We start from the raw sequence: 288,358 nt of genomic DNA on the forward strand, positions 1-288,358 counted from the left end.
ATTGGAGGAATTCTTGGTCTAATTAAAGTTCCTGAAGCTTAAGTACAGTGATAAGCAGCTTTATTTATAGAAAAGTGAAAATGGTTTAGGGAAGCTTAGATGATACTCAGCCTTTGTCTCTCAAAAGGACCAGTGTTATCCTCTAGCACTACAGTGAGGACTCTTGTTGCTATGTATTTGTTTTCTGCCTGGAATTTTCTTGTGAGTGAGAAGATGGAAAGGATGGGGTAGTAAGAACTCGAATGTGAGCTGGGGAGGTTTAATTCTGTGTTTTAAGTACCTTGTCAGTGACTCTAGCCTGACAAGTCTAAGAGTCTTTTAAAGTTTGAGGATGTTTATCCAGTTGTGAAGGAGCCTTTTTGGTTTGGGTTTTTTTTTTAATTGCCAAATTGCTATGGCTTGTCTGCTATATTGTGCTTGGAAAAAAATAAAACATTGGTTGTTTGAAATCACAGGTTTGAAAACAATTCAGATACATGTTGAGGAATAGAACTGTTGCCCAAATAAAAATAGTGGTCTGTTTTTCTGACAAATTTTATTTTATGCTGAATTTTACAGTATTTGCAGGTGTAACCTGCTAAAAGAAACTAGTAATTTATCAGTTACTCAAATTTTCTCTAACATACTTTTAAGTAATAACTGCAGGACTTACCCACCTATAAACAGTGCCTGATATTAGGAAGTTTGATATGTTACATTTATTGCGGGGTTGTTTTTTTTTTTAATCTATTAGTATCAACAAATACACTTTAAGGCCTTTTTCCTTGTGCTCTAAAGGGGTTTTGGAGTTTCTCTGGAGTGAAATTCTTGAGCTATTACTTCATGTGTGTGCTTTTTCCTCCCTTAAGTTTAATCATCTTGAGTTTGGTTACTTGTGCAGTATGAATTCTAAATTTATTACTTAAGGAATAGATGAGGGACTGCAAGTTTTTCTTGAAAAACAGCCATTACCAGCTTGTTTTTTTGCTTAAAAACCAGCCATTACCAGCTATTATATTTTTGTATGTACCACTTTGGGAACACAATGAAATCTGATGTTTAAAGCTTAAGAAATAGGGTAATGGTTGTATCATACATCAGACAAAAAGTATTTGCTTAAATGACATTGGCAGGAACACAGAATTGGGAATTGGCTCTTCTAGATGTTGATGCCAAAAACCAGGGAACTGCTGGAGCATCTGAGCTGGATTTGGAGCACTTTGTTGGTAGATGGGTCATTCCCAGATGCTCAGGATACAAAAAGCACGGACTGACAAACTGTTGAGAAGCTTGCACATTTTCTGTTCTCTTTCTTTTCTGGCTAATACAAAGGAGTAGTAGTCCTTTGGACCAATACAGTGCTTATTTAATAATCAACAGAAGTAATTCTCAGAATATTGTCACTCAGAATTGTGCCTCTCCAACTGTCAGCAGAGAATCTAGCTTTTTTTTTTAATTCAAAATTAAATGGAAAAATCGGACTACACCAAATTAACATAAAATGTGTTTTCTGTGGTTCATCTCCTAGGTATGAATGTGAAAGGCCTATGGTTAAAGCAGAAATCTGCTAGTTAGTAGTAGTCTTTTTCACCTGTAGTAGCTACTAGTATCTAATCCCTAGAGAATATGTTACTGAAACTCACCTGCTGTGTCTCGTAAGTGTAAGAGTTTTCGGAAAGCAAAGCTCTCTGCTCTCAGTTGTGTTCACAGTGCTCAGGCCTGCAGTTGTTAGAGGAAAAATAGTATGAGATCATTCTGTAATGTTAAATGCTGTCTTTTGTACTGTAGTATCTTCTATGCTTGCCTTACAGGAGCTGGGATACTCTTCTGACTCTTACTGCACTAATGTCCTGGATAACTTAGATGTCATCACATCTCAGCCCTCACTACTTTATTTGACCATTCTTGTCTTCACTAATAATGCCCCTAAACCTCCTGGTAGAAATACAAGTTAGCACAATACAGTTAGCACAAATACCTTCAGCAGCTTACAGCACACAGCTATTAGCACATTTCAAGGGAACAGAAATTGTACTGATGTGGATTCCTCTTTGAGAAAATAATGGTCTTACCTATGTATCAAGGTGAAGAACAACAGAGATCCTCAGTGACCAGTTGGGAAAACACCATGCTGGTTACTCTCAAAAGCACTGTGAGAGATGGGTGGTTGATTAAAGGATAGGTGTAATCCAAGAAGCATTCTTCAAGGAATCAACCCAGCATAGATTACTGCTGGCAAAAAAATACTAGTCTTTCTTCGGTAGTGGGCACATTGCCTGGTACATTGTGTGTCCTCACTCTCCTGGCTATGAACATTAGGAAGCCATGCACACCTTGGACAGCAACCAGTCAGGCTGATCGTCATCATTCTGGTGTTTTATATATAGGATATGCATCCTCAGTCAAGCTGCCTGTCCAGTCTAGAGATGATACCTGGATTGGGAATGAGCTCAGAGCAGATTCCTTGTACTTTGTGCCATGGATGATAAGTTTTACCTGAGTTACTTTCAGCTATGCTGCAGTGGGGGGAGGATTTGGTGAGATCTGTGTATTCTGCCAAGCAGAAGTGAATCGTCATAGTGTTACTTGTAGACACAAAGTATCTTTGTTTTCTGAAAGTCTGTAATTTCAACCTGCTGACTGAAATCAAATGCTGTGGTAGATCAAGTTGTTAGTTCCATCCCTTGTGTGTTCAGTCAAAACAGCTTTTCTGTTGGACCTAAAATGCTCCAGAAGAGTGATGCAGTATGAAATAATTACACTATGAAATGGTTACACCTCTTTGTAGTTCCTGCCTTTCACCAAAACTAGGTTATATGCTTTCTTCTGTCCTTCCCCAAGACATTTTCAGCACTTAGCTTTTGGCCCATTCTTCAGATACTCCTCCTCTGCCTAGATAGAACTAGTGCCTTCTGAAAGACAGAACAAAGTCAGACTATCTGTACATTTGCTGCTTGTCCATATTCTTTGCCATAAAACAAATTCATAATGTTAGCAGGAGGACAGAGCCCTGAATGAAACTGCTGCTGGGTGTGACAGAAGCATTTTGTCTAACCTCAAGCAGGCTTTCTGTTGGTGCTGCTTTGAAGGTGACTTCAAAGAGCCACCAGGCCAAGACTGTCTGTCAGCAGTGTGTACAGAAAGTAGAACAGCACAGGGGTCATGTCCCATACACCAGGCCCATGGCCCAGCCTTCAGGAGAGGTAGCTGTGCTCTCTCAGAAATTTGTGATGTGTAGCTGAGCAATCAGGGATGCAGCGCAAAGTGGAATCCTGCATTTGTCCAACTCAGTCACCCTTCTGACCCTTGCTCATCTCCACCCCCTGTAACGAGCGTGTAGACACTGAGCAGTTGCCATCTTGCACTTCAGACACTTAGATGCAGGTGTTTTAACTGAAACCAAATCTTCTTGCCCTGTGCCTCATTTGTCTAATAGTGTTAATAGCACAATGCATATAAATACATCTAGTCCAGACATGTACTGCAATCCAGACATGTGACACTTAAAATATTTTTAAATGCAGTTTTCCTTGTTCAAATTTAGTTATCTCAGTTCTCAGAACAAGAACATTAGGTAAGACTTCTTCCTTTCTACAAGGTCTAGTTTTCAGAATCAGTAGCCATTTTTAAGCTTTCAAAGTGAAAACCAAAACAACATGAATCATGTCTGTAGAGCAGTTAATCTGATCAGTTTGATTACTTCTGTGTGCAAATATTGGGTCATGCTCTAGTGTTGCATCAAACTGGTTTTTGATTTAATATTTTGGAAACCCAGCCACAGCATGCAGTTCCCATTGGATTTAGTTTTAATAAACTAAAAATGTTTTCATACACTCTGTGGAAGACATGAGGTTTGGGACCTATAGTCTAGTTGCTACTCCCCTGGCTTACAGGCCAGGTTTGCAGCACAGCTCCCATCAGGAGCACGTCCCTGTGAGTGACGGTGTCAGAAGCTTAGCTGCTCCCGAACAGGGAGTCCTGCAGCAGCGTGTGGGCAGCCCTATCGTATGGCTGTGCCAGGCTGCACCAGGCTGTCTCCCCAGCTGCCCACCGACGGCCACACAGCCCTCCCCAAACATGTGAAAAGTGATCGTTTCATGAGCATGAGTCATTTCAAAATCACCAGAATCGGTGCTTCTCTGACTGCCTATAGGTCTGCAAGGTCAGAGGTGCTGCTGTGCTTTCACAAAGTGCAGCGCCCTTGAAGGATTTGAAGTGCAGGAGGCATTCTGTTAATGCCTTAGATTTACTGCAGCTCTGCGTGTGCTGGCTGCTGCTGGTTTCATCTTACTGCCTCGTCTGTCATCTCAGTTTGAAAGGGGCCATCCTGTTTTCATCAGGGTGCACATTAGAGCTCTGACTCTGTTAGAGGAAAGGCAGCCAGTAGCTTTGAAGCATGTGATAATATTTTTGCTACTGGTTGATAGCCACACTATATTCCCCAACCTCTTGGATCATCATGGAACATTAGGAGAAATTGTGACAGGATGTGGCTGAAGTCAGATTGATTTACTTTCCTCTATTTTTTTTTTTTTTTTTTTTTTTTACAATTTGCACTTGATTACTACAGCCATAAGGTAAAAATGTGTCAGCTATTGCATCTGAACATGATCCATGCTTACTTCAAAAACTTTTGGACTTGCCATACGTTTTTAGATTACAGATAAGATTTTATTAACCTTTTTGTATAATTTTCAATGAACAGCTGCACTGTCAACATGGAGACAGAAAAGGCTTCTAAGAAACACAAGGGCAAATACAGCTCTTAAAATCTGACCTCCTGATTTACTACTATGAAGACAAGTGCTTATTTAGCACCATCTATATTGTTGCATTAAAGAAGGAAAAAAGAAACAAAACTTTTGTCCTTTATGTTGCTAATTTGAGTAAAAGTGGCAAAATGTTTCCGCCCTACACAATTTCTTAAGGTTTTGCTGAGCAGAAGCGTATAGAGGAACTTACACCAAATTTTTTTCACTTAGTTTAAATATTGGTTGTCCTGTGCATGCATGTGGATGTTTTTGGGATGTCCTGGAAACAGCCATGATGGGAGCTCTGCAGCAGCACATGCAAAGGTACAGCTGTGCTTCCCTAGCAATAGTCCCGGTCCCAGAGAATAATATGTGTTTAATTGGTGTGGTACTTCAACCACAGGAATAAATATTAGTCTGCAGAGAGAGAGAGAGTCCCTGTAGGATTTGTTTACATAATGACCACTGAGCAGCTCTTCTGTGCCATAGCTACCTGCTGGGGACTTGTGCCATGAGGTTGTCTCCGAGTTTCATCACTGTTTCTCCTCTAGTGCATGCTAGCCCAGAGAAGCACATAGCTGATACCCAAGACACAAGCTGGTGCTGCAGATGGGAGCATCAGAAACAACCTGTACAAAGCCCCCTTCTCTCTGCCGTGCCACGCGAGGGTATGGCAGAGTGCACAGGCGAAACAAAGGCTGGAGTTACAGAGTTCAGAAGGGATTTGCTAGGCTATCTCAAGCAGTGCCCCATCACACAGAAGGGTATCAGTGTCTACAAGGTTATATCAAGAGTTCCACAAGTTCCTGCTACAGTTGTGGTGGTTCTCGCAAACTGGCAAAACGTGGCATTAGTAACAGAGGTCACTGTTAGGCTGACCAGAGATTGCAGCTATATAAAGGACATACCTCTGTGGTACTGGAGAAGGCATCTTAACAAAAGGCTGATTCTGCATGCTACACTGTATAAAATTCTACTGATAGACAGTTTTTATTACCAGAACCAGCCTATTTTGTCCTCCAAAATACAATTGCATATTTTTTATGTGGTGCAGGTGATTACATAACTGCTTTCCAATAAAATCTGTAAAAAAGATTTTTAGAATACAGAACAGAAGCAAATCTATATTAAAAATACTTTGTGAATTTTTTGCATTTGAGAAATTAATGCTGAAGAACGTTTGTTTAGATTCACAGTGGAAGTGTCAGTTTTATCTTTATATACCAAGGAAGTCTCATTTATGTCTATTGCTTTTCCAGCTGTTGTCCCAAACACAGGCTTGGGCTTGTTATCAGGTGCACAGCACCAATTCACAGCAAAATGACATATTTCTATTTTTTATTCTAAAATTCTATTCTATTATTTTGTGCGAAATAGGAAGCTGGGACATAACTCATAAAAAGCTGGCTCCTTAATCATCAAAGCATTATGCTATTTACACATTTTAACAAAGGCATCAGCATTCATTGGTTACAGATTACATAACATTTTCATTAATTAGTATAACAACTATTATTTCAAAGTTTTATCTCTCATTCTCATGCTAATTAGTCTGCATGCTCAGTTCTTCCCTCCATCTGAGTTGGGTTCATTTTGAGTAGGTGGTCAGTGGGTTGGTGGCCAGGATCTCCCACTGCTGGAATTACCTTTCCCCCAGTTACTGCTCAGTTCTGCTGACTTCACTCCTGGTGGCTCTTGTCCAAATAGCCCATTCCGCTTGGGACTGTCTTCCCTTTCCCTTAAAAGATTGATTAGTCAAGCACACAATGTTCACAATGCAATTGCATAATCATAACTGTCCAGCTCTAGCTACTGATTATCAACAACAAAAAAGAATTTAATTTTTTTTCAAATTTTGGGGTCTCAGATATTGAGGAGCTTGGTATCGCAATCACAAGGATACGACTTGACCTGAAACACAGTGAGGGATGTAAATTGAGGGATTGTGTGATAGGAGAGAATATTCTTCATCACTAGTGAGACATAAGATGGAAAGATGTCTTAGTCTTTGTTTTGGTTCACAACCAAACGAAGGAAGGAAGGAAAAAGCAGCTTGATGAAGCTTTGATTCAGACTGTCTTCATAGGTTTGGCCTGGCTTTTCCTTACCTCAGGTATTTTCATCTCCAATTACTTGAGCAATGCCAGATGAGGATTAAAGAGAGGGAAAAAAAGGTTGTAGGTGTCTTTTGACATAAAAATGTAGACTTCAGCAGACAGACATGTGAGTAAAGGATTGATACTGATGACAGCCCCTGAGCCCAACTGATAACATTTGAATCACACTGCTTTTGTCTCTGAGAGAGTTATTAAACAGACAAATGTCCCAGAGCAAATGTGGAATAAATCAAACCTCTTCTGTGCAAAACACTGCAGTGAAGGGAAGGGTCAGCAGACGAAAATGGAAGGGATGGAGCATATTCCTCCATATTTTGAAAGTATTAACCGGAAGAATGGCAGGAGAGATGGAAAGAAAAAAGAAAAACTGACCACAGTCAACCTTTTCTTGGTGCTATGCAGCATGGAGGCCAACCTGCTGAGAAAGCCCTTCAAGTGAAAAATCAGATGACTGGCAGGATGGTGCTCACCTCTCCCCCACAGCAAGGTGATCCTTCACACACCACTTGGGGGAAAGGCAAATAAAACCATGGAGTCATAGAGCCTGAACTGGAAGGGACCTTAAAGATCTTTTAGTTCCAGCCCCTGCCATGGACAGGGACACTTTGCACTGGACCAGGTTTCTCAGAGCTCCGTCCAACCTGGCCTTAAAGATTTCTAGGGATGGGGCATCTACAAATTCTCTAAGCAACCTGTTCAGTGTTTCACCACCCTCACAGTAAAGAATCTCTTCCTAATATCTAACCTAAACCTGCTGTCTTTCAGTTTGAAGTCATTCTCCTTGTTCTGCCACTACCTGATCTACAGAAGTTCCCTCCAACTTTATTGTAAGCTCCATTCAGGAACTGGAAGGCTGCAATTAGGTCACCCCGAGTCACCTTTTTTCCAGGCTATACAATCCCATTTCTCTTAGCCTTTTCACAGAGAAAAGGTGCTACATCCCTCTAATCAACTTGATGGCCTCCTCTGGACTCACTTCAAGGTAGATGTCCTTACTGTGCTGGGGTGTAGCATCCTTTCTTCCTCTTATATTTGAATGCAGCCTTCCCTCTGCAGCACAGTGTGGGCCCCACTCAAAAGCAGCTGTACAGATACTGTGAAGGAAATTCTGCCAGCACTGGTTAGCTCAGTGTTTGCATTGTGAAGGATTATAATATAACTGGTGTAAGAGGCAGGAGATCAGAGTAGAGCAAGAGCTTCAACAGAGTTTCCAGACTAAATCCCTAATTTCACTTAGAAGCTAAGTGTAATTATGCAACTCCTGATTTGCCTTCAGGTCATCCCCACTTGGTTTCAACTAAACCAGATGTTCTGCTTGTAAAGTATGGTATTCTGTGTTAGAAATAACTACTCAAGCCCACTGCTTGCTTTTAAATGCTAGGAAGGGTCCTTGTAACCTCCCATGACCACAGCTCAGCAGGCTGCATCTTTTGCTGACAAATACTGGAACAAGGTGAACACATTTGAATCTTCCTTTCATGGATCATTGCAGCTCCCCCACACCCAGCAAGAAGACTGAATGGCCCTGCAGTTTTCCACCTCATGGCTTGTTGAAGAACTGAGCAGTTTTACCAGAAGTAATGAACTCTCCCGACTTCTTAATTAAATATCAAATGTGAGACCCTGAGTCTATCCAAGAGATGCATTAACTTTGATTTTCAAAGAAGAAAATATCCTATAAACAAAGCTATAGTCAAATTGAAAATCTTTTGAGACCACTGCTCCATTTGGAGGAGGGGCTAAATATTTATCATCTTGAAAAGAAGTTGATTTGGAAAGCAGGTGTTTAAACATTCATTGAAACATGACAGAGTGAAGTTCAAGTCTTTGTTTTGAGCCATCTCAGGCATGTGAGCCATCTCAACACAACAGCAGAACTGAAGACCCAGAAATTCCACCCTTGAAGAGATTAATTGACCCATCTCTGATGAAAGAACCTCTGCATCTATCAATCACCCCATTGCCACTTTATCCCAGGTGGCACTGCTGATGTCAATACATTGATGAGACAGGATCAGACAATCAACAGGCAGAGCTGGTGATGGGAGAGCGGTCTTGGGTGATGCAGATCCCCAAATGGGATAAGGACCCCACATTCCCAGCTACTCAGCACCACATCTCCTGGTGAGGAATAAAGCTGAGGAGAAATGCACTGCAGGGAGACAGCTGATGGATCTGTAGGGGGGATCACAGACTGGGCAGGGAGCTGAGGGCCCTGAGGGTGGCTGTCTGAGGACCCAGTGCCCTCTGCATTGAGCAGCCTGCTCACCCTGCATTTAATTAGGCATTAGACTGAGACACAGCAAGTGGTAGTACTGACGTGCTGTGCAGTGACTACAGATCAGGCCATTCATTGCCACTCTGAGGTAGTCAAATAACAGCAATCCAGGGTGAATGGGCGTCCATGTCCAGCGTGGTTGATATTAATGACTTTACTTTTCACCTAAGAAGATGACAAAGTACTAAATAAGACTTCCCAATGGACATTGTTTAGAAAGACTAGGAGCTCCATCTACTATGTATTTTTAAGAGCCAGTTTAATTATGTTTGATGTTTTCTTGGAGCAAAAGCCAGTCTGGAGGAGTTTTTATGCTCTACAGACAGGAAGCTGACAGAACATGTTCAGTGCCCTTGAGGTAACACCATGTCTGGTAACAGGGAGCTGTCAGAGCAGGATTAGGGCTCAGGATTGTCTGACACCCAGCTGTGAGCTCAGTTCTCCTTGTGACCTGTGGGATTCTTTGCAGTGGGAATTTGAGATTGGGAGCCAGTGGCACAGTGGGGTCATTCAGGCTGCTCAGCTGTGCTGGGCTATCAACTATCAACATCTGTGCCTCTGTAGTCACAAAGAGCTTAGGGTACTGATCCAGAAAAATTAAACCCAAGGTAAATCCATGCTGCCCAATACTGCCTTCCCTCTGTTCTTAGCTAGGGGTTCCCAGCATCTCCTTTGCACCAGCAACACAGCTCTGAAACTGCAGTGAGAAGTTTGGGGAAGCAAAGTGGAACAGTCTTCCTTTTTGTTGGTTGATTTTTTTTTATGCAGTGCACATCCAGAGCTGCTGGAGCTGCACCAGCTGGTGTTGCACCTAAAATCCAAGTACTGGGATGTTTGGAGTGATTTGATCTCAAACTGATTTTTGTCACTTTAAACTATAGCAGCGACTGAAAAGTTTAGCTCATGAGTGGCTAGCCAGAAGATAATCCTGGCAAGGGATGACATAAATCTTCTAACAAGGGTTTATAACACAGGCAAACCCATGCTAAACTGGGATGAAAGGCAGGAGTATTTGCCCTGGAGTATTAGTCTGGGTGCTGCCTGTGCAGTCACAAACCTTCTGGGCTGGTGCCTGTCTCACCACTTGCAATAAGGGCAGAGTTCGCTTGTACCTGCCCACCCTCCACAGCTGAGACTGACCTGCCACAGTCTGGGCACACTGGGGGAAGAGGAAAACAAAGGGCTGGAATTTGGCAGAAGTGATTAAGAGCACATGAAACCTGAGCACTGTTGCCTTCCAACTTGTTTGTGAAACACAGCAACACATGCATAGGTCGCAGATTTAGAGAGCAGTAAGCTGAGACCAAGCAACCGGGGTGACCCCACACTGTGTACACATAAACACTTCCTTCAGGTGCCTGCAAAATTCTCTGCTTTAACTGTAGCTCATTGACAGCCCTCAAGAACATCCATGAGTGTGATAATTTAAAAATACAGCTATACATACACGCAAGAAAAATAGCCTTCATACATGGAGGCTGTACTTGGCTAGGCTGGTGAAACATCTTCTAGGCCACTCCTGGGAATCATCCCAAATTTATCCTCCTCAGAATGCATAGGCATTTCTGACTATCAGTTCCTTAGATGCTTGTTTCTTAAGTGAGGAAATGGCAGAAATGGCATGTCTTCCTTTTCACAAGCATTCTTTCACAGCCAGGTCAGCTGTGAGACTCCCGTCCTCATGGCTTGCCTCATCTGCATTCCCAAAATTTCCTTCAATGGATCATGGGTTGTGCTTCTCTCACCATTTAGAAATGCACCATTTAGAAGTATTAACTTGTATTCCACTAGTTACAGTATTCCTGTTAGCAAAAATTAAAACAAAATAATTATAGTAATAATGAATCAAACAGCACTTGATGCCTGAGGATCTTGGAGCACACTTCAATCTATGTGAACATAACCTTGCAGTACTGTGAGATGGATCAATACTGATCTCTCCCAGGCAATGTAGAGGCATAACAAGTTAAAAAATATACCCCAGAGTACACAAACAGCCCAGGACATAACCCTCAGTCTTGGCTTTGAGATACATGTCTGGGCTTTCACCATACACTCAGTAAGAATTTTTACTGTGACTGTATTTTAATAAAAGAAAAACATCTTTCCCTGTGTTATAGAAAATAACTCAATTTTTTTTGCCATTAAAAAGGCTTTATAAAATTCATATTCATTTGAAGCTGAAATAGTCAAAGGTTACCGATAGAAATAAATACATTTAGCAGATAGACTGTTTCCTTGCTTTCCACAATGACAGAATTTTCATATCTCCATTTTTCTTTTGGACTGATCCATCCTTTTGACATGGGACAGTTACATATGGATCTGATAGTGCCCCAGCTACCCTGCAGCCTGTGCATGACAGCTGCCCTCTTTTTCCACTATCTACACAGAAAGAAAGCCCTCAGCTGTTGTGCTCTCTCTTTGCCTTCCAGTTTCAGCACAAGGTTGCATCCCCCTGGCAGACCTTCAGCTCATGCTGCCCTTGCAGGACAGCCCTGGCAAGGCAGGGAGCAGCCTGGAGCTGGGGCACATGGTCAATCCATGCTGGGAGCTACCCCATCCCTACCAATCACCCACTTGCTTTGTCCAGTTTTACACCTTCCCTTTGCCTACCCAAGCTGTGACAGCATCCCCTGTCCCTGATCCTCCTCCTTTCTGGCTCCAGGTCTTGGCAGCTCAGGGTGAAGCTGAGGAATTGGAAGCTCAAGTCCCAGCCAAGAGGTAGGATACTGAGATGTTTTCCCTTGATAATGGTGTTTTCTGAGTAACAGCTCTTAAACTTGAGTTCTCTGTACTTCCCAGAGCAAGAGAACTGTCAAATAAAGTAAATTTACTAAAATACTGCAAAAATCATAGTCCCAAACAGAAACTTTATTTAGTGCCTAACTTGAAACACTGTGAGTGGGCAGATATTTCACATGTGTGAAAAGAAAAACATCTCATGCTACTTATATAAAAGGGGCCACCACAAATCACCAGGTGATTCTGAAGAGCATCTTCTCAGTGATACAGGCACACAATTATTTTTCTAAGCAAGGCTTTTTTCCTAGATGCAGTATTTCTCCTTAAGTGTATTGCACAATGATCACTATCCTATTTAAGAACTTAAAATTCAAAATCAAATAATTTAACTGCCAAGTCAAAGTAAACTTGTTTTATAACTTTTGAGGAATTAATCTAAAAATTAATTCTGTCATAAGTGCAGCATTGGACAAATGGATCTCTCATAACCAGAGAGTCTACATGCAGTGCTGGTCTTGTCAATATGTTAAAAAAATTCTACTCCCTCTAGTAAATTATTAGTTTCCTGCTGGCATCAAGTGTGGATGGTATTAAGCCAGAATCTAGCAGAAGACTTTGGTTTCTATGTGATAGTCTTTGTCTAAAGTTACATCTTGATTGCATGGATTTGAAAATAGAGCATCTTACTACAAATTGTAGGAGATTTTTACAACTTTCAGTACTATTCCAGTTTGCAGATCCTGTGGAGTTATCACATCTAAGAGCATTAATTTAATAATGGCAGAGCTTCTGTGTTACCAGTTTCAGGTCTCTGCTTCTGAAAACACCAAACCATACTACTATTTTCATAAGCTTCTTGCATTATTTTAACAATAAGAATTTGTCCATTCCTTTTTAACAGGAAGGCTGTTCCAAGCACCTTCTTTTTCTAAGAGTTTGGGTATGTCTTCTAATTTCTGATCCAAATGCAGTCGTGCATGGTTTCTGGGGTTTTTTTCCTACTGCTAACTATGTCCCGCAGCTCTTTCCACGTTGCAGTATTTATAGACATGAGCTGAAATCCCTTTGAGCCTTTGTTTGGCTAGATTGATCCCACCACCTGTTCTCATCTCTCCCACAGGACAGCCTCTTCAGTTCCCCAGTTATCCCAGCCATTTTTTGTCTCGCTTCCAATTCAAAACAATTTTTCCTGGCTGTTAGTTACTGAAATTGTACACACCCTTCCAGATGCTGTTTCACTTGGGCCGCACCTGTGAAAATAGTGTTTGGAGCCACCTCTCCCCTTACATCCAGGCATTGCAAGTACCCTCTTGGTGGCTAACTCATGGTGGTCATTCGGGTCGTGCTCTAAACAGCCTGCAGACAAGCCCTCTCTATTTTGGGTGTGGAGCTGCTCTGCCTTAATCATTAGTTCCACTGAACTGATGGGCTTCTGAGAAAGATGTACGAGTGGTGGTGTGGAAGTCTGCAATTCTCACAGCTTTGGCTCTGCTCTGCCAGAGCCATAACTGTGTTGTGCTACCGTGTGGGCAAGGGAGAGGCCTTGGCTACAGCTTCCCACTGCTCACAGCCCCTCACGACATCCATTCTCCCACCCAGCCATGCAGGGACTGTCCCACACCAGCTCTTCTGGCTCCCCACTTGTGTGCAGCACAGAATTGGCCTCCAGAAATGGATGTGGCTTCACCTGGCAGGAGCTCCCCATGGCTACCTGCCCTGTTTGGTGGGAAGGAATCACCTCTGCTCATCCAAGCCCTAGCAAGGTGGGTCCCTGTTCAGAAGATCAATGGGGAACTCAGAAGGAGGCAGCAAAATTTCCAGAAGATGTGAAAATAAAATTTCTTGCTCTTTTATGAGCTCCTTTTCTTTCTATAATTTCAGCCACTTTCCTAGGTGCCCAGGCATGACCTAAAGGGCCGCATACTGGATTTACAGGTAGCAGTCAGGCTCTAGCATTTCTAGTTCTTTCAACTCTTTTATAGAAGCACAGAATCATAAAAAGTTGGAAAAAGACCCTCTAAAATCATTGAGTCTAACTCTTAATCCAGCACTGCCAGATTCACCTCTAAACCATGACTCTAAGCACCACACCTACACATTTTGTGAACTCTTCCAGGGACATTTCCACCACTTCCTTGGGCAGCCTATTCTATTACTTGAAACATTTTGCTGAAGAAAAAGTTTTTAGTAACCAATCTGAACATCCCCTGGTGAAATTTGAGGGCATTTCCTCTTGTTCTGTCACTTTTTGTCTGGGAGAGGAGACTGACCCCCACCTGGTTACAGCCTTCTGTCAGGTAGTTACAGAGAGCAACAAGGTCTACCTTGTCGGGCTGAGCACACCCAGCTCCCTCAGACACTCCTGGTATGACTCCCCAGACTCTTCACCAGCTCTGTTGTCCTTCTCTGGACTTGCCCCAGCCCCTCAATGTCCTTCTTGCCGTGAGGCGCGCAGGAGTCGAGGTGCGGCCTCGCAGTGCTGAATTGTCCTGTTACACATGGAACATGTGGATGGTGGATTTTGCTGTGTTTGTTTCTCTGACTGGTCTTTCAGAGAAAATGGGTGGCCACCCACTGCAGGAGCCTCATGAGTCCAAATGAGGAGCATACCTGCATCCTGGGGCTCCCCTGTCCAACTCTGATGGGAGCATAGCATAGGACGTGCAGGAGCTGACTCCAGGACACCTTTCCTGCAGGTCAAACAAGGGGTAGTCAGGCCTTCAGCAGAAATCAGTTGTCTCCTTGTGAGCAAAAAGAAGCAAACTGAGCTTACAGGCAGGACCTGGGCCCCAGAGGTGCCTGTTTCCAAGACAGAAACACATTTTGGCACCTCCTTGTTCCTACTAAACTGTATTACTGTGCAGGAAGACAACACAGAAGGTCCCAGAGCAATTGGGATGATCTGTTGTAGGGTGCTTCCTTGTCTGTTTGAATGGAGAAGAGATTGCTTCTTGGACACTTCTGAGGGAGCTCAGCACCATGGCAGCAGAGCAGGCACCCCAGAGGGAAGGGGACTGGATTTCCTTTCAGTGGGGCATCAAAACCTTTGAGGGTGTCTTGTGGCTCTGCAAATAGGAACCATGCCTTGAAATGCCTCCAAGGGAAACTACTGTGAAATTTATGTAGGCAGAAGGTGATTGCCCAGATTAGACCTTGGCTAACGCACAGGACTTGGCACTTGGAGAGGAGTGTACCACAGGAGCTTCGATAACCGCACGTGGCTGCTGCTTCTGGGCTGTGCAGCCCCGCAGGCAGGGCCACCCTGAGAGGGCTGATGGCCACTTGACAGCCACCACTGGCAGTAGCTCTGGACAAGCTTAATAGGAGCTGTGCCCATCATCCTTTCCTGCAAAAGGGTAATTCCAGCAGCTCTTACCAACCCATCTAATAAATTCTACCCTTTTCCTTTTTTCCTAGGTTTTTTCTCCTTTCACATTTTTTTCTTCTCTCGTCTGTCACTTTTCAATATTCATTTTCTTCTTTATAATCTCCTTTTTCTATATAATTTTCCACCTCTCATACAGTTTCCTCACTTATCACTCTACTTCTTTTCTCAAATGTATGGTATTATTAAGAAAAAAATGTTTACTTGTTTTGTCCAAATCCTCTCCATTGTGCTTTCCCTGAGTTCCCTCATTGCCATTTATTTTCCCTTGCAGTTTCTTAGCTGCTTTTGCCATTTCATTAGACATCCAAGATCTTACTTATCCTTCTCAAGCTTCCATGTGCAAGGTCTGGGGCCACAGGTCTACTTCTGAATGTGGTCTGCATTCCAGTATTGCTTTCATCCTCAGAAAATCCCAAACCTCAGCTTCCATTTCATCATGGGAGACTGACCATAGGTCAATTTTTATGCTATGGAATGCCTAGGCAATTTTAAAGGCAGCTAAAGACCAATCATACTGTAATACTGGATCTAGAAATACTCATGAGTAGTTGTGATCCTGAGCAAGAAGAAAATTGTTGCAAAGTGTTTCAGTTAGTTACAAATTGCTTTTGCTTACAAAAGAAAAAGGTGTCTTCACTGTTTTCTTGCCATGGCAGTAACATTCCTGACAATTCATTCAAAGATCCCCCTCCTCCCCCCTCTGTTAGGCTTAATTTCCCTCCAGTGATTTGTTCCTATTTCTGGGAAAATCTGTCTCATTCATATTTGTAGGTACAAGCTTACACATATTTTTTTTCAGTGGCACTGCTGGGTAACCCTAAGTAATTATCTTTGATGTGGCTTTATAGAAAAGAAATACTAATTCTGTTATTTATAGTTGCAATGAGTAAACTAATTAACACTTGGTAGTGCTTCTGGACATATCTCTCTTCTTGCCTTTCAACATTTTGGCCACTAGTCAGTTTTCTTCATGTTATCACTGCCTTCACACTAGCTGAGGCACCCAGAACCATAACTAATTTGACAGAGGGAGGTGTCTAGTGGTACATGAAGAAGGGCTATTCGTGCCATTGCCTGTGATGTGATATCTCCAGTTGTGCATCTCCAAGTGACGTTGGCTCTGCTTCCACTGTATCATATTGACAGTTCACACCCTGCTTGTTGTTCAACTGATACCAGAGGAAAGCCTTTTTCCACCTGGTTGGTAGCTGCTTTTCAAGTTTCTCTGTCTGACTGGATGTCTGCAGTGGGGTTAGTTCTGAATAAAGACAGGACTTGTACTGAAGGGATCTCACTTGAACAACTCTGCTGCATCCTTAAAATATTGACATTAACTATCAGCCTGTAAGTCAAGGTGAACTACAGCTCTGTTCATCTTCCAGTTGTTTAGGCCAAGGTTCAGTACCTGGTGTGCCATACTGGTGACCTGACACAACTCATAGCTTAGTTTTAATGGCGTTATAAACCATTTTTTCCAATACAAATATGAAACTGCACAAACATATGGGCTCAGGAACTGTCCTCCACATATGCTCAGGTGCAGCTGAGAAAGATCTCAGGTTCTTTTCCAGGAGACTTCCTGACTGCTCATGAACTTGATGCAAGAATCTGGTGGGTTTTCACTCACAGAAATCCAGGACTATGCATCTGCTTGGAAGCTTCAAACCACATTTATTGTAAATTCATGGAAAAAAAAAAAAAAAAGGAAAAAAAAGAAACCACAGGCTGGTAAACTATTACATCTCAGTGTAAAGAACTTGTCCAGTTATGTGCAATGAGATATTGACAAGAATATCCAAATAAGCAACAACTTCTCCATATAAATCTCATTAAATAAAAAAGAAAATTATTTCCATATTTACAGATTACAATGCAAATGGATCCTTAAAGCATTATTTAGTATTTAGCAGGTTTATTTCTTTGAAATAAAAGAGAAATGGCTTGAATCTAAGAGTGTATTTTGGAAGCAGCTTTCTAGACAGTCTATGTTACCACCAGTGGAAGGACAAGCAGCCTCCCCTCGAATACTGCTCTGCTTCTTCTGCCATCCAGGCTTTCACCGAAGCGCTTCTGGTACCTCCACCTATGAAACAGGGAAGGGAAGGGCATTCATTACATTTTCTCTACAGTCTAGATGGAAAAATACCTGAAATTCCTGGCAGACATACACTGCCAAGAGCTCTGTGCTACACATCATCTCCCATAACAAGACTGAGGCTGGGAAAGTACCCCACTTTCTGTCAAAATCACAGTCAGACAGAAATCACTGCACTGAGAAATGCCTAATCAGAGGATAGCCTCCTCCCAAGTGCTTTATTATGTTCACATTTCTAAGATTTTTTTTTTTTAACTAAATGTGTGTACTAAAATTAACTGAGCTTGTGCTACATTTGGACCACAATCAATTACTCAACTAGGATCTCTTACTTACCCGCCTTAATTGCTTTATGCTGCTTGCCCGAATTGCTTCCATAAGGTTGTCATGGAGAGACCTTTGTGGGGTGGATGGCCGGGTGGAGGGTCGTGAACCTTCCTCTGATTTTCTGTCTGAGACCGATTTTAAAGAATCTTTAATTTCTTTCAATATGCTATTCTCATGTTTCCTGCTTTTTTTGCCTTTTTTCTTTTTCTGTCCATCGTGTAAGGCTTTTTTTGAGCTTTCTTGCTGTTTGATGACTTCAGCTATATTCCTGGTAGGTGCCTTCTTCTCTGGAATAACTGGAGGAGGGGGAGGAGGAGGGGGAGGTGGGGGCGAGGGGGGAAGGGGAGGTGGGGGTGCAGGTGCTGAAGGCTGACATTTCACTGGCAGTGCTTTCTTAGGGAGCTTTGGGGAAGACCATGGTGAGCTTTTAGGTGACACATAAGGTGAGGACCGAGGTGTCCCCTTCTGCAAAACTTTGGTCTTTGGATTGATAGCTCCGTCACAACCTGACTCTTGTTGCCGCTGCTCCTGCATACGCTTTTGCCTTTGTTTATCCATATTTCTTGTCAGGATACTTGTCATGCTCATTCTTGGGCCAGCGAGGTCAAAGTGATACCCCAGCTTTACCAGAGTGGTGTTCTCTTTCAACAGTTTGACTATGTCCATTTCCACCTGGCTGCCCATGATGTGCCTTTGATTGTGGAACCGCAGCTCTGTTAGAACCTTGTTATGCTGCAAAGCTCTCATGATGGCCAGCACGCCTTTGCCTGTGACAAAATTTGACTCAATATTCAGACTAGTTATATGCTGATTAACCTTTAACATACCAGCAATAGCTATTGCCACATTGTCATCAGCATGGGTGTTAGCCAAGCTGAATGACTTAACCACTGTGTTGTCCCTCAGGGCTTGGGAAAATTGTATAAGCATCTGTGAAGTGATGTTTTCAATGTTGTTCAGATTGACCTCTGTGGTCTCAGGGTCATTGCTCCTAACTTTTTCCAAAGCATCTTCAATAACTGTTGGATTTCCACAAGGGTGGATGGCACTACTTTTTAAGCTCCGATTATCACTGTCTTTTCCATCATGGCCATTGAGGAAGCTTTCATTGTCCTTTGCACCATTACACTTTTTGTGTCTGACATGGTCAGAATGCCTGCCAGCTGCAGCATTTTGTTCTTCCTCATTCTCATCACTCTCATCTTCATCTTCATCTTCCTCTTCATCTTCTTCATCATCCTCTTCAGTATATGCCTCCTCGGACACTTCACTATTGCTTTCTGTGAAGCATTCTTCTTGAAGTTCTTCTGAATTGTCCTCTTCTTGCTCAGAATCCTGAACAGGAACGTAGTTGTGGGTATTAAACATGATTGAAGTAATGTAACTGCTGCCTTTTAGCACAGGAAATATTATATTGACACCATATAAATTAACATTGAAATCTAAAAACAAACAGATACAGTCAGGAGAACAGAAAAGGTTTCATCTAATACCTTTTTAACATTATTTCTTGTACATACTTTAGATAGTGCTTAGCATAAATTGTAAACACTTTACCAATGTCAGTGATTTCTGCCAAGAGAAAACTTGATATAAGGTATTATGACAAGGACATACTTCAGGTTTTCTATGTGTTGGCATGTCTAGAAGGGGATATAATTTGTATCCTTGACAGCAGAAACATAAGACAACAATTTCAGAATGAACATGAGCAACAAACATGACAATTAGACATCTCAGACTCCCTTGCATATGTTAGCATGTCTAAAAAATTAATGGTTGTCATGCTTTAAAATACAAATAATGTCTGCATGTGTAGTCTTGTATACCAGCATGCAAAAACAGTACAGAATTACAGAAGTCATGTCAAAAATACTTTGGATGTACTGCATGGGCTGCACATGCTAATAAATTATTTGTGAAGAAAGGATTGAGATGCATTCCCACAGGTAAGATGTAACCACATGTCAATAACCCCTGAATTTCTTTGTGTTTGTCAGGAGCTAAGGTGGTGCTCACCACCAGCTGTCGCAGGTCAACACCGTACCACACATTGTTACTGTCTACAGAGAAAATGCACTGCTCTTCTGAAACACAAGGTTCTTCTTGTGTGCTTGGTGGGTACTTGGAAGGAAAATTTGGAACCATGCCCCAAAGCTCTGCTTGCTGCCTTTAGCAATTATGGTGGCAAAAGAGAACTCTATGCAGAGGAGCAGGAAATCATCTTCACATCTCCCCATGGAGGACTCCAGTTGTGCAATGGGGATCTATGGGGTGTGACAGAACCCAGAATCTACAACCAGCCTTAAACTTCTTGCTCAAAAGGCCTTCCATGTCATGTTTTGTCTACCGGAAAAACTATAGTACGCATTTTTTTTACAGTTATAAATGTTCATAAAACTTTGGATGAATTATAATTGTTCTGTATGCACTACTTTAGCAGTACTTATGTTTTAATCTCTGTAAAATACTAGATTGTATTTTCCAAAGTGAGTACACTCTGCAGAGACAGAGTGATTCTGTTTCTGGAAAACAGAAGTGTTGCTAACAGGACAGCCTATTTTTAGACAACCTGTGCAGTTTTAGGTTTGCTTAGTTATCTGGCTCTGAAAATAGAGAACTGTTAAAATGCAGAGTACTGTCTCACAGTTTTCAGCAGAATTCGGTGCTGCGAAATATGCAAAAAAAATGCTAATTGTAATGTTTGCAGAACTGTGACTCTTAATGAAACAGGACATGGAGTTGTTTCTGCCTGATGTTCCTGAGCATTCAGTATCTTGGGGTCTTGCAGGGTCTGACTGCATTGTCCTGCACACAGAGATCTTGTAGGACTCAGTCCTATTGCTTCTCCTGCAGCAAGGCACTTATGCTGAGAGATACTGTGCTACCTATAGGTTTATTATGGGATTAAGATTTATATCTGTATCTTCTATATATGTGTAGGGCTTTAAGACTTGAAAACACCAGGTATCCAAAACCCTGTCTTCATGCCTTTGGTTTTATATCTTGAGGAATATATACTACAGATGAGCAGAAGGAGGTGCCTTTAAATTCACTCTTGATATGTTTAGTGATGTTAAATTAATAAAAACCTACTTTTTTTTTGAGTGGCATTTCTGAGGTCAAAGGCAGAATTTAGTTGCCTGTCATGTACATCATCTGGTGTCATAACAATCTGCATTATAATTTTGAAATTGAATACAGAGACATATTCTTACTGTAGCAGCACTGTGGTACAAGACTGATGCAGGCAACCTGTAGGGCTTCACCTTACTTTGTGGGAGTAGTATGATGAAAAGTCAGGACTAAGAGAGTCAATGCAGAGGTAAATATCTTGGGAGGACAAGTTATTAACCCTAAAAGGCTATCTGCAAGTTGTTTGCCTTTTGCACCAGCTGATCTGTCACCACTAACTATAGAACAAGCGTGAATAGCCATCTTAGATAAAGGTGCATAATTTCTAGACAGTTGAAAGCAAGAAGAATATTGTTTTCAAGGACCTTTCTCATTGCCATCAGTGGAGAGAGTCTTTGTGACCTCTATATCAGCATATCAACTTGCATTTTGGAAGTTTTTTCTCAGATCAAAAAGTATAGTCTTTTGCCAGGACTTGGAGTTTTAGCCAGTACCCATTAATGCTGTATATACATGGAAAAACAAAAGAAAAAGAAAGATCCTGCCATTGTATGAGATACTGAAGTAGACCTGTTCAGCAGTTTTTTAGAAGTGCCCAGGTTTCAAGTTCCAGGCTAAGCTGGAAATAAACATTAATCTTGCCATTTACTCTCTAGGACTGACAAACAGGGAGTGAAGTCTATGTCTGCAAGCTGATACTAATGGTCTGATGACAGCTACTGGTCTGTGCTCTTGCCTGCAAAGACCTTATACCACCATTCATGAACAAGAGAAAATACTTACACGTAAAAACATCCTGCATATTGCAGGGCAATTTAATCTCTCTGACTTTCCTCTAGGAAGATATTTTATCTAATGTATAAACTGCAATTATTTCCTTGTAAATTAAATAAGCTCCTGCATCAAGGCTGTTAGAGGTTCTGAGTTCAGTTTTGCTGTCTTTGCCTCTGTTGTATTACTTTCTGCTTAAACATGGGAAAACGTGTCCCTATAAACACAGTAAAAGCTTGGTATGAAGCAGTGCTTAAAAATCCCCAAGTCCCCACTTTGTTTTGAAATTACATGGAGCCATCATGAAGATAGAAGTTGCTTTTTGGTTGGGCTCAGTCTCACATACTCTTTTAGCAAGAATTAGGAGTGCCAACATGGATATCAGCTGAGTCTGAGTGTGCTCACTGCTTGCCAAGACTCAGACCTTCACTCCTGCCCAGCTGTACTGCTTGTTTGCAGTTCAGGAAATGGCTTTTATTACTAACATTTTTATTTTTGGGGATGAGTTGCCTAACAAAAAGTATTGGTTGTTTTTTTGAGAATGCAGTTAAATGGTTTGACTGATGATTGTATCCCAGGCCACTTTTTAAATAATGTACAGCTGCCCTCTGACTACAGTTGCCAGAAGACTCCTGAACCATGCCAAGGATCCTCAGCAGGAACAAAGCAACACAAGCTGCTGACTGCAATACAAGATGCTTTCTTCCAGCGAGCACAAAGCCTGGCATCCGCTTACTCAACTTCTGACATAACATGTATTCAAAATTATCTTCCTTACATGTTTCTCAGCAGTCAATACTGGCTGGTTTTTAAGGAAAGGCATTTTGCGTAGCTTTCTTAAAAAATCGAATGCTATCCAAAAGACCACATCTCTAGCTATTAATAATTTCTAACATGCCCTTTAATTTTTTCCCTATTTTAATCACTAATGATAGTTTTTGTAGCACTTTCTTCTGTTCTGAACAGAGCACTTAAGGTACTTTCAGAGAGAATAAACATCCTCTGAGCAAATACTCAGCACTTTAGCAGGCACAGAGGTATGCCTAACAATGTTTTTAAAAATGCTACAAGAAACTGAAAGAAATTAAATCAGTCAGTGAGATCATGCCAATGCAGAATAAAACCAAATACCTATAGGAAACAGCAAATGCCTCAGCATCTTACCTTCTCGCATGCACCCAACCTCTCTTTTTCTAGGAGTTTCTTGGTCTCCCTCTCCCAGTAGGCCATCAGTGCTTCCCTGCTGAAAGTCCCTGTTGGTGTTTTCTCTGTCAGGCTCTTCTGCCGCTGCCCCACTGGAAGGTTACGGTCGGGCTCTATGTCCTCTAGCTCCCGCTCCAGCTCTTTCAGCTCCTCTTCAGTGAGAGAAGCCAGGAGCTCATCTTCATCAATGTCTTCATATTTACTCAGCTCTCTTCTATACCCAAAGGTAGACATGGTCCTGCTTGGTCAGGCTGGTACAAAGCTACAGTGACCAGGCATTCAAGAAGGCTGAAGCAAGCAGGCTGTCTCGTGTGGTCAGCAACTGTTTCCCTGCATAGCCAGAGGCACCCTTTTAAGAGTAATCATCGGGGCTTACGACAATGCATGAAGGGATGAAAGCATGCTCCGTTTTAAGCATCAGACGTCAGCTAGACATCTGAACAGCAAGAATGTCCCAACACTAATGTTTGCAAGTCCCTTAAAGAGGGGGATTATTGACACACTGGCCATGGCCATATTTAGAGCAGGCAGCTAGTGGGAGAATACCAGCCTCGCAGACGGGGGGGCGGCACCAAATAAAACCCCGGGTGCACTTACACTGGCATCAAGTCCAAATTGCAGCAAGGAAAGAACAATGAAAATCCATTTAATCCTGAGTTGTCACAGGGCTGGAAATAAAACACCCTTGCCGTTGTTCAGTGGACTTCCTCTCACAGTTTTCTGGTGGAATGCTGTTATCCCACCAAGGTGTTTGCAGGAGGTTGGGATCAGCGGAAAGGCAGCCAAGGGGAGGAGGCCAGCATGCCAGCAGCTGTGGGGAGCACTGCTCCCGCAGTGTCACACATTGCTTGTAACAAATCACACCATTTAATTTTTTATTCATTCCCTTATTTTTTCTAGGACTATCAGAGTGCGAATCAGCTATTCATGTCCATTTGGAGCACCGGTGAGATTTTTTTTTTCACATGGAGAACTGTGCTCTGCTGGAGGAAAAGGACAGTCACCCAGAGATTTAAGGGTAACAAGCCCTGGGTGGGCAGGGGGGCTGCTCCTTCATCACTTCTGACAGGCCGAGCAACTGAAAGCCTGTAGTGGCTATTCTTTTAATGGCTGTTGCTCACTGCCACTGACTGATGTGCACCTGGAGAGAGCCTTCAAGTCTTTATTCTAAATGTATAGCTATATTATAGTTTCTTCTAATAGATTATAAATTATTCTGATTTTATTTTTGTTGACAGGCATCCTTCAGCAAGAAGACTTAAAAAAAGAAAGTGTAAACTTTGTGCTGTTTATTGTTTGTTTTTCTGATGTGGGTTTTTCTTTTTTTCTATCTAGCAGTGAATGATGATGAACTAGCAACATCTTCTGAAACATGATGGCCACCAATAGCTGCCAACCTGTGTTGTGAGGGGCGGGGGCAAAGGAAGAGAGAAGGTTTTGGTGCATGGAAGTAGGAACACATCTAGAACAACATGTATCAACCTCAAATGATAACACACAGTGTGTTTTAGACAGTCAAGCCAATATTTAATAGAAATGTAAGTAAACATAATCTGAAGTATTGTTCTTTTCTGACATCATCTCTTTTGTCAGTATGGATTCGACACCTGAACTGAGGTATGTTGTTTAGCCAAATTGCTCATTTAGTTTCATTATTATGCATACAGCTTTACTGACAGTAGAGAGATGAGATTATCAAATCTTTATGAAAATCATGCTCAAAGAAATTATATTTTTTCTTTGATAATTTGTCTATATGAACTTCATGCAGTCATCTTGATCAAGAAATGGTATGAAAGCTTATAACCTTAGTCTTTCCTAACCTACAAAATACATTAATAAAGCAGATATAAGAATATTCTACACCTTAATATAAAATAAATATTTACAGCTCATTTACATTGACAGAATCTTGGATAAAATAAAAAGGAGGCAGATGCTTGGCTTATGGAGTTACAAGTGTTACCTTCAACCTTATACCTTCATGGTATTCAGTCCCATGATGGGCCAAGTACACATAGACAGGTCAGGACATCCATAGGAGTTCTGTTCACTCTCTCAGCTGCCCTTGCAGAATGAAGCCTGGGCCAAATTCTGAAACGAATCTTCTGAAAGACTAGGAAAATATAATAAGTTCCTTTTTTCTTTTAATTCAGCATTATCAATGCTTTTTGGTAGAGCTGGCATAGGCTTTAATTATCTGTATATAGCTGCACTCCAAGTAATTTTATTTCTTTAATATGTCTAGGACAAAAGTTCACATTGTTATCATTGGAATTAGCCAGAGAAGCAGCACAACAAAGTTATATTTCTTGAGTGCATTTTTGCTGACAACATTTTGTTGCAAATATTTTTTGGATGGATTTGGGAAATGTGAACTGAACAGATTTTCTGTTGGAAAATGCTGATTGAAACTGAAATGCTTTTCTAAATATGCTATATTTTATTAGTACAATGTAGATATGTACAACACTGATGTGTACAATATTAAAAGCAAAAATATGTTGTTAAAAAATAAATCTAGTCAAATATACTGTTTCCCAGAAAAAAGGTCAGCTTTTTGTTCTTCCTTTTTTTGTCAGGTACAACAAAATTTGTAAGTTTTTCAATTTTCCTGAGCTGAGAGCCCATTATACAAGATACCTGAATTGTCTATTCGAAGTTTTCTATGTATAAACCAAATTTTCCAAACTCAAAGAAACTTTAAAAAAACAGCATGTATTTTTCATTTTTAAAATAATATTCTAAAGGAATAATAAATAACATGAATATTACCTTCAATGCTACTCTCCACACTGGTGATATTTTTTCTACACAAAATGCCAATGATGTCCATTCTAGCCATGAGATAAGAAAAAGACATTACTAATGATGGACAAGGTAATTTCTTGTACATTTCTCCCCTGAAGCAGGGGGAAAATTGTCAGTCAGGTGAGGTTGTGAGGTTATGAGAGGTTTGTGTCCCTTCTTGATCCTATATGGCACTTGTGGCACTTTAGAACCTATTCTCTACAGGGGAATGGCCAAAGTGAAGAGCCATGAATGCTTTCTAGGACAATTTTAATAAAAATAATAAGGCTGTAGCATATGGCAAATTACACACAGAGGAAAAAAAAGATGCTAAAACTGTTAAGACAAGTACTGAGAGGTCAGAAAATTTGTTGTTGCCTCCTGATGAGCACTGAAACACAGTCCATAGATCTGTAATCATATACTTTGATCCTAGACACATGAGTGCTCAGAATCTTTACTTAGAACCTTTACTCTTTTTCATTCCATGGGAAAGATCACACACGCATTAAAAGCCTTTCAGCATTTTATTTTGCCCCTGTTCTTCAGCATAGTAAAGCTATCAATTATCTTAATTGTCATGAAAGTACCCACTAATTTGGAATTTTGGATTCCCTTTCTGGCAGTATTTGGCATTATGCAAGCATTTCCACTACAGTGGGCATCAGCCATGGCTGAAACTTCCCACCCTTACAACATTCCATATCATAGGTTCTAACTTCCTAGAGGAACTCAGAGCAGACAGAAGTGATTGTGTTTTCTTGTTATTAACATTCTTACTTCAAACATTTGTTCCTGTTTCATAGTCTCCTTTCTCAGGCACTACACATACTTTGATTTTTGAAAAAAAAAAAAAACAAAAAACAAACAAGCAAAAAACCCAGAAGTCTGAGCAAAGTGTTCTATCTCCCTGGCTGTGTTCTCAATAACACCATTATAAACAGTTTAGGAAGAGTCCATTGTGTGCTAGTGAGGTGGCACAGGGAACTAACTTCCTTCCATCACAGGAGGCAGTGAGTAGAGTATGAACCATATGTAGTACAGGAGGGCAGATTTATAGTGGCTACATTGACTGCTGTTCAGGATGCATCCTACAATTAGACATTAGGAAAAATCTCTTCATGGAAGGGGTTTTTAAGTATTGGAACAGGTGTCCATAACTGAGTCACCATCCCTGCATGTATTGAAAATATGTGTAGATGTGGCATTTAGGAACACAGTTTAGTTGTGGTCTCAGCAGTGTTAGGTTAACATGTGAACTTGATGACCTAAAAGATCTTTGTGATGATTTGATGAAGTGCTTTGCCAACTCCTAACAGAAAACCCAAACTCTTATCCCTAATGCCCTGCTGAAATCCTGTATGCAGGGAATTAACCATTTCACCAACAGGCATGAAAACTCACCTCTCATTCAACAGAATTATTAAAAGCTTTGTTCACTTCAGAACCTGAGCTGAGAGAAAATGAGAACTGGAAGCATCCATTTTATAGGAGGAGGATTCACTCTATCATTGTAGACCTTGGCAGCCAGAGTTCCTGGCTTTCAGCAGCTAGATTTCAGAGAAGACTTTCCATCTTTCATAACCTTGAGGAAAGATCAATTATTGTCTTGGTTTTACAGAGGAAACCCTTCTAAGTGTCCTTTTTGCCTTTCCAAGCAGTTAACTACTTCAATCAGCAGCTATGGGAACTCTGTTCTGCTTCTCATGTTTCTACACTTGAGGCACATTGGCTCAATTTCTTAAAGGCCATGAGCAACATGTGGCAGGTGGTGCTCGCCCCTTAGCAGAACAAAGTCCACAGTTAAATGTATATTTCCACTCATCTGAGTGCAGGGAAAACCACAGACAGGCCAAGAAAGGGCTGTCCAACCTTGTCCTCAGGCGCAGGACAGTGGCTATTTCAGACCCTGCTCCTGAGGACAGCCTGTCAGACAGATGCGTTGGCTCATACTGAGCTCAGTCCCACGCTGCAGGAACAGCTCCAATTGCCATAGAGCACATTAAAAACAATGCATCACAGCACGCTGGGCTTTCCCCACGTCTCCTGCTGCCTGTCTGCAGTGCAGCTTGCTCCTGCCTCCCACTGCCACTTTTGCAATCCTCATTCCTCAACCAACTCGTGCTGTCCACTCAAGCAGAACCTGAGGCACCAGCCTCTGAGTTCTCTCTTCATGCCTTTTTGCTGCTGTGCTGCCTTCTCCATCCCTGGTCCTGCAAGCCCCCGCTCCAGCTTTCCCTGCAAGCCCCTCACTGTTCTCAGCCACCTCCACAGCCTGTTTGCTGACCTCTCCTTCCTACTCCTCCTTGCACGTCTCCTCTGTTCCTCGCTGTCTGCTCTCCCCCTCCTACTAGAGCAATACATATATATATCTATATATGTCTCAGTTTTTGTATGCTGTGTGTACAGGCCCAGGTTGAATGCAGAATTCAAACCATCCTGGAGACACACAGGGTCAAGCAGCCTGGCAAGTACACAAGACCACGAGGCAGACTGATGGGACAAGCTGCAGCTCTTTCCCTCGGGAGACTCGCATAACTTGTGAAAATCGTGCACACGGTACTGTGCCTGAAAAGGATGTGTCATCACCTACATTTAACAGTGGTATCAGCGGAGCAAATGGGATGAAGCATGCACTGAAGGCATTTGAAGAAACAATTTTTCAGCTGTTTTTCTCAATGCCAGATGATTCTGTTGTTCACTCTATCTCTCCGGGTGATGCTGTAAACAGGGAGTCACACAGAAGGAAAAGATCTTTTCTGTCACACGTGCTGGGGGAACACAAAGTGGGGTAAGTGCAAACATAACCCTGATTCAAAATCAGTTTTTGCTTAGGAATCAGATTCAGCATTCTACCTCAAAGACAGATTTTTTCCCACAGATTCCCTGCAACACACCCTAGGCCACCAGGAGGGCAGATTCCAGGTCCAGGCTGTAGTTTAACAACTCAGACCATCACAAAGAGTAATCAGCTTTCACTCAAAAATAAGTGCATGTGGGCTGCCTTATTGCTCAGATCAGTTTTGAAAACAGCTTTCTCATCAGTTGCTGGGGACAAAATTATGCACCATACACCAACAGCCACAGAGCAACCACTAATCTAATGTAGTGGTGGGGGTGTTTGTGTTGTTTTACCTATCAAGCCAGAAGAGTAAGAGGGAGTGAAGAAGTGAATGGGCTTTGACAATGCTGCTGATGGGAAGTATGGATGCATCCTGGAAGGGGAGTCAGGGGGAGTCAGGTAAACCTGACTGCAGTGAAGGACTGGGGGTAAAAATACATACGTGCAAATAAGAACATTTCTGAACTAAGAAATTTCTCAACCCTTAATGAAAAGAAAGAAATCTCACCGCTCAAATATCAAAGGCACCTTTGTTCATGGATCCTGGTGGTCTACTTTATTATACAGAGAGGATGCAGCCAAAGGTGCAGCAGATTTGGGGTTTATTGCTCTTTTTGCCTACCTGAATCACACTAAAATAAGGAAGACATTGGGGAAAAATAAGTCTTATTGAATAAATGTCATTCCCATTCTCAGTTTTCTTCCTACACAGCCAATACTTTTTAATCATCTCATGTCAGTACAATGCCATGTTCTGTATTAACAGCGTTAGATGAACCTGGTTATCTTTGGCAGCACAAACTATTCCTGACAGGGTTTTGCCCAAAGCCAGTGCTTCTTCACATCTCTGCAGACTGGCCATTTCCTCATTTCTGCCACACCAAAAAGATAAACTGCTTTGTACACAAGGATGGTCTTAATGCTCTTGCTTTCACATAGCTGCTCTTACTCCTTAGGAAGAATCTCAGTCTGCTTTACACTGCCAACAGATTTACAAACTATATATAGAAATCGTTTCACTTGTTACTGATGTACAGACATAGGGTGACTACAGCAGCTGTTTGGAATTACATCTCAATATTGCTCAACAGGTTTGGAAAGGAAGTAGAGGCCACTGTATTGAAAAGAAAGTAACAGAGGAGTTGCTGAATGCACAAAAAATGTGAGGTTTGGAAGGATAATTTCAGTGGGATGAAGTTAGCCTACCACTTTTTTAAAAATTAAGCATAATAAAATAGGTAAAATTTACCAATGTATTATTTATGCTGGTATTTGCAATACTCTGTAATATGTGTGTCCATATCAGGTAGTTATTAAATTATAAGTGGTTAAGAAAACTGCATGGATTTCACATCCTTTCATCTGACTTCCAGACAATTCTCCCATGTAACTTAGCCAAATCTACAGTTTGTCGTTCAGTTTTAAAAATCACTCTATTTCTTTATACATAGAGAGCAGAACAGGTAGTTACTATATTTAGCATTTCCTTTGTCACTTTTTTTAACAGTGTGTATTTATGAAGATTCTTTTTAAAAGGAGATGCCAGCAATATAAACAAATCATATACTTCACAGGGAAATAACAGCAGCAATACTAACCAGGTAAATTCTCTAATGTATTTAATTACATCAAGGGTTTATTTTGTTTTATTTTTTGTTAGCCCATATTAATGTTAACAGGAATTTGGGGAATATCTACCAAGCACTGTACATGTGGACAAATAGCAATGTGTTTGCCCAATTAGATGTAGAGATTTCTACTAAAAATTTGAATTTTGAAAATTACATACATTGAACATGTCACCAGAGCTAAACTGTTATATCATTCTTATGACTACTAACCATTCACTAATGTATTTTTGTAGCTTTGCAGGAGAAGCCCAGCGCCCCAGCCAATCCTCATAAGACTTATGTTCCAGCCCCTGGAAGTGAAGGAAAAACAAAAGAGATAAGACCCGTTCTACAGAGATAAGTCAAAACAAATTTATGTCCATGCAAACCATAGCCAAACCATGGATATTTTAGTAGGGCTTTTTTATGCCCCAAGTAAGGCTCACAAAAAATCCCTTTACCTTACCCCAAGGCAGAAACGAAAGAGCCTGTGACTTTGTGACTGTGTTTTTCCAGGACTCATGTCCTGATGGCAATAGTCTGAGAAAGGGCAGCTCAGGCACTTGGAACCCATGCCAGAACACAGACTGCTGCAGTAAAATTGCTGCACACCTCCCACCTCAGCCTTACCCCTGCCTTGATACCCAGAACAAGCTCTGTTGTGCCAGCTCCCAAAATTAGATGGTAGTCAGTGCATGGAGCTTCATAGATGACCCACACACAACATTATGGCTTCTACAGGGAATAGCTCATCATAAACAGGACTTATGGCTGTGGTTTTCTCCCTCCTGCACTGAGCTCTGAAAACACTCACAGCTACACAGTCCATCCCATAGGTGCTGAAAAGGCTAAAGGCTGATGTAACCACTGTTGAATGTCTGCCTCCTTGGAGAACTCACAGCCTGATGCAGCTGCTTGTGTCAGATTTTATGAGAAATAGAAACCAAATTATACCCCAGATTTCAAACATTGTCCCCAAATCGATAGGAGTCGCTATCCCACAGCATGCCTGATTCAGTGCCAGGGCATTTAATTACTTGTAGACAACATCCCCCGGGGGTGGGCATGCCATGGAATTGGGTTGCGGTGGAACAGCCTGTGAGACACACCCAAATAGTCAAGAAAATTAAATGCTAGTGTTGCAAGGGTTCAACCACAGTCCAAGTAGGGAAAATAAAAAGGTTTTTTCCCTACCAATTTATTATTCCAGCTGGGGATGGAGCCTTTGTGTCTTTTCACACAACCACTAGCTCTGGCCCAGGTACATTTCCTGCTTCTACCACCACACAGACAAGCCCATAGAAGCAGCATGAAATGGTCTAGCTGCAAAACATGGGAGTGGAAAGAGCTGTGTTCAATTCCTAGCTGTACCACAAACCTGACCTAGGGAAAACATCTCCCTTTCCATGACTATCTCACCTCATATTTCATTTAAAATAAAGTTTTGCCTCTCCCTCCATTCAGTTCACAGATGCCTTGAAAATATGAAAGATATTTTCTTGTAATGTTGTACTTGCCTTAGTGTTGAGAAAGGTGGAGGGGTGGAAGAGAAAGGAAGCGAGGGTGGGAAAAGTCTTCAATAAATAAACAGCTTCCATGGTGAAGGACAGAAAAGCTTTAAATCAGCAAACTTCATCTCCTATAACAGGCAACCAAACAAAAAAAGGGCCTGGCTGTACTGATTAAAAGATAAGCACAACCAGTACCATGTCTTTTTAGCTTACCTAGTGATATTCAAAGGACTAGTTCATGATATTTTAAACACTTGGGGCAATGCTCAGTGCAACATCTGAATGCTTTGATGCTGCAGGCAATGTAACTACTGCCTGATGCTTGTATGGTCCTAAATATAAACCTTTGCCTGTGAACTAAAATTACTAATGGAATTTGGCTCTAGCCACAGAAGGGATTTTAAATCTCCTGTCTAAAGCCTTATTTGATCATGTTTCCTTTGCTGGTTCAGTATACTGTATCAGATATGCAATTACCAGATTCTTGTGTTGTGATCACTGTATTAATTAAAATTACCACAATTTAAGATTTATTATGATAAGGCCCATATTTCTGATTAAGAATTTCAACAAGGAAAAATACCAGTTTACAGGTTAGGAAGCATACATTTATCCTGTTATGTCCAAGAGGTATTGGCCAGTGGAGCCTTGACTTGCAGTCAGCTGTGTTGGGTTCACTGGGCACTCTGTGCTCAAGCCATGCCTGCAGTCACCAGTCACCTGGAGCATCCTTCTGTCAGGGGCCTGGCTCAGATGCCAGATGCCTAGAAATTTTTCAAAAGTGACTAAATTATTTTTCATCCTGGTCAAATTTTTGGCAAAAACTCCAGAAGTTATGTCTCAGAAAGCTGCATGAATAGTAGCCCTACAGAGAGCAGAAGGAGGAAATAAGCCTTCTGTTAAACCTTCATGTCCCAGACCAGTAATTTTCACTTTTTCCATTTGCTCCAGTGAATCTGTCATGAAGAAGGACACACAAAAAACCAATATAGTTCCCTTGGGAAGTGGGATTTACATCTCTGACTCAAAAGTTAGGTCTTATATAACAATGACATTCAGCAAATAAGGAGAAATTCTGAAGAACATGGAGAGTCAGTTTAGAGGACAGGGAAGAAGCATACTGGAGCTGAGCTTTGGTTTGTGGGAATATGTGTGTGTGTGATAACCAGCATATCTCTGAAATAACAGGATGCCCTGAATTGTTGTGGCTGCCCATCCCTGGCAGTGTTCAAGGCCAAGCTGGAGACAGTTTTGAGACACTTGCTCTAATGGTAAATGTCCCAACCCATAGTAGGGGGGGGGTGGAACTAGAGGAACTTTGAGATCCCTTCCAACACAATCATTTGATAGTTGTGGGTTTAGATAAATGAATTATACTCTGTGTAATCCTGATATCCACCAATTGAAATCTTTTCTTAGATGGGATGGTCTGCATTTTTTCTTTCCTCAAGATGGAAGGGATGGTAGAAAAACAAAGGGAGTAATCACAAAAAATTTTTTATTAAATATCTTTAAATTTATTCTGTCAGATTTTTTTCTCTAGATGTGCAGAAACGTACTGTGCAGTGCATGACAGCTTGACTGAGGGTGAGTCTTTTCAAGAACTGATCTGCCAAAACTCTGTAGGAACCAAAATGAAAGTTAACCAATAGTTAACTTTAGTTAACAATACTTAACCAAGAGGATATGCTACTTGATTTCCTGGTTTGTCCATCAAAATCTACTCTTTGTTTAAAAGAGCCCACCTAAAGTCCCTTAAATTTTGCCAAGCTTTGAAACATGCACACACCAAAGGTGTACCAGGGAGCAAACAGTTTGCAAAAATACCTAAAAATAATAATTTAGATGTTTGAAGAATTTTACATAGAACCATGATCTTTAATGTACAAGGTATGCTAGAACACTTTGGATGAATGTGACCTGACATAAGCAATTAAAATTTCCTATAATAAATCATAACATAATTAATTGGAAGTTAGATATTTGTCCAGTCTGTGGTATCTCTGTTCATTTTTTCTGTGTTTCCATGAAAAATTCAATTCTTGTACTTAGAGGCACATAATCTGTGTAATCTACAAAAAACACAAGCCACTTTTCCAGCTAAATATCTCAATCACAGAACAGCAATAAACTCACAGAACTGAAACAGAGAACATATCAAGCCATAATTTCAAAATCTGTGCAGAGAAATGCCAAAGAACATTTTAAAGTAATTACAGAAGACAATTTAAACAAAGTCCTAGCAATGGCCTTCAACAGTCAAATTGATACGTAGGTAGGTTACTTTAAAAGCCATTTTCTTCCATCTTTACTTTGTGAACCTTCAATTAATGTAAACAGACTTGAAGGCAAAAAAAAAAATAAATCTGTGGCATTGTTTTGTTCAGCAGAAATATTTCTTTGGAAATACATTTACTCCACTAGTTAGGAAAGGAACAGAAATTCCATAATCCTTCCTCATGATTTCTTAAAATTTCCTTTCTAAATCTCTAATATATTAATGCAAATATAAAACCAGATCACCATGATATGTACATCATTTTCTCTACTTCAGAGAGGAAAATAAGAAATGGCTATTTTATTTTTATGGTGTTTTCAAAAAAGGATTTTGACAGTATGTTAACCTTAATTCAACACTATAAACCAGAGTGTTTAAATCTGGCTAATGAAAAGAGCAAAGTGAAGAGAAGCAAGGAAGGTATGTATTTATTAGTTTATTATTTATTGAAGAACTAGTCCAACTGGGAATAGGCTTGAGCTCTGAAGCTGACCACAGAAAAGAATTTCCAAAGATACCCTGACACATAAAATCCAAACACATCTCCACATTATATCCATGACTGAGCATGACAGCCTCAGCATCATGTCACCATTCAAAGAATACCAAATGCACTGGGGAAATGCGTGTCATTAAGCAGCAAAATTAGCAGTTGACATCTGCTCCATAAGATAGGAATAGCTTTAAAATTCCATGGCTGTCAGCTCTCACTGCTACGAGAACACAGTTTAAAGGATCCTGGTTTGGATTTGTACCTGATTTGAGCAATATTTTGGTGCAAAGAATCTCATTATTAGAAACAGCACAACAAAGTGCAGTGTCTCTTCTTTCATCATAAGTATTTGAAGTTATGTGTTCAGACAAGAGAGTGTTGACATCCAACCTCTTTTCAGTGACAAGCTCTAGACACTGGTTCTGGCTGTCTACAGCAGAATTAACAGTGCTTGACCCACTTTTCTGGATTAAAGTTTGGGATGTGGTTGCAATGAGATACTTCCTAAAAACAGTCAACAAAACTAGGCAGGTGTAACTTCCTTACAGGAAGAAAATAACCATCACCCATCAATGTTCTTAGTCACCACCTAGACATCTTACAAAAGATCAAAACAAAGAAACATCAGTTTTGAGCACTGTCAAATAAAATGTGTTTAAGTTGTTTCAGTGGTTTTCACTTAATTCTAAGGAGTGTGTTTTGCATTTTGCTTTGTTCATGCTAAAAATAGAAGTTAATTAAATCTAATCTAACACAGGTACTTCTGAAATAGAAATGTACATAAATATACATTTGGAAGTTTACCATAGACATCTTTGATGTAACCTTGTGCCACATTGTTTCTTAGAGAAAATGTGAATTCCAAGCTCATACTCACAGGTAATGCCCCTCATAGTAGCCACAAAGTGGCTACTTTGTGTATGGGAAGCAGTCTTGCCTCACCAGGCACATTGCCACTTCCTCCATATTTCAAATGCAGACCTATGCAGTCTAGACTACGTCCTCCAGCTGCTTGAAACAATACTGGTACACGATCATCTGCTAAGGCCTCTTGACATCTCCATCTCAAAGGAGGATAAAGAACTTATATTTATATCCAAAGTGATTTACAGATCATTATAAAAACAAACCCAGAGTACTTTCCTCCTATTTTCAGATATATTTAAGTTAAAACTTTACTAAAGCACGGAATATTTTTTGTGGCAAATATAAAACTGAAAATCAAAATAAGAGGTGTACAAATACAAGTTCAAATGCTCACTTGAGCGGCCTCTGCTTTGACTGTAAGCATTACAGCTGAGGACTTTCAAACCAACATATTTCAAACATACTTCATTAATTAATACCAATATAATTCTGTATGTGGAAGGAAAGATACAAGTGAAGGAGGGATGGAGTGGAGTAAAAAGATACACAGAAGGGCAAGAACACGTATAGCAATCTCTCCTTGACTGAAATGGATTGCTTTCAACTCTGCCACTCCTCTCACATGCATTAAAGAAACATGTAAGCATCACTCCAGTCCAGCAGAAATAGTAATGTATGCTTCCTTTCCCTCTAGCTAATTTCCTCTTTTTTTCCTGAAAGAACTCACCACTCAGGCAAGATGTATGTCAGTGCAGAGGTGAATTTCTCTTTTCCTGACTACATATCATTATGATTAAAATGCTCCAGCACATCACAGTGACCACATTCAGCTGTAACCCCTAATGGTGTTACTCAATATTTGTCCTCAATGTTCACACCTCCATAATTCTTCAGAATGTCAACAATGTCTTTGCATCTCTGTTTTGCAGCTTCTTGCATTGATAACCAATACATTTTTCCTTGTAATTTATGGTATTGGGATAAACACCCTTTTCCAGGATCATTTGCACCTTTACCACAAAGCCAGTTTTTGCTGACAAAGTTAGTGCTGTTTTCCATTGCATGTTTTTTATTGCCACATTGATTCATAAGATGCTAGAAGTTATAAAGTTAAAAAAAATATAAAACAAAATAAAGCACAAGGCTGTTAACACACACACATGTATCAGAAATCCTTAAGTTTTTATTAAAAGTATTTGTAATTATGTTAACCTAACCAGTACTGCCAAACACACTGAATACTTAATATTAATTTTTGCTTTGTTTGTAAGCTTCTGAACAAAATGTTAAAAATGGTCTCATTTATTTGCTGATATAAACTGATGCAACATTTCCAAAATTGAAAATTTGCTGGAACATTTCAACAACATAAGCAAGACGCTTATGTCCATGGAGGACTTGGTCATATTTCTTTTAGTTAACAGTTCTAGCCTGTTAGTGTCTTCATTATTCTATGTTTCTTTGTTGCTCTCCTTATCCTATGGGATATTTTAACCTTTCCTGCCATTCAAAGTGACTTCAAATACTTGTGGAATTGGCAAACTGCAACCTCAGGCAGTGGAAACCACTCTCTTTGATCAGTTTCCTTTAAAGCATATGTCAGGTTCTTGAAGCCTAGATACTTGACCTTACAAACTTGGAACAGAAAAACATTATGCAGTTGAAAAAATAACATGCAAAAAGCCCAGATTTGCAAAGGGACTACTTTGTTTTATTTTATGGTATGGTATTGTTTTGTTTTGTTTTCTGTTTGTTTGTTTTGTTTTCATCCCAGGACACCTTGCTTCATGGATGTTACAATTTTCCTATTGTTCTCACTAGGCGATACAATAAAATGGTCTCATCTCATATTATTAATTACCTTTTTTAGTGGTCCTTAATATATTAAAATCCCCAAAATAAACCCCAAACACTCACAAGTAATTGTTTTATCTTTATAGTGCCAAAGCACAATCTATTAAAGAAGATAAAGGACTTTGGACTCTACACTATTTCTGTAGTTGTGAAGTTTAATGGACATTCACATGAGTTTGGTACACGAGGTCAGGCAATAGTGAAGCCATGCCAGCTATTATTTTCAAGGTGTGAGAGTCATTGAAATGCTCAGTGGATTAGTAACAGAGTATGTCAAACCTTTTAACTAGAGTCATCAACTTAAATTCAGTCTGTTCATATCACCAACTGTAACTGTGGCTTATGTTCACTATGCTTTTTCCTCATGATATCACATCAACCAACCATCTTACTAGTAAATTCTTGTTATAACTGGAAGGTCAGGAATTTTGCTCTTTACAACGTCTTCTAGGTATTTGAACTGTAAAATGCAGTTTTTATATGTTGTAAAACACACAGAAAAAAAAAAGCTTTAAGTTAATATATGCTGTACCTACCTGGGTTTTTTCCAAATAAGCTTTGGGTTTTGATAGTTTCTCTGTTTGAACAAATCTAAGCAGCTTAACACATTTGTCCTGTTGAATCTTTTTATAAATTTTTAAACTACTAGTCCCCCAGTCCCACAGTTTGTGCAGTTGTGTGCTCTTTCTACCACACTGAACACTTACCATCCTCAAAATGTTGCACAAATATTACACAATTATACTAAGTCCCTGTTGTATGTTTGTCACAGAAAGATCATCCTGCAAATAGAGAAGGAACATTGGAACTGCTATTTGGAAGAAATCTTCTGAAACTTATTTTCAAGGGGAAGTGTTAAACAGCTTTCTCTTCAGACTAGTTTCTGCATTGCTCTTGTAAGCAGTAAGTCATTCAATGTACCATAGCCAATATTATAATCCCATCCACAAATACCTTACTAGTTAGTATATTATGATAAAGCTTACTAAAGCTTTACTAACTTACTAGTTAGTATATTATGATAAAGCTTGCAAACCAAAATTAAATTAGTAAGGGCTTACATTTAGATTGACTCAGAAACTAAAGGTCTCTTGGATTCAGATGCCCACATAATACAGTTTCTCACCTCTTTCAATGTGTACTGGAATCATGGCCTGGGTTTTTAACTGCAAGGAAAGAAATCTGAAGGAAGATGTTAAAAATCTCTACTTCAATCCCATTTTTTATGATTGAGAAAATATACAGCTTGGGTCTTGAGTGCCATCTCTGAACACAAAAAAAGGAGTATAAGAATAATAAAAGAATATTCACAAATACATTTTCATTTGGGGCTTAGAAAAACCTTGTTATGTTGTTCATAAAGGACAAGCTTTTCTGAAGGTTCTCTGTCCCTTCCTATTGTGTCCATAGTCAAGGCTTCAGCATAACAGGCCAAAAGAAGATTTAACATGGAAGTTATACTGATGAACTGCTCATCACAAAGTGGACACGTACCACTCTCCCTCATCTCTTGTGGGCAATACACTCCATTGACAGGCAGAAGGATTCAGAGGCAAGGTTCTTTTATGTATTTTTCCTCTCATTTTCATTAACATTTCTCAAATTCTGATGGCACCTTAAAGCTTCCATCATTTAACTCACAAATATACTCTTGTTATGAACACTCACAAACCTTTTAGAGAGCAAAAATAAAATCTCTCCTGGACTAGCAGTTTCAGAAGTATACATCAATGAACATAACTACAACCTGAACCTGCCATCAGCTAAAAGGAAAGTACGTTTTAGAGCACATTAATATCTTGTTGGCAGCTAAGAGGTGCTCCTAAGGAAACAGTTAATTTATGTTAAGATAATCTATTAAGGAAAAATATGTAACATTCATAATCTCATTTCCTCCACAATTGCTTCAAGACAGAAGTTACTTTCCCCTTTTTCACACCTTTCATTTTGAAAACCATTTGAAGATTTTATGCCATTGATAAAACTTCTTTTTAATGAATCAAGTGGATCCCTATTGGACACACATGGATGGACCTTCATGCCCTGCCAGACTTACGGAAGTTGCTGTATTTAGGGAAGTTGAGAATTATATTCCATCATATTATATTTACCTCAGAGCCTGAACCAAAAAGGTTTGGAGATTTACACAGGCCTTAGATCAAACCCTCACATTGCAAACTCTCTGAAAAAAAAAGTCAGTTTAGTGTATTAAAAAAACTTCTTAGCAATGCTCACATATGGTCTACTCCTGTCAGATGATCAATCCACTCCCATGATAAGTGTTTCCAGGATGTGTTAAAAATGCTAAGCAAGATAGATTTTTAGTAATAAAATAATTTTATTTTAATTAGAATGTATTTCATTTCTACAACTCCTTTCTCTCCAAAATATCAGAGGAATAAATCAGTTTAGAGGCCACCACAGAAAATTTTTTCTGGTTATGCAGAGACTCTGCTGCTTTGCTATACTCCCCTGAGTGATTTCACCACAGGCATCATAAAGATCTTAAACACGAACTTAACCAGAAAGGTCTTAGATGAGCAGTGTTTCAGAATTGCTGTGTGTGCTATTTTCAAATTATCTTATCCCACGAAAATTCACATATTGTAAAATGAGAAAGTTGGTTAGTAGCAAGTAACTGTGACAGGGTAGAGTAAGAGTAAGGCAAAGAGTTCCCCACAGCAGAAGATCTGGACATGTTGCCAAGGGTCTAGACACGCTCCGAGAGCCTGATTTGCTATATGACTGCTGGTAATACACTGTGCTGAGGGGACAAGGTCTGACCAGAGCATGGATGTTGCACAGGGGAACAAAACAGCACAGCTGATACACGGAGCAGCAACAGAAACATCGCTGCTCTATTACGTGATGAGGCAATGAAAAGGCTAAAAAGCTCAGTAGGAAAATCTTCTTCCATTCACCCTTGGCAGTTTTTCAATTGCCAGACCCACACACTAGATCACTGGAAACAATTGCAAACTCTTACTCTAAATGAGTTTTAGTTTTTTATGTTACAAATAATATTTTCCTTAAACAGCATTTTGAGTAGCCTGATATTTTTCTGATCTTTTTTATATTCATACCTGAAAAACTAGACATTACTTCTTGATGTTTTACTTAGAAAAATGTTTTTCTCTCTAAATTACTGGTTTTTCCTTAGAAAAAATATGAAATACTTGATAATCATGGACCTTGCATCTTTCCTTGCAAAGAAGTGTATCAAGCATTTATTGCTTTCAAATACACAAAGTTGTCTGAGAGTTAATGTTATTCTAATTTCTTATCCTTAAAATAAACTAGACAATCAGAGCTCTGCTCTATAAATAGAAGGCCCTCAGACATGCACAGAGGTTATTCATAGCAATAAAATAATTACTAGCAGTCTAAATTTGTAATCAGTCTCTTAAGTATTATGTTTTTAAACTATTTCTCTGTTAGTTTAATTGGGGAGCATACCACAGTCTCACCATTTCAACCCACTGTCTTGCCAGTGCTACTCTGGGGCCTGAATTTTGAACAGCCAGGAACAGTCCCCTGCAAGCTGAGGTGTCCTGTGATACTTCTAAAATTAAATATGCACTTGCTAGATAAATTAAGGTCTGACCTTGTACAACTGTAACATAAGCAGACTCAACCCTCAGGAAAGTATTACACATGACTTCTCTAAAATCTCATCAAATGTAACACGAGGTCTGGAGATATAAGATTATCTGTGTCCCCATTGGTTGAACAACTCCCATTAAGAAAATTAATTATTTGCCAATTATTCTCAAGCACTATGGTAATAACATATGGAAACATATTTACATAAATCACAACAAATTTGAGAAGGTTTAGCCTTTAACTAGTTGCAGATCCCACCACATTATCTCACCGAACACTAATCTCTCTCTGAGGCTGACAAGATGCAAAGCTTTATAGATTCAATGACAGACAATTACAGTACTTATTTAACTAGTTTAATAACTTGAAGCTGGACAAAGAAGCAGGAAGCATGGCACCACAGACAGTAGTGATGAAAATACTGAATAACCTCAGAGTAAGATCAACAGCAGTACCCAGCAAGCTAAACATGGGATGAGGAAGAAGCTGGAAACATCGCTGATTCAAAACCTGTGTTGTTCTGGTTTTAACCAATTACTTACCATTTTTACCATAATGAACCGACAATAAGAGCACACAACAAACTGAAAAAAACCCCAAACTTCCATCTTGTCTTTAATTGTTCTAATGAAATTAAATTTTATAGTGAACTCCTCCATGACTTTCAACTCACTTGCATTTATAGAACCGTAAAAATGTAAGCTTAACTTAAGCTTAAGGCACTACATGCACTTCAATCTTTCAATGCAAGATCAACAAAAACATTTAATGATGATAAATAATATTCACTGCAACTTCTTTGGCCAGTGCAACCTAACTAGAGGTGGCACACCTCTAAAAACCCCAGTATAACAGAAGCAGACAGAAACAATTCTTATCTAATTAAAAAATTAAAAATATATATTTATAATAAAGAACAAAAATGTTGCAATTATTTACTTTCAGTTCTTTTATGTAATCAGGACACCATCAGAATTAGTACATACCCACATTAAAAACATGGTATTGTTTTGATTTTCAGATATTTTTAATAACATTACACATTGTGCATTAAGTGCCTGATTCCGGTCATACATAATTACTAGATATAAATCCATTAATTATATTTCATGCAGAATAAATAAGTTGTTATGCATATACCACATCACATGGCAATTTGAGATACAATACCATGAGGTAAACTCATTGGTGAGATAAACATGGGACTAAGAGCTATAGCAAGGCCTTCTTAGGTCACCTACATATTGAATATTAACACATAGGACAATAGTCCTAACAGAATCCCTAGTGTAAAACAGATATTAAATAAACTGTGAAATGCTATGTGGGTGGTTTGGGTTTTTTTTTTTTTGTTTTCAAAGTGACTGTACACTGATACTACTTTGTAGGTTTCAGCTCTGTTGTATTTTAAAATAAATAATGTATTGAAATGGGATTTGACCAGTTTGGAGAATTCCCCACATACCACTTTGAGATTGATTTCACTAAGATTTTCATCAACAGGGCCGTTTTTCACTTTGTTAGGATGTGGCAAGGACTCCTGCGTGCTTAGGGCTGTCTAAACAGTCACTCAAAACTCCTGCTGGAACGATGCTAACTGTACTGAAAGATCGCCAGGCGCAGAACCATTTGTGCTGTGGTCTGTTAGCGTCATCAGGACATTGATCATCTGGTTGGACCACCAGAGAGAAGGGGAAAATATATGGCAGGTCCAATAAAAAGAAAGGCAGGAAATTTTAAAGACTGTTATTTTGGAAAGAGAAAGAATTTCAGTACCTAGGAAAGAAAGTCCAGCTCTTTGCGATGCAATTGCAAAGAACCCAGGCGTGGGGAAACACAAACCTGAACACTGATATAAACTGCATTAGCCACTTTGCTTTAGTTGCAGATTGGAGGAAGTGCTTGCTTTATCAAAGGACAGCTTCCAAGGAGAAATCAAAGATAATCTGAAAGGCGGTGGAGTTTGCTGATCAGTTATGAAAAAGAGGAGCTCAAGAGCAGGACAAAGGAATTATAAAGAACGAGTTGTCCAGAATAAGATACAAACATACAACATAATTATTATTAAGTATTACTACGCAAAACTCACCCCTTAAGTTAGCAACTAAGCATAACACCTAACAGAGGGACAAGCGGATCTTCAAATGAACATCATGTTCATCTCTTACCAATAATTTAAACTGTCTTTTCACAGCTCTTTTGTCCCATTGTCTCTATCTCAAGGTCCTGAATAAAGTTCCCTAATTTCCGCCTAGCTCTGTTTTAGGGCGCTTTTTGTTTTCCGAAGGCATCCCACGAGCGGCCCCGGGCGGCCCCCACGGCCGCGGCCCCGGCGCACGCGCACTGCTGCCGCCCCGCCGGCCCGCGCCGCTGCGGCGCATGCGCGGCCCGGCGCCCTCCGTGCGTCCTCTGCGGGCGCCGCGAGCGCGGCCATGGCGGGGGCGCTGAGGAAGGTGAGGCGCCGCCGAGGGCCGCGAGCCGCGTCCTGCGCCGGGCCCACCTGTCTGGGGAGGGCAGGGAGAGCCGGAGCCGTGGGGTGAGAGCGAGCGGCCACCCTGCCAGGGAAAGGCCAAGGGCAGCGCAGGGCCTGGGTGCTGTCCCCGGCAGCCGGGGGCGGCTGCGAGCTGCCCGGTGCGCAGCGGGCACAGCATGCCGGCCGGCCGGAGGAGGAGGAGACTGTGCCGCTCTGTGCTGCGCGGAGGCGGCCTCACCTTGAGTGTTTTGATCGCTGCATGTGAGGAAAATACTAAGCTATTAGCGAGCATCCAAAGGAGAGTAACGGAGATGTTAAAGGGATTGTAGGGGTAGCCCTGTGAGCAGCAGCTGAGGTCGTTGGTCTGTTCAGCTGGGAGAAGAGGAGGCTGAGGGGAGTCCTCATTGCAGTTACAGCTGTCTCATGAGGAGAAGAGGGGCAGGCTCTGATCTCGCTGGCGACCAGTGACAGAGCCCGAGGGAATGGCCTGAAGTTCTGTCAGGGAGGTTTAGGTTGGATCTTAGAAAAAGGTGGTTCACGCAGAGGGTGTTTGGTCACTGGATCAGCTCCCCAGGGAAGTGGTCACAGCACCAGCCTGACAGAATTCAAGAAGCATTTGGACAGTGCTCTCAGGCACAGGGTGTTACACTTGGGGATGGTGCTGTGCAGGGCAGGAGCTGGAGTGGATGATCCTTGTGAGTTATATTTTATGATCCTGATTCTGGTAAGGTGAGCTGCTTCCCTCTTGGAGCACTGGAACTCTGGGATAATGGGCATATGGCAGGAGGTAGGGCTGGTGTCATGGAATGGTCACTGTCAGATGTATATTGAGTCAAAATAATTAGTGTGGAAATGGATGCTTAGGTGTATTAAGTATATTTATGCTCTGTTTGCAGACCACTGGACTTGTGGGACTGGCTGTAGCCGAGAACCCTCATGAGGTACGTAACACATCTGGTTCTGTAATAATGGAAACTCTCAGTGAGCTCTAAGATTTTTGTGATGTGTTTGTATGTGTAGGTATGCAGTATATCTTAATCTGGTGCCAGCTGAATGAAATAATTAAAATTGTCCACTGTGATAAAGATTTAATGTGTGTCATTGTAAGTTATTTTATGTACTTTTTGTGGCATGCACTGATTTCAAAAACCTCTCTAGTGTAAGTATCTTTATGAACCAATATTTGATTTCTTTCATTAGTAATGTCAAAACAAAGAACTCTTTAAATTCAGTTCTTCATAAATATAATTCCTGCTTCTCAGGTTTTTGCTGCTTTGCTGTGTACTCGTATATTGAAATAACTTATACTAAAGGGATAGCCTAGTCAGAGATGATAGAGACTAGCCATGTGCAAAGCCACACCGAGGCCCTGGAATGGCAAGCAGTGCTGAGATTGGAATACTCCAGTGGTACTTGGGAACTGCATGAGGTGGTTCTCATAGCAATATATGGCTTTCTTTTTACCTCCTCAGGCTCAGTAGTGTGTTTGTCACATCATGCTTATTCAGGAGGCATTAGCTTTGAAAGAACTTCAGTGATTTTTTTAAGTTCTCCACTTTGCAATTTCTTATTATACAGCAATTGTATTTCAAAAATGCTTTTGACTCCAGTACTTAAGAATGCTGTAAAAAAGAACCCTTGAAAAAATCACTGCTGTTTGGTAGAAACTATTCTAGCTCAGTCTGCAGCCTTGTCAGACACCTTCTGGATCAACTTAGTACACTTTAGTCTTTTCAGCAACTTAAAGCTAAGAGTAAAGTACTGGACAACAGTTTAGTTGAAGTTCAGATTCTTCGCCAATCTTTATTTTGTTTCCTGTTTTTTCTTCCTTGTAATTTTAGTATTCTGCTTCTATTTCTTATTGTTCCTATAGGACATCCATTCCTTGTCAGGTAGATACAATTACCCAGTACAAATGTGTGAATTTATTCACCACAATGTGTTCTTAATCCCTGCACTTCAATCCAGCAATAAAAGTTTCAGGTTTAATTTAAATCTGTCTGGTACTCAGAACTTTGCACCAGCATGAGGAAAAGTGAAAAAAACCCTCAATTATAATCTCTTTGTAACTTCCTCAGGTAACTTTTCAGTATCTGATGGGTTAGACATGAATTTGCCTCTTTTTTTTTTCCCTTCTTTTTTTTTTTTTTAAGAGCATTTTACAGCCTTTACTGTTTTTTTTTTTTTTCATTTTGCATCAAGTGTGTTCAGATTGCAACTGTCTTTATTTTTTCTTTGTTTTTTTATTTTCCTTTGAGGAATGTGACAGTCCCTGCTGTACCCAAGATGGAGTTCAGTGTCTCAGACTTAACTATTAGTTAATCTTATGCTTCTGGATTGAATACCATATTTTGTGTATAGATAATAGCTTAGTAAGTTTGGTAGGACAAGAAGATAAATATTTGCAGTTGTGTATTTTAACTATGTCTTGTGATCACTTCAGCGCCTGCGAATACTGTACACAAAAATCCTTGGTGTCCTGGAAAACATTCCCAAAGATGCAGCTTACAGGAAATACACCGAGCAGATTGTAAATGAGCGATTTGATTTGGTGAAAAAGGTAAGCACGGTGCTATTTCAGTAATGCTGCACATAAAAAAAAATTCGTAAGATGTGAAAAGTGATTTTTGGAGTGCCCGGCTCATTCTTAGGGGCACATGTAACTTTCAGAAACAATTGAAGTATCATGATTTATTTTTTGTTATTGACTGGGATATTTTGATGGCATATGAAAAAGAATTGTTAATTTCCTGCTGCTGTTTTGTGAAAATTAGAAGCAAACATAGGTTTGTTTTTTTTTTTAAGATTCCTCGAAAACTGGTAATTTCACACACATTCACAAAAAATGTATGTACTCTTGCCAGTGTATCTTAGCACAATCCTTGCTTTCAATATTTAAGACCACTTTTTGTTACATTAAACTCTGCAATACCGTTATTGTGTATTTAAGGTGATAATTGAAAGCTTGCATATTATACTATAAAAATCTAAGAATAAGATTTTTTTTCTAAGATAAAAACTAAAGGTTTATCTGCTAATACCTTTTTGGATTAGCATTCATTCTTTGTATTTATCATTGAGTATTTGATATTTGCTTCTCAGTAACAAATGAGTGTGAGATTTCTTTGAAAATGTAAAATGACCTAAGCCAGCTAATTCTGAGAAAGACTGGAGTGTGATCTGTTTAAATTGCTGTTTTCATTATTTTCATGGGCTTTTTACTCTCACTAAAACATTCTATTGTATGTATTTGAACACACAGGAATCTGATGTGCAAAAACTACAGGACAAACTGAATAGTGGTCAGATAGAAGAAGTCATTGTACAGGTAAAGAGGGAAAATTTGAGAGGAAGTACAAATGTAGCAGTGTTTTTTTAGTGCTCCTTGGGCTGAGTTTTTGTTCAGAAAATTGGAAGTTTTGTGTATCTTCCTTTGCTGCAAAACAGTCAAACAGAAGAAAAACCCCTGAAAACAAATTGTCATGTAGTGGTGGGATGACCTTACTAAAACATAACAAATTAACAACTGTTTCTTGCAAAACAGTCAAACAGAAGAAAAACCCCTGAAAACAAATTGTCATGTAGTGGTGGGATGACCTTACTAAAACATAACAAATTAACAACTGTTTCTTGCATTATGCTTACAGATAAGTATGTATACCTTCATTGCTTCTTATAGAGTCTAAATTAGTGAAAAGGACAGAAGAAGATTGAATAATATTGGGGATAATCCAAACCAAGTGGAAAATATAATGAAATTGTCATTGTCAATGTCTCTCTGAACAGAATTTCTATTTGGGTATTTAGGGGTGATGGGATTTTTTTTTAAAAGAACAACTCCCAAAGCATACAGTTCCTTTGATATTTATAGGTGAAATTTCTGGTAGTCTGTGACCATGATAGGTAGTGACATCACTGAGGTAATTAATTGACATAGAGGTAATACAATATTTTGGCAATTGTATAAAATTTAAGACTTTGTGTATGGTGTTTATTAACAGGCTGAAAACGAGCTGTCGTTGGCAAGAAAAATGATACAGTGGAAACCATGGGAGCCTCTAGTTGAAGAACCTCCTTCTAATCAGTGGAGATGGCCAATATGATTTTCAAAATGGTGTAACCTCTTGAAAGTAAAAAGAAAAAAATAATTATTAATCTATTGTTACTGTCAGTTGTCTTTAAATTAAAGATAATCACTTCATTAAAATACATTTTGTCCACTTACATTTAGCAATCTAAAGGCTGCTGCCAATTTCTTGCAAAAAATGGTTTTAAGAAAATTCTTTCTGGCATTTCTACAACCTTTTGTTTATTTAATTTTTTGCATGTTATATTAACAGGGTATTTGCCTTATGCTGAGTTATTTTTATAATATGTGTTTGTATGTTAAAAATACAGACATTATAGGGCACTTGAAATCAAAATCCAAGTTTCAGAAAAGCGTGATGATTTTGTCCCACCTTTGGCTGTGTATTTTTGCTACCCCTGACAGGGTCTTAATGGCCATGCAGATACTGCAGTGAGGGATCTAATGTTTCCCAAAAAGAACAGGATTTTAGGTTTCAGCTGAATGCCTGTCCTGCACTGGCTGACCCTACTGCCCACATAACTAAACACTATCTCTGGCTTGTGGGAGGTACTGGGAAGCTGGGAGACAAGATGGGGAGAAAGAAGACTGCTACTCAAATTTATGGCAGCAGGTTTCTTGTTAACAGGTAGGTTACCATACTTGGCATAACACCTGTGGCACAAACCTTAGTATTGGGATCTTAGAGAATTGTGTAGACTTGTATTAGTGTATTGTTGATTCACATCTCAAGTGTTAAGTGTTGCAGTAAATGGGGTGACATCAGGCTGGCTACCGGTCACCAGCTGGGTCCCACAGGGCTCCATCTTAGGCCCAGTGCTCTTCAGTATCTTCATTAATGACTTAGATGCAGGACCGGAAGGGATACTGAGGAAATCTGCTGATGACACTACTGTGGGAGGAGCTGTTGGCTCCCTCAAAGGCAGAGAGGCTTTGCAGAGAGACCTCAACAGATTACAGAGATGAGCCATCACCATCTGAAGTTCAAGAGACACAAGTGCTGGATTCTGCATGGGATGGGGCTACCCTGGATGTAGCGACAGGCCGAGGAATGGGATACTGGAAAGCAGTGCTGCAGAAAGAGACCTGGGAGTCCTGGTGGATGGCAAGTTAAATATGAGCCAGCAGTGCCGTGGCAGCCAGGAGCTGTCCTGGGGTGCATCAGACAGCATTGGCAGCCGGGCAAGGGAGGGGATTGTCCCACTCTGGGGCAGCCTCACCTCAAGTGCTAGGGGCTACTTTGGGCACCACAAAAAAGATAAAGATACTTTTAGTTAGTAAAAGAACTAAAAGATCCTTTCAGATAGATAAAGAACTTTTAGATAGTGTCCAAAGGAGGGTAAGGAAGCTGGTGAAGGGCCTTGAGGGGCAGCCATATGAGGAGCGGCTGAGGTCAGCAGACAGGCTGTGGCCTGTTCAGTCTGGAGCAGGGGAGACTGAGGGGACACCTCATTGTGGTCTTCAACATTCTCACAAGGGGAAGTGGAAGAGCAGGGGCTCATGTCTTGTGACCAGTGACAGGACCCAAGGGAACAGCATGAAGCTGTATCACAAGGGGTCTAGGTTTGCTGTTAGGAAATAGTTTTCAACCACAGGGTGGTTGAGCACTGTGATTAGCTCAGTTGGTTAAAGCAGGGGCTAATTATACCAGGGTGTGGGTTCAGTCCCTGGATGGGCCGTTCATTTAAGAGTTGGATTTGATGGTCCCTTCCAGGTCTGTTCCAGCTCAGAATATTCTGTGATTCTTTTGAAAGCTTTTGTTTAGAGATTTAATCTTATAAATCCCAATTAAAATATCCAAACTACAGGTTTCCTTTTACTGATGTTTTTTTAAAGACCATTAGTAACATTCCTGCAAGTTTAAAGACAGGAATATAGCTGTATCACAAAAATCTGCAGTTTAATAAGAATTTGTATATGCACTGCTTACATTACACAGCATATTTGGTCATAGCTGTTTTTTCATAGTTTTTAGGCTTATAAATTTACTTGTGACATCATTATTATAAATAATTAATTACGAATTTATATAATGTTTTATGCAGTGGTATTGGGTGGTAGGTCAATAGAAGAGAAAACCAGTATTCCCAAGGTATTCACTCCAGAAACGATTTTCACTGCATACTTTAGCATTGCGTTTTCCCCCTCCAACTATTATTATAATTACAGAAATATTTAGATTTTGTAAACTTAAAAAGTGAGAAATATTTAGTTTCATTGTTTGGTTTTGAAGGATTTTTCAGTCTTGACCAAGGTAGAAACTGGTCTTTTCCTAAGTAAAACCACTAGATGGCATTCCAGAAGAGGACTTTGCTAAAGTTAATAAACACAATTTTCACATGAGAAATATTAAGGGATTACAGACTTGAATGAGCACCAACACTGTCACATGAAAAATTAAAATTAATGGATTTCAGTAGTATTAAGCTGACATGAGAGGAATCAAAATAAAATAAATTAAAAGAAAGAAAAAAAAAAACACAACAAAGTCTAGTATAAATGACAGTGGCATGAAATATTGGAGGTGGAGGGCAAGGAAAGTTGCCAGAATATGGTAGCAACTATTGGAATTCATTCTACTCTTCCTTAACTGAGACATCTTGTTCAATTTTCTCTACTTCTAAAGATGATTTGTCATGTGATTTAAAACAGCTCTCTTATAAACTCAATCATTGTGCTCCAGGGGAGAGGAAGTTTTTTTCATGGCCCACTTCTACTGAAATTTGATATATGGCCTTTTAAAACTCAGTTTCACAGATAAAAGCATACACTCCTCTTCCTTTCACAAATGTACATCTGTGTCCTCCATACAGGTCCTAATTTATTCCAAGAGGAATATGATAGCAAGGTATAATTTGAAGGCTAATGTTTTTGCTTGATTTTTCTCTTCTAATTGTTGGAAATACATGATGGTGCAAATAATTTTATAATCTGTTGTAATATGGTAAGGTAAATCACTGCAAGCTTTAGTTAACAAACTTTAGATCTTTAAAACACTTTTAGATCATCTGATTGAAGTCATGTGAATAAAAAAGCAGCTTATCTGCAAGGATGTGGCCTAGCAGAGACAGAGCCTGTTACAACTGGAAAAGAACTTTCCCATCATGAGAGCAGAGCAAGTACTGAGGTTTTGCCATTCCTAACCTGCCATCAGTGCTGCTTAAGCTATCCCAAGTGGCTGTGTTCTGAACCTGAAACCAAAACCAATAGGAGACGAGTGAAAGCTCATTTTTATAACTATTTTAATATTCAAAGCTTATATGCTATTTCATTAGGAAAAAAATGAAAAGTCATTGCAACTCAAAAATTAACTTGAATGTTTAATCAACTATGTAGCAGTGAGAAAGTGGCACAAATGACAATATCTTTCTATAGGATTAATGGTGATCCTAATCTGGGAGTTCAAACAAGGTTTTAGAAAAAACATTAGCAGTGGTAATGGGAGATTTCTGTTCTTTTGGTGGGAAAGGAGGCCCACGTTCAAGTGCCAAACAATGTATAACAATGTCTGGGAAATATGGTAACAATCATGGCATACAATTATTTGGTATCCATTTGAATTCAATAATTGAAATGCTTTTTTTTCAGGATTCTCCTGGAATTGCAAGACAGAACAATATTTCACGTCTGAAAGTTGTGTGATGTGACTGTCCGCTCAGTTTTCTTGTAGCATGCTGAAAACATTTGCAGGAGTTGTGTCAGAAATGGCACCTCAAACACCAGGAAATCCAATTTCTTATGGTTTTCATTCTGATTTGCATGTCTTTAATTTCCAGTTAACACTCTCAGTGCTCACACCACGGACCCTCCAGGGAGAACAGCACAACCCATGTCACAGGTAGGCACTGGCACACAGCTCCGAAGTGACGGTGTGTGGCACGAAGGCTGCCACCACTCACCCACAACACCCCGTCTCGATATCCAAGAGTTCTGGGGATTTAGTACAACTTCTGCTTTTATCTACAGCAGAAGGCTATAAGGAAAAACGGTGTTTTCATACATGAGTGCCGCTATGGGCAGGGTCACAGCGTGGGCACGGCACTGCGGGTGAGCCAGCACAGGTTCCTGGAGGGAGCTGCTCGTCCTTCCGCACCGCTTCCCTTTCCGCTCTTCCTGACCCTTCTCGACCCGGTGTTTTCAGTCCGCCCGGCCCAGCCTGGCCCGGTCCCCAGTGCGCACGCTCCTGCTCCCCGGGCGCCCGGCCCGGTTGCCGTGGCTACCGCGCCGCCGTCGGGGCCGGCAGCGCCCGTCCGGACCGGCAGCGCCCGTCCGGGGCCGGCAGCGCCCGTCCGGGGCCGGCAGCGCCCGTCCGGGGCAGCAGCGCCCGTCCGGACCCGGCAGCGCCCGTCCGGACCCGGCAGCGCCCGTCCGGGGCCGGCAGAGCCCGTCCGGGGCCGGCAGCGCCCGTCCGGACCGGCAGCGCCCGTCCGGGGCAGCAGCGCCCGTCCGGGGCCGGCAGCGCCCGTCCGGGGCAGCAGCGCCCGTCCGGGGCCGGCAGAGCCCGTCCGGGGCAGCAGCACCCGTCCGGGGCCGGCAGCGCCCGTCCGGACCGGCAGCGCCCGTCCGGGGCAGCAGCGCCCGTCCGGGGCAGCAGCGCCCGTCCGGGGCAGCAGCGCCCGTCCGGGGCCGGCAGAGCCCGTCCGGACCGGCAGCGCCCGTCCGGACCCGGCAGCGCCCGTCCGGGGCCGGCAGCGCCCGTCCGGACCCGGCAGCGCCCGTCCGGGGCAGCAGCGCCCGTCCGGGGCAGCAGCGCCCGTCCGGGGCCGGCAGCGCCCGTCCGGGACCGGCAGAGCCCGTCCGGGGCCGGCAGCGCCCGTCCGGGGCAGCAGCGCCCGTCCGGGGCCGGCAGCGCCCGTCCGGGGCAGCAGCGCCCGTCCGGGACCGGCAGAGCCCGTCCGGGGCCGGCAGCGCCCGTCCGGGGCAGCAGCGCCCGTCCGGGGCCGGCAGCGCCCGTCCGGGGCAGCAGCGCCCGTCCGGGGCAGCAGCGCCCGTCCGGGGCCGGCAGCGCCCGTCCGGGGCGCCGCGGGGCCGGGAGGCGCCGCGGGGCAGGTGCGGAGATCCCGCAGCCCCGGTCCCGGTGCGCACTGAGCCAGGGATCCGCCCTCCCGAGCGGTTTGGCATCCCGGGCTCCCCCCGGGAGCTGCGTCCCGGGTCGTGCGGGTTTGGTTGTGGTTTTATATTGAGGAATATGGGCTTACGACTCTTCCAGTCCGAATAATTTCTGTGGCAACTCGGAAAGCTGTAACGGTGTGCTGTCTCTGGCTAATGACCCCTTGGACCGTCTTGTTCTATAGGCAGAGAACGAGAGGTAAAAAGAATTGTGCCGGCTACCTGCCTTGGAGTATTATGTTTGGTAAACACCGGCCACAAGTGCTTTCTGTTTGGTGGAAGCAAAGATCTCATCCTGTTCTCAATAGAACAGTATATATTGGAAATAGATACAGGGAAAGCTTTTTCAGGACAGTAAGTTACCCATAATTCTGGTAGTAGAAATGTGCCAGTATGCAATTTATAATAGATCCTGTGATTATTCTTGCAGAAAGGTTAAGAGCTTGCAACTGATGCTTTAGGAAATGGAAGATGTATCAGATGGTTTTGAAGTTGCTACATCAGAAGGGTCAGGTGCAGAGCAATCACCTGCATCCTCACAAGGAAAAGCAGTCGGAGAGGCTGGGGACCCAGCAGAGAAGGCTCTGCTCCCAGAACCTGCAGGCACTGCACAGTCAGAGGAGGGCTGGGACCAGCAATCTCCTTCTCAAAATTCAGTACTACCAGACAATACAGCAAATGGGACAGAGACAGGTAAAGAAGTTGTTAAAATGCTGGGCATTAATGTTTTAAAGAGATAATTTTTCTTCAATTTGGTTATAGCTTTTTGCACCCCCACACACCCTCATTCTGTTTATGCTTGCTGGGATTTGGTCCTGCAGTAACTTTTAAAATTCTCATATGAAACATACTCCAAAGGTAAGGAATGTATTCTTTATCTCAAACTGTAGTAGTCCTTTCTAGATGGCATTTTATAGAATGATCCTTATTTCCAGAAATGTGTATGAGTAGGTATACATATTTTGTATGTGCATTTAAATTAACACTTTAGGCAACATTATAGAAATCACCTTACCATTTTACCTTTCTTAGATTCCCCTGTAACTTACCTACCACCCTTCCTTATCTGTGTCTTTCTCCTGCAGTCTCCCAAATGCTCCATCATTTCCTATACCTGTTCCTTCGTGTTCTGGGTGTCTCCAGTCACTTCCCAATATAGGACCCCATTTTCTTAGTTCTTCAGAACAGAACGGAGCATATCCTGTTCAGCATCTGAGCATAGTGAATAACAGTTCCTAGTATGGACTTGCTGATGACTTTCCTCATTGCTGGGTTCCATTCATCTGCTCTCATTCTGATTAGCTGGCTAGGAATATCTTTATGTGGTGACAATATTATATTAGATACTGCCTTTAAAATTGAATGATAATACTATTTCATCTTGCAAGTAGACTGTCTTTTAGCTGAAAAAAGATGATTATGCTGTGTTGTACTGTTACAATAAAATCATCCTGGGGTAAAGTTGAAAGAGTTATTTGTTTTGAGAAGCTTCTCAGGAATTTTGGTTTTATTTTTAGCAAGCATTGAGGATAATGAAATGCCTAGGAAGATTAGGCCTAATTCTGATGAAACTGTCCAGTCTGAGAATCAGGAACATTTCCCTGGAGAAGTCATTCAACAGGATTACCACATGCCTGATGTCCTAACTGTCAGAGTGCAAACAGGTAAATGCTGCTTTTGCAGGTTTATTGATACTTATGTAATTATGGCCTAATCTAGATGTGTTACTGAAAGAAGCAGTATTTCTATTTTGGAACTTCCATTTTAACAGGTTCGAATTCATTTCAAGAAGTAGTTGTAAAAGTTGAAAGACCTACCTATAATAAACCTTTTCTGGGTGGATTTAGGAACGTGTCAACAGGAGTGGAATTTCATAATGCAGGATCACAAACAAAACCCAAAAAACGACCTGACAAAGGAATTCAGTTATTTTGTAGGGAAACACAGGTAAACACTTTGTTATATCCTTTTAGAATGTTGTTTTTGCCAGATGGAATAGAATCTGACACTATTTCTGATAGGAAAGAGGAAGTAAATCTGAGATAAATGTGCAAATGAAAGTATTTAGTAGATAAATATCATTATTATTGTGATTTTTATTGCAAAGAGCTAATTTTGCCACTTAATGTAATGTGAAAAAAATATCTCTGTGTATTTTCTTCTAATCTGACATGCATTTTTTCCCCAGACGGTTGTGGAAAAAAATATGCAACAACAAACAAGAAATACAACATCGACACAGATGACTAAAACTGGCCTTTATGTATCAAACATGACTGACAAACTACTAACTCCTGGAAAGTATTTTACAGCAGAGGAGTACCATAAACGTAGACTTGAAGCAGTAAGTCCTTATCTGTTGGAAACTCTCTGTAAAATAATGTATTGTAAAGGTTATCTGAATATTTAATGAGTGTTCAGAGTGTTCAGAGACAGAATTTAAAAGTGAACTGTAAAATGTCTTCTTATGCTCATCTTTTGTAATCTTTTAGATACAGGGGAAGTGCGTGTTTTCTCTGTGATTTTAGTGACATTTGATACTTTGCAATCTCTTAAATATTAAGAATTCTGAAATTACTGTTTTTATCTCACAGTGACAGTTAAGTTTCCATGTAGAGCATTAAGGATTAAAACAGGCTTGTTCTTAGAACATTCTCATGATCTCTTTGAAAGAACCTAAGTTACATGCTTAATGTATGGCCTGAAATAAATGGAGTATTGGGTTAGGATTTAGGAGATCTGCAATTAAGCTTTTGAGTTTTGAGAACAATCCATTGTTTGAGAACAATCTATTTGAGAACAATCTATTGTTCCTTGTCTGTTTGGTTGGGTTTTTTTGTATCAGACTTAGTAGGTTACCTTGGGCAAACTGATCTGTTTTGGATTTTGTTCAAGGTCCTTCCTTTGGTACTAAAGTAGAAATGGGTTGTTAAAACACAGGCAGTGGGTCTATGGGGTTTTCTGGTGCACTGAGTTGCCTCATAAAGGCAATTCAGATTACAGATTCTGCATATTCATTGTGGAGAAGATGCCATTTAGGCATTCCACTCTACTTTTTGAAAACCATGTGTTCTGTGACTGCGCATTTGACTCAAATTGTGCCCTAAATTGTGTTAGATGAGGCACTGCTTTGTTAATGCTCTTGTTATTAATTTGATTGCTGAAAATAGACAGTCTGAATCCAACTGAATGGAGAAACAGTTGATTCCTCAAGTGTCTAAGTAGAATAATTGTATTGACATGGTTGGCAAGATCTTTGAAATTTTCTGGGTAGAGTTTTTCTTGTAAGAACTTAAATCGGTCAGCTTAGCTGATTGCAAATGAGCATCTTGTAGAAGTGAAATCCAAGTAGGGCGTAATTTCCTCAGGACTACCAGTATGTTTTACTGTGGTCTTTAGTGACATTAGTTGAAGTCTGTAATGTATCTATAGGTAATTTACAATGCACGGTAGAGAGATGTCATCCTGGTGTTGGTTCACATTGATGGATTTGCACGTGCAGTATAGGTCCATATTGAAATACTGTTTGAAGACAAATTTAAGAGAAGTTTTAGATTAAGATTTTATCAGAGATAGTGTATTAGTATGATTTTGTGCTTGATAGCTTTTAATCCTCAACAATGCTTGGTGCCTCATGGCATTGATCTGACTGAACTGTTTGTAGTGCACGTGATTGTGAAGTATCCTCCCTTAACATATCATAGACATTTCCCCAGTCCTCAATAGCCACAGCTTGGAAAGGTCAATGATTTAATTTTCTTCTTTCGTTTTCTGTCATAACAGCTTTAGTAATTCCACTTTCATTATTTGTTCACAAATAAAATGCAGTTGATTTTGAATCTATGTGTTGATTTTTGTAATTAGAAATTACCAAGAAATTTTGCAAATGCATTTCCACTCTGTAAATTGATAGTAAGATAAGGAAAATAATAAAGAGTACATGGCGAAAGGCATTTTTAAGGGGAGATTTGAAAAAGAAAAAATTATATTTGAATGTAGTTTATATTTTGTCTGATTATTTGAACCTATTTTATCCACTGTACTCACTGGTTAAATTCCTGCAGTTACTTAACTGAGTAATCATACTAGTGCTTAAACTAATAGTACATGACTGATTTTGTAAGAAAAATCTTAGAAAACATAGGAAGCTGAAGAAAATAACAGTTAAGAAATAATACTATGCTCCAAAATAGTATGTTGTTTTGTTTTAAATTCATGATTTTTTGATATTGTATCACATATAGGTTATAGTATTACAGAAATATTTCCGTCGTTGGCATGCTGTAAATTTAGTACAAAATCTGAAGGAACAAAAGTGGCTAAGAATGGCATGGGAGGCACAAGAAGAATTACAGAAAAAAAGAGAGAAAGAAGAAAAATTGAGGAGGGAATATGAGAAAAAACTGAATCCTAAAACAAATGAAGACTTTGAGCTACTGTACCATGACTTGGAATGTAAGTTTTCTTAAAGGGATATCCTTAAAGCAACAAAATAGTACAGTTTGTTTAAAACAAACTTAGAGTTTTACATGTATTTATAGATACTTCCATGGGGTTTTTTTCTGCTTTAGAGTGGAATTTGTTTCATTTTAAAATAAGTCTTTTACTTTCATGTATTACTAGAAATAGAAAGAAGGCCTTGATGCTCTGTAAACACACTGTTCAGCAATAACTAAATATCCCTGTGTTATCAACATCCAGCTCCTTACAACCTGCTATGACTAAAATTTAACTCTATCACAGCCAAAACCAGTACATCTTTTTTAGAAATAACTGGCTTATAGAATAGTGTTCTTTGGCAGTTTTATTAACATTTTTTATTTAGGTCTAAAGTTAAGGTCACCTAGAAGAACCAAAGGGTGTTTTTTTAGATCAGAGTTGCTTTTATCTTTCACTGTACATTTATGATGCTGAAAAAATATTGGAAAGAATTTTACAACATATGACAGAAGTTATTCCTTTTGTCTTAGTTGTCCTCTACTGATGCTTTTTCTCCTTTCTACTTCATTCTTTTTCACAAAACTGTGTTGTCAAAATTTTAAAAATCTCTTAGGACTTCTGCAGGACATTCTGAAAGTCATACATTTCCTGTTCTTGGAGTAGATGATATTTAATACAGGCAAAGACCTCTAAAATTTTCAAGAAAAATAATGTGAATACTGCAGGTAACTGACATAAAACCTTGCAAGAATCTAATGGTGCAAATCAAAAAGCTTAGGGTATGTCCTTTGGAAAAGTAAAAACAGTCAAAAGCTGTGTACTTGTGCCAGCATATAATGGAACAGCAAGACAAATTTTGGTTTTTTACAATGTCTCTTTTAAAGCCAAAATTTTTTTACTGTGACTTGTAACAATTCTTATGTTATCTCAGTTACAGTGCTTTATGGTCTAGCTCTTTGCCAGTTTGGGTGGTGTTGTCCCTGTAGCAGAACTGACCTAATAGATTTCCTACTTCATTGCAAAGCCACCTGTGTTTAAACAATCTTAGCTTTTTCTTCAGTGGTAAACTGAGCATAAATTTGATGGCATGTGTTATTCATAGAGCTCAGGATCACGATTTCAAAATTCCCAAGTTATACACTAATCTTTTAATACTGTCATACTTTGTGTGGCATTGAACAAATGGCTTTGTCTGAATTAATAAATGATTTATAAATATCACTGTTCGTGACAAATGTAAAAATTATTGCTTGTCTTGAACTTTGCAGTTGTTGGAATGGTATCTTCATGAGATTTGTGGTCGGTTTGGGGTTGTCTACCCCCCCTCTTTTTCTTTGTAGATAATTTGCTTTTCACTTCCCAAGAATCAAGCCCTTTTTAAGTTGTATCTGACTAAGTAATCAAAAGCCAAGGTACTCAAATAGTACTTTTTTCCTTACCACTTATGAGATGTCTTACTATTCCCCATCTGATTTTCTGTAATATTTTATTCAGGAAGGTGCTTCAGACTAGTGTGCTATCAGGTGTATCAGGTGTATCTATCAGATATATGATCCACTTTTTTTTTTTTTTTTTAAGTGTGAAAGGTCTTACTTGCAGTAGAAACAACCAAGTTCAGATTATGTTATGGAAGAATGCTATCTTCATGATATTTTTAGATTTGAAAGTTATGGTTATGCAAGCGTCTCTTGCTTAATTTCATGACTTTGAAATAATAATAATAATTCACAAATAATAACTTTCAGCCAAGCATGTTCAGGAATTTCATATCTAGGCAATCTGGAAAAAAACATGTGCCACTTTAGAACAGATTCCAGTATTTGAAATGGTTTTCTAAATATTTTGTTAAAAATAATGGTTGGTAACTATCTCACTCTTTAGTTTTCATTAACTGGTGTTGACTAGTGACTAGTTGCTTCTCTAGTTGCAGTCATGCTCTTCATTTTAATAGAGCTTAATGATTCTAGGAAGTTGGGGTTCTTTTCCTACCTGCATCTGGAACAATTTTGCATTCTTATAATGCCAACAATTTACACAAGCTAAATCATTGTGACAGTAATAGAATGAGACTATTGTCCTCCAGGGATCTGTGAAGGTTATTGCTGCAATCACAACAGAGTTACTATTACAGGGTCAGCCAGTAATAGCAATTCCCAGTGGTACAAAAACTTGCCTGTTGACTATATAGTGCAAATGAGGTGTATCTGTATATGCAGCATGTCTGCATAGGCATTTATAATTTATTTGAAAAGTAAAGTATGAACTATTTTACTTTATAAACACTGGAATAAAAATTGTAATGAGTAAAATCTCTGTAGATAGATAATCTGGAGAACATATAATCTAAGAGGAGTGTTTTAACTTGGTTGCACGTAAATGGGGAATCAAGAGATGAGTATCAATGGTGACATGTTCTTCATTTCTAAAAGTATAAAATTGTTTACTGTATTTATTAGCTCCACCTTAGAAGTTGCTGCCCCCTTCAGGCATAATAAAGGTTCATGTAAATTAATTCCATATAACAGTGTTGTTTGCTGAATTGACTTTATTTAAAATATATATTTGGGTTCTCAGAACTTGCCAGACAGCTGTCATATTACAGCTTGGAGAGCCTTAAGGAAATGAATTGAAATACTTAAAAATGGAAAACATAAGGTACTGTTGATAAGAAGCCACAGGCAGAAAGTCAGCCTTCCTCCTTTCCCTTCTCCTGCCTTTAATCTTACCTGATCCAGGATTTTACAGACTTTTTCAGTGCACCACTTGTGCAGTGGTTTTCTTTTATGCTGGGTTTTGCTTTCGCGTAACTGCTCTGGGATGATTACAACACTTTGAGGTATTCTTCAGGAATGTTGAAGTTCTGGATCTTATAAAATTCCCTACAAAACTCCAGAGGTATTTGAACTAGATCAGACTCTTCAGAGAAGCCAGGAATTGTTACGGGATATGCAAAGGCAGTAAACACAGTTTGATTTTACAAGCAGATTTGTCTAAAGCTATGTAGTCTGTATATCTGAGCAAAAGTGTCAGGGGGTCAGATTCTTATAGAGCATGTAGTGATCCATGTGCTGTTGTCATGACCATCCTGTGGCTTCTTCTGTGGCCACTTTCACCCACTTGGTTAGTTAGGTTGTAGAAAAGGAAAGGGAGAGTAAAGCAATGACTGTCAGGTTATTAATGTGTTCTCATCTGCGTTGGATGGCAAAAGGTAATACCACTGCAATGTTCAATGTAAGACCTGAAGTGGTAAGTGTTACTGTCAGTTAAGATTTATCTCAGTTTTGGAGGACTTCAAACTTCTTTAGATTTTACTCATTTATGCAGGGAGAAGTAGTAATATTCTCAGCACTGAGTACTAGTGGTACCACAGTAAGTTGCAGCCATTTCATCGTACATTTCCACAGGAGCTAAATTCTTTTTCTCACATACAGATTCTTTTTCTCCTACTCATCCTTGAGTTTGGAGTACAAATTGGCAGTCTGGAATTGATGCACACACACATACTCTCACAGAACATCTGTATAATTTACATTAATTTCTAGACCATCTTGAATGTATCGAAAATAGCTATAACCATCAGTTCCCTGAAATGGAAACTGTTTTTTAGTGCATATTGAAAGAAAAGTCAATTATGTTGTTTCTTAAATATGAAAGCAAAAGTTTTGCTGGAAAGCATCTTGTAAAAAAATACCCCAAATATTTGTATCTGCAGTATGGATGCAGGAGGAGACTGAGCGAATTAACAGAACTCTTACTGGAGCTAAAAGAAAGGCAGCACTTTGTGCACTTCTGGACGAAGAGACAGAGCTCATTGCTTGCATTGGGATGCACAAACTAAATGCCAATGTGGAGAATCAAAAAAACGCAATACTGCACTTTCTGGATAAGGTCAGTAATTAGGCTGATAATAAAGAATACCAAAGTACAGGAACAGAAAATACACCTGCAAAGTACGAAAAGTACCTTTTGTAGTTTTTAACAGTTAATCATGTGAATGTTAATATTATAAATATCCAAGTTATGTGGTTGTTGATGTCAATACAATTCAATAAGTTTCTGTCAGACCAACTGAAGGTTGAACCATGCATCGTTAAGGCTGTTAATGATAAAAACTATAAACAATGCATATAATTAATTATAATAATATAAATATGTTATCCTTCAGGAGGTAAAGTTGTCATTAATTTCCCAAGTGAGTATAGGCCTCTGGTCATCATATGTCTGTCTTTTAAAAAAGCATTTATTCTGTTTTCGTATAAAAAGAAGAGTTTGAATCTGATGTTGAACTCAGTTATTAAATCACTGACTTTAGTTCCATTACAATTTTAAATTGAGATTTCATTCTTGTATAATCTTGGGGATAATATTTAAGGAAAGTGTTCCTTCAGTCTTTATCAAAAAGTGTGAGAATTCCTTCATTCACAAAGATGATTTTAAATGGCATTAAATTAAATGGTATCTTAATGTAAAATACAGAAAATCTTGTCCTTTTAGGTAGATGTCCAGCCATTAGCAAAAAGTAATAGTTTATTTTCAAAGTATGTGACCTGATTATGAAAAGAAATACTGCAACAGAAATGTTTTTTAGCTATTTTTTTATTATTATTACTTTAAAAATTTAACTATTTAGTGCTCAAAAGTAAAAGCGGCAGTTTTGCACAAAAGACACCTTTTTTCATCCTTTTTATTACTGATGCAGGGTAACTGTTTTGATTATGAAAAAGTTGCTTATCTGAAATATTAGTGGAACTGTTACCACATTTATTGCTGTGGTATGACTGTTTTTTCTCTTACTGCTTTCAAGAATGAAAAAAACCACCAGAAAACCAAATAATGAGGAATATTTTCAGAGGCTTGAATAATTTCTATGTTTAATGTTTGCTTCTACTATTTACAATGCGTTCTGTTACCTTCTAAGAAAAAAAAGCCTGGAACAGTTAAAGCAAATATATTTCTCTCTTAACTGACTCTGTAATTATTTTTCCCATAAGGACTGATTTCCAGTGTCCTACTTGTACAGATTGCTTCCAGCACATATTCTAACAAGCTGTACAGTTTTCTTGCATCTAGAATCAGAAGCAAAATGTTCTTCAGCACAAGAGCTCTCAGTGATAGCTGATGTTTGGAGAATCAGGAGACACATTAGAGACAACAGATATATTGTCTTTCCAAGCAGTGGGCATTTTCCTGAAGTAATTACTAATAATTTATATATTCCTATATTAAATGTATAAATTATGTTTTTCATGAAAGAGACTGTAATCTTTTTAGTTTTAAAATCTATTGAGCTTCTGAACTAGAGCAACTTTTCATGTTTTTTTATCATGTCAGCTGTAGGATTTTGAATGTTGTTTCAAACTGTTGACATAGCTCTAACTCAGAGGGAGAAGAAATAACAATTTTTGCATTTGTTTAAAAAGATAATTTTGTAAATCTCAAAATTCAATGGATGGTTTGCTATGACAGTAACAGTGCAATTTAAGCACTTTGAATTGCAGTATGAAATTTATTTTTGAGTGCCTGATTAACGATTATTTCATTTTTTCTTGAACTTCAAATTGGTAATGTAAATTTGGACACTTGCCAGTTAAAGCTGCAGTAATATCTTTCACATCTGAAGACTGCAAGCTGCAGTAGCCAATGTGGTATGACACTTGCTTCTCCATGGAAACCTTTGTTCCCTTCTTTGCTACTTTAAGCATGTACCTCCACAGGCATGTGTGCCCTTACAAAGGTTGTGTGTACCCTGTGTTCTAGGGAGATCTTTATGCTGAGCTCATTCTTCAGCATTTGTACTTTGGAGAGGAAGAATTTGACTAAGCTTTTATACAGCGATCATATTGACTTAATGAAATTTGTGTAACTATTAACTGTCATTCATTTCATACCTTTCATGCTTTGCACTATTTCTGCACACATCCTATGGATTTTTTTTTTTTAATTACCTTTTCCTCTCTCTCTGTGGTGGTGTGTTTCTCTCCTCAGGCGCTTTTTCTGCTTTCATGCATTGGCAGCAGAGTGTAGTTGTAGTAACCTTGCTTTCTGAAGTAATACAGATAACAGGATTATTGTAAATTCCACAGCACTGCCAGCAAACTAAAAGACAAGACAAAGCTGGCAGAAGATCTCAGAGTTTTAGTTTTTCTCCCGTCAGTCTGGAGTACAGAAAAATAGTCCTGAAATCAGAGAACTTGTGATTCTTTCTATTTTCAGTAAAAAGCTGCATATTTTTTTTACATTTAAAATTTGTTTTATGTACCCAGCTATGATAAGCTAGTAAGAAAAATACAGAAGTTACAGATTTATTTTTGAAGAATTAATTACAATAACAGAATTGGTCTGTATTAAGGGTCATTTGCAGAACAGGATACCAAGACTACTTGCGCATATTGGGTTTGCAAATTATCAGAAAAATCTAATTTTACTGACTTTCTTAGGGTCTACTCTGACCATTAATTCTTTCTAGCATTAGCAAATGACCTTTTTCTGTTATTGTAAGTGATTTCCTTGAAGAAGATAAAAAGTAGGTATTGAATTAACTACTACATGGAAAACAGTGGTTTGTCCCAGTCTAACATAAAAAGGATTGTCAGCATGATAGACCCTCTAAGTTGGTCTGAATTTTATTGTTTGCAAAGTGTGGGTTTGTTAGGGTTTTTTCGTTTGTTTGTTTTTTGTTTTTTTTTTTTAAGGGGTATTTTTGGGAATTTCTAGTATTATATAAAGATAATGAAACAAAATGAAAATATAGTAGAATGCTGCCTATTTATGGTAGACAAAAAATTACCTTTCTCTAGTTTTGCAGAAATTCAAAGATTTCACCAAGTAATTAAGAGTTGATTGTTTTGGTTTTTTTGTTTGTTTGTTTGTTTTTTAGCTAATGCTTTGCTATTGCATTTCTTAGTTTTGTCTCTGTAATTTCTTAATTTTGGCTCTGGTTAACAATATCTCCTTTAAATAGAGTTCTACCCACACTGATAATGTAATTAAGTGTCATTAATTTGATGTTAAATCCTGTGTAAGATTGTCTTTCTTTTCCTTACCTAACTTTATTTATTTAAAAGTGAGGAAAACTTTTGATCATGGTGATAACTAATCATATCTCTTCTAGCTATCTAATATTCTTGGTATTTTTATAACTTAGCACCATAGCAAATCTATTTTATTAAAATAATAATTGTGTTAATGCTGGTGTCATGTCCAGAAAACTGCTAGGCATATGAATACTGCATAAAGTGTTCCTGTTTTTAGGTGACACTGAGACTGCAAGGTGAAGTTTGTGAGTGTTAGTGAACACTTAAGTTCCAAATTTAGTGAAAAAGAATAATTAATACACAGAAAGAGGTTTCAAATACCTCTCCCGATTAAGTAAATGAAATGTTAAGTAATGATGGGGGAGAGGCTTTTGAAACCTCCCTTTCTATTGGAATTGGATACCTGTCTCCTTATGTAACAGCGTGATTTGCAACCAAAACCAGTCTTCTGGAAAGAAGAAAATGGTTGTACTTTTTAGACCTTGTGAGCCAGGTGACATGTAACTTCTTACTGTCTATAAAAGTTAAAGATGTGCAAAGAGATAATTGAAGCATAAGGCATATGGCATGTGGTTAAGTTAGCAAACAAAAGCTAGGTGAAGTGCCTGGTAAACTGTAAACACCTTGCCCTAACTCTAGCAGACGGTATTCCTTCTGTCCTTCTCTGCAACTAGTATAAATAGAACAGTTCCCTGGAGATATTTTTTACTGCAGTAGACTTAAAGGTCTTAAATTTTCAATTTTTATACAGTCAACAGACCTATTGATTTTTACTGATAGTTTGAAGGGATTTATGTCTGCAAAGTGAAATACAGAGCAAATGTATTCTAACAATACTGTCAGTAAATTTCACTTTAAAGAAGTAGAGCATATCCCTGTAGGAGAATATTATTTGCTTTTAATGTCCTGTAAGTTGAATTTGTCATGACCTGCAGCTTTAAATAAAGTGTCCAACCGAATGCTTGCTTTGGTGGAAGAGGTGCTGTATCAATATTGACAATAGAATTAGACTTTTGCATTAGTCAAGCATTAATGTTAAGTTCCTATTTGCTCTGATGAAACTTGATGTAACATAATGCCATTGTTAAGCTGATGATCAGATTTTAATAGCTCAGAGTTCTACAAATTGTTTCTAAAGTGTGCACAGCCTAGGAGGTGGAAAGCATTTGATGGAAAAATCACTGAAATGGATACACCGAACTCACTCCGTGGTAAAGAACTACTTGAAATCTACCGCAGCATTAACACAAGGGACATCCCAAAAGATGAGAGAACATCTGTGCTGTTAACACTCAAATGGACAGTGAAGGTGAGGTTTAGTTTTCAATTTCTGTTTAGCTTGAAGCTGTACTTTCCAAAGGTCCTGCCACTTAATTATGTCGACACATTAGCAATGCTGCTGCTGGCAGACAAGTGCTGTGATGGTGAGCTGGTAGCTAGAGACCCTCAGGTACTATCTGGTATGTGAGTGTAATTTACATTCCAGATACACTCTAAATTCATATTTTACTTTATCATGTGTATATTTGTCTTCAGGTTGTGTTAAGAGTTTTAACCCCATGGTTTTAGATGTCTTTGTATATTAATACATAATACAATTTTAGTACAAAATTTTGTTTACTACTTAATATCAACCTTATGAGAACTGTGGCAGGCATATATGTGGCAATTGCCATTTATTTTTTTTTTCTCAGTTCTTTGAAATATCTGTTTAGAACCTTATCTATCTATAGGTTTGGATTACCAGTTTTATGGGTAGCAATTACTGATTTTTTTCATCTTCTCTTTGCCCTTCACTCCCCACCACCACTGTTGCTGTTGCTGCTAGTGTTCCCAATGAATTAGAAGATGGTTGCATTTTTTTTAGTCTTTCATATTGGTTTTATTTATTTATTTATTCATGTACAAGAAGAATGAGTTTCTAGGACCTTTCAGGATGACACTGATGACATCTGCCTAGAATAGAATGCTACTTGCTGATCTTATTAAAACAAAGAAGCACCTTGCTGTTTGTTTTAGTAGTGCCAGTATTTGATTTAAAGTCACTATGGCATTGAGAGCACTTCTGGTTTATGAACTCTTGCCCATCTTAGCACAAGTCAATATTGCTGTAGTGAACAAGTGAATTTCTGTAAATTAGCACTCTCTTTAACCTGAGAAATCACTGAACTCATTCACCTCTTATGTCTCTCTCCCTGGAGAATCTCCTGCCAAGTATTCAAAATATTGAAGTGACTCATTTCCAGGCATGCTGTCAAAGTCCCCCATGCCTCTTGTGTGGTGGATTTTTTGGATTTTCTTGTGATATTTTTTAAAACCCATCCATATTACACCTCTGATCTCATACAAAGGAGGCTTCTTAGAGAAATATTTCTTTGGACGTTTGAAGATTTAAAAATTTGCACTTGTTGTGTACCTCTGCTAAGCATCTTTTAGTGCTTCCAGGCTTACAGATCCTCACAGTTTTGGTACACAGTTTAAAACAGAATCTATAAGCATTCTCATTTTTGTAGTTCTACAGTTGTTTCATTGGAGATTTTTTTTCCCTGAGATACTAACAAGTTCTTCTGTGAACATGTTCCTACATGAACATAGAGAGGTATGAATGGTAATGTTGACAGATTCCATAGTTTGCTTTCATGTCTTATTGAATTATTTTGTTTGTTTGTGTATTTATTGTTGAGCAGTTTATTTTCCTTTTTCTCTCCTTTTTTTTTTTCCAGGAACATGAATGTAAATTAACACAGGAAATAGTGGCATTAATTGACAGGGAAATTGATCTTATGTCAAGAGAGGTGAAAGAATGCAACTTGGAAGGACTGAGGAAAAGAATTTGTACATTATTTCTCCAGTACATCAAAACTCCAGAGTTTAACCCTCAGGTTGCTGGGTTAATTAAGGTATTATTCTTATTTTGCAGCCTGACGTAGTGGTCACTGAATTAAAGAGAAGATGGATAGAAAATATTGAAAGCGTTTTTATTTTACGTTTTGCTGTAGAATTGGTGGAGGAGTTCCTCAAGAAGTAAGATGCTTCAAGTCCATAGGTTTCACACAAATTAATTTTTATAGTCCTGTTAGGAAGCATGGGGCATAGACATGGTCATAAGCACCTGAAAAGTGGCTGGCAGCACTGAGAGAGCCCAGGAACTCTTGACTCTGAAATAAAAAATCTGGAAGTTATAAATGGTAGATCTTATGGGGTGGCATCAGTAAAATGTAATAGCAAAGTAATACCAATATACTGAGAGAGGAAGTCATGGTTTTTTCTACTGGTCAAGAGGCAGCAATGCTGTGCATCCAGAAAGGAAGAACATAGCCCATGTCAATGTCTAGTGAGCTTGCACCTAAACAAAAACTGTCACAGGCTTCTGTTGCAGAATCAGTTGCTACTGTGTGCAAAGAAGATGTAGTTAGTTTTGTGTGACTGCTTTTCTATTCTGATTACAGATTACAAATAAAAATATAATTCACTGTCATATGTTGCTGCTCTAAGTAGCCATGTCTGTTTTGCATCTATCAGAAGAGCATTCTTCATACAGTGGTCAATGTTATCTCAGGAGTACAGAATCTGTCAGATTTGGATGCAGATGTTAGATTTAGAACCAACTAACAGTTAATTTTATACTATGTTTATTAGGAGAATTACCATAGCAGAGACTGAAGATTATCAGACTACTCAAACTATCCAACTGCAGACTTGGCCTGTCTGCACAGACTACATTACATTCTTTTCAGAACCCATGATGGAATATGGGGATGAGGAGTTTGCTATTAAGTTAGTCTATTTTCTTTCCCTGTGTTGTTTCTGGACATGTGGGTCTGATGATTTTGTATTCTTATGCCAAAATAATAATATGTCCATAATCTCAGGGTTTTGTCTTTGCCATAAAGGGAAGATTCTGCATGAAAAATCAAATGCAGATAATTTAGTTTCTGATTTCTCTGTGTTGTCATCCTTCCAGAATAACTGAAAATCTGCATACATTAAAGCACCAGGAAGAGCACTGGAACATAATTTTTTAGGATTTTCATAGAGCTTAAAAATGAATTGACTGATTTATATAACTGATTTTAGCAAATGCAGTAAGAAAACATAGTGACTCTTGTTATCCTATCCAAGAAAAGTCACAATACTTTATTGGGCATTTTAAAATAAATACTTCTAGCTTTTATGTATTAAAATACTTGCATGAAGGTATGGAAGACATATCCTGATAGTGTTTGAGTAACATACAAGTAATAAAAATTAACTTAAATTAGTTTAACATAAATGAACCTTTTTTTTTTTTTTTTTAGGTTCCGCAAGATCCCTTAAAGCTTTATAAAAATGTTTACTTCTGTCATAGCTGTGAAAAGTACTTAGCACCTACTGAGTTTCCCCTTCCTGCAAATTCCCGCACCATTGGCAGATGTCGCTCATGTTACCGGCTTGATAATGAGGCTCGGAAACGAGAAGCATATTTCAAGTACAGACTTATACTAGACGATCTCAGGAAGTCTGAAGTTGATTATCAGGATGATAGCAAAATTGTTTTCTTAGTTCAGGTACTGTTGGAAAGAGCATTGCAACTCAGTGGCTTTGACTATATGTTCTTTATTTTGTGTATGTTGTGGACAGGTTGAGAAATAGGCTACAAGCTGCAGTTTCTTCCTGGGATATGCGACGTTCCACACCATCAGGAAGAAACCCTTAAGCTCTTGAAGCATAGGTCTTCTTTAAAAGGTGGTTTGCAAGCTATACACTAAAAGAAGTCTAGCTGACAGGTCAAGGATCAGATGTTCCAACAACTATGCAAAAAGTATATATGTATGTCAAGATGCTCTTTAACCAAGTGATCATATGACATGTGCATAAAAATTATTTTTCACCCAAAGCTTTATTTGGATTTTTACATGGGTGCAAGACTTGTAGAATGAAACATGCTCCTTTCTTTTAAACCCTGTTTTCTATTTCAGCTTCCAGATATGCAGTACCTGATTGAGAAAATATGGAACTGCCAGTCAGCTCTCAGTGCCTGCAGTGACCTGTATAATTTGGTTATGGTCAGGTGGGATAAGCAGCATGAGTGGTCTCCCTGGAACACTATTCTCCTCACTAAAGAAGAGGCAGATGCACATCTTAAGCTGTGTAACCTTCAGAAGGTAAATTTCAATGGGCTTTTCTTTTTTTTTGCATTATTTATGTTTTAATAGAATCCTGTGACTAATTATGTTGGGTCAAATTTGGTCATTACACTTGTCCGTCTTTAAATTGGCTCATTGTGACTATTTAAATGATTGTATCTATACTATTAAACAAAATAGACAGTAATCCATGAGGCATCTGGCATGTACAGCTCATTCCATGTACCTGACCTCTATCTTGCCCCAATTCTCCCTCCTGAAATGCAAGGAATGCCCCTACAGTCTTCACCTTGCAAATGCTGCTATCTAAGCATTGCCTTATTTAATTTTCAAATAGAAGTAAAGATGTTCTCACCTGAAATAAAGAAATAAAAAAGTTTTATCTTGAATGGAGTAAAAAAGTTATTCTGGTTTTAAAACATGTCTAATATGTCACAAGGAGAAATTTTCTCTACTGGGCCATAAGATAGTACTATTGAACTACAAAATATTTCATTTTATATATACACAAATAAATGATCTGCCTTCTTTTATAAAATGCTCACTCTTCATAATGTATAAAATATGTCCAAATATTTATAATGTCTAAAATATTAAGCAACACATATGTTTTTAGTTATTTTAATTGTATTTATGGTATTTAAATTTATTTTTCTTTTCAGACTTATGAAGCTCCATTTATTTACAGAATAGAACAAAAGCATATCCGGGCAAAAAACTACTTTGCTCAGATTCCTGCGATGTCATCATTTTTGCATAGAAGTAACAATCAGTCGAATGCAAATTCCTACAAAAAACATAGTTCTTCAACGTTAAAGAACTGAACTAAATTCCTAGATTTTAAAGAAATATACTTTTTCATCAATACCCTAATTGTATTACACGGATCAAAATAAATTTCTAAGGATGAAATAATTTGATCTCAATCAGTTAATTTAACTGCATTTCAAGTTTTGTAACCTCATTAAAAAAAAATAAAATGTTAAAGAGCTTTGTAAATTCTCAGGTTTTAGAGCAATGATTATTTTTCTGTGTATTCCTGCATTGCTTGGAACATCTGTCTGCAGTTTAATGTTCCTGTTAGAATTCTGTGTCACCCTTTAATTAGAAAATTAATGCTATAACACTGTATTAAATTTATTTTTCTTATATTAAACACATAAGGCAGAAACCCCCTCAAACCCTGGATTCTTACAGAACAATAGAATATACATAGCTTACCCAGATGTAGCTGCTTTGCCTGCAAACATTTGTCAAAAGAACAACTTTACATTTCGTAGCTCATCTAGATGGTCATAGTGGAACTGCCAGCATATAATTATTGTATCGGATGTTGAAATTATTGTAAGTATTATAATTTAAATATCATAATTTGAAATATGCATTTCAGATATTTGAAATATGTTTATTTTTGAGGAGTTTGTATTATTTGAAGAAGTAAATTCTCCCCATAATTAAGAAAGTTTATATTAGATCATAGTTACAGAGAAAACATGATAGGGTGTAAATTCAAAAATCCAACAGAAGGTTGCAAGGTTCTTCTTGAAACCTCTATTTTAAGATGTGGCTTTAACCCAGCCTTTTGCTCTAACAGATGAAACTACCTAGGAAAAAGCAGTAGCATTTACAAAGAGAAATAAGTACATATTTGACAGCAAACAGCTGAAAACTAAATTGACTCCCTTAACAGAACATGAACTGTAGAACTGGTACCTGGCTGATAAGTGCATTTTAACATTGTTGGAATCTTTCCACTGATTTTACCATTAAATTCAGAATTTTAATTTAATTAAGTTCTGGATTGTAGTTCAGTACTGAACTAATTGTAGAATTGCAGCACATGAGCATTCCAGCTGATGACTTACATTCTTTCTGACATCTGAGCCTTAAGATAGGAATGGTTGCTAAGTCTGAATTTCCCCCAGAGTGATAAAAGGCGTTTTGAAGTAAATTATGGGTTGAATAGCAATGAGTTGCATAGATAGGAATCTGCCTCTTTATAATTTTTTCCTTCCTTCTTAAACATATTTTTGAAAAGGTAATTTACAAGTCCAGAAGGATTATTTAAATAAAAAGTAAGGAAATAGTTCAAACAAATGTGAAAAGCCAATAGTCCATTGATTTCAGTGCAATGCAGTGTTGGAGGTTTCTGGAACCCTAGAGTCATTTAGGTTGTGAGGACCTTTAAGATCAAGTCCAACTATTAACCTGATACTGCCAAGTCCACCATTAAACTCTGTCTCTAATTTCTACATCTACATAGCTTTTAAATACCTCCAAGTGTGGTGACTCCATGACTCCTCTGGCAGCTTCTTCCACAGCTTCACTACCCTTTCAGTGGAGAATTTTTTCCTATTATCCAACATAAATCTCTTCTGGTGCAACTTGAGGCCATCTTCTCTTGTCTCTCTAGATTCTTCACTAGCTTCACTGCCCTTCTCTGGACATGGTCCAGCACCTCAATCTCTTTCTTCACCCTTAAACAACAGATCTCTCATCCAGATCATTGGTAAAGACATGAATCAGTACTGGCCCCAGTACTGAGCCCTGGGGAGCATCACTGGTGACTGTGTGCCAGATCGATGTGAACTCCATTCACCACCACCATGAGTTCTTTCCTAGCAGTGCCCTTTAGTCACATTGTGGACACTTTTGTGTAAATAGTTAAAAAATTGCTCTGGAAGTATAGTGAGTTGAATGCTTGACTAATATTTGGAACATGCTTTTCCAAAGCATGCAAAATAAGCATCTTCTAACTAATGTCATCCTTCAAATCAGTGTCCAAAAAACCACCATTTTTAGGAGTGAAGAAAAAAGGAGAAAATATATGCAGATATATTTTGGAGCTAAATTTACTTAGTGAAGCAAATTGAAATCCCACTCAATAGGCTCTTCTTATTACTTTTTTTTTTTTTTCCAAAGCTTTTATAACTTCAGTTGTTCCCAAACTGTGGTTTGTGGCAAAATATTAAAAAGGAAAAGTCAGTTTGTTTTCAGTTAAAAGTTTGTTCATAAGTGATACGGTAATCTGAGAGAAAACAATCTGGTTATGTTTCAAAAAGTTTTAAGACTGTTTCTGTAAGGCAGAATACAGGGTATTCCCACCAACTGTGCATCTCACTTGTGTGTGTTGGAAGCTCACAGCAGTGAAGAGAAGGCAAAGCTCCGGATGTGATGTACTCCAGGAGGAGTCTGTGCTTTGTGCTGCTACAGCCATGGGGAGGAACGGGAAGTGAGGGTAGAGACCATGTGGTTGTGTTCCACTTGTTGCCCAGAAATGTTTTGTACAAACCAAACATCTCCTACAGGAAATATTCCATACATTGCAACTGCACAGAGTGGAAGGTTTGACCACAGTCCCACCGACAGCGCTTTGCACAATAGTGGTTAATAAGGTATAAAATGTATCTCAATTTTGTATCTTAATGGAGGATGAGAATTTGACACAAAATTTTAAGGGACATACTGACAGGCTTGACTTTCTTGTTCTCCACAAAAAGGATGCCTTTTGGTAAGTCTTAGGTCATCAGTTATGCTGAGTATTGATGCAGGAAATTAAACTTGTGATTGTAGTTATATTGTTAATGCAATATATTTTGCAGCAGCTGCTTTTGTCACCAGCAATCCCAAAGAAGCTACATTCAATAAACCATGGATTTGTGAACCCAGCTGTCTCTTCTGAATGTGATCAGACTTGCAAAATATTTGTGCATCTGATGTAGGGCCTAGGGTGACACTTTTGTAACAGTCTCCGAATTGGTTAGTGTGTCAAATATTGTCCTTCTGCAAAATTAGGTTTTTTTGGAAGTTCTGCAATTCCTTTATTCTGTCTAGGTGCTTCTGTTTCTACTTCTGTCTTTGAGGTTTGCTGTCTTACCTGTACACACTCAAACAGACAAACACTGGCATGTTAAAGGGAACAGATAGGATTTCTAATACATCTCCGAGAAGAGGAAAAAGTAAAGAGTTAAATTCTTTGTTATGTAAAGGTAACGTGGAGAAGAAAAGGAACATGAAAATGTTTTATTGCTACCCTTAAAATTACTCTTTTTCTGAGAAATCAGATTTCAGGGTGATTTGATGAACAAATTGCCTTATATTAGGCAACCGCACTATAACTACATACTGTGATTCAAGGCAAATGGATTTAACTAATCTGGCTGTGCTCAGATTTAGACATGTCTTCTGACCTCTGTGTCGTCTTGTACAGTTTTCATTGTGCTTCCTTATTTTTCCCTTAACACAACTTGTTTTAACATGGCTCAAAACTTCTTTTGTGTACGATCTCTAACTTCCTGTTCTGATGAGGCATTTGTGCCCAGAGCCAAACATGTGCTGAGGCTGCTGCTGCCTTATGTAGTCACAAGGTGTAGAAACTGCTCAGTGTTTGGCAGGCACAAAAAAGCGTGCCAGAGCAATTTGCTTCCGGGCATGAAAGAATTCTCTAAGACTATTTTGTTCTTGCATGAGACTTGTGAAATACTGAAGTTGTGTCACGTTCTGAAGTGATTATAATTTGCCCTTGACGTGACATATTTTTGATTTCTGGGACAGCATTGCTCCATGCAAAAGATAGCTTAACAATTGTGTTTCAGTGGCTCTGAACGTGCCATTTTCTCTCTCTCTTCCTTCTTGCTGAAATCTGCAAGTTTGTTGCAGATTTCAAACCTGTCAACACCCAAATGTGTGACGCCAGATCTCAAACATGTGAAAAAAATAAGCTGAGGGACATAATAATATATAGCAGGGGACGAAGATAGAAGTTCTGCAGAATATAGTTTGTGCAGTACAGAAAAGTTTCCTGTAAACTCCATTTTGAAGTTATATAACTGTTATCAGCCCGCATAGGACAGGAGTTTGGACTTCATGGCTGTCCCTTGCACTTGAAGGTTAGAGGAAACTGACAATGTTTCCACAGCAGAGTGCTTTACGAGCTGTTTAAATCACAAACGTGCAAGCATTAAAAACAAGAGTCGCTCCCAAGCCCCGGGGAAGGAAGTCGATGCAGTGACAATTGCCGTGCTGCCGGGAGCAGCGTCAGGCGCGGCGCAGCGCGGCGCTCCCGCCCGCGCGGTCCCTCCGCCCGGCCATGGCTCCGGCCCTGCCGCTCCGCGCCCTCGCCCTGCTGCTCCCAGCCGCCCTGGCCCTGCACCATGTGCCGATGCTGCTTTGGTCGACTCAGAGGTAAGAAATCGAATCAGAGTGGATCCCTGCTTATTTATGCTCCTGCTCTGGGCGCGCCTGCACAGAATATATTGTGCCATCGAATATGGTAAATCAGCCCTGGGCAATAAAATTATTTGCGCCATGGCCATCAAACAAGCCAACATATTCTTTTACCCATTTTTATTTATAACTTCAGTGTTCTAAGCTCAGCAGAAAGAAGTAAATAAACTCTGTAAACTAAACTGAAGTAGAAGTGCTTTATTAACCCTAAAGCATCTTTGAATTCCACTGTTAGAGATGTTGTGAGTTAAAGCCACAACATAAGGCGGTGACACAAAAAGGAGCTGACCAAAAAAGGCAGGTTTTTTTAAGCCTTGGATTTCCTAACTTCTGAACCCTGACTTTTCACTTTAATGTTATTTTAAATACAGGTTCTTAAGTAGATTGCTGTATGTATGTGCATCAGTTGTTAGCAACAACTGCAGTCCTGACAGATCCAGAGAAATTCAGGGGTTTGCATATACTTATGAAATAGGACTTTGAAGCTTTGAAAGTATCAGGTACAGACCTCTTTCTTTCCAACCAGGAATTTTATTCATTATCACTTTAAGGATGTTGTACCATTACTTGGGATTTCCAGAAATATGGCAGGTTGGGCAATGCAGTAGTTTCAGGGGGATATTCAATATGTAAAGTTGTCAGAAAAATAGGCCACTTATTAACCAGCTTTGCTATATGTTTACTCATCTTTTATGGATTTTCAAAACCTGAAACTCTGCATATGGAAATCTCCATGTTTTGAAAAAGTTTGATTTTATAGCTTTTCCTTTATTTTCTCTCCCTAAAAGAAAAAAAAAAAAGTTTCAACATCAAGGCAATTTTATATTCAAAATACTTAGTGATTCACCACTATGTGAGACAGGCACTCATATGAGTGTATTAGCCTTGTGTAATACCGCTGCAAAGCATTTAAAGCATTTAAAAGCAAAGTAAATGTTGGAAAGCACTGTTCTTATGTTAAAATTGATTCTAAGCATCTAAGAAAAGACCAGTGCTGCCTTTGTCCTACTTCCTGGTTTATATAAAAAACATACTTGCTTTATATATAAACAAGATCTTATCACTTAATTCCATGTGGTCATAAAAGCAAACTTTCCATCAAGATGCAATTAGCAGCTTTTTCTACTGCAGATTTTTCTGGTTTATACAAATCCAGAGCAAGAAAATCAGGATACTAGACTGAGTAAACAGTTTCATGTCTCCAAGAATAGAACCTTTTCTGGAAGAAGTGTTCCTCCAACCATGACATTTGCATTTTGAAAGGAGAAGTTCTTGTGGGGCCAAAATTAGTTCTGGGGAAGGTCTGTGAAGCAAGTGAAAAGTTTTTCGTTATTTTATAAAACAAAGTAGCACTTACAACAACTTCCTCTTGCTAACCCCTAACTCTGTGCTTTACATTTGGTACTTCACAGTGATGCAAGGTTTGCAGCGTGTCATCCACAGGCCTAATTTGGAAATTATTATTAATAGTCTTAGGAAAGTTAACTACAGAATTGCAGTAATTATGGATATCTATGGATATCTGTTCACTCTGTAGGAACATGTCCCACCAGTATAAACGTTTAGTGATTCATTAATCAACAGAAGTTGTGATTCACTGATCTATCCCTTCACCCTTTCCCAGGTTATCTGTTAGGATTTGAAATTGAATAATTGAAGGATACTACATTTTGTTCTAATTTAGAACTAGCCAGTGTTTGCCAAGCCATATCTCAGGACAGGTGTATTAGAGAATGTAACACTTTAAAGTCTTTTATGCATTTTTACTATGCTATATTCATGCTATTAAAGATAATGTTAAATGCCAGATAGAGTGAAACCTACAGCTGACAAACACATGCAGTGCACAATGGGAAGTGTGATATCAGTTGTCACAGAGATTAGGAAATCAAATACCTCTTTCCTCTAGAAAGTAAAATGCAGATCCCTACTTGGAGAAAAGTGTTTTTTTAAAAAAACAGCATTCTTTCTCAATTCAACTAGGGAATAACTCAGTATGTCACACTGTCCAGTTTTTCACAAAAGAATATATCACTGGATGTTCTTCAAATAACTTTGGTGTGGAAAATTTGACCTTTATTTTACATCAGTCTTTAAACTAATTTTCCTTGGTTGGGTTTTTGAAGCAGGGAAAGCTGAGAGGCTCTTCTTGCATATGATACACAGAACAAATTTGATTTAGCCATTTTGAACTAATATTCTGAAGAATTTATTTCTCTCCACACATAAAGAGATGTTTGAGCAAATAAATTAATTAAAATTAGCTTTTGTGATTTCCCCCTCATGTGTTTGTTTTAGGAATGATTTTTGCCTACAGTCTTTTAAAATATATTACTTCCTTTTTTTATGCTATGCTTATATAGGGAAAATAATCCTTTTCTGGCAAACCCAGGTTATAAGTGACTTTGAGAAGGTGTTAATGCCAATTAGTACATTTGCACTGTTTCCTAAACTACAGGGACTTTACTGATAAATCTACTGAAAAAAAGGTGTAACATAGAAAGGAAATTAATTTTTTTAGCTATAATTTTATTGGATGCCTATGAAGACACTGTGTGCCAGCATGAATGCTATTTTACTTCTCCTGAGTATGGGAAAACATGATTTCTTAGATGGAAATCACAAGGTCACTATTAGGGAAGACTTAATAAGAATAGACAAGAATAAGAACTGACAAGAATAACTTGTAGGAAAGAGGTCTGAAGCCAGCTACAAAGCAAATATATAAGATCATGAGTTAGACTGCTAGAAGTCTTGTCTTCCCATCAGCCCTCCTGGTGGCTCCAGATACAGGAAATATTGAATTCTTTGTTTCTGTCAACCTAATTACTCAAATTCGAGGAAGAATACTGTTCAGGAAAGGGCATAATGTTGTCGTATCAGAGCAGTGAGGCATAAGGAAGAAAAGTATCAAGCTAAGCTAGCTTTCCTCTTTCTTTAGGGCATTTTTGGACTGTTGGAAGAGAGATAGTTGAGTTTTAATTTTCCTCAAACTTAAAGCTTCCTTAGGATCTGTTTAACCTGTGTCCTTCTGCACACATGCATGAGCAGAGATGCTGCGGCAGGAGTCGGACGCTCAGCGTGCGGGTGAGTGCAGGCGGATGTGCCCCCAGACATGGCTGTGCCCCCGGACACGGACATGGCTGTGCCCCTGGACACACCTATGCGCCCCTGGACACAGCTGTGCCCTCGGACACGGCTGTGCGCCCCTGGACACGGCTGTGTGCCCCTGGACACGGCTGTGTGCCCCTGGACATGGCTGTGCGCCCCTGGACACGGCTGTGTGCCCCTGGACACGGCTGTGCGCCCGGACACAGCTGTGTGGGGCCGCCCATAGCAGCGGTCAGTGCTGGCCGCTGCCGGCTCCGCACCGCGCTGCTGTCCCTGAGGAGAGGAGCTCCGTGCGATGAGCCGCTTGGCTGCACCCAGGAAAGCACATCCTCGGTGCATCCATGAGCCCCTGGCACCCACAGATCTCTGTTGCACCTGCACTCCACTAAAGCACCCGGTAAAACATGCTGACCAGGCAAGGAGGCTGGTGGGGCTGGAGCTCGAGTCTGGTGAGGAGTGGCTGAGGGAGCTGGGGGGGTTCAGCCTGGAGAAAAGGGGCGGAGGAGAGACCTTATTGCTCTCTACAACTCCCCAAAAGGAGGATGCAGCCAGGTGGGGGCGGGGGGGGTTCTCCAACTAGCAGGTGATTCGATAAGAGGAAACAGCCTCAAGTTGCACCAGGGGAAGTTTGGGTTGGATATTAGGAAAAATTCCCTCACTGCAAGTGTGGTCAGGCATTGGAACAAGGAAGTGGAGGAGTCAGCTGGAAATGTTCTAAAAACACGTGGATATTGCACATAGGCACATAGTTTAGTGGCCGACATGGCAGTGCTGGATTGATGGTTGGACTTGATGATTTTAGAGGTCTTTTCCAGCCTAAATGTTGCTGTGGTTTTATTGTCTGAACCACGCTGAGAATGTTCTTTCACCAAGCAGACAGCAACAGCTCCCTCAGTGAAGGGTGTAGCCTTCCCTACTGCCATGCATAGTGCTTAGCAAAAAGGAAGCAAAATAAATGAATGCATAATATTGTGAAGATAAGTATTAGGCAAATGCTAAATTTTAATAGAATTATTAATCAACTGTTGTAATTTTCTTTAATGATGATGAAGTTACTAAAGTTGACTGCTTGAAAGTTAAAAAGTATCACAAAAGGTGTTTTCAAGGTTAGATAGCTAACAAGAACTGTGGTAAGCACTGCTTCAAGGAACAGGGAATTTCTTAGAAGCAAGTATGCTTTAAAAGAGGATCATTAAACTTCTGAGGTTTTGAGTTCACAGCAAAAGCCTTTACCATTGTGCTGCTGCAAATAATTTGGTTTTGTTTGATGTGCTTTCTGTTACCTTTAGATTCTTAATTGCCTGTCCCCAAAGCTCTCAAAAGCTTCTTTTTTTTTTCTCTGAGATTATGTATGGAATGGAATTATTTAAGTTTTTTAAAAAAGAAATATACCAAGTTATTCAGTGTCATTTTCTTTCACATAAGACTTTTTTTTATCATCTATTAATTTGTTCTATCTGCTTTTTCTTTAATATCATTAGTATTTTGATGTGGCTGTGCATGACACAAAGTCAATATGAAAGTCAATTCCTGAAGAGTCATTCAGAATCTCTGGGACAGAATTTGCCCTAAAGCTTTCCCAAACCCTGTAGTCTGAAGTGAGATGAGGATCATCTAGTGCTGCAGGACTAGAAACTGTGGTTTTATCTCTGCCATGGGTGCAATTTGAAACTTTCAATTCACTTTCAGCAATCTTCATTGGAATTGCAAGGAGGACTTGGAGTGCAATTTAGATTTTCTTTATCTAAAAAACTTTGAACCCCACCTATGTGTTCATTAACCGTGTTCTGCCTCCATCTTAAAGGACTGCAAAGGTTGTTCTCATTCATAAAAGCTTGCTATGCAATGGTCATTTGCAAATTGCTTTGGGTTAGAAAATTTAACTTGTATCACAACTTGATCAAATTGCAATTAATAATAAATTATGTTAGAGCACACAACAATTGCCTATATTCAACTCTTTGTAATTAGAACCAGTTAGAGTGTCTGGAATACCTTTTTTCTCAGGTTTTAGCAATTAATGTGTACCTGGGCAAAGACGGAAGATTATACATCAAGTTCAATTTGTTTTTCCAAAGACAATTTTCATTAGTCAGAACACCTAGGATAAAAATGTTCATAAAAAGTTTCATCCCTACAGACCCATGTTGCATACTGTTAAAATCCCAACGAGGTGTTGAAAGAATAATGCCACCTCTTGTTTTGCCTGCTTCCTGTAGCAGCAGAACTAAATAAATGGGTTTTTTTCTCTGCCCAGTCCTCATAGTGACAGGTTGGAAAAAGAATTGTAAGCTGGGTGCTTTGAGTCATTCCATTCAGAAGAGCTCCTACTGCTGGAAAGGTGGCTTTTCTGAGCAACTTCTGTAGGATGGTTCCTTCATCGTGAAAACCTTAGGAGAGAACCTGTGTACAATGGCACTGTAAGACACTTCTACTAACAAAAGTTTTGTAAAAAAATACTAGTTTAAGACAACTTGTGATCTAGTCTGGGTTCTACTCCTCCTGAGTTCCATCTGTCAGCACTGCAGAGTGCTTTGGGAGCTGGGATGCCATCTGGGAATTCTCTCTGAACGTTTTCAACATATTCTTCTTCATTGCACTTAGTAGGTAACTTTTTTTGGAAAGATGCAATTTGGCTGTTGTACACAAAGAAGAAAATAGAGTGAGGCATTTCCCCTGTTCATTCTTGCTGTAATACAGTCAATTTGATACAGGCATAAATGGGAAGTTCTTTTTCTCTTGAGTAGAATGAAAGTAAATTGAACTTCAAAGTTGATCTTAAATGAAAGATGATGATTTCATTACCTGCTGCTGCATATTTAAAGAAAGGTGTCATCATTGGCAGAAAATTCTACAGAAAAAGGAATTATTCCTTTGTAGATCACAGTGGAATCCAGACATTGTGGTGCACGAAGGACAAGTTGTCTCAGCACAGGAGCTGACAGCACTCTTGCAACCTCTCTTTACCCAGAACTCCAGAAACCTCGTCTTGTTCCTGCAAGATAGGGTATGTAAACCAATTTTTTTTCTCACCAATACTGAGCACAAGTCTGTACCTAAATGAGATGCCATGGCTCCTTCTCACCAACCTACTCTCTTTGTTTTTCAGCTTAGCATAGATGATTTCACATACTTCAGTGAATCCTATGGCAACAGGAATCCATTTCAAAATGTTCAGGCAAGCATTTTTCTCATTTATTTCTTTATATGCAGTATTTTAAAAGAAAAAGAAAGACATAAGAAAGATGCATAGAGACAATAAATGGGGAAAGGGCACTGAGTTGCAGAAGTTTTCCTGTTTAAATTAGTGAGATTATTCCAGTTTAAGCAGATGTGTTAAAGGAAATAAACTGAGTTTGTAGATGCATGCTTTGTAGCTATTATATTTTTAAAGACTGAATTTTCACAATTCATCATAACTGACAAAATTCTTCTTAAATATGCTGCAATTTTCTATTGTAAGAAACAATATAAACTTCCAGACCAACACCCCAAAATTCTGTTTTGAAACCATAGGAAGAAAATAACTCATAGAAACCAATAATTTTTCCTTATTTTCATAATTTAATACCTATTTTATTTTTACAGAAATTGAAACTCATTCTGGGAGTTAACTGTTTTATATTTGTATTAAGTTAATATATCACTAGATGCTATATTGCCTTAATCTTTATGAAAAAAATAATGCTATTTGATTAACTTGAAATAAACTGTAGGCACAGAATTTAAGATGGACTCCTCCTGAGTCAGTCAACAGCTTCAAGTTTTGTCCTCACTGAGAAGGTTTATAGATTTTGTGCAGAGCATCTATGCTTGTACTTACATGACAGTTTATTGAAATGTAATTAGACAAAATGTTCACTTGTGGAAGTCATAAAGACATTCCTGGAGGCAGTGCAGGATGAACAGAGCTATTAGTAATGTAAATTATATCAGAGCACACAAGGAAATGTAAATTTCCAAGCACCGCACAGCAAGCACTATATGTAATTAAACACATAAATATTCACATAATACCTGTCTCTGCATCTAAGAACCTCACATCTTCCTTGTATAAGTAGAACTGGAGCTATTAATCTCTTTGTCATATAACAGCATTTTAATGCTGAAGCTGGAAGAGAAACAATTATTCAGAGTATCTACATGGGTTTTCTGAGGAATGAATGAGAGTTGTAATCATCTGTACTGTAAGGATCAGTGGCTGTGTCTGCAGGCAGATGCACTGGCTCTTCTTTGCTATGTCTTACCTTCTCAGGGTTACATCTCTGCAAGGCTGTGTCCAGAACAAATTTTTGTTGCTGCCTGACTACAAAACTGGTTTAATTTCAGCTGTTTGACATTGCAATGTATTACATTGCAACTTCCTTATGTGGTAGTCTTATTTAAGTATGACCTCGATGTTTAAGAGGCATATCAAAGTACTTAAAACATTCTTCTTTGCCTTGTAATTAGGACTCCTTAGGCACTGTAGATAGAGATTAAAGGTTTTAAAGTCTAGAGATAAGGCCAGAGACAGATGGGTTTAGAAATCAGGTGGTATACAAGGGGACTGACGACCCAGTGAGGGCTGAGGAGGAGGTCCTCAGCTAAACAAAGTGTCATGTTTAAGTAAATCTTTGTCTGTATCTGGCAGGTCAAACACTTATACCCAAGTATTTAACAATCTGAATAAATGTCAGCAACTGGTTTCTTTCTGACCTTGCCTTTGTTCCCTCTCTGTCTTGGAGCTGAGATTTTTTTCCGTATTATGGCTTCTTTAAAACCGGAAAGTTTATTTTTACAAATTGCTCACCTTAACTCCAGCACTTCCTACAGTTGTTCTGTTGGATTTGGCAATCTTAATGCTTTTTTAATGTAGTTTGATGGAGGTGGGGTTAATGAGCTTATACCTCTCATTACTTTCACATATGTGAAAGAAAATGAGAGGTATAAACTACAAACTTCCTTTTCACCTAGGTGCCCATAGAGGGAGTTTTGTCAATATGTATTGCATAGGGCCAGAAGTTTTCAGAGCCAGAAAATGAACGTTCTAGTCACCCATATTGGGCATAACAGTCTACAAAAATTTGCTGGGTTGCTATTGTATACTTGAACTCCACTTGAGATACTTTGGGTAGGAAATAAATTCTTAATCATGCTATGAAAGATTGGAATAATACTCACACAACACAGGAAAAAGTGAAGGCTGGGTCTGAATTTTCTCACTTGGGAAATTAGAATACTTGATGTTGCATAATCAGAAGTTTTTTTACCTACACATTCTATATTATACAAATGATCAGTGAAGCTATAAAAAATGTTCCATTGCTCTCAGGAATCCTCCTTTATGAACCTCAGAAATGCAAACTTATTCATAAACCTAAGCTGGAGATTTCATTTAGAATGTATAAGAGCATGTAACAGCATGTGTTCTACAAGAAGAAAGTGTTATTTGAAAAAGAGTTATAAAGTTGTAAACCCCAGAAACATTTGCAGATAATTGATTTGTTCAGCTGCATTAGCAGCTGTTCTGAGATTTTGGTATCAATGGGTTTGCATGCAGTAAAGAAATCTTACTCCAGTTAATACAAAGGGAATCTTATAGATAGATCATTTATCTTGAACTTTCAAACAACTTCTAAATTAAATAATAAAATACAGAAATTAGCATTTAGGGAACTTCTTTCTCAAGAAGTCTCCTACCCTACAGACTATTTTTCTTTAATATTAGCTTTGGTTTTCCCTAGACAATGCTCAGCTCCTTAGAACTGCATTGTATATTAACACACTCCAACTAGTGGCCAGCTGTGAATCTACATAATTATGACTGTAAGTTATTGCCACTTGTAGTCTGATAACTCCATCCTGTCCTCACTCAGTGGTCATAGACTGAGCATTACTATTTAGTCACATTTTGACTGTCTTTATTTCCTTCCTTTTAGTTTTATTATATTATTTTTTGACAAGGGAACACGAACAGGACTTCATAATAATCCAGATAAAAGTTCATCATAGATTTATTCAGTGACACAATGATGTTTTGTTCTCTAGCCTTTTCTAAAATACTATTAATATTTGATTTTTTTCAATCTTGATCACTATCAGCCTCTGAATTACCATTTTCAAAGAGCTGCTGTAACTCTCAAGGTTTCATTACTGAAGAGTAACACTCTGTTCTGAGTGTAATACCTATTATTGTGTATGTAAAATTAGGCTTGTTTTTCTGTCACCCTGTCCTGTGCTAAAATCAATTTACATTGAATCTTATCAGTTACTCAGTTGACCAATAGGCTGTGCCAGGAGCTGCTTCTGTAGTTCATCAGACACTGCCTTTACTAACCTGAAAATATCAGCATAATGGGCAAGTTTCATTAGCTCAATATTTATCTTTTTATCAGATAGTTTAAGAACATACAGAACAGAACAGACTCTAGTGCAGAAAGAGATACTTTTTAATCCCTTTGCTTGCTAAATCTTTATCTATTCTTTAGCTACCTTCATGTGAAGACTGTTTCTCTCTCCAAAGCAGCTTAGTTTCTTTAGTAGTCCTTGCTTCAAGACTCTGCCAAATGCCTTGTGTGGGTCTAAGTAGACTGTTCCACCTAGAGCTTCCTAGAGTACATTCCTATAGACTCCTTTGGAGTTCTTCAGCAGAACTGTTAGGCAAAACTTTTTTGTGAAGGCCACATCAGTCTTTTCCACAGTGCAGTCCTTTGTTGTTGTTATAGTCTGTGTTTTATTCTTTGGAATGCTTCCTCCCATTCTTGGAATTCAGGTTTTCTTTTTGACAGTCCCTTGGATCTGTCTGTAATGCTCAGAAAAAAAAAAAAAAAACTGTGTCATTTTCCCCCACTATACTGTACAGCATGAAGGTTTTTTCAACAATACTTCCTTTAGCTGCAACACACTTTATCACGTAAAGTACATCAGATCAATTTTCTCTAAAATTATAACTTACAGGTTTATGCATACATTTGAAGGGCATAGCTACAGTGTAAGTGTTTGTGGAATAGATAATAATTGGAAAGTTAAAATTAAACCTTCCCCTTCTTTTCCATTTCCTCTCTTTCCTTGTTCCTCTCCTGTTCCTAGCTACTGTGTGACTTTCTTTAGCAGAATGCACTTAGGTGCCTTCCTCAATATCCTCTTCATTATCAATGCCTTTTTGGAGTTTTCATGTTTTGAACAAGCATGGTAGCTGAAATCCTAAAATGTGTAAAGCAACATATGGGTATCGTAAAGAAAAGTGCACAATTGCCAAATGGCAGGAAGGACAGAGGCATGGGATCTGATTGCCTGCCTGAGGCTGTTGAGTTGATATCCAGCTGTGTCTACCCTTCAGATGAAAAGCAGCTGAATACCAGTGTCTGGAAGCTGAGACAGATGGCAGTGCAGCACTGGTTAGGAGCAGAGGCACAATCAAGATATTACTCAGTAATGATACATTTTATATCTTATTCTACATTAATGAGTAATCTGCTTAATATATACCCTTGGGTGAAATGGCTGTTGCCATTCTGGATGCTACTATGGGACAAGGGATTAAAATATTGAAAATAAAACAGAAGTCATTGAATTGCTCAGAATTTGAGGTCTAAATTCAAATCTGTAAACAAATTAAAATGAAAGTTTCATCTTTTACTCCAGGAGGTGCTAAACACATTACTCAAAGACCTGTACACAAGATCTTTCTGCTCTATTTTAATTTCTGCAGTTACTTTTCTCTTAGTCTGATAAATCAGACAATGCCACATAATCCTACCTTTTGAGCATCTATAGAAATATGAAAGTATCTATAGCCTTTGCCTAGGAAGGAAGATGTGAGCAATTAGAAAGAATTAGAGAAAAGGTCAGAAGAGCAGTCAAAGAACAGACAAAAAGGAAAAAATAGTGGGTGAAAAGTGTTAGGAATACCCCACAACACTTGCATCAGAGGGAGATAGAGAGTCTGTAACAGCTTGAAGATCTCAGTGTTGGATCAAGTGACAGACTTAATCTGGACTTAAATGTAGAAAATACAAAAGAAAAGTTAACAAGCTGTAAACTGGGACTCAGCAAAAAAATACCTTCTAGTATTCATATTTGTATTGAGTTTCTGTGACAATACTTTGGTAGTGGGTGGGCTATAGGGGTGGCTTTTTTGAGAAGCTGACAGAAGCTTCCCCCATGTCCAAAAGTGTCAGTGCTCCAGGACAGACCTGCCACTGGCCAGGACCGAGCCCATCAGAGACAGTGGTAGCATATTTTAAAAGGTGAAGAAGTTACTGCACAGAAGCAGTTGTGTTTCGAGAAGAGAGGAGTGAGAACTTATGAGAAAGCAGCACCAAGGGCAGCACAGGAGGAGTGGGAGGAGGTGCTCCAGGCAGCGGGGCAGGCAGAGATTCATTTGCCTGCAGCCCGTGGTGCAGCCCATGGTGGGACAGCTCTGCCTCTGCAGCCCTTGGAGGTGCACGGGGGAGCAGAGATCTGTCTGCAACCCGGGGAGCACCCAGTGCCAGGAGAGGTGGGTGCCTGAAGGAAGCTGTGACCCTGTGGGAAGGCTCCTGGCAGGAGCTGTGGAGAGAGAAGCCCAGGCTGGAGCAGTCTGCTCCTGAAGGGCTGCACTGCATGGGCGGGACTCACACTGGAGCAGTTCATGAAGAACTGCAGCCTGTGGGAAGGACTCCCCTTGGAGAAGTCCATGGAGGATTGAGTCCCATGGGAGGGACCCCATGCAGGAGTATGAGGAGTCCTCCCACTAAGTAGGAAGAGGGTAGAGACAATGTGTGATGAACTGACCACAGACCCCATTGTCTGTCCCCTTCTCCACTGCAGGGCAGGAGGTAGAAAATCATGGGTAATGTTGTGCCTGGAAGAAGAGAGGGGTGGGTAGAAGGTGCTTTTTGTTTTATTTCTATTATCATACTTTGATTTGATTGTTAATAATTTAAATTAATTTTCCCAAGTCAAGATTGTTTTTCTTGTGTAATTGGTTAGTGAACTCTCCATGGCCTATAAGCCTTTTATTTTCTCTCTTTTGTATAGTTGAAGAGGGAAATGATAGAGCAACTTTGGTTGGTACCTGGCATCAGGCCAGGGTCAATCCACCACAACATTAAATATAGGCTATATTAATTTTGATAATTTTCAAATCTCCATCTTGCATTTTGTTTCCCCAGGTATTTCAGGGTAATTTTATTACCAAGAAAAAAGCTTGGAAAGATGTTTTTTGACTATGCATGTTCCAAATTTAAAGTATGAGAATGTTTTTCAATTAATTTAATTCAAGTATCTGTATCAGGAACTCGGTTATCAGATTTGTAAATAAAGTAAATGATATCCTGATGCTTCATCTGAACCAATTCAGCCTGAGTTTTATGATTTGTACTTTGAGTAAAAAGGTGGAAAGTATGACACAAATTTTGTTTGTGTGCGTCTGGAGGCTCTGCAGATCCTGAAATCTGCAGCTTTTAAAATTAATAATTACAAATCAGACTTTATTCTGTACCATGTGCTGTAGCACCAGGATGTACACAAATGCAGGGTGTTTTCTATACAAAGTATGACTTAACTTAATGGAGCTGCTGGAACTGGGCTGACACTGAGCTCTCTCACATCCAAGAGCATTTATTTAGAGTCATCTAAGCTTTGCTTTTGATAGTGTTCATAACAACTACACTCTTAGCTTGAGAACTTCTACATCATCTAGCTCTCCTCTTCCACTGTACATGTGGAAAAGACAGTAAAATTTTGGTGTTGCTGAGTCCTTTAAGCTTGCTGCAAGAAAGTTCAGGAGCAGCCTGCAAGCCACCATCAAGCAAGCTGGTAAGAATTCACATGCTCTTTACTGTGGAGGTCCCTCACCTTGAATGTTAAATTAAGGATACATTCTAAGAAAGGTTGTGTTAATTATTAAGCAACTGAATATTAAGCAAGTAAATAAACGTCTCATAAATTTTTTTACAGGAAATTCTTCAGTCTTCTCCGTCATCTTTAGTTTTGCCAGCTGTTGACTGCAAGGCTACCAGGTATCTCCTGAATGTTCTTCAAGAATCAGGAGATTGGAAGTTAACAAATGTAACTAATCTCAATGTCTCTCAGCTGGAAGTGAATGCATCTAGCCCAAACTTACTGGTGGTTCAGCTACAGCCACTTGCCAGGTAGGGGTTTATCATGAACAGAACTGACCCACAAGTGTGCATGACTTTTAGAGCTTTCGAAAATGTCTGTTGTATTCAGGAGATTCAAAAAAACAGAGTGGAAGCTTGTAGGGCTATCAAAATTGTTTCTCTTACAAGGATAAATTCAGTGTTTCTCAAAATCCCCAGATGAGCTTACCAGGTGTAATAGATGAATTATGTTGAGAAAGGCAGTCAGGCATTCCTATTTTGTCTGCCTCATTATATCAGAACAAAGGGACAGCTAATAAAACTAAATGGCAACACACTTTTTAGCAGAAAGGCTCAATTATTTTACTCGACACATGCTCAACCTGCAGAATTAATTGCTAGAAGGCATTCCAGGGGTCAAAAATACTGGCAGGATAAATAAGCAAGCAAATAAACACAGACAAACCTGAAGCTAATAAACAGCTTGATTTTCCATCACCATGGAAGGAAGAGGAGGGCTGTAATTCTTCATGTTTCCAGCTCTATGTGGGCTGTGATCTAACAGAGAAGGGGAGAGACTGTTCTTTCAGGTGAATGTATATTTAGAAGATATAAGGCATAGTTGCTGAGCTTCTTCTGTTTACTCTTCTTCCCAGCTTGTTACTTGGGCATTTGTACATGTTGGTGTAAAGTGTAGATATCAGCATGTCCTAAACAAATGCAATTCTAGCTGTCAAGTCACTACACAACAAGAGACATGATAACAATTTTAAAGAGCTCCTGTGCAAATGTTAAACAAGGAGCCAACACCAAATGAAAAAAAAGCTTCTCAGAGGCAGACCAAAATACTATCAGTAGTATGGCTTCTCTGCTGCATAGGAAATTTGAGGGGTTTAATAATCCTTAAATTTTTAATGGCTTTTCAGAAGAAAAGGGTCATTAGGAGGAGATGAAAGAATAACAGAGGGACAGACAGTAATCCTTTTATCAGTTAGTATCTTCATACATTTCTGATTCACATAATTTTTGCCTAGGAAAGATTTTTAACTATTTTTCTCCCTCTTTTCCTCTAGTGATATAAAAGACATTTCCACCTTGGAAGCAATTGCTGAAAATGGTAAGTAATACTACCTAGACATAACTAACATTTCATCATTTGTGGCTTCACCTGAGCAGCTAGCATTCTCTAGTTCCCAGGCTTTGCTTTTCTACTATCATTTAAAGATTTTGTCCCATTCCCCTTCTACAGTATTTATAAGCTCTGGTTGTCTTAGTTTTAGTCAGACACTAAGTGTCTGTGACATGAAATGTAAGCTTGATAAATTCAGGTCTGCTTTAGGCATGGACCTTTGCTCATTCCCTGAGCCCAAACCTTGCATGTCTGTGCAACTTGAGCTGCCTCCTTTGATTTCACCTTGCACACTGGCAGCTGGAGGTGCCAGGCTCATTTGGCAATCAATTCCAAGGCCTTGGTCTCAGCAAAGGGTGTCTGTATGAATAGGAAATGTTTTTCTAATCTTTATAAAACTGTACCGATGGCCTTCTTTGCCTTTGATATCAATCTTTTATTGATTTTGCAGTGTATTAAACACTACTTGTAAAAGTTGAATCTCTCAATATAATACTATAAAAATGTTTCTTGCCTAGCATCTGGTTGAAAAAGAGGTGCCATAAATGAAAATGGCACTGAGAGGCATTTCATTGCAGAGATCTCACTTACTACTCTAAATTAGAAATCAAGTTATAAAGCCTGCAGATCACTGAAGTGGTAGTTTTGGAGGCTTACAGTGTAGTGGGCTGATAATTAAACAGTGTTCTTAGTGGGGCTGTAAAATCAGCAGCAAATTTGAAAATCAGGGGAAAATACCTTAGTACTGAAATTAGTTGTGTATCCTTTTCTGTTTGTTTTTCTACTAGTCCAAAATGAGTGGGTTTTATACTAAAACAAGCAGTTGGGTTTTCATCTCTGAATTGCAGAGGAGTTATTTTGTTTGATTTTCTTGTCCCCAGATAGGGAGTTATTGAGCCATGGCTTAATATTAGTCTTGGCTAAATAGCGGCCCACTTTTTTATGGGACATTTCTTTCATCAGCTGCATGGATTCAAGAATAAGCTTCCCAAGCCCTAGAATCACAGTATCATAGAATATGCTGAGTTGGAAGGGACCGACTGGGATCACTGAGTCCATCGTAGCCCTGCACAGGACACCCCAGGAATCACATCACATGCCTGACAGTGTTCTCCAAATTCTTCTTGAGCTCTGTCAGGTTGGGTCCTCTGCCACTTCCCTGGGGTGTTCTATTGCAGAGCTCTGGGTAGAAAACCTTTTCCTGATATCCAACCTAAACCTCCACTGACGCAGTTTCATGCCATTTCCTTGAGTCCTGTCACTGGTCATGAGTGGTGAGATCTGCAGTGTCTTCTCCTCATGAGGAAGTTGTAACTGCAGGGAGGTCTCCCCTCAGTCTCCTCTTCTCCAGGCTGAACAGACCAAGTGACCTCCGCTGCTCCTCATAAGGCTCCTTTCCCCTTTCAGACCCTTCACCATCCTCGTTGCCCTCCTTTGGACACTCTAATAGCTTTATATATTTCTTGCATTGTCGCACCCAAACCAGCCCCCAGCACTGGAGGTGAGGCTGCCCCAGCTCAGAGCAGAGCAGGACAATCCCCTCCCTTGCCTGGCTGTGATGCTGTGCCTGATGCACCCCAGGACAGGGCTGGCCCTCCTGCCTGCCAGGCCACACTGTACACTCAAGCAACTGCTGTCCCAGGCCACTTTGTTTTGGGAAAGCAAAGTGGTGATCTGTGGGAGGCTGGCAGAAAAGGCTATGCCAACTTTTTGGTTAGTATCAACTAGATTTTAATCGGGAAGAAGGTGTGTGGATTGCTTAGCCAAGTACAGAATCTGCACTGTTGTTCCCAAGTAGGTGCCTAATTTGGGTGCTCTAAAACATGGTGGACAGACTGAGCTCTTTTCTTTGGAAAATTTGAAAAGGCTTCATAAGAAAGGTAGAGTTTTGATCACAGCCAAACAAGAGATCTGTGTCAACTCCATTGTTATAAGGATGTTCACAGAAGCTTCTTTGGATTAAGGAGTTACCTCTAGAATCTTCCTGAAGGCAGGAGGTATAGATGTTACTGGTAACTATAGTTACATGTGTCTCCTTTCTGAAGGGAAATGGAAATAACGTGTTATTTCAGAAAGCTATTGGTTGCTTTATTGAAAGAAAACCCAAAGTCAATCTCTACTTTTTTTTTTTTTTTTTTTTTTTTTTTTTTTGTTCTGCAAATTTATGCTAAGGCTGAAGAGAATTTCCAAAATCTATAAATCCAGATTACAAAATCAAAGTTACATAATGCTTTGGATCTCCACAACCAGTGTAATTATGGCAGTAGTTTTTAGGCAGTTGTTTTTCTAAGTACATTTCTCATAGTAGATTCTCTTAGCAATAATTTTGAGAAGGAAAATTCACATAGCTATGATTCTTGACTGATATAAGGAAATCAGTTCAGCTGAAACCCTGTAGAAAAAAGCAATTATTGAATTCTTACAAAAGCCAAATATTTCACTCAGCCAGGATACCATAATTGCAGTAAATAAAAGTGGTTAAAGAGGATAATAATATAAACTCTTAATTTCAGCAGCTGCAAATAAAACACAATTTCTGTAAAGTATAACCTCAAAATCTGAGAAGTTTGTATGTCCAGGTTACCAAATCTCCATCCACCAGACTGGTACATGAATGAGAAGTGGGAAGTCACTGAAACAGTAAATGTGAGTCTGCTTGCTTGCTTCTCAAGCAGTCCCAATAACAACACTAATAATGGCTCATGATTCACAACTGTTGTGCTCCTCGTAAGCAGATGTTCATGTTTCTGCACAAATATTGAAAACATTTATCAGTTGTAAGCATTTATTGTAACTGCCTGTGGTTTCAGAACTAGAAGAGGATCTTTTGTAGAGGCATATTTGGACCTCTTTGAAAGGCCTTCTCTTACTTATTTGACTTCTCCTTCCCTTTTCAGAAATACTCCACCATATTTCTCCTTTGGCCTCCAATGTAATGAACAGGAAAATTTTCTGTGTCCTGTTGGGGGTGCAGAAGCAGGCTTTAAATCCACAGAAGGCAAAAGAAATATTGCTACCAGTATTACACATATCATGCCCCACACTAAACACCATGTTTTGAATGTTCTCAGTAGTAGTTACATGTATTTTGTAATTCATAGAGTGACACTGCTTAAATTTTATTATTTATTTATTAACTGATAATTTGGCTAACAGTATATGCATTCTGCATATACTCTTAAAGAAAGAAAAGAAATCTCTGAAGTGATTTCTCCTGGTTTTACTTGCCCAAAGTTCAAACTTTTGGGTATATTTTCCATGGTTTTACTTTTCAATTTCAAAATCACCCCTTTTCCTGAACTGTTGTATTTTTTTAATTATCTCACTGAAATTGTGCATTTTTCAAGACACTGAGAGTGTCTTATCCCAGTTGTACCTAGATAGAATGAGCACTTAAGTTGCTCAAATAAACTGAATAAGCTTAAACATCTAGCTCATTACTTCTCCAGCTGCTGTAGGATTTTAGCTTTCTCAGCTTACCAAGTTTGTTGAGTTATCCATTTCTATTTACAGACAAAATAATTGGAAGAGTGACCATGGATCTGCAGGAACGAGGGATTCATTTTTCAGTCATTTATACTGCAGTAAGACCTTCAAGGGTGAGTAATCTTCAGTGCCTAGAGCTGTCAGATTTTTATCATCCAATAGCTTCATGTTTACAGAAGAAGTCTGTAGATGATTTTCAAGATTATATAGACAAGCAATCTATATTATAGGAGGTTTTGACCAGGAATGATTGCATGAATTTTCATATATGATAGCTATATCACATAACTATTGAAGTTTTACTGTTCTAGGAGACTACAAATTTGCCTTTGTCTGTAGAACTTATTACTATTTTTAAGAACTGTAAGTTAATTTTCTTTTCAGTTTAACTCTAGTGATTTTGTAGTGATTTTTATGTGGAACATTACCAAACTTCCTAGTGTGGCTGGTTAGTATAGACAGAGTGTTACTAATCAACTGAAGGCTACTAAACTATCCACTTCAAAATTATTTGGTTTAATTTTTTTTAAGCAGTACTTGGTATTTACAACTGCAAGGTTAAGTTTTCACTCTTGCTAATAGAATATAATTTGTAGATCACATATCACATTAAGTAACAATGCAGGATAGTTATTTATGCAGAGTTAAATTTTTGTATGACATAAAGGTTGTAATCAAAAAAAAAAATAAATTTTTAATCTTAACGTGAATAAATAAATGGAAGATAGTCTTGCCTTGAAGAAAAAAAAAAGTTTCCATTAAGAAGATAAATATTTAAAGGATGGGCTGAATCCTAAAAAAATGCAACTTTGAGAGAAACATTTTCAGAGGTAACACTATCTGAGCTCCTAATTTGATATGGGACTCATAGAATCATTAAGATTGGAAACGACCTCCAAGAGCATTGAATCCAACCTTTGACTGATCACCATCATGTCAACTAAACCAGAGCACTGAGAGCCACATCCAGTAATTTCTTGAGCGCTTCCAGGGATGGTGACGCCACCAGTTTCCTGGACAGTCTGTTTCAATGCTTGACAACCCTTCCAGGGAAGAAACTCATCCTGATTCCCACCTGAACCTCCCCTGGTACAGCTTAAGGCCATTTCTGCTTGTCCTGTTGCTGGTTGCCTGGAAGAAGAGGCTGACCCCCACCTGGCTACAACCTCCTTTCAGACAACTGGAAAATGATAAAGTCCCCCTAAGCCTGCTCCTGTCCTGGCTGAACACCCCAGCTCCCTCAGCCACTCCTCATGTGGCTCCTTAGACTCCTTAGATACTTCCCCAGCTCCACTGCCCTTCTCTGGACATGCTCCAGCCCCTCAATGTCTGTCTTTTTGTTGTGAGGGGTCCAGAAGTAGACACAGCCCTTGAGGTGTGACCTCACCAGTGCTGAGTACAGGAGAGCAATCCCTGCCTGCTCCTGCTGGCCACACCATTGCTGATACAGGTCAGGAGGGCAGTGGCTTTCTTGGCCACCTGGGCACACACAATGGATCCTGTTCAGCTGCTGTCAGCCAGCACAGCCACGTCCCTTGTACTCACATAGACTCATGAGTGTCCAAGTGGCACAGTGGGTCACTAGCTGCTTCCTCTTGGATTTCAGGGCTTCTTTTCTTCTCCCAGACCCTGTCTAATAGCTCAGCATGTTGCCCTGAGGATAACCAGTCTTGCTGTTAAAGGCTGAGGCAAAGAAATACAATTACCTCAGCCTTTTCCTGGTCCTTGGTTACAATGGTCCCCCCTTTCCCACATCCAAGGGTAGAGAATTTACTTAGCTCTCCGTTTGTTGTTAATTTATTTATAAAAGCACTTTTTATTATCTCTCACAGCAGTTGCCAGATTGAACTCTAGCTGAGTTTTCAACTTTCTAATTTTCTCTCTACATGGCCTAACAACACCCTTCTACTCTCTCTAAGTTTCCTGCTCCTTCTTGGAAAGGTCATCAACTTTTTTTTTTTTTCCCTCTGATTTACAGTGACAACTCCCTGTTCAGCCAGGCCGGTCTTCTTCCCACATTGGCTCATCTTCTGGCACATGGGGATGGCCTGCTTCTGTGCTTTTAAGATTTCTTTCTCAAAGCATGTCTAGTTCTCCTGGACTCTTTTGTTATTAAGGACTGTCCAAGGTAGAGGTTTTGTTGACCACCTTTCTCACTTCACCAAGAATTGTGAACTCTATCATTTTGGGGTCACTATGCCCAGGGCAGCCTCTGACCACCACATCTCTCACCAGCCCTTCTCTGGTAATAAACAGCAGGTCTAGCAGAGCACTGTCCCTGGTAGGCTCACTCACCAGATGTGGCAGGAATTTATCTTCCTCATGCTCCAGGAACCTCCTCGACTGCCTCTTCACTGTGTTGAGTTTCCAGCAGAGACATCAGGCAAATTAAAGTCTCCTACAAGAACAAGGCCTAGCGATCATGAAACATCAGCCAATTGCTTATAGAATATTTCACCTGCCTTTCCTTGGTGTAGGCAAAATGAAAGACATTTGTGTGATTGTCTAGATATAGCATGAGAAATGCCAACAGAATCTTGAGAGGCTGGAAGGTTTTCAGGAGATAGCACAATGAAAAATGCACTGCTATTCTTATTACAGGAATAAAACCTAGAAAACCTGTGTTCAGTGGATGTGAAGTCCCTTTATCTTATCCAAAGGAGTAAGAGGCCACTTAAATGGACTTCATAAATATTCTTTAAGCCAGTAGTGGATAAGCTCCTCAAAGGGGTTCTATGTTCATTTGAAAGTAGTGTGGGGTTTTGCATGAGGTAGGATCTTGAAAACCTCTGAGTAATGCAGGTGATCACAAGGTGATCACAATACTCCCTTCAGGCTCTGGGGCAAAGGCTAATTCTACAGAAGAAAAACAAGAACTTTCTTCAAAAATTCTCCCAGGGAAACTGACTTCCAGAGACTGGATTTTGGAGACCAAACTTAGAAAAAAACCCAGCAGCATGAGTAGGCAAGATCACATTGATATTCTGTGTACTGTGTATTTTTGTGGCAAAGGAGAGAATATTAGTCCAGAACTTGTGATCTGTCTTTTCTTCTATTTCTTTTTTTAACAAAGATCCAAAATAAAAACAAAATTTACTTTGTTATTGTGGCTCTTTACTGTTTGAAATCAAAGGCACATGGGCATTCTTAGCTGAAAATTGTACTTAGAACAATTGGAATGAAAAATATTTTTAATTAATAGAAAATTGGAATTAAGAGAAGGAATTTTTGGTCAATTTTGAAAATATTTTAAACCTATGCATATTTCAACAGGCTTTCCAAATTAAAGTAACTAAATTCGAGCAGCTGAAACACTTTTAAATAATTAAAGCAATGTATCCTAAGATGTTCTACATTTTTAAAATAAAAGCAATTTAAACTTTACTCAGTTGTATAAATTTAATACTTTATAAAACCATTTGAAGCATTTTTTGGCCCTGCACAATAACTTTAAGTTATTTCAGTGCATTCAAGGTTATCAGCTTCTGCACTGAGTTAGAAAAGCCAAAGCAGAATGCACTTTTGAGGGTTCATCACTCTGTGTATTTAACATCTCCTTGGAGTGTACTGCATATCTTTAGCTGTGCTTGAACTGTAGAAGGTATGAACTGTGGTAACTGTAAATGAGGATACTAACTCCCTTTGCTTAAACTATATTGCACAATGTAGAAGTTACAGGATCACTCCCCAGTGATAGCCAAGGTCAATATATAAAAGAAGTAAAAGGCTTTAATCATGTTGAGAGTGATTTTCAAATGCACTATTGTAAACTGTATAGCTATCATCCACTACAGAAGATTTTGCATTCACTAGTTGCCTTATTATCAGTGATGAAGGAAATTAGCTTTAGGTATTACACTTTAAAAAAAAAAAGATAATCTCCTTCTAGTTAGCTAAGTTAATTTTATACAATAAAGCGCCCAAAAAAAGATGGTTTTGTGATGGCTTTCTTCTGAAAGTGTTACCTCCTTGCTCTTGGACATTTTATGGCTTACCATCGCTATGTAATACGTGTTTGTTCTTCCATTGCCTCAAGCAGAAAAAAAAATAGATGTAAGAAATTGCATATATTAGAAAAGGTTCCAGACTGGTATTGGCTTCACAGAAAGTGAATTAAAGAGCAAAACTCACCTATGATTGAGCACCTTTTCTGATTTGATGAGCAAGAGTTATTTAGTTTAGTCAGTGCAGACACAGATGTCTTTAGGCTGTCATAATTATCAGTTCATTACCCCAGTGCATGGAGATTTGCTCAGACTGGTTCTTGTTCAGTTCCAGTTTCAGCATGATTGGAGGGCTAGAGCATCTCTTCTATGAGGAAAGGCTAAGGGAATCAGTATTGTTCAGCCTGGGAAAGAGAAAGCTTCAAGGTGAATCAATTGCTGGCCTTCCAATACCTGAAGGGAACCTACAGGAAAGCTGGAGAGAGGCTTTTTGACAAGAGCATGTAGTTTTTCCTAAAAAATGGGAATGGTTTTAAACTGAAAGAGAGTAGGCTTAGATTCAATATTAGGAAGAAATTCTTTACTGTGAGAGTGGTGAGGCCCTGAAAGAGGTCAATGCCCCGTCCCTGAAGTGTTCAAGGACAGGCTGGATGAGACCTTTAGCAGCATCTCTAGTGGAAGGTGTCTCTGCAAAGGGCTTGGAGCTAGGTGACCTTTAATGTGCCTTTTAATTCAAGGCATTCTATGATTTTGTGATTTGAAGTAGGAAGACAGAATTAAGACTCTGAAAGAGACACCACTTGGTGACCTACTTGAAATGGTTTCACCAACCAGTTGATGATTGCTCCCATCATCTCATAAAGAAGCTGCCTTCCTCCAACAAGGCAACTGCTGAGTCTTGTGGCTCATGTTTTGAAAAGCTTTGCCTTGGAGGTCTGGCTGAGTTGGGATGAGTTGGGGTCTCTCTGGCTGAGAGAGTGATTTGTATCATCTAATTCTGGGCAAGTGAGGTCTATACGTCTATATCTGAGGTCATCAACCAGGGTTCTCTTTACCAGCAAGGGTTTTTAGGTTATGATCCTTCTGACTGTTGTGTAGGAGACCACTGCAGGATGAGATGACACTCACCCTTAAACGCATGTACATACAGTCAGACAACTCTCACTCAACATTTCTCATATTTTTCTACATTAAAAAACAGAAACTTATCTCAAGATATGAGGAGTGTCTAGCCAACATTTTGCTTCCCTTTGAAAGTAATTTAATAGTTTATTTTTCTACATGAGAACCAAACCCCTCTGCAGTCCTTGTTCTCTTTCATCAGGAGTTCTCATGAATATATACATTTCTGTGCTCTTGAGGAGTTTGGTCGTGGTCACCTCTCTGCTTTCTTCTGGTTAGCTTTTTGGCTTGTGGTTGTAATGCATAATTTTACCTTGCTGTTGTAATTGGAGAGGTTAAAAAAGATGCAATGATTTAGAGACAGATATGCTCCAAATCATAAATTTTATCAAGTTCCCCATCCTTCTGTACTCATAGGTGTCCCTGTAACATTTTACTAGTTTTCTTCTGAAACTGCAAGACAGTTTTATGGTTGTTATCTTTTCTCAGTGAGATTGAATGCTGAGGGACCACATACTGCTAAAAGGAGATTTATGGCTACATTCCAGCTGATACTCATTTTGTTGACTCCACTTTTTACAGATGAGTTGTGAAATGCTGTTTAAATTTTCTGTACTGCCTCCACATTTTCAGAGAGCTTCAGTTATCATCAGCTTTGCACTCCATTCTACAAGCCGTCTGCTCTAGTTGGTGTTTCTGCGTGTTGAGTCTTTGATACCACTCAGAGCCAAGCAAGAGTTATAAGAACTTTTTACAGTCAGAAGTAACATTGGAATCTGTCACACAAGCAGTAACTTTTGACACTTAAAAAGTGTGTCTTGGAGATTTCTTCAGGTGCTATTGTTGTGCACCCCAGCTGGAAGGAGTTTGAAAAGTTTTCATCTGCTTTGACAAGTGCTTGTGGTTATGTATTCTTTGTTTCTGCCTTCCATGTAACACATTTTAAAATGCATCATATTTTGCTCTGCTGCATCTTCCACTTACATCCAGCTCCCCTTTCTTTTGTTGACTATTCAGTTTACCACTCTGAGGTTACTAAATGCTACAACAGCCACCCGACTGACTTCACAGCTTCTGACTAATGGAATGCTTTTGACCATTTAATATACTCAAACATTACATAATGTGAGCTTTCCCATGAATAAACATTAGAAAAATGCTTATAATGCCATTTCAGGAGCTGGGGTGTAGATTAAATATCCTCACATATCCTTGAATGCAGGAATTGCCTTATTCATTTAATCTTCTGTTTTTACATTTGAAGGAACAACTGTAGTTTAGCACAGTATGATAAAGCATTGGTGCTTCCAGCCTAAAAGAAGGAAAAAAAAAAGGAATTCCTTATCCTTTAGTCTTCTATCCCCACTTAATGAATACCATTATAATAAAACATAAACTTTAATTTGTAGATGAAGAATGTACATTATTTGATTATTTTCTAGAAAGCTCAGTTTTGAGAATTTTTTCTGACAGAGGTATTTTTAAATAACTACAAAACAACTGCTTGAGCCAGGTTGAAGCCAGTTAGTTGTCACTCTAGATGAACATACATTTAGCCAAATTAGTTTCAAAATTGAGTGATGAAAATGTGAGAGATTCTTGTTAGCAATGCTGTATGATTCATTCTATGTGTTAGTGGGGAATTCAGAGAAATAACTAGTGTTTTACCTTTAACTCTAGACTTTGCACCAGAGCAAGTTAAGATTCATTTACTTTAAACATTTTTACAACTTTAGCTTGCATTTAATATATATATATGTTTATGGACTTAACTGCTCGTAAAGGACAGCATGGAATTAAGCTATTATTTTTATCTGATCAAAACAGTTTTGTTATTTTCAGATACTAAGTTTTTAAGGCATAGATGAAACCTGTACAGATGTTCCATATAGATGAAATCAGAAAGTTGTATTTATTTTGCTTTTAAAACTGAGGACCAAGAAGACTGGGGTGGAGGAGGTATGGTGGAGAAGGACACGTAGGTAAGGATGAATTGTGTCTTAGGACTAAAATTTACCATAAATTGGTAAGATGCAGGCATAAATATTGCAGTGAGGATTCTAAAAGATACAATCATATATAAGCGGAAGTCGTAAACATAATCATGCAGAATGAAATTAAGGAATAAGAGTAAACTAGGATAGATTAAATAGAATGTGTAACTGTAAACAAGCATATTTATATGACATGTTGGTAGGCATACTAAACACTTTCTGGAAGGAGAATGCCTAGGTAAAGATAGTATTGGAGTGACAGAATAGAGCTGTAAAGGAGTGATGTTTTGTCTTAAAGTAATTTTGGATTCCAGGAGGCAAAAATAAATGTTCTGAGAATCCTGGAGACCTATTCTAAGAACAGTCTTTGAAGACTGAGGCCAAATGCAATATCCAAGTGACATGTCTTTAACATAAGGATTAAAATAATCTATCTATCTCTGATTTGATAAATTGCCCAATAATCTCCACTAATTATATTGATTGACACTGCTTATATCTGGAATACAAACTGATTCAACACAACATATTGAAAGGTCAAATTATATGCCAAAAAAACATTTTTCCCCTCACCTTCCTCCCTACATGGAAACATCCCAAACTGTCATAATTAACAGAGCAAAAGAGGTGAGGCTATTAATAGTCACATTTCAAAAAGCATAGTCCTGTATGATACATAAAATTAAAATAAATATAAGTTCTTGCAAATTTAGTGCAGCATCATATGGCAGACCTAAACACATTCAGAGGAATAATGTACACAAGACCCAAAAACTATTCATAAAAACACATTAGACAGGAATTCTTTCAGAGAGTACTGGATCTTATAAAAAAGGAGGAGTGCAGAAAAATGTGTAACAATGTAAAGCCAAATGGTCTTTGTGCTGATCATTGCTGTGGTAGAACATAAAGAAGTTCTCACTTCAAACACTTTTTTGATAGTCATTGAGCCTCAAAACATTTTGCTGCTACTCCGTTAGCAATGGAAGAGAGTTCAGAATAAATAAATAAAATTCATTGGGTCATATCATCAATATCATATATTATTCACCTAAGTTTAAACTAAAATAAGAAACTGCCAAGCTGTCATCATGATTTCTAATTTACAAGTTTTGAATTACAATTTTTATAATATATATGAAGACTAAAAAATAGCTTAGCATTCATTGCAAGTGCAATATAGTGCTTGAAAAGAGGCTCCATATATCTAGAGAAATGCTTCCAGGAAACCTACCTTCCATACTAACAAAAATGGTTGAAACTGTAGTCATAAGTATGTGGATCTATGAAGAAAATACAATGTAGTTTCAGTGTTGTCAAAGAGGCATAGGATGTGCAAGTAGAAATGACTGTGTTTCTAAAGTAAAAAGGGTAAAAAAGTAAAATCTTTAGAGATAGCAGAAGTAAAGTCTTTAAAAGTAGGAAAGAAAGGATAAAAATAAAGGATTCATGTTCACAGTGGGGAATATTTGCCAGTGGAACTCTGTGGGGATTGATGTTGATGCTTGTGCTGTTCAGCAGAGTCATTAGTATGAAAAGGGGGCTGAAATCCAAAGATGCCAAAGTTTGCTGATGTACTGACAGGTTGGAGAAATCACTCACAGCACTGCATTACTGAGTGATAAAAAGACAGATACAACCCATCTGAAGAAAAATAACATGTAGGAAAACCTTAAATATGCAGATTACACTGTAGTGAGTGGCTGCTCTTTCTCAGAAGAGGAATTGCAGTACAAACGTGGGATGTTCTCTTGGAACATCCCAGCAGTCAGCAGTAGGATGAATAGCAAGCAGAGTGTTGGAAAGGAGGAGGGTGAAGCAGCATCAGTTCACTAAGTGCTTACTGAGCACAAGTCTGCCAGTGGAACAGTGCGTGTGGTTCTGGCCACCCTATTGACAGCCAGTTGAATATGAGCCAGCAGTGTGCCTTGCTGGCCAAGAAGTCCAACAACATCCTGGCCTGTATCAGGAATGATGTGGTCAGCAGGAGCAGGGAGGTCATTCTCCCCCTGTACTCAGCACTGGTGAGGGCACGCCTTGAGTGCTGTGTCCAGTTCTGGCCCCTCAGTTTGGGAAGGATGTTGAGATGCTTGAGTGTGTCCAGAGGAGGCAACAAGGCTGGAGAGGGGCTTGGGACACAAACCCTGTGAGGAGCAGCTGAAGGAACTGGGGTTGTTTAGCCTGGAGAAGAGGAGGCCTAGAAGTGACCTTATTGCTCTTTAAAACTTCCTGAAGGGAGGTTGTAGACAGGTGAGGGTCGGTCTCTTCCATCGGGCAGCAACTGACAGAACAAGAGGACACAGTCTCAAGCTATGTCAGGGAAGGTTTATGTTGGATATTAGGAAAAAAAAATTCACCAAAAGAATAATAAAGTACTGGAACTGTCTTCCCAGGGAGGTGGTAGAATCACCATCTCTGGATGTGTTTAAAAATAGACTGGACTTGGCACTTGGTGCTATAGTCTAATTGAGGTGTTAGGGTATATGTTGAACTTGATGATCTTAGAGGTCTCTTCCAACCTCATTATTCTGTGATTCTGTGATCTCCAAAGGACAGAAGATTAAAATATTTCAGCTAGGAAAAGTGAAGGAAATTCAAGAGGAAAGTAATAAATAAAACCGCAAATTACGTGGACAGGCTGAACAGGAAATATTACTCGTCTCTGGAAAATATTCATGACAATCACCACTCAGATTGTAACATGGAATTCAGGGGCACCAAAACCCTTTAAAGAAAAAAAAAAAACTATTTTTGGATGACAAAAGCACACAGATTTCAGTGATTACATAAACTAAAGGAAGAAAGATAGGAAGGATGGGTGGAAAGAAGGTCCGATTTACATGTGTTGATTTGAATGCAATCTTCAGCCCTGAAGGTTTCTAACCCAAAGATTACAGAACTCAAAGACATCCTAGGACAAGTATTGTTTGTATTTACCCTTTCTTATTTCAGCTGCCAGTTACTATCAGGAGCTCTGTCTGTGATCTAGGTGGACCTTTGCCCTCACACAATTTAGCTGGTCTTGTGTCTTGGCAGGAGAAGCTTGGGATATTGACATAGCATTTCTCTGAAACAGGAGTGTGAAAAGTAATATGTAACTTATTTAACTAAAGGCCAAGAGCCAGAACAGGCAACCAACACAATAAGCAAAGCTCCACTATAAGAAGCTCATGGACTTTCCTCCTCATGCTTGCCTATTAGGTTGTTGTAGTACTGTCACTTCTGAAAATGAAAATAATTGCCACATCATAAAATAGCCTACTGCATGTAAATCACTGTTTTGCTGGCAACCAGGAAATCCATAAGGAGAAGTGACTATGTCAGCTGAAAATCAGGTAGATGTCAGCTCAAGCTTGGTGCAGTCTTCCCTACTTTCAGTACAGTGAAACAGGCTGGATTTTCAAGATCCTTGTGATTAAGCATCTGCAAATTGTCTCTGGGAGCTCTGAATCCTTTCCCCATTCATTGCTACTGGTGAACACAGATACTTGTATCTTCAGTGCCTTCTCCTGACACCAAAGCCCATTGGCATGATCCTTTTCACAGCGAGATACATATTCCCATTTTAGGGAAGCACAGGGTTAGAAGTGGGAAACAATTATGTCTGCCCAGAGGATGACCATGTATGTGAATCACCCTCATGAGGTACCTGGGGCTGAAAGCCAGGAGCTGAGAGATGTGTGGCTCTATGGTTGGGTGGCCTCTGCATGTGGTCAGAGCAAGCCTTAGCCTAAATATCTACCTGCAGTATTTCTTGTCTTCCTACCCTCCTTAGGAAATTAAACTACAGCTTGTAAAAGAAAAAGCTGGCGCAATCACAGGGATGCCCCATTCCTTGAGAAAACCATTTGTATCCTGTATAGTTTTGTACTGCAGCCTCTGTTGTCTGTGGTTAGAGAAATAGCTGTTAGACGAACAAAGACAGGCTTTACTAACACAGGACATAAAAATTTGCTCTTAATCAGTAAAATGCAGATCACATATTCTGGGAAATGTAAGATCTGATGGCAGAATAACAAAGCCCTAAGTTTTAATGCATCCAGTCTGTAATACAGTTAGGACTAGTTAGAAGACACCTGGATTATTTAATTTTAGTTTCAACTGAAATTTCATATTCTGTATTTCTTCTCACTTTATAAAAATTTCTGAAAAAAAATATTTTCTTTATGTAATGCAACAGAAAGTTTTGATTTTGGAGCATCAGTGTTTTGTGGTAGGAAGACATTTTGTTGTGAATTTCTAGATCTGCTATATTTATGCATGAAGCAGAAGTGTTTTTTTTCTAATTTTGAACTCTTACCCTGAATGTGTTTCCCTGAAATATTAGACTGTTTAAAGCCATCAACTAATGATTTCCTGTCATTTTGAAAAGTAAAGAGGGGACATCATTATTCATACATAATCATTGTGTATACAAAACCATAGAATCATTGAGGTTAGAAAAGACCTCTAAGATCACTGAGTCCAGCTGTCAAACTATGGAGCCATTTAAATTCCTAAGTGCAGCATGCATGCCTCTTAAGTTAGGATAAAGTATGATAATTTCTTAACAGAGTTTTCAAACATATTTATGATTTAGCAGAGGAATATATCTTTTCTTTAGGGATGGGTATTGAAATGTTCTTTCTAAAAGTTACTTTTATTAAATCCCAAAGGCTTTTCCATAAAAATCTGTGAACTTGGATTTGCATGCATGTCTTTTTTCAAAGTTTGTACATTAGAGCACTAAGCATACAAAGCTAAGAAGTAGCCAGGATGTTGATAAAAGGTTAACGGAATGTTAATGCAGTGTTTTGGTATTGAAACACAGAGCTTATTTCTTTCTGAGAATTGTATTGCCCATTCCTGCTAGATGACAACTTTAAATTTAAACCAATTTCAGTCTACTAATACATGATATCTTTCTTTTTAGAAAGCTAAGAAAATAGACTGATTAAAGAAAGCTGTGGTATTAATATCCTTCTAGGAAATGGTCCTGTATGGTCAGACCCCTGTACAGTCACCTGTGCTAGCAGCATTAAAAGTACAGTAGAGCTAGAAGCAGTGCTGGGAGAGCTTTGGGACTTGCCAGTGTTCCCCTGTTTACTGGAATGCTGGAAGGGAAGAGGCAAATTTGCCCGGCATGAGGTTGACAAGTCATTGTTTCCTCTGGGACCCCAGCTAGTATCACAGCACTGCTGTGACCCATGCAGGCCTGCAGCTCCCTCCAGCCTCACACGGGAACTTCTGGTATTGAGTTGCTGCATTACACATTCCTTGGTGTCACTGGTACACAAGAAAAAAGGGAAGAAGTTAATTCCTTTACTGACAAAATGTCACAGACATATTTTTTAATTTGTTGATGGAAGAGTTATTTTGAAAGCTGTACATAAAGTGATGCCTGACACCAAATTTGATATTACATGGCACATTTTGTTCTTGTTCTGTCTTCTCTGTTTTATGAAAACCTCAATGTTTACAATTTTATTGAAACACTGCAACTATTCTATGATTTGATTTTTTATTTCAACTAAGTGATTGAGTGTTTTCCTAGATTGATCTTTAATGAATCAGAAGATGTACATTCTACTTTTTAGTGCACTACAGTATGAAAGTTAAACCTCAGTTATTTTAACAGCTAGATTTATCTTCTTCTGGGACTTTCAGCCAAATCACTTGGATTCAACCAAATCAGTTGGAAAATTCTGCAACAGAACAGAGGGTTTCTTGCCTTATGTTGAGCAGAACTATTGGAAGGCCAATGTTGGATTCTGCTGTGCTTTCTCGCTGTTAAAAACTTCTTCCTTCTCCCTAATACATGATTCTCTTATGACCCTAAAAATATTCCTTGCTTCGGATGCTCAGTTCTCAGGATGTGAACTTCCAGAAGGAAAAACTGACTGTGGTTGAACCAAATCTCCAGCCAGCTTGCCATTACCTGGCAGTGAGTCCTGGATATGGCATAAGAACAGCAATAGGCATCAAGCTGCTAAAGCAATCCCACAAGAATGGTGGAAGGAAGTTGGTGTTTGTTTTCTAATAGGCCTCACCTTATAAATTTCCATTTTCCAAAATTTCATATCAATGCATCCTGACAAGGATCCATAACTAGCACACACAGAGGTGTTAGTTCCACCTAACTGCTGGGAAAGATTGCATGCTTTGGTTTAATTTTGGTTTATTTGATGCACTAAAGATTGGTGGGAGATAAAGGAAATTATGAAATTGTGGTGGATGACATTGGCTGAGGTGTTTTAACTGGAAGATTTAACTAGGTTTTGCTGGGAAAAGGTCTGTTTTGAGAAAAACTTGGAAGAGGAAGGCTCTTCCTCTTGGAAGAGGCTTTATAAAGTGCATGGATATTATTTCTAAGATTAGCTTTGTCTAGACTTTCTGATGTGGATTTCTTTTATATATATATACACCTTCTAGCTTCCACACCTTACTGTCAGAAAAATTGTATCCATATTAAGTGCAAGAAAGGAGAGTAGAACTTAACATCCTTTTAATAGATTTTCTGTGAAAAAATGCTTGTTTTGACTTCCCTGTCAAAAGATCCAATTGGCTAAATTTATTGGCCAGTTTTGCAGATTAGTCCTCCAAAGTCCTGCGGTATCAAAATATTAAGTAGAGAAAGGGGAAATTTTAAGGTTCTTCAGATTTTTAATTTCCCTGTGACTAGCCTACATCTGGGACAAGCAGTGCTGGCAAGTCTCCCAGCTCTATGAGTAACACACTTTGGCTTCTGTCTGCATTTTTCAATTAAGTAACCCACCAGACCCCTGTGTAACCTCTGTCCAACTCTCACTGCATATCTATTCCATTTTATTGCAGCAGACACTCTGCCATCCTTTTTCACATCTCCCATAGCAACTGGAATTTTACATATGGACATAAGAAAGGGGGGAAAGCAACCAGTTGGAAGTGGGTATTCCCCTAGCAGTCTAAAAATTATGCAAAATCTGTAGCTTCTTTTATCTCTGTGGCAGAATTGCCTGAAACAGGGCCCAAAATCGAATGCTCAGCCTGGGGACATTGGCATCAGCAAATAGTTCTTGAATGATACATCTGGTCAATTCCTTTCAGGATTAATTTTGCTTTACAAGGCAAGTTCTTAATATATTTTTCTCTCTTTTGTATATTGCTTGCAAAATCTGATTTACTAAAAAGGGGCAAGTAAGTGCTTACACTTTTGAAGATGGCCAATACATTGTTTTCATTGAAATAATTGTGTTTGGGTTATTTGACCTAACTGAAATTTAAGGTGGCAAATTAAGTGTAGTAGATCCTTCCATCTGCTATTCCAACTTAATCATATTCTGTTTTACTTTCTAAAGTTAGGATATTTTTGTAGAAAATTACTGTTCTTTCTTAGAAAAAGTTTGGTATAAAAATAAATTGAAAAATGTAGCAAGAAAATAAGGAAGTACACATTTCTTCAGAAAATGGGGACTGCATTTACAGATGTTCTTTTATGTACCATACATTGTCTGATTTAAAAGCCTTTCAAGTGGAATTGAATTGAAGTTTTCACAAGTGCTGTATCACAACACTTTGCTCTGCTCCGGGTTCTGTCGCTTGCATGGTCCCTGCTAACTCTCTTGTCTCTGCACAGTGTCAGTGGCAGAGTAGTTCCATTCTCTGTAAATGGCAGTCAAGAGATCTTTTATCCATCCCAGTGCTGCTACAGGACAGGCCTGTGAAGAAGCAGATCTAGCCATGAATATGTGAGCTGATAGTGCAGAGGGTGTTTATGCATGGATGGATTTGACCACTGAACCGAGCAGCGTAGTAAATGCTGCAGTTTTGTTGTCTCTTCTAACAGAAGGTCTTGAAGTGCTTGCTCATGACTTGGGTAATCTCCACAAGTCACAGCAGTTCTATCAATTATAAAAGAGAACATTTTGTTGTACAGTGAGATCATTATTTCTTACTGTAAGACATGCATTTTGACTTTAACATTCATGTCCCAGCCTTGTTTTTGTGAAAATCTCTGAGTGATGCAGAGCATCAGGTACAAGCTGAGTGTCACAGTTGCCAAGCCATTTGGCTTGCTGGTAGAAGTGTCCATGGCTCAACAGGGAAGCCATTAGATACTAATGTGAGGCAGTAAGGTTGGTCATATATGCAAGGCACTAAAATGATCATAATCACTGTTAATAAATTAATGCACATTTCTGTGCATTCTTTTTTACCTGCTTCATCAGAGTAATAACAGAGATGGGAAACAGAGGTCAAGGATTCTTCTGGGAAAAATATCAATATGCCATTGAAATTTATTCTGATGTCCTGTTTAGGCTTACAGTTGCAGTACAAATACATAAAATAGGGTTGGAAAGGATTCTAAAGATCACCCAGTTCCAATCCCCATGCCATGAGCAGAGACACCTTCAAATAGACCAGGTTGCTCTAAGCCCTATCCACCCTGACCTTAAACACTTCCAGATCTATGGCAGCCACAAGTCAGCCTAGAGGGAAATTAAAAAACAAAATCCCAAAGTGTTAGAAATCATAAAAATGTAAACAGTAAAAACTTTCAGAAATAGAGATATTTGGTAACTCTGCTTAATGTTCTAGATTTTGACAGCTTAAAATACTGTTATGCTACAGTCTTCCACTGACAGGTGAAAGAATAAGGTCCAATCAAATATATTTCTGTTTGCTGCATTTGTGATTTTGTAAATTTGACACCACAAAGAACATTTTTACAGTTATACCAATTTCAAATGCTTGCCTTTGAAATTTTTGACCTTTAGCAGTGAGATTGCCTGCATCACAGATTCATGATACACTATCCTTCAGGAAAATTAGGTACTAGCAGACGTGGTGGTGCTATCCATAGTGAGACCTTGAGGCCATATCCCATAGAAAGCATGGAGGAAAACTGCTCTGTTTGTGTGGGAAGGAATATTGAAATGATAATTTCAGAAATAGCATTTGAAATGTGCTGATACTTGGCTGGGATGTGAATGCTGAGAGGCTTCTGATATGCCACAGCCAAACCCAGAAAGAAGCATGATCTGCCAATTTGCAGTACCCCTCCTAGTGTCATTTTTTTAAGGGGCATCTTGCAAAAATAAAAAAGATTTCAATGGTCCCTGTTAAAGCAAATTGAGAAAATGAAAGCATACAATTCTTTCAGTATCCTGTGAAAAGAATTACAGTTGGTACATGATATGTGGATGCAGTTCCATCTACCAAACCCAAAATCCAGTTCAGATAAAAGCTATTTGTCTTTGTTGTGTTATTGTAGCAGTTGCAGCACCTGCCCTCCCTTCCTTGGACTTTACACTTCATGATTTAGGGCATCAAATGTGATCCAAAAATATTCTTTGTCCTCATTTTTACAATGTATTTTGAACTTGTCTCTACATACATTCCCTAAATATTTTAAGGTTCTTTTCTTCATTTGTGCTATGCTGTGCAATGCTAGTAAGAAATATGTGTCTCTAATACTGCACTTTTTTTATTTAGTAGAAGCTAGGATTCTTATGTAATTTTTCAATACTAACAACTGGCTTAAATAGGTTATGACTATAATTGAAAAAATTGCCATTTGCCATCCAAGTCAGGTATATACAGAGAACACACTGTAGTGTACAATGTAGTATGGATGTATGGACTAAACTAAGATACAGACTAAAAAGAGATAGGGACCCTAAAAAGACACCCTTCTGCCTATTCACCCCCCTCCTTGAGAATACAGAAATACCTTTTCAATAAGAGCAGCATAAGTCTATGCTGTTAGAAATGAAAAGGAGCAGCAAACACCACCAGGACAGTTTTCTTATTCATTATGTGAACACTTTAACACAGTAGTAAGAAGTCAAAAAATAAAAGATTGAAACAGAAGACACAAGCATCTATTGAACTGATATTCAAAAATGCCATGTTGTAAACAGTGTAAAATATAATCTGTTTATGTTGTTCATTGTTATTCATCATTTCAGCAAGTGGAAGTTCCATTTTCACAGTATTTTGTATTGTTCTCATATGTGTTTGCAATTATTTGATTTATATTTGTTTTCAACTAATTTGTGATTTCAAATGTATAAAATGGCCCCAAATCTTTTTTCTTGTATCTAGCCACTTTGTGTTGGAAGAGGCAACAAAATTGTGGAACAACAACAAAAACAAGTAATTTTGGATGTAAGGTCTGTTTGCTTTGAAAAGGATTTGCATGTTAGTGTATCAAAATGCTCCCATATCAGCTTCCTTTCTTGTTTTCAAGAGAAATTCTGAATTACGAGGCTTGAAAACCAGATCAAAGGGAAGAAGTTTGTTCAGGCTACCACTATTGCAGGTTCAGTTAGTAATTACAACATTCCATTGTGGTATAGGAAAATGTAAATTCTTTGTTTTCTGTACCTTATTTAATCAGGTGTTGCTGTTGTTTACTGCATGACTGAGATCAAAAATGCCATTAATAAATTCAGAGAATAAGACAGTGATTCACACATCCCTCAGTTCAGATTAGGTGAAGGAGAGGAGCACACTGAACTGAGAATTAAATACGGTGTAATGATTGGCAACACTTTCACAATGTATTGTTCCTAAATAGTCTAATTTGATTTATAGTAATTCAGTGTAAATATAATCCTTTTGTCAAGGAAGTGTCCTGCAATTTATAGTTTAGCATGAAATATATGACATCAGAGAACGATTTTGATTCGGTAAGCTCATGTTTGTGCAGCAAAAAGAAAAACCAACAAAAGAAAAAGAAAATGTTCCTTAAACAGAGAAACAGGGACATAGTGGGGAGGCTCTCAGCTTCCCACTGGAGTTACCTGGAAGGAGCGACTGCTGTCCTCAGGTCTCCAGTGGGTCCCAAGCTGGGCTGTTTCAGAGATCCTCCTTTCAGCCTAAAGACTAAAGACTAAAATAAGACTAAATTTTTAAATATCCCTCTCTGATTTCAAGCATGCTTAATTCACTGAATCACAGAATATCTGAGTTGGAAGCAGATTGAGGGATCCCATTAATGCTCATTTTCCCAAGTTTTGGCTCACCATCTCATTGCTCATCACTGGACAGCCTGGTTTTGTTCCTTTCCCCCTTCCAAGCTCATTTAAAGCTTTGTCATCAAGCCCCACTAGCTCCTGGGCTAGAGTTCTTCTTCCCCTCTGAGACTGGTGCATCCTGTCAAGTGTCAGTGGACCACATGTTGAGTACATTATCCCATGGTCAACAAATGCAAATTTTTTCCACTGACACCAACCTTGGAGTCATACATTGACCTGATGGATCTGCCTATTCCTATCAAACTAGTGGATTTCTTTGCCTCTGAAAGCCCTTCTTTCCAGGTTTACACTCTCTTGGTTCATATGCTTTCTGAGAGAGACAAGGGAATCTGTATGTAAGAGTCTCATGGCAAAGTACTGCTTAGAGAGCAATAGAAATAATAATTATATTTTAATAGCTTTCTTTTTATTTTAAGGTTCTTTGACCTAATCCCAAAAGTTATCGCAGTCACAGTATCCAATGTATCATTGTTTTCAGCTCTTAGCAGGTGGTTTTTAAAGCCCTCTTTTGATGATACATGGGCCCCACATAGTAAAGTCAATAGTTAGACAGGATATAATTTAGACTTCAGCTTTTCCTCTCAGTTTGAAATAAAATGATTACATTTCAGGGAAGTCTAAGGAAAGATTTAAAGTTTTATATCAAAAGCTGAATATTTTCTTTTGTTGTACCCTCTTCTTTTAAAGAACATGGTATTCATTTAAAATAATGCTTGTTCTGATATATTTGAAAAGGCACTACTCTGAATTAAAAAGAAATTAATAAAATATGCATGTATGGAAGGGGAAGATTGCCTTCCTCACTGGAGCATTTAGTCAAAGGGTTTAATGCAGCCAATTCTGCTTAACTGATAGAATGAGGTACCTGCAAAGACAAGCTGTAAATAACAGATGGCCAATAGTGTTTACAGAGCAGCCATTCACGTGACAAAATCTTCTGGGGCTCCTCTCCACAGGCAGGTGATAAAGCGATATTATAATCTCTGTTTCAGACTAGAAAATGGTCCTTGACTGTCTTTAAACCCATGAAAGTAGTTCTAGGCAATAGCTCCACATAATTACAGTTCTGGTAATCCTTGTAACCCTTGTGATGCCTTTCGTTTCTTGTACCATAAAGTTATACAAGGCTAGAGGCCACTTATAGTATACAAAGTTGTAAAGCTGACACAGGACTCAAAAATAGGTGCAATATCCCAGCTATGAATAGAGTAAGAAGAGAGGAGTAAGATAAGAACAAAATAAATTTGTTGTGTAATAAGATAAGGTTGCTTTAACTGTTGATATCTGTGGGGCTGCTTTACCAAAGATGCCCCAAGCACATTTTTTAAAAGCATTACCTACTAAATGGAATTCCTGGAAATATCCTAAATATTCCTGTAAATATCCTAAAAGCAGATAGGCTGATGTTCATCACATCAGCCAAATGAGCAAAGATCTTTTTTCAGAAGCCCTCAGAAAAGTCTAAAAATAAGCTTGCTGTAGCTAAGTAGACTGCCCTCGTGCTTGTTAAAATGAAGACTGAAAAAAACTGTTACTTAAGGGGAGAGTGTTACTGAACTAGCAAGTTGAAATTTTCTCATGATGTTATTGCAGAAAAAAGCTAATTTATTTCAGTATTTTCTTCTGGGAAAAAAAATTCTTCTACCTGTTAGCAGAAATGAATACTACCATCTTAAGGCAACACTACCAATATTGTTTTACATTCATTTGCCTAGTATCAGTGGTGCTTATTTTCACATGTGGACACCTGGCCATGGGAACCGAGGTTAACATTGCTTCATTAGCCTCCACACCACCAGGTAAATAGACAGACAGTAACAACTGTTGAGGTTGTTGATTAAGGATTCAGGAAGAACAGGGGCTCATGGTACAGAAGGGTGAAGGTCTGTTTTCAACTGAAATGACTCTTACAATGGCATGAATCGTTAATGTGTTTTTATTCCAGAATTCTAGAAGAACTGATGTGGTGGCAGAATTGAGACGACAATTAATGGCTGCTGAAGAAGAAGAAAGTTCATCATATCCTCCTCTGAATGTAACCACTGGAAATTACACATGCATCCTTTTCTATGCTAGTAATTTTAGCCTCAAAGCCAACAGTTCAGTTTTAATAGATTTGACAAATGCAACATTTTTAACACAGAATGTGGATATTTCTGCCTCTGAGTGCTCAGACAGCAACACAACGTGAGTAGCATAAGAAATTTAATGTCATAATATATGTAATTTTGAAAATTTTCAGAAATATTACAGTGCAAAATCAGTGTTAATTTTCTTCTTCTAAAGCATCCAAAAATTTAGAAAAATGTATTCTTAGAGGAAAAAATTAAGACCACAAAAACTGTTCAGACAAGGCCTGTTATTGTCACGATTTTTTTCTTCTTATGTTCCCTACTTCTTTGTTTGTTTGTATTTGGTCCAAAGAGGTTTCCCTGTGCCTGATCTCACAATCACAAAAATCTCCACTGGCATTAATGAGACCATAATTTCATTCCCTTGAAGGGGAGTATTGCCAGTTACAAGGTTACTCAGCTAGAAGTACATTAATGAAACATGATCTCTGTTTTCTTTACTTTGAAGCACCTGCTCTTGGGTAAATAAAACCCTGGAAATATTTAGTCATATTTTTCTATGTACTGAACCTTTGCTATATGACTTTTGTAATTGTCTACTGATTTACAATATATCCCTCAAATTGAAATGTCACAATGATCTAATTAAAGCTGACTACTCTAACATTAAAAATCTGTTTCTTATTCTTAGATTGTCATTAAAATACACAAATCCAGTGAATGGAATCAGCAGCCTGGAGATAAGGTAACTTACGATTTATTTTAAATAGATCTTTTGTGGTTTACAATACCTGTTAATAAATTAGGAACAAAAATAGGGAGGAAGTTAATTAAAAATATTTTTTATTATTTGCTTTCTCTTCTGAAGAGTCATGATGCAGGAAAACAATAGTACAGTCTTTGTACAGAAAATATATTATTATGCTCAGGTAAAGTTTTGAAAAAATATTGTAGGCAAACATCCATATTGTAAGGTACTGGTATATGCAGTTTCCTGTTTTACTAATGGGATCATTTAACAGTCCTCTCAGGTAAATCTTACTGTGATTTGCAAAGACTTTGAGGGGTTGAAATCTACCTGCATGGCCTGGGCTGTATTGTGTCCTAATGTGGATTGCCAGTGCACTCTGTCAGTACTAGCTTGTGGTTAATGAGAGGTGCAAAAAGTTTTAAAGTCTTTACTGCCCCATAGATGGTGACAAGACCATATTTCTCCTACCAAGGCAATAGGGAAGAAAAGCTAGGGAATTGGAAGACCAGGGAAGAAAAATCAAAGGGAGAATCATAGAATTGTTTACATTTAAAAATGTCTCTGTGATCATTGAATCCAATCTTTAGCCCAGAGCTGTCAAGTCCACCACTAAATCATATCCTAATTGCAACATCTTCTAAATATCTTTAAGGATGGAGACTCAGCCACTTGCCTGGGGAACCTCTTCCAAGGCCTGGCAACCCTTTAACTGAAGAAATTTCTCCTAATATCCAACCTAAACCTCCCTGGCACAATTTGAGTCCATTTCCTCTTGTTCTGTCTTCTTGGGAGAGGAAGATTGATAAGGTCCCCCCTGAGCTTCCTCACCTCCAGGCTAAACACCTGCAGCTCCCTCAGCCACTCCTTGTGCCACAGGACTTGTTCTCCAGCCCCTTCAACAGCTCTGCTGCCCTTCCCTGGACATGCTCTGGTGCCTCAATGCCTTTCTGTCAGTGAGGGGCCCAGAACTGAACACTGGATTCCAGGTGCGACCTCATCAGTGCTGATGCAGGGTGACAGTCACTGCCCACACTACTGCTGATACTGGCCAGGATGGAATCAGCCTTCTGGCCACCTGGGCAGAGGCAGGGCCATGTTCAGCTGCTGTTGACCAGGACTCCCAGGTCCTTTTCCACCAGGCATCTTCACAGCCACTCTGTCCCCAGCCCGTGGTGCTGCCTGGGCTGTTATGACCCAAGTGCAGGACTTGACATTGTTGAACCTCATACCATTGTCCCTGGCACATCAATCCAGCCTGTCCAGATGAATGCTCAAATGAATAAATACCATTATTTACACTGAGACAGAAAGACATTCTGTGTTAAGGTAAAAGGATCCCAGAAGAACTTGTCTTGAGGAGAGTTAGTGATGCGTTTGGAGTGATATTCAGAGTGCATAGAGACACTTGGAGTCAGTATCAGTGGTCATAACAGGTGGCAAAAAAACAGACATACATCTCCCTTCTCCCTCAACCAGCTAGAGCTTTGTAAGAGAACATACTGTACAGTTAAGATTGCTGTTAATATAGTAATTTTACTTTTTTGACTATTGAAGTTAGCAGCATATAGGATCCCTGGGACTTGTCCATGGTGATGGTGTCAAGCATGCCTTGGTCTCAGTAATGTAAATTATCAAATAGACATGTATTTCCCTAAACACTATGGGGAATTAAGAAAATATTTTCCTTGGATCCCATTCAAAAGATACTGATCTCAAACTAAGGCTCTACTCAAGCTTTTCCTTTTACTACAAGTCCTAAAATATATTTTTCTCTGGTGCTGCCCTGATGTTCTGTCTGCTCTTTAGTGCTCCTATCCCACTCTGATAGAGACAGGCCCTCCAAAACACTGCTTTGATTCTCATTCTCATTCTTTATCTTTGCATATCCTAGCACAAATCTTGGCTGGTCTGCTGTAATCTCTTTCTGTATGAATGAATGTGGTTGTTTCCTACATTTGTCCTGAATATGGGTATGCTTAGTATAGTATCATCCTTTCTAGTAAAATTACAGTTCCAGAAATTAGTACAAATCGTAAAGCATCCTATGGAGCACCACACTGTGCTTCAAAGCTAGTTAACAGCTAGATCTTAAAGGTGTCATTTCCTTTAATAGTCAACAGGCTTCACTTAACTGTACAATGGCAAATTGCAAACCTTGAGACAGTACTATAGGAACAAAATCTTTTGGCAGTTGAAACATTTATCTTAGATTTTGTTTTCTGACACTGGCAGATCAAATGTGATGTTAGTGCACATATGGATTTAGTGAAGATTATTTAGAATTATGTTTAGTAGTCTGTTTATTAAAAACTTATGATTTTAATTAATTATTGAATAAAAAATTTAACTGGTCATGAATCTGAGTTGCATCTCAAGAGAAGAAATTTGAAGCAACTCTGCAAACAAACTGTAATTTAAATGAAAATGCCAGTACAAAAGGTGAATGGTTCATGTTTCCTTTTTTTCAGGAAATTTTTTTCTATCCTTTGAGCCTGTTGTAGTAGAGGCAGAAATATTCACAGAGTCTTTCTTGAACTGTGCTTCTGCTTGAACATGTTATAGCTAAATATCAAAATGCATAAACAGCCCTTGAAGCTGGAATAAGAAACTCAGGCTCCACAATAGGTGAGGACTTTAAAAGAAACCTCAGGTAAGGTCTGGATATTTTCATGCCAAGCAAATAAGAATAGCATAGGCTGGCTGTGTTTTGCAGGAGAATTTTATTTATTCCACTGAGCCATGTGTGATCCAGGTTTTTAATAGACCTTCAGGGCAAATAAACACAAAAATGTCTAAATTGATCAATTTTTATTTATGACACAGGTGCTTAGAAATATAAAGTTGAATAGAGGAAGAATGTAGGGAGTAGCTTCCAGGGTAACCATTTCTTAGACCTTCACCTATGCATTGGCCTGTGTGTGGGAGATAGAGACTGACTGCTTTTTTACCCTCTCCCTTTAGTTTATTAAACTATATTTATCTTGACCCACAAGTTCCTCTTTTTTTTTTCTTTCTATTCTCTCCCCGTCCTGTTGAACAAGAGGAGTGAGCAAACAGCTAAATGTGTGCTTGACTGCTGGCTGGTATCAACACATAACACCTCAGAGCCTTTATAAATTAATAATAGTTCTGAAGACTCACCTGATTATCTTTAGTTTTCTGTTGGATTGTTACTTGATGGGACAGTGGTGTCATTTTAGGCCTTTGTTAGCTACCATAATACAGCAGTAGATGCTATATAATGCAAAGAATAAGATACATGGAACAGAACCAGAACAAGCCATTGACTTTTTTCATTATTTGCTAACACTTTATATTCACCTTGTGTATCTCAGCATGTCTCTTGTCCAGAGCTTCTAAAATCCATAGCGATATGTTGCAACCTCTGTTTTCCCCTTCTGGGTCATTTTGATTTGATTTCTTTTTCAAGATTACACCGTGGTAAGATCATGGTCTGCCTTAACAAGCAGGACACAAACAGGGCAGAGAGGTGGAAGGAACAGAGCTGAGAGCCACAAATGCACTTTTTGCCTCTGTAAAGGCCTTTTATTTAAGTCTAGGGTAGCATACCTTGAAAGTGACTCCATAGAGGACCATGTTCAAGTAGCTGAGTTTATTCTTCAATACCTTCAGCAGCATGAGTAGGATCCAAAGGCTGCCCCCCTTATCAACAGCAGTCTGTGCCCACGTACAGAGCAGCTGGTCACATCCCACCTCCCGCTGACAGCTGCAGCTGCTGCTTCATCCTGTGCACACACAGCTGTCACCTCCCTCTCCTCCCTCCAGAAGAGCCACAGTCTCACTCATCCTCCTGCACTTGCACTGGGAGATGAGCTGTAAGGGAGTGGTTGTAGAGGGTTGTTGTGATAGTGTTAGGAAAGTAAGGCACTGCTGCAGCAGGAGTGGGAGCAGTGGGCAGTAGTCCTTTGCTGGAAGAAGCACCATCTCAGTTCTCTCCTAAACTGATCCAACCATTCAAGCACTTGTCTTTATTTTCCTCTGGGAAAAAGTGCCAAAGTGAATGGGAGTGCAGAACATTAGTATTCCAAACTTACATTGATACATACTTGACTGCTGTTGTTGCTGAATGTATAGAACAGAACAGAGCTGACCCAAAAAATATGTTTTTAAGTATTTTGCTTAACAGTTGTGTTTCTCTTTGAATATTTGAAACGTAATTCTAGCTATCTTCTGCTTCAGAAATACCTCTCCTTGTAATGATTAGCCACATGAGACATGATCAGTGGTGGTGGCATTCAGAGTTCATACAGTTATCTGTCACAAAGGGAACCTGGCCCATGACCAGGAATTTTTTGTGCCACCATACATAAAGTACATAATGTCTCTAATGTACATAATTGTCTCTAATCTTTAACACGAACATTTCCTTAAGAATACAAGGTACTTTCTGTTCTGCAGATAAAACCTTTGTTCTCTCTCTGCTCTGTATCATTAATTTGCTATATGTCCTATTTGACATCTACTCATTTGAGAAAATGTTAAACTAAATTAAGTAATTCTATAGATTTTTGTTGTTTGAATGCATTTTTTTCTTGTAATTTAATGAACTATAGTTGTACTCATTATCAGTTAAGTGTGCGCTTGTTGGAGGCTATTCACTGTTAGTTGTTTGGAAAAATGCTAAGGATAACAGCCTTCATTACTAAGTTAACTGTGCTCAACTACTTAACCAATTAGAATGTTAATTCTCATAAGTCTGCAAGTAACACAACATTTTAGTCTTTGGTGTAATGTGTAGAGACAGCATTTCATTCAAAATAATTTTAGAGTGTACTCACATACATGGTCTTCTAAAACTTTTTGATAATTTGGTCAGTTTAAAAGGAATTTACTTCTTTACCACTTTTCTCATACTATCAGCAAAAGTACAGACCACACCCAGCCTCTGTGGTTGTCATACACATTTAAGTAAACTTCTCTCTAACTGGTTTTCAGCAAGTGCCTACAGCATTGCTACTAGGGCACCATGGAAATTCTGTTCAGATCATACTGTACATCAGGAAAATGTTCCTTTCTTCTAGCAATAATATCAAGATTTTAATTTTGTAACTATGTAAGAATAGAATATTTTCTATATATATTTGTAAATGTGGACTGGATGGAATTTTTTTTTTTTCTTTTTCACTGATGCTTGCAGTTCAATGTTTTATGGGTAGAACTGTTCAGGCTTAAAACATAAAGAATGCCATAAGGAAAAATATCCTTGTCTCACTTCAATGACACTGCATTCTGGAATTCCTTCTGAGCATTTTGAAACTCTTGAGGTTTCTGAACTTACATGAATCAAAAGCCACTGATTATAAATATTTTTTTTTTAAAGTATAATTTATGTTTAGATTCTATGCTGTGTGGATGACACAATATTGACAGTAACTAATTTGAACAAACAAGCAATATTCTACAGAGAGAATATTTTCTCTATATACATATACCCTATAGAACATAAAATAGTCTATACTGTGCCTCATTTAAGATGATTATACTATTTTTTTTTGAACCAATAATAATTGCATCTAAGTTATTTCTTCAAATTTTAAAGTCAACATACCGTGTTACCCATTGTGGATAGACATATTAAAATATTTCATTTTGAAGCAAGTCTTACTTATTGATAAATAGATTTCTAAATCTTTCATGCTTACCAATGATCAAAAGAAATCATTAGCAAACTATGTAGAGATAAACATGCATAGACCAAGTAAGGGTTAAAGTATTAAACAATGTACACTAAGGGGGAAGGCTTATAATTTCCTTATGAAATAGCTTGAATGCTTAAAAGTAACTGTATAAAAAGTGGTAAAGAGTGGCACATAGTCCTGATCTGTAAAGGATCAGAATGTACTTCTGGATGTCTGGATGTTCTCAGTTATATCTGCTGGGAGCTGTTCAGACTGCATTGGTAGTAATATAAATTCCATTATTATAAACTGCTGCAATACCACACATACAAAGATGTTTTCAAAATAAGAAAATAGTTTTTTGTGCCTAGCCTACTTCAAATTGTGAAACTAGAGCTGACAATCCCTCCTGACCCACCGTTGAGAGAGAGCTCTGTCTCCTACGCCAAATTCAGACCTTTGCAAAGGAAATTGCCATTTAGGCTTTTGAGCCAAGAAAGAATTGCAATGATAAATTAGAATGGCTACCATGCCTATACCTATCATAAAAGCAATTTTCCAAAAATCCCATAAAATATTTATTCAGAGCCACTGCAGTCTTGCTGACACTTTCTCAGATTTGCCTCCATTTATTATAAGCTGTTGGTAACTGATGAAATATAGCACTGGCAGAGGCCGTGAAGAATGAAACTGCATTTGCTTCTTGCCTACCACAGCTATAGAAAGCTGTGCTTGTGAGGTGAAACCCTAAGTAGTAAACACATTCACAGAACCTCTTCACTTAAAACAATCTTAATGATGTGGGAGGCCATGTCATCTTCAGCTGTGATGTTTGCAGCCAGCAATAGTGAACCTTTATTTGTTACTTTAGCTGTTACTTTACCAAATGTATATTAATTTTTTCTTTTTAACCTTTTGACTTTTTGTTTTTGTCCTCTGTTGTGTTCCTAGGTTTTTAATGACCAACAAGTTCTATGAAGTCTCGGCTAGAAGATGGTCCACTTTACATTTAGTTGAGATTGTACAAGATGGAGAAAAGTTAGCTAAATTTAATGTTTCTGGCATCTCTGCCCCTGCAGAGTATTCATTTCATTGTCAGCTGGTGGGAACAAGCAATCTCTATCCTGCAAGGCTGGTTCCATCTAACACTGAGGCAAAAAATTGGGATGTTTTCATTTCCAAGTTGCAAGTGAGTATGCGTTGCCATTTCAGAGATAACTCCAAGAACTATTACTTGCTATTGTAGGAGGTGAATGACAAACATTCATAATGCCTTTACTTTCATTCCAGCCTGAGGGAAAACATAAAAGAAAAGCTGTTCCCCTAGGTGAGCTATTCAGTAGAGGGGTAAAAAAGATGCCAGTTGCTGAACAAGGAAAACATGAAAGCACAGCTTTGAAAAACAAAACTATGAAGTTGTCCACAGAAAGAAAACCCAATTAAACCAAATGTGCTTAATCAGGCAAAGAATGGCTAAGTCCTCATGCCTGTTTAATGAATTGGGCTGCTCTTGGAAACAGGGGCCTCTTAGGTGGGTGCCTTTATGCTGCTAACTTTGTTTTCATTTGATTTCTTGGCGCTTTGTTTACCTAGGGAAGTACAGCTTAGTGTGGCTGCTGTTTTCGGTGACATGGACTGTCTGTACTCCTGCAGATAGAAACAAAGCCCAGCACAGTTAGGTTTAATGGGAGGTTTTCCTTGGACTTCGGTCAGGAACGGTACTGGTTCCTGCATGACCCAGAAGGAAAGCAGATGGCTTTTTTTGAATGACACATAGCTTTTTTGCATATTTAGTAGTAGTTAAGACTACATATGTGAGGTGTAGATGATAACACCTTTACTACTTTGAGCTTTGCTCTTGACTTAAGAGAAGCATAACAACATTTATATCTTAAAACAATATTGTACTAAGGGATCTCTTTAATTAAAGAGATCATGAAAATAATGGGAATAATTATAAATTGTACTCTATTTGTCAAACATGAGCTAGCTCCATGATAACTGGATACAAATGCTGATATAATTGTATTCATAATTTTGATAACAAACCAAATCTCAATAATCTGACTCCAGACTTGGCATTTCTTCTTAAGCAATGGAAATCTCACAGAAAGAGCATTAGTGCTTAGATTTATTTCCCACAAATTCCAGTATCAAGTCTCACCATTTTTTGAGGAACAATGTTGCAATACATACCAATGTTGTGAAGGTTCCTTATGATGTCATGTTTTTGTAAAGGCCTGAAAATACCATAGTTCATACAACTGTACTTTGCCTAGTAAACTCGTTGCAGTTAGGCTTTCACATCACTAAGATATGAAAGGACATGACCTATGAAATTACAAAGTGTGTACTTATCACCTATCTTTTCTGTCAGCTTCTATATGGACTGATATTACTGCCTTCTTAAAGCTTAAACAGGCCTTAATCCATCCTTTCATTGTGATCTTAACCAAGAGTAGAAGTAGTGGTTTCCCACCTTCCTTATTGATTTGGAACAGCAGCTGCTTCCACTGTTCAGACAACAGAAACTCCAGTTCCTCTTGAGAAAGGGCTTTTACTCTGATTAAATCTTAAGCATAGAACACAACCTCAAAACTCCCAGTCTAATACTCTTCTGTGGTGTGAGAAAAGAGAAGATCCCCATTCTGGGCTCATTTCCACATTCTATCCAACCTAGATCATACTTTTCCAGGTATCCACTGATACATAGTGAAACGTGATCTCAGTATAAGTCTTTGTTATTGCATAAGATTTAGAAACCCCCAAACTCTATTGCATGGTGAAAAAAGCATGTGGGATGTGCTTAGTGGTTGCAACCAGCAGCATATCTTGTTGCTGAAACTGAGAACCATGATTTTCATGTCAATGTTACGCAATGAGTTAGAAACCAGGATCTAATGCCAATCAAACTGGCACAATTGCACTTTGCAAGGCTGGGTCCTGGAAGTTGAATCACAGTAAAAAAGGGACAATGGCAGCTGCACAGGGAAGCCTTGTATAGCTTTTTCCTAGGCAAGGTTGAACAGGTGTAGCCTTTAACTTCAGATCTGGAGCTGCCTCACTCACTACCATCTAAAAGAAGCTCTGTGGGACGCTGGCTAGTCATGGTCACAGCCCAGGATGTCACCACACCTCTGCAGAGCACCAAAATTGCTCTGGATTTGGTGGGGGTTTTGCTGGTTGTTGTTGCTACAGGAATGGTTGTTCTACCATGATACCTTTTGTGTGAGGATCTCATATTTGTCAATGCAGTTAAAGAGGAGGCTGCCACCAAAAACACTGCTTTTCTTTAGTATGTGTGACACAGAAGTACTTTGGAACCCATCAAAAATTTCCAAAAGCTTGAAAATCAAGAATATTTTGAATCTTCATAGCTAAAATATTTCAAAGTTCAGAAATTAGAAGTTTGGTGTGCACTTACAAGCCATAAACCCAGCATATTTTGCTTGAAGTTTATGTCAAAGGCCATATGATGAGAAATCTACATTCAAAAATATTTAAAAATCAACAGTAAATACAGACTTGTATAATCAAGACAAATGACTGGTCTAAACACTAAAATCAAAACTTCTACTGGACAAAAGCCTGTATACAAATGACTTTTGCATTTATAAATATTAGAGAAACACATGTAAGTATTTTTAACTTTTCTATATATGCTGCTAAGATTCTCATTTTTTGCCTGGTATCTAACACCCCCACAGAAATGATAAAGCTTCAGAAAAACGATAAAATAACCTGGCATATTCTTCATCTCCTTCCTGAAAGTAGATATAGCATTTTAGGAATGTACAATTGAATCTTTCACCTAGATTGTTCAATAAGCATAATGCTGTTTAAAAAAAATATATATAAAACCAGTAGAATTGAAATAATAGATGTCAGTATTTCTGGCTCTAAATCAGGAATGGCAAAGTGCTTCTAAACTGAATATACCTGTTAAGTACTTCAGAGAGTCCTTGTAAATGTGGTAGGAAATGTGTATTGCTTTCCAGAATTTCAATCCATTTTTGGGAACACAAATGACATAAATCATCACCTTCTGTCTGTTTTTATTGTCAATAAATCTTTCAGGCTACATTCATGACTCCTATTCACATTCTCACTTTTGGTCAAAGCGGTGGCTTAACAAGCAAAGGCTTTTGCAGTCTTGTATTCTCTAAAGCTGTGCAAACAGTTGTCCAGCCCTGCAGCTTATGTTCACTAATCCTGCTTTAATCAGAACTCTGGGTACCTTTGGTGAAAGCAGACAGTCTTTGTGAGTTAGCTACCATGATTTAACTTGGAAAGATTCTTCTAAAAGGTTGAATTGTTAAAATTGTCTTCACCTCCACATTATCTGAAGAGCTTTTAGTTCCTCACATAACATTATTTTTATTAATCACCATTCTGGAAGGTACAGGCATTGCTCATAGCACACATATTACATAAACTTTAGGGACCTGAGCCATGGCTGAATGCAAACCCAGAGTGTTTACTGGTGTATTTGTTGCATGGTAGATTTGTTCAGTTTGTACCAACGCCTTTCCTAGGAAGTACAAACTCTTTTATTACCACAAATAAACCCCAGCTTTCAATTTTCTTTATTGTAAATCATGGAATATCATGGTGTGGGAACACATAAAAGTAGAAATCCATGATCTGCTTTCTTGCTTATTGCTGGGTGAGAGAAGTGATTCAAATAAAGTAATCCTCTTTTAATTTAATTTGATAATATTTTATGGAAAATAGTAATTCTTAATTAACTCAGCCAAAAAAGGCCATCTTTATTAGATGCATTTTAAAGCAGGTTCTAGGAATTTTGTTAGTCCAGGAGCTATGAGCTAAAACTCTCAGACTATTTCAACAAATCTCGTGATCTGAAGAGCCTTAACTCTTATGCCTTTGAGTGCTTTAAGTTCCTGATTCTGAAGTGGTCATAGATCTAATGATCAGTGAATACTGATAATACTGATTATCTGAATACAGAATACTGATCAGAATACAGTGAATGCAGAATACTGACCACATGTCCCCTCTGGGACTTTATTTCTAAAAGTAATAAAAATTTCTGAAGTGGGGAACCTGCTTCTTACAAAAAAAATGGATTCTACATCTTAAATTTCCTGTGGGAAAAGGAGATCTGGAAAAATGTTTTGCAGAGAATTTTGTTCTCACTTTTTTTTTTAATGGGCAGAAAGTATGATTGATAATTAAAAGATGTGGGGTTTTGTAATAACTACATATATCCTGAAAGTAAAGACTATGCTTAATTGCACTCATCTATCTACCTTTCCTCATTTTCAGATTCAAGGCTTCAACATTATAAACAACCAGTTTTCCTATGCAAGTGACTGTACAGGTTTCTTCACTCCTGGAATTTGGATGGGCTTGGTGACATCTATAATTTTACTGTGGATCCTGACCTATGGAATACATATGATCATGCAGCTCACAACAAACAGCAGATTTGATGATCCCAAAGGTCCAGCTCTATCAGTTCCTCAGACAGAATAGCCATGGGTTGACTTAACGCCACTGTGGCTTTTCCGGGTCTGATGTTTATGATTTTTATAACCTTTTTACTTCATAATATGTTTAACTTAAAAAAGATATCATAGGAAAAGCAGATGATTAAACTACATATAAAAATTATCCTTGTGTTTGGAAACAGTAATAATTCTATCTATTATTATGATCATTTGTTAACAGCTTTTTGTGTTAAGGTTCTAAAGTGAGACTCTGGAGGTTATTACTCTCTGTGGCTATTAGAAAGACCATTAAAAACTTCCTTCAGATTAACTTCTATTGGCAAAGAAAACATACAAAAACACGAATAATTGGGAATGATAAAAAATTTGATTATAAACTATATATTGAAAATACTGTTAAAGCCTCTTTAGTGTCATGATGATGTTACATCTTAAGAAATTTTAAGTGTGTTTTGAAATTTTTTATCTTGAGTAAAACATCCAGAAATGTACAGAACTAATAAAGTATAAATCACTAAATAAATGGTACTGAGAAGTCTTTTCAAAATACATCACTTTGTTCAGATGTGGTATCACAAAGGAGAGTGGGTAGATTAAGGTTTAGCTTCCATCTACTGTTATCTAACACTTGTGAGAATTTTGTCGAACAACGCTGACTTGTGTTTGCTTTAGCAATGGGCAGCTGATGGGAGGTCAGTCAGTGACAGATAGGTCCTTGTCCAAACTGATCACAAAATTATATTTGGTATCAGGGCAATGAGTCCAAATTTTCAGGTTGAGAACTTATTATGACTGAATGTGCTGGTGCAGACAGCATCTTAACAGAGATAAGGTAGTTTTCTTAGTCTCTTCCATTTTCCAGGCAACTTTGGAAAAGTTATGAAGTTCACAAAAAAGGAAAAATAATAAGATAAAAAATCATTAGAAGCACTGTGTCAATGTGCTGTTTAAATCTGAGCATTTTATGGTCATCTCAGTGCTTCTAGAAGCCTGAAAACATTCATTGTGTTCTGTATTCTTCTGCAATTAATACAAACACTGCATCTTCTAACTGGGTAATCTGATTATGGAATGAATTACTAAATTTTATGTAGAACTTGGAAATAGTAAAATGCAATGATAAAATGGTAAAAAAAGGTAAAAATATATGACTTTCATTATTTCTTTTCGAACATTTTTATGACTGTGCATGTTCAATTAGTAGTTTAAAACCCACAGAATATAATTTTGACAAAATTACATTCATAAAATGAGAAAAATTCTAACTTTTCTGATCTTGATCCATGTAATGGTACAATGATACAGAGGAAAGGCAGTTAGAATCAACTATTTATCTAGACAGACAAGAGTTTCTATCCATCATTTCTGGGTGTCACACTTTTATTATGCAGTCCAAAAAGTAGATTAAATGCTGCTGTCTGAAGCTATTCCTTCTGAATCATTCAATCCTGACCTGGAAAACAAAAGGAGAGTGTCGCATAACTAGCAGAGGTGTCTCCTGTGCTGTAATATTTTTCTCGAATGCTTTTCTGAACCTCAAAAAGTGCACTTGATCTAAATGGAACCTCTGTGTTAAAAAGGCTTATTTTCTCTGCACAAATTAGTTGCCAGGAGACAACTGGACTTGTTCTATTAATTCTCCCTTCAAAGCAAGTTGTGTGAATATGACAACAGAAAATTGACATAATAGTCATGTAACTATAGCTAGAAGAGGGAAATGCTATGCAAAGAACTTGATTCATAGAAAAAAAAACTTTCTTAGGACTTTTATCAAGCTTCAGCAAAATTTGGAAAATATTTTGTTCAACAGCGGCAATAAAAAGAGCTGAAGAAGATCTTTATCGGGCCTCTTAGCTTAGGATTCTGTCTCCAGCAGTGGTATGAGTATGGAGAGCATCTGTTAGTGCTCCCTGCAGATGTTCTCCATTCTCCACCATTTAGCTCAGGTACTTCCACTACCAGAAGTGTTGCCTTTTTATTTAATAACTCTGGGTATAGCTATAGCCCATAAATTTGTCCAGCCTACTCTTGAGCCTGTTGGTTCTTATACAGCTCACAGTGTCCTGATTATAATATGGCACTGGGAATGCTTATATCCTCTCTTGCTTGCCTGGGATGGACTCTGGAGAAGAGGGCAAGGAAACATTCTCCTATTTACTGTACCATGAGGAAAAGCCTCTTTCAAAAGAGCTGTTTGATGTGTTTGGCATCACCTTCACCAAGGTGAAGGTGAAGGCATTTTTAATAGAGAAAAGCTTTTTCTTCCTACCTTCTCTCACAGCAAGGATACCATGCTTTGCCAAGCAGGGCCTTTGAAGGCATATAGTCTGTTTCTATAGCGACTTGGGATGTCTTTGTAATGGAAAGATCAAACCACAGGCTTATCCTCGTGACGTCTGTGCTGGAAAACACATCAGGAAAAGAAAGGAACTATCTGCAGCTCTGGCTGTCCTGTGGGCCAGGTGGGCTGGGCTCTGGGGACAATGGAAAGGAAGTGTCTGTCATGGAAAGGAAGTGTTCTCTGTCCACATGGGATGGGCTCTCCTTGGCTGGCTGGCAAAAACCCACCATGCTGCTCAGGCCTCATCTCACAGGGACCACCCCTGCTGACAGCATCTGGACACGGATATCCAAAACCCCATCTCAGAGGACCATGCAGGCTGCTGGAGTCCCCATGCCCTCTGAAAGCCCTGCAGCTGCCCATCACACTTCCTGGGGCTGGAGACAAGGACAACTGATCACTGCGTTCAGCAGGGCTGGCTTCCTTCTTTGTAAATAGGACTGTGCCTCAGGAAATTCCAGGAGGATTTTGCACCTGTCTGTGTTTGTTTCCATTTCTGAATAAAGTTGAAACCCTGTCAGGAGTCTTTCAGTTCTACATACTTCTCATTTCACAATTCAGCTTAATCGTAAATGTACTTGTTAAAACATGCCTGTTTTGGGAGCTGTTCCAGACAGAATATTAGCTCTGTCTGGAAGAGTGTGAGCCTTTAGGAATTCTACCAGAGTTCGCTGAATTTATCAGAAGTACTGACTTCTGTGTGTATACTCATTTCTCTACCAATTTAAAAAATATACTGTAAAGATGAAGGGGATGATGGATAAGAGTATGAGTTAGAAAAGTAAAAGCATTTTTTTTTCATTTATATATATATATATATATAAATTAAATTTTATGGAAAAAAATCAGGACCTTTAAAAAACTACAGCAAAACTCAAAAAAATCAATTTAACTCTGAAGAACTGAGTTAAAGCAGAGAAATCCCAAAACAAAACACAGAAGTCCTGAAGAAATAAGGTATTTCATCACAAAATGCAGCAATAATCATTTATTGAAAGGGATAGCTGAGATGATGCTAGAATCTGAACTTCTTGATTTGTGTCCTGGTCTATTGGTTTGTCTGCCTGTGAAATTACTCATTTCAGAAATCCTACTGAAGCCCATCAATGACTTATAATGACACAGAATTATAATAGAAATAGTCCAAGAATAGTATTTTTATGGAAGCCATAAAGGAAGACAGGTTATTCCATCTGCAGGGAAAATTTAAATGAAGTAATTAGCTCCACCTTTCTTTCTGCGTGATTAATAAATTATATGCAAATCTAAATCAGCTTAATTATTAGGCAATGTTCAGGCATTAAAGACTTCTGTAATTATTTCAGTGTAAACTGAGGTCAAACAGGAGAAGCTATCGAGGCTGAAAACAATGAAATACCTTGAAAACCAATTCCTAAGATAATCAGAGACACACACACAAAAAAAAAGTCTGAATGTTGGATACTGGTCACTGCTGGCACAAAACATAGCAGTGGTGATGCTTTTCAGGGCAAGTAGAGTGACAATCTTATTGTTATACTGAACAAGAGGAAGAGACAATGCACATAATGGGGGCAGGGGACTCCTTCTCCAAAAGGCTGTGTTTTAATCTTGCATTCTGTGATGGAATGACCTTGCTTGGCTGCCAGATGCTCACTTGGCTACTCTCTCTCTCCTCCTCCTCAACAGGACAAGGGAAGAAAAGATGGAGAAACTTGTGGGTCAAGATACAGTGATACCATTTAGCAGTACTTCTATGGGCTAAAAAGATTTATGGAACATTAATTTATTGCCAATTAAAATAGGTTGGGAAGAAGAAACCAAAGCAACACTAAAACAATACCTTCAGTCTGCACAAGCGCCAAAAAATCTCATGGTGTCTAATACCTTCAGTAAAAACCCCTGATCTTCAGTTTGCTAATAAAAGGTCCTGTTCTCATGTTAGTTCATTACCGATTAAAAATAAATAAAGGAGAAAAGAACAGTTTCTTCAGAACTCAGATTTCTAAAGGCTTAAAAATATTTGAAGTATGGGGGGGTGGGGCAAGGAAAAAAAAAAGACATCTTACCAAGGGGTGGTTCCTTAAACAAGCAGTGTCTCCTCGCCCAAATGCGGGCCAGTGTCCTTCTTAACCTTCCTGCTTGTGTAGGTGGAAAGGGGACTTACAACAGTGACTGAGCCCAAGAGCAAATCAGCTGCTATCGATGTCCCACAAATGAAGTGGCTTCCTTCTCTCCACCACAACTTCTTGTATACCTCCTGTGGAAACACAGGTTCCCTGCTCCAGATTATCTGGATTTCTGTATAACCCCTGGAGCTGGTATGTTCTTGAATTATTATAGCTGAGCTTCATTTTATACTGTTTTTTTGTCATTCATTATTGTCATAATAGAAGATAATTTACTGAGTGATTGTATGTTTTCTGCTTTGCAGAGAGAAATGTAAGTGTCCAGTGGAAGACTGAGAAACCCTTTTTTACTGTTAGTATTTCTTTAGCTAGTTGTGTAAAAGTAATGGTGTACAGTCAGCATGACATCATATGCAACTAACTTTCGTTAATGAAAACTGCAAAAATAATGTTTGTAATGTAAAAGAGAACCCTAATAAATGCTTTCATAAAAACAATCTAGGAAGATGGATAACTTAAGGACTTTCTGATGTAACATTTGAATTATAATTTTGTGTATTGTATTTACTTTGGGTAAATATATGCGGATAGCAGAGTGATGAATTTAATTATTTAACAGATATCTTTCACTGAAGTGATTTAAGATTTAAGATATTGCTGTCCCTACCTACCCTGCCTTTCATTCATGTATATTTGTGCCTCAGCTGCCTGTTAGGACCACACTGCCGTGCTCTCTTGTTGCACCAGTGATGTAAGGTATCAGATTGTGCACTAGAGTAGCAGAGATGCAGGTTCCTGTCTGGGTCTGCTATTCCTACTGCTCAGTAACAAAATCCTGGCAGAGGAGCAAAGCAGATAGCTGCAAACACTGATGTGTAGCAATATTGAGGAAAGATCTTTACTATAGTTGTCAAAAGGGGAAATATAAAAGATGCAAATAGCCAAGTGCCTTGTCAGGATCAACATTACTGACAGCCTGAGAGGCAGGACCAGCTCCAGTTCAGTAAATGTGTTTTCTGTCTCCACATCCCTCAACACACTTCAGATAATAACCTGTGTCAGGGCAAGGTCTGGAGTGCTGTGTCCTGCTATGAAGACCCCCTATGTGCAGCTATATCACATTTCTCTTACCACCTGCATGAAACATCAGAATTAGACCCCAGTCTCCTTGAAACAGAAAGTTGACTTCTGAGTAGAAAAATCTGAGGTTTCATCTATCTTTTTATAACTAACTGATATTACAATAACAAAATAGACTGCTTTTCCTTGTAGAGCTTTCTTGGATATGTACTTATACTGCAAGAGTGAACCAGTTCCATCAGTTTTTATTGATTTAGATTTTCACAGGAGCTTTTGCCAGTGTACAGATTTGTTTTGACATCAGAATTTACACCTTAATGGCTTACTGTTACCAATTTCTGTGGTCTAACAGTGATTAATAGATACCTAAATGGAGATAAATTAGTATCTTGGGGTTTTCGTCTACGTTTTTTTTTGTTTGTTTGTTTGTTTGTTGTTGTTGTTGTTTTTTTTTTCTTAAATAGCACAAAAAAATTATGTACTGGATAGATCAGGGATTTTATAGTTCATTCATGTTTTGACATAATTTGAAACTATTTCTGCTATAATTGCTTTTATAGCACTCTGAAATTCAAGGGGGCAGAAAGGATTTATTGGGTTAACCATGCTTCTAGCAATGGGTAAATGAGCTAAAGATTAATGATGACTTTTCTGAATTGTAATATCTGAAACTCTATAAAACTGGTGTCTAAGAATTAAGAAAGATATGATTTTTTGCCTAATGAATTGCTATCTTCTGTTTGTTACGAAACTCTTGGTTAACACTTGATCTAGTTACTTTTACCAACTTATTTTATCAAAAAGGTGAGGGCCTCCTTCATCAGGGTCACTGTTTTCATCTGGATAGCTGGTGGTTTCACTTCAAAGACTAAGATTGCATGTTACTCATGAAGTAAATCTGCCCATTGTCTAATCAGGAGTGCATAACATCTTCTGCAAATCCAGGGTCAGATTCAGGTGCTCTGCAATGGGACTCTCATTCCAGAAGATCTTTATGTTGTATCTGGAAGTTACATAGTGATCAAAATTATAGCTTGTGTGCTTCTCTGGGCCTCCTGTCTCAGTGTCAGCACAGTTCAAGTGCAATAGAATCTGTGCTCCAGCACTTTGCACCCTGAAGGGCACTTGCAACTGTCATTTGTGTTTGAAATGAAATAATTTCATTATTGTCATTATATATTATTGTTTTACTGTATTTAGGAAGAGGACGATCTTTCCCCTTTAAACACTAAGGCCAATGTTAAACAATTTTCTATTGGGTACTTCTTTTAAGGAACTTTGTATCTTCACTCTACTGGTAGTACTGTGGTGGTAGTCATTTCATACCAGATACTAATACAAGCTTCTGATACAGAAAGGGTCTCCAAATCTTTACATATTAATGGAAATCAGTTCATGTATACATTAAAACAGAAGCTTTTTGTCAGAATACAGCCTCTTTTTTCTAGCATGCTACAGTATATTGCCATATATAAGCATGAATAAGCTACAGCTAATATCTGAGACAGCCTGGTTGTGCAGGCCATGTGGTTTGTCCAGGACCATAAAATTAGCAGTTCTCCCCCAAAACCTGAGGGATTAATTTGAAGATTATACAGATTTACCTCCTCCTCCTCTGCAGTATGGTGGTCCTGCCCTGTCTCCTCCAAACAGACAAAGTATTATCACACTCCCATCATACAGGCAAAAGTGATTTGGCATTTGAATATTGTGCCTGCTTTTGCTTCATTATTTTTGTTCATGGGACTATGCCATCCATCTGGACTTCTGGCTTTAAGCTTGGCCTGAGTTGAAACGTACATTGTTTCTCCACTTCTTAGTGTCTGCAATGTTTCTCCACTTCTCAATGTTCTTAGCCAGTAAGCAGCAGAAATGAAGGTTGATGTGATCGGATCTGGAAATACTGTCAAGTGTGAAACCTGAGGTTCCTTCTGCCCACGCAAGGCAACACCTTCTAGCTGGTCCTTCCTGTTAGGTGACCTGCTTGCTTAGAGCTGAGCTCTGTGCTTAAAAGCATTTGACAAGTGCAATGCACACCTGAGAGTAGCACAAGGCCCATTTAAAGCCCTCTTCAGAAGGAACCTGCTTATTTATTTAGAAAATAGGGGCTATTGCTTAACTAACAATATTTCAGTCACTTCCATGGCAACAGGCCCTGAGAGACAAAGCAGGTCTTCATCAGAACACACAGCAGCTTGAAAACAGAATGGAGATGATTTTACATAGCAGAAATATGAAGTTTCCATTAATTTTTAAATTTTTTAGTTAACCTGATAGTTAGCTGATGATTTAATCAGTGAAGTAATGGCTATTCTGCTAACCATTTATGAGCAAATTGGCATTGATTTCTTTCAGTTGTCAGGCATCCCTTGTTTTTGTAATAACTGAGGATCTGCCAGCACAGCGTGGTGCCCACTTCTCTCCTCTGCCCACACAATCTACCAGGTGCCTTGCAATGATAACTGTATTTAAGGGGGAGCAACATTTGGAAATTATGGCTTAGTTCAATGGTACTGGAATTTTTCTTTGAAGAAATCAAAAAGTCAAAGGAATCTGTAGCAAGTTACATCCATGTTTGTGATTGAATGTGAAAGAATATGAAAGTATTTGGAAGTGATGAAACATGGTTGATGCGGTCTTTTTGTTGTCCTGTCCCCCGGGGTATTTTTAACTGGTTTTTGAGAAACAGATCAAGCCTTGAAAGACCTACACAAAATTATAGTCCTTGCTACTTTTGCTCATGGGTGCTTGAGTCCAGTATTCCTAAAAAGCATCTGGGAAGGACAAGTGTCCTGATATTCAAATAATGGGCAAATACTGAAATTTTTTTCCTTTTATTTTACCATTGCATCCTATTTTGCCTAATGAATGCATAAAGATTGTAAGACCATAAAGTACCAAGTTCATAATCTACTGTTAGCATTTTTTAAGACAGGTTATTTTGAGAGCTAAAAAGGTGTCCAGTTTTAGAGCAGAAACACCACAATACTGTTGTAGTCCTGCTAAGAACTACTAGCTGTAAGGTAGCTCCATAAAATCCTTGATTTTGGACTGAAAACAAGGTCTTCTTGAAAATGCTTTTTCAATTATATTCTTTCAGTTAAATATGTAGACCACATAACAGAAATTTTTGGCAAACCAAATGCTGCTATAGAAGGCACTGGCTCAGCAAACAACAGGGAATATTCTAGCTAGCTAGCTACCTATCCATCTATGCATCTATATATCTCACAGAATCACAGAATGGTTAAGTCTGAAGGGACCACAGTGAATCATCTGCTCAAGCAGGGTCATCCCAGACCTCATGGCACAGGATTGCATCCAGATCGTTCTTGAATATCTTTGGTGAGGGAGACTCCACAGCCTCTCTGCACAACCTGTTCCAGTGCTCAGCACTGCAGAGTAAAGTTCTTCCTCATATTCAGGCAGAGCTTCCACCCACACACCTTGTTGTTGCTCAGACAGACACCACCTCTGCTTTGCCATTGCTGCACCAAGACACACACAGAGGCACAGCAAAAGCTCCAGGTGCCATCATCACTTGTAAGGACTATTATCACCATTTAGTTTGTCCTCAGACCTTGCTTCCCTGTAGTACTCTCATGAACTTCCCTGAATATCTGTTCTAATATCTCATTAGTTTTATGTTAGGAACAATTTTCATAATTCCACACATTCAGAACATTTTATTTTCTTCAATTCTTTCACTGGGGTTTTTCTTGGCTGTAAGAAAATCAGATCCTTAAACACCTAATACATATTTTTCCCTTATACAAATTGATGAGATGAAAAATTCTACCTTTTTAATTGTATATGAACTTAAAAAATATTAGGAGAATCTCAGTAAACAGTCCTGTATTCAAAATATTTTTGAATGTTCAAAGTAGAAAAGGTCATACATATTTAATCCCTTGCTCTTCCTGCAGGAGAAGCTTGTGCTTCTCCTTCACCCTTTAAACAAGTAATCACTCAAGCCTGGTCAACTTTAGAATCTCAGGGCCACAATATTAATTGTTATATTTCATTATCTGAAGAATGAATGAAAGTTATTAGCATTTTTGTAGCTAGATTAGAGACAAATGACAGAGCATTCACTTTTTGTGAAGGCTGGATATTTTCAACAAGTTAGTGGAAGCAGAGTCCTTTCAAAAGCCAGTATTGAAAACCTTTCCATTTCTCCTGAAGTAATACTCTTTGCCTGACTGTGACAAAATTCTGTGGTTAAATGAATTGTGAGGATTCTGTCCTGTTAAGCAGGGAAAGGAACCATTTTTAATTAAGATTTTTTGTAGTTTAGCCTGCCAGAACTTTTCTGTAGTTCAGCCTGCCAGCAAGTCCTCTGAGGAGCAGAGAAAAGAGAGCAGAGAGACAGAAATAACAGGGTATACTGAAAATGAGATGAAAAAAGGAAACACTGAAAATCTTCATTCTTCCTGGTACTGCAAAAAAGGCTCAGCTCCACTGTCCAGAGACAGGAAAGCTGACTATATGAAATAATTACGGCTGTATGAATACCATGAAATGGATTTGCTTTGATTGTACTTAGATCATCTTTTTTGTTTGGTTTTGGTGGATATTCTAGTGAGCTTGTAGTAAACAGTGGGTAACAGTTGACTAATGTAAACTCTTTGGATATACATATGAGCTTTAGCAATGTAGTACTAATAATTCAGAAGCTTTAGCAAAAGGGATGTAAACAAACATAAAGTACTTCCTATGCCTACCATTCCCTCCCTGTCAAAAAAAAAAAATCCTTCTCCTTTCTTTCCTTTGGGGTGTGATAAGACACACAAAAATATGTTAGTGAGAATTACTGAGAATTTTTAACAAAGAAATCTTTCCTTTTATGTACTAACAGTGCACTGTGTAGCCCCTAAATAATCCTAACAAATCCTCCCTAAGTGATCTTATATACTTATAGAGGTTTGAAAGTTTACTGCCTTTAGAATTCTACTGACCTTTGCAATAGCAGAGCTTATGAGAAACTTTGAGTATTAAAAGTAGTTGCTCTTATTGCTTTGTTGTAAGTTTGAACTTGGCACACACTTATGTTGCAAATATGCATGTGCTTTCTATAAAATACAGTTCTACTGCAATGTATTATAACTTGCTTTTTGATGTTTTCTGTGAGAAACTTTTGTCAAATCATAGCACACCAAACCATGGAGAACCACTGCAAAAATAAACCTTGCCAAAAATATAATGTAAATGCATAATTAATTAAAATTAAGTGAATTAGTAGGAAATTAGGGAATCTTGTATGTAGACTTTTAAAACTCAGAAGAGTGCAATGTGTGTTTTGGGTTATACTCAGCTATAACTCACCCCACTGCCAGAATTTGACATAGCCACAGTTTGCACCACATCAGTCACTAGCTGTAAACCAAGTATGTTCAGCTATAGAGATTAGTCAATGCTAAATTGCACTAGGTAAGGAGCTTCCTCACTAATTATTATATTTATAGTCCCATTGCCTGCAGTATCGATAACAGTGGGCATGAACTTAACAAGAATGTTGTTTTGCAGCTTAGTCTATTCTGATTGTGAGTTTTAATTGGGTTGTTGTTTTGTTGTTCTTTTTATTTTTTTTTTTTAATAAGAGATGGGCCTTAATTGCAATGGCCCTTTCCACAATACCCCCAGCTTCCTGCACAAGCCTGCACGTGCCTCTCTCTGAGTTTGCTGATGCCATTCAGACTCGGGGGGTACCATGAGCTCTTGTGCCTCCTGTTTCCAGGGAGCAGGGCTGGCCTGACTCACCTGTGTCGTGGAGAAGGCAGCCAGGGTGCAAAGCAGGGTGCTGGGGAGACCCAAATGTGGCAGTCACAGCACAGCCCTGGTGACACTGCCAGGTCTTTTTGTGCGAGTGTCTGAGTTTGCTGAATTTGCTGCGTGGGCTGTCAAGAGACAAAACAGGTGAGGAAGAAATTAACAGAATTAATGGCTTTTAATGAGGCTGTGGGCAGCCCAGCTCCCTTTGCCTCCAAGGCTGAGCAGCAGGGCCTGACTAATCTTACCCTAGTGCTGGCCACCAAAAAGCCAGTTGGTCTACACTGAGAAATTTGGAGCCAGGCAGTTTTAACACTTGATTTGTTGCTACAGATGTACTCATGCTGATCACTTAAATAGAAACTTAATTGTCTCAGCCATCTGGGAAGCAGGCAGGATGAGGGAACTTGCTCTTATGGGAGAGTGCTGAGGGACTGGGCAGGTTCAAGAGCTGTCAGGGTGGGGTAGCAAAGGATTAGGGCACAGAGATGGGAACCTTTAACTCAGATATGGGAATTGCTGAAGGAGCACAGAGCAGCTGACCAGCCCTGACAGGGGCAGAGGGAAAACTGTTCACATCAGAGGGCTGTGCAGAATTTGCTCTCACAAAACTAGCTAAACCAATATTAGAATTGACTGTTTTGGAGATGGAGCGGTCTGTGTAAAAAGGAAGTATTTATCTATTTATTTTTCCTAGCATACTAATTAGTTGATATTTTTATATCTAAAATGTTAGCTGACTCACTTTATATTATAATAAAACCTATTTAGTTTAGGGAGCTGTTTGTTTTTTAAAGCTTTCAAGCCCCTCGCCTTTGAGGAGACCTATAAGAAAATGGAACAGAGGACTCTTGAACACTGTGGGAAGCTTGCAGTGTCATCACCCTGCTGTGATCAACTGTTCCCTGGCCCAAACAATACTAACTTGAGCCTGGTTGAAGACCAAATTGTTATAACACAGCTTATTTGTCTCCTTGGTTGCTCTGCAACCAGCAACAGCAGGCTTCCTGTTGTTAGATCACTCTGACACTCTGCAAAGGAATGTGGAGGCATTGAACCTTGTGACAGAGGAATTTGCAGACTGCTTGAGTAGCCAGGAGAGTTTTCAGAATCTGACAGAAACCCTCATTAACCTCCCATTGTCATTGCTCAGAATACCTGGGGAAAGTGGTGTTTATCTGCATAGCCACACAACATATTTATCTTTTAAGGGACACCATGACCACTCTGCATGCTTGGCTGCAGTGCGTTAGCAGCACTTACTATCTGCACTTAGCCAGTGCCCAAGAATCCAAAGTGGAATGGGAGCCCCTTGATGGTGCTGTTAACGCAGCAGAAATCTCTGTTCCAACCTGTCTTATCTCAGCAGCCAGAAGAGACTGGTCTGGTTTTGAAGGTCAAGCCCTGCCCTGGACCAGGGCTGCAGAGGTGGCCTCTGCTCCACACTGGCACCTCTGGGTGGGCAGGAGGAATGTGCTGCTTGCCAATGATTGCTGTTGACTAGCAGCTGCCTCTTCTCAGGGAAAAGCAACGAGCCTGGTGGTGTCCCATAGGACAACCTGATGTTTGGGGTGAGCCAGCATTGAGTTGTGCCAGTCTTATTACTGGAGACAGAAAAAGGGAGCTGTGTTGCCCTCATCAGGGGTTAAAACAGAGAAAGCCCAAACAGCTGGTTCTGTATCAATTTGGCCCCGAGTGCCATAGCTGGGAATGTAAGTTGTTTTCAAGAATATTTCCTTTGTATTGATAAATAATTGTGTTCTACAGAGATCTTAAACTGCTAAATCAGGTAGAAAATAGTGTTCATAGCATAAGGGAAGTTGGCCACGAGTGTTACGCATGTTTTTTTGACATGAAAGTTACTGTGTCACACATCAGGAAAGTAGACGAAAGGATCATTTTGTTGAAATGCAGGCAATTTATTTAAAGTGTATCCAAGAGTTGGCTGAGAGCCCAATCTGAGCTACTGCTGTTCAGTTTGCTCTGTTAAGAATCCAGCCCATGGAAGCCCAGTGCTACTGTACCCTTCTACCCAGCAGTACACAAAAACACCTCTTACTCTGAGCTACATACCCTGAACTTATTCATAAGTAAAGTTACAATTACACAGGATATGTTTTAGAAAATATCAACCCTGTTCTGAAAAAGTCAGAATAAAATACAAATTTTTTGTGGTATTTCTAGGTATAGTTCCACTACTGGATGAATTTCATTTTACTTTGGAGGAGAGGGGTGGTGAGGAAGAGAGGATATACTGGGATTTGATTCGGAAGAACCATGAAGATGGGAAGTTTGCCAGGATATCTGAAACTCATTCCTACCTTTTAAACCTGTAAATCTTTTACAGAGCTGTATATATGTAAATGGGCTGATTGTTAATCTTTGCAAAGAGGTAATTAAGAGGTAGTGACCTGAAGCTAGGTTAGAGGGGACAGTGTTTGATGTCACTCCATAACTAATTCCAGTGAGGAATTCCACATTTCCATACTTCACATATTTATGGTGTTGTATCTCTCTCCTTCTTCTCTTTCATGTTTTTCTGGTACTTGGAAATATACAGCTAATGAAGACTTGTTGTTATAAAAAAAAAAAATACTGTTAGTTTGTGAGACATAAAAGATGTTTCAGGTTTTTTGACCCATAAAGTATGCTTTTGCCACTTTCTTCCTGTTTCACACCCACTGGATCTGGTGATTTGACTTCCCAGATGTAAGCAGATCCTGCAGGCAAGTGGGTCAGTAGGGCTGGCAAAGGTTGTATGTTTCCAGGCCACAGGAGCTGTTAATATACAAACTTATTTTGTTTTTAATCAGATTGAAACTAGATTAAGAGAAAAAAAAACCTCTTGCATGTTAGAAAATTAAAAGAGGCAGAACACTTATTTCTAAGTCATGAGGTGTTTCCAAAATTAAATTGTTCAGCTGGTATTGGCTTTGGGATCAGCTGCTGGCCACCTGAACATGTTTCTATGCATTGCTCTTAGTGATATGAAATAATCTATTTCTATAATTTATTCCTGCTTCATATCTGCCACACAGAGATAATAGCTGACGTGTTGCAAATCCATCTCCTAGATTTCTGTCGAAATCACTTGTTGTGATTGCCCAACAGTGCCTTGCCCACCACTGATGTAAACCTGCGTGAGCCCATTAACCCTGGAGGCTGAGGGCTCAGCCTCACGTGAGTGAGCTGGCTGGCTTGGAACCAGGGAGCTCCAGGGATCTGTAGGAGACTCAGAATTACATCTAATAACAAAGCAATAGCATCTTTATGCATTTTTAAATGGATCCTCTTAAGTTCATTTAAGATTTCTGATTCTTTCCACAAAAATAGCATGGCCATACAATATTAATTTAGAGCTTGCTTTGAACCTGAAAAAGGTAATTATTTCAGAATGAAGGCAAAGGGGATGGTGCAAGTCAAACCTCATGATTAGTATTCCCTGAACTTTCATGCTGTTAGAATTTAATACTGAATCAAATTCAAATGAAATAAATTAGAAAAGCCCTAAAATATGGTTCATTGCAACTCTGGACCTGATCTCTGAGCTTGGTCTATTTTTAAAGAAAATATGAATGGTTAACCAATTACTGATTAATACTTTTCTCTTCTGTATTAATTTAATGAAAACATTACAGAAATCAAAGCGGGATTTTTAGTGTGATTTCACATCTGAATTTTAGTCTTTATTCACTGGAATATGGTTTTTTTTAAATACATGTTTTCCTTTACTATTGATTAAATTACAGATACAAATATACTTTCTTGTTAGGAGGCTGATCTTTCATCCCACAAAAAATCAATGTTTTGCAAGAAAAAAAAAAATTGCAACATGGTGTGTACGTCTCATGTTGCCTAAATCATGAGACATTAAGAGGATTTTCCCCCAACTCAATGAAAGCTCCTATTCAAATTAAGAAGGATGCATACTAATTTGTGCAGAGTAATTCTGTGGATATAAGAGAATTTGCACTTGGTCAGTTTGCATCTCATGACCTTTTCAAAAATAATTTTTCAGGTGATTTTTTTCCTGACTCTCCATTACTCCCTCAGAAAATTCCTGCCATAGTAAAAGAAGTAATCTATGAAAATACATAGAGCTTTCTTTAACATGACAAGTATAGGCCTTGGGCATGGGCAATGTAAACAGTGGGACAAGCAGATGCAGATAGAAACATCCCAGCACTGTTTCTGAATTTTTGACTGTTCTTAAGACATGCTATTAATGACATAGCTACCCTAATATTCAGTGATTAATTTCTGTAGCTAGTAAAATACATACACAGGGATATAGGCATGAAGAGGAGGTCAGTGATTGTCTTCACCACTTCTGCTCCACCCTGGTGGAGTATATTTGGCTACAGACTCCTCTCATTGCTGCAGTTTCAGCTTGAAATTTAACTTTGTTAGTAGGAAATTTCCTCAGCCATGTTGAATGGGGCTGGAGATGTGAAATGTGTACTAGTACCTTATGTTCTTATTCCAGCAGAAGGTTTCTCCTTAAGCCTGGCCCATTTTCCTTGTACTGCTTGGCTTGGGACATGTTAGGAGCCCACACTTGCTGCCAGTAAAGTGCTGGGTGTCCCGGCAGTGTAGGAGGAACTCTGCCAGCCCAAGGCTGGGGAGTGTTTGCTAGGTCTTGACAGAGTGAGGAAAAAGAGGAATATGTGCAGTTAACTCCAAGGCTTCACAAGTCAGTTTTATGGCCATTTGAGTTTGTTTGCAACAACGAGGAGCAATAGGAGTACTTGTGTGGTTTGTTTTGATGGTAGATATAATATAAAATTTTTATGAGAAAGTTAAGATTACAAAGAATCCCTGAGTAAATACATGTGTACCTTTATTGTCCAAAATTAGTGCAAGATTAGGAAATAATGTCTTCAATATTATTAGCCCAGCTTCGATCTGGCTATGAAGTATTCCCAGGACCTTACAGAAATAAATTACTGAAACAATTTTATTGATGATGATAAACTGATCACTGAAAGTTCCAAGAGACAAAAAAAATGACTGAAAATTTAAGAAAGGAACAAGGAAAGCAGAACTGAAGGTTGGCTAAATATATTACTGTCAATGTGAAAACTGTGGATGAAGTCTTCTAGCAGTTTGATAAATTTTACTAAAAAAAAGAATACATAAGAAGACTGACAAAAAAATTTTTCCCCTAAACTCAAAAGTATTTTGAAGTCAAACATTACACATTATAAGATGCATTTATTCATGTCATTTTTTTACATGCAGACATTTATGACAAACAGATATTATTCAGAAGAACAAAGTTTTAACGTGAAGTTTTGGGTCAAGGTGGGAGAAGATCTAATAAAGAATTCTAATAATCTCCAAATGACACAATAAAATTATGCAGAAACTTGATTAACAAAATATAACCTGGGGGAAAAATGTGAGAACTTAAAAAGTGCATTGATAAAATGGAAATATAAATGTATTTTACTAAAGGGAAGCAAACTGTTAAAATCATTAGGTATTTGAAAAAAAAAAAGAAAAAAATAAGATTAAGTCTAGGAATGATTGGTTTAGAATAACTATACCACTGAGAAATTTCATATAGTTATATCTATCAAATAAAAGTTCCTACAAAATTTTGACAAACTACCTTTATTCAATTTTGTGTTTCACCAGAATAAATTTATCCAAGGAAGTTAATTTTAACCTTGCTCTAAGTTAATGGTTTTGGCTGATTAATATATTTTCTCAACAATAGCACAACTGATCAAACATCTTAGATAAAGGCCAGCATGATTGATGACATTAGCATGTCATCATCACACAGAAAACATCAATTATGAGAAGCATAATTCTAGCACTTCCAATTATCTGTCATCACCTGGAATAATTAAAAGTTAAAAAAACTAGCAAATGATTGGGGAAAGGATTTAAATATTTTTCTTTCTCATGCTGTGTCACAACAGGCATTATGGTACTACTGACTCCCATTTTATTTGATAAAAGTCCACATAAAAGATTTTGCTGTCATGAAGGGAAATCCCCTGCCAACAAAGACACCTTTTATAGTGCCAGTGTAGGCAGAAATTTTTCCTGCTGCTTTTGTGTTCTGTATAAAAGCAAGCATAGAATAGTCTGGGTTGGAAAGGACCTTTAAAGAACATCAAGTCCATCTCCTGCTGTGGGCAGAGACATCTTTTACTAGACCAGGTTTTTTAAAGCTCATCCAAGCTGGTCCTGAATGTATAGACTTCCGAAAGTTAAAATTCTTACCTTGGAGTTATATAATGAAACTAATTTTAAAACAAAATTTCTCCTCCAAAATGGAAAAAAAATCAAAAGTATAGGATGGTACTTTAGCAGAGCATGCCTAGTTTTTTTGCAACTCAGATCATTTGCTGACAATTGTGGACTATTTTCAGATATACACTTTGAAATTCATTACCAGGCCAGTGTTTTTTAAGTTTGAGGAATATTATTAGCACGTTATGAAACGAAGTCTTACAGATCTATGTTAACTCTACCACAATCTCTATCTTTTCATGACGAATGTGCACATTTCAGTGGGAAGAGGTCTGAAAACTGTGCTATTAGAGAATTAGGTCATGGCGCAAGACAAACAGTTCTGTCTTTATAGCTACTCCAATGTGCACATGAACTCTCCCAGACTGTGAGAGTGTGGCCTCTGGAAAGAAGGCTTGTCCATGCAGATCCACTGCAGGTTAAATTTTGGGTTCACACAGCACCAACTACATGTCATTCAACAAGAATAAACATAGAGCCATATTTTAAGGAGTGAAAAAAAAAGTTAAATGGTATATTAGGCCTATAAATGCTTCAAGGTTTGTGTTGTGACTTTGTACCAAGGGCAGCAGCCCAGATGACATGTCTCTTACAGAATGGTATTATTGCCTGTTCAGTCGATGAGCAGGAAGACGAAGAGCTTATAAAGGCTTCAGGGTTTTTCCCAGCCCACACTGTTTTTGGCAAGGGAAATTTGCCAGAATATGGCAGATGTCAGTTGCCAGAAGACGTGTCTGTTGTCCTTAAAAGGTGCACATTGGACACCATGTACAGGAGTCTGAAGCATTCAGTGAAGCCTCTGGAATGAGGATGGGGAAAACCTCCATTGGGCAAACTGGAAGCATGGCAGCTCCTTCACTGAGAGGACTGTACTTACAGAGAGGTCCTGGCCAAGAAAATAACATGCTGTGGAAGCTGAGTTGCAGGCCTGCCTGACAAGTGTCCAGGATGGGTTCTGAGTATGTGGAATTCACCTCACCTGGTTAATGTCATACTCCATCCAGGAAAAACTCTCAGCAGAATTTGTTTGCTGTAGGCACAAGATCTCATTGATTAAGCTAAATTACTTTCAGCTCAGAAGTAAAACTGCTTACAGCTGCTTCAAAGGTGAAGTGAAGTATTATCAAGGAGCTGTTTGGGAGAAGCAGATTGATGTAGAGACAGAGTTTGTCTCAAATAACTAAGACTTTTTAAGCTCTCAAGGTGTGCTTCAAGTATAGGAAGCACATATATAATTGTTTCAAAATCCCATTATTTCTTTGTCTTTTACACTTTTTCATGAGCAGGAAGCTTACATGTAGTTTATGTCTTGGAAATTCTCCTTTGTGTCACTGGGCAGTGATTCCAGTAGAAAGTATCACAGGAATGGAGTACCCAGAATAAATGAAAATCTTGGAGAACCTCTGTGCTACCTAGCATCACTGGAAGAGAGTAATTAATTTCAGAAACTTGGAAGAATATATAGTGATTTCTGAAGCACTTGAACTGATGCAAAGAAAATGGCTCTAAGTACAGGCCATCTTGAAAAATCACGACCTAAGGTACTTTAGGTACAGTGGGTTTCTATTCAAAGTGAAAAGGAACATGTTTACAATGAATAATGGACTTCTTGCTCATTAAAATTTTCAATGTCGAGTAATTGGATTTTGTTTCTTTTCAATTTGTTTGCTTTTATGCAGTAAGGAGTGTGGAAGTGTATTCAATATGTCAGATTCTTTCTATTCAGCAATATAGACTGAATGTAGGTATAAAATGTGTTTGTTCTCTCATAACATGATGAAAATTGATTTAATCTGGTTTTTGTGAACTACTTTTCCAAAGATGTCAATGATCTCTTTCAAAGAGAATTTTATCAGCTGTTCTGTAGTGTAGAAAGAGAAATAAAAGGAATATTATAAAAATAAATAGGGTTAGGTGTTCTTTTACTATTGCTGTTTAGTATGTCAGGCCAAGAATATAGGAATACAACACCCATATTATTTAAGAGGCCTCCAAAGTCTCCATGTTCAATCTGCAAATAAATATCACGCATTATTCAAAATTTTATGCTATTGAAATTCTCAAAAGGTACTTTTGTTTCGATTCTTTACCTCATTTTCTATACAAATCTCATTGTCCCTGATAGCATTCTGCTAAGCTTAGAAGAGTCTGCTCCTTAGGAAATACTTTAAAAAAAGGAAAAACACAGTTTAAAATACAATTAAAGTTCCATAAAGATTTATTAACCTAGTTTTTAGAGCATTTAGAGTTGTTGGAGCAGTTGTTTGTTGTCATCTTGGATATGTACTTAGAAACTGGAAAACTTCAGGATGGGGCACGTGACCACACATCCAATTCCACCTCTGTGGAACTGCACTCAGTGCAGCTTTGCTTTAACATCTGTAATAATAAGAAGAAAAAGGGAAATAGAAGAAGCATTTAATTCTCTCTCTATGCTGTATGGGGATGCTAATAGAATTTTCAGTTCCAAAAGCTTTTATGTTTTTGAAGAAAAATAATGAGCAGCAACAATGGGAAACAGGCAAAATTTCCTGTGCCTGTTAAAATCTTTGAAGAACATGTGAGTTCTTTGGGAATTAGTGCTTTTGAATTAATTTTCATGCTATTTAGTGAAAATTTATTCTCAATGGCATCTTTCTAAAGGTGGAGATCAGTATTGGGTACTAAAGACTTTTAATTTTTCTCTGGCAATAATGAAACCCTTTGATCCCAGCCACTGGCAAGTTAATATACAAATAAAATTAGAGATAGTGTCAATTTTATTTTCAGTGATAAGGATTGAAAGCTAATTCTTCAACAAAATAATGAAGTTGAAAATAATGATAAAATTTTGTTTAATGATGGGTACATGCTATATCCATTTGCTTAAACCCTAAGACCAAAGGAAAGAAAATTGTTTCTTTGCTCAGTGCTTCAGGTCTTTTGTAGCTTAACTTCAGAGAGCTTCATAATTTTTTTTCCCAAACAAGCAGAGGATAAAACAAGTCTGTCCTACCACAGACATCTAAAAGTTAGATGCATTGAATAAGTCTTTGTAGTCAGTGAAGAAAAACACCCTGTAATTCATCTCAGCCTGGTTAAAGAACTTCAGTTGAGCAGGGAGGGAGAGTATTCCATCTATCTGTTGATTGTGAAACAAAGGTTATGGTGACCAATTTAGATATGGAAGTGTAAAATCAGAAGTAAATCCCACAACAGTGCTTACCCAAGCCATTTCTGGAGCTTTCTTCTCTTTCCCCTACAGTGCAGAACTTAGTACATTCAGAATTCAAGTTTTTCTGTATAAAAAAACTTAAGAATTTTGGTAATGCTTCTCCTTTTCTGTTATCAATAATTATAATTTTGAAAATAATTAATATAATTTTGTAGAAGCATAAATCCTTCAATTGTCTTTGAGAAGATTCTTTTATTACATTCCTTTGCCCTGTTTTTCCACAGATTTCTTCCTGTTGAGTAATACCTTATTCATCTTACAGTTCTTGTAAGTATATGCAGTATTTGTTACTATAATTAGTCATATATTGGTGTAAAAAAACTTTCCTCCTATTAGAGTGTTGCTCTAATATAGTACTTATCTCATTCTGTAAACTTATCCTGCTAATCCTGAATTATCAACCTTTGACAAGGAAATACTGATTTTTTTTTTTCTTCCCCTTTCACTTTTCTATGGATCCTGCCTTGCTGCACATTGTACTAAAGTCTTCATGCTTTGAAATTTTCAGGAAGCATTGCTTAACTGAAATGTTCTTCTTGGTCTGGTAATATTACCATACTGTCTTTGATAATCCAAGGGTTTTTAACTTCATGTTAAGATGGGGAGTGGTACTGTAATTTAGAAGGCCATTTGCAAGGTGTGGTGGGTTGACTTGGTTCACCAGCTAAGCACCATGCTGCTACTCAGCTCTTGACTCCAGTGGGACAGGAGGAGGCAATAGGAAGAGCAAAGGTGAGAAAACCTGTGGGTTAAAATATTTAATAAGCAAGAAAAAGAGGAATAATAAAATGGAATAAAAAATTAATACAAAAGTAAACACTGACCACCTCCCACAAACAGGTAATGCCCAGCCAGGCTCTGAGCAATGTCTCTCATCCCAAAATACCCATCCCCCCACCCCTGCTTTAGTTTTTATTGCTAAACCTGTTTTTATATGTCAGAAAATATCCTGTTGAATCAGTTTGTGTCAGTTACCTTTGTTGTGTCCCTTCCTAAATTCTTGTACACCTTCAGCCTACTCCCTGAGAGGCAGAGTGGGAATATCTTGATGCCATGGAAGGACTTCTCAGCAATAACCAAAACACAGGTGTGTTATCCACATTTTTAGTCACATTTTCAAAACATCACATGGTTCAAACTAGCACCATGACAGACTGCCATGAAAATGCAGCAAAATCCATCCATCCCATCTCAATCTGTAGCCCTTAGTCCATACAATGTATGCCACGCTCAAGTCTTACACTATCCAATACAACCTTCTAAGTGCCACTCTCTCTCCTGTCATGTGATACATATATATACAGATATGATTCTCATAGTCTATGGATCACCTCTGTAAAATACTCGTGAAATGTCCATTGAGTTGTGTGATGCATGACTTGGCCTTCACGTGTTGCTCAGGACAGGAGAGATTGTGTTACATTTTTGGCTCATGCTGGGTCATCGCAGTGCTTATCTGTCTTCTTGCAGGGCTCATTCTCCATTGCTTCAGGTGATTCTTGACATAGTACTTCCTATAATACAGAAATCAAATCACATTTTATTTTCCCCTAGGGTTTGATGTCCTTGGGACATAGAACAGATATCTCCATTCTTCCACATTACCCATGAGTTGTGCCCAGGTCTTAGAGCAAATTGCCTTATAGCCCTGGCTCCAGCACCCTTACACCCTTGACACTGCTGACCTTGGGTGTCTGCAGGTGCCTTTTGCCAGAGACTCCAGTGGAGTCATGCTTCCTGGCAGTAGCATAGAGAGCATTTCTCTCATCTGGTCCTGCCTGGAATAGCCCACAGGGACTGCATGAACTATATGCTGCTTGATCTGTGCAACAGTTTGTTGCTCAGGGCTTCAGTCAAAACAGTTCTCTTGGATCACTCAAGAGAAAGACCTCACAAGCGGACTGTGAGTCCTGGAATATGCATTCTACAGAAAATCATAATGCCTAGGAAAGTTTATTTTTTTTGTCTGCTAACCAATGGGGATGTGACTTCTGTCTGATTATATCTGTTGGGGTGTGATGATGCCCCTCTTCCTATCTCATTTCCCATAACTGGATCTCCCATCTTCCTTTGCTTTATTGAAAAATCAGACTTTGGAACAACATGAATTTTTCTTTCCTCTTTCTCTTCTGCTTTGCTGTCCCACACAACTATGTTTTGGAGCACACAAGGCCTTTTTCAAGTATTAAAGAGAAATAGCAGTCCTCAACCAAGCTGCAAATACAGCTATCTACACAACATTTCAGCATAAAAGGACCATTCCTACAGGCTTTTCTAAGGTCTGAAAAAAGAACCAGAAAATTCAACTGCTGAGAAAACACACAAGGGATGTCCACAGTTACCTCAAGACATAATAAAAATAAATTAACTTTCCAAGAAGGCTGGGGACTAAGAAATCAATACTGAGCCAGACCAGCTAACACTGGGTAGCACAACTAGAAATATTCTTTATCCTTAGAAACTCTGCCTCTTTTAAATTTTTTTACAGTGATGCAAATATGTCCTTATTTTTCAAATTGAATTATAATTTTTTTCATAATCATTCAGTAACACCTCAAATCACATTAAGACCACTTTTTCTTCATATGCAGAGCTGTATGTTTAAAGTTCTTTAAGCAGGATTGCATATCCTCTCGTTCCTTCTTCCTGTCTTCAAGGAAAATTTTGTCCCAGATTCCATTCTTTCAGAAAGTCTTCAGTTCTCCACCATTAAATATAGTGCACTGCAAATTTACTCTCTCCCTGAGAATCTACCTGTCAATCTATTCTCAAGTTACCTGTAGAAGCTTGACTGTCCAGAGACATCTCAGCATAAGTTTGGAAGGAAACCTCCTCAGTGTAGGAGGTAACTTCTTGTTCTGCCCTGACCATCTCTGATAGCTGACCAGGAACCTGCAGACAGATTTGAGAATTTAAATTTTAATTATGGAGGACAATTTCTACACTTCAGCAATATTTTATTTGAATTAGTATTGGAAGTCTCTTTTCTCCTTTGTTCTGGACTTCTATCTCCATGCAGCATTTCTCTATATCAGTGATTTCTAAGAATGCTGAAAAAGCAAATTTTATGGTCTAGTATCAGTTAGAAGGTCTTATCTTTGTCCTGCTGATTACTAGTTTATGATTCAAAAACATCAACAAAAATATCAGTAGAAAACTAAGCAAAATTGACCTCTTAAGGATGCCATTTGTAATATCTTCAAAACAATTTCAACTGCTCTTCAAGAACTTTTTAAAAATAACTTGTACATACAGGCATAATTTCCCCTAGAACATTTCTTCTCTGCTTACCTCTGACTTGCTCTTAGTTTATCTAAAAACTTTATTGAAGTAAAATAAAATGCATATAATTTACATCTTTAGCCACTAAGTGAATTGTTCCAAGAAAAAATAAAACTAAATTGAGTTCATGTGACATATTTAATTTTGATTTATGTCTGATCAGTTTTCTAGAAACTTGTAATACTCCAAAGTTTTTCAAATACTTGGCATAACAAAATATACTCAAATATAACCTAAACCAGTTCTCAGATTACTGTACAAATTATCACCCATGAATTATGGTGAATTTCTTCTGGAACTATGACTTGAATACATATATTAAATCTAAATATTCACTGCTCCCACCATCACTGTCCCCATAGTTCCATTTTTCATATTAAAATTAACTTGACTTCCATTTACCTTTGTGAAGACTGAAGCAAAGAAAGTGTTGAATACTCCAGCACTGTCTGCAGTTTCTTCCCTTTTGTTTACTAAATCACCCTCTTCTCATTTCCTTTTAGTTCTGACACTTTAATTGAAATTTTTTGTGACTTCTCCAACTGAAATATATTTCATGTCACAATCCTCTGAATTTATAAGTCTAAATGTTTGTTATTCCTTTATAGCACAGATTTTTACAGATCTCACCCAATTCTTTTTTTGATTTGTGGATATTTGAAGATTTCCTGATTCTGTTTCTGAATTCTTTAAACAAGTTTGTCTTTATATATTTAGAGCTGCCCCTTTCAAAAGTTACCAGTTCACTTGAACGTCTTTAATCCCTTACATCTTCTTCCCATGAAGCCTCAGGTCTCATCTCCCTAAGTTGTGTCAAAGCTGTTTACCCAATTCCCCAGTAGCAAGGCTGTTATGTAATTTTTCTTTATCCAGTTTATTTCTCACCTTTGGGTTTTCGGTCAATTGCTTGCTGACAGTTAGATATGAGATATTGCTTTCCCATAGCCAAAGTCCTGCCTTCCTCAAACCAGAAGTGTGTACTCAACACCGACAATCTGATCACTTCCTTTGCCTGTACCTTGACACATGGAATTATAATCAAAAGGTTGTATGGATAGCAAAAATCTACCTTTATTACCTGTCCTTTGGATAGTTCTGATGGCAGCTCAATTCTTCATCTATCTCCTCTTCCAATTTTCTGCTTCATGTAAGATATTGAGCACAAAACAAAGTGTTCTTCCCCCTTTTAATCTTCACCCACAGATAGTGTACAAGCTTCTTTCCTATCTTTTCCTGTTCTTTATGTGATGCTATTTTGTTGTATTACAAAGATAGTACCAAGTGTTCTTTTTATTGACAAAAGGGAGAGAGAATTCAGGCAAAAGGATTTATTTATTTTTGACTTTTGTCTCAAAAAGTCTCCTACTCTTAGACTTCCTCAAAACTTTATATGATGTACATAAAAAAGAACTTACCCTTTTTCTGTGTAAGAAGAGAAAATGAGCTATTCCCTGCCTGGCCAGACAGAAAAAAAGGCCATGTTTTTCTCATATACTTTAGATTCTAGACTGATAATAGTAACAGAAAGGCTGAGGCTGGAAGGGAATTCTGCAAGTCATCTAGTCCAACCTTTTACTCAAAGCAGAGCAAAGGTCAGGTCAGGATCTTGTCCTAGGAAGTTTTTAGTATCTCCATAGATAGAGAAGACAATGCAAAATTTTTAATTCTGTTTAATAAAATGATCTTTCTTATGATTTCATATAAATGTCCCAACTGGTTTTGAACATATCTTCTATGTATGTTATATGTTTTGACTTCCTATGGAAGTCAGCAGTGACTGGGAAAGGACCGGAAGGTTTTGTTTTTCTGACTGTCTAGAACCTGTTTTAATTACATAAACTTGTTATGAGGAAGGGCAGGGAGAGAAAGTCCTGAGAGGGCTGACATCTAGCCTTGGTTTAAGGTGGACACTTATCTTATCAACCTACTGTTAATCAACTCACTAAAACAGTAAAGATCCAGATTTAATTTTAACTTGCTTTACTGGCCTGCTTTAGCAATGGCTAAAGGTGATAGCTTGGAAAAATATTAATCAGAGTCAGCTATTTAAAGTCAGACATGTTTTTTGGCAGTTTCTTCAGGAAAGTTCATCTAACAGCCGTCAACCATGAAGATTCTCAGCTACCTCCTGGTTTACCGAAGGTTCCTGCTCATTGTCCTCACTCCACTGCTTTTACTTCCACTTCCACTTATCATCAAAACCAAAGTAAGTGACCTGCTTGGAGAGATAATTATTTTGCACCTGTATGTAAAGATTGTGATTCCTAGACCTTTTCAGATTCACAGAATCACAGATAGTTTGAGTTGGAAAGGACCTTGAATTAATAATATTTGCATTGTGATTATTTTTTTGTCAACTCAGTGTATTTTCACAGAAATGTAGAGAAGACCACTTCAATGTAAAATTCTGTACTGAATGCAAGAAGCTCTGAATCACATATTTGTTTTCTAACAACATCTGGATTACATTGCAAATATTATTCTCATTATTATTTTTTGGACTCTTAAAGAGCTCTTTATGATGGACAATGGAGAAGAATTGTCAGGAAAAGAGCTGCAATTACTTTTTGTTTACTAAAGGATTTTAAGTTCATCACATTTTATGTTATCTGATAGGAAATTACTGAATTCAGTGATCTGACAAATTCCCTCTGTTTCCTAAGTAGAGCAAAATCTATAGTTTTATTTTACTTGAAATAAATTCTGGCATTCACTAACTCTTAGGACAACTCCACATTGATGAAACAGCTATCTAACAATGTTATTAGTGACTCTATTTGGTACTGCTCTGATGCCAGCAGAATTATATAGAATGAAATGGAATTCTGTGATGTGTTTTCATACATACTATGTATGACAATATGTGAACATTTGGTTCAGAAGTCTTTGCATCACAGTTAGATGGTGGTTACACGGCAATGGACTTCACACTCTCACATCACAGTTCCAATATTTCCGTTTCCTTTCTGAGAGGAAACTCATGGGAAATTCTTAATGTGATAAGACTTAAGTGAGATGAACATTTGCTAGGTGAATGGATATTTTCAACTTGTTTCACATATAACAGAATTTCTTCCCCAAAAGAAATGATAGCCACAACTGACTGACTTAGGTTTAATATTGTTGTTTTCCAGTCAAAGGTTCCAGGAGCTACATCATTAAGCTGTTCCTTTCCCAGTACAAATCATCTCTGCTGCTGTTGAGTAGTTTCATACCCTAACCAGGGGCACTAAGAACTCCAAACCATTTTCCTTGAAAGCAGAAATATAAATAAAAAGCTACACAAAAGAGATTTCTAATACTTTGGAAGAAACTAGATTTAATTCACCTCATTATATTTGTCTGGGGCTGCATTTTACAGACAGTAGTGAAAATTATTCTCCTGAGAGGAAAAAAAAAAAAAAAAGATAAACAAAGGGGAAAAAACCCTCCTGGTTTTAAGGAGTTGAAATAAGACAATTGCTAAAATCACAAGCCTGAAAAACAGCAGCTATGTTTCTTGTCAGTATTGTATGATAACTTTTTTGTTAGATTATATTTTTGCCTTATTGATACTGATGACAAGACTTAAGGAGAGAAAACATTTGACCAATTATTGACTGTGAGTACCCCGGAGTCTTAAAGGTTTGCTTACAGAGGCAAAATGTTTTGATTTATAGGAATTCATGGCCTCAGAATGCTCCAGAATGACCTAGATGATGATTAATTGTCCTTGAAGGAATAGGCAGCTGACTTTTTTCCCACCGTTCCTGAGTGATAGAATTTAAATAATTTTACTATGACTTAGAAAAAAATTCTCTACACTATTTTACTGACTGTGTTTCATAACTCAGCAGGATTCTCAACAGCACACAATAACTACCCTAATGCAGATCCTTTTACTAATTTTTTCAGGTGTGGGGAATCTACTAATTGTGATTTTTTTCCCCCTGGATGACCAACACATGTTTTTATTGGTGCCTTTTGTATTCTAGGAAGCAGAATGTGCATACACACTGTTTGTAGTTGCCATCTTTTGGCTCACAGAAGCTTTGCCACTGGCTGTTTCAGCTTTGCTCCCTGCCTTTATGTTCCCGTTGTTTGGTATAATGGGATCCAAGCAGGTAAGCCTTATTATTCTCTGTTTTATACTGTGCATATCAGGAATCAAAACTCCAAAGAATGAAGCACATAATGTTGAAACCTGTCAGCCAAATGCATGGATTTGCTGAGTGCTGATCACAATATTTCTGCCTCAAGACTTGCTCACGTGCTTTGTCTTCAGGACTTGTGAACACTTTTTTGATAATTTCTTTAATAAATTCTTCTAGATAGTGGCTCAGTGTTTAGATCCTAGTTGATGGGAAAATGCTAGGTAGTTATGAAATACCCTTAATATTACAGAGGCAAAATGTCACAATAATGACACCATGTGCAAACTGCTGACCATACACCTTCATGCCAAAGAGATGAAATCACAGATAATCATAATCTAAGTCTATGTTTAAAGTTGTTATTTTACCTGTTGGATAGATAAAAAGGTAAAAAAAAACAATATTGAACTGCTGATTTAGTAAGTATGTGAGATGTGACTGATGATTTTAGGTTGTTTTATCCTAAGTTTTATTTTTATTTTGTTTTAACCATATGGACTTTAGTGCATTTATTCTTGAATCATTTGGTTAAATGAATTTAACAGTACCAATGACCTTAATAGTTTAATTTTAAGAAAAAAAGAGTCTATTTATTTAATAATATAATCTTACTTATTTTTTTTTAATTAAAATAGTATTACCAAATGCTAAAAGAAATTCACCATTTAATTTTAAAAATGGGTTTATTTTTCTTGTTTCTTTTTGATTTTTGTAATTTTTTATTTTTTTATTTTTGTTTCAGGTAGCAGCTGCTTATTTTAAAGACTTTCATCTGCTGCTGATTGGAGTAATTTGTTTGGCAACATCAATAGAAAAATGGAATCTTCACAAAAGAGTGGCTTTAAAAATGGTGATGCTGGTGGGTGTCAACCCTGCATGGTATGTGCTAAACAATGTCTTGAAGGACAATAATACTTGTGCAAAGCTATGTATTCCAGAAATAATTGCCTAGTTCTTTTTCTACAGTAGAAATCCAGCCTTTCTTTTCTACTCAAACAAAGGAGATATTTTAAATGCTATGAATGGTTTGTAGGTGACACTTTAATATTTTGCTAAAATTATAACTGAAAGTTCCCTGAAGTGCTTCTATTCAAAATAAGGATCCTTCTGAACAAAAATTATGATTCGTTTGTAAATAATATAGGGGTGCCATTTCTTGATGGTCTTTGGAACATTCCCACCCAATGCCTACAACACAAAATTTGTTCTCTGCTGATTTTTTTTTATTTCAATAGTGTTTTCAAAATTCTGGACATTCCCAAAAATACAAAAAGTGTTTAAATACAGAGTGAGGGGGAAAAAGCAAATAATGCAACTAAGCAGGTGGTGGGGAAGGAAAAACACATTAAGATAATTTAAGGTGTTACATTAACATTTACTTAAGGTGTCTTCCTTTGTCTACATATGAAAAAAATAATCAAAGGATAGGCACTTCCTCAGTTGGATGAGGTGATAAGGTAAACGAAATCACACTCTTCTTACTTACTATAAACATACATTTTTGGAAGTGAAAAATCTTGCTTTCCTTGCTTTACAAACTTCCAAAAGAGGTTTAGGCTGACAGAGGCATATGTTAGCGTACAAGTAGGGATGCTCATAAGATCTATAGAGCATGTTTAGCTTCCCAGAATACATCAAGCTCATGACACCTTGCCAGGAAGCAGAAAGGAAGCAAATGGTCAGAAAACCAGAAACCCCAGGTCTAAAAAATAAGATGCCTCTTAAGTGATTTAACTAATAACATTCTCATAAGAATGCTTGATTATTTCTATTCATCAGCAATTTGACTGACCTAATTTTAAATATCACATGTATTTTGATTTAGTTCTGCCTCTTTTGATAGCTGGTAGCTTTCTGTTAGGAAAAACATTCTCCTTGCATTGTTCTACTGCCTCCCGTTACCTTAAGCTGTATTCTTGTGCTATGCTGGCTTATTTATTTCGGCTTCTTTTTTGAACACTGAAATGTTGAAAGGGAGAACACAAGTGGATGGTGTGCTGTGCTAAGCTGAACATTGCTGGGGAACTTGCTGTGAACAGTCAAACCTGAAGCCAGCATCTGAGGATACCTAAGGCAACTCCAGAGTTGTAACCCTGAGGAAGCATCCTTCAGATCTACCACATTTCCTGGTCATGACAAAGGGATGATAAGATTGTGATGAGATGATCTGTGAAGGATGAAATGAGGAGTGAAGGTAGCTCGGTGATCTACCCGCCTCTCAGCATCTGCTGCTCACCAGCTGTGCCCGTGGCTGGCATGGTGCTGCTCTCTGCACATTCCCTCCTCAGCTGCCCGCAGCCTGTGCACGCTGCAGCCCCACCCAGCCCAGGACAGAGATATCACTGCACGAGACCTCTGCATTACAGCTCATAAAGGGTGCAGCAGTGAAAGTAAAATAGCAAGAGACTTCTGATTTTCCATTATATATTCTTCTGGAGAAACTGATGTGTATCAGAAATATGCAGCCAGCAGGATCAGGTCAGGGATGGTCTCCCAGTACTCGACACCAGTGAGGCTGCATCTCAAATCCTGTGTTCAGTTCTGAGCCCTTCACTACAAGAAATACATTGAGGTGATGATGAAAGTCCAGTGAAGCTGGTGAAGGGTCTGAAGCATGAGGGCCTTATGAGGAGCAGCTGAGGAAACTGGGGTTGTTCAGTCTGGAGAAAAAGCAAGGGTCAGGGGTGACCATATCAGTATCTACAGCTCCCTGAAAGGAGGCTGTAGCCAAGGGAAGGTCAGCCTCTTCTCCCAGGTGAAAAGTGAAAGACAAGAGGAAATGGCTTCAAGTTGGGCCAGAGGAGGATTAGATTGGACAATAGGAAAAAATTCTTCAGTGAATGGTTGGTCAGGCATTGGAACCGGATGCCAAGGGAAGGATTGAGTCATCAGCCCTGGAGGTATTTGAAGATGTGTAGATGTGGCACTTAAGAACATAGTTTAGTGGTGGACTTGGCAATTATGTTTATGGTTAGACTGGATGATCATAAAGGGTTTTCACAGCCCAGATTATTCTGTCATTCTGTGTAAAGGTTTTCTGTCATTTGAGCTGTGCAGTAACATCTGCAGACTAGATGAGAAAAGTGAATGTCTATGCAACCTGCAAGGACTAGAAAGGGTAATAAAATACTGATTGTGCACTACAAAACAAAGAGTGACTTTGTAGTTGGATATAATGAAATAATTATCCAACATTCCATACATAATATTTTTTAACAGTAACACAGGGAAAATAATGCAGAAAAATGGGGGCCAAACAGAATAGGATATATTTTATAATTTTGCAATCACTTTTCGAGTCCCTCAGTAGAGTCCACCGAATTGTACCAAATGGTAACCTGATGATCAATCCATCTAATGCTGGAAATTTATGATGAATTGTTTTAAAATACATTAGTGAATGTCTTAATTTGTTTTATTTTTAAATCCTCTTGCAAGTCCTACTAAAAGGGCATTTTTCTACAGTGTGAAAATTCATATTCAGTGTGCTTATTGTGATCCGTATTTTCTGCATAAGAAACACAATTCTTCCCTAGCTTATGTCTGAGGACCTAATCAAAACCTGCCTAAATTAATGAGTTTTACACTACTGATGACAATTTGTCTTGAATCAGGTCGGTGACATGCTGGTCTACAGATCATTTCATCTCTGTAATTAAAAGTGCACAGGGAAAAACAAGGTTCCCTTATTGGGGAAAAATCCAGTTTTAAATGTTTTCACCATCAGCTGAAATGAAAGGCTATAAGAGACATTTTGATGGTATTTTTATATCATCAAATTATGTTTACATGATTTTTATATGTTAACTATATTGGCTTCATGTACTAAGTAAAACTGACTTTTTTGTGAAGCTTCTGACCAAGGCAAAGAATTTTACAAATTGCACAGATGTCTTCTGATGGAAATGTGCAACACCACCATCCCTCCACTAGGTTCTCTTGCTGTGATGATGTATGGCAGGTGTTTAATGTCAGTAACAGAACCTTGGAGCAGGGAGTTAAGAGGACTGTTCACATTTCCAACTCCAAGAAATGCATTAAAAACAACATTGTGACCTGTATTCTAAATTTACAATCCAACTTCACCAGATACGACATGTAATGTTTGGATTTTCAGATATTGATGCAATTCAGTGTATTAATATTTGTAGTAAACTCAGAAAAAGTTGAGCCAAGACCAGATTAAGGAATTATAATGACTTCCCTTTCCCACTTAATACTGAAGATGACATTTATTGAAGCCCAAATAATGCCTATACTTGTCTTGGTGCTCTGAATAAGAACTAAGTTTTGTATCTCTTACTGAATTTTTAATATTTCTTCCTATAACAACTGAACCAGTATACCTAGAGAACTTAGCAGTCTAAGTGGTAACTCCAGGGTTTTGACCTAGACTGTACAATATGAGATTAATAACATCAGCAGTGTAGCCATTTTAACTCACATTTGAATTTGTTACATGCATGGTGCCCTTTCTTCAAAGATGGCTCAAATAGAGTATAATTCTGTAAATAAATATTATTGTTTCTGCTTCACTTTAAAACATATTTGAAACTCTAAAATATGATCATTTCAGTGTCTTAGATCAAGACAATTTTAATTGAAGAATGTTCTCAGAATTATAATTTTTAAATTTTCAGTGTTTCAACTTTCCTGTTGACAAAGTTCTCATTTATGTTAAATAGATAGGAGGTGTTACTGTAGCAGTCACAGACTCTTCTCTCCTATTCCAGGCTTATGTTGGGTTTCATGGTTAGCTGTGCTTTCTTGTCAATGTGGCTCAGCAACACCTCTGCTGCTGCCATGGTGATGCCAATCGTTGAAGCTGTAGCCCAGCAGATCATCAGAGCTGAAGCAGAAGCCGATGAGCTGGAGATGTCCTGCTCCAATGGCTCCATCAACCCAGCCCTGGAGCTGGACGGTAGGCACACGCTGCTGCTCTGCCTTTGCACCCTCACTGGGCAGTAAGGGACACTGCAAGTACACTTAAATGCCAGAGAAGTACTGGCATCACCTCCTGCTTCCCCGTGAGACTTCTCTTGGAATACTGTGTGTCAGCTTTCTCATGATCACAAAGATTAATTAAAACTTAATAGGTGCAGAAGGTGGCAGCTGGATGAGAGGAGGGGAGATAGGAAGGGGGTGGTTTATCAGCCTCTCTTATCAGCCTTGTAAGGTGGCTGGAATGAAATACGACTCCAGGTTATAGATATGCTAAGGCTTAAATGTTAGCACAGGAAAGGAGCTCTTTAAACTGTAGGGAAGATTTTGGAAGAACAACTGAATCTAAACTGATTACCTTCACAGTTAGACTGTAATTTAGGAATATTTCTCCTCATGAGAAGATTCAGATTCTGAAGAGTCATGAAGGAGTAGGGCATAAATCAACTATTTCTGCGACTGGTACTTGCAAATGTATTGATGGGATAATGTGAAGTGAGTGCATGGGATGAGACATCTTGATGGAGCCTTTCCAGTTCTACTCCCTTAAATGCTTTTCTATCTTTGTATCACTGTCTTACAGAAAATGTAGGAGAATATGAAAACCCAGATTGGAAAGAGAAAGAAAAACAAGTTAATGGGTAATTGTTATTAATTTAGTTAATTCTATTCTAAGAATCCATCTAAACAGACTGTTTGTTACAATACATGCCTTTGTTTTTCCAGATATAACAACAATGTGTGTAGTACTGTATGCACAATTGAAAAGGAAAATGAAAAAGGAAATGATCAGGTACCTAAAGTGTCTTTTTATTATCAGTGAAACTTATTTTAACCTAAATCTCCCCTCTATGTCACATCTCAAATGGCACAAGTTGCAAAGAAGTTGGTTACATGTGAATAAGAAATATACCTGTAGTCAGACACATGTACATACTTTACTTATATAGCTATTTCATTACTAGTTTTGTCCTCCATTTTACATGAGTTCAAGCAACCTCACCAGAGCACAAACTCTATATATTAGGTGTGTTGTGTATGTATCAGTCTATACAGAGACAGTTCTGTAAAAACTAAGATCAGGGAAGGGACTTCAGGATTTTACTCTGCTTCCTTTTCCTTTACATGAATAATTGAATTATCAGTGTAACTGCGAACCAAGCCACACTGCAGACAGCTATATTGCCAGTAAATTGTCTGGCTCTTCTGAGATATCTGCAAATTCTATTTCTGTGCCTGATGATGAGCCCTTCTTATACATTAATTGGTGTATATTTTCTAAGCAGAACCTTCCACCTGCTGAAGCAGAGAGAAAAAGCAGAAAGGACAAATACAGTGGGATTTTCAAAGTGATGTGTTTATGTGTGGCTTATTCTGCTACCATTGGAGGACTGACCACAATCACAGGAACATCGACTAATCTGATTTTTACTGAGCACTTCAATTCGTAAGAGACTATATTATATTATTTTTATTCTTCTTAGTCCAGAAGTTTAAATTGCTTTCTCTAGCTCTCACATGGCCCCCCTAAAACACATTAGAAACCTTGCCCTTTGATTTGATTTATTTGATTCTATTTCTTTTCTTAATTTTTTTTTACTGAGATAAAACAAAATTGCACGTTTGTATTTGCCTTACATGGGGAAAGTCTAGAAGTGATCTGCCAACTCATGCAACAAGATGACCATTGTTTGGTTAAGTAGTACTTTGCTATTTCAGTACCTACATGCAAAAGAATATTTTTCTTAGAAAAAAGCAATGCTTGGCATGAATAGAACAAGCACTATCTAAAGATCTGTTACTAATTTCTAATTACAGCAGGAAATAAGTTTAATCAGCTTAGCAAAGAGCATCAGGAGACTTTCAAGAGGCTAAGCACTGTGGAAATGAGAAATCTGGGTCCACTAATCAACAAAAAAGCAAATAATTTCAAAGCAGTCTGAAACTCTGCATTCAATGGAACAATGTTTTAAGCTTTCCAAAGCATTTTTCAATATTCATTTTCTTTCTTAAGTAGAACTGCTTTGAAAAGAAAATTGGCAAATTTCATTCCAAACCCCTTGGAATCCAATAGTTCTTGCTGATATTTTTTTTTTCTTCTGCAAATTACCATTGCCAGTAATAATAGTTCTACTTGAATTCTGAAATAAAATAAAGCAAAATCCTTTTTTGTCCTCCATCCACTGGTTTGTATTGCACATGACAAAATTGTCGAAGACCAGTTATTGATAGCATTTGTAGTTTGCCTGCAAAGAGTTTACTGTTATTGACACTAAATCACTGTAGAAAGAGGATTGTTAAAATCAATCACACTTGTTCGTTTTCCAGAGGAAATAGGTCTAGAAAATAAATCAGTGTGTCCTGTCCATCCTTGCTTCAGGCAAGACCTGTAGTAGATAATCCAACAATAGCACATAATCCAACCAGAACAATGTAATAGATTGTTTTTAAAAAACATTTAAACTGATCATCCATTCTACCTGAGGAATATTTGCTCTGGAGATGAAGAGTACCTAACTTCAATATTCAGATTACTAGAAATACTTACACAAATATTATCTCTATACAAAATTATTGTAGAACCTGACCACAATAAACTAACATTTTGTGATGTAATTGACTCCTTAGTATAAAGTTTTTAAGAGCTTGTTTTGTTGCTCAATAAGATATCACACATAATTCAGGAAAGATCATACACACTTTAGCAAGTGATGAAATGTTAGATCAATGCTACACTGCTTTCAGTTCTTTCTTATCTTCAAATTTTTGCATTCAAAATTTGATGTGGCTAACCATGTAATAAAAGGTACATAGCCATGTAATTAATAAATTCTGTAACAGCACAATGCTTTATATATTCTGTATTGTTATATTGAGAGTTTCATTGTCCCATCATTACGTACAATTGCAACTTAGAGCATCACCCTAGAAAAGGACAGGGGTGTAGGTTTGGTGCCTGCTAGCACTTTATTTGCAATATATATAAGCATCATAGTAAATCTAGATCAAACCTAAAATTTGCACAGTACTTCAGAGAGCATTTATAATAAGCACTTAAAGCCTCAAAATGCTATGAAATCAGCAAAAGTATTTTCTTTCTAGCAAGACCTGAAATACAAAAGATTGGCTGATAATTGGAAATAGTCATTAGGATGTCCTCTGTCTGGACATTTTTATTTCCCTTCCATATGATTTTTGCATCAAGAAGGAAAGCTGCTCAAGGAGATTTGAATTTTCTCACTTCTAGCATTAAAAGCTCTTTCAGTAGAGCTGGAAGATCTCAAAGAAAGAGTAACTTCTGTTCATAAAGTAAATTGGAAAACAGGCTGGTTTTACTCTGCCTTTTTTGCCTATCTGGCATCAATTAAATTCAACAGTAAAGCAATTTCTTTGCTTTACTGTTGAGCAGTAAAGCAATTTTCTTTCTTTACAAAGCCCTTCCCCTTTCTTAAATGCACTTGGAAAGGAGATCTCTGCTTGAATGACCCACATTTACAAACAGTAGATTGAGACAGCCTCAAAGAGACAAGGTGAGTGGAGACATCATCCACCTGGCCAAAGAACTTTTATGGAAATTAGTAATAATAATTTTGATTTTGATCAGTTTTGAATCACTTATGGAAGTCTAAACAATACAAGTTTCAGCCTTGCTTGCACTGTTGTCTTCTATATTCATTGGAGCTTTTTCATTTGAGTGTATTTTCTTGTGCCAAAGTCTCATCTCAAAAACTCCTTTCTCTCAAGTTCTGTTTATAGTCATAACTGCCCTTAGGCTGTGCATGGCCCTCCCTTGCTTACTGAACTCAATTCAGACACACCTCAGCATGTGTCATATCCCCAGACCTGTTGCTGATCCATTGCCCAAACAACTGGCACAGCTGGTTCCTGTGGTGGTCATGACCAGAGAGAGGATGGGAGGGTGAGGCAAGAGGATTCCACAAACCACCTCATGCTGAAGTCTGATGCCAGACAGAAATATTCTCCCATAGAAGCACTTTCTGGTAATTCTCACAAGTCTTCATTCCTTTGCAAAGGTGAATTAAATTTTTTTGCTTTTATCCAGACGCTACCCAGGTTGCCAGTGCATCAATTTTGGATCCTGGTTTATCCTTTCCATCCCTATTGCAGTTATTATTCTGCTGCTCTCCTGGCTCTGGCTACAGTGGCTTTTCCTTGGGTTTGAGTAAGTGAATGGTATAATCAATAAAACTAAAGGTTATTGATATAAAAGATGATTGGTACCAGGAATAAATATTGCATCTTAGTTTAATAGGCTCAATAGGAAGAAAATGCAGCAGCAGAGATTTTGTGACCTTGATTAGTATGACTCAATCTCCAGATGAGCAAGAATTTTCTAAAATAAGAATCCTGGACTATTCAGCCCAGTGTGAAAAGTCCATCCCACAAATGGACTCCCTCCATTATAGTATACACACATCTTCATTAATCAGTGCATGTGTGCAAGACAAAAGAATACTGAAATCATATACATTTTTTTTTTACTGGAAGTGTCATAGGAATACATCCTTTATTGGAGTGAGGCATTGGTTTAAATACTTGAACAATGTCTGTTATAAACTGGATGGCTGTATTTATAAATGTGAGGTAAAAAACTCCTGCATATCCTAAATTTATATGTGGTGGTATGGTAGGGTTTCTGTTTCTCCACACAGCTTGGGCTTTTATGGTTTTGGAGAGGATAATACATCTTTTGCATCTTTTGGGATGATTCTTCAAAGCCTTTTTCTCCATGTGTTCACTAACATCTGGAGAGATAGGTGGGACCCAATCTTCCAAAATTACCTGGCTACTTGTGGTGCAAGACATGAAAAGTGAGACAGAATCCTCCCATGCTTACCACTCTATATGTGAACATTTATTGTTTCATTTTTTGTGATTGTTTTGATAATGTTCTTTTCAATATTGTGTAAGAGACTTATCCAAGAATGAAAACCTGGCTTGTAGCAAATACCCTGCTGATCAATATGTAAGCAACCCATGTGATAAAAACCTTTTCATATAAAAAACAAAGTAAAGCAAAGCCATAGATTTAAAGAGAGTTATATATATGATTATTTCAATTTGTTCACATGTTTAAAGTTTCATCCTTCCTGGCTAAATGAGCTGGTCAACAACAGAACACACTTTGTTGCTGCCTCTGTCGGTCTCCCACTAGGCATTGTCAATTAATTCCAGTATGCTCCAATTAATTACAGTTTGCTGTGTGATAACTAAATGGGAGATACTGCATTGTAAAGTGACAAATTTACATTTGTCAAATGCTATTGGTAACTGGAAAGGTTGGACATTTTTTTCTGTATACACTATTATCTCATCATTCAACATTGCTGCTTTACATTCCAGTTTAAAAAACATGTTTAAGTGTGGCAAGAAGAAAACAGCTAGAGAAGAGGCCTCATCACAGGTGATTCAGGAGGAGTACAAGAAACTTGGACCAATTAGGTATTTCAAACTATAAATCTGCAAACAAGAGCAGGTAAATCTAAATGTCAATTCAGGAATACTTATAATTCATTCTACTTCTGCTATAGCTACCCAGAAACTGTTACACTTGTCCTGTTCATTCTAATGACCCTCCTGTGGTTCACCAGAGATCCTGGCTTCATCCCAGGATGGTCTTCACTTTTCCCAAAGTAAGTGATCTCTTTTGATAAACCAACAAATACTTTACTGTCACTTAACTACATACCTTCTTTTTTTCAAAAATTAAAATACTTTCAATATTTCAGAAATATCCCAGGCCAAACTTATTGCAAACCTTTGTAGTGTATAGCTGAAATGTGTAAAACATGTTATAGGCTAAAATAAAGTGCCTCCTAAGAGGGATTATTACTAGATTTTTGGCTTAATATGGTGATGGAAAATGCATAACAATTGATGCCAAAGTACCCTACTTCCTCATCAAATGTGAAATTCAAAGAATAAATCTGGTTAGAATTTTTTGATCTACTGCCCTTAGTAACAGCACACTTAAATGCATGCAGGCCAGCATCCCCTGCTTTGAGAGCTGGGCTTAATGGTACAAATTACTGTCTGTTCATGCATAGCTCCCTTAAAGTCATAGTTCAACTGAACACCAAAAAGTCAAGAACTATTATAGGGGCTTTTTTGACTTCTGCTGCAACTTTTCCAGGATCACCGGGATTTCTTTCCCTAAGTAATCAATCAGTCTTACAGGACCTTATATTACCGTGATATTGCCTTTTCTCTTGCTGCAATTACTGTAATTTCAGTTCTGTTTTTCTGTGATAAATTTTCAAGTTTTGCTCTGGAGTGGTGGGAAGTAGTTGCAGGATTGGAACAAGTGGGACTTAATGCTATTTAGGTCGTTATGGGTCTAACTTTTATTACTGGGTAATCCAAAGGCCCGTTCTAGACTAGAAGGGTAATCTTCCATTTTGTTTTCCTGTGTGTTTGTGATAAATGACATGTGAACACACATACCTCATGCCTTCTCTCTTTAAGTATATTTCCACCACCTACACACCTTCCCAGTGCTCTTCCAGCAAGTCTGGGAGGGAGTGTCACAAGAAATAATTGTAGCACTTCAAAGATTTAAAGTGTATCACAAAATTATTTTACACAAAATACCATTAAAAAGTGTATTAAAACTAAGATTGTTTAAAAATTATTTAGTTTTAATCATCAGGAAAAAATTGAAGAACACTTGTTTTTCCCTTATAACAACAGCAGAGCTGATGATCACTGTCTCATATGAAACCTTTTACTCTTGAAAGGGTTTTGGAGTGGTGACCTAATTAAACAACCAGCTAGCTAAGCAATCAGGCTGAGTTGACTTCTCTTCCTGTTTCCTATGAACACTCAGCGCTCCCCTAGCATTGTTTAATGAGGTACATATTAAACTGAAATACAGGCACTGTAAACAACCTTTCAAATATGGGACTTAGGGTTCAAATGACTCTTTTTCATCCAGAGAGCTACATATTCCTATTTGAAGCTGGTTATCATTGTCTGAGGATTTTGTAAATTGGTAGAGAAAACAGAACATTCTCAAAAATGAGTAGGGTTACAGGTTCTGCACAGGGATGTTACTTTGTGGATGCCCTCTAATGTTGCCCTTGGAAGGAACTGCAAGTGTGTGTCATATCACATTAGGCCGAATTATTTTGTAATTTGGATGAGGTAACCTGAAGAGAAACAAAGCTTTCCTTATTCACTTTAAGAGGAAAGAAAGCATTTCTCACTATTCATACGTTGACTATTTCTAGATAGCTTTAATTTATCAATTGATTCTATTAACAGGCATAAAACCAGTAAATTAGGTTAATACTTTCTCAGAAAAAAAAAAACTTCTTAGTGAAAATAAAGGAGTGGGGCATAGGGTCAGCACTGGTAGAGCTGTGAGCGAGGCATATTCTTAGAAATAAAACCCAAACCAAACAAGAGCAGTAACAAAGAAATCTGTGAGGAAAAAACCCTCAGGTCTTAGAAACTGCATTGCGGTCACTGTGATGTCCAAGAGGCTTGTAGTAGTGCACTGAATTGCAGTTACATCTCTTACACACCTGTTCCCTAAAGCCTCTACATATAAAATTGCTGTGTTTTGGACTTAAGTACAGAGATAGGGATGTGCACAACTTCTTAAAGTTTATGGTACAGGAAACAACTATAAGGAGATATTCCTCACCCTTACAGAAATCTGATAGCACTTACTATCAGATTTTTATCTCTATCAGAGTTTTATCCCACAGTATCAAGAAGGCCTAAGGGAAGTTCTGCCACCTGAAAAGAGCTTTTACCTTATGAAAAGCCACAATGTTGCTCCAAGACTAGTGAGTGTGTCCTATTAGGTGGGAATTGTACCACCCTTGTGGTCTTAAACCAGAAAGGGCTGTCCAATCCTTTATTCTAACATGCTGAAGATCAAAAGAGTTACACTGCTCTGTGTGTTAAACCTAGTAGGAATTTACTTTATCAGAACCTGAATTTCCAGAAAGAAACCAGGCTTGATGCTAGGGTGGCAAAGCCCAGGTTCCTCAGGTTTTGGAATTTGCTAATTTCCTTGATAATCATGTCTATTGTCAAATTGAAAAAGACAAACTAACGTATTGCTTTCTGTCTGAATATGCTTCCAGATATCTATTTTTGTCTTTCTATGTTGGATTAAAAAAACTCTTCTGTGCTTTAAAAATATATATATCTTGTGATTCTATCACCTTAAAACCTTTGCTTGATGTAAAAAATTAAATGCTTAATCTGTATTTCAAACAAAATTTCCCATCATTGTCACCACCTGTGTTCATGTTCTCATACCCTTGTGTGCATTGTCACATTCCTGAGTACCCCTTTAATATGCAAACACTGATATTTTTGAAATCCCAGCAGAAATACCACTATTTATTTATGCTACCTTCATACTTCTTTAGAGCTACTTTTTGTGCTGTCAGTCAGTTTTTAATCCACATTTCTGCTGTAGCAGTATTGAGTAGAGCCCATTATTTCCAGCTTTATTAGATGCCTTTCAAAAATACATTACCTCTACCAGTTCATTTTTCTAAAAAAAAAAAAAAAAAGAAAAAAAAAGGTGTATTTATTAAAGACTAATCCTTCCTTTGCTGTTCTGCCCTGCACCTACTACCTCCTTCTGTGAGCAGACAGCAGGATGTTTTAATAAATATTGTATAACACTACAGAGAGCAGCACAGGGTAAAAATGCCTGTTTCCTCCCTGTTTGTTGACAACACAAGATCACACATCATTTTTGCTACAGCAGTTTCCTTCTATGTCCTGGTCTGATTCCAGGCTGTCAGATATTAGCTTCAATTAGATGAGTTCCAGGTTGGCCTTTGGCCTTTGGGTTTATGAGCCTCATAAGAAAGTTCAACACTGAACTGCAGCTGATTACAGCTGATGTAGGCAAGGTAGGTTTCCCTCACTCTTCCTCAGATTATTGCCTGGATGTACTGTATCTTTTTCTTCATTATTTAATCCTTTCTTTACTTTTAATACAAGATCACAATGTATTTTTGTCCACAGCCATGTTCTCTACAATGATCTCAGCTGGAGTCATTGTGAGATCTCTTGAATCAACAGGTTTTTTTGCTTCTTTACAGCACAATCAGATTTGCAATCTTATAAGGTAGATGTTGTATTGCAACTCTTACATGTTTATCTCAAAATTTGATCATGATTGAAAAGCTTCTGTTTGGAATGGCATCATGTGTGTGTCCTCATAATAGTTTGACTGGTGGTAGCATGTTGTGTGTGTCCCAAGCAGGTTTTTTGAGAATGGTGTTTTGCATCAAGATCACTAAGTCTATGAGCAAGAAGTTGCACTCTCTAATTGAACTAGAGTAAGTGCAAAGTCCTGCACTTGGGGAGGAACAATCCCTGCAGGAAGGGGGCTGCAGGGTCACCTTGACAATGTTTAAAACTACATAGGAGGGAGCAAAGAGGAAAATCAGGCTCTTCTTAATGGGGCTCAATGACAGGATGAGAGACAATGGGCACAAAATGAAACTTACAGGTTGCCTCCTGAACATCAGGAGATGTTTTCTACCTGTGATGGCGCCCCAGAGAGGTTTTTGATTTTTCATCCTTGGAGATATTAAAACACTATCTGAACATAGTCCTGGGCAGCTGGATCTGAGTGACTCTGCTGGAGCAGAACGGGCTGGCCCAGACAACCTCCTGAGGCCCCTTTCAAACTCAACCATTATGTGAAAATGGAGCTGCCTACAGGAAAGTGACAGCATGGATTGTTTCTGTATCTAGATCTCACTTTCCTTCAAAACTTCTAGCAAGCCTTAAAAGAATGTAGGATAGGATCCAAGAGAAAGAGATTTTGTATCTCTAGACCTGGTGCATCTGGTCCTAGGCTAAAGATGATATACAGGCAGAACCTCCTGCCTTAAGAAACCAGAAAAATATAGTAACTTTTTTTCAAAATGTATTTTCTATGCAGGCAGAGACTAGGAAGCAGGAGACAGAAAATATTAGAGAATCACTTCAGCTTCTACGACATCTTCATTTTGTGACTGTGTTAGCTAAAATTATGCTGGGTTTTGTGTAAGTCAAGTATGCGTATTGAGGTTTTGTTTGAATTTCACCTGACAGAGCAAAGGATTAGATATTTGTAGCATATAACTGAGAGAATTGTTCTTGGCTTTCAGTGAAAAGCTCTGGTTCAGTACAGAACATTAAGCTGTTGGAAAGATCTGATGGGAAGCTATTATTGGACCTACTGTAGCTGAATATTTAGAAAGCATATGGTCTGAGGTTGAGAGAACAAATATATTGGTGTATTGGTTCAAAAAAATCATACAGAAGAACTTGCAGAAAATAGAAAAAAATAACTAGGTTAAGAAAATGTTTGCTTAGCTTTCTTCAGTAAAATTTCAATTCATTTTAATGACCATCTTGACTGAAATAAGACAGACTGCGATATGTCACCAGCTAACATTGAGTAACAGACTTGGATGTGTTAAAATGGCCTTATAGCTCAGCTTGGAACCTTGCCTGATCTTGGGGCTACTTTTTATAAGTTAGAAGGATATTGAAGCAGTTTAAGAAAGAGGTAGTGTAAACAGTTCTTAGGCACTGGAAATGACCAAAACAAACATGACCCTTGAAACTATGAACCTAGTAGTAATGGCCATAGGAGGATGATTATGAAGTTCTGCTGCCTTTCCTCAGCTAGAAAAAGCCTTTTGTGGGTATGCACTGTACTCCTTAAGGCCTCTTAAACGGAATGTATTGCAGAGCATATTGAAATGATTAATTTTATCGTTAAACTGTAAAAGCTAGTTATTTAAGCACCAGCTACTTCTGAATATCCCCCTCCACCAGCTTATTTCTGTGTGGCAAAATAATACATACTTACTCAAGATGTTTATTTATGAATTTATAGGGCCTGCACTAAACATTTCTATAGATGTAAGTAACTGACCTTGACTGTCTGCCAGATACCCACCCAGCCACTTTGTCACTGCCTCTCCTTAACAGGACAGGGGAGAAAATAAGGTCAAAAAGCCAGTGGGTCAGGATAAAGACAGAGATAATGATTGCTTATCAGTTACCATTATGGGCAGATTTGCTACGTGAGAAATTAATTTAACTGCAAATTAAAAATAGAATTGGACTGTGAGAAACCAAGACAAAAACTAAAACACTTTCCCCTCATCCTCTTTTTTCCATGCTCAACCTGATTCCTTACTCCCTTACCTCTTTCCACCACACCTGATGGTGCAAGGGATGAGGAAGAGAGGGTTATGGTCAGTCCACAGCAGACTTTGGACTTTCCTGCTACTCTATCCTCTTCGTCTCTCCTCCCCTCCTTCTCCTGACTATATATATTTATGTGGTTTTTTTTCTTGTTGACTTCTCCTTAGGTATAAAAGCTATGTTACAGATTCAACAGCTGCCTTGGTGATAGGGCTCCTGTTCTTTATTATCCCAGCAAAAACATTGCTTAGGACATCAAATGGAGAAAACAGTTGAGTATATTTTGATGTCAATTTTACTACAACAAGGTATCTAAGATGCTACTGTACATATAATTTATTGCACTGGTTAGAGGAATGTTGTTAAATACTAACAAGTGTTAACAAGCTGAAGTCTTAATAGAGGGTATAAAGCACTGGGGTGTAAAGCATCCCTGGCCTGGAAGTCAGTGCCAATAATTACACAATGTGAGCAGCAGGAGCTAGTGCTGTGCAGGAAGCTGCTGCCTGCAGCCCATGGACACCAGTGGATGCCACCTTTCCTTTGACTGCAATGGGCTTTGAAATGGGCTGCATAGAGCAGGGCTAGGCTTATGTTTTGAAAATGATACTGCGTGATTAGGGTACCCTATAAAATCCAAAATTGTACATTAATTCATTATCATGGAATTTTTCCACTTCAAAATGGAATTCTTGTTTAAAGTACACCTCTGGCTTATCCTCTTTATGCATTCAATTGTGCTGCTGAAAACAATGGGATCTAGGGGTTCACAGAGAATGGAAGGTCAGAATCTAAATGAGTCTAAGTGAAACAGCATTTGCTCAGTAATCTGTCTGAATAGCACCATTTTACTGAGTAAACAAAACTCATTGATATCCCACAGCTGTCTTCCACGTAGGGAAGGAGGGGAAAGGGGCCAGTGCCCCACTGGTGGAAAGCATCACAGCTCTAATGTCTCCAAGTCATGACAGTTTTCCCCAGTTAAAAATCTCTCCCAGTAAGTGCAGGATGTTTCTGCCAGAGAAACCTTGAAACCTTGAACATGTTACAAACTTGTTCATATTACAATGATGAGTTTTTCTCTTTGAATTTTTCCCAAATACTTCCTCAGGGAGATTATTTCAAGAGCTTGTCAATATGTTTTTAAGTCTTGGTGGGGGGGGCTAGATATATTTTTTTATTTTATTCTTTTTCTCTAGCTGTTTTTGGTTACATTCCACTGATTACTTGGAAGGAATTTCAGTCATGCATGCCCTGGGAAATAGCTATTCTTGTTGGTGGCGGGTTTGCACTGGCAGACGGCTGCGAGGTAATGCAATTTATAGAAGATACTGAACAAATGATGTGACCCAATCAAGAGAGATTCAGACATGCAGTGAATTCACAGTTATTCTCTTGTTTTAGCAAGTTATTCTGTAGCAATATTGAACAGGATAAATGTGATGGATATTCAAGATGTTCAGAAAGCAGGTTTAGAGAAAAAAGTTTCCTATGTTTTCCAAGACTGTGCACAGTGACAACTACTCTTTCTTATTTAACTTAGATTTGATGAGGGCAAGAGTTGTGAAGACACACTGGTTCCAAAGCCTTAATGTCACTGAGATAATTCCCATGTGGAACTTGTTGGCTACTTCAGTAAATGAAGCAGCTTTGGACCTAGACTCTGGTTATGAAGCCTAATATACTTATATTGCCATTTTCTGATTAAGACTCCTCTAACCATCTCAGAAATGCAAATATAGATAAATGGAATATAGTTTACATGGGCTCCTATAGGGAACCATTGAATTAGAAAATGGTCTTAAAAACATATGGTAGAAATATGGAAAACATTTCAGATTTTTCTCTTTTACCTAAATACTTCACTATTAGCAGATAAGTCAATTTTTAAAATTTTCCTTTCATTGACTTGCTAAGCACAATCATGTTCTCACATTCCTTATGCAGGTTTCAAGACTTTCTGAGTGGGTAGCAAGTAAATTGACCCCTCTAGGATCATTACCCTTGTGGCTGATTATCCTGATATCCTGCCTTATTGTCACTTCAGTAACAGAGGTAGCGAGTAATCCAGCTACCATTACAATCTTTCTGCCCATACTATCTCCTTTGGTGAGTATAACAAGTTTATTTTTAATCAGAATCTACTCTATCATCTATGTAACAATGCAGCTGTTCAAATAAGCAGTTTTAAAAAGTCTCCAAAAAATACTTCATGCAGGTTTTTTGCTGTCCTGTATTGTGCATTGGTTATTTGGTTGCTATAGGTGTTTGTAACAAAAGATGCAGAAAAATCAATAATATTAGATAAAAGTTCATTTGATGATTTAAATCCAGATGATGATCAAGCCACAGGCAGCCGCTCACTCATGCCCGCACCAGAGTGTCCTGGACAGAATTAGAAGGGGAAAAGCTAAAAAACTCATGGGCTCAAATAAAGAAAATCTAACAGGGAAAGCAAAAGCCCCAATTGTTGTGACCCTGGGGCAGGACCTAGCATTTAGTCTTGTTAAAGCTTATCCATCCAGCCTGTCCAGATCCCTCTGCAGAGCCTCCCTACTCTCCAGCAGATCAACACCCCCTCCACTGTGGTGCCATTCACAACTTTACTGAGGGTACACATGATCCCTTCATCTGGATCATCAATAATGTATTATATACAAATTCAGCTTTATCATCTTTCTTGCTGTTTTTTGCTTTTTGTGCCTGTGCAATATTCTTAAAAATTATTTACCATAAAAGATATTTTCTCATTGTTTAAACTTGCAGTTCCATTCACATTTCACTGGTGTTTATATAGCAAGTTTGTATTTCTATATTTAATTTGGCAAATGCATCCCTTGACAGCTGTACTCTCTTTCATTTTTTGGTAGGCTGAAGCCATTCACGTGAACCCACTTTTCATTTTGATACCTGCTACCTTGTGTACTTCCTTTGCATTCCTGCTTCCTGTAGCAAACCCAGCCAATGCAATTGTGTTTTCATATGGTCATTTAACTGTCATGGACATGGTGAGTTTTAAGCAAAAGTCCTAAAGGAAATTTTTGGCACTTAAAAAGTTTTCTTCATTGTCTTGATGCATGTTTCTTCTTTCTTTTTCCTCTTCTTTAGGTGAAAGCTGGCTTGGGCATTAACATCATTGGAGTTGCTGTAGTTATGCTTGGGATTATGACATGGATAGTGCCTATATTTGATCTCTACACTTACCCAAGTTGGGCACTCAACGTTCCATCTACAAATGGCACTGGACTGTAAAAAAAAAGTTTCCTTTTTTTTTTCTCACATGTGGTGAGTCACTTAAAATGCTTACAGTCACCACAATGATAAGGCTCTACATTACTATAAATGCTACTGTATTTCACAGTCCTAGAAACTGATGATCCAGTCTGAGAGTCTAATCAGGAAGAGTGCTAGACTTTCTAAAGATCATAGTTAGATCAGGTTTCTAATCTAGTTCAGCTAGTCTGAATTTTTATATCTTCATGTTATGAAGGAAAAAATAAATGTGTATAGCCATTATCACGGGCAATTTGCCCCCATTCTCAGGGTAGCAGAATAATGAAATTTTGATTTTATTATTTCAAATACAAATCCTTGTTATTAATTATTTGGGGGTTGTCAGATAGCATGTTGGTATTCTGTTTTCTAGATTCAAGCTCTGTTTGAAACAGTGTTGATCACAAACATAAGATCAGGGAGGGGACTGTCTTGAACCCATAGTTTACAGACCAGTTAAAAATGCACAAAAAATGGAGAAGAGCAGCATGGCCACTTACACAGCACTTTATATATTAAGCACCTTGTAACCTGGAAGGAGAGTGCATACATAAGCATGCTTAGCCTACGTCCTCTCAGGACCTTGCTAAAATATGTTGTTGCTCTTGTAAAAGAAAAAAAAAAAATTTCTCAGGATAGACATATGTTGATTGATCTGAGTTTATCTGTGCAAATGGAGACTAAATTATCATCATACCTCGCTGCTAAAAGCAGATGTATCTCCTTGAGGAGTGAAACCATAAGACAGTTCTGAAGATTTAACAGTCAATCTGTGAACCAAGTGAATCTTCACCAGGAGAGTCACGATATCTGCAGGACAGGTGGCAGTTTAAGGTTACTAGACTATGTTAATATTGTAATGTTCTAAACACAAGACAGTGCAATGTGGTCAGCATGTAAGTTGGAGTTCAAAGATACCTACAAATAACGATGTTCTATTTGGTTGTTACACATTTTTCATCATAAAGACTATAGCTTTACTTGTGAAGATCTGTGATCATTTGTAAAGAGCATGTAGTCTGAATGAAAGCTGCATGTATTTAGATTGGATCATGCCTTGGGACATCCATATGATAGTCGTAAACATCAATCTGTCTTTTAAAGATAGTGTCCATTTTTCCCAACAATAGAAACAACCAAAAAATGCTGTTGGTTTTTGATTAATGGTTTACATTTGGTTTTGATAATGCATATGTAGAGATGTCAGTCATGACTTCTGAAATGCCAGAATGCAGTTTATAATGTTGTATTTGTATCTTGTTACCTGTAGCTATTAGTTGCAGGTTCAGCTGCAATGAAGTATTGAAGCACTTTTTTTTAATGAACAATTCTGTGTAAGTATTGAAGTATTAACACCAGGCTTTTAAGCCTGATGGAGGCTGCTATCACAATTTTTTTATACCGTGGCAAAATAGGGCTATGACCATCACTGGGGCAATAGGGAGCTGCCACTACACAAATAATGCTTATTGATCCCCTGTAGTAATAATTATCATTACAGGTATACAACACTTGGCTAAATTAAGTCAGGTACCCAAGGGAAATGCTGATACAAGTAACTAATCCAAGATACAAATCCTGGATTATATCATAGGGTATTTTCCCATAAGCATGTGCAGTGCAGGAGCTCATGGCTTGTTCAGGCCTTCGATCCTGAAGGCATAGAGAGGAAGACCAGCAAAGAGTGCTCCTACTTACTTCATGGTATCACTTTCCAGTTTTGTCCGAAATTTCATAATTATTCAAGAGCAGTGGAAACAGTGAATCATGGTATTTCAAGTGGAAGGGTCTCAGAAGCATTCAGTCTTGCTCAAAGCAAGGTTATTACTCTGATCAGACCAGGTTGCTCAGGGATTTGTCTAGTCATCTTGAAACTCTCCAACATGAAACCCAACATGCAAAATTTCCCTGACTAATGTTCTCCAGTGCTTTACTCACCTTGCGGTAAAATATTTTATCTTTAAACAAATGAGCAAACATTAATTATTCTCAGTTTTATTTGGGATAGATTATTTTCTGTTTGTAACACTAGATTTTTTACTTTTTCATGAACCATGAAAAAGGTAAGACAGTCCTCTTTGTGGCCTTATGTTCACCACTCCCACTGGATGTGGTATTTTTAATCGCCACAGGTCTGATGTGCAAAGCCTTTCAATCATGTGGCAACAGTTGTTTAGCCAAAGGAAATCTGTTAACTACTTCTGAGCTGCCCCTGACTTGTATGAATTTTCCCAAAACAGAATTGGCTCTAATTGGTTATAACCTTAGCCTTGAATATGAAAAGAAGGTCTACATGTCCATGAATGCACTTCTCCTTTAAGTCAGGCTTTGACATTGGTATTCTCTCAAGTTGCATATCCACATGGAAGAACAATTTTGCACCAGTTAAGAGAACTCTTGAGCTGTTGACCATAACAAGTGATACAGTTTTGAGTAAAACTGAAGCTGTTTGTGCCAGTTGATTTTCAGATGTTTATTTTATTTTCTTTACTTTCTGGGTTATTCATAAAATGAGTATGACAACAAAGACCTGTCATGTCTGAGCCCTCATGTAATTCAGACCACAGTATTTCCCTAGGTTATTTTTTCAGGGCAGAAATTATTGTTAAGTATCTTAGTAAACAAGCAAAAATAGTAAAATTGAAGGATGCATTTTTAAAAACTATTTTTCACTAAAATTGGTGTATGCAGTGGATAATACACAAAGAGACAAGGGAGAAGTTTGTAAAGTTGGTAATCTCTTAGACCTCATGTTTTTGTATTTGTTGCAATGAAACACAGAATTATATATAAACTGACTTTCAGCAACCAGCATCTTAATTGTGTCATAATGTACTAAATTAGTGACAAAAGTAAATTATTAATCATGATGTTTTTGGAGACTGTATCTTGCAAGTAAGGAGTTTTGAACAATCAGGTTAGTAGTACTGGGAAAGTAGGCTCTCAGCAGGATTATTAACTTGTTTTGTCAGAGGTTTATGGAACGGGTCAGACTCAACATTTGAGATTATTTGTTATTATTACTAACTTATTTTTAAAGCTTTTAGGAATATTTTAAGTAAAAACTAACAACCCTGCAGTGCAGGGATTAATATTAATATTATATTCCCCACCTGAGAGCACTGAAATGGAGGAAAAAAAATTTCAGAGTGTGGCAATCTGGGTACCCAAGGAGTGGATTTAGCTTGGACTGCAGGCACAGATCATTTTGCTGATCACCAGCAGAAACACGCTCTTCATATGTTGCTATTATATTCCTTGCTTTGACCAGAATTTGTATTAGGACAAATAGTGGGAATGCACCTATAATTATTTTAAGAGTTGATTAATATATGATGACATTAACTATATGTAAATTGCTTTGTTCCTAATTTCCATATAAAAGGTGTTTATTTTCTTTGTATCAGATGAGTCTAATTAGCTTACTGTAACAGTACATAAGTAATATTTGTAACTTACTATTTATTTGTGACCCCATTCCTGATGAATTAGAAGAACTTTTGCCATGTACTTCACTGGGGATATGTGCCCGGTCTATGTTCTCCTTTTCTATGGCTATACTATATTTACTGTATTTTCACTTTATTTTGGAAGATGTGCATTTACATTAGTAGAAACCACAAATGATGTGTACCCTGGAAATACCTTCTTGACTTTTCTATTTTACAATCAGGCAATCAGATCAATCTTGCAGCATAAATCCCTTTATGTACTTTTAAAATGAATTGACTGTGTTTGTTTACTGCCAGGGTCTAGCTGGTTTAAAATCAACCAGCGTATAGCTCAACGGCTCACTGAAGAGCAGTGCAGCACAGCAGCTCAGGAAGAGTGTAGCAAAAAAAAAGAAAAAAAAGAGAGTAGCAAAACGATCTTACAACTCTTTGATTTCTTGTGGATAATAAACCACCTTGCATGTGAGTAACAACAACAAAAATACTCTTGCATGTTATGTGCAGCTGCTGGCAGGACTGGAAGGCTTCTAGTGACCCCTTGGATGTCCAGAAGTCTAGTCCTGCCCTCTCTCCTGCCCTGCCCTTGGCAGCCCACAGCAGGATGCCACTTTCTCTGATGCTGACACCCTGCTGCCCCAGAGCACTTGAGGACATCCCCCAGTGGTCAGGCCTGCACATAGATCAGATCACTTTGCAGCTATTACTCAGAAATTATAACTTCATTTATCAGCTTAGTTCTTTGTCTCTGCAAACTTAATTTGATAGTTTATGGTTTTTACAATCACTTGAACTGAATTCTTGTCAGTGTTTTTCCCTAATACTTTTGCCTTTTGTGTTTGGAAGTTTATGTATGTTGTTTTACCTGCACAATGTTCAATTTCTGCACAATTTTCCTTTACAATACAAATCTACTATTTTTAAAATAAATATTTTCTGGATACTGTACAGTCCAACATGTTTATCACTAACAAGAGCTAAAGTTGATCTGGAAAGAAAAGCTATTTGTCAATAAATTGCCTGAGATTTCTTAAACGTTTTTTAATTGTTATAGCTCAACTCTTCATATATATATGGCAGAGGAGAATACTTGCTGAGAATAATTTAAATCTACTGGATATTTTAAAAGTCCACTTTTAAAATAATTTTAAAAAGAGAAAGACCTTTCAGATTTGAAAAGCAGTTGTAGCAAAAACATCTGCTCTCTTTACAAACACAGAATAAATATATCCCAGTCTCAAACTGTTTGGGGATTAATCAGAAATTAGGTCATAAAGAAAGGCATACACCTATGAAAAATAGCTCTTTAGCACTTGGTTTCTGATTCAGGAATAACCATTTTAGGTCAGAATACTGGAGGAGACCCACAAGGATAGCTGGAAGAGTCACTTCTAGCATTTAGTTTGATCATCTTTCAGTGGACTGCCTCAGATTCTGCTATCTTCAGTTGTGGCAAACGTGGAAACTTAGGTGAAAATTTTAAATTGCTGACCTAAGTTTGCAAAATATCTGTACCAGAAGAAGTCTAAAGAACCAGCAAGCTAATACACCCAAAACTATCCAAAATAAAATTCTAGTTAAAAGCATGGTACTGAAACTCTTGTCCTCAGGCATCAATCCAAGAATGATGCGGAACATTTTTGTGCACTTGCTTCCCTCCCATAGAGATTTCCATTTTCATCCTCCAACATCTTCTAACAACAGAGGAAGCATGAAGACTTTTTGTGACCCTTCCTCAAATGCTGACTAATTTGAACCCACATTTTTTTACATCTCAAGAGAGACCAGTGTTACCAGGATCAGCCTTCTTCTGACAGACATTAGAGCCAGCAGAGAAAAATTCCTGAGCCCCAAAACTAGAGCTTTAAGTAAATAGCCTGGGCAATGAGCTATGAGGGGAAGCTCTGGGTCTGGCAGCTGGGACCACAGTACCCCTGTGCTCACACTGGTACCCCCTCCAAGGCACAGGGAGACACTTGCACCCAGGGAAGCTGAGGATAAGAATATTTTTGTGTAGCTGGATTCTGGTCTCATACCCCACAGAGAGATACAGGCACAGAAACATTCACAGATGTCTAAATTAGGAACCAATTTGAAAAATCTAAGAGAGTAGTTTAATATTTCCAGGACTAAGCAAGCAGGCAGATTCACAGATTTTTTTTTTCTTTAGGTAAGTAATCATGCAAAAAAAAGTTTCAAAGCCTATCCTAAAATAAAGAAAGCTAGTTTTCCAGGCCAGGTGTTTACTTTAAAAATGAGGGTATTTGTATTATAAGTGGGATCTAAAACAATATAATTGAACAGGCTAAGAGACAAGAGCTCTTAGCTCTTGTGGTACACAGAGCATCAGTGACGTAAGGTTTTCTTCATCCTGAACATTTTAATTTATGCCATATGATGTCCATCTTCAACTGTGATTATCATGAGCACAGATAGCAAAGCAAGCATATGTACTAAAGCTAAAAAACATTAGCATCCTAGGATAAGTGAGTCCAGAATAACTAAGCCATAAGCATTTGATAGTTTTTGCTTCTTGTCTCAGCAAGTAAACAATGTTTAAATCTCTTGTATTTTGTAGCACTTTCTTGAATACACTACAAATGGGAAAAACATTTCCTGCTCCCTTAGATGATTCCTCTGAACAATTTCCCCCTTAAGTTATCTTGAAAAGCTCTGTCTCTTATTGCAAAGAAATAAAACGAAGAAATGAAGAAAATAAAATAAATGAGAAGAGCAAGGGAGCAAAGAGGAAGAGGAGGGAAGAGGAAGAGAGAGGGTGAGAGAGAAAAGCTAACCTACAATCCGCAGTTCTGAGTCTCACCTTTCAAAACTGGTAATGATCCATGTACAAGACTGACAACTTCTCCTGACATTCTTCATGGATTTGAAAAGTTCAGTTTGCATAATATAGAAAACCATGTGGTGGCTAGTTCTTTCTTTAGATGCTATTATAATGCATCAGAGGAGAAGAAAATGGATGGCATAGATAGTACTATAATTTTTCCTGTTCTCACTGTGAAAGCAGATGGAGTTTTAAACCCATTAAGAGCAATCCTTCAATTTCAATAAGCCTTTAACCCTTTCCTAGTCACACTGCATATTTTCAGTGTAGCAACTATTGAATACATGGCTTAGGCAGTATCTCACAGGTGACATTTTTTAACTCTACTCTTGAAATTCTTAGATGTGGAATCCTCTTTATGTGTTAGTAAAATATGACTAAAGCCTTATAACTAAAGCTGAACTTCCAGTGCCCTCTTGCAGCCACTTACCTCCTTACTCTCAAGTTGTATTGCACTTACAGTATGATTTTACAGACCACAAAGAGAAAATAGATTGTGTTATACGTAATGTTGACAAGGTCAATGAAGGTTATTATATGAAGCTGCCAGGAGCTTAGGAGTTTTCTGCTTCAAAACTGGTTATTTTTGAAGCTGTGATTGGACTAAATCACAGGAAATCTAAATCTTCTCCCAGCTAATCCAAGATGGAAACTTCCATCTGCTCTTATTCCCCTTCAAAGGTGAAAAAGTATAGTACTAGACAGCTGAACCTGGTCCAGCCAAACAGGTTTTGTTTCTATAATACTCCCTCAAACTGTGTCACAACCAAAGGCAGATAAATGTTAGTTGGACCCTAATCCAAGCTCTTCCCATGGATCTTACCTTGCACTGTCACCTGGGAGCACAGCTCCTGGGATGGGTGTCAAGGTTGTCTTCTGACAGTACAGACCCACACAAGAAGCTTACAGTCCAAGGAGGCATCCTCAACTTGGTTCAGTTTCTACAACAACCTGTAGAATGCATATCCCCTCAGCACATCTTGGGTCTTCTTCCTGTCCACATCTGGGAAATGTGAATTTGTCTCTGATTTGAAGCCGTTGAGCTGTTTTCCTGAAAAGTAAGTTGTGTTAGCAGAAAAGCAAAAAAATACTAAAAGAAAACAATAGTACTAATTACTGCTAGCTGCTGTATTATATATGGCCCTAGCAAAATTACGAGTGTTCTTTTAGGCTAACAAAGCAAATGAAAATAAAAAACATTTTCAGAGACTAGTGACAGACAACATTAATGAAAGGTTTGAGGTATGTAGCAGTGGATCAGATCTGTAGAAAATCCCACTCATTTTACTTTTAAGAATAGCTGTAAGCCCTTGCAGTGTGATTACAAAAGGCTGTGAGCCACATCCTGCTGAAATCCATTTGTAAATAAAATTCATACATAAATAAAATCGCATCAATTGATTATGGTTGCAAATTAAATAGAATTGTTTCCCAAGATATGTGCTCCCCTAGGATAAAATAATGACTTTCAGCAGCACCAAGCAATAAATTGCTAGCATTATATTGGCTTCTATCTTAATTGTGAAAGTAACTAAATATCAGTTGGAATGTGGAACTGGTTTGGGCATTTTTCCATATTTTCCTGTGTCTACTAATACCTCAAAGCATAGCAATAGCAAAATGTTTTTGTAGGTACTTATTACTACAATAAGTAGTCTTTGCAAGTTTGATTATAGCCAAGATACTTGCATTGTTAATACAAGTAAGGAACTTGTATTAACAATACTTGTAAATGCAAAAAGCATGACAAAAAAATTAAACATTTTAAATTTGGTTAACATATTAGTATTTCCAGGTAACTATGTTGATATTAACTTCAGGAGGTACTGCTCCAGCTGGAGAAAAAACCTCAAAAAAGCCAGTGAGAAAAGAGAACTCCATTCAGACGAATGCCAAGTTCATCTACTTGAGTTTCAAGAAAGAGACTGGTAGCACAGGAAGTTGTATAATATGGATTCCAATCTGTGATATATAATTTAAATTTTTCTCACATAAATTAGCCATGTGTCAGCTGGAACCAGAGGATGTGGTCACCAATTGATCAATGACCCCTGTAATGTTTTTTTTGTGTCTCTGTTTAACACTTTAGCTGCCATTCTGTCACTTACTCAGACTTCAGCTCTCTAGAATGAAACAACTCAGATGTTTCTGTAAGTTCCTGAGCACGATGCCATGGCCAGTCATGGGTAGATCAGCACAGACACAAATTATACTTTGCCCAGTAGATGAGTCTGACAAGTGTTACTGCTCATGTCATTATCTGTATATAGAAGCAGCATTTCCTTTGTGAAGTTCATTATCATGAGTTCCCGATATCCAGAAATATTGACAAAATTAGATGTGGGAAAAGTCATGTGTGTTTTAAGCAAAGTGTAAATATTAATCTGACAGAGGAAAGTTTTCAGTGGGATATCTGCCTAGTGAGTTATTCATCATTAGACAGTTTTCAATTTCTAAATCACTTGATTATTTTATAATTATTATTTTTAAAATTTTTGTTAATTTGTGCTTTTCTGGACAGTTTGCAGTAGATTCACATCCTTTCTGAACCCAGGTGCCACAGTGCTGGGGATCTCTTAGGTTTCAATCATATATAGGCAGGAATTCCTGATAAATCTAGATAAAGACCCATCAGCTCTAAGTTTGGTAATCCACACTTCTTTTCTACATCCAAAAATGCAGTTTATGTCATTGGCGAAGCTTCTTTCTCTGCTTATGAACAACTACAGACCCTGGATTTTTTCAATTCTCCTTCTGTCCAGGTAAGAAGTCCTTAACTTCATTAAGTTAATTTCATTGGAATCCTTCATGAGGAGCCTTCATGAAATCTTTATTCTCATCAAGTTCACCAAGGCCAAGAGCAAGGTGCTGCACCTGGGTTGGAGCAAATCCCAGTATCAATACAAACTGGGGGATGAATAGATTTAGAGCAACCTTTCTGACAAAGGACAATGATTTCACCTGAAGGAGGGGAGACTTACACTGGATATTAGGAAGACAGTCTTTCTAAAGAGGGTGGTGAGGCACTGCAACTGGTTGCCCCAAGAAGCTGTGGATGTCTCATCCCTGGAAATGTTCAAGGCCAGGTTGGTTGGGGCTTTGATTGTATTTCAGAATGTTTACTCAATTCAGCAATACAGTTTTGAATTCTAAATCTGTCCCCAAAGAGTCCACAAAGCACAAAACATTTCTATTATCTGTAGGTGTTATTATATCAGTCACTTACATGTTATCTAAATCACTGATTAAACGAATGTTACAGGAACCCAAAACCAAAATTTTCTCAAAGATAATCTACTAGATATATGCTTCCATTCTTTTTGGCAAATGACCCTTGTATTATAAGCACAGATTTTGAACACACCATATATGTTATACTTACACTATGTAACTTTCTTGTAGGTCACATCACTTTAGATTGAATGAAGTGAAACAAAACTCTTACTAAACCTAAGATACATTACTTTTATTGCCTCTTCATTTACTAGACCAGTCTTGCTGTGTAGTCAGAGAAGATGTTGCTTTTTCTGGCATGACTGGCTTTTGACACACTAGTGTTGGCTGTTTCTTACCAAGTTATTATCCTCTAAATATATAAAACTGGTTATTTGATTGCTAAAATAGCATTCTGTGTATCCAAGTGAGCCTGACACGTTTGGTTGCTCATTATGTACTCATGTCAGACCTTGCTGTGTGCTATCTTCTCACAAAGAAGTGATTATTTGGAAATTGTTTCATGTAAATTCCTGAAATGTTCAAGAGGGAAAATTCAATAAATTATCCCTAGTCTGAGTACATCATACCTGTTTAAATGTCCTTCGCCTGTTCTTTTTCTATTCTGGATTGCTTCCCATACCCTTTATAATTCCCATTTCTTGAGAATTTGTTTACAACTGACTTTTGTGTGAAAATTGAAACAGAAGTAAAAGGTCAGAAGATTTTTTCTCTTCTTGGTGACATAATGATTACACCTCTTACCCCATAAACTATAGCCTAGACTTTATAGTCCTTCATATTTGTTTGCTAAACAATATTCTGTTGTATCTTTTATGTTATTTGCTATTAGAAATGCATTTTGAATACTGTCTATGGAAGGTTCTGGAAAGACAAGAACCAATAAGCAGCTACCAGTAATCAGTCCTAGTTCATGGCTTCTGCTCAGCTTGGTGTCCTTATGTGTGCCAGGCAGCAGAAGTGTGCACATTATCAGACAACTCAACTCTGGCACGCTGTAATTGCAAAAGTCATGGGAGCTGAGATGTTGTACCCTTTATGAGTCTGTTCCACAAAGGCGCACAGAAGTGGAATGGATGTGATTCGTCACTAATATTTTAAGGCAGACAGAAGGTACTTACATTCAATTCAGCTGAGAAAATATAAATTATTCTCTGGATTACTTCATGTTTAATATTTTACCTTAAGTTCAAAGCTTTTGTTTTTACTTCATATATGGCAGCCACATGGTATAAGCTATAGCTTTTCTTTACCTGATTTCTTTCTTTTTGGGCCACCCATGATAAAGAAATCTTGCTAAAATGGAAATAGAAAAAACCTTCTCAGGGTGAAGAGACACATAAATTTGCTTTCTGGCACTTCGTGTGTTTGTGCTTCAGGATGTACAACATTATTGAACTAAATATGCAGGATCATGTTGGAAGTTCTTTAAACATCTCAGCATAAAATTAAAGGCATCTATGTAGGATATAATGGACTAGCAGTTTTGTCTTTTATTTCTGAGAAGCATCTGATGTATCCAGGTTTTGCTGACTTCATAGAACCTTGTGGATGTGCCTCCAAGTAAACAATGGCATCTAAATTATTTAAGGAAACAATCACAGCACCATAATGAATACTAACCTATCTCAAGGATAAAGGTCACAAATCTATTAGGGTCCTTGAGCTTTGCCTGCTGATATTTCCTCTGATTTCCTTATTATTTTTAAGATAGGTAACATAATTTGGCCTTGAATTTATTAATGGCCTATGCCACTAATTAGACTACAGGCAGCAGTTAGAAAAACACAAATAATCATACTAAATAATCATACAGACTTTCTGTAGTTTCAGTTTTAATTAGCATTGCCTCAGCTAATTACAGCCAAGTAAAGCTAATAGATCTGTGAAAAAACAATAACTGATATTCAGGTAGCAGCATAATAATCACCACTCGGGTCTCACAAGGAAAGAGTTTGTGTACAGAATTTCAGTGTAGTGTCCAAGAGAGGACCATGAGATAGGGCCATGGGCTTTTCTTCACTGTTTTTCTGTTGCTTCATTCTAACTGGTAGCCCAACTTTCATGTGTTTTTCTAACAAATACTACTGAGGATATAGAATAAAAACACAATCTTCTAGGAGATTGCTGAAATTCAAAAGAATTTGCTCAATATAATCAAAGATAGAACTAATAGTTTTATTGGAATAAGGTGAAGAAAACAGAGAAAATGTGCTGAAATTTTCACCATATTCTTTGTTAAAACTATGCATACTCAAGTTGAAGATGATGTCATAATACCACCTATTTCCCAGTGTACCTATAGCAAAGTTAAATAAAGTTAATTGTTTCCCAGACTGAGAAATGGCTGTAGGTGAAGGAGCCTCATCCTGAGACAGTACAGTGCAGTGAAAATAAACATGATCCTAGACCTCATGGTTTAAAGTTAAAGAAGTTAAAGAAAACCTGAAACAGTTACAGAAAACATCAAATCCTTTTTAGCATCTAAAGCAAAGAATCTTGTAAGCTTCCCTAAATGGGTGGCTTTCTTCCCTTGCTCATTCAGTTTCCAGCTACTTTTTACAAAAACAATCTTCTCCTGTTTTGTCACTCTCCTTTTATCCAGAAGGAAATGTTTAATGCACATTGTCTAGAGATACCTCAGGAGAATAGATTAGGTTTTGGCTGATCTTGTACAGATGTCCACAAAATAATAGGAATGTTCTATTGTCCCAAATTGCCATGTAGTGAACCCAAATTTCCAATAACCCTAATAACTGCTTGGCCAATGTTGCTTTTCCTTTTCCAGCTGGCATCAGGGTAAATCCCTCACCCCCCATCTCAGGAGTGCTAGCAAGCAAAGATCAAAAGAGAGAGTTATGACTTATTTAAGACACTCTTTTCTTGAAACATCCCTTGAAGATATAGCACTGAGAAAACCTGGCCATTGTAAAAATAAACTTATAGAAGGGTCTCATGCAGCAAACTAAAACAGATGGCTGTAAATAATTATAGTTTATTCACAGAATATAATTTAATTTAATTTAATAGTCCTGTTTTTTTTGACAAATCAGCGTCTTTTTACCAAAGGAAGAATTACTGCTCCCTGGGAATTTAAGACTGTGCTATTTGTTAGTCATTAAATACAAGAACTAATAATGTGACTCATAGAACTTAAATCCTAATCGTGACTTCAACAATCTAATCCAACAATCTGTCTTGTCGGCCCTTAAAGATTCTAGGCATATGAATTTTCCCTTTAATACATTTAACACCAATAACTCTTACCACCCATGGGTGGTATGCTGGTTAGAAAATGGCTCTTTCATTGTCCTCAAGGGAAGATACACTAAAATGTGAGTTTTTCTGGGAATTAATTAATATTTTGTAATAGGGTGTATTATTGTTATCCTAGTCGTTTGGGTTAAAGCTGGATGGGAAAAGTATCCTTTCACTTCATAAAAGGTAAGGGAAAAAATAGTAGCTGCTGGCATTTATGGTAAGCAAATGACAGATGTGAAAATCTAACAATGCATTCCTAACAAGATGGAAGAAGATATATCCACAGACAGCATCTCCAGGAATCCTATTCTGTAAAATTATGGCAATGAAAAATTGCCATAACAGAAATCCTCTCCTCTCCTCTCCTCTCCTCTCCTCTCCTCTCCTCTCCTCTCCTCTCCTCTCCTCTCCTCTCCTCTCCTCTCCTCTCCTCTCCTCTCCTCTCCTCTCCTCTCCTCTCCTCTCCTCTCCTCTCCTCTCCTCTCCTCTCCTCTCCTCTCCTCTCCTCTCCTCTCCTCTCCTCTCCTCTCCTCTCCTCTCCTCTCCTCTCCTCTCCTCTCCTCTCCTCTCCTCTCCTCTCCTCTCCTCTCCTCTCCTCTCCTCTCCTCTCCTCTCCTCTCCTCTCCTCTCCTCTCCTCTCCTCTCCTCTCCTCTCCTCTCCTCTCCTCTCCTCTCCTCCTTTCCTCTCATCATATTCACATATTCAGAAGTGAATTATTATTTATCTGGCTGTTAGTCTGTAGAGAGCACAACAATTTTGCTACTTGTTTAGCACTGAAAAAAAAATGGGGGGAAAAGTATAATCTATGTGTATCTTCAATACATATTGATAAAATAATATGTTGGAATCAACTGCACACAGGTGTCTTTGAGAAGCAGCATTGTGGAGTTGCGTTATCAGCATGATAGTATTGTCAAACTGCTTATCACTGTCTCGCTCCACTATGCTGCTGGGTATTCTGGCTTGCAACCAGGACACCCTGTTCTTAAAATTACCAATGTGTAAGTGCTTTGCTGGGTAGTGGCCAATGATACCAGGCAAGATAAAGCCCATTGAGCTTTTAATATTGCATTTGGATAGATAAAATTTACAGATAACATCTGTTGGATATACCCAAGAGTATCTTAATTTGTTCATCATATTTGGGAACCTACCCAAGTGTTTTTTCTTTCTGTCATAAATAGATTTACTCTGAACACCATGGTATTTATTTATTTAAATTCCACCTGTCCTGTAGGGGATCTAACTGCCTGACAGGATTAGTGTTTTAAAAATTACAAGCCTAAATATCTGTAAAAAGATATAGTCACTTTCAGTGCTAGTGATGATATTTTTATGCTCCAAGACCATCTAACTTTGAGGGTTTTAGGGTTGTTTTCTGCTTTTCTTCATGATCATGAAGAGTGAAGTTACATAAATGAGAGGAAAAATGAGGTAATACTTTTTCAAAACTTATCTTAAAACTGTAAAATTATGCCACAAGCAATTATTCTCCTGCTTTCCCTTTTCTTTGACTCCTATCCCTCATGTGTCTTAAGATTTTTTTTTTTTTTTTTGGCTTGGCCAACCTCTGAGCTGCTTACACGCTTCATGCAAACAATTCATGAAACTGAAATTAGCCTGAACTGATATTTAAATATTTAATGACCTGGATCCAGAGGCACACATGAATTTCTGCTATCTAACCCCCAAAACAATATATTTCATGGTAGGGAGCTTTAGAGATAAATCTTAAATAAACAGGGAAGTCTGTGTAATATCATGGAATATCCCTGAAAATGATGTGTCAGAGCCAAATTGGAGGTAAGGATGATACCAGAATTGCAATAGAAACCAATAGCTCTTGCACACTTCATTTAAATTTTATATATTTAAAAGTCAAAATTACTTTTCCATTGGAAAAGTCCAAAAGAGCATTTAATGTTTGCCAAGGATAATACTTGTGATATGCCTTAAACAAAAAAATAATGCACACAGGCAACTGGGGAATCATCTCCGAATCCTGCTGAATGTCCATCAGCAGTGATGCATTTGGTGGGACAGCCTTCCTGCTCCCAGGCTTCCCCAGACCCCTAACATGGCCTTGGAGAGATCACTCAGCTTTTGCATGGGCAAGAGGAAATATTCTCCTTGAGCTGTTACCAGTTAAATATAATAAATGAACAGGTGAGTACATTTTTAGACCATTGCAGTGACCATGCTCTGATGTTACAGAGGTCCACCTGAGCTTTCTATAAATTAAATAAATCAAATAAATTAATCAAGAACATCTCATCCATATAAAAATGTTACCCCTGCTGTGCAGCCAGGAGCCATGCTGTCTGCAATATAGTGATCAGTCAAATCAGTTCTGTTGAAAATTAAAAGTGCCTGAAGGCAGCTTTATTTCATCTAAATAACTTTTTCACATCTTCATATAAAATTATAGAGAGAGACTCTAGGCATGCTACTGGGTTTAACTGAGTTTATTTAAAGCAGATTTGTAACATCATTTGGACATTGCCCTGTTCTTTACATATACAAAGTAAATAATTCATTTTTAAATCCAGAGTTGCTGCTCAAGTAAATTAAAATCTGAGTTTCACCAAGTTAAAGTACAGACTTAAGTAGGAGCTGAGACATTTAAAATCCTGGTATTGAAATAGAGTGATACTTTTCTCTGCACTAAATTCTTTGCCCTACATTTTCGCCACCTACAGTATAGGCCTTTTAATTAATCTTCTTTCCTGGAGCTCCTTTCGAGTTGCAAGGGGGAGAGAGAGATGTCCCTAGAAGATTCATTTGACTTAGCAGCTATCCTACAAAGCACAGCTTCTGCCCTCTGAAATGACTACTTCTAGAGGCAAGGGAGAGACACCCACTAGAGGATGCTTTGGACAAGATGTTTAACAGTAAAATAGCTAAAAGTTTAGCCTACTTCTAACTATTGCCTTAGGATATTTATCAAAAACATCCAGAAAACATCAGCTGATTAAACCTTGTGGCACATGTCCAGATTCTCCACAACTGCTGACAGGTGCAGAGGATGTCTCTGCGGTGCAGACCCTGACCCCTCAATTCTATCAGATATGGCTGTGGTCTGGGAGCAAAATTAGTAGCTGTAGACCTAGTGGTTATTGTCTTCTCCATTTTATTGCTCTAAATTGCTCTAAGTACTCTGCTTGGAATGCCACAGTGATATAGAGCTTATTACTGGGTCTTTATTAATCCCTTTTGGCAATTCCTTTAGTGCATTTTCTACCTTGAGACAGGTAGAAGAAGCAACTGACAGTAAACTATGGCAATTTTCAGGGAGTCTATGACTCCTGAAGTGATCATTGTCATTTGGTTTAAATTACAGAAATCTTTAGGCTATACTGTCTGTATCTGGGTTGCTCAGGTTATGAGGAAGAAAAAAAAATAACTCAAGGCTATTTTCTCTTCTGCTCAGCAAAAGAAAAGGAAAATTTATCCCTGTAGGTTAGGTTAAGACAAAAAAAAGAAAATCAATAAAACAAAACCAAATTTCTCATTAATTTTGTTCATTTGAGAAAGACATCAAAATCATAATTATTGATGTTAGAATCTTTTAGATATGGTCTCCAGGGCTCTGGAGAAACAGACAGAGATGTGTATGACATTATACAACTCACACCAAGGTCTCAGCTTGCTCCAAACACTATCCCACCAACCCTGATTCACAAAGGCAATCCAATAGAAGGAGTCCTAACATCATTACTGATTGTTCAGTGTTTCATCTCGGGTTACATTCTTTGAGAAATAAGTTTTAAACACATATCGGGGCTATAACATTACTGGCACCATGAAGACTATGACTGTAGTGTTGGAATGGAAGGATATAGCTCTTTAGGAAGGACAGGTGTGGGTAATGAGTGGATGGGGCTGCCTTCTACATCAGTGAGCTGCTGGAGGGCCTTGAGCTCCACAGAGGAATGGAAGAGACAATTGTGAGTGAGGATTAAAGGGAGAGCAGGGACAAGTGATACTGTAGGTGAGTCTGCTACAGGCTATATCTGCCTGCCCAGGAAGGCTGAGTGGATGAGGACCAGTATGGACAGATAGGAGTGGCCCCACATTCACAAGCCCTGGTCCCCATGTCGGACTTTAACAATAGCTCTTGAAGGGACAACACAGTGGAATATAACCAATCCTTTTCCCAGTGCTAAAGGAGTCTACAAGGAGAGGTGCTATGCTGAACCTTTTTCTCACCAACATGGAGGGAAGGGCTGGTGGAGAATGTGAAGATCAAGGGCAGCCTAGGCTGCCAAGACTGAAACAGAAGTCCATCCTAAGACACTTAGGAGAGCAGGGAGTTTGCACAGCAAGCTTCCTACCCTGCACTTTCATGGATGGCAAGAGCAACAAGAAAAGCTTCTATAGTCATGTTGGAGATGAAGTGAAGACTAGGGAAAATAAGGGTCCTTTCCAGAAGGAAATGGGAAACTGATTTACCTGGAATACAGAAAAGGCTGAATTATTTAAAGTTTTTGCTTCAATCTTCACTGGCAAATGCTCCAGCCACGCTGCCCAAGTCACAGAAAGTAAAAGCAGGGACTGGGAAAATGAAGAACTTTCTACTGTGCAAGATCAGATCTGGAGGAAGGAAGGAATCTGAAGGCATGCGAGTCCACGAGACCTTGTGAGATGCATCCATGAGTTCTGAGGGAACAGGCAGAGACGGTGGCTATGATACCACCCATTATACTTGAGAAGTTGTGGCATTTCAGTATAGGAAGAGGACTTATGTAATAGACAGAGGGAAACTTTTTACCAAGTTCTGTAGTGACAGTTTTATCCTGAAGGAGGATTGGATTGAACATAAGGAAGAAATTGTTCATTTTGAGGGTGATGAGACACTGCACCAGGCTGCCAGGAGAAGTTGTGCATGTCCCATCCCTGGAAGCATTCAAAACCAGTTTGGATGAGGATCAGGCCAACCTGATCTAGTGGGTGGCATCCCTACCCACGGCATGGGGATTGGAACTACATGACCTTTAATTTGCCTTCCAATTCAAACCATTCTATGACTCTACGATAATGAGCCCATTAAATAAAAATTGAAAATAAATGTTTGTAATCTTTTATGATTCTGTCATCTGACAATTTTATTCTGTAATACTCTTCCAGCAATTTATTTAGCCATAAGCATAAACTATGAACCTGCTCACTGAAGAGCTCTTAATAAGTGCAAGTGACAGAAAGATAGGACTGAGATTAGCTGACCAGTTATTTTCTCTGCAGAACACATAATTCTAATTTTCAGTCATAAGTGGTTTGTTTTTTCCTTCACTATTTGTTTTTAATCCCAGATCTTTCAGCTTGATCTGTACAGATATAAAACAAGGCAGATGCATGAGCTTCCCCCTTATTATTCCTTAGCATTCCATTTGAATATGTACTAGTAGAGAAAGTAAGAGCCAACAATGAAATTTCAATGCAGGATTTCACAGCACTCCTTTGGAAAGATGATTAATAATGGTTGTCAAAAGTACAGGATATGAATCAGACTCTATGTCCTAATGATTGGCTCTCTGAGAAACAGAAAACATCACCATACCAGGGGAAAAAAGATATTTATAAAGTGATTTAAAGCAATCTACTTGCTGATTTACTTAGCTAGGTAATCACTGCAGCTTTGGTCTAGGGAAAGAAAGATTTCTGGCCTAGTTTAAAAATATGAATTTGTATCTCAGAACACAACTTCTGAACAGAAAAAAAAAGGATTTTGTTTTTGATTTATCTTAGATCAATAGTGAATCTCTAACTAAACACTGCAAAATAGGTATTACTGTGCATACTGTGATACAGAAATTTGTGCTTGCTTTTCCTTTGGTAATAGGTCTTATATAGAAAAAAGTAGGGATGAACATATTCAATTAGCTCTCTATAATACAGTGTCGTTATTTAATTCTCCTACCTTTTTATCCATGGATGTTTTCCCAGTCATTTTTAGTTACTGCCTCCTGTGGGCTTGTGTAGCAGACATGCTGACTCCTTAATTAAAATTGCATGCCAGGAAGTAAGTAACTGCCAGCTGAATGCTTGCCTCCTACTGCTGCATTCTGTCAGCTCAGGGATGGTTTTCTTTCTCCTCCCTTCTTATTATTTTTTTAAGGAAATGTAAGTTTCTGTTTCTGAAAGTAAATTTGGGAAAGTCTCTGAAATGCACTTAACCTGGTGTTTAAATCTAGAAAATGTTGCTATTTTTTGGAAAGAAGAAAAACACAAGCACATTAGAAGGATGAAGTCAGTTTGATAAGTCTGAATAACCCAAAGACCATGCAGTTAGTACTGGTATAAAAACATTGATGGATAAATTGGAGTGGCTTATCCTGTTCACACCTAAGGACATATCTGCAGAACACCCCTGTAATTAAGCAAGAACTTTCCTCAGATATTTCTCTGTTTTCCTGGAGGTAAATTCCTATTCACGGAGGAATGAGAAGTCTGGACACCTTCCTGAAGTTCCCCAGGTTTTGAGAAAAGATGCAGGACAGCAGCTGGTCTTCAAGAGCACACAGGTGGGACATGTGCACCTCTGCAAAGCAAAGAGGCTCCCACACCATCCATGCAGTTGCTGCCTACTGCCAAGAGAGTTGCCAGCATTCTTCTGGCTGCTGGTGATGCTTATTCTCTGTGCTTGTGCTCTGAGCTTTGTCTAGAACCTTTCCCTCTGGAGACCAATCACACTACCTTTGCTCTCATCCAAGTCAGAGCAGAGAGTTCAAGTCAATTTCTCAGGTTGAAATGTTGAAGTCAGAATCATTAGGGCCCACACCACCATTTGTTGATTTCACCGTTGCTTCCCATGACATCAGCCTCAGGCAATTTCTGGTTTTGCTCCTCCGAGATTATGTACAGAAGCCTTCTCCTAAAGAAGGGGAAATTTAAAAACTTTGGTAAAAGTTCCTCATGTCTTTCTAGTTGTACCTTTTGTACATTCCTCATCCTGTCAATAGAAACTCACAGTTGCAAAGCTTTCCAGATATCTGCAGCATTGAAACCAGCTGGTTTGTTTGCCCTGATAACTGGAATCCACCTTTATGCTGGCTGCCAGAGACCTCCAGGTAACTTCTGCTCCACCAGCTCCCAGGAACGGAGCTCCCGAGCAGCCAGAGGCCTCAGCAGTTCCAGTGCATGCCCTGCTCCACAGCTCCCAGGGAGAAACAAGAGCTTAGCAGCTGTAATAGCTGGCTGCTTTAGTATTTCATAACTTCAGGTGATGATTTTTTTTTTTTACAATTGTCTTTGTTTTTTCACTTAGAAAGGGAAATTTTGACCCTAGAAAACTCAATAGGAAAGTTCCACTTGATTTTAGCTATGCTAGGATGTCAACTTAATATGACAAAATGGGGAAGCAAGGTAAAGATTTTAGAGAAGAGTAACATCTTTTATTGCAGTAACTGGCATATTTGGGAAAAAAAAAAAGGTAAGCATTTGGGCTTACAAGCTTTATATTCATATTACACTGGCTTAAATATTCATTTAAAATTAAAATGTACCTGAATATAATCTAAATACAGCAGGGATTATACTTTAACTAGTACCCAAATTATTCTCACTTTTCAGAACTAAATTTAGGCTTCCATTTTTGGGTTGAAACTGATAAAGCACAAAGCTCCACCACAACCAAAACACTGGAAAGGAAAATAAATTTTAAAAGCCCTCTATTGCTGTGTGAGACCGGCTCTGGGGTGGGGGGGCAGCGGGACACGGTGGGAGGAGGGGAGAGGCGGCGGCCGCTTTTCCCCTTCGGCTCTGCGAGGCTCAGTTCTAGCGCGGGAACAGACGACAGGGCGACACGGGGCTCGGGTGCAGACACGTGTTTATTGTGGGAGCGTGTTCCCGAGACCCCGGGACACCGACCCCGCAGGTCGGTTATACTCCATGCCGGGGGCGGGGGGAATCTGACCCACGGCCAGTGGGATGGGAGGCAGGGGACAGGGGCAGGAAAACCCTGGGGACAGCAATGGGAAAGGCGGGGGTGCAGGGACCGGATCGCGTGGTGAGGGGAAAGGAAAAGGGAACGCAGGAATGGGACAAAGGACCATGGGAGGGGGAGGGGGAATGGGGGGGGAAGAAGAGAAAATTACAGATCCCGCAGCTCACTCTTTTGAATTTACATAAAGGAAAGGGAGGTCTGAGATAAAAACAAATTAGCAATGTTACAAAGACACATCAGAAAGTGACACATCAATCATAGTTACAATGAATAGGGCAAAAATCTTTTCCACATTACAATTTAAGATAAAGGGTACAAAATTATCATAAACACATTCTGTATCGAGGATGAAAGCAGGATTCATGATGTGATGCTTGTGGTTTTCAAATTCTAGCAGAGCAGAGGCAGGCAGCGAACAGCGATGTGGTCTCTCCAATTTGATTATTTGATTGCGAAGTTGGCATAGCATTGTGGGCAGCAATTAGAGAGGATGAACTTTCCTTCTATAAGATATAACTCAATCCAAGAAGTTTGGGAATTTTGGGCAAGGTACATTTAGGAGATGGGATAGATGGTGAACCTGGGTGCCACCATTTCAGGGGAAAGAAACAGTGGAGCTCTGGTCCAGGTTTCCAGCTCCACTCCCTTAGAAGTGGGCTCCCCCCACAGCAAAGGGGAAAGCTCTCTTACAAAGGGAGGTCCTCTAACGGAGGGGCCCCTCCGGCGATCCCTCCCATCAGAGTGGGGCCAGAAGAAGGACTGAGGTATTAATCCAACCTCACCTCCCCCCCAATAGAGGCTGGCTTGCTGCAGGATGGTGCAGGGCCATTGGGGGGAGGGGTGGGGCTGGCGGGAAAACGTGGGCGGAGGAGAAGGATCAAGGCGGGAAAAGGGGATCCCTGTAGCATGGCCAGCGCCGTCTTGGGAGGGGTTGCCGGGTGCACTGCATCTCGCCCAGGCAGGCATGGCCAATGCCACCCCTAAGGGAGGATAACAGTGTCCAGCAGGGCGCTTGGGGCGGCTCAGCCGCTGCCATCCCCAAGGGAGAAGGTTTGAGGAAGTCCGTGGGGAAAAGGGAAGGGGGAGCTTCACAGAAGCCAAGGGGGAAATCTACGGGAGAGGGGCCCGATGTGGCTGGAAGCCAATGAAATGCGTGGATGTGAAGGGCCTCTCTTAGGATGTTAACAATTCTCCCATAGCTGACGTGTTGCCGTTTACAATTCTGTCCCATTGGAGTCCTTTCGACCCCCCCTGCCCCCATAGCCCAGAATAGGGAGGAGAGGGTAGAAAAGACAGCTTTCTGAGAAAGAGAAGGAGCTTTCCAGTATGAGTTACACCAAAAAGACCAAGCGAGGTTGCGTTCTTCTCGGAAAAGAAAAGACTCCCGGCCGCCAGGAACATGCAAGGCTACAGCCCCCGTCTGGACGCAGACGGTGGTTAAAACTCAGAAAAGAAAAAAATGTAATTCAGCCGCCTGCCAGGGACCCAAACCCTGCTCTGACCCAACTTACCCTCCGGGCTCAGGCAGTGAAATCTCTATCTCTCTCCTCGGTGGTGGAAAATCGCACTGAAATGAGGACGTATTCTTTTGCAGTTTGGCTCACCCAGAGACCTGGGTGTCGTTAACCCAGAGCTCGTCCCTGAAGCTTTGGGTTCGGCCACTGTCAGCCTCTGGTCTCCATTCAGATGCTGTCCCCTGACGGGCCACTCTTTGAGCTCAGTCCATAGAGCCTCTGCCAAACTCTCCTCTTTGTCCTCGGGTAAGTCTACCTGGCTCCCGGCCCCTGCAGTCCGGCTGCCCCCGCAGCGCGGTCGTTCCTAGGCAGGGTAGAGAGCACGCGGCAAGGATGGAAGAGGGTCCCGGAGCTTCGGGTTTGTTTTCCGCCTGGCACATCAACTCCTCTTAGCTTCTGCAGAGCTCTTTCGGCGGAGAAGTTCTTTTCTCTCTCCCCCCTTTCACAAATTAATGGAAATAGCCATCCTCTGCTACCATTTGTTGCCGTGCGAGACTGGCTCCGGGCCTGTGCCGGCAGGACATGGTGGGAGGGGGGGAGAGGCAGCGCCACTTTTTCACCTTCAGCTCTGCGAGGCTTAGTTCTAGCGTGGGAACAGACAAGAGGGCGACACAGGACTTGGGTGCAAACACGTGTTTATTGTGGAGCGTGTCCCCGAGACCCCGGGACACTGACCGAGGGTCGGTTATACCCCGTGCCGGGGGCGGGGGGAACCTGAGCTGGAGCCAATGCAGACAGGGGCAGGGGACAGGGGCAGGGAAACCCTGGGGACAGCGATGGGAAAGGCAGGGGGGCAGGGACAGACCGCGTGGTGAGGGGGAAGGACAAGGGAATGCAGGAACGGGACAAAGGACTGCAGGAGGGGGAGGGGGAATGGGGGGGAAGAAGAGAAAATTACACATCCTGCAGCCCTCAAAGTGCAAACTGGAAGCCAGCTAAGGTCCTCATGTAGATTGGAGAGAAATGGTTCTCTTGCTCTGGTTTAAATTTTAGGTCTCCTTTTTCATGTTTATGCAGGTAGGAGCAAAGATTTTGTGTCTAGTTGTCTTGCTGCATTCAAACCTTCTTGAGTTTGTATTAAAGGGAGGAGAAAAGGAGCAGAGAAAAACATGGATAAATACAAGATAAATTTTGAACGAAAACTTTTAAAAACCAATCATGGTTGCTAAGTAACAAAAGCATACTTAACCTTTGCTAATGATTAAGAAACCACAAGATTTGCACAAGCCAGGAAGCAAGTAGCAAAGGAGTTTCGTTTTGGGAGTTTTACAGGTTTTTTACAGTTTTTACTCTTCTAAAATTTGCAAGGCGATAAGAGGGAGGAAATTACCAAATTACTGAGCTAAAGAAGACTTTGTTCCCCTGTGAAATACTAGCAAGAGATGTTTGCATTCATAAGATTTTTCCCCAAATTATACTCACCCTGAAATGAGATCTGAGCCTGAATGTACCAAGCTCACTGCTGGGTAGGTGCCCAGTTTCCCAAGATTTATATCACCTTCTCATCGCTGCAAAGACATGACCTTCACTTTGACTGTTCAGAGTCAATTATGGTAAGAGTCTTCACAGAATATTTTCCCTGTTATATCTTGATCCTTTTTCTTCCAGCATGGGCGATCACAGATACTGCTTAACAAATATTATTTCAGTCCTTGAAAATCTTTTATTGCATCAGCTAAAGTTAAATCCAGTCCATCTCATCTACATATCTCTAAATTCATTTATAAGGCCTTTATCACTATGTTTTGTAAATTTCTTACAAACTTCCCCCAGAGTAGTATGTAAAGGATCAAATTAATTTCTCTTTAAGGGTTGGGCTGTTAGGTAACTGAAGGTTGTACAGTGAGGTACAAGAGTCAGGCCACAAAAATGCATTCTAGATACCCATGAGACCACAATTTAGTCCACAGCCACAAATTATATGAGTGCAAGTTACTGCCTAAGTAACTTTTACTTATAAAGATCTTGGGAAAACCAAGACTTTAAGAACATATGTCTCCTTGTTTACACAAATAAGCCTAGCTAGATTTGTTTAGATTTATCCTTTATGTATGACTCCTCCAAGTGTCTTTTACATATCTGCCTGTTTGATTATGGGGGGAGCAATAACCTGTAGTTATGAAAGCAAAATTTTCTGTCTATATGATTGTAAGACCCTTGATCTCTGCACATTTCTGCTAAGTGATTCCATTTCTGCATCCAGTGAAAACTTTTACTATTGCTGTTCTCTTGTCTATTTTTCCTTTCTGCCCTCATTACCAGGCAGAACATCCTCACAGGGTACATTATGTCACAAAAATAGATGATGTCTCTTCCCGTCAAACAGCCTTTCTTTGGAATGTCAAAGACAGGGCAGTAGGACAGAGCTTTCTTATTATCCCTGGCTCAGAAATGGATGCCACATACCTGTGTACTGGAAAACAAGACATTCAGTGAAACTGGTTGGGTATTTTAGGAATTATGTCCTTTATTTTCCAAAAAATAACAATTTATTGAAATTGAAACATAGAAGAGGAACAAAATTGATCCTTTTTGATCAAATTTCTTAAATAAAAACAGAAATTCCAGTTTCCCAGTTTGAAATTATATTTAGCATTATAACTTAAGATAATGAGAAAGATGTTAAAAATTATTATGTAAAACCATTCAAAGTCAATTGGAAGAGTGCATCTTGATTGATGCAGACAAACTAACAAACACAAATATGATCATTATTGTGCCAAAAACATTCAAAAAGCAAATATTTACCCTAAGCTTGGAAAAGAAATTATTTTAATTGCATAAAAACATTATTGGGTGAAAAAGCTTACTTCTCAGAAAAATTGCAAGACAATCCTGGCAGTACTTTTTCTCAAAAACAAGACAAAGGACAAACAGACTAGGAATAGCATTGCCAGACAAAGCACTAACGCCTTTACAATTTAAGACTTCATTGGTTCTAAATTTAAAAGCATATACTCTGGTAGATGGTGATTTAAAGCGTCCATATACTAAGATAGTAAAGAGGAATTTCCTCACTGATCTTCAGAAGATGCTTAGAAGATCTAGATTTGGGGGATGTACTGTGTATCAGAGACCTAGAGGAAAAAAACAGTTTCCATAAATCTGTTCAACAGGGGTAAAGTTTATTTCATTTATTTGTGACATGTCTACATTAGATGCCTAGGTCTTTATCAATGTAATGTTGTGCTCTGTTTCTAATTAAGGGATTAAAAGACACACGTCCTGTTGATGATTTTCAGGTCTATGCTAGAGATGTATTTCAGAATATGCTGAATTGCTCTGGTTGCATATTTGTCATGCAGATTATTAAGGAAGGATAGGATATCCATCTTAGAATTAGAAGTCTAATGTTTGGTCACCTAAGTAAAACCAGACAATTTCTCAAGTGTGTTTGTTTTATTTTGAGAATAGATATGACCAAGATGACAGTATCTTTCTCCAGTTGTTATGATGGTTTAAGGTGTCCCTCTCATGCACTTGCTTAACCCATGATGCTGGTTAAACACAACTGTGTATACTACTTACTCATCTCTGCAGAAATTATTCGATCTTCATGTAGCTCTAGATATGATTATTCACAAATGTAAGAGTTTTATTACAACTTCCAATGTACTAAAATGCTTCCAATATAAGCAAACTGAAATTGCCCCTGGATTATGGATGCTGTCATAATAGCTTTGAAGCCATTGCCTTGCTTCACAATATTGTTCTTTTTGAAAGCAATCCTGCTCTTTTTAAGAGCATTAAACATCAAATTGATTCTAAATGCCAAGATCTGAAATTGAGAGTTACAACAGATTAACTTTACATAAATATTTTTGGGGTTCAAAACTTTCAGAGCAAAACTCAACCAACTAAATACTTAATAATATTTACAGTTAAGAGGAGAAAACAGGAAAGAAAAGAAGAAAAATGGCCACATCCTGATGGGGTTAATAAAGTAGGCAGGATTAACAAGGCTGGTGAAATTAGGTAAGAGAGTCTGCTACAAACAATAAAAACATTTTTAATGGGTTTTCCTTTTACTGGGAAACATGATGCGAAACTAGCCAATGCCCTGGAAAATGAAATCACTGATAGACTGGAGGAAGCATGATGCATCAGATACTGAATAATCCAGACATAATACTTCGTATATTTGCAAAGTACAAGGAGACACAACTGAACATAAATTTCAAGCATCTGAAAATACATGCAAATTAGGTCAGCAGGCCAAAAGACTTTCTGCAAAAATTTTCTTTAGAAAATTATCAGTGACATGGCTGAGACAAATCCTATAAACTTCTAAATAAAGCATGGCTTTTTGTACATTTTGCTCTTCAGGATGTTAACTGTCAGGAACTGTATAGAAATGCTTTCTGATCTATACTTTAACACAGATCTTTTTCAAATGCCCCTCGTATTTAAATTGTAGTTCCTCACATTTCTGACAGATACATACCAAGTAAACAGAGAGGATGGGAGATATGATACTGGAAGACTACTTGAGCTTCCCTGTGCTCTTTCCTTGGCACAGTCAAAATTTTGATATTTTATATATTTTATACTAGAAGCCTTAAATTTTTTATAGAGTTTAAGATTTTTGTGTGTGTGTGTGTGTGTGTGCTTGCACTTAGTAAGATGAAATAAAAAAGATGAGGGAGAGTCAGGCTCATTAGTATGATTGGCCCCTCCAGACCTACATTTCTGAGTGCGAATTACACCTCATTTCCCCCTTTCTGCCTGCCTCCTACACATACACACTGACACACACTCATCTTGTTGTTGATCATTTCTAAACTCATGGAAACTATCTTAAATTAATTTACATTTTCAAGGGGCAGTTACTCTTATTATTAAAAACCACTTAGTTTTCCAAACAAGTTCTGTCTTTACCCTTGCAGTCTCTTCATAGGATGGGGAATTCCCTCCTCTGGCACTGTTCAAAGTCCAGTTCTGCATTTAAGCTCAGAACTTAAATTTTCTTACGTGACATTCCCTAGGTGAAACTCATTTATATTCTTATGAACAGTTTAATTTTCAATATTCTGTTTGAAATTCAGCATCAACTACCGATGTTCCTCATTTAAAAAAAAAAAATTGTTTTCAAGAACTGCTGCCAAAACTCTGGGAAAAGCAAGGAAAGTCTCTTAGAAAGCAGTAGAAAAGGTTCAGTATCTTGAGTGAATAATATCACCTGTGAGCCAAAATGCTGGGTTGGAGTGGACATCTGATGTATGCTGGGAAATACATATTCACAGACCTGATAAAGAAAAGACAGAGTGACACTCTTGTGTCTGAGAGAAAATAAACATTTTATTTACAGAAGCTTAACTCTTTTATCACAAAAGAATTTATCAGCCTCCTTGCTACATGCTGTACTCAGAATCAATTCTTTTTGCTATGTGAAGATTCACATGTATGTCTGTACAAAGGAAAACTCCCCCAAGATCAGATGTCTCCTCCAAAATCGTATTTCATTGCCAAAGCATCATGGCTACTGGACAGCTCAAACAGAGGCAGAAGAGGGGTAGACAGATTTAATAATTTGTCTATCAGAATAGAAAATGAATTCTCAGTTCTAGTGCCACTAGCAGTTCAATAAGAGTGTGCCAGGCATATGCAATTTTAAAAAATAATAAATCTATTTCTTCCCAGATGAAGAATCCATCTGTTTGAAATTAAGACCAAAGAACCCAGAGGGTACTGCACATAATCCAAATGGCCTGACACCCCTGATGTCTACTGAAAGACTGGATATGAAAAAAATGTTTGAAATTTTATTTGGTTATTTAGCTATTAATAATTTCAATACCTATATGTCCAAGACTGGAGCACCAAGATGTTTCCTATTACCATCTGAGTAGCAGTTGCCTCTGGGCAATTTTCCTTATCTCCTGTTAATAGGCCCATCAATATCTTGCCACATGACTCAGAGACAACACTCTCCAGGAGCCAGTTCTGTTTAACTGGTGATTAAGGACGCACCACGACTCAGAATAACATCAACCCATTGTGAGATGCTCCACCCAGGGGGGAGGAGCCAGGCATTCCCACCTGGATAAAACTGAGGATTTCTAGACAGAGAGGCAGCCTTTCCACAGGGTTCTGAGAAGACACAGCAACCACATCTGCCATCCCAAGAGGACTGCAGCTACTCCAATTTGGACTGCTACCAGCACGCTGGCCAGAGTGGTGTCAGGTTGTATTCTGACTTTGTCAGTGGTCTTCCTTTTGTATCATTGCATGTATTTTTGTCTTTTTCCCTTTTCCCAATAAACTGTATTTCTGACTTGGAGTCTCTCAATGGTTTTGCTTTCAAACCAGAACACTATATCATCTCAAGAGAATCTGACAAAGCAGTTACAAAATCACAGAGGTTAAGTATAAGATAAAAACCCCACACCTCTGCAGGACAGTGTTTAAAATAGCCATAAAGCACAATCCAGTACTTAAGATCAAATGATCTGAAGTGAGCTACTACTGAATCTAGAATTCACTATAATCTTGTCTTTTGGCTCTGAAAGTTCTCTTGCCTTTGGCACCTGACCCTTCTCTCAGGGAGTGCTTGTATTGGGTGCCTCTCTGGTACGGGACTCTGAGGCACCCACCTGCAGTCAGGAGAGGTCTGCTGCCTTCCCAGAGTTGAGGTCCAAGAGGGTGCCTCAACTTGTCAGGAGCACAAATTACTATCCACTGTTAGTCTTTGAAGTAGGCTTGAGTCCAACAGAAATAGGTCTCCCTTTTAATCTGAATGAATGAAAAATTAGTTCCTTCACTAACTAAAAGGCTGCTTACTGTGGGACTTAAGCTTGTTGTTTACTTCTGTAATTGCCATATCATTAATTGCTATCACATCCTATGTCATAGTTGTGGATGCTTGGTGAGTACCCTTAATATTTATGCATATACACATATTCTTTTGTCTTGGAAGGAGGGCTGTTGACAGTCTTACACTGAACAACATTTTCTTTCACAGAAGTAATTTCTTACACAGCTTAAGTGCACTTACTGTGAGTTTAGAAAGAAAATGCCTTTGCACTGCTGGTGTTTTCAGAAATGGATATAGATCAAATTCCTGGCAAATAAATTCCAGGAAACACATTTATGTTCCATTTATTTTCGGCAATTGCAGTATATGATCTCCAGTGTTCGCTAAGGCTGACATCTATATTTTCATGTTGGTGAGATTTTTGTGTCACATCAATGTGTAGGACAACTGACATTTAGCAAGACTGGCCAGCTTGCTACAAATTCCCTCTTCTTGCTCAGACTAACTCATTGTGTTCCTGTTATCTTGTCACTTTTCCACTGAAAACTTTTTTCCTCATTTATACCAAAAATCCCCCAAGTAAATAGACTTTATTACTTTTATGGGAGAGCAGAATATTATCCTAAGTCTTCAGGGAGTATTTAGGAGTTACCACCCAAAATACTGTTGGAAAGTTGCATGTTTGAATTTTATAGCATGTCTATTTTTTTGTCATGGACAGTGTGAAAGATTCAAGCTATATCTCCATGCTATTAATGGTGTGACTGAAGCAGGCTAGAGACATCAAACTAGCCCAAATATGTCTATATAGATGGGATATAGCAAGCAAAAAAGTAATAGAAGTAGAAAGTGAAGACTTTAGCTCAGGCAAGAAATCAGAGCAGTTGCCCAGAGTTTGGCTGCATTAGAGCTGGTAGTTGAGAGGTGTATAACACATGTCTAATTGTACATACATAGCCAAAATGCAAGGCTGAGTATCTTGTCTTTCTGACAGGAAATCATGTCACATCACAAAAAATTTTACCTCAAAAAGCTGTTTGCAAGCACTTTAGGTATTTCTATTAATTCATCCCTGATTAACCAGAGAAGAGATGGGATTTATTCCTATTTATGTGTTGTGACTTCAGCGAATTGATCTTTGCTTCCCTGGTTATGTCTTTCCTGTCCAATAAAGTAGAATAATAAGAACTATATAGAGCATTCCAAAACCTAAAAGGGAAGTACAGAAAGAAAAATACTGTTATTTCCTCACCTTATCTACACTATATCTCTTCCTCCAAACAGCATTTTGTTCTAAACAAAAGAAATTCATCAGAAGTTCAACATCATCCTTGGCCCATCATGTTTCTATGGTTACAGAGCCAGTGTTTTTCATCTGTAGAAACTAGAAAGAATTTTCCATTTTACAAGACTGTTGTGCCCTATCTCTCTGACCCTCCTTTATCAAGGACAGGTTATTCTCATTTTGCCAGTCTTGTCAAGCCCTGCACTGAAAGCATCTCCCAATCAGACTCTAGGACAAAACTTTTAAATATACAGTAGGCATTATTTGCAATAATACCAAGAAATATTACCACTAAGAAATGGAAATGTAAGAGGGAATGTTAAACTTTATCCCTGAAGGCTTATCCAGTCTCTATTTTTCTACAGATCAGACAGACCTTGGCACGATGGCAGAGACATGATCCTCTTCCTGCCAACACTATTTTCTTTGGCCTCTCTCTCAAGCCTGTTGCATGGCTCATGTCAGAGACGAGCCACCAGGCTTCACCTCAGATCCAGTCCAGCTCAGATATTTTCTCATGGCATCTTATTTTGTGCCTCAAGTGCAATACAATGCATACACATGTATAAATATCTCTATATATGCATATGTTGTCACAGTAGATAAGCAATATATGTAAATATACAAACACACACACACACCTCTACTGCACAAACTACCATGAGGCAGTACAGATCCCTTTTCTCACCCCAGCCTTTCAACAGTAATAGCACATGCTTATAGATTGAGCTTAAGCTTCCCTTAAGCACAAATTTACAATTCCCTACAATTCCCTCAACATCCTCTTAAAATATTAACTTTTTTTCTCTTCTCTATGCCTCCATGAAGAAAAACAACTCTCCCTTCTCAGAAAAGGAGCAAATCCAACCCCTTCTCAGAATAACATCAGAATATGGCTGATTCTGAGCCAGCTTCCTCTTAATTCCCCTGTCCCGGCCAGTGTATTCCTCATTTGCATTCCTCTCCTTCAGTCATGTGTGGGATTTTATCTGTTGCTGTAACATTGGTGAAAATTATCACATAAAACTTCATAGTTAGTTTGGTGCATGACTTCTTGTAAAAAAACCCTTTAACAGCATACTGTTTCCCTGATCATTCTCAGTCTTCTTCCTTATTTTTTTCTGGACTCTTTCTAACTTCATAGGGAATTACTAGGGCTTGACCTGCAAGAGTCTAGGTCTGGTTATGGTTAAATTTTATTTTTGTGCCTCATCAAATGCTTAACTGCAGTTTTAATTTTAAAAAAAGTTTATCAATTAAGTGGCTGCCAATTTCTTCTTAATTATTACATGCACCAAATACTAGAGCTAACTTGCCAGTATTTTGAATTTTCTAAGTGGAAAGAAGTAGAGAAAATAGATAAGAAGCCAATTACAGTGAATTGCAATTAAGGTTATTGGCAGACAAAGACCCTCGGGGATCTAGAGTCCCACATAGCAGTAAGCTTGATAATCAGATGGTCTAACCTTGCACTAAAAAAGAGAATGTGTCATTCCATGCAATATAATTTAATCATTTAAAATCAAAGTTTAAAAGAAAAAATTGATAAAGAAATACACACTCAAAATCCTCTTCGTTTTCCTTGTCTTTGAAGCAACAATCACTCATCTGATCACAGGCTTCTTGACTACATCCAGACCAGAGAGCCCAGGAGCTCCTGGCACACACCAGCCATGTCCCAGCTCTGTGACAGAGTGAAACCCTGGGGTGCTCCTGACTGAAAAACAGGCTCAGGCTTCCCTACTGGATGTTTTTCAGGCTCCTCAGTTTAGTTGGAGAGGATTTGCTAAGTAGCTCTGTGGGGTTGCTGACAGGATCTGCATGTCAAGAGACACCACAGCACATCCTCAGCAGAAAACAGATGCTGTTTTTTCCTTCTCTCATTAAAACACAGCAAAAGCAGCTAGCTGATCTAATATGTACATTATTGTAACAAAAGACATATCTAAGGAATGATCCTGAAGATGATACCAGAAAGTAGGGAGGCTTCCTGGATTATTAACTTCTGTGGCAATTCAATTCAGAAATTACTGATGACAGAGAATGAGAGAGAGAAAAACCCTGCCCTCTGATATTAGAGATAAGAACTCTCATTTAAAGACAATGAGAATCTTTCCACCAGCCAAACCTTGTGGAACAGCACTCTTGTCAAGTCAGAAGTATGAAAACAAGATTTCTTCTGTTATCCTTTCTTCCCACCAATTCTCTCAAACAATAATGATGCTGAAGGGAAAGGGAGTCCTTGTAGTTTTACCAGCTGTAAAACAATCACACCAGTGGATTCCATGAGGTTAGACTAGATAAGCCAGTCCTGGAAACAGGATTTCTGTCCTTTACTCTGTAACCACCACCAAGGCTCTGTCATGGTTGTGCTGAACTGCCTTTTCATTTCTTATTCTGAAATTCTCACAAAAGAGAGCTGTACCCATTTTCCTCCCTATTAGCACTGCCTAAGGGGCAGTATAGGTCAGAAATACTCATAGGACAGCAACATTCTCCCTACCCTTTAGCATGGAGCTCTATTAAGCTGTGCTGTAATACCCTCTTATTCACTATAGTGTCCTTTAAATATTAATAATTCATTTCTTTCAGTATTCAGAGTTCATCTGCTTACTCAGGGGACAGGAGAAAACTGACGTTCTTTAGACACCAATAAACCAGCAGCACATTTCACAGAACATCCATGAGGCTTTATTGTGACTTCTGAATTATACTATATTATAGCTCCCAATAGTAAAAGAAATTCTGCCCTCAGTTTTTTTTCTGCTGACAACATTGTGTGACAGGGACCATACAAGCAAATAGCTTTTACAGACAGCCTGATAGATGATACAGATAAGATAGTAGAGATGTAAGTTCACTATGGCTTGTGCATCAGTAAAATTCATCACTAACAGAAAATGTTTTTTTAGTGAAACATCAAGTGGAAACAATAGACCTTGAGATCCAGAACTAAGATGCATTGCACATAGAAAGTGCTGTTTTGGTTTTGCTTCAGTGGTTATTAGAAAGAATAGGGAGTTTAGCACCCTCAGAATAGAAAGAATGAGAAAACTTGGCAATTATACCTAATAATCTTCAAGGATGACAGCTGCTTTGGCATATCTGGCACGTTGTGACTTCCAGCATCAGCTGCAGATAATGGGACTGTGGAGGTGACGTCTGCATCCCAGTGTCTGATCCTGGGCCACATGCCTAGGGGGTAACCGGGAGCCACAGTCTCAGCTGTAGCTGGCACTTACCCTGGCCTTGCATACTCTGCTGAAAACCCCAGATCACCAGTGCAGGGGACACCACCCTTCCTCATCCCAGGTGCAGTGGTGGGACGCTGTCCAGTGTCAGTGCAAAATGGGAGAGCAGGCTCCAAGCTCGTGCAGCTGCAGTCAACATCTACTACTTTGAACGAGTTTTTAACTTTCAAAGACTTGTTACAGGTTTACACAGCTAATTAATGTTGTCCCCAGACTATCAAGTAATTTCTCCTTTAATTTTTTTTTTTTTTTTTACTGAAACTTATGACACTACTCTGCCTTGGGAACTGATATGATTGCCAGACTTATGCTGGTTGTCTCTTACAATACAGTGTAGGAGTGACAGATTCACTCAAATAGTATTAGAATTAACTAGAACAGCAATGGTTGGGAATTGGTTGGAATTATACACTATATGCATGGTTATTTTAGTGAACTTAACTTTGGAAATAAAGCATATACAATTACCTGAAAGCAAATGCAAGTTTTCCCAGTAATCATTACATTATACTTTCAGGGGCATAAGACACATTCCATTTTAGAAAGCCACTGTGGTAAGAAAGAAGCAATGATGCAGCCCATGAAGGTATTGTAGAGGACTTTCCATTATTTGATATCTTTACATTAGAATTATCATTCAAAAAGAGAGACTGTAGCTTAAAGAGAAAACAATTGGTTAAATGCCAAAACTACTTGCTGAATTTTTAAATTTTTATATGCATAGTAAGTCAAGTGGTTAAACTGCTTGATCACCATGTCTCTCTACAATTGAAAATCTATAAATTGTCAACCAAGCTTAGTGATATTATTGATATACAGAGACTACAGACAAAAGGGTTGCAAATTATCAAGACAATTATTTCACTAATAAGCAATTCTACTTTGAAAGTACTGTGATACTGAAGTTCAGAGCTCATCTTTCCACTAAATAATAATATAAGAACTTAGAAAATAGAAAACTATTTATTTTGGTGAATGCGTATAAAGTGGATAAAATAATGCAGACAACAAAAAATTAAGTAATGGTAATATTGAAAGATTTTACTCATTTTAGTTCTGATCAAAAGGTTTTAAGTCTTAAGTTGCATAATGCTCCCAATTATTTTTCATATAACTCCTATTGTGCACAGGACATGAATAAAAACCTACCTGTAAATCACCTGCCTTTAAATCACAAGCATCAAAAGGGATCATGTAGTTGAAAATTTGTTCCATAAATATTCATAGCATTTTTTATTAATGCAGAAGTCAGGGAGTCACCAGGGTAGAGCACTTACAGAACCAGCTTGACTTAGGCTAACTAATCAGGTTAATGAACTAGCTTATTTAGAGAAGTGCATTATTCTCTGGAGTTCTCTGCTGTTTTCTCTTGGTGAGACACCTAGGCTGCCGACTTCTCACTTAGATCCCCAAATGGAGATTTGTATTCCTATCATGTTGAGAAGATTAAAAAAATACCCTATGAAAGAGATTTGAGAAAGAAGTGAGGAGAGGAAGATTAAAGAAATTTTGAGGCAAGCTAAGAAATAGATTTTCTGCAGTTTTTTGGACAAGCAGCATCCAGTTTTGTACTTAACCTCAAAGAGGGAAAAAAGCAAATTTTGGAAACCATAGATATGTTTGAATGGAGCTATAGAGGTCTTGATTGCAAAAGACCTTTAAAAGGGGTGAATATATATATATGTATATATATATATATATGCAATTATTTATCTAACAATCTAACAAAATCTCAGAAAGGTGTATGGAATGCAGATAGCCTCTCCAAAGTTAGCACTGAATATAGAATATTATTATTCAGTGCCAGAATATGCTTCTGGTGTTGAATACAGCTTTGAACTTCATCCCTTTTCTTCCAAATTCTATCAAAAGAGAGAAAATATCATGCAATTTACATAAAATAGCTCATCCCAGACTACTCAGCTTTTGAAAAGTTTTTAAAATAAATATGCTTAGGTATTTCTGCTTACTTTAAAAAACATTTTGAACTTTGCTTTATATTTTTCTGAAAATTACAATAAGAAATGCCATGATAGGGGAAATTTATTTAAATGGTCTATTGAGCTGAATAGAATTCATAATGAACTGTACATTTTTCTGAAATTGTGTGATAAATATCTTCTTGGAAATTATATTAGGAAAGTAGGCACCTATAAGTGCAAAACTAGGAGCTAGTTATTACACTGAAAGCAGCTCAAAGTCAAAGCCATCTTTTGGCTGTAATGAATATTAGCTGATGACTTTAACACAGAACCAGCCATCCAATCACACCTGTCACTGGCTTACCTCCTTTGGTCACCCTAAAAAAAGTCCAAAGCAGTTACACATGTACCTGTTTACATGCTCTCCTCTAAAACAGGATAGACATTGTCCTCTCAGTGATCTGGGGAGGTCCAGACAGTGGGCAGCAAAAAAGCTGCAGGCACAGCATATGAGCCTTGCTATTACCTCCTTCATTTTCTCAAAAATTGGGTTTTCTCCTTCGCCACCAGCTATCACCTCTGAAAGCTCCTTCATCTAGGAGTTTACCCCTCTCTTCAGTCCCTCAAGATACATTTGTCTGAGAGCTATACAGTATCTAAAACATCCTTGTATCTCCTTCCGATGGGTGAGAGAGAGAGAGGACTTCATCATGCAGTGCCTTTCGCTAGTCCTTGCTAGCCCACTTTGACCAGATGTGCCCACAAAAAATACCTGTACTCATCCTTGTATCAGTCCATGTAAGCCCTCTGACTTTCTGAGGCAAGAAGACAATCTCTTCTTCCTGGCTGGAGAGACAGAAACCAGAAACTGTGGCAGGTTCCCCCTGTGTGTTTATCCCACATGCAAGGGCAGACTGTGGGACTGGCAGCCTCCCCTGAGCTTTTTCTGCAATGACTGCAGCCTCCAAATAGTTCCTGAGATTTGTGCTGAGAGCTTTTGCTGCCCCAGGACTTGACCAAACCTTTCCACAGGGCTGCCAAGGTTTTCAAACAGCCGTGACTCACAGTCACAATGGTAGGAAGCCAGTTTTTGTGCTAAATGCAGTATGGACACAGCTTCTAGTGCTGCCCTTGAATTGCTTTCTTCTATGAAGTGTACTCCATTTACGTCCTTATCTCAATGGACCTCAGAGAAAATTAAATGCCTCTCAAACAAACTTTTTCCATCCCTCTCTCTCCATGTTCACGCTTTCTTCTTTGGTCGTGCTTGTCAGATCCATGTAAAGTTGATAGTCACAGTTTATAGTTTACAGCATGTTTTTTTCTTTTCCCCCCTGTCATACCCCCCAAAAATGCAATGACCCTTTATTTGGTCTGTCTTATGTATATAGCTGTATATTATACAGCTTTACAATTTTATTCATAGTTGAATTTGTCATCCTGCATCTGCCATTAAAGTGTTATGCAATTCTGATACCACAAATTAAAATATATAAATATAAAAGGATTTATTTGAGTAGTCATGCACTATTTAGTATATGTCCTAGAAATCATTTGTTTATATTTGAGCAATAATGAAAGCACATAGCAGATATTATCTTGGAAAAAGGAATAAACATGTACTTAAATTACAGTAATTTTTAAGATAGTAGTTATTAATAAATTAAACAGCCTGATTATAATAAATACCTTAGAGATACTTCAATAATAATTACTGATAATCATTACACAATTAAAAGCTTTTGTTGTTTGTGTATATACTTATATTTTCATCAGCAACCACTGGGTTTAAATTACTTGACTGTTAATTGCATGCTCACCCTTCATGCAACTTTGTCTTCCTTTCTTACCATTATTTGTGCATTGTATACTTTGTATCATTTATGACATTTCCACAACACTTTTCAGCTACTTCTCTGCACTTTTCAAATATTTTTCATTGGATTTCCTCTAGAAGACATTGAAAGTGACATTGAAAGAGCTCATCCAGAAAAATTAAAGCCAAGCTGAATATAATTAATTGACCCCAAAAAGGCCAGCAGAATCCCATTCACATAAGAATTATTTCCTCTGGCTCCTGTTTGAATTTTGGTACTTCTGAAAATCACTCACAAATACAGAAAGGGAAGACGCAGAGGGGAGCAATACAGAGAATGGAGAGTTTTCTAAAAGCCCCACCCACTGGCACAGCCTCTGGGTGTAGCTCCTGGAGGAAAGCAGGGCTGGTAAAATGCCACATTGGAGGGCATGCCTGGCAGGGCTGGTGCGACCTGCTGCTGCTGGGAGGCAACCACCAAGCTTTCACACCAGCCACATCAGCTTAAGACACCCTCACCAGCACTAGAGAAGCAGGGCTTGATGCAATCCCTTATCTACCTTCCGTAATACAACTGGAAGTGCTGCTTTTCTTCATGTTTTCCCTCTGATATTTAGCAGTATGATTTATGTTTGGCCTTCAGCTTGTATCATCTCTTTTCAGCAAATCCATCCCCTTCTTTGCCTCTTTTTCTTTTTCTTTTCTTTTCTTTTCTTTTCTTTTCTTTTCTTTTCTTTTCTTTTCTTTTCTTTTCTTTTCTTTTCTTTTCTTTTCTTTTCTTTTCTTTTCTTTTCTTTTTTTTTTAAGCTTTTCACTTCAACTCTTAGTAGTTAAACAGAAACCATACTTAGCAATTCCTCCTTGGGTTCTTCTTTCAAGGAGGACTTGCAAAGCCCTGTGCTTGGCTGCAAGTGCTTATGCCACCCCAGCAAAGTCCCTCCTGAGCAGCACTGCCTACTGGGGACAGCACTGTCCTTGTGTGAATCAGAGACGTGGAAAGATGCAGAGTTTAGTGTTAGGATTTGTATGAATATTCAGCTAAAATATATGTCTAAAGCCCTCATTTCTATAATTAGAAAATACTTCCAAATATCATAATGAAAAATAAAGGTATGTGTATGGTTTTCTGTGAATAGTCTGGCAATCTCACTTCAAGTACTTACACTTGGCAATGTCGTTGCTGCTGACTGTAGCAGATGGCTGAGTTAAATCTTTTGCCCTTTGCACAGGAATGTTTTTGCTATTGTTGCTGATGAAATTACTAGCTTTCAAGAGCAATTTTAATTTAACTAATGAACTCTTTGGGAGACAGGTAAACTTAGAAAAGTTTGTTGAAGCAAAGCGTCTGGTCACAGACACATTTTTAAATGAGGGACATGTATGAGGCAATTTGGGTAGGATGTTCAGAACAATGGCTTGAAAAAAGCTGCTGTTTATAAATTGCTGTTTACATAATCTGCCATTTCTGTTATCTGCAACAATCTGCACAACAAAATTACTGCAAGCAAATGAAATTTAAATGTCACTAGATGAACTAATCTTAGCTAGAGCATAAGAAATTTAAATTAGCCCATCGTTAAAGCAGCTTGCATGACACCCTTAGAGGATGAAGTAATCTTTTCAGCTGGACAAGGATGGTGGCTCAGCCCTTATTTTTGCTAAGCTGGTAATTTGGCTGTAATCTGAAGATGAGAAGTCTCATTCTTGGAAGGTCCTGCCAAAATGACACACTTCTCACATGTGTGATCCACCTGCAGGTCACCTTATGTTTCAGTCTGAACTATTGAATAATGAGGCTCTTCTTGTTTAACTGTGCAATATTTGATATTGTCACATCTGGGACAGCTAACCAGGAATGGGCATTATGGGTTCAGTTCCTACGAGTGTCTTCTGACCATGATTCAGCAAAACATTTAAAGCTAAGTTCAATGGGAATCGTGTGAGTAGTCTTTATCTTGCAGTGCAATTTGTCCAAACCCAGCCCAATCGAGGTGACCCAGTGTAACTTCACATTAGGACAAGGGAAAGGCACAAGAGAGAGAACTTTCCATTTCCCAGGTCCACCAAGTATGAACTCCATTTCTGCAGATGTTGAACATAGCTTTTTTTCCCTCCTATACAGGTCCTTCAATATGCATGTGCTATATCTTTCCATATATGTCTTTTTGTAATAGGATCCATATATGACAATGACAAGTGTGGAGATAATGAGGGTACAAAAGATTACACAGAAAACTACCACTGTAAAGAGATGCAGCCACACCTTATGGTCTAGGATGAGAAAAATGGCAGAAGAAATTCAGTGTAAGTAAATTAAGAAATGTGATGAAAATAAGCACTCCTTACTTTATATATTTAAAAAAAATATGAGCTTCAAAAACACTACTTCCAAGCAGCAAAATTCAGTGTTATACTAGCTAGTACTGTGATCTCTGTCTTTAGAGGATCACCTCCCTAGGGAGGAATAATGTTTTTCTTATTACATGTAGTCTAAACTAATTTGTTGTAAGAGCATTACAATTATATTTAAGAGATTCGTATTTAATTTTATAAAGTGATATAAAACAGATGCAAATATTTTTACTGGATTATTTCCTGACATTTTTTTACTTCTTGTCAGGTTGTTTGTAAAGATGATGGAAAATTCCTGAGGGTACCATAATTGTGTTTCATAATATAATAATTAAATGTGCATGACTTTAAAAACTGAGAAATCTTTGGGGATATCTTCCTTTTATAGACTGTGCTATTATCACAAAAACCAACAGCCATGTAGAAGATTAAATAATTGTCAGAAATTGCTCTTGTTTTTAATTTCTTCTACTAACCATGTCACTATGATTTGTTGGTACATATTTTTACAACAAACACAGGGCATACAGATAAAATGTACTCACAAATTATTAGTATTTTAGACTAAAATTACAGAAATCATTCATTTTAAATAAAAACTTCTAAATATTTATCTTTTTGTTGTTGTTTTTCTTGTCTTGACTCAGGCAGTAGTACTAAGGCAGCATAACTGAACTGTGCTTTTTCTGCAACTGTACTGTAGGACTAGATGACCTCCCAAGTCCCTGCCAAGCTGAATTACTCAACAGCTCTGTGATCATTGCCCAAGACCAAGGCTGTGGCTAATTTTAAGCAGCTCTGCCACTTTTCCCAAATGGTTAAACACACACTTTTCAAGACAGAATAAAAGGACTTGGCCAATATTTTAAGTCCAGCCCCAGCACTACAACAGAAGCCTGAAACAAATCTATCTCCATTTACTGTGGCTGCCTTTCACAGTGGCATTAGTGTGAAATTAATCACACTCTCTATTTTAAATTGTCATGGCTACAGCTAAGGTCCAGGGATACAGATCAGCCAACACAAAGAGGGACAACATCTTCTGAAGCAAACTGATAAGTTTCTTCCATACCCTTCTCCTAAGCTGGAAACTGAACATTTCAAGGCAGAGATGAACAAAACAAGGAATGTGAGAATCATAAGGACTCTGGCAGAGCAGGTCCCCTGAATGATGCATGTTGTCTAGTTTCTGTATCTTGCCCAGTCCTGCACTAGAAAAATTGTCATTTTGTAGAAAACAGTGGTAAAAAGCAGTGGCAGAGGAACCATAGCCTTCCTTTAGTTGAACTATACCACAAAACCAAAATAATGCAGCTATTAGCCAGCTAAGTGATCAAAGACTGTATTTATGTATAATGTTTATAAGGCTTTAGTGTGACAAAACTCTGTCAACACAGTTTGTCCTGCTTAACATAAAGTTTGTTAGGAAACATTTATCTACATCCTGATTCCTTTGACCTGCTTGAGCATGGTAGATGGAGACCTGTGCCTGTCCATAAATAATGCATCTCTGCAGCAAAGGTCTCCATACAATGAAAACCTTTCATAATGAATACATTAAAAGTATTAAAAATTAAGTGGGGAAAGAAGTCTTAGAAGAACACATGGGGCCTGTTTACAGACTCACACTACGGTAGCAAATTTCAATATATGAACCCATACAAGCGTAATCAATTAGAATGCATAAAATACAAGTGTCTTATAATAACACATTAATGGGCAAGTAAAGCCTAAACTTTTAATTCTATCAAGGTGAACAAAGGATAGCAGAAGATAAAGCTCTGTCTCTTCAAGAACCTGATTCATTAAGAAATTAAATGTGAGCTAAATAGAAAGCCCTCTGATAAAGAAGAAGGGAACAGGCATCCATTTATCAGACTATTTAAAAATTTAGAAACTGATGGTTAATATCTTTCTTCACTTTTGTCTGTGCAAACTCAAAGAAATGCCCTCAATTTCAATGGAGCTGGTCCAAACTTCTAGCATTTTTAAAGATGTCTGTCCTTTGACAGAAAGATCAATCTTTTTCCTAAACCCTGAGTGCTATTTTCTGCTTTTCAGTACTGTGGGAGTTTTTAATAAGATTAGTATTCTATCTCTTGATGTTCTTTTTAATATTCCAGGCAACTAGATAGTTTCTGTAATGTTCTGTGTGGCTGCCTCCATCAACTGTTTTTATTCTGCATTCACTGAACAGGTGTTACTTTTATATACCTGCAGATGGTAAGGCTACCAGAAAGGACATCACAGCAAAGCTAAATAGCATTTATGACAATATAATGCCAATTCCTCATGCAGCATACATCATACATGAGTAACTTCAAAATGAGCAGGCTCCAAATACCACAGTAGACTTAGATGGAATACTGGAGATGCCAAGTTCTAAGGGGTAGTCCAGAAGTCTCACACTTTCTGCAGAAAGACATGCTTTTGTTTTATACACAAGAAGGAATACTACTAGACCCTCAGAAAAAAAAAACCAAAACAAAACCAAAAAACCCAACAAAACCAAAACAAAGAAACAAAAAAACCAACCAAACAACTTGCCCAAAAAAATACTCTCATACAAAAAGCTTGTTTTAATTTTGGTAAAAGGACTTATTGGGGATTTCCTGTATTAATTCATTGCTATATTTTGTGTATATTGAGTTGTAATATTAAATAAGAAAAAATTTTAATGTGGTTTTACAAGAGACAAGACAAGGCTTTGACTTGAAAGGAAAAGGATATTTTTGTTATTTTGATGTATTGACTGCCTGTCCTGGTTCCTATCAAGCATCTGATAATCACCAGTTTTCATTACCCAATATCTTAACCACTGGCCCTCATAAACAATTTCACAATTTCACAGAGTGCCCAATCCAAAAGCTGCTATGGCATAATCTCTTTCCCTTGGTCTTGTGCATTTTTGCATGAAGAGGGATGACTGTGTTTGTAGTGCCTTAAAGATGTGCCCTTTGCCACCTCCCCACCACAGTTCTGCTGTTAGAGGCACCTGAGTTAAGGCAGGTTACCTGCACTACTGAAAACTGAAAACAACAGCATCTGAACCTTCACTGGCAGCTTTCCTGGACTAAGATTCTAAATATGATGATGAATAGGACAGAGATTATGGCTTTCACAACACAATACAATAAAGCTATGTCAGTCTGAAGCAAATCGAATTGCAGTGGTATTGCATGTAAAACCACAAGAACTGCACTTTGGACTTAGGAATTTTTAACAATACTTACAGCACAGAGTAATCATTTTGAACTAAGCTTTATTAGTAGCTTCCATGGCTCTAGTTTCCACTTGATATCTACCAAACAAAGCAGATATGTATTAACAAAGCCTTGAAGCATCTAAGCAAATAAAATTATAAAAATTTAATATAGAAACCTTAAGAGCAAGATATACAGAAGATCACCAGCTACTGATTTAATTTCTTAGTTTCAAGAGCCAAGAAATTTAGACATTTTTATTTTTAGAATATGCCACCAACAGATTAAGCATATGCTTAATAAAAGTACAGCACACTGCATTTTTATAGACAAATAAACTCATTCCTAACCATAGGAAAAAATCCATTGTTTTAATGATCAGAGCCAAGAAGCACCTTTTTGTTCCAAAATAAAACTACAGTGGGATTGCATAACCCTGTTTCTCTCATGCTCTTTGGTGCAAGCTGATACTTTGTCATTGACACAGCTGATAGGTATGATTTGCCCTAATGGCAACACTTTGCATCAGAGATCAATCTCTCTACAGCTGAGTTCTAAGATACAGCATGGTTTAGTACAAATGGACATCTAAATGGTTTCTCAGGATTAAAGTGCATAAAGAATAAAGTCATAGCCACTGAGACTTCAGGAGGACTTTAGGGAGAGGATAAATATATTTACTCAAGTTTGGATTAGTCAGGATACATGATAAAGATCTTCATTTCGGTTGTTTTTTGTAAAGAGATGTAAATAACACTACTTAATTTCTCAGCTTAACCCCATTATCAGCCTTAGATTCAAATGTATTTCTATTCACTAACTAATAAATATATATTTTTATGAGTTTTCTACTAACACAGGCCATAAATCTTTTATTCAGCATTCTAAGGCTGTAAGAAAATTGAGAAAAATCATAAAGGGCAGCCTGGCCATTCACAGTTGGTACAAAAATACCAGTTAAGAATTCCAAATTGATTATCAGTTACATTTAAAATTTATTAACTAAAATTCCCAGGAAAGAAAGGAGAGAGGAATAACCTCTTGATTTACAAAGGTATTGAATCTCCCATATAATGCACTAGAAATCTGGAATAAATAGATTCTAAGGATTCCAACCACAGTAACAGGAATATATGGCAAAATGAACCTTCCTCATTACTTGATAATAAACACTATACAAAAAAAAAAAAAAAAAAAAAAAAAAAAAAAAAAAAGAAGCAGCTCACTTTTGATTGAACTCTTAGGTCCTGAAAACTGATACCTTCTTTATCACGTCCAGTTGGAAACTACTCTGAATCAGTACACAGACTTGAATATACAAGGCAGACTCTGCAAGTACTTACATTCAAGACAAATTTGCATTTATGAGCAAGTCCTGAATATGCATAGATATGAAAAAATTAAGTCTGTGTTCATGTACTTATTTACTTAGCACAAATGCAATGCCAGCTCCATTCAGCAAGAAGGCATATTATATAATAACTAATTTATTAGGCAAGAATAAGAACATCTAAAGAGAAAGGAAGTATTAATATCTCAGTTTTACAGAGCATGATATAATGAACAAAGAGCTTAGTGGCTTATCTTGAGCTACATAGGAAGTCTAAGGCACAGGCAGGAAATGAAACCAGGACTGCCTGCTTTTCCCCCAGTTCTTAGCACAAGAGCAGCCCTCACCTTTAAGCCTACATATCTGGGATCAAAGGCATACAGATGCTTTCAGACTAAATCAGAGAAGGTTTGTACAGCACTGTTCTTGTAAGCAGTAAACCTCCAACTTAATTTATAATTGAAGAGGCAGCATTTCCAGGATGCAAGCCTGAACCAGGGCACTGGTTCAGTACAGAATATGGCTACTCATGATATTTTTAGTACTTTTTCCTCTATCAAGTCTGTGGTCCTTAAATTTTTCCATTTGAATTTACTGTATCTAGTCGCTATCATGACCATAAGTAATACAGCAGCAAGAAATCAATAAAATATATCACAGATATAGTCTGGATAAGAGACCACTTGCTTTTACAGAGCAGAACAAAAAGCACTACCTAATTAGACCAATGGCCACAGGTTTGTGAAAGGAAGGGGTATTGATGGGCTACTGGTGAATTCAATCTCTTCCTGGACAGTTGACCTCTCCAATGTAAACTGCAGACCCACACAGGTCCTTGCTACACAGCTACCTAGAGAAGAAGATTGAAGAAGCCTCTGGAGAACTCTGACTGGTCACTCCAATTCCTTTCCAAGAAAACCAGAGTGCACTGAAGAGTGATGGGGATGAGGTTTGCCCTTAGATAAAATCTGCAGCTGGCCAGTGGCATGGCTACCACACTACAGCCTTACGGTAACACATGGCTGCAAAGCCTCAGATCACCATATCTCCTGAATTTTTATTATGCTTGGCCCATCTCAGAACTAAAAATGTATTTAATTTCTTTGTGTTACTAAATCTTTGTGAGAAATGTTTTCACCATCTGCAAAAGAACATACTAGAAGAAAATAACTTCCTTCCTTAAAATATAATTTTTTATTTTTTCCCCCAGTGTAAGGCACTCAAGGTGAAATAAATGAACTTCTGATTGAATGCAAAACAGAATTATGAATGCAACATATTTGTGTTGTTATGGCTTAGAACAATTATGTGAAAAATTGTTTGTTCCAAACGATACTTTGCAAGCACACAATGTAAAGGATTACAAAACAAATACTACTGAGTTAAAGAGTGGGAGTGTTTTATGAATGGTGAATCCACACAGGAAGATTCCATTAATATCAGTGACTTATCTGTACCTTCCTTTACTTGTTTTCCTGAATGATAGTCCCTGCTAAAAATAATGGATTCCTCACCTCAAAATGAGCAAAAAAAAAGCTAAGAACAAGATACATACACTCTGCAAATAATTATATGTTGCTTGATGGATATTAATTGAGTTGCACCAGTTGATGATTTGGTCCCTTATAAGCACAGCACTGCATAATTTCAGATTGATATAATATCACAGAATCAATCTTGTGGGTCCCTTCCAATATGAAGAATTGGAAGGGACCCACAAGAATCATTAAGTCTTACTCCTGGCCCTGCACAGCAGGAGTCCCAGGAGTCCCACCCTGTGCCTGAGAGCACTGTCCAAATGCTTCTTGAACTCTGGCAGGTTTGGTGCTGTGACCATTTCCCTGAGGAGCTGTTCCAGTGCCCAAACACCCTCTGGGTCAAAAACCGTTTTCTAATATCCAACCTAAACCTCCCTGACAGAACTTCAGGCCACTGACTTGGACCCTGTCACTGGTCACTACAGAGAAGAGATCACTACTTGCTGCTCCTCTTCCCCTCATGAGGAATTTTTAAACTGTGACAAGGTTTCACCTCAGTCTCCTCCAGGCTGAACAGATCAAGTGGCCTCAGCTGTTCCTCATAGGGTTTCCCTTCATCTTTGTTGTCTTCATTGGGATGCTCTCTAATAATTTTATGTCTTTCTTATATTGTAGCATCCAAATCTGCCCCCAGCACTTGAGGTGAGGCTGTCCCAGCTCAGAGCAGAGCAGGACAATCCCCTCTCTTGCCGGGCTGTGATGCTGTGCCTGATGCACCCCAGGACACACGTTGTTCTCCTGGCTGCCAGGGCACTGCTGACTCATGTTCAGCTTGCCATCCACCAGGACCCCCAAGTCCCTTTCTGCAGCACTGCCTTCCATCATCTCACTGCCCAGTCTGCCCAAAAGGTGCAGAGTCCAGCACTTTCTGATGTTGAACTTCAAACATTTGGTGATTGCCCTGTTCTCTCATTTGTTGAGGTCTCTCTGCAGGGCCACACATCTGCCTTTGTTCTCAGGGAGTGAGCCCCTCATGACCAGATTCTTCTCCGTCCCCCACATCATCTCAGCGCCACTGCCAGTCCTGGGCTTACCAACTTTTTCTACCTCTCTGTGACTTTAAATCTGTGAGCCTGACTTCCCATCAGCTCTTGATTCCCTCCCACTCTGCCTGCCCTTTAGTTTGCTTGTGTGCAGTTGCTCCTGTCTGTGTTTATGTCTCCTGCACCTGCCTCCATCCAGCTTGTCAGTCAAGTCTGCAGCACAACTGGCATCTTTGGCAGCAACTCCAAATCACCAACAGTTTTTCTAAATAATATTTCTACATTATTATATTCCTTACTATCTTACAGCTAAATATTTGTCCAGATCTTTATGATTCAGCATGTGATTACTATTACAATTTTTTTGCTGTTTCTGACATGTGTCTTCTTGCCCAATTGTGCTATCAAAATTTTTTCTCAAGGAGCACCTTCTTGGCCTGTGGCTATAGCAGTTCTCCCTGTCTCCATAAACTCTCCTTTTTAGGCTCTCCAGCCACACACTGTGTGTTTTGGGTTCCTCGCAGCCTCTGTCTATCCCACCTGAACCTTTTATTCAGTGTCCAGAGTAAGCTCACAGCTCCCGTTCCCAGAATACAACCTTCCACTCTGTACTTTCTAATTTTTCAAGAATGCCTTTTGGTTGCCTCCCCACAAGATGAGCTCTCATTGGACATCTCCAGCAGTGGCACTCAGCACTGCCCTACCTTGTCTCAAATATGCTGTTTTTTAATGAAATGTTGGCTGGGATAAACAAGTCAAGGCTTCAGGCTCCTTGGCACCATGATGATGGAAGCAATATAAATGCTTCCAGATCTGAGTCCTAACTCCATTGTTGCTGAATTTGATGGTCCCAGTAGACTCTCTGAACTCAAACCAGATGAAAGGAGAGTAGAAATCACTTTGTGCATTGTAGGTTTTATATTAATCTCTTTAGAGAGTTCTAATCTGAATATTGTTTTGCAGCATGCAAGGGCCATTTATTTTCTGCCATGTCCATCTCTAGTTGACAGAAAAATGAAGTGTTGCTATTGAATCACAGGGTCCCTTCCTTACTACAATTTATATATAAAATTTTGTTATGATGTATTGCACTTTCCAAAATTAAAAATAAACATCTGTACTCATGTCAGCATGATTCCAGCTTTTGGGCTTTCTCACAGAAACTTCTACACCAGTGTTTTATAGTTACCAGTTAGGTTCCCTTAGTGCTCTATACTTCCCTAAATAATGTATTCCTAATTTCTGTACTAGGATAATAAATTGTTCTGTAGGGGACTGCTAACTAAAGGAATATAATTTACCCAATAATGTGAAAAAAAATGGATTTTATATAAGCTCATAGGAGCAAATCTAGTTTGTGTTATCAGGTGGCAGGGCCACTATGATACTTTATTATAACTGAAATCACCTATTAAAAACTGTGAAGTATTTTTCAGCACTGTTTTCTTTGTGTTCAGCGTATTCCACAAACAGTAAAAAAAAAAAGAAAAAGTTAGTCTGAAACAACCTCATTGCTGCTGATATAGGAGCAGTTTAGGAAAAGTCCTCCTTAAAAACAAGTCACAACAGCAATTAAGTGACCTGTAGGAGAACTACAGCCCACACTTGGACAGGTCACAGCCCTGCGCTGGGAATCACCACCTGGCAGACGACTAGATGGCACTGTTCTGCTTGGCACAGCTGTAAACAGAAACCTGTTTACTTGGCTACTGAGACACCAAAGAGCTGACTGATGTAGCTTTGTAATCAATATGAACAGAAAAGAAAAAAGAGGCAATCTTAGTATCTTTTTGTATGAGCAAAATATTTTTATTCTTCTTATTTATTCTTATTCTTATGTAAGGGTACTTTAAAAACCCTAAGCATTAAAAATACATAATCAGGCATTGCATATTACATTATTCTGGTAATCTCTGACATGATCTCATTAGCTAAATGCTTTAATCATTATAGACCCCAAGTTAAAATCAAGCTGCAGTGAGCAATGACAGTTATATTAAAAACATATTTTTCATGTGTGTTTCAATGGTTTTAAGATGAGCTAAATTTTACTATAACTAATGGTCTAAGAGGAAAGCAATATGCAATGTCATTTGAGAAGATTCAAAACCAATTATATATATGGAAAGTAATTGCATGTGTGAAACAGAGGAACTCAAGGGACAGACCCAAAGGACAAAACTGTTAACAGATAAATGATGATCTTTTTTTTTTCCAGTGCAGTTTTTGGATCAAGATAATGATCTCTGATTAACAAAATCAGGGGTTTATTCTGATTTGCTAATGACCTAGGGTGAAACTGTGAACTGTACTTCAAAACTCAGAGCTGACCTGCCCCTGCAGAGCCAGCTGGAGCTGCACAGATGCACCAGCTGGAGCTGAGAGGTTTTGAGCTCTGGTGGAACAAGAGGTGAATTTTTCATCATCTAATTCAGGAAAACCCAGGCAAATTTACTCAGCTCACCTCTTTAAATGCTCCAAAGAGAATGCTTCTGTGGTCCCATCTGTTCAGCAGAATAGCTTGGGAAGCAAGTATTCCCAGAAGAAAGGTTCCAAGAAACACCTCTGGGTTAAGAACTTCTTGAATCATTACAGCTTTTTGCAAAGTTAAGGTCTGTGCTTGACATCTTTATTCCTTTATAGAGTTTATCTGTCCAAGGGCTGGAGATGACCTAATGTAATTTAGATTGCAAAGGAGAAGTACTGAAGATCTTGATAAGCAGCACATCCTTTCCCAATTTGCTTCTGTTATTCCATGAAATAATCTCATATATCTCTTTCACCTCAAAGACTCAGCTTTACTTTACTGCCAAGCTGTGATGAAGTCTTTGCAGAGATCTTCATGTATTTATGTTTGGCAAAGGGATAATCTGCCACATGCCAAACAGAAAAGTTTTATATGATCATTCCAACACTTCAATCTTTTAATCTGGTATAGAAAGGCCAAAACTGTAGGAGAGGGTTTCATGTCTTGTATTTACCCAGATTTCTGAAGGCTTTTTTTCTACTACATGAAAGAATGCTGCAGACTGCTAAGTGACAAAGAATTTGTCTAGTTCACCAAATCTTTTGCTTTCGGACTTCTTTTGCCTGCAATATTTACAATAAGGCACCTTCAATTTCTAGTAGCTACATTGTTCTTTGACAAACCTTTGCCCTAATATTGCTATAGGCCTAATGTAAACTATTCAGCTGTGCTTGCAATCAACCACAGAACAAATTGCCTTGCAGAAAAGAGAGAGAAATTATGTCTCAAAGACCTTTAAAATAAATTCAATAATTGATAGAACCCTTCCAGCACTTTGCCTGAGAGCAAAGCATTTCTCAGCAGGCCCATCAGGTCTGGCACGGGTAAGCCAGGCGACGCACTCACACTGCCTCCCGGCTGCTGCACACACAATTTATGCAGAGCAACCTCTTTTTCAATCTCTGATCCCACATGTCAGACCCAGTTAGATGATGGGTCATTCCTGGGTGTTCCAAGGAGCATTCAGTTATTGATTTTTTTTCTTTCATTGCAAGTCTGTTATACATAGCTTCAGTTAAGAAAAGTCATTATTGTTTAATAAGTTTTTGGGGATGATTTTTAAAATCCATAAGGTTTCTGGAACTATTCAACTGTTTTAAATTTATTTATCTTCTTTTTAATTATGATATTTTTGGCTCTTTTTTTCCCCCAAATGTGATTTGTTCTAACCCACTTCAGATCGTAAATCCTTTGTTGTACAGCCAACAGGAGGCTGACTTAGTACAAGGGAGCTAATGATGTGAGGATAAGAAGCAGTAGGCATGGGAAACAGTGCAAGGACAGTTTTTCCTATGGCAATGAAAATATTGTGTATTTTTACTTATATTTTAGAAAAATTTGATATGGTAGAAAAATAAGCCTTTGACTTACTCAGCACAGAGTCTGTTGCTCAGGGTCCTCTGAAGCTCAGGATGGTCAGTGTTTGGCTCCTGGCAGAGGTGGGGGTTCTAAGGGCACAACTGCCACGGTGGGGTGAGCTCTGTGGAGCTGTGTCTCACCATAAGGGTACTGCTGTGGAGTGCTCCATTGCTGCCCAGGTACTCAAAGATTGCAAGCCAAACATCAAGAATGTGAGAGTATTTAAAAGAGCAACACAGGAAGGCATTTACCATCTTACTGTGTACACATGGTATATCTTTCAAATCTGTTTTTCTAGCTAGAATCTCCTTAATTAAATTTAAACCTATTTTTCCTTAGTAGCCTAGAAAATCAGGTGACAATAACAATTCCATAGAAGAAGCTTTAGGATAAAATTTTGTATACTGGCAATGCTGACTGTATGAGATTCTAGCTCTTCAATTGCCGATACATTCTGTGTTATTTTTTTCTGCTTTATTTCTGAGTAAATCCATCTTGCTGCCTTACTAGCCCCACTCTGCTTTGCTTATGAGCTCTAACAAGATCACAGCATGAGGTAGCATGATTGCCATCAATAGACAGAACAGGGTTGTGATCATGGTGATTTGCTGAGACATCCAGGTCTGTAATTGCTTAATAATAACCATATCTGGTCTTTTTTTTGCACAGAAATCCTGTGTTAGAGTTGTCTCTGACTCTTAGCTAACTCAAAGTCGTGGTGCAAAAAGTACAGCTGCTTGCAAATGGTGAGACAAATATAGAAACCATCAGATATGTAAAATGCTGCAATACAGGAGTAAGAGCAGCTAGCAGAAAAATCCCTGCTTGGAAAAATCAGGCTTGAGAAGCCCTTGGTTTCCTGAAATAAAATAGTACACAGTCATACTTAAGAAACACATTTCTGTATCTCAATTTATAGTTCTATAGGAAATCCTGTTTGCTTGTGGTCACTTTTCAATTTTTCCTAATTGTTTTTCTTATCTGCCACTGAATATTCATTCCTGAACATGATTACTTTATTCCCTCAAACCTATTCCTTAAGGAATGCCATCTGGGTGAGGTTTAGAAAACAGTCTTGGATGAAAGACTTTTTGTTAAATGCTTTCTATATTAAACTCTTTTAAGAACCATGATTGATTAGCACGATTTCTCTGGACCAACCACTATAAACATTAATCTTTGCAAGAGCAAGTCCTGAGGATATTCAGGTGGTAGGGTTTTTTTAATGCAGAAGGAAATTAATGTCTGGGACAAGTTGTCAAGTAGCAGTTGTACCTGTCAACATCACTTTATGCCCATGTAATACATGAATTGTATCACAAATATATAGAACAAAATGACAGTCCAGATGAGAAAGTTAGACAGAAGGATATACAGCCTCAGATAAGACACCTGTCTGCCTTTTCTGATTAAATTTTACCATTTTGAGTAACATCCCTAGGTAATAAGCATGGGAATTCTATGAATAAAATGCAGTATATTTTATTTAATATTTTTCAATATTTGAATTATGAGTTTCTCCATATATGCTTTTCTCAGCACTGAGGAGTATCATTACAGTGTAGAAAATGCTACTGAGGAGAAACCAAGGAGAATAAAAAGCAGAGCAGCAGCAATCAATACAAGGATAGGAAATTCGGTAAAAGCAAAACAATTTAGTTAAAAGTCACGACCTAGGTTTATATAACTAGTCAAAACTTATAAATCAAATGTCCTGACAACCCACCATTTGAGTCAGTTTGTTGCTCAAAGGTACTTGAGGAAAAAAGACATTTGCATCAAAACTGAGTGAGTTTGATTCCTGGTTGCAGAGAGAGAAGATTATGCTCTTTACATGTAAATAAAAATAGTTATGTGCTATATACTATGGCATAAATATGAAATAAAACAGCTCTTCTGTTCTGCTGATTATGGGATGATAAAAACAGTAGCTGGCATCACAAGACTTTGGGACAGAGTGGGTAGATGCTGAAAAAGACTGGACCATGCAGAAAGCAGGTTATACTTGGCAGTGGATTTTCCAAGTACTTTTCTGCTTCTGTGATCTTACAAGCTGTGCAAAATGATGATGATGTGCTTAAATCAAAGTGTTATATTAATTTATACTTTTGCCCACAGTATGTCCCTATGTACTTAAATAACTGTGCAAAGTTGTATGTTACAAGAATCCAGAGACTCACAGCTAGAGGAGAGAAAGGAGGAATAAATCAAGCCAAACTAGCTGGCTTGACAGTGCACATAGCTGTTAGACTTCATGGTGTTCTCCAACAGACTTTCAAGCTGTAAATTTCTCAGTCTGCTTAACAGTATTATATTTTACAAACTTGCTACTAGATTAGTCTAAGGAAAACAGCCATAAAACTGTAGCATTAGATTTAATTCACATAAGAAAGCTTTCTGATCCTCAGTCTAGTCTTTAAAGACTTTCTGGAAATTTTAACATTTAAAAAAAATCCTCCCAAAAATTTCAAGTAGAATCACAAAAAGTAATTGCTAGTTTGATCAGTCTTACACTGCACAAACTTTCCACATGTAATTTTTACCCATCAGATCAAAAGACTGACTTCTTCCAGGTTACATTGAACTTCTTTCAATTGTTGCAACTAAAAAAGCAGTAATATCATAGAAGAACCATGTTGTTAATATCTGAATAGATTTTCTGGCTCATGTAATTACATTTTAAAAAATATTTAAAATATGGATTCCCTGTGTAGCGCAAATGATTTATCAACTCTTCAGAAGTTTTACCTATAGAAAAGCATCTTCTACATTCAAAACTGTAAAACCTAAGATTTAAATTGTATGTAAACAAATAAATTAATAAATTCCTTTTTTTTTTTTAATTGAAAGCATGTTAATGCTGGAAACTCTGAGGATTCTGCAGTTTTAAAGTCATGCCACATTTCAAGGAGTTTGCAAACCTAATTAAAGGGCAGACTCAAATTGTTAAAAGGATTACTGGGCCTTCCAAGTCTAGGTGTCTAACCTGGGTTCAGTTGATGGACTCCAGAGGGAATAAATCCAAGGCCATGACTCTGGAAAATATACACACTTAATTTTCTCCAAATGCCAAGATATAGACAAATGCATCTCCTCAGGACAGTGTCTTTTAACCAGATAGACCTTTCTCAGTTGTCTTTCCTAAGACTACTTTCCCAAATCAAACCCTAAAATAATATAACTGCTGCAGAATGTGTAAGCATACCTGGTGGGGGTAGAGGATGTTCTTGTGTCCTTTGACTCCTGGCATTTTCCTACACCATCAAACTGCCACAGATGATATTTTCAAGGACAGCTAATCACACTGCACTTAAGCAAACAACAATATTCAGCTGCACAATGTCAGAAAGTCCAAGGCTATGGAAACAGCACTACACTTTAAAGGAACATCCTAACAAATTTGTAGATTCAACCACACTGGCAAAGTTTGGGGTCTTAAAACTCAGAGGCCCTGTCAATGTCTGACGCAAATACCTCTCCACACACAAACATATATTCAAAGAATAAGCAAAAAACCAAAAAACTTAACCCAGGGATGGCTGCATATAAGTTATTATTGTGTGGCAGAGCATGTTCTTATCTTTGCAATATACATAATGAAATACAATCACTCACCAGTTCATCATTCAAAAAGCTAAATCTGATTTTACAGTGAAAATGCAATTTTCACTCATCAGGTTCCATAGTGCTGAAATGCTAAACTTAACAATAGAAACTGATGTGATATGTTTGAAATTAAATTGAATCACTGCAAACAATGTGTTTCTTCAGGGGCCAGACTTGATTGAATATGTTTTTCCACTTCATTTTGCAAAGAAATCATCAAGTGTAATGGCTTCAAGCAATCTAAGTGACATGTAGGTTAAGAAAATAGAAAAGCATCACTGAAAAAATGCCACACACAAAGGAGAAATTATCACGCACGACACAGAAGGCCTTATCACTTCCACATTTCATCTGAAGTCCTTTTAAAAAAAGCAAGGAGCCCCACCTTAAACCAGTGAAGTCAGTAAAAAAGATTCAGACTTTAATCCCTCAATAAGGCCCAATGTCTGAAGCCCACTGTGTGAGCCCAGCATATGATCATGGAACATTGATACAGAGGTTTGAGTTTGGATTTTTTATCAAATGCCAGATTTGTCAAGAGCCAAAATGGGAAAACAGGAGAACAAGTTCTCAGCCCACAGAGATCACACCTCAGAGCCAGCCTGATGGGCACCAGTGGCCAAGGACAGCTACCCCAATGGACAGTACAGGCCACGGGCTGAGTGGAGATGCTGCTCTGCATGGCTGCTTGCTCCACACAGAAAAACTGAGACTTTTTCTCCAAAAGAGGAGAATCTTACAGTGATTTTCATCCACTTTCCTGGGAAGAAAGGGACAGTACAGGCCTGAGAGCACATCACGGATATATAATAGAAAGAGTCTTGTTTAGCTCATTAAAAAAATTCAAATAAAACAGAATGGATCTCAGTCTGAATTTAGTCTTTTTGTGGTCATTTATTTCCTTGAAATACTGTGAGAGGCAGATTTTTTTAATATAGTCACCATATACTAATTATTTTTTTTGTCTGTCTCCAACTGAAAAATAAAAGGTCAGGGAGAAATACTCAGTGTTGTTCGTTTCTTTTAGAGTTGAACTACCAGCCAATTCCTCCTTTCAGAGCCAGATGGCTGTTAGGTAATTCCAGTATCAACTGTCCAATTCCTAGATGCCTGTTTAACAATATTGCTCATTTTATTTGTTTACTTTAAGGATAGATCTGCAGGGAGGTTTACAGTCTCTATCCTTACTTAGGGGAAAGCCTAGATGAATACAAAAGGGGTTAGGGAAACAAAACCTGTGAAGTTTCCTGAGAAAGAATTTCTCCTAATCCTTCCAGGAAAATAATCAGCTGAGTGATTTATTGAAAGAAAAAGCACTCAGTTGAATACTGCTCCAGTCCTTTGACAATATGGACATCTGAGCCTTCCCTGCAGGACAGCAAATGTGTCCATAGCAGTGTTTTCTTTTCAGAACTGAGCTCCACTGCCTTCTGTTGGCCTCCAAAGCCCTCTTGCTCAGTGACATGCTTCTGAGGGACCACCTCAGAAGTCACACAGACTTCAGGAGAATTTCTAGGGAAAATATGTAAATTCACAGAAACCAGCTCAGTATCTCACAGGGAAAGCCTGCAACACTCTCACTGGGTCAGTGCTAGTGCTGCAGCTGGTACAATAGGAATCCAGAATTTACTTAAAACAACAGTTCCCAGGTTCACTTTTTCAAAGAGCAGAGGCTGTGAAGGCTCTAATCTTCCCTCCATGGTTTACAGCTACTGTGTTGACAGATATATCAAAACATTACTAGTAGTAGTAGTAGTAGTAGTAGTAGTAATAATAATAATAATAATAGTAATAATAATAATGTTAATAATAATAATAATGCTAACAACAACAACAACAACAACAACAACAACAACAACAACAACAACAACAATAATAATAATAATAATAATAATAATAATAATAATAATAATAATAATAATAATAATAATAATATTTTCTTTCTTCTATAGTCATGTTCTTCCTCTGGGTAAGTTATACAATTAAGGTGAAAAAATTCCAATCTGCTAGAGTCAGTGATCTTAATATCTACCAGTGGAGAATATGACAGATGATATATCAGGAATACCGTATGTGTCAAACAAAGATGTTTTTACATTTACAAATATAAAGTAACTTTAACAAATAAAAATATTCACCATATCCTTCCTGTATTATGAAAATTTAAACTAGGTTTTATTTTTCTTTCCACGTGTAAAACTTCTGAAAATTTGGCAAACTTTCTGCGAGCCCTGCAAGAACAGAATTTTCTTTAATCTTTGTAATATCATTATCTTAATAGTAGAGTCTACTGAAGTAATGATGACATAGTTTTCATGATAGCTTTTTTATCCTAGGAAATGAAAGAATTCTAATGCAGTCTGTAAGAATCCAGTCAAATCAAATGGGCAAAGTCAGATCAAATGAATAAAGACAAGGTATGGAATGCTTACATTGCTAACTGTGTTTTTATACATCATTTTATGTTGGTGAAAATAATTTTACAATATGACAGCATCTCAGCATCTTCTACATTACATATTCTTTTACAGAATGCCCCTGGAAAATCAAGAGTAAACTGGGAATCACACCATGATCTCTTTTATTTCTTGCAGCCATTTTTCTTGGTGGCAATATTTCTGCAGGTCACACTCTGCTTTACTTATGCCTATGTAGCTGCAGTGTTTTAGAAGAGTGTCAGGAGCAGAAAAGACAAGAGATGACAGCATAAGCAATAGCTTTGGCTATCTTGGGACAAAATTTGTGTAGGGGTCCAAAGGAAAGGTTCAGCTTCTTATAATAAGAGAAAATATAGTAATTTAGGAATTATGTGACTAGAGAAACTGGTGATAAAGATTAATTTTGGAGCACCCTTTTGGTTATGTTGATGTGGACAGACAGAGCAAGGGTGAACAACTAAGTTGCCTTGGGATGGAATTTTAATGATGAAGGAGAGAAGAATTTGGAATGTGAATCAGGAAAAAGAAATTTGAAAGCACATTGATCTTGGGAAGTGGAGAAAGTCATTAAGAAATATAAACCCAATTAAATATATTACCTTAAGAATATTTGTACTTAACTCAGACATTACATTTTGAATGTGTGACTCTTTGTCAGCCCTCCCTAGGGTTAGACAAATAGTCTCTGGAAGTTAACCTGATAATTCCTTTTTTTTATTATTTTTTTTTCTTTGTGTCAAAGACCTTCTGAAGGCTGATGAACAGAAGTAATTGGCTTTCACAGAGTAAGTACCAGGGTTTCATCTTGATTTGATAGAGGATTCATTTAAACTTGAGTTTTCAATGCCTTCTTTCTTAAAATTATATAAAAATATCTATTTCCTCCATTATTATCCTCATGTAATCTAATTAAGAAAGGTAAAAGCATTAGGCTTTTTTTAGAAGATGACAAATGTGAGGTTAATGAGCAGTGGAAGGAGCAATTTGAACCAGCCAAACTACGTGGTTCTAAATTAACTTTAGCCACTCAGAAAATGGACTTAGGTATCATCAAATACTTAAATATCATAAAATTGATATCATAAAATTTCTGATCTCTCTGTGAAAGTAGTTAAGGAGCAAACAAATTGCTAGAATTTAAAAGGAGCAGGTGGGAAAGTAATAGCAAAAGTATAATAGTGCCATTCTCTGAATTGACAGAATGATGCATCTGGCTTTAGACTCCCTATCCCCAAAAAATACAATGTAGAAAAATAAGAGCTCAGAGATAGATGAAGAGAATAATTTAGATGAAGAGAATAATTAAATACAGGAAAGAGAGAATGGTACTAATTTCAGAGAATAATTGGAACAGATATGCACAAGACTGAATGAAAAAATCTCCTAATTTTTTTTAAAGTTGTCCCTCTTTCTAAAGAATCTGTAATTTGTTGCAAACAGCCCTGATGGTGTCAGTACTACACATATTACAGAAAAGTCTTATCTAATTTCTAAGTGATAACAGTAGTATGAAGATCTCCATATTAAAGGTGTTCTTGAAGCCAGTCCTGTGAACATCTGTCTTCTACATTTTCCTGTGACCTGTTTCCTATCCCCAGTGAGGCCTATTGATGCAGTTGAAAATGATGCTTACTGAGGATGCAATTCAGCTCCTCCATGCTAGCAGCAGGTGAGCGATGGCATGGGTGTGCATGGCACTGCTATGCACATCACACACAACTCTGGCTATCCTTCAAAACGTTCAATCACGTCAGTGTCAGTAAATTGCCTCATCTTCAGGTGTATTCTCTCCCACATAAGGACCAGGAGGTTGGCTCTGAGTCCAGGTAAGGGAGGACAATGTTAGCAGGTAGATGAAATGACTCTGAAGAATTTTCTGTGCAGTCACCTGTGGTTAGAGCCACATATTCATTACAGCCAACTGAGCCTGTTGCTAAGGCCTGCTCTCTCATCTCTCCATGCCACTAAACTCTCACAGCCAGCATCTCCAAATGGTTCCAGTTGCCTGGGAGACCCTGCTCCATCCTGGTGAGCAGCAGCTGCCTCCCTTTTGCACACCTTCTGCTGAGCCACAGCCACCTGCCCCGGCACAAAGCACTCAGCTGAGGGGCAGAAAGTGCCCTTGCCCATCCTCCAACAACCTGAGGAGCTGAGAACAACACCACTGCATACACATGCAGCACAGATTTTCCTTCTCCCTCTCTCAGCCCCTAAACTATTAGGCTCTCCCAGAGATACGAGGCCTTGAGGGGAAGAACATCAGGAGATGGGCAAAGGTTCAAAAGAAGTTCTATCCCCGATCTGGTTGTCCAGCTTCTTTATTCCATGAGATCCAGGGGAAAAGAGAGTGAACAGGAAGGGTCATGGCCTTATCTAGGCTCTGGACAGGGAGGGCTCTTTTGGCTCTCCACCAGCCCCGTCAGGGCAGGAAGGAGAGGACCAGGCTTATCTGATCAGAGTCACAGGGGTCCCTGGAACTGGGGAAAGACATAGCCCAAGCGCAATGTAACAGAGTACCATTCAGGTCCACAGGCGCTAAGCTTTTCTTAAAGGTGTCCCATGGTACCGGCCAAAACCAGCTGGAAAATTCAGGATGAATATCACAGTTTATACATCAGGAACAAAATAATTTTATTTCTAAGTTATTATAGAGAACTCCGATTTTTCAGGCATATGAAAATGTGACATGACTTTGCATAAGCAAGAAGCTCAGATGCAAAGTTCACCCTCTTGCTTCAACTTCAAAGAAAACAGCTTCAAATTTACTTTCATCTAAAATAAAAACAGCTAACATAATAAAAATTAAATTAAAAATATATATTCTTAGACAATAAGTCCATCAAAGCCAAGCACTACCCTTCACACAATTTTCCTCCTTGGAGAACAGATTAGGAGAATGAACCATATATAATTTTGGTCATTTGGGTCATTTAAAGAATTACTGCCAAAATAACTGGGAGAGCTTGGCTGTGACTCACATTTTTCTGTTAAAATCCCATAATGAAAAAACACACATGTGTGACAGACCTTGACTCCTAAGTAACAGCACATAACGTAATTGCTTGAATCTTTGTGCCTTGTTTATTTCTAAACCAAATTTCCTCAAGCTCACAGCTTTCCAGGAAAATTATGACTATCTTTTTGAAGAACCTAATTTGTATGAGTTTTTTGAAGAAAAAAACTAAACCCCCTGAAAATATAAAAAGAATATAGCCTAGATCACTGTTCTTTACATGCCCAATACAGTTATCAGATACACTGTGGAGCATTTCTTAAACTTGTTTAGTACTGTTGAACATTATATATGCAAGACGTAGAAATTAAATATTGATTTATTTACACCTCCACTTCATCAAAATTTATTGAAATTTAGCTAGGTTTTTAAATTACCCATACAAACATTTCCTTCAAAGGAGCATTTTTTTTTAAGTGGCCCTTTAAACCCTAATTGTAATCAGGCTTCAGACAAAATTTCCAGATGGTAGTTTCATTCCAGACAATCTGCTCTTTCGAGTGCCTCTCTCTGTAAAGCCCAATGAGCATCAAGTGCATTTATCACATTCTGATGAAGTTCCTGGCACAAGATAAATTTACTTTTCATCTAATAGCATATCAAATATTTTACATTGTAATAATTGATGCAGCGATTGCAAAATTGCTGTTCAGCAGTGCAAAAAAATTCCATTACAGAACACAGCCAAGCACCCTGACAGTCTGATGTGAACCCTAATGAACTAGGTGACAAATGATCCCAGTAAGTTCTGCTCAAGTATGCTCTCTAAGCAGCAATTCACAAAATCTGCTTTTCACTGTATTTTTCCCTTGTAAGGCTAAAATCCATGCAAATTAGTTCTCAGCTGGGGTCATCATATTAAAAATATTGAAAATATTTGAAAAGAAGCTTCCAGATTCGTTCCCAGCACTGCACTGTCCTCAGTGCTTCCTTTCTGCACACTAAACCCCTCTGAGCATCTCAGCACTAGCCATGCTTAACACTTATTGGCTGTGACATTGAAACAGATGGAACAAGAACATTTTGACCACTACCCAGACAGGAATTTTCTCCTTGGAGATGCCTCTCCCTTGGCCTGTTGTACCCTTGCCTCAGAAGAGTCCTTCTGTAGCATCCCAGGCCCACACTGAATCTCATAAAACCTTCTGCAGTCACAGTGCAAAGCCTGCCTACCAAGTATTCTGTAAATCTTGTTCTGGCAGATTTTGATTTAGAAATAATACATAGGTTTTATCTCAATTGAGGATTGCATAGAATCATTTAGGCTGGAAAAAGCCTTTAAAATCTGAAGACCTCACATAACAATGGACACAATAGACAATGTATTTTAGAGACAGAGATTCATCTCCTTTGCTGTTGGTTGGGAATAACAAGAACTTTTCCAGTCTGAGCAGCCCTGACTGATAAGGTTACAGGGACAAGCAGATCAGAAGCCACCTCTGCTGGATGGTCTTAACTCAGAGTGGAAGGACTTTATCTCAAAGCTGCATCACATTTGTAGGTGTCACTCAGTTACCATTTGAAAGGTAAATTCCATCATCAACCTAACTGTCTGGCCACCTGACAAATGTACCAGGAATTCTCAGGCATGAAAGCCTGAGGGAAAGAAGGCCCAGGGCTCTTCATCCTGTTGCTTGCCCAGAGGGTTCTTTGGAGAAGACAGTGACAGAGACTTTCCATCCAAATGGAGAAAGTGCCTCTTAGAAAGCATGTTCAGGAAACTGGATCACAAATGTCACATAAGGGTCCAACAATGACCTTGCAGGGAAAGTACTGCAACTGGATGTGATGGTAGGGACAGAAAAAAAAAAATGGAGAAGGCCCATGCTCAGACCATGAACAGCAATTCTCCACTGCAGAGGAAACAAATGTACCTCCAAAATGACCTGTCCCAGAAGGACTGCAACAGAGTACTGTAAAGGACGTCCCAACTTTAGCCCTTACTCCACTTCTAGAGAGAAGGGGAGTCCAAGAACATACATCTTTAGCAGCTCCAAGACTCTACTTTCTACAAGCAGCCTGCTAAGGAGGCCAGATGGAGCAGCAGGCACCGAATCACTGGGGCCTACTGAAGGCATAGTTGGACAAACTTGATCAGTAAGCCAGGATAAAAATGAATAACAAATGTGAACCAGGAACCTGCAGGGAAAAAGAAGTAAAGGTCTGCGAAAGGTGTGTTGTGTACCTGCAGACATATTGTGTGCACCTCAGTTATGAGACAGTCTCACCTCTCCCAGGCACCTGCTCTGTCTGCTGCTCAGGGCATCCATCAGAACTGCAGTCTGGCCCAAGGATTGCAGAGCCACAGCAATAAACCTGGAGGCAGGGAGCTTGCTCCATCCTTGTCCCACAGGCAGATGCAGCCTCTCTGCAAGGCAGGGCCAGGCACAGACACAGCACTGCAGAACAGGTGGGGAATGGTGCAAGTGATGGAGCCTCACAGAAACTCTGAGGGATGTCTTCCAGCTGGGTCACAGTGGATGACCAGGGATTTACAGAGGCACTGTAAAAGTGTGTAAAATATATGCAGGCTGTATTCCAGCCTGGGGTGCCCTCAAGAATCAGGAATAGAGGACAGCATCTAAATATTCTTAATGGTATGGAACCTGGTTCCCTGTTCTTTACCCCCCTTTTATGTTCTGTCACAGAACCAGAATTCAGAGAAGTGATTTGTTTGTGCTGTTGCTGTTTCATGGGACTTAGTCTCTCAAGAGGTACCTTTGCATAAAGAACATATTCCTCATGAGACACTCTGGTGTCTTTACCTGTCACAAAGACTGTTAACTGCAAGCATCTATGGCTTTTATGACTTATATTAGAATTTATTTTAGAAGTTACTTTTTTTTATATGTCATTTATATACCTGCTGAAAACACAGTATTTAGTCATCAGATCTCCTGGAGATAGCTGATTTATAACACCATAAAATAAATAAGTCCAGAAACACTTTACTTTTTAAATTTTCTTATTTTGCTGATAGTATATATACAAAATAAACCAAGAATTCTGTCATGTCAAGATTATAATGGATGAGTTAATTGAGTTCATATCTTTTTAATAGGTCTTGGTCTTGAATTATATTAGAAGTTTCATAAATTGAAAAAGAGAAAGCCAAGGGGCATTTTGCCACTGCTTCATATCTATAGCTTTTATCCTGAATTCATGCTTGTCACAGAAACATTCCATCTTTTTAGAAATGATGTGAGCACTTTGCTTTGTTGATGTGGTATGCTACCTAATGTATCAAACGAATGAGGTATCAGGTGGCATTATAATAACACAGCACATCAGCAGAGTTAGCTGTCTCTGTGATCAGGTCTTGCATCATTACACCAGAAAGCAATCAAAAAGCTGCTGGAAACACGGCACTGTAGAAAGGAAGAAAAAAATTCTGAAGCATCTTTAACAAGAATTCACAGAATTAAATTAAACCAGAATATACTGACTTCTGTTACATGATACAAGGTAGAAGTTCTAGCCTTACATTGTCATGTAATTTTTTGCAACCAATCCTAGAGCATCCCATGAATAATTGGGCATACACTACATTTGATTTATATATGTATATTTTTAGCCTCCAGTTTATATTAGCTACCTTAAAGAAGCTTATGCTTCCCTATTTTCTTTCCTGATCCTCTGAACTGGTTCAAGAAACAATTTACTTGCAGAGAGGTGTTATCATAAGACCACATACTATTAAGAATGATATTTCAGGTTTTGATCAACAGCTAAACAAAAAGGAGAAAAAACTGAAAAATATCTTTCAAGTTTGTATTGTACCTTTCACCAAAAGTACTGATTTTTTTCAATCTAAGGACTATGTCAGGAGTATAAGGTTTTTCCTCCATAACATTTACCTTAATTACTGAATTAGGTAATTGGAGTTTCACCAGGTATGGAATCAGCAGAGTAGCAGGTTTATCCAAAAAGGCAAAGGAGGATGCAGTCAGCAGATATTATCATTCAAATCCCTCTAAAACAAAGGAAAGATGCTAGGAGCCTCTTATTGGCATGTTCTATCTCCTAGACCATACTGTATCAGCTCAGGTACACTTCTGAAACAAAGTGCTCTCTCTCTTGACCACTAAAAAATCATTCACTGTTTCCTTTTTTTTTCCTTACTGCCCACAGCATTATGCTGCACTGAACCTTCTTTCCTTCTCCCTCTACTTCTGTGTTATATATTTTGGATGTTGTTTCTTCCTCAATTCTTGTTTTCATAGAGAAAAACTGACTCAGACTATGTACAAGTAACTCCAGAAGTAAATGAGTAACTGAAAGACATTGTGCAGAAAAACAGATTTATCAACTGATCAGTTGCTCTTGTCATTGCACATCTTCAGAGAAAAAAATAGGGAGAAAAATTTGCAGGCACACCTGGATGACTCCAGAATGTAACATTCCCAGTGCAACGAGTTTGAAGCATAGTATAGAAGTATAGTAGCATCCTAGCTGAACCACACATGGAATTGCATGGACCTGGGAGATTTGACACCCTATTCCCTCTCTGACAAGCTCTTTTCCCTCCTCCTGTCAGCAGTTTGGCTGGCCTGGCACCTCAGCCCTGGCTCTGCACTGCTGCAGCCACAAGATGTGGTGAAAGGCTATTTCTGAGCTACGAGGCACTGCCCAGGCTCCAGTGCCATAATGCTGTAACCAGCTGCTCTCCAGCCAGTCCTCCATTTGAAACCATTGTTATCACCAAAATCTCACAAAACTATGTGTTGGCTGCACATCAAATCTCTGCTTTTGGGTAGCTGCAATGTCTCAGATTCATTTATCCCACAGTCTTTTATTTGCTGGACAGATTTGGCCATTATCTTTAATAGCCAACTTACCCCTTTAAGTAGACATCCTAGTGCACTGGTTTTTTCTTGGTTGTTTTTTTTCCCCCTGTTAAATAATGTCTATAGGACTTCTTGGACCATCACTTGCCTTTAGCAAAATAGGAGGGAGTGAAACTCAGCTGTGAAAGCAAGGTACTGACTGCTCATAACCCTGAGCATGACTGACACCACCTTTCAGCTGGTTTTACACTTTTCAGGCTTGAACAAAAATGCTGTGACTAATATTTTAATACATGTAAATTAACATATTGGAGTGACTGGAAATTAACATTTGCAATATGCTTGCCAAAGAAATTGTTACCAACACAGCTTACCACAAAAGCTCAAAGCTACAATTACAGCATTATTTTTATTTTTCAATGCAAATTACTCTGGTCAGATTTAAGATACAGCACCATCTTATGGATATTTCTTTATAGATTAATGAGTGCAACTGGTTAACTGCTGGCAGAAATGTTTCTTTGCAAACAAAATGTAGCAGGGCAGAACCGTCCATTGCTGCACATTTTGTATATGGGAAAAGCAAGAAGCTCTGGAAATGGGAAAGGATACTGTTCTGACACACTCTTGCAAAACTTCCTTTTAACTACCAGGTCTGTGCTCAGCGTGCCAAGTATTCCCACTACTGTAGTATCACAAGTACTAAAACTTCATATAAGATATATCAAAATACTTGCTGTTAATTTCTTAAGCATGTTAATATCGCATTCTTTTAAATCTCATTTTGTTTTATTTTTGTTTCAGTGCCATTCATATGAAGTAGGATCAAATTTTCAACACTTTTTACCCCAATTTTAAATAATACTGACTATCAGTGTAAGTTTTATTTCCATTAAATTTTAAATTCATTCCTATTTTGATGATTCCAGAAACTCCAGAAAAAAACACAACAGAACAAAACCAAACCACATTCAAATAGCAAGAACCAGCAAATCTGTTTTCCAATTTAACAGCCCATTATTTAAGAGATAATTTAATTAAAGGAGGTGTAAATGTTCACTGTCATTTCATGAATTCTTAGTCATAAATGCCAAATAGAATCTTTTCTGAAAGTAAAAGCCAGACCTTATTTTTTTTTTTCTTTTCATCAGCATTGCAAAAAAAGAATAAAAATAAACTAATTAAATGTATTTTTGCCATTTGTCACTTAGCAAGAGAAGCATTAGCTGAGTTTATTACTTTGGTTTTTAAAATATTCAATTAAGCATTGAACCATTGAATGTTTCAACTCATTAACAGTGACACTCTACACAAACCCTGATTTTCTTGACTAATTCAGATATAATTATAATAAAAAAACATGTTATCACTTAAAACACATGTAAGTATGTGTTTAACTATAAATATAGGTTTTAGACTCATCAAATTCAACAGTCTTAAAGTTTTGTAGGTACTTGCTTGATTTATGTTAAGTCTGAAGGCAAAATTAAGTACCTTCCTGAATGGTGGAAAAAATGTCTGTAGGATTGATGGATGGATGGATGGATCTGTGTGTATTGTACACAAATATTTTAAATTACATGACCATTATCTAAAATACAATCTAAAATTCCAGATACCCTACAACAATATAGTGCATACAGTGCAATCCTAGGGGCTTTGAAACATTAATTGATTTCTAGAATAACTCATGTCTGGCATTTCATTTCTCAAGGAAGCATAGGTTTCAAAAGTCCCATTAAACTATATGCTTGCAACCTTCCTGAAATGTCACCACTGAGGGTGAAGGAGAAAGGTTTTCTTTGCCTTAGGTCATTAAGAGTATGTTGCTGCCTTCTCCCACACTGTCCTATCATTTATAGGCCATTTACAGTTTTCTGATTTACAATAAATGTCTTAAACTTCTCTAAAAACCAAGGGACGGCCAGAGCAATATCCGAACAGTGCTGAGGCTTCACATTGAAGCAGTATGATCACATCTTCATCTGTATGATTTTTGTAATCAAAAGATCAGGCAGGTGCTTCTGAAGATCAAAAACCCTGTTGCAAAACTCAGTAGCAATGAGTGGCAGGTGAATTTGGCATAACTTCTCCTATTCATTTTGTTAACTTTCTCTGTAACACTAATCTCATGCCATTATTCAGCAACCATTCCCCAAAGGTTGTATTCCAAAGAACTGATTGCAAGATGCAGGACAGCAAATAGAAATTATATTTATCTGTTGTTTGCCTTTGGAATTAGCTTAGCATAATTATTTAAACACATTCTGTATGAAGGAAATGTCAGTCTCTACTTTTATATCTATTGTGGGCACAAATATGTTTCAATAAACTTGCACTGAGGCACATGTTTTCATCTAGGACTCTACTGTCTTCAAATAATTTTTTGGGAAAAAAATTGAATTAAACAAAAAAAAAACAACCCAGAATTAATTTTTAAAAATGTACTTAGTAAATATCCACTTTACTTAAAATATCTGTTAGATACATGAAATGTTGAAAAAAAAAAATTAGTATTACCCATGGGGTGTCCTGTGCCAGGAGTTGGACCAGGATCCTGACAGGTCCCTTCCAACTCAGCACATTCTATTATTCTATAAATATGTTCCTACTTTAGAAACAATTGCAGGAATTACTTATCTGGCAAAGATTTCCAGCACTCCTTTCAGCTTACTACCAGGCAGAAATTTGGTAGTTTTAGAAAAAATCATATCAGGGCTTCAAATCAAAGTCTTACAAGTCTTGATTTTTTAATGATTTTATGACAGCCTTCCTGGAAGAGTCACCATATGACAGAAGATGATAAAAGGCTGAAGAGCCAATGTGACATTGTAAAAAGATGCATACAGCCAAAGGCAACAGTACCAAGCTCAAGTTCTTGGGAGTCCAGGATCCCAAATTGTAATACTGTCTTTGAAGTCACCAGAACTGGGCAAAGCCTGACTCACATTGCACATCACTCTTTTTAACTATGACAAGGTTTTAGAGCACAACAACTTCAACTTCCCTCCACAGGCAGAAGGACAGGAGGTTTTGGGAGGGGGTGGGGAATTATGAAAGCTGGATTCTCAATATACTAAATACAGTTGATTAATTTAAAGATGCTGTTAAGATTGTAACAAATTACATGAACAATGCAACTTCCTGGAAAAAGGATCATAAGGTCACCTGTGAGACAAATGAACTGAGCTGTATTAAAATTGCACTAAAACTGTACTAAAACAACTATATTGAAATCACATCTTCAGGTAACCCAAGGCATTCTGTTAGGAGACAAAGGAGCCGAGAGCATGAGAAAGCAGAAAATTTTCAAATGGTGATGGAGAGGGAAGAGTGCCCTGTCACTTCCACTTACTGGTTTAAATTATTGTGCTGGTTCAAAATAAAGAAATATTTTATCCTAGTCTAGCCACAGAATAGTAATTAAAAAGCAAGTGATTAACAAATGTTTCCAGCTTGCTAGGTCTAAAGATATTCCCTGTCAGAAAGGCTATGATAAATTCTTCTAAAGGATAAAGCTAGACACTAACAAGACTTCTCTTATCCCTGGATTAAAAATAATTCTATTCTGGCATATCCAACTAGCAACTTCCTTAAAGTTCAAAGGCAGGGCAGAATTTAGGAGCCTTTGGAAAACAAATGGCTAAAGTTCACTGAAGAGAAAAAAGGGGCTATTTCTGTCAGCAGCGGACTTTGAATCGAGTCCTAACTTGTCAAGATTAACATTCAAATAATGTACAACTGGTATGATCAAAAGACTTTTCAAAGTGGCATAATCACAGTGACAAGATTTTTGCCCTTTCCAATGCACAGCCCTTGGGTATGCTTGGTACAGCTGCCTCTATCTGCATTCTCTGCAATATTTTTTTGTGCAATAAAGCATATAAGTTGTTTGCAAGGATTTCTTCTGGGAGATATATCAAATTCATACCCATTTATCTGAGCACATCATGACTGTCTGAGTACTCAAAATGCAGATTTCAAGTCTGAGAAGAGGGATTCTTTTTGTTTTGACCATATGCTGTGAAAGGTCTGACAATGCTTTTGAACACTCTCTTCATCACCAAACAGAAATGACCATGTCTAGCACTCCCTAAGGGTTTGAATCAAGATGGTTTCCTAACATGCAGTGGAAAGATGTGGTCAGAATCACAAGGTTCCCTTGATATAATTTCAAGCTCTTGAAGAAATTTCCATAGAGTCTCATCATCCTTTTGGAATGGTTTGATTAAACAGTTAGTCTTGCTTTGCCATCTAGAAGTATTTTCTTTACATGAATCACTGAGTTAATGATCCTCTGTACAATTTATTTCATTATCCACAATCTGACAAAACAAACATTGACTCTGACTGTTATTCTAAACATTAGGGCAGATTTTTTAATCTTTTTTCTTTTCCAAAAGGATGATTCTCAACACGTTGGTCAGGGCAGTGCAGAATAGGGCCATGTTAAATGACAGGTCATTTCCATAACAAATGGAATGGAAGACACAAAAAGGACATTGTCAGTCCACCTGAATTCCAGCACCCACCTTAAAGACAAATTCATTCTAAGTGACTAGACTGAGACTGAATTCCAGCGTTCAGAACAAACAAGAAGTAATTCTCCTGAACAATGCAGGCAGTCACCCATCAAGATATTCAGTTATAGGCCCAGTTCCTGGTAAGAGTCCAAACAAACTGCATTTTTCAATAATTTTGATAAATTATGTACAGGGACCTGAACTCACCCAGGAAAAAAAAATTCAACAGGATAATAATACTCTCAAAATATTTTTAAGCAGATGATATGCAAAACTGCAGACTTGCATAATGAGAGTAGAAAGAATTAGAAAGGCTGAACCCTTTCTTCTGCATTCCTGTTATCCCTCTCCCCTCCTCACCCCTACTCCTTTCACCATCACAGAGCTGCTCTTACTGGCAATATCACTGCACCAAACCCCTGCTTTGACTGGAACAGGGCCACATTACTAACAGGATTGGTGGCTGGTCGGTTCATAGTGTTAGGAAAATGAGGCAGCCCTGCCCTTGGAAATATTAAAGGGACAATCATATGTAAGTTCATAAATTCTATCTGTTCAGCATGATGTGGTGAAACTGGCTTACCTCTGACAGCGCCAGTTCGGGGAAAGTGTACTTTGAATGTATCCATTGCCTGTGTAGGAAAAATAAGGGATCGTTTAGCTCAAAGAAAGCTGAGCAGGAGGAAGATAATCCCTTTTTATTTTAAAAAACCCTTTTATAAATAGGGAAGGAATAAATGGTTTTCCATGTTTACTGCAGACAGGTGAGACTAATATGTTTAAATTGCTCATGGAAATGGTGTAGATTTTAGTGGCTCTGAGTTCATTACTGGCAATAGGCTGAAAACTCCTACTCTTGTTCTTGCTCACAGTGTCTCCCAGTCATTGCCCCCTCTTGTTTCTGTTGTCCTGTTTGCAGGACTGGAACCAAGCTCAGAGGCAGTGCTGAAGGGAGAAGAAAAATGAGGTACTTGGTTTCCTCTGCTTAGGCCCAAAAGGTGCCACAAGTTCTCAGCAGAATCATGCCCTGCAGTGCCTCCTGGAAAGGGGATGGGGCCTGGATGACTTTCCTCCCTGAAATCCACCCTACGCTGCCTTCTCCTTGCAAGGAGAACCAGGTCATAATCCCTTTGAAAGTGTCTGTTCCCTTCAGCATAAAAAGATGGACACTGTGCTGTATTTTCTCAGATGAACACCAGATTCAGGGTCTTTCCCCCCTGCACAGGGAGAGTTCTAAAGGTCCACCCTTGCCTTGACTGATCAGAGCAGTTCCAATAGGAAAGGGAGTGGAGCCAAAGTGCTTTTGTCCTCCCGCATGCCCAGGAATTGAGTAAACACAGTGCAGGGTGAGAAGGGACAGAGGCTGGGATCTTTGGAAAATAAGTAACACAGGCTAAGCTGCATGGCACAAGTTTTGAGAATGGGAGGCTTGGCAAAACATTGAGACAAGCTCTCTGAATTGAAAAAGTTCAGTGTTTGAACTATTTGCCTAGGAAGATTAAATAATACAAGGTGCTAAGAAAACGTTATACACACATCAGTCAAAAATTACTAAGGTATAGCAGATCTTATTTTGGAGCAGAAATACAATCCCAATAACTTCTTAAGTTCCTTTCCAAGTCTACTTTCTACTGTTGCGCTTAGAACTGAACTGGGCTTAAGCAAGCACATTCTTCTGGAGATTCCAGAGGATTCCATGGAACAGGATTCCATGGAACTCACTAGCTACCTCTGGCAGCATTACATGCATATAGCATGTCCTATAAAGGGTACCACATTCCACTGTATTGCTGGAAAGACTCCACACCACTCACAACAGTGAGTCCTGTGTCATCTGGGCTTGCTTAGAAACCAGGTATTTTAGAAAGGAGCAACAGTCCCTGGTAATGCTACCTGTGCGTTAATGATAACAGCCACATGAAAGTATGGTATGCCATATGGGTATGCCATATGGGTATGCCATAATGGCTCTGTACATTCCTTGATGTTGATAATTCAGAAGTTCACTAACCTATAACAAGACTAATTTTAAAAATTTCACTGGCATTATTAAGCTAACAGGACAATAGACTCATGGTCCTAACATCCTTGCCAATAAAGACAGGTTGTGAGGTAGAGAGATTTCTTGTGAATAGAAGCATTCCTTTAAAAAATTAATTTGGATATTTCTTTAGGATTTTAAAGGAGATATTTGTGTCACTTTTTCATCCCCATTTGTGAAAATCAAATTGCATTAAATATTTGAGCTTAGGGTGTAGAGAACACTACCTTTCAGACACAAGGCTACCCTGAAACAAATTAATTCAAAAATCTCCATTTTATAGAATAGCATAAGACATGATGTGACACAAATTTTAATATGTCCTCTTAGTGATAACCTACTCTTTACATAGCTACTACACAGCTTATGAGTAATGCAGTGCAGCCAAAATGTCAGAGCCAGGCACATTTATTAGCATTTTCTTATATATTGCTGTATATTTACATACATATGCACAAACTAAACATGGGCTACAAAACTGGGACCTAAGTGTGGAAATTATTTGAGCTAATCTAGGTTTTTCTTTTTATATGAATCAGCTCCTGCCATCACTTATGTTGGTCAGCTGCCCCTGAGGACTCAACAGTGGAGTTTTGGTTTAGATAGTACAAAAAGATTGTTTTCATGGAGGGTCACTGGAGACTGGAATGGGTTACCCAGGGAAGTGGTCATAGCACCAAGTCTGACAGAATTCAGGAAACCTTTGGACAGTGCTCTCAGGCACTTGATGTGACTCTCAGAGATTCTGTGATCTGAAAATGGGAAGCCCTTCTAAGGGCTAGGAAAGCTAGTCAGGAATCAAGCATGTGGATGCTCTTGTCTGAGACTTATCTAACTCATGAACACTGACATCAAATTTTGGCTTGCAAAAAAGAACAATCAAGACATAAAAGCCATTTTGTTCAATGATTGCCCATAGGGAGTCAGATCAAATGGAACAGTTTGGGAGGAATGCTGCCCCAAACTCTGCAATTCTGGTATATATCAGTGGATATTTAAACAGGTGTTTAAATAGGAGAAGAAGAATATATTACACATTGTCTGCCAATGCAAGCTGCGATGAACAAGAAAGACTTTGAAGCAGAGTAACAGTGTGATGGTGGCTGCAAGAGTGCAACCTCTCCATCTTCTAAGCCTGTGAATGTTCTGCCACTTGACTGTCTGGTTGAGAGGACGGAAGAAATAAATCCTGTCTTTTCAGGCAGAGAGAAAGACAGAAAGAAGCTGTCTGAATATTTATGCACAGTCCCACAACCTGTATTGCCACTATGAAGTAAATTGGTGGCAAGCCTGGTTTTCAAGGAAAGCTCTATTTTGACAACACAAGCTGAAGAGTTCTGTTCATTGCAAGTCAGTTATAACTACTACCTATTTTATGTGTGGTCAACACCACAGTGTCTAGTGATTTCTTTCTACAAATTCTCATCCAAATACTTGAATATGCACAGGACACCTGAAATTAATAGAGAGGTACCATCTGACATGCCTCTGGGAGAAATGCATTCCTGAAATGAAATGAAATGAATTTATATTATATTTGAGAAATTAAACTGGCAGAAATTTTAGCCACCTCCTGCAAACTCTTCACAAAGGATCAAATTAATCTTCTATGGAAAAGCTGGACAACTGGAAAATGTATTAGCTATGCACAAACTTCTCATACCATAGAGATGAGCACTACAGTGGTAGTAGTACATGAATACTGATAAATTAGTTTTTCTGAAGATCTAGTCTACATAGATCATCAAGAAATCATCAAGAGAATGTAAGCTCTTTTGAACTTTCAAACTTATATTCTTCCAAGCAGATTGTAAATACACATTAACAATACCACAGGCCCCAGAGCATTTTTATTATGTGTTTTTGCCTAGGCAAAAGCTCATACATACAAATGGACAACAGTATCAACAAGTGCCTTCAGAAGCAGTAAGCAAGATCACAAAAACAATACATACTCAATTTACCCATCTTATTAAAAAAAAAAAAGAAAGAAATCCCCTAAATATCATTAAAAAGATGTTTTTCTACTTTACATTTAGGTTTTGTATTTTTGAGGAAGTATTCAGTCATGCTTTCCAGTTTTTCTCCACAAGTTCATGGTATACAAACAAAGGAGGTCAGGATGGGTAAGGGAAAGGAAGGGAAGCAGTACTGCACCCACCACTAAGTGCTGCCTGGTATGGCACAGTCTCAAGAAAAACCAATTACAAAGAACCCTAGAAACATCACTGCCATGTCTGGCTTTGGCTATGACCTGCTTACAAATAACATAAGGTGAGATTCATGCTTAATCATATAGTTTTGTAATCCAAAACATTAGAGAAAAATAGTACCAGAAATGTCAAAAATGGCAGTGCTATGCATGAAGCTAAAACTCCTTACTTACTGAGCTGCAAAATAATAATGAACTTTATGACCAAAACAGTTACAGGTGAATTACAAGACACTGATTCTGTACTAGGAAATCTTTTACTAAGCATAAATACATTCTTATATGCATTAATTTTAGCCACATATTTTCTCAAATGAAGGATTTGAAAACATAGTTATGATTTTTATATTTATGATTTTTATATCTTGGGAAAAAAGTCTTAAATCAGTTCAAAACTGATGTTTTCATCACTAGCTATTTTATTGTTTCTTTAATCCCCTAAAAAGCAAACCTTAACAACAATATCCTCATTTCATTGCCATATAAAAAAGAACAATACAGTTCTTAACACCATTTTGTTTAGGCTAATATATTCTACAAACTAAGTAAGACAGAATATAATATCTAGGCAGGAAAAAATGCAGTTGAATGAGTGCAATTGTATATAAATCTGTGCTGAGGCTAGACAAATTGAGTAATAAATATAAATAAAATGGTTTTAATTAGATTTTCTTAGTGGAAACTAATGATTGACTTTTCATTGTTGTGGTTGGATTTTTTTAAGCTTATAAGTATTTGAATATAAATATTATGCATTGACATTTGTGCACTTAACTGGCTGAACATTTGAACACAAGCAATCTGGGGAATGTAGGGACAAATTCTGACTGATTCCTATAAAATTGATACCACCACTGTTTGATTATCAGGGAAGTACAAAAAGGGCTCCAGAAAAGTAGCTTTTGTGCTCTGCAGAAATGTCTAATATATATATTTGAAAAATATACTCTACCTTTAAATGCACAAGATGAAAAGTAGCACCCAGGATAGACAAGAGATCAGAAGCAAAAATGCAAATAATGTTAGACAAAAGTAGCTTTATGGAACAGAAACAACATCAATAAAGGGTTGTGATACAAATAACTGCAGAAGGGAGGATGCTCGTCCTAAGCTGTTAGATATGCTGATAGTTATTGTCAATTCATTTTACCAGTGTACCCAATTCCAAGCTGAGAACATTCTATTTTGAGCCTGGTCTGGTGGAAAACAAAATCTAAATTGTTTCTAAAATTCACCTTTTTCTCCAGAAAAGGAGATATGGGGGGAAAAGCTGAAGCCTGAAAGAAATGCATGAGACTTTTGCTGAATTGCTAGAGGTACTTAAAACATTTTAATTTAAACACAAAATTAAAATGCTTTAAGTACCTCTAGCAAGTCAGCAAAAGTCTCATGCATTGCGTTCAGGCATGTACTTAAAACATGGATGTTTTAAGTAGTGGAAGAAAGCATATAGCACTCCTATCTTTAGTAAAGACTAGAAGAAAAAGATAAAGGAACTACAAACCAGTGAGCTTCACTTTAATTCCTGGGAAAATGATGGAGCAAATAACTCTGGAAACTGTTTCCAAACATATTCAAAGCCGAAAACTGATGGGATAGCCCACATGGGTCTATGGAGGAGAAATTATGCTTGAGCAACCTGATAGGCTTCCATGATTGAGCAACTCGGTGGATGAGCAGAGAGCAGTGGATATTGTTTATCTTGACTTCAACCAGGCTTTCAACCCTGCCTCTCTCCCATAGCAGTCTCATAGCCAGACTGATGAAAGGCAGGCTGACTAGGTGGGAACATTAATCATCCTGGCCTAAAGGTTTGTGATCACTAACACAAGGACCACCTGATAGCCCATCAGTAGTGCTGTATCCAGGGTTTGATACTGTGACCAATGCCATTTAACATCTCTGTTAATGAGCTGGACAGTGGGACAGAGCACACCCTCTGACAGCAGACACCATGAACTTGGGAGGAGTAGTTGATACACCACATGATTGTGTGACTGTTCAGGTTGTGTGGCTCAACAGGCTGGAGAAAATAGCAAACAGGAATCTCAAGTTCAACAAGGGAATTGTGAAGACCTGCACCTAAAGGATGAAAACCTCCATGTATCAGTGCAGGCTGGGAGCTGGCTTCTGAAAGCAGCTTTTCAGAAAGGTGTAAGATATGGTGCACACCAAATGAGCCAGCAATGCACCCTTGCAGCAATGAAGGCAAACAGCATCCTGGGCTGCATTAGAATGAGTGCCACCAGCAGATCAAGGGTATGATCTTTCTCCTCGCCTCAGCATTGGAGAGGCCACATCCAGAGTGCTGGGCTCCATGATGCAAGAGGAATGTGGACATGCTGGAGGTGATTAATGATTTGGAGCATGTGACCTGTGTGGAGAGACTGAGAAAGCTGGGATAGTTCAAACTGGAAAAGAGGAGGGTTATGGGAATCTTATAAATTTATAAATACCTGATGGAGTGATGCCCTGGGAAGGATAAGAAGTAATGGGCACAAAAAGGAAATATGAGAAATTAATTCTGTTTAAACAAAGGACAAAGCTTTTTTTACTCTGAGAGTGGTCACACATGGGCATGAATTGCCCAGGGAAATTGTGAGATGTCCATCCTTGCAGATGTTCAAAACCTGATTGGACCTAGTCCTGGGCAATCTGCTCAAGGTGACCCTACTCCACCAGTTGGACTAGATGAGCTAAGAAAGTTCCTGTCCATCTTAACAATTCTGATTTTACATAAAGTGTGAGAGACTTCTCAAAGTAAGAGAGAAGTAAGAGAGACTTCTCCCCTCCATAAAGGTTCAGGCAGCTAGTGGAGAAACCATAATCTTTTCTAAAAAGAAGAGTCATGTAATCTTATGTATGATAGCATGATCATCCTGGCCTTAATGCAGCAGTAGTTCAGAGATGACACTACTGGACTGAGCCATTACATTTAAAATTGTCTGGGACCTGACTGCTTTAAAGTTTCATAGAATTCACGTCCAAATTTGTGCTTTGCATATCTTTAGTGGCAAGATTTTTGTAGTGCTACTTTATTTTTATTTGCTATTAGAATGAGAACAAGTTTTTGCAAAAGGCATACATAAATCTGAGTGGAAATTGTATTCTTCTTAGTGCAAAAGTAATTTACAGTAACCATATTTTTTAATGGAACTACCCCTTTACTATAGGACTATGGAGACACAAGCACTGGCATGTGATTGATGATGTGGTCCCACAAAAAAAGGCTTTAGCAATTACTGCACTGAGGAAATGGGAGCAGCGATGTTCAATAGGTTGACATTTATGCTTTTCACTGACTACCTTTCTGCATTTCACATATTTTGCTTACTATTGTTAGTTAATGTTAAGGACAGAAGCCACTCATAAAAACAGCCTATTTCTTTTCAACTGCTACATTTTGCACCCAAAGTGTGAAGAAAGCCAGTGTGTTTGTTAGCATGACTCTTCCTCAGTTTTTCCCTCATTCCCCTGGTACAGATCCAGAGGCAGAAGTCAGACTCTTAATGCTTAATGCTGCCATCTAGCTAATAGTTGCTGCCCACAGCAGGAGAGTTCCACTTTCTGAGGCCTGGCTCACTAGGGAGGTAACTGACAGCTTTAAAGGCCCTTTCCTAAATTTGCAGTACCAAGCGCTTCAAAATATTGATAACGGACTAGAGTCCTTCATCACTCTAAACCCAGTTCAGTTCATACAGTGAGAATCGGGTTGGCTGCCTGAGTGTGTTGAGTTTTCATACAGGGCTTTGAAAACTTGCCACTGCTAATGAGCAGGGCCTGGAGCAGTGTGGACACTGCCTCAGCTGCCATCGTTTTAGAGCTGCATAAAGAGGAATGAGCTTTCTGTGCACCAGTCCATCCCTCCAGCCTTTGTCCTCCTAGTCCCTGAGATTTCCTTGCTCAGTAGTTTCCTTGTCCTCCCTGGTACTACCACCATCACCTGTGGGTATGCAGGGAGTGAGGACTTGATCCACATGAAATCCACATGAAGGACTTGATCCACATGAAATTGATGTCTCTTCCCGCTCCTTGCCTGCCTTCCCAGGAGGCCCTGATCATACTCCATAAATTTGGCTCTCACGTGGTGAAACCTTTTTTATTTAATTTGAGCGAGTGGTAGGCTTTTTTACGTTTTTCTCAGCCTTAACTGTGACAACAACCATTGAGACTATGCACCTATCTCGATATTCTAGAAAAACTATTTCAGACAGACGTGAACCACCTATTTGTGGCTGCAAGCTGTCAACAGAAGTAACCTGCAAGAGAAATGTACACTTCAGCATCAGCCCACTTGCCACCTCAGAAATGCACGGCTTCGGTGGCTTCCTTTTCTGGGGCCATTTGAGATGCCTCTCATTCCCGCACCAACACTTAGCAGAGGATGCCAGCGAGGCTCGGGGTCGTCTACGAGCACAGCGCCCGCTCTGCCCGTGCAGCAGGGAGTCCCGCCGTGTGTCCGAGCCGGCTGGCGAGCGGCGGCCGCGCTCCGCACGCCGGCCGGGCCGCGGGGAAGCAGCAGCGCACCGGCCGCTGCCAGGGCCGGCAGGGCCCGGGCGGAGCAGCGCTGCCGAGGCTCCCGGGCCAGCCGCTGCCCCTGTGGCTGGGAGCAGGGCAGCCGAACCAGTGGAGCCGTGCGGTGCGCCGGGCTGCGGCGGGAGGCGCGGTCTTACGGCAGTCCCAGCGCAGCCCGCCCGACTCCGTCCCGGACACTCGCGGGTGGCTGCGCTCGCCGGGGCGGGCGGAGATGTTAGCCCGGCCCCAGTCCCGCCTCTGCCTCCGCCGGGAGCCGCTCGGAGCAATTCCCACGGCAACCCAGGCTCGACCCCCCTTCCCAAACCCCGCCCCTGCTCCCCGCCCCGCCGCTCCCGCCCGGCGGCCGCCGCCGGTCGGAAACAGTCCGTGTGTAAACTCGACGTGTCCGGAAAGGTGCGCGCCGCTCCCCGCCTCGCTCCGCGCCCGGCCGCGGGGCGCGCCCGCCGAGCGCGATGCTGGACCCTTCCTCCAGCGAGGAGGAGTCCGATGAGCTGCTGGAAGAGGAGCGGCGGGACGTGCTGGTGGCGGCGGGCGGCGGCTCGCCGCGCTCGTTGCCGCAGCCGGCCCGGGACTCGCGGGGCAGGGAGGCCGGGGCGGCACGGGCAGCCAGCCCCAGCCCTTCGGTGCTGAGCGAGGGCCGGGAGGAGCAGGAGCGCCTGCAGCGAGAGGAGCGGGAGAAGCGGCTCCGGCTGCAGCTCTACGTGTTCATCGCGAGGTGCATCGCGCACCCCTTCAACGCCAAGCAGCCCACGGACATGGCCCGCCGGCAGCAGAAGGTGAGCCCCCGCCGCCCCGCTCCCCGCCCCGCCGTGTGCGCCGTCCCCCGCGGGCCGGCCCGCGCCGTCCGGCCCGCCCGCCGCGCCGCTCCGGCCCGCAACAGGTGGAGCGGGGCCGCGGCACCGGCCGGGCACGGCGCGGGAGCGGCTGCCGCGGGGCTGGGTGTCTGCGCGCCGTGCCCGAAACACACCCTTTATCTAGGAATCCGTCAGTCACCGGGGGGAAGTCGTTTAAGTTTTTAGAGTTACGCTCGAAGTCGCCGTGCGAAGGGCATGGGAGCGCAGGGAGCGGGCGCGCTGGGGCCGTTCTGCGGCGGAGGATGTATTCCTGCTTCTTGGCGGTGCCTGATGGGTGGAATTAAACCTTCCAGAGGTGCCCCCTGCCAGTGGCGTTCTGACCGTCTGTACCCAACCCGAGCAAATTAAGCCATAAAACACAGGTGAAAGAGAAAGCTATTTTATTTAATGTATTGTCGAGTGTGCTCTCTGTACGTAGAAACAATTAACGTGCGTTTTTGTGGTGAGAATGACCTTCTAACGAAGGTTGACCTAAGTTGTTCTCTGTGTCATGTACGTGAAAGAGAGCTTTTGAGAACTGGCAGGTGTGTGTAGGTATTTATGCTGATTCCCTCTTTGAGCTATTGAATAAATAGAACACATAAAGTTTTGGGTTAAGGCGCTACATTTCCAGATAACTACTTAAAAGCTCAGTTCTTGGAATGTTTGATCTAAAAAAATGGGGGTTTACTTTCAGTTTTGTAAACAAACAAACTCATCCAAAACAAAATAAACAAACAAAACCCCCATTCTACATCACTTTCTAGAAGGATAGTGATAGGACAGAAAAATTATTTAATTCTACTTGGCTTATATGATTTTGATACTTCCATATGTCTAAGTGTTTGTACAATCCAGTACTGAATGTTTTGGGGTATCTGAAGTATGCCTGCTGTAGGTAAGTGTGTTTAGTGAATTCTCAGACAAGTTAATGTGGCAATATGGTAGTAATAAGAAGATTGTTTCTGGAAGACTTTTATTTTTATTAAGCGTTAGGTACTTAAACTCTAGAGTCTGAATAGAGACATCTTGTAAACAGAAAGCCAAAGACAATCTGAAATAAATTTTTTCAACCCACTGGAAATTCCCTACCCAAACATGGAATCATCACAGAAATTATATTTTTAAGAGATACCTGGATCCATATGAGTGTGACTTCCTACTGGACAAAGCCAAAGCAGACTTGAAGTAGTGTTGATATCAGTTTAGGTTTAAGCAGGAGGCTGAGAAGCCTCCAGGGATGAGATCTCACAACCTGTCTGTGTGACCTGCTCTACTTCTCCATTGCTCCCCTCTTGATTAAATTTTCCTAATCAGTTTCCAAGTTACAGCTTGTGGCCATCAATTGCAGAAGATACTGAGCATTTAGAAGTTCTCACTGATCTAAGTCACTAAGTATAGGAACCGTTTTAAAAATAACTACTGTAGTAATTATTTTTATTAAGAAAATGTATTAAAAGAGATTACTGATGTGCAGCAAATGCAGAAATAAAACTGTTGTGAATTTAACTATGAGCAATGAACAGACTGACAAAATTGACTCGATAGCTCTTGCTAATTACTATTTTTAAGTGAACTCTGGAATTTGCATTAATTGCTGTATGTACAAAATTACTTTTGTCATATATAGGAATTTAGCTGCACAACAAGGATGGCTTGTCTTATTCTGGTCAGTAAATAGTGTTTTTAAATAAGACGTAACACAAAAAATAAGTCTTTTGAGGAGATTCACTTCTGTCTAGACGTAACGAAATGCACATAACCACCCTTCCTCTTGCTCAGTTTTGGATATATTACCCAGTAAATTATTACATGTAGGGTAATAGAACTGGTCATGAGTTTTGAGAGTTTGGAGAACCTGCTTTGATAGTTTGGGATTGCTGAGAGCTGTCTGAAGGAGCCCTCTTTTATGTCTAACTTCTGTTCTCTGCGCTGCACTGTGGCCCTATGTCAGCTTTGCGAATGAGAGTGCAATGAAAGTGTCCTGAAGGAGGACACTTTTGGAGGTGTGACAGGTGGACTGGAGAAGAGATGACTGAGGGGGGACCTTATCAATGAATATAAGTATCCTAAGGGAGGATGTCAAGAGGATGCTCTTACTGCTGCAGAATAGTAAGACAAGAGACAGCAGGTAGAACCTGATGCACAGAAGTTACACCTGCATATGAGAAAGAACTTCTTTACTGGAGTGAGAGGAAGATCTTCTTTACTGTGATTGCACACAGGAGCAGATTGCCCAGAGAGGCTGTGGAGTCTCCCTGACTGCAGATATTCAGGAACCATCTGGATGCAATCCTGTGCCATGTGCTCTGGGATGACCCTGCTTAAACAGCAGGGTTGGACCAGATGAACCACTGTTGCCCTTCCAACCTTACCCATTATGTGATTCTGTGACTCATATTCTATGGGATAAAAGTCTGTCTTATTTCCTGAATTAATTTTCTATCTGCTAAGATAGGATACGGATATGGACTTGATCTCTTGCTCTTTTGCTTCAGTTCTCACTTGTGTGACAGCATGTGGCTGGCTGTCCACTGCGAGCTGGCCCGAGGTTCCTTACCTGTGTTATGCAACAGGAGCTGTTAGCTTCAGCACCCTGTCCATCATGGGTTATCCATGGGCTATCCAGGATACGGTTTAGAATGGGAACCTATGATACTGTGGCGTTTCAGCTTGTGAACTCCTTGTAGTGCTTTTGCACCAGCAGTCTTTCAAGAGCCTAATAATAGTATCCACCCTGCTTAAGAGCAGAAGTAATTTGTTCTTTCTGCCAGTTCATTTGGCATATTGCTGAGCAAATATTGAGGAATGCAGTTTGCTTCCTTTTTAATGTGGAACATATTATCCAGTTAGGGAACAAGATGGAATTCATATATCAAGTATCTTTAACTGCCTTGTAATATCAGTAAGGAAATGGGTTACAGTATGGCTGGCTTTTTATGTTCTTGCTTTAGTATCAGATTAACATGTACTATATGTTATCTTGAAACCACCATACTTAAGGACTCTGTTATACTAATTAAAGAATTTTGAATGCAGGCAGTGTTTCACTCCTCTGTTGTCCTTCCTTCTTTTTTCTCGCTAAGTAAAATTAGCTCTGCTGTATTGTGATAGATAAGGTTAACTAAAAAAGAAATTCAAACTTTAAGAAAAAACAAGAACTAGCATAATTTGCCAGAGTCCATCAATTCCTTTATCTCGCTTTTAATGATAAAGTCAACGTAATTTAGCCCAGGGTTTGCTAAATCACATACTTTATAATATGGCTCTGTTTTTTTTTATTAGTCTCTAGGATGAATATGTGATAGAAATACTCTTTAACTGTTCAGAGTTAGTTGATTACCTGCTATTATATCCTAACTTACTTTGGTTGCAGGTAGATTATTGATAGAGAAGGTGGAATAGTCAAATATTGGAGGTGTGGAACTGAAGCATAGTGTTATTTTTCGAGGTGAGGTAGCATGTCCTGATGAAGATGGAGTTAGCTCTACAGAGAAGGCCTAGTTTATTTAGTTACATATATTCAATAGATATTTGTGAACATTTAGTCGTGTATTTTCCACCTTGCAGAGAAATATTGATGCATCATCACATATTGTTCTTTTATAAAGCAAATTTTGTCTGTCGCTGGTTTAGAGAAAGTCACTTCTTTGTAGCAACCACTTTCTTATGAGTTCCCTCAAACATATTTTACCCTCAAACATAGTTTTATTCTTCTGCCTCTTCACTTCTCCTTGTTTCTAGTCCCAACAAAAGAGAAGACAATTGTTAACTAAGCCCATTCCTCTTTCTTCTGTTCTCCTACTGCAGCCAGACTAAATCTTAAACCACCAGATTGAATTTGTCCATAGAATAAGATGTATTGGAAGGAATTCACTTGTCACTGTCTTCCATCAAGGGAAAGTGCTGTATGTGAACATATATATATGAATGTATATGTGCTGAGTCAGTGATTAGATGATGACCCTGGTAACTGCTGTTTGTACTAATCAGTTGTACACCCTTATGTACCCACCCAGTTTTACTCAGTGAGTGTACAGAACCAGGGGGTTCTGTATCTGGGAGGTGAATCAGAGTTAAAGTTCCTGGGGAAGGAAGGAACAGCAAAATGCTACAATTAACTCACCAAAAAAAAAAAAAAAAAAGTTTTCTGTTTTTCCTGTTTTTCTTTTTCAAAATCCAAGAAAGGGAGAAGAAAATCCAAGACTAAGGGAGAAGTAGCACTCCTAGACTAAACAAGATTTTTTTAATGTATGAAAGGCTTAGTGCATCAAAGCTGTTAATTCAAGTCTTGCTTTCGTAGGTGATAGGTATTACAAATAATTGATCTGGCCATGTAGAATTCATAACTGAGTTTACTTCCTGAATACTTAATGTCGTATTTTCCTTCAATTCCTTCTCTCCTTCCAGCTACTAAATCATGAGTAGATCAAAAGCATTGACTTCTAGCTAATTCTCAAAAGTAGGAGCAGTAATCAGTAATTTATTTTCATCTGAATTTGGTGCATTCATTCTTTTTTCTTTCTTGGACTTTATCTGCAAAGGAGAGGTTTATAATGATACATGTTCACTACATAACACTGTCAGGAAATACTGTTTATGGGGATAGACTTCATTCTCTGGATTGCAGTTTTATTCCCAATGTTTGTCTCTCTTCTGTCTCAAGCCCTGTATCTCCTTGCTTTTGAGCTGATGATGTGTATCTGCTTATTTATTGGCTAAGCATGTCTTGGGAAAGAAAAATTGTCTCTTGTCCTCTGAACATGCTTCATTATATGTTGCTTTCTGCACTGCTAAGGTAGCAAGGAGAATACATCCAAAACAAATTGTTTTCAGAAACTCTAGACACATTTCAGAGAAAAAACATAGCTATAAAACTTGTTCATCTGGTCAAAATTCTGCTAAAGATCTTTCTAGGAACATGTCTTCCAATGTACCTTCATTGCTTACAAATATCAGTTCTTTTTATGGTGTTTTAGAAAGTCATTTTAAATCAAGTTTATTTCATTATTTTTCCCCATAACACCATGACACCTGGTCATTGAGCTCTAAGCTGTGTATAGTTTTTATTTTAAATCAAATGAGCATAGAGAGTTCTGGTAAATCCTGTCAAAACCCATAATATGGTAGCCTGCATACCTGTCTACATGTTGAGACAACGTTATTCACAAATAAGTCTTTCTACCCTTGTGAGAACCAGCTGTTTGGGGAAGAAGTTGGTTTTGCCTGCATTAGGGAAGTTGCTCCCCCTGGGCAATTGAATCAGCCATGGCTGAAGAAGTACTGAAGGGTGATGAGAGAAGCAAAGCCTCCTATTAACTAGCGCCACTTCAGAAATGACAACCCATCAGAGTTGTGTTTTAATCTTAAATTCTTCTTCTGCCCTACCAGCTCAGCATTGATCTGTGTGGTTGTCCAGAAGCTGGTGGTGTGCTGGGAAAACCACGTATTGTAAACAGCTGTGTAATGAAGTGAATGTGTTTGGACAGTCTGCAAACCTGGTCTACTATGATGAAAAATTTATCACTCTCTTCTTTTGCCTGCTTTGTTTTTGTTTTCACTGCCTATTTTACCTATAATTACCTTTGAAATTTGAGTAGTTATTATTAGTGGATGGAACTTTTTTTTTTTTCTGAATGCATGACCTCAGGTTGTTTCTTTTTTTCTGTCACCCACACAGTTTGACAAATATGTTAACTCTGTTGGCAAGTACCCAATTTAATGTGTCTGTGGAAGACTAGTTATTAGGGTTTTTTTTCTACAGGGGAGCTGATGAGAGGAAAGTTTGAAGGATCAGTTGATTGCCACCCTGTCTTCAGAGACTGTAAGGGGGAATTGTCTGGCTGGGCTCCCTCACATTTCTAACCCTTTGCAGTTGTTATTCTCACATTGTATTTTGTGTATCTAAACTGCTGAAATTGGTGATTGAGAAGCAGAAATACAAAATCAGCTCATCTTGTCTTTAATACTTTCTCAGACATCATCTGTGAAATATACTCATTGATGCTGTGGAATAACAAAGCTGGAGAAAATACTTTTTTCCCCTCTGAACTGCACTTCTTTACATGCCTGAGGCGCAATATATCAAAATATCAATTACTACATGCTGTCTTTAACTGTACACTATTGATGAAACAGAAAATACTGTTTGGTTGCTAGTTGACTATTCATTGAGCAATGTATTTCTGTAATAGCAAATTTTCAGTTTTTCCCCCTTGCTCCCCCATGCAAACCTGTTGTTACCAGTTCATGTTTGGGAACACTACTAACCAATTGCTTTTCCATTTTCATGCTGGTTATTAGAGTTGGTTTTTCTCTTTCTGGCTTTGTACCGTTTCTTTTTAATACTGGTGAATATTATCCTGAAGTTGCTTTCAGTATGTATTGGTTTGCTTTTTTAATGTACCTTTGTATTTGTGTTATGTCTCCCATTATCCTTGTTTTTTCCTTGTGTGTAGATGTCCCTTACTTTGCCAGCTTAAAATATCTCTGCCTCCTGCTGCTTCCCTTGCTACAAGTGGAAAGCTAATAGCTCAGGGACAAGACTTGCTTTATTGACTGGAGAGTTATCCTTAGAGGAAGATGGGATGGTGTGTTTGTTGTCTGCTAGGAAAGTGCCTGGCTCACCACCTCACCTCTGCTCATTGAGGGATATGTTTTGGGGGGCTTGTCTTTATGCCTTGATTCTGGTTCTGTATTTAGTTGTACTGAGCCCCATTTAGTATGTTACTCTCTTTGAACCAGGTATCAGTCTCTAAGGCTTTTAAACCTTTAATCCTCAAGTCAGTTTTCATATAGGGTTTTTTTGGCATATTAGCTGCAAACATGCCTCCTATATTTCTTTCCAAGGTACTCCTCTTGCTGCCAGCTGATGGCAGTGGCATGCACAGGTCTGGCACTCGGACTTCTTCTTTGACTTCTGGCTCTTGCCATTCAGGATGGGAGGCAGGGTGAGGAGCAGAGTCTGCTGAAGTCCTTCTCATTTGCCTAGTGCCTGTCTCCAGTGCCCACTTCTGCCTAGAAATGCTGGCACTGAATTGAAAGCAGCCCAGTTCTTGTGTGCTGCAGCTGATTCCCAGGTTTCAAAATAGCAGCTGTGAAAAGGGAGTTTTCAGTTTGTTGCTGTGTGTGGGAAACTCTGAGCAGCAGAAGAGATAGTGTTTGCATGTCAGTACCAGGCTGCATCAGCTTAAGCTTGCATTTTGAAGGTTATTTTCTCAGACATAAGCATTAAAGTCTTTTCATTTTGTATTTAAAACTCCCTAGAAGTTGATGGTACTTGCTCAATAGAATTTATTTCTGGTCCTTATTTATTTTTCAGTGAGGAGATAAAGCATATGCTTCTTTTAAAGTGTGACTGCTTGTATGCATGAGTTCAGGAATGTTCTTGAGTGTTTTTCCTGTCAGGAAGGGGAAAAGCATTAATTAACAGCATTGTGAAGAATGAACAGAGCTACAGTGAGTACTTCTTTAAATATGTGATCTGGTGAATCAAAAGTAGAAAAAGAGAAGGTGATTATGCAACAATTTTTCTGCAACTTTGTTTCCATTTCTTTCCTCAACCATTAATTATTAATTTATGTTCAATTGTCTTGTCTGTGCAGTTTTAGAAATAGAGGCTGGCAGTTTCTGTGTGATGAAAGTGCTGGAGGGATACTCTAAGTGATAGACACAAAATGAATCCTTAGTAGACTTGTTTGGGCCATAGCCAAGGATGTGGAAGAAAGGACAAATACACAGGGCATAAATGAGACTTTGGAAGAGATAGTATAGGTCTACAACGATTAGAGGAGAGGTAGCCAACAGTGATGGAGAGTTTCATGGACTAAGTTTAGAAGGTGTATGGAAAAGAATTAATTTTGGAGTAGAGTAACTGTTCAGCAAGGATAATGACAAAGTTAAAGAGGAATGAATTTGTAGCAGACAAATCCATTGGTCATGAGAGTTATGCTTTTCAGTATCAAACAGGAATGAAGGAGGAATATCTTTGGAGGCGAGTTTGCAAGAAAGAGATTGGTCTAGAAAAAAGCATAATGATTAAACTGGTAAATAAAGGAATAGTCTCAAAATCTATGCTAGTGTAATACTAGGGCAAAGAACAGGGCAAAGAGCTCATGAGAAAAATGGTATGCAGAAGTTGGACTGCATGAAAATCGAAGCAGTAGCATATAGTGCACTGGGAAAACTTTTTTTTTCTTGCAGAAAGTTGGAGTTGTTTTATATGTTTAGGTTTTTCTAATGGTGAATTCATGAGTTTTCTTTTTCTAAGAAAAATTCACCTTCGGGCAGTCTGTGCTGAATGTTTATCTTGCTGCCTTTTGCTGGGAAACATCTCCAGTTTTTGCCTAGTGCTCATAAATTCCTTGATTTATTTGCAAACTACGTATTCTGAGGCCTTGTAGCAAGGTTATTTCTTACTCAGAAGTGTTCTACAAATGTTTTTCCACTCCAGCTATTTAATACATCAAATACATATTATTGCTAAAATATTAATATTGGCGATTTAATTTTTTTATTGGTTTGACCTCCTTATGGATGGATCATAGGCAAAGAGAAGAAATAAAAAAAGTAAGAGGTTGTTTGGTATAGATCTGATATTAAATCATCTTAGAAATCAGTTCCCCTTTCTCTTCCTTCCTATGGTGTCATTAAAAGGCCGAGGGTTTTTCAGTCTTTTACCAGTGGGGATTTAAGAGTAAATAGTGGTGTTACGTGGAGATAGAAGTTAACAAACTCCATTAGAATTTTTCTTTTTGTAGTGATCTTCAGCTAGCTGTTGGAGTATTTGCCTGAATGGACACTTAGATTCTCCTTGCGGTGACTTAAGTCCAAATGCAGTATTGTTTTCATAGTCACACATGTGCTTTACACAGTAGAGATTCTGAGCATACTGGGACAAGGTTATGAAGTAGCTAGATGTGTTTTAGTTTAAATATTCTGACAATTTTTTGTATGACTTTGGGTTCTTTTTAGCATACTTATCTCCCAAATTAATTTACTTTTAAAACACTACTTGAGATTAAGGCCAGCTTTTAAAGTTGTCATTCTCTGCCATCCAAGTTTTAAAGTACTTAATGTTCCCAGGTCTTTTACTGTGGTAATAAATGTTATAAAATTATATAAATGTTATATAAAGCTATATAACTTTATATAAAGCTATTATAAGACTAGCGATGCTTTGTGAATATAAGCCTTCTGTTTTATTACCTGGAATATAAAAAACCCAAATATCCTACAGTGGAAGGCTGAAAATTACAAGATCCAGCTGTGCGTGCATATATATTGATGTATTTTGCTCATGTGTTGCTGTAGAGGAAGTGTTGTTCTTAACTGTGTAATGTAAAGCTAATCTGTTTGTTCTGCAGATCAGTCACCCACTGATAGCAGACTGTGCCAGTATTTTTGTGTGTAGCTCTCTCAGACACCCTGATTGTAGGATGTACCTTACAGAACTTCTGTAAGGGGACAGAGGAAAATTTGTCTCCTATTTGCCCCACTACCCATAGCCTGGGGTGGGGAATTTTTAAAACCTCTTCCTTGCTGAATCACCCAAAAGGTCAGTGGCATGCTGTGAACAGAGCTGCTGCTGCCTTTGCTTGACTCTTCCTTAAACTTTAATAGGAAGCAACTGAATTACAGCAGTCTTTCTGCTGCTTTAATATACCTTACTGTCTGTAGAAGAAAAACACCATGTAAGAAAGAGAAGTATCATTTATTTAAAATAATAAAATTATTCAGATTATTACTAAACATCTAGCTGTTTTATGTGTTCTGGATATTTAAATTCTAATGGTTTATTAACCCATCGATTGCTAACAACATTTGCTCAAAACTCAGTCCAGAATGGCCTTCAAGAGGCCACAGAAGCATAATAAAAGCAGCAAACTGGGTAAAGCCTCCATACATGACCCTCTTGCTGTATTACAAGCTGTGTATGTTACAAGTGCACTTAACTATAGAAAGCAGCACAAAAGGGTAGGAGACTGTATAGGCTGGCAGGTTTTGTTTCACTGTACAGATACACTTTTCTGATGTCACACTGCTTGCCAGTGTAGACGTGACTTCAGAGAGTCAGAGAGATTTAATATACTGCAATTAATACACAGTCAAGAAAGAGAGATGGAACCTAAATGAGATAAATAGCACAAGAGGGACACAACAGTCTCCTTTCTGAGCCATTAAAGCAGGACAGCATATGCAATGCAAACATAAAAACAGCTGAAATAACAAAGTAATAAAAGTCTTGCTATGTCTGAAGTTAATTAGGGGCAACAAACTGCCCCTAATTACTGAAAGTGTGGGATCCTCAGCAAAGCTGCCTGGGATACTAATTAAAAGAACTGATTATAAGAAATAGAATGAATAATTAATGACTAAGAAATAATTTTCAAGAGTATCTTCAGAGAGCAATGAATGTGCCCTTGGAAAATATTGTGACACACTGAGCCATCCACTGAATCTAATCCTGCAGATAGACCTGAACTGATTGCAAGTTTGCTCTGCTTATGCTTTCTAGTGTTGAGGCAGGGACTAATAGGGGCAGAATGACAGGTAAAATAGGAATAGTATTCCCATTTCAATATCAAATGCTCTCTTCAATAGACTTAAATGTAACTTCAATAGAACCTGCTTATGAAATATGTCAACATTGTCTATTTTGTTTTAATAGTTGGCTTTGCAATAGTTCGCTGCTCACAGAGCTGGGAGAGGTCTTTGGTGCTTGCAGAGGCCCTCTGGGTAGCATCCTCTGTGTTGATTAGTAGCACGTGTGTATGTAGCAACTGTTGGCTGTCAAGTGTATGGGCCACCAAATGGACTGTGATATTTCAATGTTCTTGAAAAAACAGCAATATGGAAATGAGGTCTGACAGAATAAAAATTGAAAGTTTAAAGATTTATCTGCTTCTCAAGCTCAATTAAGAAGTTCTTTAAAGGGGCTAATCAGGGGTAAAGTTTTATCCAGGCATCTGTTTGGGTATTCCCACCTAATTGGCACTTCTTAATTTATTAATGAGAACTGTTTTTAATAGCCTTAATCCTCAATTACATTTACATATATATATAAATTTAGAATAGGAATAAATAAAAATGAATGCTTGGAAGCATTAAACTCAAGGAGCAATTTCCTATACTGATTCTAAGTCTCTGCTGGAGGCTGAGATGGGAGGCTTCAGGTACCCCAGAGTGCTGGGGTGCACATGAAGAGGACATAGGTCTTGAAGTAGGCTGGACAATCAACCCACTGCTGTGTGATGTCCATCTAAGACAAGCATGATATTTAAATCTCAATGATTGTTCTGTGGTCATTGTAGTGAGTCCCTCTTTATGTGGGATTCATGTTCACAGAGGGAGCAACCCCAGAACTGAAATACCCATGTCCTTTGTAGTGTCTTTTAGTTGTTCTGAGCTTCAATAGATTCATCAGGATGTCCTTGGTCCCATAAGTTTTTGTGTTGCAATGAATTGATTAGTATCTGTGTGGTCCCATAAGGTTGTATGCTGTAACTCTGGATGTGTTCACATCCTGGAAGAAGGATGCGAGTGCTCCTGTGTGCTCCAAGTGAGACCATGATCCATAGCAGAGGCAAGCAGGGAAGAAATCGATAGGTACTATGGAAGGGGATTAGAATGAGTGCTGCACTGCATGAAATGATCTCATTGGTTTTAAAGCTATGCATTAAGTATAAAATACTGAAATAGAAGTTACTTAATACTACTACTTTTTCAGAAATGTATTTTTATTTGCTCTGTTTATTGTAGTAGAACTTGTACATTGCCATTTAATTTCTTTAAAAACAAACATCACACACTCCCAACTCCCTAAACCAAGCCAACAAATCCAACATCCCAAACCCTGCAGATTTGTATTTCTGCTTTGGCTTTTGTAGCTTTTTCAAAGACAAGACTCCTAAGCCTTGTAGTAAGGAAGCAAAGATGTTCATATGAATTGTGTCAATAGTAAAGGTTTTATTTTTTTATTAATCCTGAGCTTTTGGAATTGATCTGATTTCCTGGGCCTAGTCAGAGTTCATTCTGTTGAAATGAATACACTGAATTTCTAGTATTCTATTTCTGCTTTTTAAGTTTTACAGGTGTAAGACTTTTGCTTGGTTTTATATTTAGGATGGATTTGTACCTTGGCTGCAGTCATTTGCTTTGGAAGCATATGTGTTCTCAGTGTGAAGGATAATTTATTTTCCTAATTTGATTGAATTTACAAGTTTTTTCCTATAGTGGAAAAATAATGAGTCCAACAGGAACAGAGCTATCTCAATTATGTTGTTTAAAAAAACAGTAAGTAAAAATTCTCCTTCTGTACTGCACAACTGTAGAGATAGTGCTTACCTTGTACTCGGTCTGACTTTAGCGAGGCTACAGAGCAGCCAACACAGCCATCATAAGTCACTTTTCGGGGAAAAAAAAAAAAATTGATCTATTTTATTTTTAGTAGCAATGTGGTCAGGCTGGAACAGCTGCTTCATATCGGTGGTCAGACTAACACTGCCTCAGTCAGTGCTAATAAGATAAATGGGGTAATGCCTATTGACTGTAGTAGCTGGAGTTATATGTCTGCTCAGAGATTGAGTGAGGAGCTGCAGCTCTGAGCAATACAGATGGTCAGTGATGCAAATCCATTTCAATCTATAGTGCTGGAGAGCCTGGAGAATGAACAGAATTGCATAATAACATCAGAATAAGATAGGTAGCCTCTAACCTTTGTTTTCTGAAAGGCTGAAGTATTCAGGGAGAAAATCAGTTGTTTTGTCAGTGGGGTGAACCCATCCTTGGACAGGACGTGCATCTCTGTGTGTAAAGCAGGTATCAGATAGCACGTACTCATCACAGTAAAAAAACAGTACTTAAGGAACCAAAATTGAAAACTGTCTGAAAATACTAGTAAGTTGCTTGCTAATTTTGAGCCTAATAATTTTAAGTCAAATAAATGAAATAATATGTTGGCTTTTTTTTTTTTCCTGTTGCAAGTAAATAAATTTGTGCAATCAATGCAGAAGAGTGAGAAAGATCAAGATGGACTAAACTAATCCTGTTTTGAGGAGGATTTGATTGTCTCAGTTAGGGACATCATTTCTGATGCAGTAGCTTCTAAACTGTTTAATGTGTGTATTTGCAAATTGTGTTATTACAACTTAGGAAACTAGGAAACCAAAATAAGAGCTTTTTTTGAAAGGTGGCACAGATAGGAGAGCTGTAGATTTTCCCTCAATGTATTGTGTGAAAACCAGTATTTTATCCCCCTGCCAGTTCACAAAATTCTTTTTGAATCACCAGATATTTACCAGGGGACACATCTGCTGCCAGACAGCTCTGCTACTGTATTTGTGCCTTTGACAGAACATGTAATAATCCAGGCTAACAAAGCTGCTGTGCCTCAGGTATACCAAGTAAACATGCTGGAAAATATCATGGCTGAATGGAATTTGGATTGGCTGTAGGATGGAAAGATGATTTTGCAAAATTATTGCAAAGCTGATTAATGTATTCAACACACAGACAAGTTACTGTGTAATGTACTTGAACTGCAAATGGGAGGGGACCTCCTGGGTTGAGTCTCATGTCCAAAAATAAGGTATCTTTTCTCTTTGATAAGAAGGTGAAGTTTCACTTAGTAAGTATCACTACTATTTTTCCTTACTCTAATAGTTGTGAGACTTTTGTTTCCCAGACAAATGCATTTGCAGGTTTGGTTTAGATTCTGTCAGCTCTGCCCGTCAGCTGTAATAACAGCTTTTCCTATCTGAAGGATTTAGTAGAGGATGGCATCTCATTCTGCTATATGAAACAATCCAAGGTCTGAGCCATCCATCAGGCAATAGTTTCTCTTCTTTTCTGACTGTCCAAACTGCTTTTATCTGTACGTTTTGCAGCTGGAATTAATGCCCCCTTGTTCTCATGTTACATGAACATGATGCCTGGAGTGTGCCAAGGCAGTGCATTTTAGTCTTCAGCTCAGAGAAGCCAAGGAGAACAAAAATATTGCAGAACTTCTTGTGAGTCCTGGCTTGAAGTTTGGGATGCTGAATTTCACCCCATTTCTGTTACCACAGCTTCTGGGGTGGCTGTTTTCCAGTACATCTTTATATCCAGTATGTTTTTTTTAATCAGCTCTGTGTGCTAGTGCATCCCAGCCCTGAATGTCAATATCAGTCTTCAGATTCAGAATATTTGTAGTCATGTTCCTGTTCTCGCTGTCATAACAACATAGAAACAATGTATTTTATGGTCAGTTTTCAGCTACCTTTCCTTCTATTTCTCCTTTAATGGTTACCTTCACATTTTTTGGTGTCATTTTGCCGTGTGTGGCAGTATCTCTGCTGCGTAACTGTTGTCTAGATAAGATCTACAGCATTCTTCTAGCCAGAATGCAAGAATAAAAAGACTTGATTTTTTAAATCTTTTAGATAACTGTGGCAAATCAGTGGCTTTTTAATCCCTCCTATTCTGGGTCAGCTATTACTCCTTACCCTGATTCTAACCTTATTTTTATATCCTTGTCCTATGGAGTCTATACTTCTCTGCATATAGAAACCTGCTGCCCTCTTTTGGGAAGGAGGATACTTTGGTCGATGCTGGATAACTTTCAGACTGTTCTAAAGAGTTTGAACACTGGTTTATTCAGATCTCTCAACTCTTCAGATTACTGAATTGACTAGCTCCTCTTAATTCCTTGACACAGAGAATAAATTACCACTTCTCAGTTTCCAGGCTAAAGAGATCTTCCTGACAAAGTGCAAACTGCTGAGACCAGATTTGTGTTCAACAACCATGCCTATCAGCAAGCTTTCAAAATAATTAAGTACTGTGGTGATAAAGAACAAGACGTGTTCAGTGGCACAATTTGTATGAATTCACTTGCAGTGTTGCTGTGTTCTAATTTGTTTTTATGCCAACTGCCATCAATAGGCTTGAGTTCCTGGTTGTCCAGTAAAGTTCTAAAAAGGCTGTTCCTGGCATTCTGCCCTGGCCACATTTGGCACACTGCAGAGCAGAGTTTCCAAAACATCTGTTAGGTCAAGCGTTTTGTTGACCACAGGAGATTAAATGGTTGGGACATACTTATTTCTCTATAGAATCTGTCTATACTTGTGAATTTTCACTGTACTTTTGCATATGACTTGAATGCTTGTAGCGGTCATGTATAGCATGAATAACAGCAGCATTTGGAGTTAATCCTTCCCTCTAAAATATTGAGCCAGTGTTTTTGTTTTACAGCCCATTGGCATGTATATACACGAGTTCTCTGTGCAATAAAAAACATGGACTGGTGTTTCCTTCCTGACTTTCCTTACTTTGATACCACAACTTTGTGGTTGAATAGTGCACAAGAGTGAGTTACTTATGGTCCTATGTCATCTTTTATTCTGCCTGTAGTGTGGTAATTGAGGCATCTCCCAGCACTGGAAAGCTGCAAGGAGACTTGGCCTGCCGGCCTTACTCCCACTCATCACTTTTAAGTAATAATTTAGGAAAAACCGTTACAAAGTATATACTGTGAATTTTTCTGAAGGTAAGTCATTTTTTCTGTGCTTCTTAAGAATGGTGCTTGTGCTGGGGACCAAGTGAATCACTTTGAAAGTCTTATTCTTGTTCCTGTGTGGTTTAATTGCACAAAGTTAAGCAAACCTCATTCACCACAGCTCTTCCACTTCTCACAGTCCTCAACTGTACTGGATTTTATGGAATAGCATATATGTCTTTTGGTTTAGGCTTTCCTTGCCTGGTCCTTTGCACCAGAAGGAAGAAAAGCTTTGGAAAGGAGAAAAAATTCCTGTCAAATTAAGTTGGTAGTCTCAGTAGAACAGTGGAGAACTGAGAGTTAGAGGAAGGAATAAGCTCTCTCTCTGGAAGCTCTGCTTTTTGTATGCTTCAGTCCTTCATCATTATGCCTTCTGTGCAGAAGAATATCAAAGTATTGCCCCTCTATTGTAACTTAGAAAATAATAGAAATACTGAAAGTTGGGCTCTGTCTGAAGTTTGGAAAGGAAATTACATCTCTGGAATATCAGACTAGCCCCTAGCTTACAGTGCAGTAGCTATGTGGTAAGTGTCAGCACAGTTCGTGTGACATGTACATAATCACTGTGCCATTTTTTTTTCTGTGACAGTGCAAGGGATGGACATCAGGAATCCTGTTCTCCTGCCTTTTGGTTAGATACATAAACTACCAGTGCAGTGTGTACCAAAGTTTTCTGAGGCAGCTTTTGCAGGATTAAAGATAAGAATTTACTCCTGACTTAAACTGGGAAGGCTGGGAGGCTTTCAGCCAACTTCCTTTAATTGTTTCCTTCAAACATCTGATCTTATCTGGTCTGCAGTCATGTTATTAAAAATGTGTGCTGTCCTGGAGCCACTTAACCTTTTTCCCTTTGCCTGTCTGCTATGCCCTGCTCAGATCCTGGCCTTCAGGGGACTTGAGCAGGGCAACTTCTGTGGTTCAGTGGGATTTTGCACAAGTACATTCTCTGTGAATATATTGTGAAGTTGTAACTAAGCATTTATGGTAAGAAATAGCTTTAAGACTATTTTATCTTTTTTTTTTTTTAATTTTGTATTTTTTTTTATTTTTATTTTTAAGAAGGGAACAAAAAAATTGGTCACACCACTAAGCTCTAATTAGAGTAGCTTTAGAGAGACCTGCTTGATTCGCCTTTTGAGCTCTGCTCTGTCAGGTAGGTTTTGATCAAATGCTTTCCTGCCAGCATTCAGTTGTTAGCATTCAGTCTAAGTTAGTCACCAGTGAATCATGGTCTGTGATACGGTCCAGGTCCCATTGCTCTAGTTCTTTTCTTTTTATTGATTTCAGTCTTATTTTCATTATTGTCTTGGTATCTTACTGTGTGCTTCCTAGTGCTTTTATTTTGTAGCTTTTCAGAATGAATGTCCATGAGTCATGATTTGAAATAAAATGCTAATAATGACATTATGCAATACTTTGAAATAAGCATTTCTGAGATTGTTCCTTTCAAGTGGTAGACTTTGAGAAAAATTATACCACTCTGCAATGATAAGGCAGTAGGAATTAGAAAAAAAGAACGGGCTGGTAAACTTTAACATTTTAATTTAAATACCTCATTCTTGAATAGGTTTCCCAGCATCAGGAAGGATGAGAAAATTTTCTTGGCCATTTCCTTTAAGCAGAAATCAAGAAATTAAATCATAATTGGTGCAAAGTTAAAAAGATATAATTATATATATACACAGATCTGAACAATGGCTAAATAGTGTTGTGTCCCCTTTCCCTATGGGTTTCTGTCTTTAAGTGTGCAAATGTTAAATGCTAACTCCACCAAGTTGTCCAGAGGGACGTAAGATAGTATGGCCATGGAGCCAAACATTGGTAAATTAGAGCATGACCTATTGTGATATGAAAACTTGCCAGGTTTTAACTGTTTCTATTCAGCTGTTGGGTCTATAGTTCTGGGATTCTTTCTAAGCTGAGAGATTTCTACGTTCCCCTTTGTTTGAGTGGTTTCCTTCTCCCTGGAAGTAGTACTTTTTCAAGACCTACTGATGAATGTGGGAAACACTTCTGATAGAAATTTATGTGTCCCTTGTCTTTTCTTACCTTTACAACTCTCTTTACCGTTCTCTTGAAAGTGAGATGATGGAATGCAGCTGCAACTGAAGAAGTTTCATTATATTCTTTGCAGAAGAACAACTCCCATCCTCACTGCTTTTTTTTTATTGAAATACTTGCGATCATGTAATCTGAATACTGTCATTTTTATAGTTATTTTTCAGGAGTCTAAGTATTGGTAGAGGAGTCAATATATGGCGTAAGGATAGGCAGATGAGAGGAGGAACCATTTGTTCTAGAGGAGGCAATCTGAATTTTCCATTACTAATGGTGATGGACACCCTTGCTTGAATGTTTTGACTTTGAAGAAAACTTTAGAAGCATTAACAAAGGAAAACTTATTTGGCAAAATTTTCCAGAACTTAGCATACTCTTAGTTTTGGTAGGATAGTGTTTCCTAGTAATTAGTATTTTTTCCAAAATTAATTAATATGGTTTTACCTATTTTGACAATGGTGCCTCTGAAGATCAGACATGAATAAGAGGACCCCCTCAAACTCTTCACTCTTTTAGCTCTTCTGCTTTCAAGATACTAATTTAGTAAAATGAATAGGAATTACAAAACTGTTGGTGGTTGGGAACCTGCTGTTTATGAGTGTAAAAATAAAATCCATTGTTAGAGAAGAGACAAGCATCTAAAAGACCTGGTTGATTTATGCAGCGATATCAAACATTAGTTGTCTGAGGCAAATCTGGGTGTTATTTGACTTTAAAATGCCTGTTAAACTAATAAGCAGCTTAGCTTAGCAATTCCTAATTGGTCTGTAACTTAGGAGCACCTGGAGGTGATGAAAGGACTTTAGTGTTGAGTGAAGTCATACCAATATGAATGGGTACTACTGCACTGAAAATTAGGTGTGTGGTAATAGCAGCCCACAGACAGATTTTAAAATATCTTCTTTTTTTGATATTTCTTTCAGCCTCCTCTTCAGAAAGAGCTGTGTTTGTGAATCTGCCTTAGAAGGAATTGTGGATTTTTGCTAGATGTGCTTATTTTGAAAGAAAAATAACGTACTATTCTTATGTTTATACAAGATTTCTGGGTAGAGGAGAAGAATGCTTAGCTTTAAACCAGATGGCTCATGAATTTATTCTTTAACATGTGGCTCTGGGATTTCACTGTATATAACCAACATAGTAATCAATCTTTTTTTATTTATTTTAGATAACTCTATAGCAGTTGTTTGTAGGAGCAATATGATTTGTGTAAATATGCCTGAAAGTCCTTGTTGTTAGAAGTTAGAAATTTAGGCTGAATTTGCATTATTTGCATGGCTCTAAAATTTAGCAGACATGGAGATCAAATCCTGGAGGAAAATTCCTTGTCAAAAGATGAATAGTGTTTACAAAAGGTTCACAGAATACTGATATATTTTCCTTATTTTTCTGTTGTTCGATACTATTTATGATTAAATAATTCATTATCTATTATTATAAAAAATTTGGGTTTTTTTTTTGCTTACACAGAACTTTATTTTCTAAAGAAAGAAAAGCATTGCTCCTTAAGTTTTAACCCCCATTAAGTGTGGATTTGCTGCAAATTCTGGGTTACTGTGGATGTTGTGAGCATGCTGCATTCTTGTCATGATGCCATAAACATCTGTTGTTTTTGAGTAATAAAATGTTTCAGAGTATTTTTTAACCTGTGATGCTGTATCAGGATGGAAACTGAGAGATGTAAAGTTTTGTGTCAGCCTCTTTAGTGATTGCACAAGTTTTGTGTCCTACGTGCAATAAGTGAGTCTGTGTGCTTTACACTATCATGCACTGCAACAATCTTCACATATTTTACAAATAAAAGAATGGAAAATTTGCAGGAAATGTAGTAATTATTGTAAATTTAAAAAATCTTCCACATGGTAGGATTATTTCCCTCACTTCATACACAAAGAGGCTTTATTCTCAAATGCTGTAATGTCGAAGTGGCAGTATTGTCATGGATGCAATCAGTGACTCAGAAATGAGTTAGCTAATTTTCAGTTCTGTACTTAACCGGAAAGATGAGTTTGCACATGCAAGAAGACAAACTTGGGAAGGCAGTATGTAAATTCAGGTACTCTTGTCTGGATTCCCATTTAGTTATTTTGTCAGCAGAGACATGTGTGCATCAGTTCATTCACTAGGTCATCCACTCATTTGGGATATTTATAAGACGTGTGCTGTAGAGTGACAAGCGACTTGCTTGGTTGGGTACACTGACTGCATGGGTAAGATCTCCACTGAGCACATGGAGGGATTTGAACATCTTCAACAGTGAAGACTCTGACCTTTTTGAGTGTCTGTTCAGGGTTTTGACCACTGTTATGAGGGTAATAAAATTTCTGTAGGTCTAGAGAAGAATTCCCCATGAGCTGAGTTCTCCAGCTGGAGGCAGTGTATGTGGGACGCAGCTGCCTGGGTCTGGCTAGTGGACAGTGCTGACCTGGAGTGTCACTCAAGTTGTGGTAAGGAATATGTGTGACTCTCTTATAAGGAAATATATCCTGTATCCTGAAGTGTTGCCAAACTGTTTACAACATAGACTGTATCTAGAGTTGAATGTGGGTGTTGCATTTATTTTTCTGGTTTGCTGAATTGTTACCACATTGTTTTGCATGGAGTCGCTTCCTTCAGATCAGAATTCATCAAATCCAAAATGAGTACACACACAACAATATTTTGCTTGCAAGTGCAGTTTTAGATTTGGCATTAGGTATTGGACTGTCTAGTTCTTAACTTTATGAAGTTAGATCTCAGGAGATGATAGCAGTTGTTCTGCCTATGGTAATTTGAAATATAGAGTCTTATGCTTTATACAATTGGTTTGCTTTCTCCTTTCTCAAGAGTATTAATCTTATTTTCAGTCTTTCTCTGGAAAGACCTTTCGAGGTAGCTTGCTGCCTCTGAAACCTTTCATAGGAACTTTATGCTTCACAACATGCTATCTTTGGTTTGTCTTTAGAAAAAGAACAGAAGTTCTACCTCCTTTTGCTGTTTCTAAAAGCAAACTTTCTTGGCATATGGGCTTTTAAAATTTAAACCTTCAAGTTTCAAGGTTTTTTTGAAGGAAAACTTAGTGCTTTTATGAGACTGCTTCCTTGCAAGCTTTCACTTCTTATAGATCAGAGACTGCCTTGGGGAATCAGTGTTCCATTCGAAGTAACAGACATGCAGATTACAGTGAATTCTAATATCACGAAAGATCTTGATACGGGACTTCTGTATGTTAGTAACATTAGAGCAGAATTTTCATTAAAGACTCACTCATTTTGGGTGGGTTTTCCTTTTGTTTTTAGCTGGCTAGATTGTAAAACCAGATTGGAATACCAAGACGTTTCAAACTGTTGAGAGCGACGTATCTGTAAATGTGAATTATTTAATGAATGTGGCTTAAGGTACATAAGAAATATCTAAGCAACATGAAAATTAAAATACAAAGTTAAGTAATGTGATGCATTTAGAGATCAGGAGTTAATAAAGCTGCAAGACCAAAAAAATAATGGAATATACGTTCAGTATTCTTCATGCTTCTGGTAACTCCTTCAATAGCCATTTATGTTCTGTTATCTTTGTGTTGCCATGGAGTTCACAATCTCTCTTTTCCCTGGGAACTGTGCTCACTTGTATCACCCATGGGACACTGTAATAGCTATGCACAATTCTGGTGCTGAAATTTCTGGTCAGAAAGGCTCTGTGAAGTTTTAGTATTGAGCTCTTGACTAACTTCTTCCTGTGTTGATAGAAGACTGTCTTCTATTGTAGAATATAAGTGTTCCTGAGATCATGAAGCATTTCTATTACACAGGTGGGGTTTTTTTGTGTATTTGTTTGTTTTTTTTAATACCTGTGTGTTTCTTTCTTTATGATTGCTGTTGCAAGTTTTTCAGCTTGATAAGCTTATTTTGGAGCCAAAGTATTTTTTTCTTTAAAAAATAGAACAAAAAAGTCAAAACTTTAAGCCTGTATTTGTGCTTAGACAAATAAACTTAGACCATATTAATGGGTCATCATTTGGATTTTTTTAAAAAAGTCATAACAAACCCTAATGCTACCTACAGATCTTTTTGGCCAAAGGTTGTTTTGTTTAGGATTTTATCTGAAATTGTCTTGACTATGAGGAAAAGCAATTTTGGTTTCAGATTTAAAAACTCTTCCTGCTTGGTTTCTTTGGAGCCTTTTGTTGGCTTCTGTTTAGCTGGAATGTGAACTTCAGCACTGAGATGCAGTAACTTAGAGAAGATTCTTACAAGTGTGAACAAGAGTGCTGTGGGCATAATGTAGAATTTGTATTGGTTTCTATTTTGTTTACTGCAAGTCTGTGTTCAAGTGTAACATCCTTCAGACCTGGTACTTGAGAATCTGTAAGAGCTCCTTCTCCCTTCTGTATAGCTGCTTGTTTCTTCAGGGTAGAAATGCTTTCAGCGAGCTGCCTAGTAGTCTCCTCTGCAAACTCTTTGCTATCAGAGTTCACTTTGATTTGCAATCAACAGAATTAAGTGTTTCAGAGTGATAAACAAAAGTAATCTTTCAGATAATTACTTCTTGTAATACATTGGTCTGAAGCACTTCAGATGGTGTAGAAAGCTTGGTGGAGGAAGAACTAAGTATTTCTTAAAGTCCAGCCTTGTATCACACGTGAATACCAGTGAAAAAACAGATGAGAAGCTTTAGCAAGGGTTGCAGCTAAGCAGAGGGCATTTCTGGCAGATGTGGCTGGTGCCCTCTGTGCTGTGCCATGCAGGAGCTCTGTGTGCTGTGCCATGCAGCAGCACTGTGATCTGTGCCGTGCTAAGCACAGTGTGCTGTGCCATGCAGGAGCTCTGTGTGCTGTGCCGTGCAGGAGCTCTGTGTGCTGTGCCGTGCAGGAGCTCTGTGTGCTGTGCCATGCAGGAACTCTGTGTGCTGTGCCGTGCAGGAGCTCTGTGTGCTGTGCCGTGCAGGAGCTCTGTGTGCTGTGCCATGCAGGTGCTCTGTGTGCTGTGCCATGCAGGAGCTCTGTGTGCTGTGCCGTGCAGGAGCACAGCGTGCTGTGCCGTGCAGGAGCTCTGTGTGCTGTGCCATGCAGGAGCACAGAGTGCTGTGCCATGCAGGAGCTCTGTGTGCTGTGCCATGCAGGAGCTCTGTGTGCTGTGCCATGCAGGAGCTCTGTGTGCTGTGCCATGCAGGAGCTCTGTGTGCTGTGCCATGCAGGAGCTCTGTGTGCTGTGCCATGCAGGAGCTCTGTGTGCTGTGCCATGCAGGAGCTCTGTGTGCTGTGCCATGCAGGAGCACAGCGTGCTGTGCCATGCAGGAGCTCTGTGTGCTGTGCCGTGCAGGAGCACAGTGTGCTGTGCCATGCAGGAGCTCTGTGTGCTGTGTGTCACAGCCATGGCAGCGCTGGGGAAGCATCAGCCAGGCTGCCATGCTCTGGGTCTGCTCCATCACCTCCTGGGCCCTTTTTCTGTCCCTTGCCTGGTCACCCCCCCGTCAGAGGGGATTTAACAATAATAACAGCACTGTGCAAATCATTCTAACTGCCCATGTGCCTGGGAGGGAGGAATTTGCTGCCTGTGAGCACAGGCTGGGATTTTACTTTGATGTAGCCATTGTGGGCAGCCTTGCTGCTTTTCCTGGACATGTTGAAGGATATGCCATAGGGCACGATTCACACAGGCAGCAGCCATACTTATTTCACCAAATTGACTTGTTTGGGCTTTTCCACACAGGTCTTGCTCATTTTCCTAACTAATTTTTCTTTTCTACCAAAAGTCATCTTGTAATGGAGCTCTACTGCAAGTCCTGTCTCCTTGCCTTTTTCTGTTTTCCTGTGCTACCTCCCAGGTCCTGTCCCAGCCTTGTGCAACCTGATTCAGCTCTAGTTTCCTGTTTTTCTCAGTTGTCATCTTCCAACTGTTCACCACCCTCTCATTCTCTTTCATCATTCATCAAATTACCTTTTATTTTACCATCTTTGCGTATCTAGTGTCTAGTACCTAAAGGGTGCTTACAGGAAGGCTGGAGAGAGACTTTTTGCAAGGGCATGTAGTGATACTACAAGGGGGAGTGACATTAAGCTGAAGGACAGTAGGTTTACATTAGACATTAGGAAGAAATTCTTCACTGTGAGGTTGATGAAGCACTTGAACAGATTGCCTAGAGAAGTTTTGGACTTCCCATTCCTGGAGGTGTTCAAAGGCAGGTCAGCAGGGGCTTTGAGTAACCTGGTTTAGTGGAAAGTTCACTGCCCATGGCAAGAAGGTTGGAAGTAGATGATCTTTAAGGTCACTTCCAACCCATCTATTCTATGATTGTGTGATACCCTAAGCTGGGTAGAGTGGTCTCATTGATTTGGGGGGAAACAATGGCAATACACTCGCAAAGGCAGTGTGGCTGTCTGTAGTTTTCTTTTGTAACCTCTGTTTGCTTGTTAGCTGTGTCAGAGGGCGAGCCAACACCTTGTGGAGTTTTGGCTGCAGAGGGAGGTTTTAGTTTCTGAAGGTTTTTCAGAGTACACAGCTGCCGAAGACTTGATTGACTAGACTGAAATTAGTTTTATAGCTCTGCTGGGTTGACCTTGGCCAGCTGCCAAACATACAACCAGCTGTTCTCTCATTCCCTTTCTTAATAGGACAGGAGAAGAAAATAAGATGGAAAAGTTTGTGTGTCGAGGTAGACAGTTAACAGTTGCCATACAGGCAAAACAGACTTGATGTGATCAGAATTAATTTAATTTATGGCCAATCTCAAGAGCTGGATGGTGAGAAACAGTGATCAAAACTAAGGTGCCTTCCACTCCCATTGCACCTCATCTTTTTCTCAGGCTTGTTACCACTGCTTTATTTCCAGCTCATTTACCTCTTCCCCTCACTCTGACTGGCACAGTGGGGGCTGTGATCAGTAGAGGACAGCTTCATCCTGCTGCTCTTTCCTCCTCACACTTTTCCCTGGTCCAAGTATGGGTCTTCCCCAGGCTCTGCAGTCCTTCAGAAAATACCACATGCTCCAGAGTGGTCTCCATGGGCTGCTGGGGCCAAACCTGCTGCACTGTGGTGTCCCTGCGTGGGGCCTGAGGCACCTCCTGCGCTTCTCTTACCTGAGTGTCACAGGACTGGTTCTCACACTTTTTTCCTCCCTCCTTCCTGCTGGGCAGCATTTTTCCCTCTCTCAGGTGTGTTTTCCCAGGGGTGCTGTCACCGTGCTGGAGGGGTTCAGCCATGCCCTGTGGTGTCTTGGAGCAGTCTGTGACACTGGCTGTGTCCGTCCCGGGCAGCCTCTCATGGTCCATGGCAGTGACACCCTGTGCAAGGACTTGTTTAAAGCAAGAGGTCGGTTCTGTGCAGGTGGCAAAATACCTTTTCTGGACACAGGGAAAATTCTTTCATCATATGTCTGAATCCTTGCCCTACAGAAGTATTTCCAGGAACTTTTCAAGTTACACCTCTGTACTGGTCACCATGGTCATTGCCTGGGATAGTGGGACAGTGGGGTAGGCTGTGGTGAAAGGGGAGACCACTGCAGCCACATAAAAACAAAGTTACAGCCTAAAACTGAAATCTGTGCTGTGTGATCCAATTAAGGGGTTTCCAGTTGAGTGCTGTCAGTCTTGCTCACTCAAGCAAAGCATCCATGTTAAATCATGCATAGGATGAGCGAGATTTATTTAGAAGTGATCTATGTGTTTGTACAACACAGTGATTGCTTCTTTGTTTGTGGGGTTTGTTCTTTGTGCATTTGGGATATTTTCTAGTAGAATAATAATCATGATTACTTTCTTCTGGTAACATCTAAATCTGTATTCCATGCCCCTTTACTTTTGAAAAAGATATCATTAACTTCTTTTTCTTTTTTTTTTTTTAGGTCTAGGTGCACTGGATATAATGCTCTTTTTATCTGCCATAGCAGCCAGAGAAGGAATAGTCCACAGTCTGTTGTCATAATGCTCCTTTTTGTTTAAAACAAAACAATTGGTTTAAATAATGCAGGAGGGAAAAACATTTGACTTTACAAATATTTCATTTTTGTTCTCTCTAGTGTTAAAAGGGCATATGAGAGTCACTTAAACCCCCTTATATTAAATGTTACTGGTTCATGGTGATTATTGCTGTTCCCTGCAATTTGTCTTTAAAAAGCAAGAGGGAAGGCAAATCAAACTTAGCCTCTCAGAGGTGCTAAGCAGCCTCTACTCCCTTTGCACATCAGTGGCATTGGTGGGTTTTTTAAATGTTGCAGTATTTTTGTCACATGTATTCAGGCCCAAACTGGATGTAATTTCAAGTCTGGAGAATGAAAGAGCAGTTTTAGTTGGAAGTGTCTAGGAAGGCTTATTTATTTTCTCTTTTTGTCTCTCTCAGGCTTTATCTATTATTTGAAGGAGACAAAGAAAGCATGAATATAGAGGTTTCTGTCCATTGTGGCTTTGATCTGGTCCAGGAAGGAAATAAGAGCTGTGTTGATGCACCCTGTCTCTAAAGGTGACCCTATACCACTGTTGAAGATCAAGAGATTGACTTTCATCCCTCCTAGCTTTTAATGTGCCAGGGAGGGAAGAACAGGAGACCAGGCCTCTTTGCAAAAGTTTTGCATTTTATTGCACAGCAGAAATACTTGCTTTTAGTGTTCTTTCCTCCCCCACCTGATGCACTTGAAGAAATGCTTAGTTTTGAGCTGGCATTGAGAACTAATAGATAAGATAGTGTGAAGAAGGTTGGCTGTTTGGACTGCAGCAGGTAGGGGAGAGCTCAGCACTTGAGATGTGTGGGAATCAGGGAAAGATGGAGAGATAACCTCAGTGTTACTTTTACAAGGTTGCAGGCAGCATGAAGTCCTATATCCCATGACTGTCATGCGGTTTATTGGCAACTAGGCCATATTTCTGGGTGTCAAGACACTTTTATTGTTCAGAATAACAGAGAAGAACATCTGGGTATATGCAATAGTTTGTTGTTCAAGCGTACAGAAATATTTGCATGTGAGCGTAATTCTGTTCGCATTTACAAATACACTTATCCTTTCCTACACAAAAGAGGAATTAAATTCTTTTGATGAAAATCATACTGAAATGCTGACAAGGAATGGATGAAATAAGTGTTTTACACTGTTAACTTGAATAGTCCAGTTGACTTTGAGACTGTTGATATGCTTGAAAAAAAAAGCTATACTGAAGTACACCTAACTGTGCTCTAAAGTCAGTTTCACTGTCTCTTAATAGCTCACCTTTTAGCACTGATAGATCTTATTCTGAGACAGTACAAATCTTAAGAATTATTGTAACTTACTTCATATTATTGAGTCCTAATGGTTTAGTTTTGTAGAATAGAACCAAAAATCCTATAAATGCCAACATCTTTTGGCAAGTTAAACTGTAGTTACTCTATGTATGTGCCTAGTAGAGAGGACTTAAGAATTCATGTGATGTGGAAGAACAGGACTTAGTACTACCCAGCAGTAACCCCTTCTAGTAACCCCTTACTACTACTCAGAAACTTTTGGCCTTTTGGGCTTTAACTGTGCTAGTGAATGCACAGGTGCATGAACTGCGTTTATAGAGTTCTTCTTGCTGGAGAAGTCACATTGACTTTTCTAGTGTAGGTGATCACTTGAAATACAAAAAAAAATTGGAAAGAGTTATCTGTGAGAAGCCTCTGTAAGACAAGGTAAAATTTATTCAGGAAGAATTAGGGAGCCAAAAAAAACAGTTAGAAACACACTAGTAGCCTACAGCTAATAACTGAGTAGCATCCAGTTTCACATAGTAGTTCAACTTGGCATCAAGTTAAAATTGTTGATGAATTTTAACCAAAAAAAACCCTTTTAAATTAGGTTTGTCTTTCTAAATTGCGAGTTGAATCATATTTCCATTATTGCTTACTGATGCAAATGGTATCAGATTCCTTTTTGAATACAGTAATTTCAGTTGTACTTTTTTAAAGTGTATAGGTAAAAGTGCTCTTTATAGTTTGAGTAAGACTTTATTCGAGTTTTACAGTATGGCCATACTTCCTTTGAGTCATACTTAGAATATGGCCATTTTTAATAGCCTCTTTAAGTGGAATAGTTTTTAATACATTTCTGATAGTTTGTGAGTAGGAGTATTTTTTTTTATTTAGAAATTATGTTTGCTTCTAAAAGCAAAACATTATTTTCATTTTTAAGTTTTAGTAGTTATGGCAAGGATGAGGGAACTGGACCCTATATGTCAGAACAAGTGGAATTCATCACAGAGCTACAGAATCGCAGAATGGCACAGGTTGGAAGGGACCACGGTGGATCATCAGGTCCACTCTCCCTGATAAAGCAGGGCCATCCCAGAGCACATGGCACAGGATTGTGTCCAGACAGTTCTTGAATATCTCCAGGGAGGAAGACTCCACAGTCTCTCTGGGCAACCTGTTCCAGTGCTCAGTCGTTGCACAGAACAGAAGTTCTTCCTCATGTTCAGGTGGAACTCCCTGTGCCTCAGTTTCTGCTATTGCTTCTTGTCCTGTTGCTTGGCTCCCTGAGAAGAGGCTGGCTAGTGGAAATGTCTGTCTGTGTCTTGCAGGTCACTTTCCATTGTCAGCAGAGGTAAGGCAGGCATTCCAGGGCTGCAGGGTCTCATCTCTAGAATCTGCATTAGGATGAGCAGATTGTCCTAAGCCTGCTGGTCTGCACTGTCTGGAAGGGGCCTAAGCTGATGGTTCAGCTGCCAGCATAAATATATATTTTATATATAATATGTATTCAAAGACAGCTCCTGTGAGGGTACAAAGAAGATGTAGCCTGCTACTATTCAGTGCTGACAGGACCAGAGTCTTTCGGACTTTTTGTTGTAGAAACTTGGCCGCATTTACTGAAAAAAGTAGTATCTTGTTAATATTGATTCTGGTGCTCCTAGTTTGTCATAAATGTTTTTTCAATGCATTTGCCCTGTTACAATTTATTTTTTTACAATGCTTGTAAAAGTATACAAAATCTTTTCTGCAATCTAAAGAAGACTAATAACACATTTAAACTCACCAATTTAAACACTTGTTATTGTCTTCTTTTCCCATCAATGGCTTGCCTTATTTTGCTTTACTTGAGTGGGTCAGATGCTTTCTACATGTGAATTTTAATTGAGTTCCTCTATTTGTCCAGTTCAACATCAATATATTACATTTTTTTTGTCCTACCTTTCTAGTTTAAATTAAAAGGCTGAGCCTAGAAACTTCGCACAATGTAGGATGCGTTTGAGTCCCTGAAAGCTCTTCCAGAACTTTATAAACTCGGAAGTCTGTGTCTTGACATAACATATGCTCTTGAATCTGTGGAGGGAAATTGTCACTTGAAATTGTCTTTGAGCTTTAAGATTTTTGTCACAGGGATTTTATTGCCAGACAAGTTGCTGTGTAATTAACTGATGACTTGAAATCACAAGTTCTTGTCAAAAAGTGGAATACTACATAATTCTGAATTGAGATCTGTTTGTTTGAAAACAAAGTTAATTATCCTATGCTTTTTAATATTTAAACTTCTTTTGTGATTCTCTTTCTTTCGAAAATGGATTTTCTTAAAAATTGTGAGTATTTGGCTTATCTTCATTAATTTGCATTTAAATTATGACTTTGGTCTTTTGTGCAGCTAGAATATAAAGAAATGCTGATAAAGACATAATTAGGTAGCACTTTCCTTTAAGGGTTTATAACTGCTTGCTACTAAGATATGTGAGGGGAAAGGAAAAGAAATTGATAGTGTTGTGCTGATTCTCTGATGCACTTTTCTCCCATAATGCATCCACTGCATACCCTGAACTTCAAACCAAGAATCTCTTTTACTGGCATGCAAGAGTTTTATGGGATAATTAACCTTCATCCTCTCTGGTCTGTAAAACAGAGAACAAATGTCTGTGAGATTGTGAATATATACATACAGAATGCATAGAGAATGTATTTTTAAGCAGGATAGCATTTAGCAGATTGCTGGGTTACCCCTTCCTCTATTTCCTTTGCTTTTCCATTCTGTTAACACTTAGATTAGAACTGAGCTAAATGGTCACCCCTCAAGTTCAGTTTGTAAGAATAAGCAAAGGAGGGCGGAAATGACTGTTGTATTCATTTATGTGCACCTGTGGAGTCACCTCAGCAATGTAAATAGGTTTGACACATACAGTAAAATGGTATCTTTATATGTATGAATGAAATGGCAAAGTGTAGCTCTGAATAGTTAAAATAGTGTACATTTTATAAAATATGTTACTAATATACACTACAGGAACTCTGCTATGAAGCATGTGGTTTTACAAGAGATGTAAAGGGGAAAAAGAGGAGATAAAATACAAGGGTAAGAAGAGAAGATGATCACACACTGTCCTCTATCTCTGGGGAATCATCTGCAAACTGGGAGATCATTTGTTTCTCATATTGTTGATAGTCTTTCAATTCAGGCAGTTGAGAAATATGATAGAAATAATAAATTGCTATTTTAGAATATCTTCTGATTCTCCTTGCCCCAAAGAGTCTAACTTCAGTTTTAATTTTTGCTCATAAAAAATCATAGTCTTCCATGAAAATCTTTGAATGTCTAGTCAAAGCAGAATACAGAAAAAAAAATGTTATTTTATCTGCTTAAAACAGCACAGCTCATTCAAACACTATAACTGTACCTTTTGGGTTTTAGACGCTTTCAGAACTCTTAAAGATTTTTTTGTGTTATTATCTTGTGGGATGCAGCTGTTAGTCACCCATTTTACAGTTGAAAGTTTTAGGTTTACATGCGGCTTCAAGCTGAGTTCTGAAGAGAATTCAGAAATAAATATCTCTGTTACTTACAGTGATTATCACACCTAGGAAGTGAGGCAGCTTCTGCATACCTTTCTGTACATCAGATGAAAACTGGTGGCAGACTCAAAATTTGTGATTCACATTTGGATTTCATAGTCACTATTCTTTACCTAGAGATGACAAACAGCTTTGGCTGTTGTAGTAGCTCACAGTAATATTTTTTTTGCCTGCTAGCATTCTTTTGCCTTTTTTTTTTTTAATTAGTTCTTTTCTGAACTAAGACAGACACTAATGGTGTTACCCTGCTTTCCTTTTCTTTTTTTTTTTTAAAGATCCTGAAGAATTTGTGAAAACTGAATTTTAATTTTTTTTCTATTTTAAGCTTGTGCATATTTAAATGTGACACAAGTAGGATTTATGAGCTTTTAAGAGAAGAATAGAAGATTATTATAACTCCTCTGACCTAGACAGTCTGTTTTCCCAAGCTCACTGGATCTTTTCTTGGCTGGTGGTTTTGAGCACTTTATGTGCTAGTGGCTAAAAGTTTTCTGCTTTTTAGCCTTCTTGGAAAGGATCTGTGTTAAGCTTAACATTGTGTATGGTAATACACAAATTCTGGCTAATTGGCTAATATTTTTTAAATGTGCCATGCCTTTTTGTAGTATCTTTTTTAATCTATGTGGTCTTTTGGACAGAAGTTGCTGTAGTGCATTGCCTCTAGACTGAATTCATGCTGGAAACCCTTGGCTGTACTAGGTGTCTATGCATGGTAGCCCATTTTGCTGTTCAATACTGCAGCAGGAGAGCATACCTATACTCTTCCCGCAGATGACTCTAATGGGGTATTTTATAGTTGGATATATGGCTTGTCATCTTTAGACTGCACGCTTGTTCCTGGAGCCATGTATAAAAACATCTCTTATCCTGAATAATCTGCTGCTGTCACAAAGTTACTGGTTTCCTGGTGGAGCATATGCTGCCCATATGGGCTGCTCTACATGCTGCTTCCCCTCCAGTCATTCCTATCAACTGTGTTGTGGATCTGAGAGTTTTAAGTTCCAGCACTGGATGACCTACATATGGCTGAAAAGTAGCCTTTATTTCTTTAGCCACTATAATTATTTTGGTTCAGCTGTTGAAAGTGTTCATAATAAGTTGTGTTTAGAAGTAAATGTATCACACTCGGCTTTGTGCAAAACATTAGCATGGTGAGCTTTGGGTTGGTGGTGTTTGTTTTCCCAGAGCAGGGAGGTTTGCTCTGTGCTCTTGGCAGCTGACAGAAGGGCTGGAAGAGCTGCCGGTGTGGCAGGTGCCTCTGCGAGGAGCAGAGGATGGTCTCACACCAGCACTCCCCTCCTGCTCTGCGTGTGCGCACGAGCCCCGCGCACGGCGAGCCGGGAGGCACTGGAGCGTGTGAGCAAAGGAATGGCCTGGCTGGCACCTGTCCCAGAGCCCGGGGCTGGCACGGAGGCTGTCACCAGTGCTGGCCAGGGCACAGGCTGAAATGGGAACTCAGCTGGATGCTGAATCCACCCAGAGCACCAAAAAGATAGGAAACAAGGAAATGAACTGATGGAAAGAAAGATGCGTGTTGAAAACCCTCAGTTGGGGTTGATGCAAATACAGTGAGAGCAGTGGGGAATAACAAAGAGGTTTCTTCAGTAATAACTAAACATAAATTAAATTAATAACTGCCAAAGCAGTTTGTTTACAAGACTGAGATAATTCACTAGCATAATAAAATCAATGACATGCTGGAGTTCTGCAGCCAAATATTTCTTGGGCAAAACAAACTAGTAAAACACAGCACCGAAGGGCCATCTGCTAACAGGAGACACTATATTAAAACCTTTCATATTACCATTAGCACATGTTCATGCATGTAAAATGGGGTCCTGCAAATTTCTAAAAAAGGAAAAGAAAGAGTAATACTATTTGTATCTAGTGTAAAAAATACAATCATTCAAAAATATTTTGCAATTCCCCTTGATACATATATTCCTGATTGTGTGGGATATTTTTAAGTAAGATAATTAAATCCTTTTTCTAAAAGGTAGAAATCATCAGTGTGAAGGATTCTTGAGAAAAGATTTAGCACTAGGCCCTGCTGTTATTATAATATTCAGTAATATGCTAACTTTAGTCTGTTTTAGCAATGTAAAGGAAAAAAGCCCATTTCTGAGAGCCCACTCTGCATATCTCTGTGAGAAAAAAAACCTGTAAATGGGAAAGTATGACACTGATCCAGGAATCATAATTTTTATGTGCAGGCCACTCTGAACTGATGCAAATTGTGTAAGGTTCTTCCCAACTCCCTCTGAAGTGTCAGGGCAATTATACACTATGTGTATCATACTGCATTGTCTTGGTTTTTTCAGTTTCATTATTTTTGTCATACTGATAGGAATTTGTGATTAATCTCAAATCAAATTAGCAATCACACAAGCCTTTTATTTTGGCTTTGCTTGCACTGTTACTTGCCAGCCTTTGTACTGTTAACAAAGAAATAAACCCAAGATTTTTGACACTTGGTTGGTGGAAGCTGAATTTTCACCAGTTCTTAACGGTAGTCTCTTCCTGCTGCATCCTGGAGCTGGATGATCTTTATTCAGTTCACTCTATTGCAGTGAAGAAAGAGCCTATCACTTTGTGTTCTCTGTGTGTTGCTTATATTTCTTGCCTCAGAAATTATGCAGCTTCTCATCTGTAAGTTGTCTTCTAGAAGAAGGATGGTTTTGGAAATAAGCTCTTTCCAGTACAACAGATCTATTAAAACTGATTTCTTCATTTCAGGAAATGTCTCTTCAGTGACTAAGGGGTCTGAATTTTTCCCAGGAGTTGTGGTATTTTGATCAGCATCCTAAATTGCTAGAGGAAGTCTCTCTTCACTAAGCACTTTTTAGGATCTTTCATAGTAATACTGCCCTGCTGTAGAAGCAAAATGAGGGGTAGAAGCTGGAATAGAGACTAGTCCTTCTAAGCGCTGTGTTAATAAGATGGGAGAAGATGGCAAATCTTATATTTTGGGTTCAGTGAAACTTTCCTGTGCAAAGGTGAATAAAATTTAGAATTATTTGTGGTGATGATAACAATAAGGCTTAAAAATTATGAAGCTTTTTTTTTGTTTCCCCCTCACTATGTTTCAAAGCTTTTCCAGTCTAAGCAAATCGAAACAGCAGATGCCTCAACTCTGTCAATAAATTAAAAATAATTAATTGAATCCTGGTCTGTGTCCTCATGTGAAACAGGGAGAAGTGCCCCATATTTATATCATTCATGTTTTTTACTTGTAGGATGCACTGTGTGTTCTGTAGCTACATCTTCTGATTTTAGTTCTCAATTTTGTCTTCTTTCAAAGCACGGCTGATTGTTTCATCTCTTTCACCTGCATGTACATCTTGTATGGTTTCTGTACCTTTCTTCCTGCCTTTTCCTTCACCATATCTCTGCCCTAAATGCTTCTATGAAATCTCAGAAGGAAGGTATAAACGGAAATTTTCCAAAAAAGCCTGGAGAAAAATTAGAGAACTTACAATTTTATTACAATTGCTGGTATATGTCAGATTCTGAGGGCTTTTTGAAGGTTCATATTGACTCAATAGTTGAACTTTGAAATCTAACAGTTTAATTTGATTTAACTGTAAGATTGGGGACTTTTTTCTCCAACATTTTTTGTTTGGTTTTTTCTTTTGGGGAGGTGGGGATGGAAGAAATGGTGTAGGAAGAACTGTTTATTTAAGCATTTCCCAATTTTAATTAATAAAATATGACCAGCTGATTTGTCACAATTTTTCAGTGCCTAAGGAATAAGGGGATTGTGAAGGAGACCACTTTATGTTAGTTTGCAAAGCAGGCAGTTCTGTGTTGGTTTACAATAAGTGTACAGTAAAGGCTGTGAAAGCACCAAGCTGCCAAATACCATTATTCCAGTGCATTTGGCAAACTAGGGCAGCAGAAAGGCAGTGTCTTGGGACTTATCTGTGATGGTAAATGCTGGAGTCAGTTTGATTATCTCAGGAGACCTTTAAATAGAACAGGCAGAGTTGGAAGGGAGCACTGGAGGTAACCCAGTACAGCCTCCCTGTTCAAGCAGGATCCTCTACAGCACATCACTCAATTGTGTCCAGACAGTACCTCCAGAGAAGGAGAATCCACAACCTCTGGGAAATGAAGGCTGAGTTTATTCTCAAGACAGACAAAGTTTCATTGCTTTTGATAACTTTGAAGTAATTTGTGGATTTTTTTTTTTAACTTTCCTTATACCAATTTATCAACATGGTACTTTAAAGGATTTCTAAATTATCCTTGATAACCATATCCCTGTTAGCGCTCTAGGCAGCTTGATTTACATGAAATTAGCTCTGTTCTGATTCTGGGTTTACACTAAATGACTTCCAGGCATTCCTGCCAACCTTAAATTCTCTATGATTATGTTGGAACAATGGGTGGTTACACGATTAGATTCAACTGATATTTCGAATTTCAAGTTCCAGGACTGCAAACATGACTGATTGTGCGTGTGATTGCAGATTAGGTAATTCGTTTGTTAAAATCTGTTTGGAATTCATGCTGCATATAGGTTTAGAAAAGACAATTTTTGACTACTTTAAAATAAAGGGAAATTTTTTCCAGTTGTTAATAACATCTGCTGCTGTTTTAAATCTGAACTCTGAATCAAGCTTCTAAGATTTAGAATTTGTCACCTGGGTTGATTTCTTATTCCCTATGGACTGTTAGGATGTAGGGAGTTTGTTAACTTCTTGTTCTGCTTTTTTCAACACTAATATGTATCCTTTGGAGTCAATGTGCTCAACCAAATTTATTAACCATCATCCTTTCCTTTCATTAATTAGAATACTAATTATCCTATTTCCCCCCTGAATTTCCTGCCAAGAAATCTGTGAGGCAGTCTTGCAAAATAGATTTAATTGAAGTGTTTTGGTTAATAAGACAGATCTGAACATACTTGGTTCAACTTCTTGGTTCAGTTCTTTTCCACAACTGCTTAATTTGTTTAATCTTTCTCTTGAGATTCAGCTTCATCTGTGTAAATGAGATCACCCCATAGCAGCAAAGAGTAAAGTTTGGGTTTCCATCAGTTATTTAGCTACTTGGTTTTACAGCAACAAGTGGTATACAATGAGCATTCTTAACCTCATCCTCACTGAGGTAATAGGATTTTGGGACTGTCAACCCTCTGTCTCAACAAGTGCTCTGTCTGTAGAACTAGAGTTGTGTATATTGATTGGATTTTCCCTGACCTAATTAAACTATCTGCTACTTTCATACAAATTTTTTCAGTTTTTATTTAAACAGTTTAATTGTCTACAGTCAGCAACTGAATTTGTCACTGGGGTAGTGGGAACCTACCTCAGGATGGAGAGTATCTTCTAGAGAGTTACCTGACATGTAGGGAGAACAAATGAGCATGCAGCTGTGTATATGCTGTATATAAAGAAGAATGTCATATGAGAAAAATATTTTGTGATGATTTTTGTGACATTAGACAGTCTGACACTAAATAGAAATATTGGAGGCATGTTAAGGTGGGAACTTTAATTCTGGTTTCTTTTGAGCTCTTGGGTTTTGTGAATTGAATGGGTAATTTAAACACAACTTGAGTATACAGTTCATTATCTTTTAACTAATAAATTAACATTCCATTGTCATTCCATTTTAAACCTCAGAAGAAGAATTGATGTTCTTGAGACAATTTTATGAACTTGCTGCAAATGTCTGTTACTACAGGAGAGATGGGCTAGAAGTGGTATTAATATATTGTACTTGGCAATACAGTCAAACCATTGTGCAGTCAAACCTCTTGACACAGATACTTCTTTAGTTTTAACATGGGAAAGGAGGAGACTTTCAGATAGATCTGTGAATCTAAACAAAGCTGCAGGGACAGCACAAAATTAGGGTGCTTATTTAACCAATTTACTGCAAATGATGTCAAGATTTAGAGCTTCTGTGGGATACTGCATGCATCTTATCTAACAGGACCGAATTTTAGGCAGTGAAAATTACAAATCATTATACTTATTTGTAGGAGTAGCAAATATTTACTGGAATGAGACAAAGCTAAATTGGATGTTATTCTATGAAAAGAGCTAAATCCTGGAATCCTGATAGCTTAGAATCTAGCTAGTGGGCATCAGGATTTTCATCCAAAGTGAGAGTGTTTAACAAAGGTGTAATTCGTTTTACTGGAGAGCATTTTGGCTAAAAATCATTAAAATAATCACTTGATCTAGTGCAATGTGGCAATGTGTTTTTTTTTTTTTTTTCTTTCTTTCCTTTCCAGTAAAAAATATCAGATGCTGAGGAGAAAAACAGAAAAGTAGGGGAAAATTGCACAAAAGCTCTTAACAAAACAAACACACCAAACTAAAACCCTGTGTATGCACTTCCAAATAATCATGCCCCTCTGTCTAGCTTCTCTCTCCAAGCCAAAGTTAAGCAATCCCCTGAACTTTGAGATTTATTTTCCTCGATGGTATTCAAATTGTTGCTTTTGGGGTTGATGTTGGTGTGGAAGTGGTAGTTACTGATAAACAGCTTTCATCTGGTAAGTGGCTGTAGTATCTTGCTGGTGCTTTTGCTTTTTGCCTTTCTTCCTTTCTACAAGTTTGTTTTGCAAAACAAATGAATTGGGTGTTTTGTGCTCATGTGTATTGCTGAACTCAGAGGACCTTTCAGAGGTGAGTTCTTCCTCTGCTACTTGTTTTCTCTCTGGCAAGGCAACAGAAGCCAGTGCTGTCAGCAGATCACCTTCTGGACACGCTGCAGTTGCACTGATGAAGCTTAAGTAGCTGAGACAGTGTTTTAAAACACAAAATTGCACCATTTTGTATGAGGGCTATTTCTGCTCTCCATATCACTGCAGTCTTCTTGCTACTCAACTATCTTTGTTCCTCTGTTGAAATTAGTATCCATTGTGCTGGCACAGACCTGGCTGGACTTGTGTGAGGAAAAACTTCCTTCTTTCTCCTCTTTCATGGATAAATTCTGCCAGTGTTGAAATATTTGGGATATACTCTTCTGTTGTTGTGGATGCTGGAAAGACTTGTTCACAATGGACAGATGGATATTTGACCTTTGAAGTCAGGGAGAAACTGAAAAGGAGTTCAGTGGAACAGAATGAAGAACTCTGATAGGGACTGGAAGGAGTGGGAAGGATCATTTTAGGGTGGAAGGTCATTTCAAGGGAACTAGAAGATTCTCATCAGTACTCTTTTAATGTCTTCTTCAGCACAGCTGAAAAATCCAATTGCTTCATAAGAATCTTGCCTGCTTTCTTGTTGTACTCAGCCTCTGAGTTAAAACTCACTTGGACGATGCCATTCAAGAACTGAGAGTCCTCCTTCCCTGCAGAAAAGTGGAGAAGGCAATAAGGTATTACATATTGATGAACCAGGAAAAAAAAAAACAGTAAACAGAGTCTTGGCAGACATTTGTTACCATAGTTGACATATGCTAACTGTATGCAGTAGATGTATGACTAAAAGTAATTCGTGGTTGTGAACATACTCAGTTTCTCTGGTCAGGATGATAAATTTCAGTTGTGTATACACTCTATCAACTAAACCGTGTGTCCATATGAAGATTTTTAAGGAAACTGATGCTCAAAAATACTGGAAGAAAATATATCTACCTGTTTATCTGGCCCACAGAAGCAGAATATGAAACTTAATTTCTTCAAAGATAAGTTAAAATTTAACAGTTAATGCCATCATGTCTAGTGATAGAGACATATTGTGTGAGTTCTGTCTTTAGACCCATCTTAATCATTAGAGAGTCTTTCCTTCCGTTCCTTTGCAGCCTGCATGTAATTAATTATGAATAAAAATACAAAATTCATAAAATTATTAAAATAAATAGGAATATTCTAGAGTCACTGAAACCTGGCAACTCCATATTTATCAGTCCAGGTAACTCACACTTCAGACACACACACTGGGCTAAACATGCAACTCTTTTG

General features: G+C 38.6%; 7 protein-coding genes and 2 long non-coding RNA genes across 26 annotated transcripts in view; 5 read left to right on the plus strand and 4 right to left on the minus strand.

Moving 5' to 3' along the window:
• Positions 1-12,432: 12,432 nt before the first annotated feature.
• On the minus strand, positions 12,433-23,533 carry LMOD2 (leiomodin 2). Its single transcript, XM_031503705.3, has 3 exons — positions 22,751-23,533; positions 17,690-19,015; positions 12,433-17,341 (listed from the first exon to the last, which is right to left on the minus strand). The coding sequence occupies exons 1-3, from the start codon at positions 23,021-23,023 to the stop codon at positions 17,315-17,317; spliced, it is 1,626 nt and encodes a 541-aa protein (XP_031359565.2). The 5' UTR covers positions 23,024-23,533; the 3' UTR covers positions 12,433-17,314.
• Positions 23,534-23,629: 96 nt separating this feature from the next.
• On the minus strand, positions 23,630-35,184 carry ASB15 (ankyrin repeat and SOCS box containing 15). The gene is given in 5 exon segments (XM_085569744.1): positions 23,630-34,390; positions 34,393-34,427; positions 34,430-34,468; positions 34,471-34,854; positions 35,118-35,184. Coding segments are annotated over 5 exon segments (711 nt in total). The 3' UTR covers positions 23,630-34,204.
• A 7,853-nt stretch (positions 35,185-43,037) lies between these two features.
• Positions 43,038-47,344, plus strand: NDUFA5 (NADH:ubiquinone oxidoreductase subunit A5). The gene is made up of 5 exons (XM_021553457.4): positions 43,038-43,090; positions 44,007-44,051; positions 45,554-45,670; positions 46,373-46,438; positions 47,112-47,344. The coding sequence occupies exons 1-5, from the start codon at positions 43,070-43,072 to the stop codon at positions 47,211-47,213; spliced, it is 351 nt and encodes a 116-aa protein (XP_021409132.1). The 5' UTR covers positions 43,038-43,069; the 3' UTR covers positions 47,214-47,344.
• A 153-nt stretch (positions 47,345-47,497) lies between these two features.
• On the plus strand, positions 47,498-69,905 carry IQUB (IQ motif and ubiquitin domain containing). 5 transcript variants are annotated; one of them, XM_031507926.3, is made up of 13 exons: positions 47,498-47,825; positions 50,786-51,035; positions 52,737-52,999; positions 53,824-53,970; positions 54,078-54,253; positions 54,495-54,650; positions 56,551-56,761; positions 60,459-60,634; positions 64,919-65,089; positions 66,504-66,680; positions 68,079-68,327; positions 68,739-68,924; positions 69,569-69,905. In XM_031507926.3, exons 3-13 carry the CDS (start codon positions 52,771-52,773, stop codon positions 69,728-69,730), a joined length of 2,040 nt encoding a protein of 679 aa, XP_031363786.3. In that variant the 5' UTR covers positions 47,498-47,825; positions 50,786-51,035; positions 52,737-52,770; the 3' UTR covers positions 69,731-69,905. The 5 variants fall into 5 exon arrangements, with proteins under 5 accessions (XP_031363786.3, XP_021409131.3, XP_085425136.1 ...); XM_021553456.4 differs by having other exon boundaries at positions 50,974-51,035; XM_085569010.1 differs by lacking the exons at positions 47,498-47,825; positions 50,786-51,035 and adding an exon at positions 52,146-52,246.
• Positions 69,906-73,952: 4,047 nt separating this feature from the next.
• Positions 73,953-126,786, plus strand: LOC110483495 (V-type proton ATPase subunit S1). Its single transcript, XM_021553452.3, has 10 exons — positions 73,953-74,090; positions 80,124-80,250; positions 80,353-80,421; positions 87,168-87,361; positions 88,384-88,427; positions 91,953-92,038; positions 111,931-112,172; positions 112,749-112,802; positions 119,399-119,636; positions 123,737-126,786. Exons 1-10 carry the CDS (start codon positions 73,996-73,998, stop codon positions 123,944-123,946), a joined length of 1,359 nt encoding a protein of 452 aa, XP_021409127.3. The 5' UTR covers positions 73,953-73,995; the 3' UTR covers positions 123,947-126,786.
• Positions 126,787-126,934: 148 nt separating this feature from the next.
• Positions 126,935-184,651, plus strand: SLC13A1 (solute carrier family 13 member 1). 4 transcript variants are annotated; one of them, XM_085569012.1, is made up of 17 exons: positions 126,935-128,562; positions 144,925-144,967; positions 150,055-150,188; positions 151,957-152,085; positions 152,858-152,994; positions 156,849-157,036; positions 157,640-157,697; positions 157,783-157,849; positions 158,340-158,503; positions 161,120-161,239; positions 162,421-162,519; positions 162,609-162,710; positions 168,429-168,532; positions 169,461-169,570; positions 170,209-170,370; positions 171,132-171,269; positions 171,370-184,651. In XM_085569012.1, exons 3-17 carry the CDS (start codon positions 150,090-150,092, stop codon positions 171,511-171,513), a joined length of 1,821 nt encoding a protein of 606 aa, XP_085425138.1. In that variant the 5' UTR covers positions 126,935-128,562; positions 144,925-144,967; positions 150,055-150,089; the 3' UTR covers positions 171,514-184,651. The 4 variants fall into 4 exon arrangements, with proteins under 4 accessions (XP_085425138.1, XP_085425140.1, XP_085425139.1 ...); XM_085569014.1 differs by having other exon boundaries at positions 158,343-158,503; XM_085569013.1 differs by lacking the exon at positions 144,925-144,967.
• LOC146763440 (uncharacterized) lies at positions 145,791-152,861 on the minus strand. Its single transcript, XR_014951961.1, has 2 exons — positions 147,478-152,861; positions 145,791-146,214 (listed from the first exon to the last, which is right to left on the minus strand). It is a non-coding gene; the product is annotated as an uncharacterized LOC146763440 (long non-coding RNA).
• Positions 184,652-186,768: 2,117 nt separating the features above from the next.
• LOC146763441 (uncharacterized) lies at positions 186,769-193,897 on the minus strand. The gene is made up of 2 exons (XR_014951747.1): positions 193,775-193,897; positions 186,769-191,192 (listed from the first exon to the last, which is right to left on the minus strand). It is a non-coding gene; the product is annotated as an uncharacterized LOC146763441 (long non-coding RNA).
• A 55,661-nt stretch (positions 193,898-249,558) lies between these two features.
• Positions 249,559-288,358, plus strand: part of CADPS2 (calcium dependent secretion activator 2) — a 281,026-nt gene continuing 242,226 nt past the window's right edge. For 9 of the 11 annotated variants that reach the window (XM_085568954.1, XM_077783432.2, XM_085568957.1 and 6 more), the window contains exon 1: positions 249,560-250,029. In XM_085568954.1, coding sequence (XP_085425080.1) covers positions 249,706-250,029 — 324 coding nt within the window. In that variant the 5' untranslated portion in view covers positions 249,560-249,705. Of the gene's footprint in view, positions 250,030-250,173; positions 250,470-288,358 lie in introns of those variants that run through there. The other 2 variants (XM_085568961.1, XM_085568962.1) reach the window with 2 other exon arrangements.

The sequence above is a fragment of the Lonchura striata genome, chromosome 1A (genome assembly GCF_050655825.1).
Source record: "Lonchura striata isolate lonStrDom1 chromosome 1A, ASM5065582v1, whole genome shotgun sequence".
NCBI lineage: Eukaryota > Metazoa > Chordata > Aves > Passeriformes > Estrildidae > Lonchura > Lonchura striata.

What these genes read in the sequence shown, in the direction of transcription:
- LOC110483495 (XM_021553452.3), top strand. Translation starts at nt 73,996, where the DNA reads ATGGCTCCGGCCCTGCCGCTCCGCGCCCTCGCCCTGCTGCTCCCAGCC. An exon ending in CTGCTTTGGTCGACTCAGAG is followed by an intron (nt 74,091 to 80,123) that starts GTAAGAAATCGA and finishes ATTCCTTTGTAG; the next exon opens with ATCACAGTGGAATCCAGACA. An exon ending in ATCCATTTCAAAATGTTCAG is followed by an intron (nt 80,422 to 87,167) that starts GCAAGCATTTTT and finishes ATTTTTTTACAG; the next exon opens with GAAATTCTTCAGTCTTCTCC.
- IQUB (XM_031507926.3), top strand. Translation starts at nt 52,771, where the DNA reads ATGGAAGATGTATCAGATGGTTTTGAAGTTGCTACATCAGAAGGGTCA. An exon ending in AGCAAATGGGACAGAGACAG is followed by an intron (nt 53,000 to 53,823) that starts GTAAAGAAGTTG and finishes TTTTATTTTTAG; the next exon opens with CAAGCATTGAGGATAATGAA. An exon ending in AGCTGTGTAACCTTCAGAAG is followed by an intron (nt 68,925 to 69,568) that starts GTAAATTTCAAT and finishes TTTTCTTTTCAG; the next exon opens with ACTTATGAAGCTCCATTTAT.
- LMOD2 (XM_031503705.3), bottom strand. Translation starts at nt 23,023, where the DNA reads ATGTCTACCTTTGGGTATAGAAGAGAGCTGAGTAAATATGAAGACATT. An exon ending in GGTTGGGTGCATGCGAGAAG is followed by an intron (nt 19,016 to 22,750) that starts GTAAGATGCTGA and finishes GTTCCTGTTCAG; the next exon opens with GATTCTGAGCAAGAAGAGGA. An exon ending in GCATAAAGCAATTAAGGCGG is followed by an intron (nt 17,342 to 17,689) that starts GTAAGTAAGAGA and finishes CCTGTTTCATAG; the next exon opens with GTGGAGGTACCAGAAGCGCT.
- SLC13A1 (XM_085569012.1), top strand. Translation starts at nt 150,090, where the DNA reads ATGAAGATTCTCAGCTACCTCCTGGTTTACCGAAGGTTCCTGCTCATT. An exon ending in CCCAGCCCTGGAGCTGGACG is followed by an intron (nt 157,037 to 157,639) that starts GTAGGCACACGC and finishes ACTGTCTTACAG; the next exon opens with AAAATGTAGGAGAATATGAA. An exon ending in ATTTAACTGTCATGGACATG is followed by an intron (nt 171,270 to 171,369) that starts GTGAGTTTTAAG and finishes CCTCTTCTTTAG; the next exon opens with GTGAAAGCTGGCTTGGGCAT.
- NDUFA5 (XM_021553457.4), top strand. Translation starts at nt 43,070, where the DNA reads ATGGCGGGGGCGCTGAGGAAG. An exon ending in TGGCGGGGGCGCTGAGGAAG is followed by an intron (nt 43,091 to 44,006) that starts GTGAGGCGCCGC and finishes CTCTGTTTGCAG; the next exon opens with ACCACTGGACTTGTGGGACT. An exon ending in TAGCCGAGAACCCTCATGAG is followed by an intron (nt 44,052 to 45,553) that starts GTACGTAACACA and finishes TGATCACTTCAG; the next exon opens with CGCCTGCGAATACTGTACAC.